At 37.5% G+C, this 232,075-nt stretch overlaps 1 protein-coding gene across 2 annotated transcripts; it reads left to right on the top strand.

Annotated features, from left to right (window-relative positions):
- Positions 1-15,037: 15,037 nt before the first annotated feature.
- Positions 15,038-221,411, top strand: lpp (LIM domain containing preferred translocation partner in lipoma). Of its 2 annotated transcripts, XM_084129510.1 has the most exons (12): positions 15,103-15,235; positions 23,580-23,683; positions 49,642-49,688; positions 76,681-76,889; positions 101,783-101,889; positions 111,573-111,695; positions 145,977-146,549; positions 169,935-170,016; positions 190,326-190,495; positions 208,045-208,223; positions 218,333-218,453; positions 218,545-221,411. In XM_084129510.1, exons 4-12 carry the CDS (start codon positions 76,700-76,702, stop codon positions 218,671-218,673), a joined length of 1,674 nt encoding a protein of 557 aa, XP_083985636.1. In that variant the 5' UTR covers positions 15,103-15,235; positions 23,580-23,683; positions 49,642-49,688; positions 76,681-76,699; the 3' UTR covers positions 218,674-221,411. The 2 variants fall into 2 exon arrangements, with proteins under 2 accessions (XP_083985635.1, XP_083985636.1); XM_084129509.1 differs by lacking the exon at positions 23,580-23,683 and having other exon boundaries at positions 15,038-15,235.
- Positions 221,412-232,075: the final 10,664 nt, after the last annotated feature.

The raw sequence follows: 232,075 nt of genomic DNA, 5'->3' as shown, positions 1-232,075 counted from the left end.
AAAAGCATATACCTAAAATCGAATGTATGTCACGTTGGTCTCTGCCTGCCTCAGAAACAGCCTATCTATACACAGAAACAGAAATAAAGGCATGTACTGTACATAAAGTGAGTCGAAAAAAAGGTATTTTCTGAGTAACCTGGCCTTGATATTACTGACAAAAGAGCGACAAAACAGTGATTATCCAACATAGAAAAATCAAATCAATGTCAGATCAGTGCTATTTGTCCAATGAGCAGCTGCTTGTGGATTTGTTCACTACAGTTGATGATAAGCAAATAAGCTGAAGAATTCAATTATTTTATTAGTTTATGCAGAGAAATTTGTCTTGGCAAATCAAGGTTGCTGTACAAGTACAATCAAAACACCACAATTTCACCCATGATTATTCAATAACTTTATTTTATTTTTATATTTATACCTAATGAAAATCTGTACTTTTCTATTGGCATCAGGCAGGAATTCAATCTATTACAATATGAGATCTCAATATGTGTGGCAAAACACACTCATCATAACTCGCACAGAAGATTGCTTACTTCCACTACAAAATAAGCTGGATAGGAATCAGTGTAATCAGGAGTTTCCTGTGAGAAAAAGTTCCCCATGCTGATTTTGTGAATTCATTAGCCCACTATTTTAATTGATACAATTATTGTGACTTCATAGGATTCAAGAAAGAAGTTGTTCTCATAACGACTCCTACAATCATCAGTATAAGCCTTGTGGGGCTCCAACTTATTATTTGCTGTTTGGAGAGAGTCAAGTGAACTTTGACTAGTCAGAATTGAAAGTATTCAGACAGAGGACTTCCCACCATGTGAACTCTTCAGCACCAAAGGTCCTTTAGGAAGTCTTTATGAATGAGACCGTGTTGGAGCAGCGTTTCTGATGTGACAACATGAGTGGAAAATGAGCTTTCACTAAGCTTGTAAACATGACCATTTCCTCCATGGCTTTTAATCAGCTTCGTGACTGTCCCAGTCCGGAGAATTAGGCGAGAGATCTTACAGACGCACTGTACATTAGTAAGTGCATCTTCAGTGCTGTTGCGTTCATGTCTCTCTAGAACATAAGTTGTTTTACACACGACACAGCTTGAGACCTGATCCTTTTACGTCTCTTTTTATCATCATTATATTAAATACATATTTATATATAAAAATAGACACATACCATGCTCGTGTTTTAATGTAAAACCGTGTTATTTTAAGTTCATGTTGCAAAGCACATAATAACCTTTGCACACAGATTCCTGGTGTAAATTATGCTTATGAAACACTATGATGATGTTGTTATGCAGCTGTAGAAATGTGTGCACATGCTTGCTATCTGTCTGATTTATTTGGTTAGTTCTGCTAGAACATTCAGCTTTAATATCATTTACAAATTAAGGAAGCTTGTGCATGTACAGACTATATGTATTTAGAGCTCAAAAATGTATTCAACAGCTAAAATAGATTATTTTTTTCCCTCCTCCCACACTTACCTGTGACTTTCACTGTCATGTTGCTGGAACTTGAGACATCTCCACTTGATTCATGAGCTGTTATTATTGCAAATACCAGATCGTGTTGTTTTCATTTTTCCAACAGTTATTGCATTATCTTTTCTCTATGCAAATTAATGGACACCCAGATCTTGTGCGTTTTGATTTGCTACCTTATCACAGTAAGCGATGTTTTGAAATTTGTCTAAGCCCACTTGTAATAAAGTACACTTGGCAGAAAATATGTAAGGGGAGGGAGCCTCTTTTTAAAATGATGTCAAATACTTGTGAATTACATCAGAATGAATAAATAAGAGGGTCAAGCATTTTCTGTTTAGACTGTTTGAGCAAATGCCAAGAAGAGAAAACACTCGATCTAAGATTAAGAGAGGGTGCCGAGTCCAAACAGCTTCAGGCACTTTCTTTGTATTCTCCGCTTCTCTCTCCTCTCCGGTGCCTGCTCATTTTGCTCACACATTTTACATTCTTATCATATTAAAAATTCATTTTATCTTGAGTAATGGGGCAAGCTCCGGCTTTTTCCTGTGAATTTTCCAGAGCGTGCATTTCAGGGACTTTGAAAGGGATAGTTCACCATAAAATAAAAAATCTCACTCTCGTGTCATTCCAAACCTGTATGACTTTCTTATGGGTATGGGTTTCTTCTGTGGAAAACCAAATAATATATTTAGAAAAATGTCTCTTTGGTTCACTTTATACAATGAAAGTTAAAGTTGTTTTTGACCTAATTGACTGTCATTGCAAAGGCAAAAACAGAAGAAAGAAACTCCTACTGGATTGGAACGTGAGGGTGAGTAAATTGTCATTTTTTTATTTTTTTTATGTGAACAGTCATGACCTTTGAGGCTTTCAAGAATTGCACCAAAGTGAGCGGAATGTTGCAGCTGCTATTTATTCATTTGTGACCAGGTATCTGGCATTACTAACCTCCAACTACTGATTAATCAGTACAAGTGCATTCCTACTAACTCTACAAAAAGAGTTATGAAACAAATTCAAAGATCAATCATTTTGAACCCTGACCTCTCCTAGAGTTTCAGTGTTGGTTCACTGAGCGTGTCAAATAAGGAAATTGCTCTGCTGGCATCTCTTTCGTTTTTCTTCCCTGTTAATGTGTTTGCTTTTTATTAATTTCCTTTGGATTACTTTACTGCAACCCCAGCAGAAAAAAAAGGAAGAAAACACAGAGCTGCTGTGAGTGTGAGGTCATGCAGGAGGGTAAGAAACAAGGTAGTAAAACAGAAAATTCTCACCGTGTTTCTGCTGCATGGAGTGGGGCATGCTGGGAGATGAGGGATTACTCAGCGGTAGCGAGGAACCCCCAGCTTCACCACGTCTCAATCTCTGGAGCAGGAAGTGGAACGCCTCTGGTCTGTCCAAAAGTTGCCAATGGGAGGCAGAAGTCTCTTTTTTAACAGTCAAAGATCTGAAATGTCACTGATTGCCTCGGGGGAAACGGAGGACATCCGGAATTCAACGAGAGAGAAGAAAGTGGAGCAGGTTGTGACAGCTCTTCAGCAGAACACGAGGATCGGCGGGCGACGGAGCTGGGATTGCCGGGAAAGCTGGCACGAGGCAGAGGGGCTCAGAGCTGAGCGTACACGCTGGCAGATGCTGAAGATGCCTAAGCAGGTGCTGATTCCCGCAGTCTCTTCTTTCTTCCGTCTTACAGGCTGTCGGCGACCCCCAGAATATCCTGGCGAGCGGAAGCTGTCCCTTGTTGGATGCGTTTGCGAGTGAGTGTGTGGAGGAGGATCGGCGTAGCAGAGATCTGAAGCGAGTCGACTGAGCGTGCTCAGCGCTACAGAAGAGGTCCACAGGGCATCAGTGGCACTCTAAGCTGATAGGCCAACAGTGATCTAGCGTACATTGTTTGGTGCTTACTTGGTCCACTTTCCTTGAATGCTAAAATTATGGGGCGTGCTCCTTTTTTTTTTTTGGTGTGGAGGGGGGAACCCTACAGATAATCCCAGCCCTCCTTTGCTTTCTCTCTCTCTCTTTCTCTTTCTGAGGTGCAATCTCAAATCTCATTGAGTCACATGAACTCTAAACCCTGTGATATTCCCATTAATATGGAGCAGCTCTTGGGCTCCGGGCCATCTGCCAGATTACAGTCTTTCATATACTGCTGTGACACATTGTTGTATAAACTGAGGTTTTATACAACAAACATTTCAGTCCTCTAGCATTAATCTACCTAAGCTCATCTCAATCCACGGAACAGGATATTGCTCTTTATAACTCGTCCAGCAATGGAAGCTGATATTACATCACTCCAGATGTCACATTTCTTCACCCCTGCTATACACGACATGTATCTTGTCTGCATGGGATTGAAAATTAGACGATAAATTTACAGCACATTAAAGATTTAGTTCTCTCACAAAAGAAATTCTATCATAATTTTCTCACCCTCGTGTCTTTTGAAAGCAGTACGATTTTCTTTCTTCTTTGAAACACAAAAGTAGTTATTTAAAGCAGAGTCCATGCTGCTCTTTTCCATTAAATGAAAGTGAATGGTGGCCAAAGCTGCAAGGCAAGATTTTCAGTGAATAAAGACTAATATCCTATTGTATGGCTTTAGAAGACTTGGAATATAGAGCACAAATCTTATGGACACTTAATAGTGCTTTTTTTGGTTATTTTAGGAGCTGGACATTCCTTAGTCCCCATCCACTTTCACAAATGTTATGGAAGAGAGCATCTCTAAACATTTCCCTTTGTGTTCCATGGAAGAGAGAAAGTTTGGCACGACATGAGGCTGAGTAAATGGTGACAGGAGTTTTATTTTTTGGGTGAAATATCCCCTTAATGTCACTTTTCCAAAACCTTAAAGATATTGACCTTTAAGTATTACTGCAAATCAAAAGGCCATCATTCCCAGTCAGGGGTCTGTGAACCTGCCGGGGGTCCCTGAAGGTACTCTAGGGGGTCTGCGCCACAGAGAAGATAAGATATGTGTGTGTATATATTACATAATTTACGTTTTTTTATAACGTAATTTTTATAACATAATTATAAGATAATCTTTCTGTTTTATATTCTGTTAAGCATTGTAATGATCTTAATAAAAGTTACTATTAAAGTTATTAATTGTTTTTCTGTTTTTCTGACCTTTGACCTTTGTGTTGCTAGTGCCATGCTCTACTGTTTCAGCTTCAGGTACACATCCAAAAAGGACAAAAAAGTTTCTTAAAAGCACCATACCCCTTTTTAAATTAATTTGACCCATATATAATTGATTGATATTGAGAAGAAGATAAGTTGAATGGTGCTTGCATGTGATGTCACACATTTACATTATAAGCTTACAAAAATGACAACACATATTGCCTCAGGCTTATTGTCCAAACACTGTTAGTGTCTTACAGAAAGTGCTGTCCTGCTTTCAGTGAGATTTTCTCTGTGGCTGCACAATAGAAGGAGCTCACATTCGTTTTACATTTGAGGTTGAAAGTTCAGTCAAAGTTCAAAGTCTCCAGATGCGCTTAAGGGATCAGAAAACATGGTTTATGTCAAAATGTGTTCTGACAGCTGCCTGTATCTCTTACACACCTGATGTTCTTGATATTACATATTTCTGTATTATTATTATTATTATTTTATTTTTTAGAATTTATACCATACATGCTTATTTTGTGAATGCATTTTCTCTAGACATCACTTTTTATATGAATCATTTAGATAGATTTGTGAGTGTGTGTTTGTGTATTCATGTCTTGTTTTAACAATTCTTGACCATTTGACCCATTTCTTCAGATTTACTCTCGGACTGAATGATCATCAAATAATTATATATTTATAAGTGTGTATGTGGGTGTTCTGGAGCCTTTATGTAAGGCGTAAAGAATGTTCATCCTTGAGCTTTTAAAGTTTATAGCATTTAAAAGACAAATACTTCTTTTTTTTCCTTTTGAGGAAATTGATACTTGCAACAGATTTTCAGAGAGTTCTACATTCCTAAGTTACTCCCTAGGAAAAACAAACCTAACAACAAAAACATTTTTTTATATCCAAAAAGAAAATAGTCATTCCTATTCTGACACTATAACACCTACTTCAAATGGTATTTCTTAATTATAATAAATGATTTACAGCCAATATATTGCATCATCATTTCTGATTTGATTATGTCATTCGCAGTCATTCATTGTCTATTTTTCAAGCACTTTTTTGCTTTGAATCGAATGTTGTGATTTAAATCAAGTCTTGAATGCCTATGGGAATGGGAAAAGGAATTGGAAAAGTACTTCCAAACCAAAGGATGCTGGAAAAGCGGACGGTCACAATTACGTAATATAGTGTCATTAGCGATTTGTGCCGGACCATGTGGTTGGCAACTGTGCATGTGTGCAGAAAACTATTTTCTTTAGCCTATGTAGCTTTAAGATGGTGAATAAAGACAACATCAGTCAAATTGTTCTGCTCCTGATAAAGTTGTTGGCTTATATCCCTCTTTTTTTGCTCAGGCATGGCTGAGTGACTTGTGCGGCTCTCTCAATTCCGTCGTGTCTCATTATAAACACCATCTTTTAAATATTTTATCTCCCTATATAGATGTTGTGTGTGCACGCTGCATGTCTAGAGACGCTAATTAGTGCTGTCATAAACACTCCCACATGCCTGGGAGTTGACTTCACATCACACAGGGCGAGTGGGCGGAGCACCTCCCTCTGAGTCTCGGGTCTCAGACTGAAGGTTTGGCAGTCTGTGCTACAGTGACCTTTATCAAATCATTCACCGATGACTTTGTCAGCTTATGCTTAACTTGTAGGTGAACTGCTATTGTGGCAGTTTGTGCTTTTTACTGTCCTAATTCAATTAAAGGTGTAATTCACCCAAAAATTTTAATTCTGTCATTTTCTCATCCTCGTGTCGTTCCAAACCCATGCGGCATTCGATTATCTTTCAAACCGCAAATGAGGATATTTTTTAATGAAACGTGAGAGATTTGTCTCCCTCCATTGAATGTTCATGCATGAAACCAAAATGTTGACTCTTTAAAAGTTCTTAAAAACATTGTAAATGTGATCCATGTGCTCTAGGCATGCTTATATGTGAATAAAAGCCTAAATTAAATCTGTTCATCATATAAAGCGATCGTGGCTCTTCAGAAGACTTGGATGAAATGGCTTGATCCCTATGGATTACTTTTACCATCTCTTTATGAACTTTTTGAAGCCTCAACGTTTTGGTTGAGTGTATTAAAAAGATCTTCATTTGTGTTTCAAATATGAATTAAAGGATTAGTTCACTTCAAAATGAAAATTCTGTCATCATTTACTCACCCTCAAGTTGTTTCAAACCGGAACACAAAGGAAGATAGTTTGAAGAATGCCTGTAACCAAACAGTTGATGTACCCCATTGACTTCCATAGCATTTTTTTCCTACTATGGAAGTCAATGGGGTACATCAAGACACTAGAGACAAAATTGTACACCTCCACAAGGCTGGAAAGGGCTATGGGGAAATTGCCAAGCAGCTTGGTGAAAAAAGGTCCACTGTTGGAGCAATCATTAAAAAATGGAAGAAGTTAAACATAACTGTCAATCTCCCTCGGACTGGGGCTCCATGCAAGATCTCACCTCGTGGGGTCTCAATAATCCTAAGAAAGGTGAGAAATCAGCCCAGAACTACACTGGAGGAGCTGGTCAATGACCTGAAAAGAGCTGGGACCACCGTTTCCAAGGTTACTGTTGGTAATACACTAAGACGTCATGGTTTGAAATCATGCATGGCACGGAAGGTTCCCCTGCTTAAACCAGCACATGTCAAGGCCCGTCTTAAGTTTGCCAATGACCATTTGGATGATCCAGAGGAGTCATGGGAGAAAGTCATGTGGTCAGATGAGACCAAAATAGAACTTTTTGGTCATAATTCCACTAAACGTGTTTGGAGGAAGAAGAATGATGAGTACCATCCCAAGAACACCATCCCTACTGTGAAGCATGGGGGTGGTAGCATCATGCTTTGGGGGTGTTTTTCTGCACACGGGACAGGGCGACTGCACTGTATTAAGGAGAGGATGACCGGGGCCATGTATTGCGAGATTTTGGGGAACAACCTCCTTCCCTCAGTTAGAGCATTGAAGATGGGTCGAGGCTGGGTCTTCCAGCATGACAATGACCCGAAGCACACAGCCAGGATAACCAAGGAGTGGCTCTGTAAGAAGCATATCAAGGTTCTGGCGTGGCCTAGCCAGTCTCCAGACCTAAACCCAATAGAGAATCTTTGGAGGGAGCTCAAACTCCGTGTTTCTCAGCGACAGCCCAGAAACCTGACTGATCTAGAGAAGATCTGTGTGGAGGAGTGGGCCAAAATCCCTCCTGCAGTGTGTGCAAACCTGGTGAAAAACTACAGGAAACGTTTGACCTCTGCAATTGCAAACAAAGGCTACTGTACCAAATATTAACATTGATTTTCTCAGGTGTTCAAATACTTATTTGCAGCTGTATCATACAAATAAATAGTTAAAAAAATCATACATTGTGATTTCTGGATTTTTTTTTTAGATTATGTCTCTCACAGTGGACATGCACCTATGATGACAATTTCAGACCCCTCCATGATTTCTAAGTGGGAGAACTTGCAAAATAGCAGGGTGTTCAAATACTTATTTTCCTCACTGTATCTTCTTTTGTGTTCAGCAGAAGAAAGAAAGTCTTTTGGGTTTTGAACAACATGAATTCATTCCTAACACACATTCACACATTCCAAAATTATCCACAAACCTATATTCTTTCTTCCTTTCTCTTTGGTTCATTGAACCTATCACTTATCTGTGAGTCTGTTTTAGAGATAATATGGATGTGTTTGCTGTCTTTGCATGGAGCTGTTAGTAGGAACACTGATAAGATTGCGGCGGAAACTCACCAATAAAACTGAGGTCATTTAGACAATATTTGAAATATTTTGTAGTGCATACAAAGATTTTTTTTTTAAACTAATTGTATCACAGTTATGTTGTCATTTTTTAGTAATATTACCATTTAATTGTTCAGAAACAACTCATGGAACGCCATCAATTACTTTTTGCTGTTGAGAAAATCGTATCAGACGGTGAAAGAAATGACCTTATCTCATCACCAGAAGGCCATTTGCTCTGACCACAGCATCTGTCCTGCAAAATTTAAAGGCTTCGCTCGGTTTACGTGCTGTCTTGTTTTCCTCGCAATATCCAGAACCAACTCTTCACAGATTTGCAGGGTAAAACCACTCAGGTGAGTATAATATAAATGGAGTAATGTGCTGAAAGAATGTAAAGAGAGACAAACTGTCAGACACATTGTCTCATCAGCTCAGTGTCTCACGCTGCCTGCTGCATTTACTGCCTCTTTTCACGTCAGACAAACCACATTCTGCTTTTCATTTCTACAAGCATGTCAAATGCAGTTACCTTTTTTTGGCCATTTTCTCCTTCCAACTCTTTTATAGGCCACGCCGGCAGTGCCAAACTTCTAGTTACACTAGTTTTCTAAGCAGACTTCATACATTACTTTCAATTATTTTGTTCTATAGTACTTTCTTATTCTTTTTATACACACCTTACTGACTGATATACAGAGCCAAGGATGGATTCAACACCTTCTCCTTTTAGAATTTCAGTTTTTGTGAATCTGAATATGAGCTGCTCATAAGAACAAGAGTTCACAAGTTCAAATCTTGTTTCACTGCAACAGTGAAATAACAGGGTCAGCAACCGACTTCAATGATGCTGGCTTATTATGATGAAACAACTGGTGAGATCCAGTTTCGGTTTACTGAATTTGTTCTTTTTTTAAGTTAATTGTTGAGATTTGGTGGGCTGAGATAACACCTTTTATGACAATTTTCATCAGTAAGCATCTTTGAGATTCACTTCCTCATAAGCTGCACATACACAAACATCCATGACAATGAACAATATCATAATTATCTCATAGTAAATAACTTGCAAATGAAAATGTGCTTTTTTTTCCTTAGTTTACCTGGCTCATATGTCTAATAAATCAAAAAGCAATACTACTACTAACAATAAGCTGGATTTTGCCTGTGGTTTAAAGTCACAAAATCCATATTTAGACACATCATTGTTTAATTGCCGGAGAACTTTGGTTTATGGAGTTTATCTGTTGTGCTAATTTGCCATCTTTTAGAATGAGGCCAACGAATAACCGCATTCTGCAACTTCCATGCCCCAAAATGGATTTGATAAAGGCCCTGACTTTGCAAAGTAAATGCAACTTTATCTGCCATGCTTAAAAAAAAATATATATAACTCTCTAAGTGTCTCCAAAGCAAACACCAATTCCTTCTGTTCTGTGCTCAGAATCAAAAGCCACGGCCGCAGGCTTATAACTGCTTCTGCTATCCTGATGAATATTTACATGCTTAAACACTCAAATTAGAATTCATTATCTTGTGTAATCTTGGGTTTAGATCTACATATGCAGTTGTTTGATTAGTTGCTTGAGGATATGGGTTTTGTGCTTGGTTTGTGGGCCTTCTACCTTTTCTCACACTTGCCTTTTGATGCTAATGTCTGGCAAACGATAGGCCTGTTGTGTTCAAATTAGCATCTCCATTAGAATTGAAAAGCTCGTTTTTGTGGTTGAAGTTGTGTGATCCAAACCGCTCACTCCAACTCAGCAGCAGTTTACTGAAGGTATGCACATCATCCTGTGGCAACATGCTTTCGCACCGGACATATTACGATGAATAATTTAAGAACAACACTGGATTTAGTTGAATGAGCACCTGCACATTAACCGGCTTAATGCAGAAGCTTCGCTGTAGCGGTGGGATTTTTACATTATTAAAGAGAAAATACAGCACAGTCGCCTTTGTCATTCTTGACATTTCCTGAAACCATCTTTGCAATTTGACAGCATTAAAGATGCATGAGAGGCCTACGAATCCACTCTAAGAATTTCCTTTTTCCTCGAGGACTGAAAATCTCGTTCGGCTAGATGTTTGTGAGCTTTAAAAGGTGAAGTAGGTTCACTCTGTTTCTGTCATGGTCAGCCTGCTGCGAAGCAGGTCACTGTCACGTTGACATTCTAAAACATGTTCTTTCTTTCCTCCACAGCTGCTTGAGGTTTATCTCGTGCAACAGAGGAAGTGGTGCGGGAAGAAGAATGCGTCGGCCCTAACGTTTTGTGTGTACAACAGGATATCCGACGCTGGGAGCGTTAGCCTCGTGTCGAGAAGTGATATAAAAGATAGATTGTCGCTTGTATTCTAAATATGTACAAAAACTGTTTTTGTGCTTTCCTCCCTTCCTCTTCGTCTTTCAGCGCATCTGCTCTCTCGCCGTATCGCTGTAGCACACGCTTCGGAGCACTGACATCTAATTTCAGCACAAGTAGTAATATGACTCACAAAAGTAAAACATTTGAAACTCGTCTCTTATCATACTTGTAGTAATTCTGTGCACTTCAAGTGCACTCATAGGCGAATACGTTAATTGCCAGTTGACTGACAGCTGGAAAACACTGGGATTTCATGCTGGGGTAGCGGTAATTGTTTTCAGATTTGTTTTAGAGTGTATTTTTGATCAAATTTGTGAGAGAGCGAGTGAGAGAGAAGGAAAGAAGAAGGAGAGGGAGCCAGACACTACTCATGGGGCCCATTAGGAAATTGCCAGTAAGCAAAGTTGCAAATAAGCTGTCACACAGTACAAATGAGATTACCTTTCCAATGTGCCCTGGAACCTGCACGCCGGGGGATGCAGAACCAGTCACGGCAAAACAAGGCACAATCGTCTGATTTATCTCGGCGCTTGATCTTCTGGTTGTGTTCTTTCTGCCTCTGTTTTTCATGGATGGTGTGCAAAACAGTTTACAAAGTGCTTGCAGCACAAGTTAATCAGTTGTAGACAACCTCTGAAGCGAGTCGACGCAGTGTTTCAAGTCAGGGATTTCACTTATAGTCATCAGCAGAGTTTGTACACATACAGAGAGACTTAGTTGCATATTTCTGTCTAAACTGTTTACATTTACTGCTCTTTATTCACTTCCCGGTCAGTTTCTTGATGATTTGCTTTCATTGTTGAAGAGATACAGGAGTCTCAGGGGTTGATTTTTATTCAAATGAACAGATTAAATCTTTGTTTTTTTGTTTTTTTAAGGTCACATTAAAGGGTTAGATCATTACTCACCCTCATGTCGTTCCAAACCGTTAAGACATTAGTCATCTTAGGAACACAAATGAAGATCCTTTTAATGAAATCGAAGAGCTTTCTGTCCCTCCATTGACTTCCTACACAACTACCACTTTCAAGGCCCAGAAAGGTCGTAAAGACATCATTAAAGTAATCCATGTGACTCCAGCGGTTTAACCTACATTTTATGAAGCGACGCGAGTGCTTTGTTTGAGCAAAAAAACACTTTACCATTTGTGAATTTACCACTTCATTTACGAAATTTTGTAAAGAAAGCAAATTAAGGTAAATGATTTTTTTGTGTGTGTGCAAAGAACGCATAAAGTACTTCATAAAATTAAGGTTCAACTGCTGGAGTCAGAAAATAAATAAATAAATAAATAAATAAATAAATAAATAAATACATACATACATACATACATACATACATACATACATACATACATACATACATACATACATACATACATAAATAAATCCTTTTCTACTTTTCAAATGGCTTTTATCTGTATAAATTGTATTGTTTTACTCTTGTCCCAGACCCAAAATATGAAAATCCATCATAAAAAATGAATGATGATAACTAAAACTACACTAATCTAAACTAATATTGAAATAACCACTTCAACATTTATAGTGTGAAAATGATTGAGTGTATATATTTTTACAAAAAATTTGGCCCACAGTTGTAGCATCATTTTCATCACTGCACTGATGATGAAATATGAAATGGCATGTGAACACAAAGAAAAATAAAATTGGAATCGAATATTTTTATTCTGTCATTTCTAACCAAGCTATATATAAATATATATTAAGGTAAGATTAAGTCTTAACAGAACCCTTTAATGAGCCATTTACATTTATTAATTTAGCGGCGCTATTTATAAGTACCTTGAAGGATAATATTAGAGTCTGAGAATAAAACCCGCAAAGCAATTAAGAACATGAAACTGTTCTTACATTAACTTGATCATAGCATGTTTGCCAACTGGATGCAAATCATAATTTTCATTTGGATGCTAGTTATATTCACTACAAAAAGTTGTCAGCAGCGTGTCAAATACTCTGAACTATTTATCTGTTAACTATTTGTGAACAAATATCATGAACTCAAGTGTGAATATTTATGAGTCACTATGATGAAGAGATAGATAAGAGCTTCAAGTGACTGCACTTCCACTTTCTACAAGAAATATCAGGCCACCAGTGTCCTTGCCTGAGAATATTTCTCTTTCTAGAACACAACTCTCATTCCAGTTATGATGTGCTTATTGGTAACGATGAGACGCCAATCATTACCAAAACAGGCAAAATATAAATTATGCCGATTTCACTGAATTTACAGTATGAGAATTTGGGGTTTATTTTGTGGTAAGACTCCTTTTTCTAGACTCAAAGTTTGTATTGTGGTGTAACACAAGTCTATTTTCATTCTGCCGAAACACCATTTCTGTAGACAACCAGGAGACCCTCATTAAATTCACACCAAATGTATGATTCTGTCACACCCACAAAACCCCTCTAGTTGCAATAGTCCCATTCTAGGGCTCCATCTTGTTTATCTTTTGTAGGACCCAAAATTACTACATTTAAACTATTCTGGCGAAAGTCTGGATGAACCATGTTATTCAGATGACGATGAGGTTTATCTCAAACTGTTACCTTTAGCGTGTGTGGACACCACTGTCATCATGATTCAAAGCTGTTGTGGTACATTCCCTAGCAGAAAGAAATCAAATAAAGAAGCGAAGCACTGCTATGGTATTTGCATTGACAGCTGAACATGCAAACTTTCAGATTTGAATGCAAACTGCAGAATGTGGTTGAGTGTTGGCGGGTGTTGAAGGGCAGGCTGTGTCTGAGAGAATCAAGCGTCCTGTCGAATGAAGTGTGAAAGGAGATTAGACTAAACAGATCGACTTATCTGTGAGGTATATTATTGAATTACACTACGTACACGTGTCTACTATTGTCTCTGGTTGATGAGTGAGTATGCTGCTCCCCCTAGTAGAAGTATTTTAAACCATTTTAAAGAAACTAAATTAATAATAATTATTATTTTATTTTTTTGTCTTATTCATTATCCCAGGAATATTTCTGAAATTCATCTCTGAAGTGCTTTTTGACGCTTTGTATGATTTGTCCCAACCCAAATGCCATATATAGAAAATAATGTTTCTGTATAAGCACACGTTTCTGTATAAGCACAAGTTTTGGCTGCAAAAATAGCTTTGAAGATTTCCACCGATATTGCTGAGGAAGAAAGATAAGAGTTCATTAGACACACATTGGCCCACTGGGGCATGTTGTCACACTGCAAGTTGTCACTGTGGGTTTTCAGCACAATTTGAAGTTAAATAATAAATAATAATAATATTTATAAATATATTATATATATATTTATAAATAATAATAAATACATGCATAAAACAGCAACAAAATTAAATGGTAATATATATATATATGTATATATATATATATATATATATATATATATACATATACATCAAATCTTTCTTTGTGCCTGCAAATATTGTAATTAATAAATAGTATACATTTGCCAACCAGTCGACCTGAAATTCATGAAATATTATACTGTTGTCCTGAGAACAATTTTTTTGTTTGTTAAAATCTCCCTTTATTATATTTTGACCTTTGCCTTAATAAAATGTGATTTCATTTCTGTTCACTTGTTTTACTAACAGCTATAGTTTTAGTTTGCAGCATCAAAAAAGAAAAAGAAAAAAGGAAAGGATAGCCACCATAGCAATAATATCATATCACGCATGTGTTGTGTTTTCAGGTTTTATGGGGACTTTCCATAGACAATGATTTTATACTGTACAAACTGTATATTATATCCCCTTACTCTAAACCGATCACAGAAAACATTCTTTATTTTTACATAAAATAAATAAATAAACCATCATTTAGTATGACTTATAAGCCGTTTTCCTCATTGGGATCACAAAATTTTCCCACAAGGACAAGGATTTCGGATAGTGTCCCCATAATGTTACCAGGACACACACACGCATATACATTATATATATTATATATATATACACACACACACAATGCTTCCACTCTAACAAATTTTAGTCAAATTTTATTTGCATTCTCCCTTATGAAGTTTTTACAGTAAGTTGGCCCACTGAATGTCTTTCTGTTCAGACCACAGCTGGCTGAATGAATCAAAATAAGCATTTCATTTTATATATTTGTAACAAAATGTAACACTGATCCCTTAAATGCAGTGCTTGCAGCAGACACAAAGAGGACAGCATCCAGGCTTTAATAAATGGTGACACAACACATGATGAATAACCACAGTTATTACACTGTTTGCACAAATAATATAAATACACCCGGCCGTTATGACGAAGAGATATTGCATGAGAGCTGCATGGCTGAGACTGCCATACATGGGCAAATTTCTGTGACTGTGTGTAAGTGTGTGTGTGTGCTGCCGGCTGGAATTTCGCCCTCTGACGTCACTGCCTGTTACTCTCCTAGATTTGGGAAAAAGAAGTTTCACTTTAAGTGGGGATTTGAAAGTCTGTGATTCCTAGAAAGAGAGGTAAGATAACTATTAAAGCTTTCGAGGGGCGGCTCCATGCGCTGAAACGCCGATCGCAGGCCCGGGACAGCGCAGCGTTGTTAATGCGCGAGAGCTTCACAGCTCGAACTATTTTTTTTGACAACTATATGTTCTTCAGTGAGAGATTCGAGCTGTGCCATTGAAATGGAGGGCGTGGGATTGCTAGAAGGAGGGGGGCGAACTTTGTTTCTTGTATTTACATCGCAGCCGTAACATTTGAGCGAACATTTAGATTCAGGTGTCGGCGTACTTTGAATACGATTAGTAGATACTTGTTGCAAATGAACTTCTGAAACGGGTTCGTGTTGTGATTCAGAAACATTCTTGCGCTGTTGTGTTTCTTTTGAAGAATGCGGAAGTAAATAGGCTGGAGGGTTCGTGTGCAGGAGGATTGTAACAGAGACGTGGCTTCTGCTTACAACAGCAACAGATATGAAAGATTAGTGATGGCCATGTGCTTTGCTAGCGTTGTTACATTCAAATGTCAGTGTGATGCGGCACAACTTACACTGGAGTTTTGTAACGGATTATGTGTACTTGTTTACAGGTTAATAGAGGGAATACCTGAATGTTACATTGACAATTTTGTGATTTAAAATCGTTTGCATTGATGGACAGATGGATTATGTAGCTCTCGAGATAGACATGCTACCTTGAATTCTCTGCAAACACACACACACACACACACACACACACACACACACACACACACACACAATGTTCCTGACGCAAATGTTGATCTTTGTCCACACACACACACACACACACACACACACACACACACACACACACACACACACACACACACACACACACACACGCACATGCACACACATCCCCCAAATTATATTTATTTATATTTTATAGATCTATATTTTGGTCCATGTCTCAAGTTTCAGTATTATGTTTTTTACACTCTTTTACATTAGGCTATTGAAACCATAGCATGAAAGCTCTGGTAATTTGGGTGCAGGTTGAAACAGAAATACACTTGATGGTTTGAATATCAGTCTGGGTGATTTGAGCCTGTTGCTTTTAAACCGCTCCTTAAACCACACTATGGAGGTAGTTAAGATGCACCCAGTGTTGACTGTTTAGACAACCTTGTGAATTTGCAGTTTGAATTTGAAGTTTAATATGCAATTTGTTGTGAGTTGCGCTTTGTAGCGGCCTATTGATCTTCATCAGACTTCAGCAAACCAACTCTACGGTGATAATATGGGTTTGTTTTGTCAGTGTAGCCCTGTCATTCATGGGTTTAATTGCTGAAATAGAATGTTTCTATTTACTTTTGAAAGTAAATGTGATTTTGATGTTCATAATGATTTATCTTTTGGTAAAGCATTAATCCAATGCTGTAATCTGAGCATTTAGTCCAATATGGACTACTCTATTGTGTGTGCAACTAATAGTATGAACAGAATCCTCTCCTGAAAGACATTTTCTTGTCAGAAAAGCAAATATCTCCATTTCAAGTCATCCAAAATGTCTAGAATATAGACATTGTTCATCTTAAAAGTAGCTACAGTAAGTGCTCAAATATTTATCTGTTTCCTTACAAAGAAGACATTCAGAATTCTACTTTGATATGAATCTCTAATCAATAACATCAAGGCATCCCAGCCATCAAACTGAATAATTTCTGACAACCCCCCCACAGCCTCCCCCCAAAAAGTTTTAACTCCAAACTACATCTCCCCCAACAGCAGGCATTAAAAAAGAGGACATGTCTGACAGGCTAGTGATGCTTAAAGTTAAAAGATGAATCCTGCCTTTGAGCCTAGTCTTCCATGCTCACTCCTTTGACTGTCGGTTTGCCATTAGTGCAGACTTTCTATGAATATTGACTCTGTGCCGTATGACTGTAGGTTACTGTAGGATCAAAATATCGTGCCTTCTTTCTGTTGCTATGGAGACTCCATCATCAGGTGCTGTCTGGAGCAAGAGTGACAACCGAAAGTTATAAATACACAAAGAAACAAAGCAATTATAGTGAGCATATAATATAATGGATTTATGCAACAGTTAATCCTGGTGTCATGAACAATTCACTTCAGTTATTGAATCAAGTCCTAGACCCCAGAGCCTTTCCATTGTAAAATAATATTTATTGGGAGCTACATTCAGTGCCTGTTTAGAATAATATGTATTAATAGCTAATATTTTTAATAGGCCTGTAAAGAGGGACACACACCATACGAGAAGCGTGTTGTCACAGCTAGTACATAGCACAGGCATCGCACATATAATACACAATTCTGTACGTTGTACAACGTTCAAAGGTCAGTTTGTTTAAAAAAAAAAAGTTTTTTAAAGAAATTAATGTTTGTATTCAGCAACTGTTTTCAACGTTAATGATTAGAAAGGTTTCTTGGGCACTAAAAACATTACCCAAGCTGAATGGTGCAGAAGACTTTTGTGGAGCAGCTCTATTCAATATTTGATGCTCATTGCCAACTATTTTTACATTTAAATGACCTTTGCTGTCATTTGTTGCTTATTCGTATTTGATCTTTAATTACACATCTCAAAACGATTATCCAACTGTAATACTTTAAATTATAATGTTGTGATGCCTAAAAATATTGCTTTAATTTAATTTTTTTTTTTTTTTTTAAAATATTAATTAATAATCAGCCATTTATCAGTTTTCAGTCATAACATTGAAATAATTTTCAGCTTGAATTGGCCAGAATTTAGATTTTGCCACATCCCTTGTTCTTTTGGAAATGTTTTTGTTTGCGGAGCACAAATAAGTGAAATAACTAGCCACGTTTTATCTGTAATTTCAGTTACTGAATATTAACTTTTGCATAAAAGCAATATCCCAGTCCTGGATTTCAGCACGGCTGTGATTACAGTAACTTCGGCCTTGTGCCTACAGCTGAATCAGATTTGACTTTGTTTAAATTAGTCTGACATTAATGTGTTCCATCTGAAAGCGTAATTTGCTCAATGAACAAGTTTTGAACAAAGCTATAATTTCCAATGTGTCTCAGTCCTCTGACAAATTCAGTAGTTTGATAGAACAGCTGCACTTCTGCTCCATTTTTCTACTGTTGCACTCCAATTTCCAAGAGGCATAGTGAGGACGGATCTGTGTAGTTTAAGTACACAGGAAACAGACATGCAGGATGAGAGGTGGATGAATGAGTGTACAGTGACTCTGTCCTTTAGGATGTGATGTGGAACCGGCTCCGGACCGCGAGACGGATGATGCAGCGGTCGCTCGCGCGGTTATGATTTACAGCAGGCTTGTGCTCATTTCTCACTGCGCTCATTGACACAGCAGTATAAGGAACGCTGCTCGACTAAAAGTCAGCTGCGCTGTGACTTTGATCTCCCTCTGAACTCTGGGTAATCAAGCTTCCTCACATTCCCTTCAAGTGCTCACAAGGAGAAAGACAGATTGCCACATTAGCATACAAGGCTAAGAAGACACCTGCAGCCGTAAAAAGGACATGCAGTGTTTTAGCCAGAGGTAGAAAGAGGAAGGAGCGAGCCGATAAGAGGAAGGACAGCTGAGATGTGTTCACACACATTTAGAAACACGAGCATCGTATGCTTATTACCACGGCCGGACAGGCCTACTCGATTTATGTGGATTAAACGCTGTCGTCCTGGTTATTTTTGATGAAGTGTTTAATCTCTCTCTTTTATAGAACCTTCAAATTTCCTTTGGTCCACTGTCCATTGATAACCAAATAGTATTTGGCCAAGTATTGCCCGCATCCTCCCTTTTCTTTGTCAAATACCAGTCCTGTGAAGCCTGGTTTATACTCGCTGCATCCACACAAGCGTGAAGGTGCACACGGCAAAAATGACATCATCGCGTGGCGGTGTGCACAACATTTTTTGTAAATTTGTGCGCGCCTCTGCTTCCGTAGATGCACAATTTCGAGGTGCTTCTTGCTGAGCATGTATACGTCTGTACCTTATCGGCACCCGGTTTGCGCTTGTTTACAGAGGTGTTTAAAGACTTTGTTTAAAGATTGCTTGCATGTACAAAATTAGCCTACAATAGATTATTTTTTATTGAAAATAAAGGTCCAAGTTAAATAAAAAACTGTTCATGAAAGTAGAAAATATTTAGTATTCATTAATAATATTTATTTGTTGTTTATTTATTTATTTCTTTTTTTTGCAAGTTATGTTTTTGGTATTTTTGTGCCTTTATTTGATAGGACAGTAGAGATTTTGACAGGAAAGCATGGGGTGTAGAGAGAGGGCAAGTGGATCGGCAAAGGACCTCGAGCTGGGAATCGAACTCGGGTCGCCGGAGGCGCAGTTGCGCTATATATATTTTTTGTTTAATTTTGTTACATACATTTGTTCTCATATCCATATATTTTGTTTTAATGTCACAATCTTTTACACAATTCTTTGTGATGTAATAAAAAACAAACATCGTCATGTGTGTACTTTACTACTTCTCATCGCTGCTTCCTGATGGTTTAGGAAAATAACGCAGTCGCCCCCTGTCGTTTCAAAGAATAGTAGGCTACAACGGCGAGCGTGTCAAGTATAAACACGTGTCCGTTTAGGGAGGTGCGCACGAAGTCAGCGGAGGTTTGCAGTGTGGAGTCAGGCGAAAGTATAAGCAAGGGTTAAGTCAGCATTCTTTTATGAAGCTGCTTGACGTTTTTAAAGTCCAAAGTCGTCTTCGGCCGTCCGCGTTCCGCGACGATCCGCGCACCGTCCACGTGTCGTTATTTTCGTCATCAGGAGGGTGTGCGGACGTCCGCGGAACGTCCAGGGCTTCCAGTTATGAACTATTAGATCAGATCGACTATAGTTGTTCTGACAACCCACTGACTTGATTTTAAAAATATTCACATCCTTAATAAGTGTTTTTCTACACTTGGTTGAGCGTAGGCTATGCAAACTGTGCTATGATTAGCTCTTAAGATGCAGCAAGATAATGACACCTCTTTATATATGGCCATATTACAGACTTACAGAATGCAAAAATAATTTACATCTAATTTGCAATCAATAGTTTGGTCTCGTTTTTTCTAAACATTCTTAAAACTATACATTTGCTTCCTATGTAAAAAAAAAAAAAAAAAAAAAAAAAAAAATATATATATATATATATAATATATATATATATAACTATTTCTTTATTTCTTTATTTCTTTGCATTTCAGGCCAGGTTCTCTTTTCTTTGTCTTTGTAGTGTGCTTTTCTTTGTAGTTGGAGTCTCAGACACCCCAAGCTGTTTTTGTTAGCACAATAGGAGTGATGATTTTCTGGCTGTTGTGATTCATCCATCTCAGATTTTTTTTTTTTTTGTAGACACGTGATGTTCCTTGAAAGGGTGCAACATTCGCAGATTATTTAGTCATTAAGTAATAAGCCTTAATTGCTATGGTTGATCTAGAGGGCAGAATAATTCTGAGATGCATCAAGAATTAATGATAACACACATTTATTTAATACTTTTTTTTACATTTATTTTTATTTTTTATTTATTTATTTATTTCTTTTTACATACATGTAATGTTACATTTATGTAATATTGTATACTAAAAGTCCATGTGAAAAAGAGCAGAATAATTTTTTACTATTTATTTATTCATTCATTTAAGTTATTTTATATATGTACTATGTACTATTACATTTAAGTCATTTTGTATAAGACAATTAAATTATATTTTTAGAAACAGGATATCTGCACTCGGAAGTTTAGGCTTCCGTTAGTTGACCAAGCAGGCATGACTAATGGATAAAGCTGATAATCTCAACTGACCACATGTTGCCTGAAGTATCTATTCCTAAATTGTATCAGCATGGAATCCCATCACATTTTATACAGGGATACATCTCAAAAATATATGCAAAAATAATCCAAGTCCCACAGTGATGTGCTCAGTTGTGGGTTGTGCCGGCCAGCTCTCCTCTGAGTGAGTGCTGGGCCACAGTTAATTAGGCTTCTTTAATCACCTGAAGTCACTCTCTCTGACACTGTTTACCCCCCCGTAAATGGGTTATTATTACTTCTACAATCCCCTCTGTGGTTTCAGGCATTAAAGGGCTATTTTAGCTCTGCTAAGTGAAACCCTGTCGAAATGCACTAATAACGAAATACCAGCCTTCTCTGCCTGGACTAACCATCATTTGCTTTGTGTTGAATTTCTAAAGACTTCTGTTTTGTATAAACAATTCTCTTGTCTGCAAAAGATTAGACGTTCAGGGCTTGAATATGTTTTAATTACATACGCTATCTTTTATGATTGTGATATCACGGAGCTCTGCTCTTTACGTGAGGCAATCAATGAGATTAATTTCACGATTCTGTTTATTCGTCTATGAATGTAACCTAGTTTTTTTTGTGGCTTTCAAATTAAGCTTGGCACGGCGACGGTATATGGATGGAAACATCTGCGCACAAGTGACCCCCCGTGACCTGTGTATGTGTTGAGCATAAGCCAGTTATCTGTTAATGTGTTGACTGTTTTATATTATAGGGTCAGATCTGGTCTTGTCTTGTTGTACCTTATTAACCAAACTCACAGTCACAGCTACAGCTTATCAGCAGAAGATGTTAAACGACTCAGCATTCTCAGAAAACGCTCTGCTCTTTTAAAACAGGATGCTGTATTTCTCCCAAAAAGCTGATAATGATAATAATCATCACACTACACAGAATACAGGTTTACTCACAGGTCTAATAATGATCTCTGTCAGAAAATGAACAACCGCTTTTCACAGGAAAATGGGCTTTTGATGTGAAATAGATACATCGTTTTTTGGCTTTTGAGTGGATAGCAATACCTCTTAGCCGATTTGGATGGAGCACTTGAAGCTCTCTGTCGTTATGACAGTCCTTTGTTGTACGTTCAAGCTAGACATTCACTGCTCATATATTTTGTGCACTCATGCTGAACCACTATGCACTTCAGTTTGCTTATATGTGAGTCCCAATGAATATTGACCTGTATGAATGTTGATCTCTTGCTTATAGAAAGCTATTGTGGCACAGAAGATTGTTCTGTAAAGGTGATACAGGAATCAGGTGTTTTGCTTGTATTTGTTTTATGAAAAAGTATAGAAATAGGCTGCCTAAGTGCTCTAGATCCAGAGCGTCACTCCCAGTGTCCATGTTTGGTCAGTCCCTGCAGTATGTTCTGTACATGGAAGTAGCGTAGGACAACCATTCCATCCCTTTGCTCAGAGCGCTGATAAAACAAAGGAGTGATTCCATGCTGACAAGGGATAGTTTGTCTCTTACTCACCCTCATTTCACTAACACAAAAGGAGATATCTGGGTGAATCTCACAAGGAGGCTCATATTTTGCCACAAAATCATAAAAATCATAATAATAAAATAATTATATATTTTTAATTAAAATAAACATTTCATTTATTTACTTTTTTTGCATTGGGACAATATTTTCATGACAATTACATCAGGAAAAAAAAATGGATGCAATTAAAAGTAGTTATCCAAAGCTTTGTGTATGGATAAGATGGAAATTTCAGGGAAAGTCACTCTGTGTGACAATTCATTTTTTTAAATGCATGTTATTGATCTATTGGGAATGATTCATCCATGTATGTTTCATAAAAAAAATAATAATGACATATAATTTTTAATCAAAATGTCGTAACTCGATCTTCTGGTTCTGGTGATGTATCTTGGACTTCTCCAATCATTTGGTCCGCTAAACCCTGCTCCTTTCTCGAATCAACTGCAAACTCGCATTTAGTTCTACCTATATCCAATCAGCAACTGATGGATAGAACCAAGTCACCGTCATACATTTTTTTCCCTGTTAATTTGTTTCACCCATTTGTATGCCACTATATGGAAGAAAATATCTTTTACTACTTCTGTTTCAGAGTGACTTTAATATAGTCAAAAAAGTGAAGACAAAGTTGTGATTATTTAAATATGAATATATTCATTCATACATTTTACTCCACATACATAAATAAATATGATTTGGTGTGGTATGCATTGTATCAAGTTCAGTTGTGTGTTTGTGTGGGTCAGCAGCATAGTGCTGTCTGAGGGTCTTGTGGTTCAGTTGTGTTGTCCTCACTGTAGGCATTCGAGACTACTTTTAGAGACTGTGGTTTGTCTTATTCTTGTAGGCCATTGTAAGTGTGTCAGCCCCCCTCTTAAATAACTCACAGCAATTATCATTGTTATTCTGCAAATGGTACGAACCACAAACTTGGCTTCTATATGACTCTGGCCAGTGAAAAAGAGTGGCATTCCAGACCGAAAAAAGCAAGCCGAATCAAATTTTGCCCCCAATCTTTCACGTTTTTTATTTCCATATTTGGAAATGTTTACCTCCTCATGACTCCACAGTGCAGCAGGAAGAAGCACTATGAGTCATTTGAACAGCATAAGGGCCTGGCTGTAGGTCCTCCTCACTGAGGGCTTCTCTCTAGTCCATAGACACACGGGATGCTGTGAGTATACTCTTCTCTTCTCTTCTCTTCTCTTCTCTTCTCTTCTCTTCTCTTCTCTTCTCTTCTCTTCTCTCCTCTCCTCTCCTCTCCTCTCCTCTCCTCTCCTCTCCTCTCCTCTCCTCTCCTCTCCTCTCCTCTCCTCTCCTCTCCTCTCCTCTCCTCTCCTCTCCTCTCCTCTCCTCTCCTCTCCTCTCCTCTCCTCTCCTCTCCTCTCCTCTCCTCTCCTCTCCTCTCCTCTCCTCTCCTCTCCTCTCCTCTCCTCTCCTCTCCTCTCCTCTCCTCTCCTCTCCATGTTTACATGTTAACCTTGTGGCACATTGCTCTACCCTTTGCAGATGCGCTATACACAGCGGAAGTATATCTTAAAACAAGCAGTAGAGGCTGTTGGTTATGGCCTTCATTTTCTTGGGTGTATTTGTTGGTAGAAGCCACCTCACTTTTTCCAGTTTTTTTTTTTGTGGGTCATTTTTGAATTATATGTATATTTTGTCATATACAAATGTACAGTTCATTTAAAGTACTTTGCACAACATATTTGTGTGCTTGCTTTCACTGTAACTGTCTGGGCTTTATTGATTGGGTTTTTATTGTGCTGTGCTTTGTGCTGTGCTCTGAGATAGCTTTGCATTTTATATGGTTATGTGACTCTTGTCTTTGTTTGGTAATATTTGCTGAGGAGATATATTTGTGGAATGTGTTACTCATGGTGTGAAGAACTACTGTCAAGTATGTTGAGCTATTCTTCCTTTAAAGGGAAACTTTAAAAAGCTCAAATACAGGGTTGCGGGACGTTTTATTTACATTAAGAAGGAATGCATTTGTACAGGCAGGACATTGTGTTTCTCTAACCGTGTTCTATATAGGCCACTATTCTGTAGGAGTCTCATACTCAAACTTCCCGGGGACCATTAGCCCCCTAACATTATATGTCATCCATACAATAAATACTATTGTTTTTAATACCATGAAGTTTAACTAAGTACAGTTATTACGCACAGACATAGCTTGACATAGTTGAACGTCTCATCTCCCTCAAGCATACTTCGCTCCATGTTTAGTGAAGTAATGACGCATGAGATTGTAATTCCTTCCTTATGAACTGCATTTTTCTCTTGAACATTAAGCAGGTATCAGTCCCATTAAAGGATTAGTTCACTTTCAAATGAAAATTAGCCCATGATCTACTCACCCTCAAGCCATCTTAGGTGTATATGACTTTCTTCTTTCAGACGAATACAATCGGAGTTATATTAAAAAAATATCCTGGCTCTTCCAAGTTTTATAATGGCAGTGGATTGCAACCAACAGATTGAAGCTCAAAAACGTGCATCCATCCATCGTAAACGAACTCCACACGGCTCCAGGGGGTTAATAAAGGCCTTCTGAAGCAAAACGATGAGTTTGTGTAAGAAAAATATTCATATTTAACACATAACAAAGTAAAATTCTAGCTTCTGGCCAAACGACCATACGCAGTATACTTGCCCCAAATGCACAACTTACGAAATTTATGACGTCAGAAGTAGCGTAGTGCGTCATGGCGTAGCGTAAATATCAGCAGTACGTTGCATTACTCGCATCAGTTGCGCTTTACACTTAAGTGGAATCCGTATGTTCGTTTGGCCGGAAGCTAGTTATTTTACTTCATAAAGTTTTAAATATGAACATCTTTCTTACACAAACTCATCGCTTTGCTTCAGAAGGCCTTTATTAACCCCCTGGAGCCGTGTGGAGTTCGTTTACGATGGATGGATGCACATTTTTTGAGCTTCAATCTGTTGGTTGCAATCCACTGCCATTATAAAACTTGAAAGAGCCAGGATGTTTTTTTAATATAACTCCGATTGTATTCATCTGAAAGAAGAAAGATGACACCTAAGATGGCTTGAGAGTGAGTAAATCATGGGCTAATTTTAATTTGAAAGTGAACTAATCCTTTAAGAGACCAGGTCTGGCTTTAAAGTAGTGGTCTGAAGTTACAAAATGTATATAATATTAAAGGGTCATGAAACCCTAAACCAAAATTTCTGAGATTTTAACAGAGGTATGTGTGTTGAACACCATTGAAGACAATGTTAGCATTTGTTAGATTTAATAGTAGGGGGAAAATGGTTACATTTTAGTTTTTATATGCTATTTTCGTCTTCCGGGTTTAAAATCTTCATTGTGTCCACGTCACAGGCTGAGCACTATAGTACTTTGATGACTCATCGGTGTCTCATAATTATTAATGAGACTGAGTTTTTTATCCAATGAGAAGACACTTTCTCTTAATTATTCATGACACCACGTGGAACTTTCCAATGACAGACATGTCAAACTATGATATCGCGTAGTAGATGAGAGAGGTAATGATGGGACGCGCGTTTGTTTTCGTGGTGCAAAAGTTCCAGTGCATCTTTCCCCGCGATGCTGCCCGGGATGGACTCTGACTGCGGGCGGCTGGTTGGCCATCAACCACGGACACATCTAAACTATGTGTGTGTGTGTGTAGCAACCATTCAACGGGAGAATGGTGGACTTCGGCCTTGTACACCAATGCAGGTTTCGTCTTGCGAGTGATGCGGTCCCGAGGACTTTTCTATCGCTTCAGAGGTGTGTGTGTGTGTGTCTAAAATGTAACCCTGACCGTTTTACTTGCCTTCTGTTAAATCACTCGTTATTAAAATTTAGATATTTCGATAATACCTCAATTGTATGGAACGTATGCTTAATTTGTGCAAATTTCTATGTCACTGTACATCTTTATTATGTGGGTTTAGGGGGCGCGTAGATCAAGGATATGTAGGCTACTGAACGGTTTTTTTAAGCGATTTTTTTTATTTATTTTCAAATATATGCATTTATAGTGTGTATATAAACAAATATATATTTTATAATGACATAATTATACATAGGCCTATACATGTGCATTTATATGTTTTAAATACAATTATAAGGTGTCAGTGTATTTCATTAGACTATAACTTTGCCAGCTATAAAAAAATCTAGCATTTCCTCACGTTTTACCACTGATTTTTAGTGACAGTCGATGACAGTTTCCCCCCTCTCCCCTGCCGTGCCATACCACACCCTCTCCCCTCCCTTCTTCTCACAGCCACCACGCCCAATTAAGTTGCATTTTTCAAAAAGATTGTGAGCTAGACTTGAGCTGAAAGAGGGGGGTGTTGTGACCCTTTAACTAAGATTAATAAATGCTGAAGAAGTATTGTTCGTTCTTAGTTCATGTTAACTGAGGTAGTTAACTAATGTTTACTAATGAACCTTATTGTAAAGTGTTACCATCATCTTGTATGGTGCTGTCTGGTTGTGGTTTTTTGACCCTTTTTTCTATTGGTTGTTAGAAAGAGAGGTTAAAAAGGCAAAGAGGTGTTACATCCTGGAAGTTGCATGGGTTTGGATCCTTTTCTATTCATGGAGGATAATATCTTGCGCCAAAAATGTAGGTTATCTTTGTTTGGTTAAGGTATTTGTGAATACAAATGAAGCATAGCTCACTGTCACCACATTTGGAGTACAACATATCTGTGGAGTCTTACCAGTTAAGTAGTAACCTTAAGCCTTAACCCAGGGGTGTCCAAACTCGCTCCTGGAGGGTCACTGTCCTGCAGAGTGTAGCTGCAACTTGCCTCAACTTGCCTGAGTACGCCGTCACTTTTGCATAGTTTGTGCTTGCTGTTTAATAATCATTTGAAACTTTACAAACTGGCAGCTCCAGTAGTGATGAAAACATTTATCTTGAACTCTGTCATGGAAACTAGCATGTGTAAGCCTTAATTAAACAATTTTATAATCAATTGAAAAGGAATTTATAGCCGTATGATATTATGCTGTAGCCACATTGGACCAGCGATTTGGAAATGGATGGATGGATGATTCACACGCCATCTTCTGGCGAGACACAGGAATTCATTCAACGTGACCGTCACAGTGCATTTTGGGTATTCTCTAGTCGTTGAGTGTATCTGTTGTACACTCATTGCGATGCAATATGGGATTGAATGAGTGCACTCGATAAGAGTCGACTATGGTTTCGGATACAACTACAAATTGCTGTCCCCTCAAATAGTGCCCTATTTAAGGGTATAGGGGGAGGTTTTGGACACAGCTCTTGATTAGCTGGTTTAGGTGTGTTTGATTGGGTTTGAAGCCAAACTCTGCAAGGCAGTGGCTTTACAGGAGCAGGATTGGACACCCCTGCCTCAACCTTCTGGAATTTTACTTTGCAGTTGGTAAATCTACCAGTATTTCTGCTCAGTTTTATAGAAATGTCTAATCACACAGCATCCCACCTCCTTTATTCTTGACCACAAGTATGGCAACAGTTTAGATACTTCCTGGCTTTTTATACCTTCACATTCCTCTGGTACCACACCATAGTTGTGGCAGCGAAAGGTAGACCTTAATGGGATTTTCCATAGCCGTGAGGTGAGATAAACTCGACTTTAATGATAGAACGGTGTGATAATCTCATTACTTTTCGCTCAACAGTACTGAAGGGTCTTCATATCCAGTGCTGGTTGGCTTCAGGCAGAGTTGTCTTGTCTTAATTCAGTTTGGAGCCAGTGCAAGCAGCAGCTGGAGCACTTGGCGTCAGTCAAAACATTTTATTATTCACAAATCATCGCTTTGTACCAAAGTCTTTCTTAACTTTTGTTTTATTCATTCATGCCCTGAAATGTGTGGTGACTCATCTTGTTAGCTGATGGTTAACATTTGATATTTTTTTTAATTAGTGTGAGGGCAATAACAAGTGCTTCCATTAAACGGCACGTTGGATTGCTAACCTTCCTTTTAAAAGGCGGACAGGGGATTTGTTTTAAAAGAAGTGTGGAACCTCCCTCGTAATGAATGGTCTTGTTGTTAGGTTCTTATTTTACAAGAAATTTGTAATATTTATTTTATGACACTTCTTTCAACCCAGGCTCATTGGAAATATGTGCCTGTGGCGACATTTCTGGAAAAGGATATTAAATTGCTTGTTGCACGTTTTGCGACACTTAGATAAAATGCAATTGCAAGAAATAAAATCAGAATTGTGAGATATAAACTCGCAATTGTAAGAAAAAGTCAGAATTGTGAGCTGACTCTCCTGCAATTCTGACTTTTATCAGAATTATTAGATGTAAAGTGAGAATTGTGGGATGTAAACACAATTACGAGAAAGAAAGCCTGAATTGCGAGATGCAAATTTGCGATTGTCTCACAATCGCAAGTTTGCATCTCACAATTCAGACTTTTTAAGTTGGAATTGTAAGATAAAAAGTCGCAATTATCTTTTTAGAGAGAATGAGTATGAGAAGGGTGTCAATTGCGTTGGCAGCCCTGCTTTAAAACCATACTTTTCCTTACAAGCTGAATTCCAATGTTTCCATTGTACATGCAATACACTTAAAAATTTAGCACATACATACATGGCTATAGGGCCATGGCAATGACAAATTCTTGTTCACTACAGCTGAATGTTTATGTTTAACCACCTTGCAAGACGATTAAAAGAAATGTGCAAATGTGTTAAAAGAGATTAGATTTTTTTAAGCACTGATTGCTTGTGGAGCTATAAGGGATACATTTAGGTTATTTATTTATTTATTTGTTATTTTACATTGTTATAATTGTAATTGTTTTATTGAACAGTGGTATTTTTTTTTATATTTCCATGTTTTTTTGATTTATTTTTTGATTTACTTTTTTTTAATAAAAGCTCCTTTTTGCCACAGCTTTGGTTTTTGCCTACAATACATGGTTACATAGTTAAATCACGATAGCATATGGCCTCTTATGGCCTATTTACTTTTACTGTATTATTTTTAATCAAACAGCTCATGTGGATTTTTGATTTTTTAAATATTTAATACATACTTTGTGGGACTATGCAGAAAGCAATAGGTCATAATCATAGAGCCCATTAGCACTTTTTAATCTGACGTAAAGCCACGCAGTCTTTAGGTCAGATTAAAAGTGCCAATATCTAACAGTCATCATTATCACCCCTCGCTGCAAAGGCGCAGTTTTGTGATCTGCCAAAAAAGGCATTATCCTCCACCCCTGTGGGGCTCAGCCTCAGCCCTGTTCTTTTGGTATCAGAGGTCATTGGCAGATTAATTTCTTCTGACGCACAGGCTGTATGTTAATGGAGCCCGGCTCAAAAGGTTGCATGTGCCATACTAACAGATGCCATTTTACTAGTCCTGCTATTTTGTTATTAGGCTTGTTGGCTTAAAAACAGAGCAACCCAAAAGCCTAGATCATAGCCTCAGAGGAGAGGTAGATCTTGGCCTGTTAAATTATATCTTGCTGAGAGACGCAACCAGAGTAGCTGTGCTATTTGTTTCTGCACCAGCACTGTGCCAGCCATTCCTGTGCCTCATTGGCTTTAGGATGGATCAACGAGATGGACCCATTTCTGGAAAACATTTTCAGGCTTAAATATGGAGCTTTTTAGAGCTAAACAAAGTGACAAATTCACTGCTTTGGTTGTAGCTGTGGAAAAAATGTGAACCAACCATTTACATTTTTTGTGTGAAAATGAGTCCTATGGCTTTTTAAGAGCTAAAACTCATCACATCATAAACTTGAAAATTATATTTGATAGAAATAACCCCTGGCAATCAATCTTTGAAACAATTCATACATTTTTAAAATGTTATTCTAGAAATACTATTATTTTTACTATTTTTATTTTAGTAAATTGTACTTTTTTTTCATAACCTTAACCAATGTTGTCATGCACATTCTGTAATTTTTGTAATTTTCTGCTTCCGCGTTTTGTCTCAGCCAGCCCAGTTACATCCGATGCTGCGCCATTTTTGCATTCGGTGGAGATGATGGCAAATTACACTTGCTGTTTACAAGAACTTCCAGCCGTTAACGTGAATGATGTTAACAATATTGTGAGGCAGTTAGCGGTCACACCTAGTAAGAAAGTAAGAAAAGAAAAGAAAAGTAAGAGAGTAAGAAAGAGAAGGGCTTTAAATTATATATTTCGAGCTACATCGACAACTTTGAGGGTGAGTATTCTCTCATTTCATGCGAAATCCGACTAGCGAATCGGTTTCTAAAATCGTTGTCTCCGTTTCTGAGAAAATGAATTTTATGAAAGTTTTGCGGCTAGTACACTTCGCTATAGAACTCACTATGCGTAAGTAAAGACGCTGGCTGAGATTCTACCGGAAATACGTCAGCAGCGTTCGTGCATAGAGCGTATTGGGCGGACATTTTTCGCCACCTGAGCAAAAACATTCTTTATACCAGAATGTATAAACGTATGTACAGCGTATGTAAACACACACACAAAAAAAAAATAGTTTCATCATGCTGCCATTTCTACGTTATTTGACCCTTGATGTAACTTAGTGGTATTAAATCATATTTTTTAAAACAAGAAGTTAATTAAGAAGTCATTAAATGAAGCACATTTTAGGTTACCTGAGAATTTTGTAGGCTACCAGATTTGAGTACCAGTCATTATTTATCATTTAAAATCATTTACAAAATCTCCTGCAGGACAGTCCAATTCTTTACAGTAATATAGTAAAAGCAGTTACACTGACATGGTTTGGGAGAACAATAAAGTGTTTTTGTACAGTCAATTATTGGCCACAGGCAGCATTAAACCATCAAAATTAAATGATTGTTTATTGCTTATGAATTTCCAATATTTTCTTTATCAGGGGTTTTCAAACTTTTTAATGGCAAGGAGCCCTAAACAATCCCCTTGTGAGATCAATTCTGTGTTAGGCTTATAATTTAATAAAATATAGGCCTAATAAAATATAATAAATATAATATTGTATTTATCTATTGTAAGTATTTAACTAATTTAAGTATTTCAAGTGATTAGTTTAAATGCTTCAATTTGTTTTAATATTATATTAGTTTAATATGAAAACAAACTGAAGCATTTAAATAGACCTAATAGCTAAATATTTTCAAGAAAAGTGAATGTGTGAGCTCTCTTTTATAGTCATCTAATCATCCCTGAATCCCTTTTGTTTGAGGACGAAAAACATACCAAGCACAATGTTCTCCCACCATTCCTCATCACATTCAGCGTGGCGTTGCAGCTATGAGAGCGTTTTCCCTCGTCTCCGTGCGCATTCACATGTAAATTGCGTCCATTAGATCAAAAGATCTGAAAAAACAAAACAAAACATACATTTACCCACCCATAGACCCTCCCCTCGAAGAAATCAGGCCAGAAGTGGTTGAAAGTGGGAAAAAAGAGAGAGATTAAAACACCAGTTGTAAACGGGTATGTCTCACATCTGGGATATGATCAACCAAAACACATCTTAATATCAGGTGTAAAAGAGTATTTATTTTTTTACATTTTTTTTTAAAGGTGCTCTAAGTGATGTTGGGTGACGTCACTTCTTGTTGACGTTCAAAGTATTGTCAAACAAAACGGAAGCTAGCTCGACCCGCCCTCCTCCTCATCCCGCCCCCTCCCCCTCCCTTCCGTGCTTCCTGAAACAGTCATGAACCGTTTAGAAAAAACAAACTGGATTTACCCACCTGTCCAGCAAAAACAGAGCCACCTGAATGTCGGATTGAAAGCCCTTCTGCCGGCGGAGTTTTTGCCTCCTTTTGAACGCTTTTCCGATGTAGATTCGGGACTTCACATTCCTTCTCCTTTTCCCTATTCTTTGTTATTTGTTCATCAGAACGTCGTCTCTTTGGTCGTGTGTCGGCCATATAAAAATTCTCAAGATTATACAATTTTAACGTTAGTAGTTGTTAGGACATCTCTCCTCTAGCTAACTTCCCTCTTCATGCTTCTCTCTCCTCCACTCCCCACACCCCCCTTCATGTGCACACACACTAACCCCCCCACCCCCAAATCATTCTTGTCGGTTATTGGCTGGAACACTGTTTGTTATGTTTTGTGGCCAAGGCTGGGCCAGTTTGTTTTTCTTGCCATTTGTGGAGCCTGGGCTGTCTACAGCGACCACGTTTTTTTACAGTGTGTTCAGGGGACAGGCAGCTAGCGGATAGTGAGGAGATGTTTGCTGGATGTGACAAAAAATGTTTCGGCCTAAAAAACGCGTAACATCGCTTAGAGCACCATTAATGTTCAAAAATGTAATATAAATTAAGATTCACAGGTTTAGTGTCTGCTGTCACTCTCTAATTGCAAAGTTAACATTGGGTTCCCAAAAATCACTAATCTTTGGATTGATTAAAAAACCTCTTAAAGTGCAATAATAGAAAGTGTTATTATTGCAAAGTACAATGAAAAAAAAAAAAGTGGAGCCAGAGAGGAATTAGAAAGAGCTATAATGAGTTATTAAATAGAGGAGCAATGTGTTCTGAGGTCTATAGAGAATAAAATGACCCTTTTGATTTGCCATTGCTGGCATTTTAAACTAATTCTCCTTCTATTATTGGCTTTCCATTGAATTTGGCAGGGGTCTGTCTCAAATATAGGGAAGGAAAAGCGTGGAAAGGGTGTATTGTCTTATAAAATGGAAATACATTTGATGGAATCATGCTAAGTTAAAACCTTTGGAAATACTTAAAATACTTTTCCGTCATTAATTAATAACTACACAGGAACAAATGAGTAATGCACTATTAATATTCTAATAAATATAATAGCACTCTGTTGAATGCAGTAGTTCACTATTAGATAATCAGTAACTACAATTTTTTTCTTACCTCCCAGAGGACTACTAAGAACTATATACAGGTTCATAATTAATGTGAATAATGCATAATGCATAATTAATTCTGAAGTGAAGATCATGGTAACCCCTACTAATGACTGAAGTATTACCAAATCCTTTAGAAGGGATTATACTTGGATCAGTTTTCTAAAGTGGAAAAACATGATAACTTCCTAATAGTGACGGAAGTCATTGCAAGCATTTGTGATTTTTGTAAGGTTTTGTGTAGCAATTCCTTCTGATCACCAAAGCAGCATATTAGAATTATTTCTGAAGGATCATGTGACACTGAAGACTGGAGTAATGATGCTGAAAATTTAGCTTTGCCATCACAGGAGGAATTAATTACATTTTAAAAGATATTCAAATAGAAAACATGTCTTTTAAATAATTGTAATATTTCACAATATTGCTGATTTTAGGGTATTTTTTCAGCCTGGGTGAGCATAAAAGACGTCTTTCAAAAACATTATACAATCTTACAGACCCCAAACTTTTGAACATAAGTGTGTGTATCATAATATAGTTGGGTTAATGACATGGTGCATTCATTTGTTCAAATATACATTAAATATGCCATTCTTACACTAGCATTTAAAAATATATATTTTTCTTTTTTATCACGGACACGCTTATATGTAATTGGCCCAGTTATTTTTGCTGTAGTTTTCAATGAGAAATGGTTATTTAAATAAGCACTTCACAAACGAAAAGATACTTCATCTCATTTGATTTGATTTGTTTTCTCTGGAGCTTGGTGGACACAAACCAGTGGTTTGTCCTGCTGCTTGATATTTGTCGGAAAGTTTTATTGCCGAGAAGGACACACACCTGCTGTGCTCTCTTACCACAAGAGGATGCAAAGAATATAGTTTGTGTTTGGCACTGTCTCTTCTGGGGACAAGAATGTCGGCTTCCTGGGTGGAGCAGACAGGCCCTCTCTCTGACCACAGTTGCCTCTGTACAGTGAACGTGTTCCCCAGCTCACGTGGCTCACAGTCGGGATTAATTGCCACCGAGCCCTCTGTGATCCAGGAATGCAATTACCTACTGACCCAAATCATCTACTTGGCAGGAAGTCTTTATCCCTCACACCGTGCTGCCAACACCTGCCAGTAGACGCTTCTCTTTCCCCTCTCTCTTTTTATTTTTTTTCTCTCTCCCTCTCCCTGTGTCATCCAGCTGAAGTCTGGCAAAGGACGCTCTCGTCAAAAGCAGCTGTTATTTTCAAAGCAACATAAGTGTTCTTGGAATATGTGAATGTCACGGAGTCGTACTAAAGCAGTAAGCTATTAGACTCCATGTTTTATAGTGATTTTACCACAGGATTTTACAACACATTTGATACAACACGCCAGTGTTAACTAATAAATTAAAAAAATACATTTATAATGAATCATTTTAAGAATATTCTCCTCATTTTGCCTTCATAACTGCATAACGTTCTTTGTGGCATAAATTCAACAAGGTGCTGCAAACATTCCTCAGAGATTTTGGTCCATATTGACATGATGGCATTAGGCAGTTGCTGCAGATTTGTCGGCTGCGAATCTCCCGTTCCACCACATCCCAAAGGTGCTCTATTGGATTGAGATCTGGTGACTGTGGAAGCCATTTGAGTAAAGTCATTGTCATGTTTAAGAAACCAGTTTGAGATAAGGGTCGGTAAAGTCTCACCAAAGCTGCATTTATTTGATCACAAATAGTGAAAAAAGCACAAATATTGTGAAATATTACAATTTAAAACAGCAAAGCTGAATTGTCAACACTCATTACTCCAGTCTTCAGTGTCACATGATTCTTGAGAAATCATTTTGTAATGCTGATTTGGTGCTCTTCAGGATTATCTGATGAATAGAAAGTTCCATTTTGTTTGTAAGAATGTAAAATTCTTTACTGTCACTTTTGATCAATTGAGCGCATCCTTGTTGAATAATAGTACTCTTTTCTTTACCAAAAAATCTTTCTGACCCCAAATCACACACACACACACACACACACACACACACACACACACACACACACACACACACACACACACACACACACACATATAATCAATTATTTTATTATCATAGATTATATTTGGTTAAAGGTGTGCATTCGAACATGGCCAAACCAGACTTTAGAGTCAATAAGTTTCTTACACAGAAATTAATTCCAGTGAAATAGTGAGTCATCAGTCATTAATAAACATTCAGAAGTTTTTGGCTGCATTGACCTAAGCAAGGTTTACCATAGGATTTTGGGATTCTTTTGAATAGTCTCTGTGGAAAATGATTCACAAGTGTGAGGTTTGTTCTCTGAGCTTAATGATCTGATTTGTTCGGTCTCATAGCTTCTGTTCCTCGGTTACACTCATCAGAACATTTTGTCTCTAAACTATTTGGATCATTTGGAGTCAAATGCAAGCGCCGGCTCTGAGTTAGTGAGAATTGGCAGTCTCTATTATTTTGTTTTACTTTCCTGGACCTTTCTTTGACTGCGTCAGCGGTCCTCATCTATAACCTCTGTAATGATTTCATATGGGAGAGTGAGAGTGGGAGTGGGAGTTTTCATTCAATAGATGTTCTCAAGCCGTTCCTTTTGTGCCGTTGTGAAACGGAATAAAAGAGTTTGGCTAGAATCCTAGTTGTATCATCAGCGATGGCAAACAACAGTCCTTTAGTTCCTTTAATGTTAATGAATGAACTAAAGTAATAAATGTCTACTTTATGTGCCCCACTCTCATCTTATAGAGATCAAAGGCTAGAAAATTACCAAAAAAGCCATTCACTCGTGTTCAGTCACTGTTGCTATTTTCAAATCATTATATTGCATTTAGATCCGTACTGTGAGTTAGAGCTTATTTAGTCTAATGGAGATTTATTTAGCTGAACAGTAAACACTGATTTGTTTACTGTTGTGTCTCTATGCCTTATTAATAAATAAAATAAATATTCAATTTTATTTATTTATTAATTAGAACATAGAAAAATAATGAATACATTACAGTATGACAATTATAGTACAAATTAGAGATGCACCGATTGATCGGCTGGTGACCGGAATTGGCCGATTTTCACGTGATCGGCCGTGACCGGCGACCGGCCGGTCAGTCTGACAAATGCCGATTTTATGCCGGTCAAATGCACTCGGGCGCCGCATGATTAACATCGCGCAACATCAGCATCACACGTGCACACGGTACACACATGTAGAAAACCTCGTGAATTACGTCCGTTCAGACCGCAAGCGCGTATTTTTTTTCGGCGTGCATGTTAATCAATGAGTGCATTCACAACGGGAGCAGGAGCAGCGCGTGAGCGTCAAGCAGGAGCGTCACGAGCAGTGAAGCGCGTGTTTCGGCGCCGAGTCCATTTGCTGCACTGCTCACGCTCAATTAAAGAAAAAGCACACTTTTGATGGACAAAATAGCCTAAATAGGGTTTCACCAAAAAAGTGCCCAAAATGCACAGACTTTGCGTGTTTTAACAAGAACTAGAGTAGGCTATGTCAGAAAAGAAAACGAAGACTAATATTTATAGAAAATGTACCCATTTAAACTTGTTTTATTATTCAGTTTGTACAAGTGATTGCAATAGGCCTGTGTGTGTGTGCTTTGAGACATATCTTTATACTGCAAGGCTATATTATTTTATTTTTTATTTATATATTATTTTATTGCCATTCCCTGTTTTCATACAGACGTTTAGTTTGTTAAATACATATATAAAAAATATTGGATATTGAATGTGAAAAGGAAATGGTTCTTCCATAACACTGCACTTTAGATGTGTGTGAACTATGCAAATTGTAAAATGTTCTATTACAGAAAAGATATAAAATAAATATTTGTGTGTGCTGTAAAGTGGTTAGAAAAAATGAAATCGGAATCGGCTAAAATCGGTATCGGCAGGTCAAACTTAATGAAAAATCGGAAATCGGAATCGGCCCAGAAAATTGTAATCGGTGCATCTCTAGTACAAATACCACATCGTTATACTATAATTGTACTGTGCTTCACATTTTAAATTACTTTTAATATTTTACCCCAAAATGAACATTGTGCCATCATTTAATCATGCTCATTTTATTCCAAACCCATTTGACTTTCTTTCTTTCATGAAAAGAAAAGATTGATAGAATGTCCACACTTTTCTTTTCAAAACAATGAAAGTAAATGGAGACTATAATCTGTCAAAACTTAAAAAGCACACTGGACAGTATTCGTTATATTCCAAACCCTCTAAAGCCATACAATAACTGTGTAAAATTGAAGTGAAATTTAAGAAATATAAATTTAAGTGTGACACAAGTGCAAATGAGAGGTACAGCAGAGGGGGAGATTATCAGCGAATAACAGCTTACATTTTTTGGTCTATTCGTCATCCAGTGCTTTCAATAACTTCAGAAGATTTTGAAAAAAAAAAAATGCATGAGTTGTATGGACCCTTTTTATATGCGGGCAGACCCTGGTCACTATTCCTTGTCATTGTATGTGTTCATTTTTGGGTGACCTGTCCCTTTAATGTATTATGTTGAAATGTCATCATCTGTATTCAAAAACTTCATGGACTCTTAGCTTTGTTTGCATGTTTACGTAATCTGTTTCTAATTTCTGAGCTTGGTCAAAATGAGTCAGAGATGCGGCACCCCAGAGAAGTGTGGAAAAAGTAAGTCAAAGATTTCCAGTGTAGCCCCCCTCACCAAACATGGGCAGAAGACTTCACGAAATAGAAGACTATTACTGGCTATATTAGGGGCCTTGGTTGTTTTGTGCCATTATAAGCTTAAACCCTGACAAACAGGATTAAGCACACCAAAAATACAAATTCATATTTTCAAAGAACTCCTAACTGACGCATTATTGGATAGATTGGGATGATCCGAGGTATTCCAGCGAGAGCTAAGAAGGATCATGCTGAATCCAAAGAGCTCAGCAGTAAAAGCCTTTTTTCCTAGGGTGCTTGCCTGCTCTGTTCCAAATTTTTGGCTAGAAAGAGATGGGAGAGCGTGAGATTACAGCTGTCCTGCAGCTCTGCATGGATGCTGTTTGGGGCCAGGGCTTCCTAGATCACTGCCCTTGACACTACAGAGAAATATCCAGCCAAGGCCTCAAAGCTGGTCAATTGCTCATTATGGTTTGAGTTATATCATCGTCCTATTTAGGATAATGGAAAAAAGAGAGGGAATGAAAACAAACTACAATAGGTCAAACATAGGGTTTAAGGCATTGTCCTGCAGCATTATAGGGCTTAAAAAAGGGCTGAAAGCGCAGACATGCCATTAAACGGAGAATTGTGTTGGATGGGTTTGAGTGAAATTTATTTGTTGAGTATAGCAGCTAAAAGGATAAAAGCCTGGTTTATACTCCACACATGTGCATTTGTTTTGCTTGTTGCAAAAACATGCATGACTCATGATGGCTTTGGGTCGTGTTTTACTCAGTCATTCTCTTTAAGAGTCTGACCTGTGGGAAACAGTCACATGTCCCATGTTCGAAAAAAACAGAGGCAGCCCTCACTCACAGCTGTGCGGATCTGGGCCTTTTTGGGCTACTGGGCAAGCTGGAATGTTAAGGTCAAAAGATGTTAACATAATCAGCTTTAAATAATACCGTCTTTACACTTCAATGGTACCACAGAAGCTACTTCTGAATGAAAAAGTGAATTATGGACAGCTTAATGTTGCACAGAGGCACTGTATTTTATGGACAAAAAACAAACAAAAATGTCAACATCTTGTCCAATGTCTGTCAAACAATGTGTAAACGGCTATGAAAACAAATATAGTAGTCCTAACTGGTTCTGTGTAGTCTATGCGTTATGTGCAAAAATGGTTTTAAATATAAACACCATAAAACATCTGCTGCTTGTGCAGTTTTAAAGCAAAAGTTTAAATCACTTATGAATAATCCATAAAGAAAAACTAATGCACAAAAATGTTACATTTAAATCTAGGCCAACAACTTTTTTTTGTTTAAATGATATTGCTACCTTTACTTTGATGCGCATGCGCGAGCTGGTGCTCGTTTAGTGAATACTGCAAAATGGAAACACTCTTCTCAATTTACAGACTAGGATATCGGGGTCAAATGTAAGTTATGCGCTGGTGATAAAATGTTTCCATTGTATTGTAAACAGCATACACAGTTTGTCAAAGCACCTGACAGTGCAAACCACTTAAAACCATGCTTATGAGTTGAGTTTGTGGGGGGGGTGTTTGGCTCGAGGTCATGGTGCAAAGGACCCTAGGTTGATTTTACTCCGAACCATCCCTTTAAGTCATGGTGGTTTTCCGATGACAGTGCACAGACCCGATTAGTCGATATTGAAATTCATTGTCGATTTTTTTTCATTATCGATTGCATCATTAGGTTGTACGCCAAGTTTATTTATTTTATATATATATATATATATATATATATATATATATATATATATATATATATATATATGGCGCTTTTCCACTGCATGGTACGGTACGGCTCGGTTCAGTACGGCTCACTTTTGGCGCATTTCCACTGCATGGTACGGTACGGTACGGCTCGCTTAGGCTCGCTTTAAATGGTACCACCTCTGTTGAGGTTCCAAGCGTACCGTACCGATACTAAAATGTGACGTGAAAACACTGCAGATCACTGATTGGTCAGACAGAATCATCACTACCAGCGTCATTGTATTTACGACACGAGACACTAAACCCGCTAGATTTAAATAGCCAGTAGACAACAGCCAGCGCTGTAGCGCCTGTTTTAAAAGTATTTGCTTAAAAAAAAAAAAAAAAAAAAGAGTATAAACTTCAAAAAAAGAAATGGCTGAATCGTGGTCAGTGGACGAGGTGCAGACGTTCCTCTCATTGGTTGCCAAGGAGTGGATGGGGAAACACGGAATGAAAAATTCGCATTTAATATGATGATATCATGGCAGTAGAGACGGCAACTATAACGATCAGTCCCACCCACTTTGAAGCGGTACTAACTGCAGTGGAAAAGCAACCGAGCTAAAGCGAACCGAACCGTGCCGTACTGAGTCGAGTCGTACCACGCAGTGGAAAAGCGAAGCGAGCCGAACCGTTCCGCGCCGAGTCGAACCGTACCGAGCCGAACCGAGCCGTACCATGCAGTGGAAAAGCGCCAATAGTGACATCTAAAATACCAAAGTCATGAAACTAGCTACATTATTATATAGCCTAATTATAATAACTATTCTATTTTAATATATTTTAAAATGTAATTTATTTCTGTGATGACAAAATTTTCAGCAGCCATTACTCCAGTCGACTGTCATATTATATTTCAATAACTATTTTAATATGCTGATTTGGTGCCCACATTTCCTCTTATTATCACAAGTGAAAACAGTTGTACTGTTTAATGTTTTTGTGGAAATGTGAGAGATTTTATTCAGGATTCTATGAATATAAAGTATAAAAGAATATTTGTTTGAAATATAAATCTATTGTAACATTGTAAATGTCACTACTTGTTTTGATCAATATAGTGCATTTTTGCTGAATAAAAGTATTTACTCATTTAATATTAATAAAGGAAATCGTACTCGCCCTAAGCGTTTGAACCGTACAGCAATATAAAGATCAATCTGTTTTTTAATTAATGACAATAAAATTTCATCATGCCAATATAGATGCTAAAATATTTACAATTGGATGTACCAGTAACTTGCAGTCTGTTTGAGTTTCTAATTTTTTAATCTCATATTTTAATTCAGCAGTTTTTGTTATTCATTATTATTTTTCAGCATCTTAAATGGCCATTTGGTACTCTTTTTTAAATACTGAGTTGAAATGGAAGGCGGAGAGACAGGGGAAGAGGGTTGGATTTTCAAATCCCTGCACTGTGGGTCCAAATATGGAAGGAAAGTTTCTGGTAGCTGAACAGTTTAGCTAATATTCCTTGCATTGTGGACATTCCTGCATGCTCTTAACCTAGGAATGGACGGGTGGGCGGGGAGAGGGTGAGCTTACTGAACATCCTGAACATGCAAGCCAAAAGAATAACCTCAAAAATGAGAGTTATTAGTTTGTCCAGCTGTTTTAGTGTTTTATAAAAGTCCTTGTTGTGATCCACAATCCTACTTACTGGAGGGCAGTCCATCATGTTAATGGCTGAGGCTGATAGGATGTTTTATTGGATGGTGTGATGTGAATTTGCATCGTGTCAGGGTGTCCCATGAGGATGACAGATGCTGATTTGATAAATTGCATTATACACACCAGTCACTTTCTGAGATCAATGGCGGACTGCATAGAATGTCCTGCCTCATGGTATAGCGCTGTGGGGTATGGTTAGTCCCCAATCTCTGCAAAACACAACACAACACAACACACACACACCCACCTACCAGAACAGACTCTGGAATAGATCTCAGCCAAGCTATTCCTTAGGGTATTCACATCTGTGTGGTTATTGTTAAGGCAGAGCTAAAGCAGCCTGCTTTGGAGAATATAATACGAAACAACTGTAACTCCCTGTAGGCTGTAAGCTTGTACTTCTGACAGAGAGTAAATCAGGACTTCTTCGTGTTGCACTTCTAATAAGCAAATTTTAATGATTTAGACACATTAAGTGCATCAACACTAAACCAATAGTCTAAATAAAAGCATGCGTCTCCTGAAGCCCTTTGACTTCAAAAGAAACATCTTAAAATGTTCGTATGAATGATTTAAGCCTATGGCAAGACGAGAGACCGGCCGAGTCAATGGCACATCAATCTTTCACAACTTAACATACGCCTGTCTAACTGAGTTTGGCAATGCAGAATATTCCCTGGAAACAATGGAATGGCCGGAAAGAATGTAGGCAAAATTATGGGGAATACGACCGAGAATTACAGAGGACATAATGATAGAAGAAACACATGAAATTTTGGAGGAAGCAAAGTGCAAGAAGAATTTAGGGCTCGGATGAAATGCAAGTCGGTTTTTAGGATTGTCTCGCGCCTCACTTTATAACAAATTTGGCTGATTGCTTTCCATGTGCTTTGGATTCAGAATGGGCCTGCTTCTCATAGTCATCTTTTTACTAAACAGCATAAAGCCAGCGTTCGATTGCGTTAATGACAAATAAGAATTTCCATGATAAATTGCGAAAAAAATCATTTAAAATCTAAAAATACAACATATTTTTCTTACACCTTGAATAAATGTGAGTGTACACAACCTAATCATTATGTTCAAAAACCTTTTTTACCGACTGGGGTCAATTCGACCCCAGCAATTTAAACCCCCAGAATATGATTTTTTTTTTTTTTTTTTTTAAACAAAGGTTTAAGTCAGGTACTTTGTTTCTATGTTGACTTCTTAAATAGCCCTTTAAATAAAACACCACCTACATCCCCACCCCGCCCCTTATACATCTAGAATGTCTATTGCACGACTATGGACAAATTAGCAAATCACCATAACATCTCAATGATTGACATAAAATTCAATCAGTGAAAAGGAAATATATATTTTTTGGTGTTTTAATAGCTTTATATTATTATATTATACAATTTTTGTTGTCAAGGATATGTTTGGGGTCAATTTGACACTCCCATGGATGATCTCAGGATGCCTCACTGTTTGCACAACGCAGGACTCATGGTAGCGTTCACCTTTTTTTCTCTGGACAGTCGGTTTTCCAGATGTCCCAAACAGTCGGAAGGGGGCTTTATCAGAGAAAATAACTTTGCACCAGTCGTCTGCTGTTCAATCCTTGTACTTCCTGCAGAATTTTAGTCCATCTTTGATGTTTTCTTGGAGAGAAGTGGCTTCTTTGCTGTTCTACTTAACATCAGGTTGTTGTCCAAAAGTCTTGGCCTGGCTGTGTGTGCAGATGCACTGGAAACCACCTGCTGACAATATTGAGCAGTTCTGCACTGGTGGTGACACGATTCTATAGCTGATTCCTCAGGAAGAGACAGTCCTGGTGCTTGCTGGACACTCTGTGACGTCCTAAAGCCTTCTTTACTGAATCTGAATCTCCTGATCTGGTAAATGGTTCTTTCAGGTGCAATATTCTTTGCAGCTATTTCCTTACATGTGAGGCCATTTTGATGCAAAGTGACCATGGCTGCACATCTTGCTTTGGAGGTAACCATTGCTAACACAAGAACACAATGATTGGAAGCACTTCTTCCCTCCTTTTATAGCAGTCATGTGCTGATGATATATGATTAGATTGCCACGGCCAAAAACAGTGAAATTTGGGGTTTTGTGATCAAGTTTATTGGCCAATAAAGCTTTTTGAAAATATGTCAAAAGCATCTGATAACTCTGCTCAATAATATTGACAAATGTGAATCAGCATCACAACAACTGAAGCAGAAAACTTTGCAAAACTCAAAATTTATGTCACTGCCAAAAACTTGTGGCCACGGCAGTACCTTGTCGTAGGAAGCAGGACCCTAATAACGTTCCATTTTGGAAGGTAATGTCTGTTTGTGGTTGAGAGATAACGAGAGGGTCAACACTAGGAGTCTCATAAGGCATTCTCAAGAATGCCTTATAATCAGGGTTAGGGTTGGGCCGATAGACGATGCCATCGTCCATCGCGATGGCTGACAGATTGTTTCCATGGTGACGCGTCATGCTTGGCACGTGATTCACCACAGCCAAAATAGCGCTGTATGACAGATGTAGCGCTTTTATTTCTAAATATTAACAAACTTGCTTACCATGTCATCAACTATCTTCTATTTTGATTTTCAAATACGGTTATGTGAGTTTGTTTTGTCGTTTAAAAACCTTTATAAATGATCTTGATCTGTAACGGGAGATGGGTGCCGCCATGTTTGTTTGGGCCGCAGTTCAGAGATTCCTGTCTGTTGGATTTATTAAAGCACGTGAATTCATCAGTTTCTCCCGAAATACGTGAAAGTTAGTGGCCGGTGAACTGGGAGAAGAATAGAGTAAACTTTATTGTTACTTACAGTACACTGTGTATCTGATATGAATAAAACATGTCTGCAAATATATTTGAATGGATTGTTATTGCTGCTTCCATAGACACAATGACCATTGTTTATTTTACAAACTATAAATGTATTGTTTTGCTATAAATTATATGTATTTAAATGTCTGAAACCTAAAATAAACATTATGTTGTTAAAAACACTGATTAGTTGTGATATATGACAAGCGCTGAGCGCGTCCGTCTTTGGCTCAGCGCCAGCCATAGTGCAAAAGCACAGTTTGAATCTGGCAGTTATGTCACGTCACTGTACATTCGCTCCTTAGTGGTCAACTGCTGCAGAGCGTGCCAAAATCGAAATTGCTGATGAGATGTAGAGGAAAATGAGAATGTTACGTTGTTAACGTCCATCGCGATGTTTCACTGTAGACATCGTCTAATGACAAAAAGGGTTGGGTAGACATCGCCCAACCCTAATCAGGGTCCTCCTCAACATTATCCTCTGTACTTTCACTGTCAAATTGAAAACAAAGATAAATTGTTTAGAAGGCTTCTGTGGAAGCTTTCTTATGTTTTCTCTTTCCCCTATGTTTGGTGAACTATCAGTGTTCTCGCAAAAATGTTTTGCCCTCTCCCACGGCACAAAATATCAAAGTTCTTCGGAAGAACTATGTTTTCCCTTCCCTGGAAATATCTGATTGACACTGGAAATATCTAAGTTCTTGTGAGAATTATGATTCCCCCCTCCACCATGTCGTGTGAACAGTGGTTCTCGCAATACCGGTATGTTAGATTAGGGCCCTAAAGCAGAAGAAAGTTTTTTGAAGATATCATACATACCTCAATATCATACAAAACAATCAAAACAAATGAGTGTAGCATTTTGATATTTGTACCTTTCCTTTAGTATGTAATACAGCTGTTTGTGCATTTGAATTCCACAAAAGAGACCCATTGAATCACTCGAGGCTAATGAGAAATAATAGGAAGTTAGGGTAGGGAATGACTTTTTCAAAATAATCCAGTTACAACAAGTTGAGTCGTTGAGTTCGCTCGGATCAGTTCTGAAAAGATTTGGTTCAAAAGTAGGATTTCCATTCGTTAAGCATTTTTGTCTTTTTGTACCCATACAGTTCCAGTTTCCATTTACTTTCATTATTAAAAAGAAAAGACTGTCCAGGATATTCTTCAAACATTCTCCTTTTGTGTTCCATAGGAAATAAAAGAAAGTCGTATAGGTTTGGAAAGACATGAGGCTGAGTAAATAATGATTGTTTTTCCTCAATACAATGAGTGACATATTTTGAAAAGACAGGCTTTCATAATGTTCTTTGAAGAAGAATTATTTTACCAATTACATAAGAGAGGATCGTCACACAGAGGTGAATGCAACAGATTTTTCCTCAGTTATGGATTCACTTATGGCCACTGGCCATGAAGAATTTATGAGTCTATTTCATTTATTAGTGTTGTCATTCCAACGGCACAGAAACTTTGCCAGCTTTCAGCTAGATTTCTTTGAGTCGTAATTCACTGCTTGTTGGCTGGAGATTCTGAAAATCACATGATGCTTTTCTCCTGCGCTGCTTGAAAAATTGGGTTTAGAGGCAAAAATGTCATGGACTGATTTAGTTTTCTTCAGTTTAATTGCAAAATGTTATAGGAGCCAAAAAAACAACAACTTTTTTTCTTTTAATGAGGCAATGAAATAATCAGAGTGGTTAACTAAAACAAAAACCGTAAAACACAAAACATTTTCATTACTTGAAATAAAATAAACTTTAACTGAAAAAAATATCAAATATAAAAAGTATTAAACTAATTTTATTTCAGCTAATTGCCAAGGAAGGAAACATTTCTCATTTTCGTTTAGGTTGAGGTACTAAATTAACTAAAACTTAAAAATAAAAACTAATAAAAATGACAAAAGAAAAAAACACAAAATTAACTAAAAATAATATATATATGTATATATAAACATCTAATTCAAAATATTAACAATATAGTATATAGATGATACTAAAATAATACTCTTCAGGATACACTGATATTTTGAGAAATAATTTTCAAAGATTTAGGCCTGGTTTCACAGACAGGGCTTAGATTAAGCCAGGATTAGGCCTTAGTTCAATTAGAACATTTAAGTAACTTTTATAAGTGTGCCTTAGAAAAAAACCAAAACATTACTGGTGTGAATCTTGAGACAAAACAATGGCAGTGACATATTTTAAGATATCTCAGTGCAAGTTGCTTTCAGTTAAAACATGCATTTTAAGGCTTAAGCCTTGTCTGTGAAACCTGGGTCTAGAGTAAAATGCTTTATTTTAAAATGAAAAGAGACGAGTATGTCACTGTTTGTGTAATAGATTTATCTATGGTGCATTGCACTGTCAGTTCCTGGATGGCCTTGAAATGGGACTTTTGTTGTAACCTTACATGTAATTAATAAAATTTAGGAATTGGTATGGCTGATGAGTTTTTAGACTGATGGCTTATCTGGCAGGAAACAACTTATTCAATGATATGCATGGCTGATATACAGTGAGGAAAATAAGTATTTGAACACCCTGCTATTTTGCAAGTTCTCCCACTTGGAAATCATGGAGGGGTCTGAAATTGTCATCGTAGGTGCATGCCCACTGTGAGAGACATAATCTAAAAAAAAAAATCCAGAAATCACAATATATGATTTTTTAACTATTTATTTGTATGATACAGCTGCAAATAAGTATTTGAACACCTGTCTATCAGCTAGAATTCTGACCCTCAAAGACCTGTTAGTCTGACTTTAAAATGTCCACCTCCACTCCATTTATTATCCTAAATTAGATGCACCTGTTTGAGGTCATTAGCTGCATAAAGACACCTGTCCACCCCATACAATCAGTAAGAATCCAACTACTAACATGGCCAAGACCAAAGAGCTGTCCAAAGACACTAGAGACAAAATTGTACACCTCCACAAGGCTGGAAAGGGCTACGGGGAAATTGCCAAGCAGCTTGGTGAAAAAAGGTCCACTGTTGGAGCAATCATTAGAAAATGGAAGAAGCTAAACATGACTGTCAATCTCCCTCGGACTGGGGCTCCATGCAAGATCTCACCTCGTGGGGTCTCAATGATCCTAAGAAAGGTGAGAAATCAGCCCAGAACTACACGGGAGGAGCTGGTCAATGACCTGAAAAGAGCTGGGACCACCGTTTCCAAGGTTACTGTTGGTAATACACTAAGACGTCATTGTTTGAAATCATGCATGGCACGGAAGGTTCCCCTGCTTAAACCAGCACATGTCAAGGCCCGTCTTAAGTTTGCCAATGACCATTTGGATGATCCAGAGGAGTCATGGGAGAAAGTCATGTGGTCAGATGAGACCAAAATAGAACTTTTTGGTCATAATTCCACTAAACGTGTTTGGAGGAAGAAGAATAATGAGTACCATCCCAAGAACACCATCCCTACTGTGAAGCATGGGGGTGGTAGCATCATGCTTTGGGGGTGTTTTTCTGCACATGGGACAGGGCGACTGCACTGTATTAAGGAAAGGATGACCGGGGCCATGTATTGCGAGATTTTGGGGACCAACCTCCTTCCCTCAGTTAGAGCATTGAAGATGGGTCGAGGCTGGGTCTTCCAACATGACAATGACCCGAAGCACACAGCCAGGATAACCAAGGAGTGGCTCTGTAAGAAGCATATCAAGGTTCTGGCGTGGCCTAGCCAGTCTCCAGACCTAAACTTCTAGACCTAAAGAATCTTTGGAGGGAGCTCAAACTCCGTGTTTCTCAGCGACAGCCCAGAAACCTGACTGATCTAGAGAAGATCTGTGTGGAGGAGTGGGCCAAAATCCCTCCTGCAGTGTGTGCAAACCTGGTGAAAAACTACAGGAAACATTTGACCTCTGTAATTGCAAACAAAGGCTACTGTACCAAATATTAACATTGATTTTCTCAGGTGTTCAAATACTTATTTGCAGCTGTATCATACAAATAAATAGTTAAAAAATCATACATTGTGATTTCTGGATTTTTTTTTTTTAGATTATGTCTCTCACAGTGGACATGCACCTACGATGACAATTTCAGACCCCTCCATGATTTCTAAGTGGGAGAACTTGCAAAATAGCAGGGTGTTCAAATACTTATTTTCCTCACTAGGCTATATGTCACGTATAGATATATATATCATTGTGTTCACCCAGCCATCCATATCATTGAATAAGTTGTTTATATATGTTTTTTTTTTTATTGTTTTTTTTGTCTTAGCACTCTCAGTCAGAGCTTTGAAATTAATGCCTGTGGAGACAGTGCAGATAAAAACATGAAGAGAGTCAGTCAGAAGTGATACCAATCACATGTAGCGCCGCTGCTCCTACTTCTTTTTCCCGGCGGTCTTCCTCATGTCTTGGCAACGTGGGGAACTGGCAGTGTCAATTTATCAGAGAACAAAAGAGACACTATGTGGGTAGGGAGTGCGTCTGTAGGCCCTTGGAGAGGAAACAGACCCCCTACCTCCTACCTGCGCATTCAAACAGGATGTTCCTCAAACAGACAAGTGGAACCTCATAATTAGCATTTTGGAACTTTTTCTTTTGTTTGTCTTTCCTAGTCTTCTTTTTAAGTTTTCTGTTTATGTTGTTCATATGAATAGTTCATATTCCAGAGCTCATTGTCCTAGAAAGTTTAGAGTACAGTTATTATGGCAATACATTATATGTACGGAAGATTTAAAGTGTCTATCGATAGAGATTTTGCTGTTTTGTGTATCACAGTGTGTAAATATAGCGCAGGGCGCAGGACTGATAAAAGTTTTTGACACGTATAGAAAGAAATATGCATGAATTTGAAAATGAAGCGTGGCGCATGCTTGATGTTAAAAAAGTTTAGCTCAGTTAAGTTAAGTACTTGCACTGTCAAATAAACACTAATGGAAAAATACACACAAAATTATGCCAAAATGCCTGTCTTGGTGAGATAAAATAAAGATAAAATAAAATAAAAATAACAAAACAACTTTATTGTGATGGATATTGTTATCGTGAAATAAGATTCTGGTCATATTGTCCAATATTCTCCATTGTCCTAAGTACAATTGAGTAATTGACAAATAACATGAATGTTTTTTTATCAATATTTTATAATAACATTTTTATGAATTTATGAAATTGTATATTTTAGGCGCTATGGTTGAATTCCTTTGTTGATTTATTTAAAAGTACAGTGGATGTGACAAATAAAAAATCATTAATTTATTAACAAGTATATGTTATAGACATATATATATAACTGCAGGAAAATACGTGATTTCAAAAAAAATTGTTTAATATGAACAATATTAACATCTATTATTTTCCTTATGTCACCAAGTCCTCATACATCTCTCTGTCTTTCACGTTTAGGTCTGTGATCATCTGGTGATTCATTTTTGCTCCTGAAAAAGAATCAGGTAAATTCAGACACTTTATTTTTTTCCTATCTTCCTATCTTTCCTAATTTTTTTAAATAAATCTCTTACTTCATGAAATCTAACACAAATGATATTTCCCAGTGGGTGGGCCTAACAATTGTTATAACGTAGAGTAGAAGCCAAGTGGAAGAGTAAGTATTTTTAGACCGTAGTTTTCATATTGTTTTGACTTCATCCATGTGTTTTTTTTGTTTGTTTTTCTCAGAAGCTTAAAAGTTGGATGAGCTGGGCTCACAGTTCATTTTATTCTTTTACGTAACTTTTGGCTGCTTTACATTCTGTACACTAAAAGAGCTGCCTCCGTGCACTCCTGATGTAAAGAGAGGGGAGGAGAGAGGGTTGCTTATATAATCTGACCTGAGTGTCGGAGAGGCCAGGGGCAGGACACAATGTCATCTCTGTGATGTAAGCCCTGGTTCCCATCTCACATGATGCGTTCTGTTACGTAACAATCACGTACTTGCAGATGGCCACCTGACTGCCCCTTCCACTTCACTCGAAGGAAGCAGTTTGTCATTGGTTTCCAGGGCAGACTTCATCTGACACCCTGTGCAGCCTCCTTCAGATCTTGAGAGATTGACATGCATTAAATTTACCGGATACAGTATAACATCAATATTGACTATTTACTTTCTTAATGCACATTCTTTGTGTAATTGAATGATCCGTGTACATTATTCAAGCCTGGTCAGAGACTTCTGTGAATATTTATTTTATACGTACTGTATTTAAAAAAAAATTTTTTTATTGTGAACTGACGCAACTCATAAGTATTTATAGTGCATAAGTTGTGTAACTTAGTGCCCCTTGAAAACACAAATTGGCTGAAAAATTCTGGATATTTTGGGGGGTAAAATGGTTACTGCATTTATAATACAAAAGAATATGGGTAGTTTTGGAGGATTTCAAAGTAGAAATGTGAAGATTATAATTTTATAAAATAGCTTACTGTACATCCTTCTGTTAAAACGTGTGTATTACTGTATTTGAGCTGTAAAGCAGTTTAAATAATTTGATAGTTATTTTAGGTGTTATTTTGTCATCGATGTAATTACACAGAAAATGTATTTTTTTAACAGTCTTTTGGCTATTTAAACAGTGAGTATTTTAACTTTTACAAATTGGCCCCATGCACTTTCAATGTAAACACCTCACTGGAACACAATACTTTTTGCTTGTTTTAAAGGAAAGGAGGGACAGTTGCAAATAATTTTTTTGTGGTAATAAACTTTATGCCACAAATTCTGACGATTCAGTTTAACTTGTACTGAACCCAGAATATCCCTACAAGTATTTGCATTGGGAACGCGCATACTTAGCAGTGCACTAGGTTTTGAAACTAGGTTTAATTTTAGATTTGCATGAAGTCTCATGTCAAATGTCTGTTGTGATTTTGTCATTGTATGATAGATGTGTTTTCATCTTTATTTTATGATGTTATGAAACATTTGCCAGTTATTTCAGAGTCGCAGTGAGATCTCTGAGGGCAGGCGCCTCCATTACACTAAATGAATTTGTTTTTGCATGTACTGATAGCACTAAACGCTTCTCACCTCCTAATTGATTTTATCATTCATCTCCGGGGAATGTTGTTCACAGTCATGGCTGCTTCTGAAGGAGCCACGTTTCAAACAAGCAGCACAGTGTGGACAATCCACCCCCTCTCCACCCGAAACTAAGATGTTGCCCTTAGAACTAATAATGGGCTTTAGCGCATGCTTCTCCGATTGATCTGCTAAAACTATAAGTGCAAGCAGAACAAATCCCTGTAATAATTGCCTCAGGACGGGAGCCAGTGCCGCGCTAAGAGTGTGTGTGTTTGTGTGTGTGTCGGCTCATAGCGCCACTCACACACATTATCTCTCCACTGTACATCTCCTATTCTCTGAATCATTCTATCAAACTACGCTCTCCACTTCTGTGTCCTGTGTAGTTGGAAGTCCGATATTCTTGAAAACAGGTTAGCTGTGTCTTTTTTCAGAAACATTTTGTTATACACACTCACTCACATATAGATATAGAAATACATATAGAAAGCTACATAAACTCACAACAGAGAGAGAGAGAGAGAGAGAGAGAGAGAGAGAGAGAGAGAGAGAGAGAGAGAGAGAGAGAGAGAGAGAGATGGATTAAAAATCTATACGAGACTGTGACTTGAAGACACTTTAATGTCTTTATTCGTTTACATTTTATTTTTAACCCTCGTGGTCTGTATGACTTTTAACCTTACAGATTCTTTCAAAATTTTGCTCTGACCTTATTGAAGTCAGCATGAAATGAAATTTCACCTTACCTATTTTTCTAAATGCATTATAACTCTTTCCCCGCCAGTGTTTTTTAAAAAAAGTTCCCATCAAGTTTAAAAATTTGATAATTTTCACAAAATCTTCATGGCCTCCAGAATATTTTGTTGACTGAATAACTGAACATGCAATATATCAAAAGAAAGAACAGAGCCTCTGCTTCTAAACAAAACAAACAACAAAAAATGTTTTATTCTTCATGCCTTCTTTTTTATCAGCACTTGAATGTGGGTAAGTTTCATTAAAAAAAAGCAACGTTTTGAACAAAAAGCTGAGAAAACTGTGTTTCGTTAAAGACTACAATGTGCGTAAACAATGCTTTTACTGCTTGTTTCTGCTCCTTTTTTCCCTGTGTTTTGATCAGGAGATTCTGTACTCTTTAAGAAGATGCCTAGCGCCCCCTACTGTATGACAGTGAAAACTCAGAAAGTCGTCAAATAAAACTAATAAAAATTTACGTCAATGTCGGGGAAGCGTTGTCTCATAAATAACGGAAAATTTCATCAATGGTGGGGGGAAAGAGTTAAATGCATGTTAAAGTTTGACCCCGTAACATTTATTCGAAATGTCATAACCCGATCTTCCAGTGAAATGACAGACTTCTCTCTTTCTTTGAGTGCAACTCCCACATTTCAACATCCAATCAACAATCGATAAATTGAACCAGTCCCTGCTCTGCTTTTTTACGTTTTCCATAATCCATTACACTCGGATGTACTTCGCAATATGAAAGAAAAACATTTGTCGCTACTTTAAACCCACTGGCAGATGTTGTTGAAGCTTGTATCACAAAGTAGGCATAAGGTCTGTTCACATCAATACAAATTTTAGAGACAATAATTAAGTCCGAATTACACACAAGATTTGTATAATATACTATAAATGTAATAAAAAAGTCCAAAAAGATAATTGACATGAGTGAACTTTTACAGTTTGTAGAAACTTTTTCACTTTGAGACCCCAAACAGAGGTATTGTAACATTTGTCGTGGAGCACATTTGAAGAGTGTTATCAAGTTGAAATGTCGTTTATAATCAGTTTGGGTTCCCTAAGACTCCAAACAGAGTACATTTTTTGTCCTTTTTGCAACTCCATTGAAGGGGACACCAGGAAACAATAGAGAGAAGAAGAAGTGGGAATGGGATCAGAAAAGGGCACAAGACTGTAGAATGTGTCAGAGAGCATTCATTAAGTTTTGTTTTTAAAAAGACTCGGTTTCATTTACTCCAATTTAGAAAATGTTTAAAACATTATTTCTCACTTGGATTTACATTGACTTTCCAATAAGACCCTATGTCAAGCGATATAGTAGTTCTTCTTCCCCAGCCCGCCTCGATACTGTCGAAACCATGCCCTTCTCAAACAGAACTGAGGCATCAGTTGTACATGTTCATGTGTGCGTGTGTTTGAGAGCTGACACATGCCCAGTGGTGTTTGTTTTTCAAGGCATGACTTGACCGCTGTTTGGAATTCCATTTGGCTGGCCATCTGAGAGATGAGCTTCAGGGTCCTCTGTCACGTTATGCCTGTACCACTGCTCTGAGCTCGCAGCCAGATATTTGTGTTTTTGAGTTTCTCTGGGGCTGTAGGGCTCCGTGTATACAACATAGTCCAAACACTAATCATTTAAAATAGCTCAACTATAGTCATGCTGCTTTATTGAGGAGCTTGCTAGGAAAAACTGTGGGAAAACTAAGGAAACTAGGAAAAAGTAGGAAAAGCAAAGAACACCAGCATTTAATAAACATTCTGCACATAATAGAGAACACACACAATGCTGCACAGGGCCTTGAATTGGTGAATGTTTTTTGTTTTTAAACATAAACCATCTGAATTAACATTCACTACAATAAATAGGGGCTTTTCAACACTACTTTTTAGAAGAAAAATAAAATAAATTTCTTTAATTTAAAAATAGCTGAAAATTTGCCATGGTACTGAACTAATGCCATGGTACTGTAATGTCTCAAGGTAGAAGAAGATGAAGTTCCAGGCAAAGATCCAAAATACTCAATATTTATTTAAACTGACGAATACTCGAAACAGTGTGCGTGCACAGACAGAGTGCTAAACACAAACATTGACCGACAACTAAATACTGAACAGAAGGAACTTAAATACACAAGATGATTAAACAGATGACGACATGACAACAGGTGATGGTGATACTGATGAGTGAACACAGGTGATGACGGTAATGATAATGACAATGATGAGGAAGATGATTAGCTAAACAGGTGAATGAACTAAACTAATGAAGATGATGATCTTAATGAAAACAGAACAGAAGAAAACAAACTAAAAGTCCATGAAAACGTGACAGGTACATGGTATGACGTTTATTTTAATTCCAGGTTTCCTGTGCTTTCTTGTTACGTTGCACAATTTGGCCAAATAACTATTGTAATTTCACTGTAAATGAAAACAAAAATTGTATTTAAGAATATAAGGATATCTTTGAAGTACATCTGTCTTAATTCATTTTCAAATGTTAAACCATCAAGCTTTTATTTTGGTGGAAAACAGGAAGGAGCCCTTAAGGTTTCTGTTTTGTTGACAACAACATGGATTATAACCGCTTTTCATTACAAGTTTGAGAAGATGGTTGGCGCATGTTGCCTTTCCAAATCCACATTATAAGCGTCACAAACTCAGAGCAGAGATGAGTTCATTTGTAGCAGCATTTACTGTAAAGCGAGTCGCTCTGAGACACTGAAACTATTGAGCTGTCATGAGTTGTTGCGTGTAAAAGAACACAGTGTCCTGTTTCACTCTGAAACACGCAGCGTATATATTTATCTAATTCAATTGCAGCCTTTGCGATTTGAAAATCGCCATATCGCAGTTCAGTTTTTATTTCGATTGTGCAACCTTATGCCGTACCATGGTGCTTTGATGGTATCAAACAATACTAGGGGTGTAACGATACACCAATGCCACGGTTCGGTTCATATCACGGTTTTGGAGCCACGGTTCGGTTCGGTTCTGTTTGCTGTGGGGGCAGGGTTCATGGCAGGGCACCAGCAATAATAACACTAGATTCACTTTTAACTTAATAAAAACAACAACAACAACAATAATCTAACTTATTAACTTTAACTTTATTAACTTAACTTTATACAGTGGCTTCACGTTTTCTTTAGAGCAGTTAGCACACCTGAGTTAACTAAAATGAAATAAATGTCTCCACTGACTAGTCAGAAATAAACTGCACACCTGAGTAGGGTTGCCAACTTCAGAAAAGGAAAATGCGGGACAATCGTGGTTCTTTATAGGAAAACGAGGGACACTCAAAATATGTGTACTGTATCGCACAATGTACATCATTTCAGTGTCTGCAAACTGTAGTTAAGTATATGTTTAAAAGGTTATCAGACAAACACATTTGTATTGCTTAACCTATTTATGTACAATTTAATTCTAAAAATAATTTTAATGTCATACAAACAAAATGTCACATTACAAACAAACCACCATTCAAAATAACAGCATTTATCTGAAATAGAAAGCTTTTTTAACATTATACATAGGCCTACAGTTCAAAAGTTTGAGGTTAGTAAGAGAATTTTTTTTGGGAAAGAAATTAAATAAAGTAATTGCCTACTTTTATTCAGCAAGGATGCATTAGGCTAATCAAAAGTGACAGTAAATTATAGTGTTACACAAGCTTTCTATTTCAAATAAATCTATTATGATCTTTACATTCTTCAAAGAATCCTGGGGGAAAAAACAAAACAGTTTTAAACATTAATAATAATCAGAAATATTTTGCGAGCATATTATTCCCTCAGGTAGATTTCATGTTTTCTTGCGTGGCTGGATGTTAGACTCATGAACAATAATCACGTTGTTTGCATTCGCCAAAATTGATTTGCCGAAATCAAAACGTGGACAGTGAGAATTACCGTTAGCGCGAGACGAGTCCGGCTTGAAGCGGAAGCGACCAGACGGCAGAGGATTATGTTCGCAAATCAAACAAGGATTTGTCTCAAAACGATGATTAAAAAAAGCTGTGATATGTCATCATATTGGATGATGACGGTGTCGGTGATCATTCTCAAGTGTCGTGATCAGCACTGCTGCTGTTGTATCAGTCAGTGGTTGTGACCGGAGGGTCTTCAATCTCAATATGCCGCGGAGTTGCCATCCTGAAGTGCGTATGTAAACTCCCGAGCGTGATCGATCACCCAAATCACGTGACATGCATTTTATTTAGTAAATAATATTTAGTAAAACTACAGCTCTTATTAGTTGTTAAAAGTGTACTCATTAATAACTATTTAATCAAATGTCAAGGAAGAAAAAAATAGTTTTGTGACAAAGTGATGTGAGAGTTGGGCCGGGGCAGCAGGGGGCGGGGCGCGTTCGGTTCGACATGAGAGTATCGCGGTTCGAACCGTGGCTGTTGTATCGCGGTTTTTCGGTTCGGTTCGAATATCGTTACACCCCTAAACAATACCATATTTTTTGGTAAACCATATGACTAAATGATCATCTGTTTATATGCTGAGGTATTACCATGGAACATTTGCATAAAACACAGTAATACCACAGTGCGTCTTGTAGTATGTTTTAATTTCATAGTCAGTGCATTGACTGAATATTTGGTGTAGAAGTACTGTGAGGTGTGGACATACATCTTTCTTGTACTCTTGCTGTTCCAGTGAAAATCTGAGTGGTCATTGCCATGGAAACCCTGGAGAAGTATCAGGTACAGGCTTTGGGGTCTTTAAGTTGACGTTAAGGCATTGATGCAGTAGTGACCATAGCGATATGAATGTCTTCTGTTCTGTACTCAACAAATCTTACTTAAGTGATAGATGATCAAAATCAAATGACCTGCAACAGATTTTTTTCTGTTTTTTGAGTGTTTTATTATTCATAGACTGACTCTTTTTAAACTGACTACTGGGGACATGTTATGTGTTCAGTATTCACAATGGTTCATTTATTTGTCAATTTATTCAGTAAAACTCTTGGCTTTTAAGGCCATTTCTGAGGTTAAACGAGCCATGGTGGATTAGGTACTCATGACACAACCCACCCGTTCCGAGAGATGTGAGCGGTCCCCAGACACCTATTCACTGAAGGAACTCTGACTTCACTTGAAAGCAAAGCATTCCTATTGCTCTCTTTCTGTAGCTGTCATCCATACTGTCAGAGCATGTGTTTGCATACAAAAGCGACAGTATTATGTGCACATATATATCTACAGATATTTATCTTATGTCGCTTTACTGAAATGATAATAACCTTTGAAAGTACGGCATTGTAACAGGTTATTTTCAGCACAGCTGCGGTGCAGAATGAATTGAATTTATTCTCTCAGCAAAATATTCAGTTTGTATTTATTTTTTTAATTACTGCAGAGGAATTATCTAAATCATTTTATGTGCAGTGTTAAACAGTCTTTAGCTTGCAATTTAAAAAAAAAAATCCAAAATAATAATAATTTTTAATGTTTTTGAAAGAAGTATGTTATGGTCACCAAGGCTACATTTCTTTGATTAAAAAATACAGTTACAGCAAAAATATTTTGAAATACAAATAGTATTACAATTTAAAATAACTGTCTTCTATTTTAATATATTTTAAGATGTAATTTATTCCTGTGTTTTCAGTAGCCATTACTATGGTCTCCAGTGTCACAGGATCCTTCAGAAATCATTCTAATATGCTGATTTGTGCTGCTTAATATTTGTATTTATTTAATACTTTTCCCAGGGTTCTTTGAGGAAAATAAAGTCCAAAGGAACAGCATTTATTTGAAATATAAATATTTTTTAACATTATAAATGTCTTATATTTCATCAGTTTGCTGAATAAAAGTATTAATTTCATTAAAAAATAGATATATTGTTTTGTAGTATAATTCTTTCAGATTGAAAATTTCAGTGTAGAGAAACTCAGTTCCATGTTCCTCCTTGGTAATTTGCAGGCAAGTAAATATTTGTGTAAATCAGAAGAAAAAAAAGTCTCCAACCATTACTTGAAGCTATTTTAGATTAATGTGATGGCAGGCGAGTGAGCAGTATCAGCTGCAGAATGTGGTTGTGTGTAGTGGCAGCAGGAAGAAGGGAATTATAGCAAGTGTAAGCCTGGGGCCAGTGTGTCTGACAGGGCCTGTGCAGGGGGCTCAGTGCAGGGTTCCTTGTTTTGCTCTTAGACTGTTTGTTGCTTCTTTGGATTCCTGGCTCCAAGTTGTTGTTCTCGGGCCAAATTCTCATCGCACTCACAGAGTGAGTCAAAGAATGAACACTGAGTCCTCCTGCCAGCTGACTTTGAAGAACAACCCAAGCTTTCCATGACAGCCATCGACGTTACTGGCTCCCTGGGAGAGACGCTCTTAGGGGAAGCATTCTCCATAAAATGCTAATGTTAGATACTTCACTGAGCTGGAGATTCCCATGACATTGGTTAATCCATCACCTCCTTTCCTTCACTTTACCGAGAAGTCATTTGTCTCTTTACTCCTTTTATAAATTCTCTGTAAGCTCTTTGCCCACATCAGTTGTTGCAGTCAAGAAGAGTTGTAAGTGCACGTTTCGCTTAATTGCTAGTTCAATTACAAAAATGCAGTTTAAAAAAGCCTTTTTTAAATGCCAAATTCTTACTGTATTTTCTTACAGTAAATTAAATGCACAGGGTTACAAATACACAGTAAACAAGGATACAAATTAACTTTTTCAAGCCCAACTCCAACCATTTGGGCTCGAGAGTACTTTGGAAAATCGTTGTCACTTAACACAGTCTGCTGCTACATCAAGAAATGCTACTTGAATCATTGTTACGCAAGGAGAATGCTATACATCATTTCTATGTAGAGATGCTGCCGAGTTCTCTGGGCCCGAGCTCATCTCAGATGGTCCAAAAGACAGTGGAAATGTGTGCTGTGGTCCGATGGGTCCTACGGTTCAGCTTGTTTTTGGCAAAAACAGACTTTGAGTTCTCAGGCCCAAAGACTAAAGGAACCATCCAGACTTTCATCAGCGACAGGTGCAAAAGCAAACATCTGTCATGGAATGGGGGATGCATCAGTACAAACAGCATGGGTGACTTGTATATGTGTGAAGGTACTATTGATGTGGAGGCTTATATTGGGATTGTACAGAGACATATACTGCCATCAAGATGACATCTTTCCTGGGAAGCAAGACATCCAGGCCTCATTCTGCACGTGCTACAACAGAGTGGTTTTTAGACACTATAGTCTACACCATAGGACCAGTCAGGGATGTGCTGGACTGGCCTGCCTGCAGTCCAGACCTGTGTCTCTTATTGAAAATGTATGGCCCATCATGAAAAGGAGAATCAGACAACGATCACCATACTTTTGAGCATTTACTTTTATATGAGGTGAGATTGGGCAAAAATTCCACTTGCAAAATTGCAACAATTAAGGTCCTTGCACACTGAAATTTTCACACGTTAAAAAAATAAATACGACCTCACGTTGTGTCAATCACGTTTACAAACTGCCTCCAAAACTTTCGCCCGTCATAAAAAATTCGGTTCGGGTTCGATTTTCTGAGTTTTTCGCATCCGTAGCAAACAATTTGAGAGGTGTTTTGACAATTCAGAGCCACCGAATGACGAATACGGAAAAACGCATACGAAAATTTCGGACTCAGTGTGCAGGGACATTTAGTATCCTCAATTCCCAAATCATTAAAAAGTGTAATTAAAACTTTAGCCCGTCATAAAAAAATTCGGTTCGGGTTCGATTTTCTGAGTTTTTCACATCCGTAGCAAGCAATTTGAGAGGTGTTTTGACAATTCAGAGCCACCGAATGACGCATACGAAAATTATTTGCATACGAATATTACAACTTTTTTTTTAGAGTGTGTTGCAGTCATCAAAATGTAATTGTAAATTGTAAACATAATAATATATATATATATATATATATATATATATATATATATATATATATATATATATATATATATATATATATATATATTATGTTTACAATATACACTTAAGTTGGTCAGTGAAAACATTGGAAATCCATGCTTTTGACAGTAAAAGAGAATAGTTCACTGAAAGGTTCTTTGGCGAACCAAACATGGTTCTTCTATGGCAGTGCTGTGAAACGCCCCTTTTGGAACCTTTATCTGTAAGAGTGTAGTGGTAGAACAACAATATACAATCAATCATTAGTAATGCTCTAATATAGCTATCAGACCTGATTAGAGAAAACTAAAGACCTTATAGAAGAAGAAAAAAAAACTAGAACTGAGGAAACAAGACAGACAGACATAAATTTACTAATAAAGTTTATTAGTTCGATGCCATACAGTTCCTACCCTGTTTTACATGGAGAAACACGGTCTCGACAAAAGTGTTATTCTTTTGTTGTGGCATCTATTACAGTACAAAGTGGCTGCACATCATTAACTTCAAATCTGAGTTTACTGGTGGAATGAGGCTGACGGTTCATTCTTTCTTGTGCTTTCCCTTTCACATTCGGCACCAGTGATGCGTTCTCATTGAGTCTGATTATGAAGTTTGAAAGCAAATTCACTCTTTTCTTCTTCAAACCTGCCTGCCCAGATGAAGAACTCTATTAGATGAGGGGAGATGAAACATGGCAGTTAAGAGTCTGATATGCTCAAACGGTCCACATCCTCTCCCATTTGCCGTTTTGCATGTGATATTTATCTTGCAGATACTATTAAAATCACATGAAGCGTTCTTTGACTGATAGACGGAGTGGCTACACGGCGTCAAAGCAGAGAGATGATTATCACGATCTGATATTGACACCTCATTACGTTCATACTCCTGAACAGAGGATGCAAAAAACTTTCTCTGTGCGTCAGAGAGTTTGCTGTGGTGTTCTTCTGTGCTTGTAAAAGTTCTGCTTGAGGCGAGTTGAGTTTTCTACCTCTGTTCTGATAAAATCGTTCAGAGGCAACTGTCATGTCAATGATGGTCAGTAGGGGTAATAGGGTTAACTGCTGTTTGTATTATTTTTGTTATTGGACGTTTCTCAATTGTATAGATAGGGAAAGTGAGGCAGAATGCGATAAAGAAGAGAGATCCCCGCTAGGCCACATCTCGCACAGTTGTTTATGCTGAAATAACATTACTAACATCAAAGATGTTCTCAAGAAAATTGTCTAGGAAAAATAAATAACTTTTTTTGTTAGGCTGTGTTATTTGTTGTGATATTTGTAGTTTAGGGTATTTTCAGAGTAAGGTTGGACAGTATGTCAGATATGCACATGATTTGGTGATATACAATTAAGCAGCAGTATGAATTATGAAATAATTTTATGGGCCTTTTATGTGCCTGTTAAGTTTCTAGTCCAAGACTAGTGATTCTCAGTAGCAAAATTGGCATTAGAGTTGTTCATTTTGATTAATTTCTCTAGACTCTAAACTCTAGAAACTGTTTTGATTAAAAATTGATTAAAAACTAAATCATAAATTGGTTTGCATCATCACTTAAAAATGTACTGTGTGATTTGTTTATCATTTATTTATTTATGAATTTAAAGAACCCCTTTTTTTCTTAGTGTGAAGAACATTTTAATAATGTAAAGAACCTTGTGAAATGGAAAGGTAAGGTGGATGTTAAGGGTTATTTATGGAACCATAGATGCCAATAAACCCTAATTTTTAAGAGTGTTAATTGTAAGCAAATATTATTTCATTTCTGTCATGTTCAAATGTATCTTGGGTTGTAGTATACATTTTAAAAACCAAATCAAGATTGTTGAGAAGATAGCCTGCTCTTCTTTAATAAGAGTGATCATTTCATCATCTAGCTAATCCAATTAAATGTATTTGACCCGACAATAGCCAGGGTGAAGGAAACCTTTAAAGTGCAGAAAAGTTCAAGGTAAATCCCTCCTAGCTGCCTCTACAGTTTGTAGCTTGTACTACCAAGGTTTGATCCATGGTCGCTACACAGGATATGTGTTGCTTGAGGGGTCAAATATATGTGAAAGTCTTATTACGATCAGATACGTAGCTGGTTAACTGAGCAAAATGAGCACAGACGTGATCATTGCACCGAACTGGACAAGCAAACCGCAAATGTCTGCTGACAGCATGAGAAGTTTGGAATATTAGATTACTGGCAGGCACATCCATAAGAATGTTTACAGCATGTGAGTGGAATCAGAGTAGATGTATTGCATGGATTATACATCTACGAGTGGGTCTGAGTTTGTTATAAGCCATCAGTTAAGCGCCGACAGCCATCGGTCAATTAAGAATTACAGGCCAGACAAGCAACCAAAGGTTTTGAACTTCCTCAATAATCCTCTTTGGGTGTGACAGGGGTCAGTGTACTGTGGAACGAGTGGTGATGGGGTGAAGGATTAAATATGGTCTCTCCCGTTAAATGTGTCTACAAGTACCCAGCTTTTAACCTGACATCGCAGACGGCTGTCGCCGGGCAGGCTTTGGCTGCTTCTATTCTGATCTGTTGAGTTGATAGACAGATAAATCACAGATGTCCAAATGTGTCCAATTTTCTGACTTATGTGATCACTCGCATTCATCTCATGATGACAGGCGCTTTCAGGGGTCTTTTCGCCCATTGTATAAAACTGGCTCAAGTGTACAAATGGGGATGAGTTTATACAAACAAACTGTTAGAAATCCGCAAACCATTTCCAAACCGCAAAGAAGTTAAAAAGTGAACTGTTTTCTGTTGCAGTTCTAACACGTTTTGTTTATCTTACTATTTATACATAAAGCGTTAACAATGGCAAAGTTGTGGGTTCAATTCCCAGGACACACACACATACAATTTCACATTGGACAAAAACATTTGCAAAGTGCATAATTGTAAATTTACAATACTGTAGATTTTTTTTTTTGATAGAAATTAATATCTTTATTCAGCAAGGATGAAAATTCTATTTGTGCTAAATTTGGCTGCTAAATCTCAGCTTTGCCATCACAGGAATAAATTAGGCTACATTTTAAAATATATTCAAATAATAATAATAAATTGTAGTCATATTTTACAATATTACTGTTTTACTGTAGATCATATAAATGCAGCCTTGGTGAGAGCATAAGAGACTAATTCAAAAACATAAAAAAATCTTACCGACTGCAAACTAGTTACAGTTAGCAAACAGTTAGACCTGCCCCAAACAGATCATTGGATGAACCACACTTCATATTTGAAATCAAAATGAACCCTATTTATCTTCTTAACACGTTACTGGTGTTATTTGTAATAATTCATCCATGCATATATTTGTTTGAACTTATATAATCAAATCTTTAATCAAAATGACAAAATCTTCTTGTGATATGACTATCATTGCTGACATATGCAAGGCCGTCGGGTAAGCCAATCACATTCAGATCGGCAGTATGCATGAGTTGTCGATTAAATGGTGAAATTTTCACCATTTAATCAATAACTTATTGATAAAATCCAGCCTGACCCTACAATCATAACAGGGGGAAAGTATGTTGATTACAACTTCCATTTGCTGGCCTGTATGCAGCCCACAGTAAGCAATTCCTGGGCCCGGTACAAAACGGAGGGGCCCCTTTTCGGTGGCCTTGCGGTATGATTTCTGGTAGGGTGCATTTCTTCCTCCCAAACTATGTGCCGTGATGTACAGACACGTTTCTTCATTAAATATCCAAGGTCTTGTAGAAGAGGCCCTTAAGAAAGCAGAGATCGAGTGGCGCTCTTCTCTCTCTCTTGGCATGCAGTACCAACCCAAAGTGCCAGGCAAGCCAGCAAAAAAGCTGCCCATAAATAATTGTGCTCCTTGAATTTAGTCACTCTGCACTTGCGCTTCCTGGCTGTGAGTCAGTTCTCTCTACTTTATGCACTCTGACTGCTGCAAATGAAGATGTTTCAAACATTTTCCTACTTCTAATACCAACTGCAGATCGAGCTATTAAAAAAAGCTCAAATGATTTCCCCATAACCCTGGTTCTCCCAAGAATAGATCCTTGCATTTCATGGTGAAGTATTTTGTAGTTAGGCAAGAAGGTATCGTTGAAGGTGGCTTTTTTTTTACTTCAGTGATGGGCAGTAATGTTGCCTTCCAGGGAAGCTCCTATTAAAACAAGCCCATTTCCAACTACAACGTATCTTGTGCTTTTTCATGGAATTCAGCAGATACTTTTATTTATTCCAGGGCAAGTTTAGGCTGAACAAAATCTCTCATGTAATCTTAAAGGCTTCACAGAATACTAAACAAACCTCGGGATGATTGAGGTGGTGTAATGATGTTTCATTTAAATAATGAGAATGAAATAATGGGTTGATCACCACCTGGGGTGTTTCCTCTGAGGAGGCAAGGGAGGCAGTGCCTCCTCCAAAAAATTGGATGGGAAAATAATCCATATTACTAAAATAATACAGCGTAAATATTACAAAATGTGACATTAAAATGTGCATAAATCACTCATTTTTGTAAACGGTGACATCAGCAGGTAAAGTTACAGCGGGAGTCCGTGTTTCTCTTGCCTCCCCTGAGCCCATTGAGTTTTTACAGACCCCCTAAAGTGTGCGGTGGGTTTGATGGGGGGTAATTGCGAATAAATCGGGGAAAGTCACGTGAGAGGAGGCAATGCCTCCATCACGCTATTATTGGATATGATTGGTTTGTGCTATAAATCCCGCCTCTTTTTTTCTCTGTCTGTAACACAATGATGCCGTTAATGGGAAAACTGATTAAAAAGTAAGTGAACAGCTCAGCCACTTAGATATCACTGCTTTGTCACGTCAAAATCAAACTTAAAATTGCCTGAAAACATGACTGTTTTTTTTTTTAGTGAGCATTGAAATTAAAGGTACATCTTCGTGTCTGTGACCAGTGTTTACTGAGCTTGATGACTGATAGTCCAAAATAAGTTGACTATTAAAAAGAACAGCGGAACATCAGTTCACAAATAAAATATATTGTTTAAATCGTTACTGTCTTTATTTATTTTATTTGAATAAATGTAAAAATGAGATGAGATTTAGGTATACTAACGATGAGATTTAGGTATACTTGGTTTTAATAAACAGGACTTTACTTATATTATTATTGTAAAAATACAAAATAGAATTGTATTTGTTATTTTTGAATGTTATGTAAATTAATGTTTATTTAATCAGGAAAATGTGACAGCATTACGTGTAACTGTTTGGGACATAAATTTACATGTGATATATATATATATATATATATATATATATATATATATATATATATATATATATATATATATATATATAATATTTGTACAAATTGTTTAAACATTGTATAAACATGTGTATATATATATGTTTATTTATAAACATTAATCATCTCCTCATTTCAGAACACCACTGCAGTTGTTTATACCACCTTTGCTGTTTTTTATTTGATACAGTTGTATCAAATATGAAGAGGTCCAGGGTTATAAAAGGCTATTTAGGTAAAATATCCATATGTCACACATTTCAACACATAATTAAATGATTTTTCTTTTTGAAAAACAAACAAAAACATCAAAAGACTTTCATATGGTGAATACCAGATTTGTAACACTGTCTGAAATGAAAATATTGAAAACAAAGAACATTTTTATGATATTTAAAGGCATGTATTCATTTCATATGACAGTCATGATCTATTTGTACATGCCACCAATCATCCAAGCTGTCTGATATTAGACTTTTATCTTCAATTTGTACAGGTTGTAATGGTTGTATATGGAACTGACAACTTTTCGAAACCAAAGGCAAATTCTCTTACTTTCTTTCCAATGTCTGCTTCTCCATTGGGGAAACAACCTTTGAGTCCAACTGTCATTAACTAACCATGTATGCAACAAGGAACCAAGATTGAGTCTTGTGGTGTTCTGACTCCATGGCCTTTCTGCAGATATATTTCATTTGAGTTGATGAATGCAGAATGAATGCTGATGGTTTCCAGGTCATAAACACAATTACGAAGCTGATTTATGGCATGACAGATTGTTGAAATATATATATTTTTTCAATTGTAGGTTTTTTAACTCGCATTATAAATCAGGGTAGTGATGACAACCAGTAGTAAAATGAATTTAGAGTCACGGCCTCATGGCTGTTTGTGTGTTCAGGGTCTGTGCAATTTCTCTTCATAATATAGACTGCATGTTTGTAGGTCTTGTGAGCGAAAACTTCCTTTATTGCAAAGTTGATCAACTTTAGAAGACCCAAAGCTATCTTTGAAAATATAGTTCTGTGAGGACATAAGGATCGCTTCTTTTCACATGACCTTTCATAGAGATTTCTGCACCCTCACACTTCCTCTTCTCACATCTCAGCATGGGGAAGGATTGAACTGAGTCAACTGAAAGCACACACCAAGCCATTGCGAGAGAAGAACTCTCTCAGTATTAATAGCAGACTTCTGCTGTGATCCTGCAGTGAGAAGAAACACGCAAATGATGTTCCCGGTCTGGGCTTTAACCTTTAATGTTTTAATCATTCCAGAAATGAGTGCAGTTGATTTAAAGATCAAGGCTGGAGTTTGCTCTGTACTCCCTTTAGTCAGAACAGGTTGCTATCTAAATCATCTTTTTTCAAGATTAGCATGTCAATCAATTTGAACCTCTAAACTAAACATGCCGACTCATGTTCAAGGGTCTATATGTGCATATATAAATTGAAAATCTTATCATGACAATCGTATTTGAAACATCAGTTATTTCTTAATCTCACCAAACCTTTGAGGATGCAATTTATTCTACTGGATTTTCCACTTTGGAGAGAAAAGTTCTAATGGGTTTGAATGCAGCAGTTTCGTTTGTGAGTGTTTTGGGGTTTGTTCATCACATTCCTTTAGGTTAATAAAGTCTTTTGGAATTGGAGATGGCACCAATGTGGCAACATTTGCGATTATTTGTTACGTTGTTCTGTAATTTTATATATTTTGATAAGAACAAATACAGGAATTTTCACCAGATGACTTTAATAGCTTTATTTGGAAATGATTAATAATTTTAGATTGGTATGAGTGATTATGTAGAGCAGTACATCTGCATAGAATTTTTTTTTTTAAGTGCCGTGACACACCAAGCCGACATCAAAGAACTAGCGGCGACAAAAGCTGATTGTGTTGTTGCCTCTCGTCGACTGTGTCTTAGCCAAAAACCTGTGCTTGAACACACCGAAAGGAATAAAGGCGACTGCCAGCTAGCATGTGCGTTCCACTCCTGTGTGTAAGGAAAGAACTGTCTATATCATAAGGTATCAATGGTCTATATTTATCATTCAAAAAGAGAAACTAAAACTAGACCTGCAGATATACAAACCGTAAACAAAGCAGTGCTTGCTTACCGTTTTGAATATCAATCATGCTGATCACTTTCTTCATTCCAGTTGGCTCATGTTGTAATGACAATATTCACGCATTCAAATGCTCAGGTAAGATGACGTAAAATTGTAACTGCCTTCTGTCCATGCTGTCTTGACTTTGCTCGCTTTCATCACTTGCTTTTACTTTTTTACTCGTTCAGCCAATCAGAGAGATCTCTCTTTCTCGTCCGACGCCAGGCATGACTAGAGCCGACGTGTGGAACGCACTGCAAAAAACTAGGCCGGCAGACGCTCACCAACAGGCCGATGTTGGCCCACTGTAGGCTTTGTGTGTCACGACCCTTAAACATTTCCAACACCATTGAATTAGACTTATTCCACACTTTGGTTTCAAGGGACAGGTTTAGAGGAGCGACAAATGCATTAAATGTACTAATTTAATTAACTGAATTATGTTCTGCTTAGTTGTTTACTGCCGGTTTCTTGATTATTAATTTAGAATCAATATTAATAACATAGAATTAATTTTTGCACACTGAGTTCTAAACGCCTAAACAGAAGCAAAACAAGTCTGGTGGAAATTTTCTCTTGCCGGTCTGTTGTACTGAGTGAGCTACATCCAAATAATTGATGTGCTGAAGATACTGGATTTTTTTATTTTTTTTTATTCACAATCACAGGACATTCGTAGATATTAGTATGTATTTGTTTGTTTGGTTTAACTGTTGGCTTTCTATATTCAAATATTACTAAATAACTTCTAAATTTCTCTTTCAAAATAACTTCCACTCTTAGTTTCTACATTGATGTGTGCTGATATTTGAACTTTATTTTAATTATAGTTATTTCTCAACAAAGAGAATTAAATCTTTTTTTAACACTGTTTTTTCATACACAACTTTCCTTATTGTGTGTTAAATATTAAATAACTACAGAATAATATTAATATTTCTTTACTATTCTGCTTTAAAATAATAATAATGTTAGGTTTCAGTCTGAAAAGACTCAATGCGAGACTCATCAAAGCTTGAAAAAAAATCACATTGTCTAATGCCTTTTTCTATATATTTTTCAGAATTATATTTTAATGCGCTTATATTGCTGTGTATTTAAATGCTCTCTTTATGCTGTTATGTCACTTATCCTCAAATGACCTATGCATGCGTGTTTATATCTTTCAAATGATCGTTCCCTCATTTGTTTGTGTTTGTTTATGGGTCGAAGATCGCCTGGGGGTCTATCGAGGTGAACGACGCTGACATGTGTCAATCTTTAACAAGGTGGTAGACACGAATCCCTAAGATGTTCTATCACACCATTGGCTGTCTCTAAAATCAAAACCCGCTTATTATGCAAGCTGTCCAAATCCATTTGATTCCATCCTTTGCCAATATGGAGCTGTCACTCTCTATCAAAACGCTGATATTTATATTTACCGTTTTACACTGTGAGACTCCGGATCCCTGTCACGGGGGAGCTGAATTGGAGAGTCCCAAAAAACCATGAATCCATAAAGGCACTTGAGAAACATTCTGACAAGCTGTGAAGACGTGAAATTTTTATGGGTTTGATAAACATGTTTTGTCATCAGGGGAATTGAGTGCATATTTTTTAAGCAGACATGGAAGAGAGTCTATACTTCAGGCCTGTTTGGAGGTCTCAACCTTTAAAAATCAACATGGGGTAACGTATCTCTTGATGTCCTCGCACGAAACGATCAAATGCCAACATGGCTTAAAAGTGCTCAGCAGGCAGTATGCTAAACATGGCAAGGGTCTGCCTTCATCTTGATTTGCCTGGCGAACAAGCTCGTTTCCATGTCTGCTGCAGATGGAGGGGGAATTGAGATCTCCTCCATATTAGTGATGCATTGTTTTAATCCCATTTGTAATGCTTATCAAACGGCATGAGCTTTCTCAAACACTCGGCTAATTTGGAAAACAAATCAGTGGTGGCCTTGTCATTTGATTAGTGCTGGTTTTGTTAGGCTTCCTTATTAGCCTAATTAGGTCTTTGTGAGTATGAGATATGTGCCCAGGGGATGTGGCCAGTGGAGAAACTGACCTCCAACGCGATTGACCCTGCGCCAGCTAAATGATTCCTAGCAGATGTAGATGCCAACAGCCAACCCTTAATAATTTTCCTCTTTTTTTTTTTTTAACAAGCAAGCGTACATTTTTAGCTAAATTAGCTTATTATCACTCTGGGGTGATGATATGACCACTTCTCTAAATGTAGACAGCTTGACAGAGCTTCCCCCCTTGTGTCAGATAATATAAAGAGACAGTTTGAGATTGTTATCTGCAATAAATGCTGAATTGCCGGAAGAGCAGATCTAGGCAAATATACAGTAGACTGAGGTTTTCCAGTACATGAAAATCAGCTGGGATAACAGTGACTACAACTGATGGATAACCGTTGTTCTTCATTAATAGCAAACGCCTGCCCAACAGGTCCAGTCCCACTGTTTTATCTTGTTTCTAAATTGTTTCCTGTCACAGTTCCATTGACAGTGTTGGAGATTAGAGGATCAGACAGTTGGATATCTTCTATAGTGGGGCTTTAGATAATGAATAATGGAGCATAATCAAAGTCTTCAATGCATTCTGCTTTTTATAGTACCTACCTGCAGTATCATCAGTGACAAAACTATGGTGAAGACAAGAACAATCCCAGTTGACTGAACTTGTGGGCTCCAATGAGCAAGTTCTTATAGTTTTAGTCAGTTGTGTTTTCTCTCACTTTTGTCTCTGCGGGATTAACTAGAGGGATAAAGGTCAGGTAAACTTGATAAAATATTAATAACTCTCTCTGCAACCAGTGTTGGCTTCTGCCAGTGTTCAGGAAAATCACCACTACATGCAGCTGGTGAGATGCTACAAAAAATAATTGCTTTTTTTTTGTTCCACATACAATTTCCTGAGTGGATATCATATTTAAACTTCTGTGTATTCACATGAGATGAAGAGTCCAGGAATATCAGCCTTCTAGAAAAAGCGGTTTTGATCTAAAAGAGAGTGGGTCGCCCCTTCATGGGTGGCACCATGTTGAAATCACATAACCAGCTGCATCATGCAGTTGACCCAGTTATTTTTATTTTATATACTGCTTTGAGCCAGTAGTCAAGGTGCATAACAAGGCATAAACATATGTATTATGAGAAAAACAGATGAAAAATATATATAAATGAAAAGAGTTAGTGTGAAGCAGCAGATGTTAGTAAATAAACTTCATTTATCCAGGCCAGTAGGTGTTAGTCTAAAGTTCAAAACCACTAGTACTGTTGGAAGTTGGGACAAATAAGAGTCAGCTAAACTCAAACAAAATCTTATTGATTGCACCTTTAATATATATATATATATATATATATATGTGTGTGTGTGTGTGTGTGTGTGTGTGTGTGTGTGTGTGTTTTAGTTGTTTAGTATATGAAAATGGGAGTTGAACATGTGAAAATCTTCTTCAGCTCTGACTGAGATGATACTTGGGATTAAGAGAAAGCCGGACTTTAGATTGTGCACTGACAATGCAGACCAGTTTAAATTCTGCCATCCACTTACACTATTAAACTTTCAGCACTTGGAAGTGCTCCAAAGCGGCCGTTTGCTTTTATTAATATGTCAACACGTGGCACAGTGTCAGCCTAGTGGTACTCTCAAATATTTACCCCACACGCTCACGAAACATTCTGAGATCCGTAATGCCCACTTGAACCCTTAACAAGGCCATGTTTCCAAACAGAGCAGTGTAGGGATGAGGCGATCCCACGTCTGTGTAAAGCTGCATTAGCCCGCTCAACCATTCAACCAGCTGTGGAACTCGGAGAGCTAAGTGGGCTCGGCCGGGGTCCTGAGCACAGATGGGGACCTTTAATTTTTAAAGCTGTTATTCGTGTAGCTGAGCTCTCTGTGTATTGTGTCACGGTGCATATGAGTGCTAATTCAACCCTGCATCTCGCTCCTACTTTCCCTTGCCATCCCTGCTGTATTCACTCAATCTACAGAGATAAGAAACATCAACAGCCCTTCTCTGACCTCAGATGCCTTCTGTTATGAGAATGTTTGAGAACTGGTCAGAATCAGATTCCTGATGGATGTGTGGATCTGTGACGCACAGAGCTCCAACATTGTTTTTTACTACATTCAGTCATCCATCCTCCATCCATTTTAATTCAACACCCCATCCTTTGATCACATTCAAACACCGCATCCATCCTCTATCTCTTTCAGACCATCCATCCATCCATCCATCCATCCATCCATCCATCCATCCATCCATCCATCCATCCCATGGAGGTATGAGGTGTTGGATTTCAAACTCATCTATCCCAATCCAACACTTCATCCCTCTATCCATCCATCCACCCATTCATCAAACCAATTCAAAATAGGGTTGTCAAAAGTACTGACATCGGTACCAAGTCAGTACTGATATTTAAAAAATATCTTTGATTGGCCACTGTGTTGACGCGCTCAACATATATGTCTCTAATTGACTACAATGATCAACACTTCTAAAACACAGAGCGCTTGCACAAACAGGCGTCTATCAGCGGATCCCTAATATATACACTGATAGACGCCTGCTTTCAAACGCTCCCGTGTGTATTTGTGTTAGCGCTGGGTGAAGAGCATCAAAGATGTCTATTTACAACATGTTTTTGAAGCGTTGATCATTGTAGCCAATCACAGACATATATGTTGAGCGCGTCAACACAATGGCCAACCAGAGGTGTTTAAGAATCTGTTCAACAGCGCTCAAAATTCATCATCACATTTTTTAAATTTCAGTACCGACTTAATACCGGTACTTTTGTCAAAAATCGGTACTTTTGACAACACTAATTCAAAAGCATCATCCATCCATCCATTCATCCATCCATCCATACACCTCATCCCTCCACCTGTCCATCCAATTTAAACACCTCAGTCATCTACCATATCATTCAAACTCTCCATCCATCCATCCCTTCATCCGTCCATTCTATTCAAACATCTGTCTTCCACCATCTTAATCAAACTCTCCATCCGTCCGTCCCATGGAGGATGAAGTGTTGGATTTCAAACAATCATCTATCCAAATCCAATTTCATGACACTTGCAGTGTTTAACAATCCTTGTTAAACACTGCAAGTGTCATGAAAGAATTAGCGATGGACCTTTTTTAATTTAAAGGGCCTGAATGTTAGAATTTATATGTGAAGGACTCGGGACGTTTTTGCCAGGAAAATCAAAAGGATGTGATTTTATGTGTGCTCCTGGGAGCCTCTCTTTTGTTAGATTAGCGATGGAGTCCACTAACATCAAATGCAGAGCACAACACAAACTAAAATAATAAGTTTGCTGTTTCACAGTAACAGCAATATAAACAATGTTAGTCTGTAATGATTTAACGAGGTCAACTACAATGACACATGAAACGAATGCTTAACCAATGTTCAGGATAATGCCAAAAGAGCTATTCTGTACTGTAATGACAATGTGTCATGCAAAGCTGGTGCAAACATATCCACATGATCAGATGCTTCCTTAACTGCTGGTTCTCTCTTCTGTCATTAATGTTGTGTGTGTATATTGGTATTTGAGGAGAGCATGCAGTACATAATCAAGTTTGGTTTCTTGTATGTGTGCAGAAGTGCACGAACAAGCAATAAGTTCAGTTCAGTCAACGGCCACCGGTGTTGCTAATAACGGGTTTCTGAATTCTACATATAGCCACTTTTACTTTTTAATTTAGCTGAGAGCTCACTTAAACTGATTCACTTACAGATAAGTCAGTTTAAAGAGAAAAATCGGACAAAATTTGTCATCTATCTATCCACACATACATACATACATACATACATACATACATACAGTACACACACACGTCTGAATAAAATCATTTGAACTAATAAACTGCTTTGCTTTACAAATAGTGTTTTAAAAATATATTTTTTTAAATTACTGGAAAATGATTTAAAAAAAAATACTCATTAACAAATTTTTATTTATAAATTTTTTTTCAGTGCAAGAGTCTGCATAATAGTCCTCATTCCATCATCTGTCCTCTTGAGATACAGAAAGTGTGTATGTGTGCGACTTCTTGTCATGTCAGAGTGCAGTGTGCTATCTTGTTTATTCTCAAGTGTCTGTGGCGTTGTTTACATGTCACTTGAACCTTTAGATCAGGGCCTGCACTCAGTGTCTGTTGCAACACATGACCTGACATGTCATTGCTTGACAACACAGTAAAGGCTGACAGATTGTCACAGGCCATTAAGATGGCTTCCATGAAAATAATAGCAACCGTAGGTGGAGAAGACAAAATGAGATCTGTGTTCAACCTGAAATGTCATCCTGTGTTGTCTCCATGTTCTGATCACCCTTAGGAAAGCCCTTGCAAATCAAAATATATTGAGATTGAATAAATCTCAAACAAATCGAAATAAGTTTGTTTGTGTCAGGATAACAGCATGTTAACAGTTCCAGAAAAATGACTACTTTTATTGTGCTCATATTGCATTTGCAAAACAAGGTGGAAAGGAAGGCCTCTTTGTATCTGTTCCCATTGACTTCCCGTGTCTCCATCAGGCTATAGTCTCTTTGATCCACATTGATCCCCCTACTCACTGTTTTCCTTTTCACTGAAGAGGTCGGGGTTAAGGTTAAGCTGTGCTTTATTCTTCTCTCACACACTCTCCAGGCATTATAATAGAGTCTGCAGCACTGCACGGGTCAGGAAGTATGACACACCTTGAGCGTTTGTGAAGAAATGTGCTGTATAGATTCCTCAATCCCATCGCGTCTGCTGTGAAACCATCTTTTTCATCCTTTGCCAGAGAGTTCAGGTGTGTTAAAACCATTACTGTGTGATAATGTCCCCTGTCATTGCGCTGTTCCCTTTTATGGCCCTTGATAGATGTGTGTGTGAGCAGAATGATGGGAAATGGAGAGCTCTGATGCAGGAGGATCAATGGGGAAGCTTGGTTAAGAAGTTTTTGCCGTGTGGTGTGGCTAGACGATATTAGAACACGATTGTGCGTGGGCTCTTTTTGCTTGTCTCTTGAGGGAAAACGTAATGTCTGCATCAGTTAGAAGCAGGCAAACAGCGTACACAGCTACAAAAAGCAACAGTGGCACCCACAATAAAGACCAATAGGCGGGGGGGGGGGAATGAAAGATGTTGTGTTGAAATAGTTCAAATAGTGTTTCATTCGATTTCAGAACGGTTGCGATGGTAAAACAACAGCTATTAGAGACTTCAGCCAGTGAGATATTCTTTTTCCTATTTTCTTTTTTGTCTCTCTTTCTTCCTGGATTATCTATTTAAAAACAAGTACTAGTTGTAACATTATTTATTTGTATACCATGTTTATGGGTCAATGACAAACAAGAGTGTACACAATAAAAGAAAATTAATCTATTTTAAAGCACATGTGGCTAGTTCTTAGAAATGTCCTTTTTGTAGTTTTTTAGTTTCATGTTTTTTTTTTTTTTTTTCATGTTCAAGAAAAGCTGAATGACTTTAAAAATGTCAACTTAAAAATCTGTGTCCAATCCCACAGCATTTTCAATAAATATAACAAACATTTTATCTATTGAGCGATTTATCATCATCCTCATGCGGCACAAACTGTAAAAGGCCATATTAAACCTATACTGTCACTATACAATTATTATTATTTATTTTTTTAATCAGTCTCCTTCCAAGTAATTTCCTAAGTTTGGAAATAATGCAAAATAGACTGCAGCGACCCTGCAGCTAAATGCCTAAACAGGTAGACAACACCAGCTATGTAAATATGTCTGTCTCAGATACAAGTTGAACACAAATAAAGGATTAAAGTAAATAAGCTATACGTTGGTTAGAGCTCAGCTGTGATGATGCAGTTATCTCCCGTGCCCCTGAAGTTGTCAATAACTGCATTAGAAGTCATCAATAATGTTGTTAACGTTGCTGTTACGACAGCTTTCACCACATCAGTGAAAGCTGAACTGCTGTCATGTTCTCTGGCAGCTGACTGAGTTTCGACACAACTAGAACATTCCCAGTTCTTCATTACATCACGCTCAGTTGACGTATTAATTTTTTATTTAAATTGAGACGGGTTAGCAACATGGCAATTATTTGCTTCTAACTATGGAAGTGTGAGTGCTGTGTTTGTAGTAAGGGATTCTATCAAATTACAGTCTCTTTTTTGATACCTTAGCACGTCCCAGAGAACTTGAGGAATGATTAGCACCATCTTTGGTTTTGGAGGATGCCAAATCCTGAAACTTTATATCTGAAACACTTTCTTAAAGGGAAAGTTCACCCCAAAAATTAACATTCTGTAATTTATTTATCCATGTCGATCTAACATTTTTGAGGAATGCCCTTGCCACTCTTGACAATATAATGGAAGTGATGGATAAACCAAAAAGTATCATAAATGTGGTCCTTATGGTTTAATCATAACCCTTTGGTAAGCTGGGAGGTGAAAAGTCATACTTATAAGGACAAGTGTGTTCAAATCACTGTTGTCGAGTTAGTACCTCATCTTTATTAATTACAAAAAATACTGCAAGTTTTGTTTTAACTCTACTTCTACAAAATGATGAACAAATAATGCACATTGTGTTTTTGCTACACTTTTTAAAAATCAATTTATGAAGCCAATGTATACTTAGTTACATGTTGTATCTTAATTGTACAACACTATCATATTTTTTTTAAATCCAGTTTCCCACTCATAATTTCGACTTTGTGGTGGCATGTGCTCTCAACTAGTAAATACAATCTTTCTGTCATGACTTGAACACTGTAATGCAACAGCTTTGTGTGAGAAACAGACCAAAATTTAAGTTTAACTGAAACTTAATCAATAACTCTCCTTGGCATGTTCATGAGAGTTGTTTCATGAACAAATAATTTCTTTGAGCTCAATCTTTTTATAAATCATACGATACAGTTCACAAAACTGGTCTGAATGAAAACACACTGTTTGGGTTTTCAAGTTTAACTTGGAATATTGCATGCGAGTCATTTGAACTTCATTTCTCATGACATGATATGAGCATTATTTTGATCAGATTTTCTGATGTAATAATAAGATTTGATGACACTTTGAGCTTTATCTAGTTCTTCCATGCCTGGTGTTTGAAATGTTTCCTTTGCTAAGTCCACAGCTAAGAACTAAGAGAGGGAGAAGAACACACAAAGCTCTAGGGATGGGAATTCGGTCCCTGATGAAAAGAACCACGCTGGTTCGTCCACCCATATCTATATTATGCATAAAAGCAACTGTATTTTTAGGAAAGAATGTAACACTGGAATTCAGACACTGCTACATTTCCTCAAACATTGTGGGCATTGTGGATGCTATGGGACCTGTTCATCTCAGTGCAATATAATAATGTGGTCTTGTTGTTTTTTTAGATTTCTTGACTCCAGAAACATGTGGGGTGGCTATAATGATGGTGACCAGCAAGGTCATGTGAGTGCACGAATGGAGACCAGCTTACCCATGGGTACCACCAGCATTTCTGTATCCCAGCAACAGTCTCCGAAGAAGTTTGCTCCTGTTGTGGCTCCTAAGCCCAAGTTCAACCCCTATAAACAACTTGAGGGAACACATGAGGGATCTGGTAAGATTTATAGCCTTGACTTTTTAATTATTAGCATTTGTACATATTTGCATATGACCATGGTCAGAACGCATGTACGGGTTTGCAAAATGTGTTTTTCCACCGGAGGATCAGAACTGGGAAACCATGATCGACTTGGAGTCAAAATGCAGAAAAACGATGCAGCAAATTGAATTACACAGACTAAAATGTGGCTTTTACCCAAAAACTCAAGATTTAAAACTCGCTTGAAATATCCAAGGACGTTACTGTACCAGGACTGCAGGACACAAGGGCTCTTGGTCTATCTTGCATCATACTAAAAAGTCTTGTCTGGCTCTTTGAAGCTGTCGTCTTGCCAATGACATTTTATTTTGGAGGACATGTGACCATCTGACCATGAAAGTCCGCCAGTGGTAGCCATTTATATGCTGAATCTATCTTAGCACTTTTAAAAAGACATCTGGAAAACACACTCACACATTGAAATCAGACTGTTGGCTCTGTGGCTTTTACGACTTTCAATTTCATGGCAGTGCATTATCTCTCAGTATAACTGAGACCACTATACAACAAAATCTGTAGACTAATTGTTATACATTCGTTATACATAAGGTCTGAATGATTTGTTCACAAAACACACTGATTTGGTTGTCAAGTTAAACCTGGAATATAACACATAAGTCATATGAACTTCTTATGTCATGAAAGAACTTGCATACAAAACAAAAAATGATATACACTACTTGTTGTAAATTGGCTCCCAAAACTTAATCCGAAATTCAAAATATATGATTGTTTTTGCATTTTATTTTAAAGAAATATAGCACAAGAATATTGTCTGTCAAAAGACAGTCCTAAAATTCAGTTGAGAGTTCATTGTTTCATGTGGAACTGGTGGACTGACCAATGGTATTTTATTTTTTACTTGATTGATAAATGAATAAAGAAAAGCAATTGGCAATTTAAAAGCTGCATTTAAAAATTATGAATTTAAAAAATATATATATTTTTATTTTTACATTTAACTAGTATTTTTAACAACAATTAAATTCAGTTATAATTGTCCATTTATTTGTCATTTTGAAATATGATTTATTAATTTATTTTTTTATTGTAATATTTAATTGCACTTTTAAACATAAACCATTTTAAATGTTTATTAATTTGTCAATTTAAAAAGTATTTGTCCATTTACATTTTTATTTTCAAATTAATTAATTGATAATTCCTTTATTTTATTTTTAAGTGGCACTTCTTATCATCCATACAAGAACCCCACTTTTTTGTTAGATTTTTGATTAGAAAATAGATAAATTGTTTAAAATAAGGACACCTCGTATTTTGGACATTAGGTTGTTAGCCTTTGTGTTACATGTCTTTAGCTAATGTGATGGATAACAACTGTGGTTATTCTGTCAGGACACCTGTGGGAATTGAACTGATCCACTAAAATCACCTTGAGACCACCTGGTTAAAAGCAATGAAATTCATTGACTTAAGTGTCGAAATACTTTGTGTTTCCACTGTACATTTTTTTTTTTTAAAGTCCTCTGTTTATTTGGTTCAACATTAATGACCAAAATCACCAAACCAAGCTATAATCATTTACATTAGTGCTTCATCAGTGAGTCTGTTGGCGGTGAATGTGTGCGAGTTGTTCATGTGTAATGGCCTCACACGATGTCTAATCAGGACTCTGTGCTGAGACTCTGTGTGCTGTGTCTATGTTGGAGACGTGCATGTTTATGGGACTGTTTATGGACTCATTGTTGGCTTTAGTCCAGGTGTTCAGTAGCAGGTGATGTTCACATTCACTGAAGGTCTTGGGTGGCACATTCTATTAGAGAAAGATGGCCCCAGTGTCGCCCTGATGCCAAGAATGTGTCCATCTGCTGTGCCAGCTCCCTCCCCCTGTCATCTTTCTCTTACCCCGCCGCTCAGGCTGTTAATGTTCCTCTCATTGTCCCTGTCTCTGATGATATTCCTGGAAAAGAGACTCTGATTATGATGTATGTGCTTGAGTTTGTTTGAATGTCATTACTAGTTATTGCTATTGTCCCTTACAAAAGTTAATTGGTTACATTACATAGCATGGTAGCGAATTATTGCTATATTTGTATTACCATTAGGGATGTAGCTCTAAAAAGTAATTCAGGGGACCTATCAACCTAATATTTAAACTAAAATGTCTGCGTCAATTGATATAAAAATGTAACAACTTAATCAAATTTTCTTGATAAGGAAATTAGGCAGTGTTCCCAGCATGCTTTGCATAGAACTGGATAAGGAGAATAAATGTTGAAATTAGGTGTTATTTATTAGTGAAAGAAAAGACATGTTAGTGTTTAATGCTGTTATGTTTTCCATTTAAAAGTGTTTAATGTTAAAGTTTTTGTGATTTTCATTGTGCTGAAGAGTAAGCATTTAAGCAGTACATTGACTCCATAAGCAACGACTGTGCTAATGCCATTGACAATTAATATCTTACTTCATGAAATAAACATGCTAAGTAAGTTTCATTAAACTTGTGGCACGATAACTCTGGATTTGAACTGAATTAGATTAGATTAATTGGTTCCAGGGTTACAACCCATGTATTTGGAGTGACTTTTTTTTTTTTTTTTGGAATAATCAACTTAAAAATTTGTGTTTGTTACAAATTAAGTTCCTCTAACTCAATGTAGCTTGTTGGTTGTATGTAATTTCATAACTACTGTAACTTCACAATCACAAATTACAACCATTAGAGATGGTATAATAGTATATAACGTGCAGCATGGCAGAATAACATTTATGCTTTAATTTGATCGAAAATGCAGTAAAATCAGTACTATTGTGAAATATTATTATTGCAGTTTAGAATTTTAATATATTTTAAAATGTAAATTATTCTTGTGATGGCAAAGCTGATGATTCAAAAGCAATTACTCCAGTCTTCAGAAATCATTGTAATATGCTGAGTTTCTGCTCAATACACATTTCTTATTATCATTAATGTTAAAAAAAAAGTTGTGCTGCTTAATATTTTTGTGAAAATGTTATACTTTTTTCAAGGATACTTTGATTAATAAAAGAAAATCATGTCACTTGACTGTCAATCTAATGCATCCTTTCTGAATGAAAGCAGAAGCATTTTTTTTTTTTTTGAATGGAAATCTTACTCACCCCAAACCTTTTAGTTTACATTTGATAATATTAATTTTGCTAATACCACAAGATAAATTAATAAAATGAAATAAGTGTATTTTATCTCAAAAGTACTTCATTTGCTGGATTATTTATTGTTTGTAATTTCTAGCATATGGTGTCCCTTATGTCCCATAGCACACTCTTAATTATCATGGCAAATGTAAAAAATTAAAACTATACTTTTTGTTATTGTTTGTGGTGGGGAATTTTTATTTTATTTTTTTATTTTATTAAACATATGGGAGCTGTTTTGCATAATGTAAAAATGCAAAACCTAGACATTAAAGTTTTGTCAAAAGTATGTGAAATCCTTAGAGTACCTATGTTTTCTATCAATATTTTGTTATATAAAGTTGAAAAAGTTGCAGCCAGCCAGAATAATAAGCCCAACAAGCCATGAAGCTTTACAAGCATATGTGCAGAGTTGCATGAGTTATTGATTACTGATTACAGACACATGGGCATTACGTAAATATGGGTGAAACCACATAAATGCTCAAATGTGTTAGTTTGATTTCTTCGCAGTGTCTACCCAGACGGGCATTTTTTATATTCTGTGGACATCAACCTAGTCTTCGCTAACGGCTTGCCCTTTGGCAATTTTTACATTTTTTTAAAGGGTATTATTGGGAATTTGTTTCTGCAATAAAAGTGCTCTTTTCTTGCATTAATTGGCTGATAACGGCTCTGTCAGATAGGGGTTTCCATGGTTACAGTGTGGGCTTTCTGGACCCTAAAAAGCTTTCTGATTAGAATTGTGACTTTAACTTAATCTCTATGGTGAAAATGGTATTAATTAAGTTATTCTATTTTTAAACATTTCACAGGAAAATAAGAAAGATAGAAGACCTTGAGGGCTTATTTTATGCTGTAACCCTTCTCCTCTTTGATGGTGTGAGAGCGACAGAGACCTGCCTTTGTTTCAGATGAAAAGTGATGATGAGATTATTGGAGGGAGTTCTCACACGTCTGTCCCAGTCAAACAGGCAGCTTTGAGCAAGCCAGAGTTATCGAGCTTACTTTGTCTCATTTTAATTTGACCATACCGGAGTGAACAAAGAGAAACATGCTCCACTGCCATCAACCAATGTGCCGAATTAAAGGTGCATTGTGTAATATTTAGGAGGATCTGTTGACAGAAATACAATATCATATACATAATGTTTTCAGTGGTGTATAAAGACCTTACATAATGAAGCGTTATGTTTTTATTAGCTTAGAATGAGCCATTTCTATCTACATACACCGCGGGTCCCCTTAGATTGAAATGCGCCGACATGTTTCTACAGTAGCCCTAAACGGACAAACGCGTTTCGTCGCTATGTTGTTCTTCGTGCAAGGAAGCTAGCTAAAGTCAGCGAATAAAACACTGACACAATGATGAAGTAACAATAATATTCGCAATAACATCATTTTACTGAATAATAAAGTAAACCTAATTTCTTAATTTATCGTTGTAAAGAAACCTCATTGCTTAACTGGCTACTCTCTGCGGTCTCAGGCGGACGACATCTTTTCCTGTCGGCCACCGTAACTTTTGTTGGTTGCAATTCGCAACCTCACCACTAGATGCCGCTAAAAATCACACACTGCACCTTTAACAAATTTTTGTCGTTTTGAATGTTTACTTCAAAGATCAATCTTCTTTTAATGCAATAATCAGGGCTGCCAAAGTTAACGCATTATAATGAATAAACATAAATTACATTATTACTGGAGAAAAATAATAATAATTCAGTTTGACATTGCAAATGCTCCGTTCTGGATTGATACTAATCACAGACACAGCACAAGTGTCTCTCTCTCACAAAAAAGTCCCTAGCGTACCACCTGTTTTTCAGTAAATGATGGAGAAAGACTCTCTTTATGGGTAATTTATTTGTAAACTAGACTCACAAGGGACTGTTAACAAAAATTAAAAGTCATTTGCATTCTTTATTCACCTACAAGTAAAACATTCATAGGAGGGAGGACTGCCGTTTAGAAGCAAAAACATCGCTACTCATGTAAGAACATGTCCATAAAGTGCTGGGGAATGTTGGTATTTTTTTGTATTTTGCAACTTTAAAATATTATTTCATTATTTCAGTCTTTTTTCTTTTTTTTTGCAAAGAGGAACATTTCCTGTGGCTTTTGATGCAGTTTAAGAATTACACAAACTGTTCTTTTACTATAATAATTTGAAACAATAATGAGCTAGGTTGATATTTTATTCCAATTACACCACATTTTAGCCCGTTTTTTTGCTGATGTTTTAGCAAATACCCTGAAGTCCGTTTTGCAGAGATGGACTAAAAATAAACTCACAAAACTTATTAAAACGTATTCTGGAAGATAAAATCTTCAAACAGTGGTTGAAGAGGATGTGGTGCTGGTCCTTCAAGAGTCACTCTCAATCTGTCTGTCTATAAAGCCTATAAAAAAACAGTCTTCATGTATTGAAGACTTCACTCTCTTCAGTCTTCACTCTCAATCTGTCTGTCTATAAAGCCTATAAAAAAACAGTCTTCAGAATTACACAATCTGTTCTTTTACTATAATAATTTGAAACAATAATTAATGAGCTAGGTTGAAGGCAATATTTTATTCCAATTACACCACATTTTAGCCCGTTTTTTGCTGATGTTCCTTTAATTCTGCACTAGTTCATTGAAACAGTTTTTTCTTAACTTTCATTAATCTTACAGTTACACATAGTTTAGAGAGCACAGAGGAAGAGTTTGTGCACATGTCTGTCTCACGCTAGAAGGGCTCTCATGGGCATTGCGGTTCACACTTCTGCAAATTTTAGGGTGTCTCTATCTAAACAAGGTGCTTGAAAAACAGTATCAGACTTATATTATCAAATATTTACCACAGGAAGTGGATGTGTTGTGTAATATCTCCCTTATGCTACTGTTTATTACCGCCAGCTTGCAGCTGCATATGACAGTGTGAAGTCAAGGCTAGAAAACATTAAAACAAACCATGAAATACAGCCATGGCTGATCAAGACTGACAGTGACAAACAGTTTTTTGAAGAAATTTTTTTTTTTATATTATTTGTTTGTCGGGTATTAATTCAGGACATGTTTCTTATGGATTAGTTTAAACAATAGACAGTTGGAATGTTTACCCCAGCCAACCAAATACCTTTTTGGCATTGAGTACCTGTTTTTTGGGTGTATATTTTGGAATTGTTTTTATGCTACATTCTGTTCAAGGACCTGTTCAAATCTGATTGCTTTATTTATTCAGTCAGAAAATGCAGAATAAATATAAATAATAAAAAAAAGCCGGGGGGTGCGCGTGGACCACTATTTCCATCTAGACTACAGCCTTTAAAAAATAAAAGTGTTTCTTCAGACACTTTGACTGTTGCCAAAGTAGAATTAGTATGCCTCTGAACAGATTTATTCATTCCGTTTTATCATTTAGTATCGACTACATGTGCTGTTAGAGAGTAGTCAGACGGCACACATATTTGAAGTCTGCCTGTTATCACTGTTCGCCACCGTCTGTTGTATTCAGTGCTATGACTTCGTGTCTGACTAACCTCTTGACTTATTCTGAGCTTCTGTCTGGAACATTTCTAATTGACGGTTGAAAGGCAGATACAGAACATAAAAGCTGTTTTAGGTCCTGTATCTGCCCCTGCGCTATTGTGTGAGGAAATGTGCAGGAAGATAGAGTGAGTTGAGGCCTTGATTCGAGGGCAGTTCATTAGGCCTCTATTACAGCGGATAAGCCCAATTCCTTGGCAAGCTAATTGACTTTTTATTAATGGAGATAAGTGAACGTGTCAATTATCTGAGCAAGGGTACTTTATATTAAGTAAAGAACATAAAGCAAACAGTAATAGGGAATCATTGTAAAGGTGTCTCGTCAAAGTACGAGTTTTTACAGGGCTAATGAGGTTTTTAATGCTGATGTTCACATTAAACTAATCTGATGGGAAATGTGGAAAAACCTGAGTATGTGTGTGCATCTGCATACGGTATGAAAACCCTTTGAATTTACCTGGATTTCTGCATAAATTGGTCTTAAAATTTGACCAAATTTTTAAAAATTAATAAATAACAAAAGCTTGTTTAAAACAGCAGATAAATGTTCATTAAATACACGTGTGTGTGTTATTTGTTTAAATGCATTAAAGGGATAGTTCACCCAAAAATGAAAATGCTGTCATCGTTTACTCTTCCTCAAGTTGTTCCAAACCTGTATGACTTTCTTTCTTCTGCTGAACACAAAAGAAGATATTTTAAAGAAGGTTGGTAATTAAACAGTTGCTGGTCCCCATTGACTTCCATAGTATTTTTTTTTCCTACTATGGAAGTCAATGGGGTCCATCAGTCGTTTGGTTACCGACTTTCTTCAAAATGTCTTCTTTTGTGTTCAGCAGAAGAAAGAAAGTCATACAGGTTTGGAACAACTTGAGGAAGAGTAAACGATGACAGCATTTTCATTTTTGGGTGAACTATCCCTTTAATGAAGATAAAGCCAATCACATTTAATACTAATTAGATGTGATTATTGTCTTATATTTAATCACATAAAACAGTTTCTCTCATTTTTCTTTTACATGCAAATCTAGACAAGCCTGTCATCCTGCTTTAAAAATAAATAAATAGAAATGACACTTGTTTTGTTGGAACTGTGGCCTAACAATCAGTGTCCCAAACACATTAATCTGTGGTGCTCTTGTAGGATGTTTTGATGCCAGTTTATGACTTTTATGTGTCTTTAATGTCCTATTTTTATCAGTGGGTGACTATTGGCAGATCCCCATATCTTTAGCCAGTATTATGTTCTTGTTTTCTACATGACCATGGCACCCTACGATGTGACAAACCTCAAAATTGCCTGTTATGTTAGTTTAGAGTTAGCCAACTCAGCGCTCAACAGTTAAACACCTGCACGTCTAATTCACAGCGGATAGTCAGTAAAAACAGGAACTTGTTCACTCGTTGTTCAAGAAAGCAAAACCAAACAAAAGAATGAGGGGCGTGTAAACACCTGCTTTACATAGTTTCCAGACCGTGTTGCTTTTTAATGATAAGCTTGTGTATTTCTTCAGTATTGAAATTGAAAGAACAAAGTTGGAGTTCGATTGCAGTTTTACTAGTGTGAAAACAGTGACCTCGACATCTTATTTACTCTTTCTGAGGATGCCTTTAGTTGCTTAACACTTAATGCACAACCTCAAACATACGTACACACAATACTTGCACACTCAAACTCCAGCACACACACACACACATGTATCTAATTTCTGTGCGAGTGAGTTGGCTGCGCTATGAGAAAAATAACATCTGTGCAATGCAGAGAAAAGGTCTGTCAGACTCTGTTTTTAGCAACACTTGGGATGACTTGACACGGTGAATGGCATTGGCAAGTGTCAGTTCGCTTCTCCCTTTCCCACTACCAACAAATGGGTTACACAGGGGTGGTTTGTCCACAGAAATGGCAATGAAATGTGGCATATTTTTAGTTGTAAAGGGCAACGATTCAAATTAAATCTTACACATTGTTCTCTTCACCCATTATGTCCTATAATTATTATTATTATTATTATTCCCATTTGGGTTAGCCAGTCTACAACTTTTCTATAACCCTCACAGGTTCCTCTTTTACTTTTTTGCCTCAAATGTGCTGCTGTGCAAAGTGTGTTCCAACTAAATCTATCAAACCCTTATTATAAGTAAAACATAAGACTCTCAGAGTGCTAGACACCCGTAATGTAGAACTTTACGGTAGCGGTGGGCAGCAGTGATCAGCACATGCCTCGGTGTCTGACATTTACCGTGACCCGCTGTGTCTGCTGCTCTTTACGTTATTACATAGCACCACATGTGTACAATGCCAATTTTTGCTGGGGTGAACCCATTGCAGATGGAGTATTTCAAAGTGATAATTCACTCAAAAAAGAACATTTTGTCATAAGAAGATATTTTGAAGAATGTTGGTAACTAAAGAGTTTTGGTGACCATTGACTTCCATATATATATATATATATATATATATATATATATATATATATATATATACAGTGTGTGCAGAATTATTAGGCACGTTGATTTTCTGATCATATTTTATTTCCAGGAACATTTTGCCAATTCCAAACCATATTAATCTTAATAACTACTATTAATTGTGTATTTAATCATGTATAAGTGATATATAATTGTTCATGAAGGCTGGAAATGAAAAATGCCTTATTTTCAGGTGTGCAGAATTATTAGGCAAGTTTTCTTTTTCAGATAAAATAAGCCAAAAAAGAGATTTAACAAACACTGAAAAGTCAAAAATTATTAAATCCCCATGAGAAGGATGCAATATTAATGCAATACTAGAGATTGCAGTTAAGGCATGACCATTGGACAGTGAAATGCTCATTGGGTCAGCAGGGTCAGACAAAAACAGGTGGAGAAGAAAAAACACGTGTTAACTGCAAAAGAATGAAGAATTAAGTGTGAAACCATCAGGAACCCTTTAGTCTTCAGCGCCACCATTTTCCAGAACTCCAACCTACCTGGAGTCTCCAGAAGAGCAAGGTGTCAGGGTCTCAGAGACTTGGGTTAGGTAAAGAATCCTAAAAATGAACCCCCTCTTAATAAGAATCACAAGCTGAAGTGTTGTGAAATACATGAAGACTGTTTTTTTATAAGCTTTATAGACAGACAGATGTATTCTGCAGACAGAATACATTTTAAAAAGTTTTTATTTTTAGTCCATCTCCTACCCTGAAGTCCGTTTTGCAGAGATGGACTAAAAATAAACTCACAAAACTTATTAAAACGTATTCTGTAAGATAAAATCTTCAAACAGTGGTTGAAGAGGATGTGGTGCTGGTCCTTCAAGAGTCACTCTCAATCTCAATACAGTCTTCATGTATTTCACAACACTTCAGCTTGTGATTCTTATTAAGAGGGGGTTCATTTTTAGGATTCTTTATCTAACCCAAGTCTCTGAGACCCTGACACCTTGCTCTTCTGGAGACTCCAGGTAGGTTGGAGTTCTGGAAAATGGTGGCGCTGAAGACTAAAGGGTTCCTGATGGTTTCACACTTAATTCTTCACCTTAATTCTTCATTCTTTTGCAGTTAACACGTGTTTTTTTCTTCTCCACCTGTTTTTGTCTGACCCTGCTGACCCAATGAGCATTTCACTGTCCAATGGTCATGCCTTAACTGCAATCTCTAGTATTGCATTAGTATTGCATCCTTCTCATGGGGATTTAATAATTTTTGTTAAATCTCTTTTTTGGCTTATTTTATCTGAAAAAGAAAACTTGCCTAATAATTCTGCACACCTGAAAATAAGGCATTTTTCATTTCCAGCCTTCATGAACAATTATATATCACTTATAAATGATAAATACAAAATTAATAGTAGTTATTAAGATTAATATGGTTTGGAATTGGCAAAATGTTCCTGGGAATAAAATATGATCAGAAAATCAACGTGCCTAATAATTCTGCACGGCCTGTGTGTGTATGTATATATATATATATATATATATATATATATATATATATATATAGTTCTCCCCCCTCCATATATATATATATATATATATATATATATATATATATATATATATATATATATATATATATATATATATATATATATATATATATATATATATATATATATATATATGGAGGGGGGAGAACTATCCCTTTAAGAATTACTAAAAAAATGTTCAAGTTAATGTTAAACTTAAGCAGTCTTTAGGGGCCCTACTCTGGTTTAGGGAGTTCTAATGCTTTGCGTTATCTACAAGACCCAATCATGATAATCTGGTCTTCAAAACAAACCTTTGTGTCAAAAATATTTCTGTCTGTTTTTTGGAGAACATTGTTTAGGAGAAAGGGTACTTGTGAATAAGCACATAAGATGATAAAAGAATTTGGGTAATGCTCTCTGAGCTTTGTTGTACAAGTATTATCATATCAGTGAATAATGTATGCTGTTAGAGGGTCCAAAAAAAAGTAAATAACATCTGGGTTAAAATAGTAGTTTCTTAATGAAATATGGAAGGTTTGTGTTTGTGTGTTTGCCTTTTTTTTTCTCGCTCAGCATTAATGTGTCAAATGTTTTCACTAAAGTTAAATATGAGTACTTCATTTTAAAATCACATGGGGCTTTAGGTTAAATTGAAGTAGGACTGTAATCCAAAAACTCATTTTGAGAAGTGTAATCCAGACACATCACTGCCGTTTTATCTCTCGTAACTTCATTGTCTCTTTCGATATAAGAGGATTAAACTACCAAATATTTGGGTGGCCACTTGGAAACTTTACACACAACACAATTTGCATGATAAACAATTTGGCATAAAAGCTATCAACATTTTTCAGGGTATTATCGGACTGTTTTTATTGTGCATCTTAGCTCTTTGTCATTGTCCCAAATTTTTGAAGCACAATTACAGAAAAAAAACAAAAACAAAAAAACAAAAGTCTGTTTATTTACTTGAGAGCACATGCTATCGTACCCTACCCTTATTTGTTTTCATTGTTTTAGACCAAGGATGCACCAATATTACATTTTCTGTCAATATGATTGTCATGTTACGCTAGCACGATGAAATACTCAAATATGTTTTATTCAAAATACTCAGAAAACAGCAATACGCAGGAGAAAACAGAAACTAGACTTCAACATAAATGTGAACGAGAACCGACAAAGGAACAGAATGAAACGCAGGCCTTAAATACATACAGGGGTAACCAGGGACACATGTGAACACAATCAAAAACCATGGAGACAAACTAGAGAGTAATGGAAACTAACAATGAAAGAGAACACAGGCAAACGGGAACAGGGAAAACCAGACTAAAACACAAACAAACTAAAGACATAGAAATATTCGGATTCTGTACTTTTTTGTCTAAGTAAATTAAAAATAAACCCTAAACTAGTGAAAGTTCAAGCTCGAGCACCCCCACCACACACACACAAATATACTCAAGATTTTTTAGAGATCAGACTTCGGGCATCTAAGCTTGTTATCAGAGGATAATAGGGAGATTATAACTGTTTACATTAATGTTTACTTTTTATATCAATCTAAATGTGGATCTGCTATAAAATTGCAGATTAGAATAAATGCAAATGAGGGACTTCACTTATTAGCAAAAGACCCCCAAGGCTCCCCCATCTCATTGGGTTCTAGGAGTCAGATTTGGGTTAGGTTACAGTATATAGATTTGGGCCATCAGGTAGTTAGTCCTTTTGGAGCAAGCCCATGTCCAAACAGTCAGAAGGAGGAAGACAGAAAGCCATCAGAGCCAGCTAGGGTCGAGAGTCTAACCCCTGACTTTGACCCAGCCTGGATACAATAAGTTAATGGCACCGTCTTAAAGTACCTGGCGAACTGATAGAAAAACATGGCTTTAGTGGGGTTTTAAAGATGAAAGAGACATTGTGTTTGGCTGGAAAAGGGGATGAATGAGTGACAAAATTAAGCTACTAATTACAGATACCTATTTTGTGAATGAGTGAAGTATCTGAATGAGGCAGAACTAACACGAAGCCAGTATTTCCATAATAAATGGTTTTCTTGTTGTTGGAGCAGTTTAAACTTTAGTCATTCGTACAAGACATATTTGTGTGTTCAAAAACAACTAGATGGAGCACAACTGAATGGATATATTGATTTCTGAAGCCTCTTTAATTTACTAATTTGCCACAAATTATCTTCTATAAGGGATTTTTCTCAGCAAATATTGATTTATGAATAATTATGATTAATGCACACATAATTTGATCAATTTTATTTATTAGTCAGCAAGTCATGTAATTAAGTAAAAAAAAAAAAAAAAACTGGCAGAAGAAGCAACAGAAAGCCTCACTCCTCGCTGTAACTGTGACACTTGAGCGTTTTCCAAGAATCCTAACGCGACAGTGTTGATCTCTGCTGTTTCATGCAGCTGCCTTCATCAATCACTTCATATCCCCTTACACCTTTTTTGCCCTTCCATAGAGTGTATAGAATTCTGAACACCATAATGGTCAAAGGTCATTCTCCGCTGGGAGAAAGATTTGTGGTTGGACTTATTATAGCTCAATCATTGCTGTGAGTTCTGTCATCACATGGCCAACAACCATGGCTTGCATACAGCGGAGACCAAATAAGCTATTATATCTGGCTGACAAAGGAAAGTGGCAGCCGTACACATTGTCTTTTATTGTGCCACATGTGATTAAGGCAGTAAATTCTGAATGATTTAGTCAGGCCTTTGATGTTCGCAGGATTTTGTGTAATATGATATAGGACAGTATGATCTCTAGACTTAACCAAAAGACCCTGTTTATATCTGGTGCCAAAAAATCACACATCTATAAAGTCCAGGTCAAACAGGTAATCGACTAACACAATTAAGAATTCAGTTTGAATGGTTTTTGGTTAATAGTTTGGTTAAAATGTTCTTTTTCTTTCTCTCTTTTTTCGGTCAATACAATGAAAGTCCAGTGTCTTTTGCATTCCACTGACGAAAACAGTTGAAACATTCTTTAAAATGTCATCTTTTGTTCTGCACAGGAGGCAGAAAGTCAAACAGGTTCAGAACGACATGAGAGTTTGTAAATATAAAGCATGTCAACTTTTAAATTAATCAAATAAAAGTAATATGTGATGCACCCTACCCCACAACATTACCTTCATCTTACCTTCATGATGTGGAAATACAAACCAGAACACAGAACACAACGAGTGCAGTGGACACTAGGATAAGGGATGGCGCTACATAGGATATGCTTAGAAATAATAACAACGTAGATTGCTGAAATAACTGCAGTACTTGCATCGTGTTAAAACTAAACTAAGTAGCCTATGGGACAGATGCCCTCTCTGTTCGTTTACTATTGAGAAAGAGTTTTGTTCTAGAAGAGAACATGCTATATAATGGCCATTACTTTTCCATTGGGGTAATGTGGGAATGGAGTTCACCTAAGGGGCACTGTGGATGTGATGGGGAGCTGTTTATGTCCTGACAACCTCCTCGTTAATTAGAAGGTTAAGGAACGGTCTTTGGCAGGAATGTATATCTGAAAAGTGGGGAGGACTCATTATACTGTATCAGCCTGGCTCATGAATATTAATTGGGTGACGTAACGTTCGCCCAGCGGTCTGATTTAGGCAGGAAAATGGGGTTAGCCATAGATTACTATTTCAGCCTGGTCTCATTGTTAATACGTAGGTATTAATACGTAATTTTCAAAGATAGAAAACGTACTTTTTTGTACGTTTGGATAGATGCTGAAACGTATAATATGGACGTTCCTTCAACGTTTAAACGTACGTATTATTACGTTTTTACAGCTAAAAAACGTAAACTATTTACGAATATTTCATATCATAAAGATATCTGTATAATTTCCTTTTTACCATTTTATAGATTATAAATGTAAGATCCCTTAACCCTACTCCCACACCTAAACATACCCATTTTATTGACAATATTAAAACGTAATGGACATATGTGTAGGGAAATGGGAGTTTTATTAACAATAACGTTATAGCATTCAAAAATAGTTTGAGCCACTAATCCTACCCCTACCCCTAACAATTTCTTAAAACTACGTAGGCTACAATTATAAAGAAAAACAGACACGTATAATCACAATAATTTATTTATTGAGAAAATGTCAAAACCGGTACCAAAATTCGTTCACATGATGATGTGTCGCAGTCCTCTCTGGCAGTATGTAATAGTTTTTTATGAGGTAACGTTACAGAGCAGAATTTAAGTTATTAATCCATGAAAATGTTAATCCGGTTTCGGTTCGCTGTTCGCTCTGTGAAGGCGCGCGCGCGCTTCTCCATTTCAAATGTAGCACACCAACTTAAACACAGCATGTCGCAATCTGTGACGAAGCATGCGAGAGCCAATGAGCGTTTGATATCACTGCCGTAAAACATGTCGTAACGCTTCGGGCGCAATTTTTGAATTTGAATTCACTACGAGCGCGGGATTTGACGTTTACGGTCTCTGCTGAGAATGGAGATCGCTGGATAAAGGGCTGAATTTGGATCTGTTTCTTGCAAACAATGTATGGATTCTAAAGATTTGGATTACATCAAGCTAATAAAATTAATGTCTTTTGTGAATTTATGTTGTGTTTTAGTGTATTATGGGTCTATAGGAGAAAACGCCTTTTGTGTCTCACGGTAAATAAACCAAATATTACAAAATGGTTAAACGATTAAAGAAGGTATTTTTAAGGTTTTAAAGTGTAACGTTATTCTTGTTTAACACCATGTAGGCTAATCCTCCAAAACGAGTTTGCAGCAGAAGGCACGAACAGAGCGAAATGTTATTATTTGTGAGTAGCCTAACGTTATTATATGAGTAACGTTAAACTAATAAATGCAACTGAAAATTTAATTGATAAGACAATTGAATGCAATAGAGTCAAAACATTAATACCACGATTTGAATATGCATAAGTTAAATAGGAATACGTACAAATTTGTACGTCGGTAAAGTTGTTTAATACGTAAATAAATTACGTTTTTGTGCTGTCAATTACGTGCATTTTATACGTTTTAGTGCTGTAAATACGTCAGTATTATACGTTTCTGTGTGTATAAAACGTAAATAAATGTATGTATGGTAGAACTACACTTTACGTAAAAATACACACGTATTCTCATGAGATCACGTTGACTATTTACCACTTTGGTGTTCGTGCAGTCCACTGCCAAAATTTGCAAAGACTTATGATTGGTGTTAAATTTGACATTTAATTTTTCTTTGCACATCAGTCAAGCAAAATAAGTTTTATTAAAAAATCTGTATAATGATAATTTCCCAAAAGGGTGGGCAAATTATTATTTTCAAATCCTTATTTCTCAATTTCCTTTGGCTAATTTACATTACCGTTCACAAGTTTGGGCACTGCAAGTCTTTGATTTCTTTTTCTCATTATGGTTGCATTTATTTGATAAAAATACAGTAAAAACAGTTTAACAGTTAACAGTTTAAACAATTTAAAATAACTTTTCTATTTTAATACATTTTAAAATGTCATTTATTCATGTGACGCAAATCTGAATTTTCACCAGCCATTACTCCAGTCTTCAGTGTCACGTGATCCTTCAGAAATCATTTTAATATGCTGATTTGCTACTCAAGAAACTTTTCTTATTATTATTATGTTTAATATTTTTGTGGCAACCATGATGCATGTTTTTTTCAGGATTCTTTGATGAATAGAAAGTTTTTATTTTAGTTTTTATAGTATTTATTTGAAATATACACTTGATCAATTTCATGTGTTTTTGCTGTGATCAATTTAAAATGTTATTTACCTTACTGATCCCAAACTTTTGTAATGTGTGTATTTATTTGTCATTTAATATTGGTCACTTTTTATTAGGTATTTATTTATTTTTATATTTAACTGTCCTCTTACTTTTTTGTGTGTGCCAAATAAAACTCGCATCTCTTTTTGTGTTCCAGTTTAATGCAAACTGACGCACATTTTTCAAATTCCTAAATCTTAATTTCCTTCGACTAATCTGTGCTTTCATTTTTCAGAATTGATTTCTGTAATGTCGATAAGCCTCAGAAAAAAAAAAAACATGGCTGAATTTCATATTTGCATTTGCAATACATGCAAGTTGGAGGTTTATGGAAAAATTAGGGCAAATCAAACTTCAGTTTAATTTGTGACAATCTCATTCGGCTCCTTATGTTCTTGCTGGGCTGGAGTGAGACACGAAACTCCAAGCAGTGGTCTGAATTAAGCTGACTAAAAGCTGTCATGTCTTTAAGATGCATGTCATATGTTCATTTTCCATCTTTAAAACAGGGTCATTCGTCAGCCTGTCACTGGAAATGATATGTCATATTATTGAGTTCAGTTCCCATTGGCATGCAACCCAGAGATTACTGTATTAAGGCATCTGTAAAGTTCGTGACATGTCCCTTAAGTACAGCTAAGAGGATGTGCATCTAATTCTTGTACAAAATTCAACTTATGTTTCAGTTAGAGACATTTACACAGTTTCTAGGTGGTAAGTGGCTTAAAGTGCTGTTTTTACATTGTCTACTATGCTGTCTAGCCAACGATTATCATAAGGCAGGATTATCTGTTGGTGATGAAATGAATGGAAACACTTGAAAGTGTTGGAAACACTGGCAAGTCTTTCCTCCAAAACGAGAGGATGTTGAGTAGCGGTTGAGAATCTTTCCTCCAGAAACAGAGGGCGACTTTGAGAAGCTGCTGACAAACAACTTGCAGATGAATTTTATTTTCTCTTTAATGTTTTTGTTCTATCAGATTTTTCCCTGCTTACTTACTTTTTTATTATTTGTTTTGAATTATTTCTGTCTCTCTCCCTCTACTTTTGGCTGGTCATCAGCTAACTGACTACCGGCTGTTATGTCAGACTCCCCACATAAGTCTCTCTGTGGAAACCTGACAGGAAACCCACAAATGAGAATCTTAACGTTCCCGTGGAAACCACAGGCATATGTTGCTTACTTTGACAAAAGGCCGTGCAGACAGTTCACAGACTTAATCTTTTGTTCTTAGTCCTGTCCATTCCGCCCATGCAAAGTTTTTGAATAAATTTTCTTCTGTTCTTCCCTGAATGTTTTTAGAACTTTGCTCATACTTTTAAGAAAATCTGTGTGACCTCCTTACTAATGTCTGTTTTATATTTACATATGTCCATCAAAGTTAACAGGCATTTTTTTAAATATATATATATTACAGGCATATATATAGTACAGGTCAAAAGTTTGGAAACATTACAATTTTTAATGTTTTTGAAAGAAGTTTCTTCTGCTCATCAAGCCTGCATTTATTTGATAAAAAATACAGAAAAAAATGTAATATTGTGATATATTATTACAATTTAAAATAATTGGTTTTCAATTTATTATACTTTAAATTATCATTTATTTCTGTGATGCAAAGCTGAATTTTCAGGATCATTACTCCAGTCTATCACATGATCCTTTAGAAATCATTCTAATATGATGATTCATTATCAGAGTTGGAAACAGTTCTGCTGCTTAATATTTTTTCATAACCTGTGATACTTTTTTAGGATACTTTGATGAAAAAAAAAAAAAAAAAAGAAGCAAATTTTTTAAAAATAGAAATCTTTTTGTAACAACAATATACACTACTGGTCAGTAATTTGGGGTCAGTAATTTTTTTTCTTTCTTTTTTTGAAATAAATCAATACTTTTATTCAGCAAGGATGTGTTAAATTGATAAAAAGTGATAGTAAAGAAGATTTATATTATTAGAAAATATTTTTTTATTTTGAATAAATGCAGTTCTTTTTAACCTTTTATTCATCAAATATATTAGTCAGCAGAACTGTTTCCAACACTCATAATAAATCAGAATATTAGAATGATTTCTAATGAAAGGATCATGTGATAGACTGGATGTCACATGTGACACTGAAGACTGGAGTAATGATGGTGAAAATTCAGCTTTGCATCACAGGAATAAATTATTTTTTAAAGTATATTCAAATAGAAAACTATTATTTTAAGTTGTAATAATATTTCACAATATTACTGTTTTTTTCTGTATTTTTGATCAAATAAACGCAGCCTTGATAAGCATTAGAGACTTCTTTCAAAAATATAAAAAACTTTCAAAAATATAAAAAAACGTAATGTTTCCAAACTTTTGACCTGTATATTGTGATATACATTTTTTATCATGACATTCTGTTAGCATAATTATGTCATTGTACTAAAGCCAAAATAAATTGGCTTATATTTCGAGTGTGATGCACATCCCTGAACTATATGCATATTTCTTTCAGTCAAATATATTTTGTACAAAATATTTTTTTTTTGTGCTCTAAGATAACTCAAAATTGCTTTGTTTTGCCTTTGCACAGCATATCTCTATGTAGATATATGCCAGTGGTTTTGAAATCAACATCCAAAGTCTGAAAACTAAGAGCATATTATTACAGTACAGTACCGCTAGCATATGTACCCTCCATAAACAGTGTTGTTTCGCAACTGCACAAACATTCAAGTCCCAATGCAAAATCCGAGCAAATCAGAGACCATGTACCCAGTATATTTTGGCACCCATTTGGGTCATGTGTCCTTGTGTTGTCCTCACATGATCCTTTAGCCCCTCTTTACCTACCATGTGACCTGTGTGCCTTGAATTACATAGCGAATTCCCTCCACTTGGTACAAACCCCTCGTTGTCATCCAGCTTATATTCCTCTTTTATTTTCAACCAGTGGACTACCACCAGTGGATATATTCAGCATTTTCGGACTGATGTTTCACTTTTCATCTCAGTCTCTATACTTTCACTGAAACCTCCATTTTGTCTTTTGCACTTTGTACAGAAGCCCTATGGTTCTGGACTGGAACATCTTTTTGGAACATGTCCACCTGCAGATTTACAAAATCCATCCCTGCATATGAATTAAATATACATGGCTACACTATGAGTTTCCATTTGCCTCTCTAAATCAAAATGATTCTCATTTACATCCCTGCTAGGTTTCATTTAAGATGTAATTTTTCAGAGCTCTCACTTTTCACTAGTAGTGCAGAAATTGTTCATCACGGTGCTGCTGACGTCCTTTTTATAGAAGATCATACTGCTGGGATTGTGGATTCGAGGGCATCACCTCTCCATTTTACTTGTTCCATTTTGCTCCCGCACAATAGTTTAATCCCGCTTTTATGCCTCTAAATTTTAAAACTCTATTTTCTGTCCCTCTTGAATTCCTCTCAGATCTCCACAAACCAGCATTGTCGGCTCCTCTGTGCTTCGAGAAGGACATCTCCAAAAAACCTCAAACCCAGAGTGGCGTTTTCAGCCAAATGAAGCCATAAATCAGTCGGTTGTATATAGCTAATTAAGAGCAGGACTAAACCTCATAACTGCAGCGGATGCTAGAGAGAATACGGACGGATAATTACAGATAAAATAATGCATTTAGGACGTCTCTCTTAGCACATTTTGAGAGCTTCTCCACAAAGATAAACCATTTGAAATGTCACATTTGTAATTATAACACTTTATTCTTCTAGGCCTGTGAAGGATTATAGATTTATGGCTTTTTTATTTATTTAATTATTTTAGTTTTTTTTTTTTTTTTTTTTTTAGTTTAGTAATTTTAGTTTCTTTTAAATACTACTATAATTTTGTGCGTCATGAACCAGCACATTTTTGTTCATTTTGTTTGTGGTTTGTTTTTTATATGCATTTTGGGATAGGAAAAAGATTTTTTACACTTCCCAGATGAGTTTCATGCCAGTGATACGACTAAACCGGAGATCCTCTCTGCCAAATGCACCCAGCCATTCATTTTGTTTACTGCGGTGTGTTTAAATGGCGGTGCAAAGATGCTTCTGCTAAAACCTCTGCTGTAAATCAAATTCATTGGGGAATTTGGAGCGCAGACAAAAATGTCAATGAATCTAAATATGTACATTATAAAAGGCACAGATTACAAAAGTGACATTCCACGGAAAGCTCTTCCGGGTTTATGACCATGTCTATGAGAATAGATGCTCCTTTGAAACCGTTTCATTGTCAGTTGCTACTGCAGTATCAGTGCCAGATGGACAGAGGTTGGTGCAAAATTAAATTAATCTTGTCCACTTTCAGCCTCAAATAACTTCTGTGCATTTAAAGGAATACAAAGAAACCTGTTGAATTTGCGGAATGACAAGATTATAGTCATTATTATACTGTATGGATTATAGTTATTATATTACAGCATTAGTTCTAGCTCTCAAACTTTTCATGCCAAGTAGCTTTGATCAAATAAAAAACTAGAAGTATCAATGTTCCCTTTTGAAGGGTTTTCAAACTGGGGTCTGGGGAAATTAATTACCGTAATTATTGACACACTGTTAAATGATATTATATATAATTTAACGTTGTGTCAATAATTACTGTACGTAATTAATACAGTAATTTTTGGTACAATTTTGTACAATTATAAACAATAATTACGGTAAGCAATTATTTAGTCGTCTAGCATCAAATTTGGTCACATATTTGAGTGATTTACAATGTAGAATGTTGAATATGTATCTTTTGCAGTCCAATTCATACACATTAATACTACATAGATTTAGGACTTGTCTCATCTGTCTAGAAGTAATTAGAACTGCTTTGTCTGTCTGATTACATTATAAAATAGCGGGGGCACTCTTAAAGTTAGCGTTCATGAAATGTAGCATCTATATGCTTAATTTAAGGTCGGACTGAATAATATCTTGACTTCTTTCATGTAGAAGAGGTTCATGTAGTAGGTTGTCCACAAACCGGAAGGTTGGTGGTTCAATCCCCGGTTCCACCTGACCAAGTGTCGAGGTGTCCATGAGCAAGACACCTAACCCCAGCTGCTCCCGACGAGCTGGATGGCGCCTTACATGGCTGACACCGCCGTCGGTGTATGAGTGAGTGAGTGAATGGGTGAATGTGAGGCTATATGTAAAGCGCTTTGGTGGCCATAGGTCTGTGAAAGCGCTATATAAATTAGGGGTGCGCCAAAATATCGATATGGCGATATCTCGCGATATTTACTCCCGCGATCGATTCTCGATGCGCTCTTGCCAAGTATCGATCTTAAAAGCCGTTAGGGCGGGCGTACACGGTGCGAGTTCGGACACTCGGGAGGTCGTGAGATATTGCAGATATTGCTTCAGATAGAAAAATGACATAAATATGTGTGCAAATGATTTGTTGAAAAGCAGAGAACAGTAGCCATTCCTTTCAACATAAAAACTTGAGAGAGAGAGAGAGAGAGAGAGAAGTGTGTGTGTGACAGTGACAGTGTATGCGCACACTGTTTGGTTGCTGTCACGAGCAGGTATAGCCCCATCGACGTGGTTGTGTATGATTTGGCAATAGGGGACAGCTGGTGAAAATCGGGCCGACTCCCCGAATTTTTTAAACATGTTTAAAAATTATCGGGAGGTGCTCGTAACGTGCTCGGCTCGCTTGTAACTCCTCTCACACACTGCGAGCCGCGACCATGCGAGCATCACCGATTCCACTCGATTTCTCCCGAGTGAAAAAAATCATCTGTGAGCAAAACAAAAATAGTGTCTGTGACTGTTTTGTTGCAACTGATAAGACACAAGTTGTTTTTGTTATTGTGTTTCATCCAAAAAAATAAATGGAGATTCATTTTCCTAATAAAATAAATAAATAAAAATTTTTTTTTAAAACATGATATATTCTGAGTTATTACTGATAATATATCGATTATCGCAGTATCGCCATATCGTGATATTATCGGTATCGTGAACAATGTATCTCGTATCGTATCGTTAAGTACCCAGTGATTCCCAGCCCTAATATAAATGCAGTCCATTTACCATTTACCATTCTTTGTCAGTTGCCACTCACAATGCGCAGAGAATACAATTATGTTGCAGGCCGTGCTATAAAGTGAACATACTGTGTACGCAAACACATAATACAGCTGCATAAGCACATGATTGGATTGGAATAAAACCCTTTTTTTACGGGTCACATTTGAAAAATGCACACATAATCGTCCCGTTACTGCAAATGTATTTCATCTCCGCTCTTATGCTTCACTGGCTTCATCTAAAGCCTGTTTTTCTTTTTTCCTTTTTTTAAAACTCAACCCTTAACAACATTCATGTTCCTGATTACCAATTATACCTCTCACGGTCCTTTCAAATAACTTTAATTACTGATTAGAATTCGGCTCTCACAAAGCCGGTACTTGAGTGTAATTGCTCAATAAAGAGTTGAGTGGAAATGTGTGGTAATAAGTAGGTGTTCCTGCTGCTTGTCTCATTAGCGAGTAAGCACTGCCTTCGCTTCCCGGGCGGCATAAATGGAACCTCTCTCATTCATGGCACAGGGGCCCCCTGGTTTCTCCATAGCTGAACCAGCAACCGGATAACATGTCCCAAACTCGCTGACCTCACATTTCTCTTATCCACCATTTTTCTTTTCACCAAGCATGTCGCAATGCGTTATGGATTTGACTTCTCTGTGAAAGATATATGTAATTTTGCCTTATAATGTGGCCAAAACAAATAATTAATTTAGCTTTTATATCAACCTTCGCATTGGGAAGGCTGCATCTCCTATGTAGGCAGCTCACTTGATATTGGAACAAACAAAGCTTTTATTAATATTATTAGGTCATCTCCATCATGTACAAATTCATACAGATTTGTCTCCATTTTGCCAAAATGTAAAATAGTTAAATTTTCTCATAAGATCGGGCTGGTAATATGGTCTTGATGTCTGTTCTTAGCCACGTTTTGTTAAAGACTAACTTCCTCTTTCAGTTTGCTCTGTAGTTCAAGGTACTGTCCCATACCTCCCTCTCTTGGTCTCTCTTTGCCCAGTTCTTTCAGACCTCCTCAATAAATCATACCATCTTTGAAACATTTACATCTCTCGTGTTGCCCTGAATTGAGAAATCCAAATGTCATTGGATGTCAGAGAGACATAAGGTATTAAGGAACTTAAGATGATAATTTCATGTCAACTTGCAACTTACAAGTGACTTTAGGATGTAAGCTAAGGCAGAGAAAAGTACAAATAGAGATCACAGGAGGAGGAGAAAGGGGGAAGTAGAACGCTTTTCCTTTTTTTTTTTTTTTTGGTAGCAGTGCTTGAGTTTTCACAGAGGTCACAAGGTTATTACATAAACAGTTCACGTAAAGTGCTCTTGTGCCTTTGGGAAATGTTTGATGCCATGTTCAAAGCTATTTTATGTTGTACAAGAATTAGGCATGTGACATATTCTATCTGCTTTCACATTTCAGGATTTTAGTCTTTTCAAGACCGTACTTAATTAATTCGGCCAGTAGACTTGGATAAACAAAATTTCTGACATCAAATTAGATCCAAACGACAGATAAAAATGACAACAATAATGTGAAAATAAACAAGAATAAAAATACATCCAAAGACTCATGATAGAGCAGTGAATTCCTGATGCCTCCTCTAAAATGCTGTAATTTGGAAAGCTCACTTGTGGATTGGTACTTAGATGGTCAAATGATTCAGTCCTAAATTGGACGCCGAGCGCAGCCAAGTCAGAATATAATTTGGCAAGCAGATTTTGATCCTGCCTGAAACATGCAGTGGAACCCAATCCCTGGATTAGCTGTGGACTTTAAAACTCTGCGATTGGCTTATTGCCACACACTTGGCTGAACAAATGCCCCATCTAACTTGTTTTGAGCACAGTACTTACATTTTCAATCTGTACAAACACCTACTTACAGCTTAGACCATCTTAGTTAACCAAATAGTTCCTGTTAAATGTATTAATCTATCAGTGACAATATGGTAAGTGTGTGTAAGCCTCCCCTCCTTTCAATTTCTACACACTCTAACACTTTTAAGTACTTACACGGGCCAGCATTTTGTAAGAAGGCTGTAGATATACACAAAATGTAGTTCATCATGTAATGTGAAAGTATTATATTCCTTAAAGCTTTCATCTGGCGTCTTGTGACATTTAGGTGTGTCGGATTTATGTCAGATTGATCTATCAGATTTTACAAAAGTTTTCCACCCACTCCGACCTTTTGTAGATTGATTCATCCCTGAGGAAGAGACTTTATCATAGTACTTATGGTGTCTTGCCTTTAAACATGTTTGATTGATTGTATGTTTTCTTGCTGTCTCTCATTTTTTATATATATATATATATATATATATATATATATATATATATATATATATTTTTTTTTTTTTTTTTAACAGGGGACTATCCTCCTCCTCCTCCATCTGCCATTGACATCAGCGGGCTCCCGTCCTCTTCCAGCTTCCCACCTCCTCCGGCCATGGATGAGACCTCCTTCGGCTTTCAGGTGAGATTTGCTAATCCGGTCATCACAATATACAGTACGGTCCAAAGTCCACTGTGTAAAACTGTTTTTATTTAAAAATGATATTAACAGCATGAATGAAAATTTGAATTTCTTATGAACAGGATTTATTACTTGATTATGTACTTAATATTCAGTATTTGAAATGTAACCCTTCTTCTTTAATTATATCATGCACCCAAGCTGGCATGAACTGCACAGGCTTTTCAAAACAAACATGATTTGTGAGTGTTCCAAATCATGTGCTTCAGTGGAAGCAAAGAAATCTGACCTTGTGTTCAAAGTTCACACAGTGAACAAATTTGCTTATTTAATTAGTGACCTGATCACAAACATTAATTGGTTGACCTGAAATTTGTTTTGTATTTGTCTGCTGTTGTCAGAATCCAAGCACTTTCCAGTTTTAAATCAGATTTCGAATCCCTGATTTTCAAAGTGATCTTCGATTTTTGAACCCTAATATAAATTCAGGACTAAATTCAGCACTACTTAAAATTAGAAATGATGAACTGTTTGTTGTTTTGTTTAAGAAACAAAAGAATGAGAATTAAGCTATTTTAAAAAAAATTTTGGTTCATGGGTAAAAAATTAAGTTTACTGCTAATATTTGATTTGAGATTGCGAGGGCCCTAAACGCCATTTTTTCAACTCACTCTGTCTTCTGTATAGCCTTAGTCCCATCCCCCTTAATAATAGTTAATGTAGGCTACCACTATGCAAACACTATGCAAATTAGTCTCGATATTTCTTTAAAATGTTTGGCTGTTGCATATATTTCTTGCAAATTTACATCTATTATAGAGCAAATAAACTGTGTTTAAGCTTTACAGCAGCACTGTGTATCAGCCCCCATTTTGATCTTAAACAACTCTGGCAGTGAAAAGTCGGTCCGAATTGGCCATATGAAATGTGTCCATACATGAACATATGGTACAGTAGGTAAATACTATTTTAACTTTGGATTAGCAGCTTAGACAGTGTATCATCCCCACTGTGATATTTAGCACATCCATGTAAATGACGGAGAAACAATGCTTTAAATTATTTTTTTTAACAATATGTTAAAGGTATAGCGGAGGATTTTCCCGAACTTTAGAAAAGAACCGCCCTCTCCACTTTTTGAAAAAATGCACATGCGCAACACTCTACCTGCTCCCGAGAGGGAACGCCTATTAAACGTGTGCATGAGAGAGCATGCACAAGCCTAGTTCTCCTCATGCACGCTCTGTTTACAAGTTGCTGCGTGACTTGTGCCAGGGCTAGCATCACTAATCATAGCTTACATTAACTTTTACTAGCAGTGATTTTAAATGGATTTCTCCAAATAGCATGCCAAACTTTACCTGTCGAGTAGAAACTTCGCGACTGAGGCATCAGTGGGAAGCCCAACCTGTGCTTTTAGCGCACGCCAGCGTGTGAAATATTCTCCCAAAAACACTCTGGTCTTGTTGCTTTCTTCAGAGGCCTTTCTCTTCTTGTCATACAATTCGTAGACACTTTTTCTCTTGCGACCCTCAGACATTTTGAAAAAACCCGGTGAGAACGGCGAGCTTCAATGAATGGCTGAAACCGTAGCTCACCACACATATACACTTGAAAGTGCGCATGCGCAGAAAACGAAAACTACCTAGGGACGAGCATGTACGACGGCCTTACGTAAACATATCACCAGAATGATTGACAACTAGGAGGACCGATAGTCTTGATGATCCACCCTGAAAAAGAAAATCCTCCACTATACCTTTAAGGTGAAACGGAAATCATCAATAAGTAACTGGTGTATAAGCAATTCAGTCTCATGACGCCTGCAACTGTAATATGACTGAATTGCTGTAAACTATAAATGAATAGTTAGGCTATACTTACTGAGGCATTATGTCCATTCAAACTGAGGAGGCACTTGCCCTTTTAGCGTTTTGAGGCACAAAGAGTTTGAATGTAATTTCCACAATACAAAAAATAACTTCTTATATTTGATAATTAACTTCCATGATTAATGTATTTACAATTAGCGCCCCAAAGCCGTCGGCTTTTGGTGAATTTCGCCGCTTTGAATCCAAAACAATAGAGAATCTGTGCCACCAGTGTGGTGTGTTTCTCTAAAGGACTACAGAGAACAACTTCTTAATCATAAAATGCACTTCCAAATGCAGAGATAAGGTGCAGTTTGACATTGATGTGCCCACAAGCATAGTTTAAATTAATTTGTCACTATAAAGAATAGGTGGAAGACTGAATCGATGCAGGATTTATGTTCTGGAATAGCAACGGTAAAGACATTAAAAAAATAATGCCTATCTTGGCCAATAGGCTGTCAATTCATTAAATGATAAACTTTTTCCCCACAAAAGCAGTTTATTCAGCACAATAAAGCCTCTCCACTGACATCCATTAAAAAAAACAAAAAAAAAACCTTCTTTGGTTGCAGTACAGAAGATGGGGAGGACTAGTCTGATGAAAGTGGGTACATGTACTTTTGTGTCCATTCATTTTTCCATGCAAATCAAATATTAAAGCCGTAAACTCATTTTTTATAAAAGAGACAACTCTGGCTTAATTCTAGTTATTCATTTCTTAAATGTAGAAAATCAAATGACCTGAAGGTACATGAACCTTGCTTTAATACTTACAGCAAACTTCAGATCCCTTTTCATGCGTTAACGACAAACAGACAAAAGGCCAGCCAAGTCTGCATCTCTTTTTGTGGCTGTTTACCAGACATGTGCCCTAGTTGTTTATATTTCTCTTTAGTTCATTTGGCACCCATTTAGAAATGAGCGAGGGCACAGAGAAGGCTGACACCTATTGGTTCACCTCAGTCAGGCCTACTGCTACAATAGTGCAGAATGAGATCATTTTTCTTTTCCATCATTGTTTTTGCTCCGGCCTGTTGATAATGTGTCCGTGTAGTTGCAATTTGACCAGGTTTGCTGCAGGACAGGATTTAGTCACTGATGGGCGACGCCGAGACGCAGCTGTTTTGTGTGTGTGTGTGTGTGTGTGTGTGTGAGAGAGACGCTTGTAAAGTCTTCATCAGTGGTTCAGCTCCTTTTTTTTTTTTAAATAAGGCCACTTTATCTGCTGCTCAGAATGTGACTACAGGCATGTTCACTGCTCTAATAAAACCCTCCACCGGATCGTTTTCCCACGAATGGTGCTCTGCAAGGGAGGAAGCCTGTCCAGAGGGAATCAGCGCGTTTGTTGATCTAGCTCTATGGAGTCAGCGTACGGCAGACGGTGTTATTGTCGGATAATTAGGCTAGTACAGAAAAGACATCAGACTGTAGAGGCGAGGATCTCGATTCCTCTGTAGAACTGAATGGCATCCTGGAGTCAGTTTAACCGACTTTACATCTCAGATGAGAGGAGATCAGTGGCAGCAGATGGTTTGTGACATAGAAAGGAATCCACAGCAAAGCACATTTTGTAGTATTCAGCACGCCGTTCCCCTGAAGACCTTCAGCTCTTGATTCTGCTAACAGTACTTCTGTGTTCATGTGCGTGCGAGTATTTACCGAAAACGAGTGGCAATCCGTTCGACCCGCAGCTTTCCCTTATTCCAGTTTTCTACATCTTTCATGAATGAAAAAGGGGATGTTGAATTATTTCTGCATCTAAGCAGAACTAACAAGAGGAAGAGGCCAGAGTACCGCGGTGAACATGAATAATCAAATGATACTTGGCCTAAATTATTTTGTTTCCCGCAACAGAACACGTAGCAACACATGCAGTCTTTATTTAACTTCACTTATCTGTCTCTGTGGTTTTTCATTAAACTCAGCACTTAAATCAGCTTCCTCTCTTCAAACGGTGCTTACCAGAATGCAAAAGGATGGCTTACATAACCGATGGAAGTGCTTCATTAGATTGCTATGCCTTTTCTTTCATAACACTATGTCCTTCTATTGAATTGACTGTCCAGTCCTCCTAATGTGATTAAGATAATTCACCTAAAACATCTCACAAAACAGGGGCTGTGTACTTGTGTAAGTGTGCATTTTCCAATGGCTCTATGTGCTATTACAGTATTTTTTTGTTTTTGTTGTCTTTTTCTGCAAATCTTTGTGTGGCGTGTACATGACTCAATCTTGGTTGCTATAGGAACATGCCTAAAAAAAATAAAAAGTCTTGATCCTTTTATAAATTGCAGCACGCAGTGTAATTAATAATGAAACAATACAGGGAATTGCACTATGGAAATAGCATCAGAAGTTGTTTTAGATCACATAATCATATGGAACTCACTCTGTATTTATCTCCCTTATTTACCTAAACTGTTCTGAAACCGTTCTAAATTTATTCACAACACATTCCCGCAACATGTGCTGAAACAGACGTACAGCATACTATATTTACATTTAATTGCTGCCATTTTTTTTGTTTTTTTTTGCTACTACTGTAAGCTAATTTAGGAGATGTTTGTGTACATTTTCTGTCGATCATGGCAGCAGTTATTCCTCATATTTACATTTGACAGATGCTGCATAAAATATGTGAGATTGATACTTAGAATTAAGAACGAACCCGTAAGACCAGGAATTGAGCCAATAGCATTCAGCATTATATCCATGCTTGTGCCGTTACCTGCTTTGCATAATTTATTTAGTGAATCTAGTGCTAAACAACGCAGACAGCAGGTGCATTTCATTCTTAATGAATCCCCTCCCCCACCCCCCGGTCTGTTTGCTTTTAGTCCAAGTTTAAGTTCATCTTAGTTCAGGACCTTGGCATTGATGATGCAAATCTCTGTTTGCCCTTTCCCCTGATTGTTTGAAAAGATTTTCAGGTCCTGCTCAGCTCCAAGTAGAGGCATGTTAGGGTTGTAATAGGTTGTGACAGGTAATCCAAACAGATAAGTTTGAGGAAGAGTCAGTCACTGATCCTGGCCTATGAGCTCAGTGCCTCGGGCAATAGTGAGTCCTCTCCTCTCCTCTCCTCTCCTCTCCTCTCCTCTCCTCTCCTCTCCTCTCCTCTCCTCTCCTCTCCTCTCCTCTCCTCTCCTCTCCTCTCCATCCATCCCCTAACCCTCAGCAAAAAAATATGGGAGTGTCCCTTTCATTCTGTATGAACAAATTATTATTATTATTATTATTTTTAATGGTTCCCCATTTCATAACTACAATTTATATCACGGCCGTTGAGTTCTCACTCACCAAAACTACTCACAAAAACTATGTCAGTTCAGATAAAGGGCATTATTTATCTAGTGTCATGTAAAGATGAGGGAAAAGAAAGAAGAAGCCACAGAGGACAAGAAGAGATATCAGTGTCCTTCAGCCGTGAGGGGGGAGAAGGTTGTTTTGCCCCCTTTGATGAGGAGTGAAAATGCTGTCAAAGTCTGCCCATCACACCTTTTTTTTTTTTTTTTGTCACATGGCTGCCATTCCTCAAATGCCTTTGATAGTTTTGTTATTTGCTCCCTCTCCGACATAAAGGACAGAAGTCAGTGATTTCAGATGTATTGCTCATCCAAGACTTAGACTTTAGAGTCAATTGTTATATATACAGCGTTTGCTTTAGAAAAGTTGGGAAGACCTTAGTTTGCCTTATATTATATTGTATTAGAAACCACTGCCAGAGTAATTTGCCAATTTACTAAACAGTTGTGTCACACTGCTCAAGTATAGTGCACTGATTAAATGCATTATAAATTAAACAAAGCACAATCTAGCGCACTTAAGTATTCCAGCAATACAATTTTCATTTAGAAACCCCCTTAAAAAAGCTGGACCAAGATTCCTGACCCCTGTGATTGTAGACATTTTAATTATTACTTTCAAAAAATTATATATATATATATATATATATATATATATATATATATATATATATATATATATATATATATATATATATATATATAGGGTTTAATATGGAGTTGGCCCACCCTTTGCTGCTATAACAGCTTCAGCTCTTCTGGGATGGCTTTCCACAAGGTTTAGGAGTATGTGTATGGGAATTTTTTACCATTCTTCTAGAATCACATTTGTGAGGTCAGGCACTGATGTTGGATGAGAAGGCCTGGCTCGCAGTCTCCACTTTAATTCATCCCAAAGGTGTTCTATCGGGTTGAGGTCAGGACTCTGTGCAGGCCAGTCAAGTTCCTTCACACCAAACTCGCTCATCCATGTCTTTATGGACCTTGCTTTGTGCACTGGTGCGCAGTCATGTTGGAACAGGAAGGGGCCATCTCCAAACTGTTCCCACAAAGTTGGGAGAATGAAATTGTCCAAAATGTCTTTAAGAGTTAATTTCACTGGAACTAAGGGGCCAAGCCCAACCCCTGAAAAACAACCCCACACCATAATCCCCCCTCCACCAAACTTTACATTTGGCACAAAGCAGTCAGGCAAGTACCGTTCTCCTGGCAAAAGCGTGATTTGTCACTCCAGAGAACACGTCTCCACTGCTCAGAGTCCAACGCTTTGCATTGCACTTGGTGATGTAAGGCTTGGATGCACCTGCTCGGCCATGGAAACCCATTCCATGAAGCTCTCTACTCACTGTTCTTGAGCTAATCTGAAGGCCACATGAAGTTTGGAGGGCTGTAGCTATTGACTCAGCAGAAAGTTGCGACTTCTGCGCTTGGCTTGGGCGGTATCCAAATTTTGATACCGTCAAACCTCCTCCCTATTTTACCGGGGTATAGGGTATTACCGTGACTAATTAAAAATTATGACATAAGGCTCAGACAGCGTCACCAAACTGTTGGCTTGTGCCTAGACCGTTCAGAAACTGAATACCAGATCGGGCAAAAAAAAATAAAATAAATAAAAATCAAGCCCAACCCTTGCACGTTGTGTCCGAGCCCGGCTGAAGGCATTAAATGTAATTATAGACTATTTTTAATACGTGGGCCGTTATAATATGGCGGCGCCAAATATTTTTTTAACGCAGGTGCTGAGGGGGTGCTAGATATAAATACTATTAATAAATGAGCAAAAATAGGACACATAATATATAATATAATATTTAATTATTTTAATTATCACAATTAAAGTATTAATTTTATTAAATTAAACAAGCACAACATTCAACATTCAATCAAATATTATTAATACAACTTTTCTGTCAGCGTCTGCTAAGTTGACGATCGCCATCTCCTAGTGAACGCGCATATATAGAGAGAAATGCAAATCATGGATTACATAATCAGAAGGTATAGGCTAGCCTTTTTCTTTTCGTTTTGAATTGTTTCGTTTAAAGAAATTTACGATCGGCATCTCCGTAGTGAACGCGCCAATAGAGAGAAATGCACATCATGGATTAATCAGAGATGCTGCCTACTATATTTATTTTCGTTTTGAATTGTTTCGTTTAAAGAAATTGACGATCGCCATCTCCATAGTGAACGATAGAGAGAAATGCACATCATGGATTACATAATCAGAGAGAAGGTTAGCCTATTTCTTTTCGTTTTGAATAGTTTCGTTTAATGAATTTGATGATCGCCATCTCCGTATGAACGCGCATAGAGAGAAATGCACATCATGGATTAAATAATCATCGAGTGGCCTATTTCTTTTCGTTTTTAATTGTTTCGTTTAATGAAATTTCAAGCTTTATTTAGATATAGGCCTATCTGTCATGTCTGTGAGGCATACACTGAGTTTCGGTTAATTTATGATGAGATTTCAATGCAAGTGACCGCGGCATATGACATGTCATGATTATATTGTCTGCTATATATTTGATTCTTATTTATTAAATCCAGGCAATTGATTGATGAAAAATTTATTAAAATGAAGATACAATTTTAAAACGAAATTCACTTTAAAGAAAGGCCTTTTACAAAACGAAACTTAATTAAGTGGTCAAAATGTCTGACTCCCGATGCATCCCATCTTACTCGTGCTGTTCACTTTTCATTATCAACATAGATGAAAAAAATAACATTATAATATTTTAACAAATATGAACTAATGCGCTTATTTAATGAACTAGGGGCAAAATGCATCCTCGCATCCTCGGGTGGTTGTTTCAGAGATGCGACATTAGGTTAGAGGTGTTTCCATCTCTCGCGGTCACCTTTTTATTGCACAATTTACAAATTGCCTCTTCAGTATTTACCGCCTCTCCCTTCTCTCTCTCTCTCTTTCTCCTCCACACTGTCACTTGATGACAACCACACATAAGCATTTTTAGGCATTAAATAAATTATATTTATATATTATATATAAGTGCCGGTAATGACGGTATTGAAACTGATACCGTTGCTATTTTAAGACCCTGCGGTATACGATATTACCGTAATACCGCCCAACCCTATTCTGCGCACTGTGCACCTCTGCATGCGCTGACCCCGCTCTGTGATTTTACGTGGCCTACCACTTCGTGGCTGAGTTGCTGTTGTTCCCAATTGCTTCCACTTTGTTATAATACCACTAACAGTTTACCGTGGAATATTTAGAAGTGAGGACATTTCAAGAATGGACTTATTGCACAGGTGGCAACCTATCACGCTACCACGCTTAAATTCACTGACCTCCTGAGAGCGACCCATTCTTTCACAAATGTTTGTAGACGCAGTCTGCATGCCTAGGTGCTCGATTTATACATCTGTGGCCATGGAAGTGATTGGAACACCTACATTCAATGATTTGGAGGGGTGTCCCAATACAGTATATATAGTATATATAGAGTGCAATATAGTGTGTGTGTATATATATATATATATATATATATATATATATATATATATATATATATATATATATATATGTATGTGTATATATATATATATATATATATATATATATATATATATATATATATATATATAATTTTTTGAAAGTAGTAATTATTAAGATGTCTACAGTCACAGGGGTCAGAAATCTTGGTCCAGATTTTTTTGGGGGTCTCTAAATGAAAATTGTATTGCTGGAATACTTAAGTTCACTAGATTGTTATGCTTTGTTTAATTTATAATGCAATGATCTGTATTCTCATACAGAAGATATTGTGTGCTTACCTGGAGACTTGGTGTGAACCAAGTGAAACCCAATATTTAGATTAAGTGAGGTGGGATATTTATTTATGGATGTGCCGTGCTACCTCAGTGTAAACGTCTTAAAAAGAAACCTGCTACCAGAGTGTGAATAAAACTTTGTGAGAGTGAGGCTTTGTTATTGTCAGTTTGGGAGACAGTGAAACTTTCAAGTAGAGCGAAAACAGATAAAGCGGACAGCGAGAGAGGGAGAGAGAGCTAAGGGGTGATTCAATTAATATGAGATGAGCTGTCTCACCAACAAAGCGTTATTTGTTGTTGTTGTTGTTTTTTGTTTTTTGTTTTTTTTCACATCATTAAGATTTTCTCCTAAAGACTTTCTCCCAGACAATCATGTCTTATTGTTACAGTTGTTCACTTTAAGCCAAATGTCTGAGGCAACGATTAATTTTAATGAACATGTAAAGAGAAAACACAATGACCAAAAAATAAGACAAAACATTACCAAATGCTTAAGGTATTGTGTAATGGTAGCCCACAGTGGAAGATGTGCTGTATTTAAGCATTAAATTGCCTTTCTTTGTGTATAATATTTAGTTATTTTTCTTTCATTTTAGCTTGCATGTTCAACTGTTATTAGGTGGGTTAGCTGATTTAGAGCAACCCTCTTTCAAAAAGACTTAATTTCATTACAGGTTAGTGTGTCTGTGTGTTTCAGATAAAAGGACCTGGGAAAACTATAGAAGAGAGACGTTCCAGTCTGGATGCTGAGATCGACTCCCTGACCAGCATCCTTGCCGACCTAGAGAGCAGCTCACCATACAAACCGCGCACGCCGCAGGTACCATCATTACAAACATTACAAATCCCCTTCAAACCTCCTCCAAGCACATTACCTGAACATATATTATGTGAAACCATATTAAAAACATTCTGAAAGCTTCATAGATTTAGAAATGGTTGCATTTTAATATAATGTAACATCAAGAATTTATACATAATTCAATTATAATTTGTACCGCTTTGTAAACATAGTTAATATTGAGTAGCTAACATTTTAAACACAATATTGCCAGATACTCTCCTCCTCCAATGAAAATATTTCCAAACAAAACCAAAAAAGAATCAGTGTATTTGAACAAATTGGTTGAGTGAATTCAACGACTCCTACTGAAACAACGGATCCTGCGGCCAATCAAATTCGAGGACCAAACCTATAAGTTTAAATATCAGGTTATCCATTCAATTTAATGTGGTTCACAGCAAATTCCTCAATTATAGTGGAGACTGAAATATTTAATGCAATAAAGATTCACTATGAATATTCATACTTGGCGTGGATAGGAGAAATAAAGAAAGTCATCCACAGTGTCATCTATAATTCTGTGTAAGTTGCAGACTTGTGCCTGTGAAAAATAACTCAAAATCTCTTGCTTATATTTTTTCTCTATCTTATTTATTAGCCTTTATTTCAGTCCCGCAGTGAATCGAATTGAATGCGGAGGCCCTTCTTAAAAAAAAACAAAAAACACACACACACGGGGAACCTGTTATCACACACAAGAAAAGATTAACCAATTTAGGTTGTTCATCGAGACAGATGAAAAGCAAATCAAAACGTGTAAGTGTACCAGTCATTTCTCATTTTTGGAAAGTGTTATAGTCTAAAATTATAATGACCCATATCATTAATAGATATCAAATGAAGTTAAGAGCAGACACTCAAGTTGAGCCCTAGGGCACTTTACTAAATAGTTCAACACACAATGAATGTAGGCCAGCGCATTCAGAGTCAATGCTGTTGCATTTGGAGCAACCACAAGTCCCTCCTGTTGGCAAACAGCACCACAGATAGAGCTCGCCTTATTACATGGCCAAAGCTTAATAATGGAGAGTGCTGTCTCTGAACTAGAAACACCCTGCTTTTGGCAAGCAGTCTATGTTTCTCTTTTCTTCTCTGGGGTTGGTGTATTGCATTTGCTGATCTCTGGAGTCCTCGACAGGCACTCTTTTAAAATTATTATTTAGCATAAAGTCTGCACAAACACAACTCCGCAAAAAATTAAACTAGAAAACTCTTAATCTTGAATGGAGGTCTGTAAGTATTTAAGATACGTTGATAGCTAATGTCCATTTGTTGATATTTTGCATGGAGAGGAAATAGTTATTCCTGAAGTTATATCCTGGTGGTCCGTTCGAATTCTAGTATTAATATGACCTGAATTTGAGCTGCAGATCTTCTCACTGATCAATTATGCTCTGTAGGAATTAGGCATGCACGATATATCAACCTCAATATTGCTATCGGCTGATATATGTTCATTTTTGATGTTATCGTTATCGGCCTGATAAGAAAATTTGGCTGATATATTAAAGCCGACAAATAATGGATTATTATTTCCTTCAGCTGAGACACTTCAGATGCGAACTGTTCGCCACGATGGTTTTGAATTGCTTGAAATATGATTGGAATCACTTCAAAAAAGAAAAATAGAGTTAAGTGCAACATGCAGCGAAAGTCTTGTCACGTAGGCTACATAAAATTATAATTAGAACATTATAATTGTGTGCTTGGGATTTTTGTTTTTTTAACCTGGCTCTCAAAAATTATATAAAAATTTGGATTTAGATTTATCGGCTTTCAAATATAAACATTTTCATATCGGTGTATCCCTAGTAGGAATGCAGCATGTAAATATATTAATGGACATACTACACCTGCCATGTTCACATTGGCTTTTGTCCTATATCTTGTGCTGATAGCAACCGTGAAAGTGATTTACTTGGGTGTTGTTAAACCACTAAATTTAGCCACAAGAAGCAACCTTTATGGTATTTTTTTAGGGGAATCGAAATGCCAATTTTTGAATTAAGGTAGCAAACAGGATGCAGAATCACAATTCAAATTTAAATGTTAAATGTTCATTAGAAAAGCTAAATTTGTCAAGAAAAACTTTAAATGTTGACTTGACAAAACAGTTTAAAAGTTTTGAAAACAAAAGTTTAAAAAGGCCATACAAAGATAGACGGACGGTGTGATGGATAGATAATGAAATGCCTATAGAAATGTGTATTAAGTTAATTTAGTGCATTAGTTTATTAATAATTTTTTCTTTGAATTGCAATTCTGTAAATCCATCTTCTTCTCATTCCATTTCAAATTATCATGAACTGAACTGGTACCTATGGAGCTTACACTTGTTTTTTTCAACGTTGCCAGTCTGACAGTTCCTTGGTTCCCGTGGCCTCATTGGATAGCAGAGATGTTGTCCGACTATTGTTCGGCTACTGTATCATGAATACTTAGCATTCGGACATTCTATTCATTTGGTATACTGCCTTTTACATACCTTGAAGCAATGAAGTACATTTATCAGTGGTAGAGAGAGTCTGCCAATCTGAGACATAGACATGTTTCCTAAGACACAGTCGTGATGGAGCAACACTGCAGAAATTCCTGGGGGGGAAACAGAGTGATGAGGGGTCAAGAGGTCACATATCAGTGTCTGAGCCAAAAGCTCTGTTTTTATTCATAGCGAAACAGGCTTTGACTTCAGTTCTGGCTAACGCAGAGGCCAATGGTACAGTGTGCTGAGGAAACATTAATGTTGCTCTCAGCAAAGTGAGGCTGGTTTGATAACAAGTACTGCAAACATGCACACACACACACACACACACACACACAGAGAGAGAAATATGCACACACATTTAAAGCACACAAATGTCTACACACACTGACAGGCGTGCATTTTTAAAGGTCATGCACCTGCACACTTTTGAAGTGGCAGGTAAGTTTTTCCTAAATAAAATATAGTCTAAGTGCAGATCTTTGTAAAAGTACTTTGTGAGAGCTACAAGTAACAGAAAGGAGTCTGAAAGCTTTTGTCAGTAGACTTGAAAAATTTATACAGGCACAGAAAACACAGTGTTAGAGAGAAAACAGCCTGAGTAGTTTCTGGTATCGGGGTTAAATCTCAGGATCAGCTTCAGTTGCTCTGATATCTGTCTGCTCATTTGGCCATTTATGACAGTGTTTGTCCACCAGAGCGTGGAGATATGATTTTGGTGTTTCCAGGGTTTTTCAATAGCACATCATGAGATGGCGAATTTACTGTAATTGTAGCAATATTTATTTTCAAAATAATATATTAATTATATGGAACTTGAGGTGTCTTAAAATGTTTATGCTATGATGAGTAATTTATTTCTCATTGGAAAAGATTTAAAATGTTTCACTATGAATTACCAATGGACAAGGTTATCATACACGATATACGGTTTGAAAGGTCACCATAGAAATTTTTCTTTATTTTCTATTTTATTTTAATAAATTAACCTTCATTATATGAAACATAATGGAAGAAATATAAAAAATGCCTGAATTCAGTGCTTTTCAAACTACCATATCTGATCAAATCAGACACTGCTGATGTAAAATTAGTCAATTACAATGTTTTATATAAAAAAATACGTGTGTGTGTGTGTGTGTGTGTGTGTGTGTGTGTGTGTGTGTGTGTATATATATATATATATATATATATATATATATATATATATATATATATATATACATAATATTCTGTTATATGAAAACAGTATGGTGAAATAATTAAAACATGAGTGTTAATTGTTTTGACTAAAGCAAGCTCACAATTTTATTTATTCTGTAATATGTTATATGAAAACAATGTGGTGAAATAATTAAAACATAAGTGTTAATTGTTTTGACTGTAGCGAACTCACAATTTACAGAAAAATAAATGTATTTCGACATATCTATGGATAAATATGCATAATTACTGTAAATGAATGCAAATTTTTTTTGTTTTGTAGTAAATTCACGTTTTATGGAGACTTTCCATAGACATAATGATTTTTATACTGTACAAACTGTATATTGTATCTCCTAACCATACGCCTAAATCACAGAAAACTTTCTGCATTTTTTACATTTTCAAAAAACATCAAGTATGATTTATAAGCTGTTTTTCTCATTTGGACCAAAAAAATGTTTTACTATATTGTGAGGACATTTTAGGGAATACCTGGAACACCTAGCACACACTCACTCACTCACTCTGTCAGTCTCTCTCTCTCTCTCTCTCTCTCTCTCTCTCTCTCTCTCTCTCTCTCTCTCTCTCTCTCTCTCTCTCTATCTCACACACATACTCACTCACTCACTCACTCACTCACTCACACACACACACGCGCACACACACACACATTCTTATATACATTCCAGTTAATGTTGCTTCTGGCTGATTAACTTGATTTGACCTTTTTATCAGTCCAGCAGATCTGCCAGGCCTTTATTTTCCCCTCTGTTTATCTTATATGAATTATTTGTTAGAGTGACTCTGGGTTTGTTTTATGTGCCAGGTTTTATAGCTAAGGCCACTGGCACAGCTGCTCTGTCTGTAATCTTCCACTTGTACAAGCAGAGAGTAACAGGCGTCCTTAGTTCACAGTGCTCCCAAATCACAGAGCCTTCTCTCAGAAATCAATAGAAGTGCTCACCCCCTTGTCCCTGTTTTGAGCTTTAAGGAAAGTGACTTTATCCTTGTTTGCGTTGAAACCTGTAGTAAAGGGACCTGCTTTGTGGTCTTTATTGACTTGTGTGTGTGAAATGGCAGCTGAACTTGTTTTGCAGCTTTGACTCAACCTGATGCTTTCAAACCTATCAAAAAACCTATCTTTGCTTTAGTTGGTGCTCTGTGGGTGTAACAAGATAAAATGAAATGTGATCAATTTATAAAACCCATTTGCCTCCATCATTCATCTCTCCAGCCATACTCCTGTCCCAGCAAAGAGACTCACGTACACAAATACACACAGTAGGGTCCATCCAAGAAGCAGTTCTGAGTTTGGCATAGATTAACATAGACGTTTCCCCTTCCACACCCACAGTGTTGAATCAGAAATACTCTTTATGGGAATGTAATTAATTGTTCTCTAGAGAGGACATCTCGTTTTACAATATCTATTTTTATAAGAGAAACAACTCTACATATGGCTCTTCAACACCTGAATAATTTTACAAACAGAAGTTATATACAGTAGGAAAAGGTTATTTTAATAAAAGTACATACATATATCACCAGAGAATTTACTTCTTTTTTTCCCCTGAAAGTAATGAAATGTCTGCCACATCTCAGATTATGTGTTACATTTAATCCTTAAACGCATACCTCGGGTCTTTAGTGACCCGGGACATCATTTACTACCTTCCGCCTCATTCATTTGTGTTTAAAGTTAGACGTTAACCTCCTAAGTATTCCTCAATTTATTTGTCATACACAATCTAACAAGAAAATGTAGTATTGTTTGCAAAAAGTGTATAGGGTCACTAGCGACCCGAGGTATGTAATAGAATAAGTATATTTTTAGGCGCAACAATTATCTCTGATGACTCAGTAATTGTCAAGGTGGAAATGTCTGAATCATGATGTGATGTTTCACTCACTATTACCGAAGTAATGAAACAAAAGTATACAGTATCATCAGCAAAACTTGAAATGGCTCAGTGATTTACTTTATGAGCAAACACTGTATTCAATCAAATATTAGTGTCACTATCACTTGATGGTGGATCTGGTGAGGAAGCTGTCAGCGATTAAAACATTGATTTTGAAAATGTTGAAAAGGATAGTTTTGAGAACATTGATAATGCATGTATTTAAGGGTTAATAACATTCTGTGAAATGGCAGTTTCAACTTTTTTCTGAATAAAATGCCCAACTCTATCTAATTTTGCATCTAGCATGTATCCTAAATACACAAAATTAAATAATATTTTCACAAATTTTGCATAGACAAAATTACAATTCTACTCAAAGTTATATTTTACTTTTCTCAACTGTCTCATATATTATATCAACCACGATTGTACCTGACACTGTTGTCTCTTTGGCAACCAATCACACTAACTTTACACACAAAAAATTATATTAGGAGCAAAATTTAGTGGTGTGGTGGAAATGACTCCACAACTGTGTGAGAAATTCCCTATTTTACAGAAGACCTTTTAAAAACCCTGAAGCTGTCAGCAGTTAATGCGTGAATTCTCACTGTCATCTAAGAATAGGTAGGGGAAATTCTCTGGTGAAACACAAACTAGTAAACTCTAAAGTGTGTTTTGTAAGAACTTCTAGATTTAGCTGGTTCCTGTTTAAGATATTTCAGGTCTGTAACGCTTTCCCACCTTTCCCATGAACTGCAAATGAGATCAACTGAAAAAGAGCGGTTAAGTGTCAAATGAAGCAGGAGTTACTAATTAAGGGTGCAAAGGGAATGATCAATAGTCTCTGTCATTATCCAATCAGGTGTCTTCGGTAACGACAGTCAATGACAGTAGGCTATATCTATGGCAGGGTTCGAAATGACTTAGGACTCTTGGGGGGTCCCCTAAAATTTAATTATTAAATTATTAAAAATTCTGAAGACTACCTTGCTAAGTTGCTACACTATATTCTGTAGGCAAAATTATATGGACTAATGTTGAAGGTGGGATAATGGTCTTGGGATGTTTTTCATGGTTTTGGCTAGGCCCAGTATTGTAGTGGTGTCTGGAGAAGTGGCTATAATCTAACAGGTATATAATCTAATCTACTATTATTATGGTAAAACATTTGGCTATATTAAATTAATTTTAATAAAGACATCTGTGAATAATAAGTGTTGACCAATATATCTACAATTTCCCCCAATGTTATGACATAAGCACAATATACCCTTGAAAAAAGTTGGTGATCTTTCTTTTTCCTCTTTTTCCCTCCATGATGCAGGATTCTAAATTAAGAAAAATAATATTAGCTTCCTAGATAGCTTACCAAGCTCTCATGTACGTACTCATTCATGCTCAAATCACATTCACTTTAATCAACTCACAGATTTGAATTAAGTCCTGGTTATCTTTCGTAACGTTAATCACTGACTGGACAAGTAGGTTGTTAAGCTAGCTTTGAATAACTAGTCTAGCTGCTAGGTCTGCTGTTAGCTGGCAGATCATTTGGCTTCATACACATACAGCTAGCAAGAAACGTTGACAAACGTACTCTTCTAATCTTTACACTGGGTATCTAGTTAATGCAACTTTTGATATAGGAACTCGAACTCCTAATATTTTACTATAAGCAATTATGGAGATATAAACATAATCGAAGCACTTACAGGATTTTCATTCAGGATTTCACTCTTTGTGAGGTTTCGTTTTGCCGAGTTCAGCTACGTGTCTGCGGGAGCACCACAACAACAATCTTTGACGCTGTATAGGAACTCACTCGGCTAATAGCTGCCCTGATTGCTGCCTCGCCGAGTCGCGCTAGGAAATAAATTAATTACTGTTATAAATATAAAACATCACTAAAGACCTATAATTTTCACAATCATTTTTAATGTCAAAATATATTTGGCCCTAATGACTTAGGGACATTTCAAACCCTGATCTGTGCCTTTGTGTGTGAGGCCCACATTTTAGTTTAGTTCTTTGGCCCGTTACTCTTTTTGGTTATTATACAATTTTGTGCATGCATAAAAATATAGGCATGCAAATTTTTTCAAGTTAACTTGGTTTGGGAATGACGTCTTTATGATTTAGCACAGCATTGACCTCTCAGTAGTTGCTTGTTGAGAAATGTCCCTTCCCAAATTTGGACTATGGTTGAGCGCATATGCAGGATTCGAGAGAAAGTATCTCTCTTGGAATTAAAGCCCCACTAGGTAAGAATTCCGTTTTGGTCAAACAACAACCCCTAGAGTCGCTGTGGACTTACTTGTATTTAACGTTACTGTCGTAAATACCACTCACGCAGAGCAGTCTCTTCACTCACGGCCTGATCCCCTCCCCCCTGTATACCAGTCCCTGTTCAGTCGGATGGAAGCTGTAACGAGTGGAAATAAGGTGTGGCCCCTTTAAGAGCTGCGCGCGCCCTGTTGAACTGTCGGCAGTCTGTATTGTATGTGCGCCTCGAACTGTTGTTTCTGTTTGATGATCATTCTTGTCCTATTTTTGTCTATTAAGTAATGCTGTGGACGGTAGAACGTGTGACAGACAGTTACACGAGTTCGATTGGGGAATAAACACAACGCGTTACAAATCGTCGGACATCGAACAAGCACAGCTAGCCTCCGAAGATGTCTACTAATCCATCAACAAGAACGCCAGGTGCTTTTTAGCTCACACCAACGAGTGAAAGCTTGTCCGAGTGATATACAGTATAAGCAATATAACGTTACTTACAAGTCCAACAGCATGTGAGGACGTGTTGGGGGAAGTGAGGTAGCCTGTGCCGTGAAGCAGTCGAATTTTGTAGTTCTTTTTGTTCTCGGGTTACTACCCGAAACCCGAAGTTTAAAAGTACAATTAAAAACGATATAGACCCCGTCAGGCTATGGCAGACGTGTCATTCAACCTATTGTAAGTCGATGTGCCATCACGAGTTTTAGAAATATATTATGAAGGTTGAAAAGTTACCTGGTGCTGCTTTAACAGTGAAACAGTGATGGTTAGGCTCATTTTGAAAAACCAAAACATAAAAGACTGCCCTGACCTCTCTCACAAGCATGAAAATGCAATAAAATAAAGCCAGGAAGGCTGTAAATGAAGTTGTAATAGTTGTCCATTTAATTAAACATGAGCGCATAGAGTCACATAAATGTACGGGATGCTGAACTTTATCAGCGTCTGCTTACAGAGACTTATTTCACCTACAGAGACTATGTGACACCCTTTTGTGACATTAAAATATCCAACAATAGCATAAGATCCTCACTTATGTGGAAAATCGCTTTACTCTTCATAAATTAGAGTAGAAAGTCCTTCCATCTTGAAATAAAGTGCTTCTTGCCATGCTCATTGATGCATTTTGCTGTCTCAATGTAATTCAGATCTATTTGTCAAGGACTTGAAGGGATAGTTCGCCTAAAAAAAAAAGAAATTTTTGTCATTACTTGTTCATCCTCATGTTGTTCCAAACCTGTATGACTTTTCTTCTGTGGAACATAAATGATGTCTCAGTGTTTTTTGTTTGTTTGTTTGCTTTCCACCAAAACTGTTTGGTTACCAACATTTTTCAAAATATATCTGTTCCACAGAAGTAAGACAGTCAAACGTGTGGAATTACATGACAGTCATGAAAATAAAGAAATAATCTTTGTGTGTGTGTGTGTGTGTGTGCGCGCGCTAAACCACAAATATACCATTTACATAAATGAATATGTAATATGTTAAATGAGGGCTAATTTTAGTTGGGATGTCTGTTGATATTTAGCACATTGAATTCCATGAAACAAGTGTTAAAAAAGTGTTACAGTATGTTAAACGTTGTTAAACATATTTGATTAACTTTGGATGTGTTAAATTGTCTTTGACAGTATTAGCTTTTGTTTGAACTGGCTTTATCTGCGAGTCTTGGCACTTATTTCCATTAGACAAGCTGCTCTTATTCCTGGTAATGTCAGAAATGGCATCAGTCCTCATCCCTTTCAATCACTTTGGCTTCCCTCTGTCATTGTCTTTTCCTTCTTCCGTGACCTCAATGCCACCCCTGACCTTCTGACAATTTACAGCATAATTTTCACCTTTTAACCTCATTAAGAGGCTTTAAAATTAGCTGTAAATATTAAGTTGAAGAGCTTTTATGGGCCAGTCTGTTTGATCTGCACTTGGGGAGCAGCTAGGGTACAGTATTCACAATAAAATATTGATGCTTCTCCTCCCACAACCATCAAGATTTGCAGTGTTTTGCAACACTGTTGTTTTCATTCTTCCACTTTGTTCGAGAGAGAATGTGAGAGTGCATGAGTACATGAAGTAGGTGTAAAGACCGTTTGCGCTGCTTGTCATATAGGGCCTGTGAAATGAGGAGGACTGTGTATGCGGCACAGGACCTTTGTGAGGTTGTAACAGTTTGTTTTAGCACTGGCTGCACGTGTTTATTGACTCATGCAGTGCTGAACTCGGCTTAGTAATATTGATAACACTATAATAACTCAATGACCCTGAAAATGAGAATGACAGAGATAAAGTTTATTCACAGCGTTTCCTGAGCTTGATTTTGTTTTATGCTTATAAATCTGATCTGTTGGATACATATGATTGTAGTTTTTAAGTGGGGGAATCATTATTTTGAAGTACTTATTATTTTTTACTGTTAGTATTGCATCAGGTATCATAAACCAACAATAAACAATACTTTTAAAATAGGTTTATGTTAATTTCTACATATATACACTATTGTTCAAAAGTTTGCAGTCAGTACGTTGTTGTTGTTGTTGTTTTTTCTTGTTTTTTTCTTGTTGTTTTTTTTAAAGAAGAAATTAATACATTTCAGCAAGGATGCATTAAATTGATCAAAAGTGACAGTAAATACATATGTTGCAAAACATTTCTCTTCCAAATTAAATTGTTATTTAGAACTTTATAATCATTAAAGAATCCTGGGGAAAAAGTATAATTGTTTCCACAAAAATGTTTAGCAGAAACTGTTTTCAACATTGAAAATAATAAGAAATGTTTCTTGACCACCAAATCAGCATATTAGAATGATTTCTGAAGAATGATGTGACACTGAAGACTAAAGTTATGGCTGCTAAAAATTCAGCTTTGCCACCACAGATATAAACTATTTTAAAATACATAACAAAGTAAAAAACAAAAAAACAGTTATTTTAAATTATAATCATATTTCACAATATTGCTGTATTTACTTGGTATATTTGAACAAATAGAATATTTATAAATTCGCATTAACCTAGATTAATAAATGCTGTAAAAATTGTATAAAACAACAACAACAATAAAAAAAAACATTGTAAACAAAAAAATCTGTTAGTTCCTGGTTAGTTCCTGATACTGTAACTAATGCATTAACTAATATTAACAAATTGAAACTTAATGAAAAATGTTAACATGATATTTCACCTGACAATATTAGATTAATATTTTTACACCAGAAATCAATATTTTAGTTAAAACCTTTACAATAATATTTTTGAGAAAACAAAAAAAGGAGATTCACTCATAGATCGCTAGGTCCCTGTAGGTTCCAATCCCAAGTTAGCACTTTGCTAAAAGGATCTGAAGTGAAGAGTAGTCTCAGTCACAAAATCTTTCTATGTTTGCATCTTTGACACTTTGTTTGTTTACAAATTTTTGTCGGAGAGGAAGACATTAGGCCTGAAGGAGCCATCTCAAGTCATGTGAGCCCCATACCCCTGCATTATTGAAGTCTTCCACACAGTTTAGCACAAGTTGAGTGCTTCCTCAGCAGTTGTTGTCCATGTATCATTCCACACGGGCGCTCTGGGTTCACAGCTACACAAGCACACTCCGAAAGAGAGAGCACACCTGACGTCAGGCTCATGGTCAATGCTGTTTTGGACCCCATTGACGTCCATTGTATAGACAAACAGCTCTTCAAAATGTCATCTTTTGTGTTTTTATCATATAGGTTTGGAACCATTTGTCTTTATGCGAGTCTCACATCAAAATACAGTTGAATCTGTAATATTGTGAAATATTATTACAATTTAAAATATTAAAATTCTATTTTAATATATGTGACCCTGGACCACAAAACCAGTCACATGGGTTCATTTCTTGAAAATGAATGTGTACTTTATCTGAAAGCTGAATAAATAAGCTTTCCATTGATGTATGGTTTGTTAGGATAGGACAATATTTGGCCGAGATACAATTATTTAAATATCTGGAATCTGAGGGTGCAAAAAAATCAAAACATTGAGAAAATCGCCTTTAAAGTTTAAAGTCACATTGCACGTTTTATATATTTACAGTAGGAAATTTACAAAATATCTTCATGGAACATAATCTTTACTTAATATCATAATCCTAATGATTTTTGGCATAAAAGAAAAATCAATCATTTTGACCCATACAATGTATTGTTGGCTATTGCCACAAATATACCCGCACGACTTGTGACTGATTTTGTGATCCAGGGTCACATATTTCAAAATGTAATTTATTCCAGTGAAAGCAAAGCTGAATTTTCAACCGCTATTATTCCAGTCTTCAGTGTCACGTGATCCTTCAGAAATCATTCTAATGTGCTGATTTGCTGCTTAAGTATTTTTTTTATTTATTATTATCAATTGTGAAAACAGTTGTGCTGGTTAATATTATTGTGGAAACATACTTTTTTTTCAAGATTCATTAATGGATAGAAAGTTCAATAGAACAGCATTTATTTGAAATAAAAATCTTTTGTAACATTATAAATGACTTTACTGTCACTTTTGATCAATTTAATGTGTCCTTGAAGATTAAAAGTATTAATTTCTTTCATAAAAAAAAAAAAAACACACTGATAAACACAGTGTACATCATTGTGTGTTTACTGTATTTCAGTTGATTTTCAGGTGTATGAACATGTAAAAATTTTGATTCAACATTCTCAAGCCATGAAGAAGAATCCAAGGTTGGATGAGGCATTAACTTTGGCTTCATTGAAATGAAACCTGTTCAGAAAGTAACACTGACCTTTAAATTATAGCATATCAGTCAGGAAGATGTTCAACATTTTATTGGTCTTTTTTATTGGTCTCTTGTTTCTAATTGTGCTTTACTACTGAGTTAAGGCTCATGGGCTGTAAAGGATCGGAAATCTATTATTTCCTACAGAGAGCTTTTTTTTTTTACCTCAGAGAACAATGTACCACGGTGCTCACAGTATTGTGAATAATTACCTCACGTCTGCATTGGACATCATTGAGAGTCCTTATATCAAGGCTGAGCGATATTCTTTTCAGCCGCATTAGTCTCTGGTGAGCGTCCACTCTGTTCTAGTCTCTATATTGTGTTTATAGCGAGTTACATCACTAGCACTCTGTAACAACAATTAAAGTGCTGACACTTCGGCCCACTCCGAGCTCTCCATTCAATTAAATCCTTTCCCTTCACTGTCTCTTCTTTGTCTCTTGCTCATAAACCTTCAAGTCAAGACTCTTCATTTACCAGGCTGCATGAACTGACGGACTGGATCTGAGACTGTAAAATCATGACTTGTCATTTGTAACTGCTCTGTTTCTTGCTGCGTTTCCTGCCGCCTCTGTGAGAAGAGCTTCTCTTGGCGGCTTCACACTGCTCGTGCTGTCCAGTATGCTCAGGGTCCAAATACGTGTCTGTGTGGGTGCTGCGGCCTCTCGAGGTCAGGCGGAGGGCATGTTACCTGCCCAAGAAAACATTGGTTCTTTTGAACATTGACGTAAATGTTTTAATGTTATTTATTGTAAATGCTGGTCTCGAGCAATACACACGATTGGCCCTTTGGAAGGTATCATATGACTCGATAATCTATGTCACATGTTAGATTGCGTAATCTATGTCACGTGCTCTGCACAACTGCGGCACTTCAAAATTTAAAGGGGTGGTATAATGCCCTTTTCACAAGATGTAAAATAAATCTCTGATGTCCCCAAAAACGCACCGTTTTGTGTCTGTTCCTTTAAATGCAAATGAGCTGCTGCTCCCGGCACAGAGGGCGGAGCTTCAACAGCTTGCACTCACACAGACATGCACTGAAAATTTCAAAAACTTTTAGCCTTTTATGTTCAAACCGGATTCAGACAATGATGGAGAGACTCAAGAAGAGGTGACAACATGTAGAATGCAACAGGACGTTTCTGAATGGTTAGTTGATGAATTTATGTAGCTTATGTGTAGTTATCTTCTAGTTAGTGTTGTTTTTGGCGGCCTGTTTTAATTTTAGTTTTAGTCTAGTCTTTGTGTCAAGCTGTCGTTTTAGTTTTTATTAGTTTTAGTCACGTTCATACTCTTTTTAGTCTAGTCAAGTTTTAGTCGACAAAAACTGATGACATTTTAGTCTAGTTTTAGTCGACAAAAACTGATGACATTTTAGTCTAGTTTTAGTCAATGAAAATTGTATTTTAGTCTCTTTTTAGTAATGCAATTCTATTTAACCCAGTCAATATAGAATTTCAAACAAGGTTATCTTATTAGTATATTTAGGGCTGTGACGGTGGCAGTTTTTTTACCACCGCAGTAATGGACCAACTACCGGCGGTGGTTGGGGTGTTATTTAAAAAAAAAAAATTAAAACTCGTTTTATATTTCCACACAAAGACGCGTGATATAGCACTCCGCGCTCTGAGAGGGATGTGGGACACGAGCAGGAAAGAGACCATCGATCTCTTTATGATATCTTCAAGTTTTCTACTTGATGTAAATTGGTCTGAAGAGCGAATTTTATCCTCCACAAGGGCGAGATATTTAGGCTATGTTTGAGATTGCGCTGCCAGAGAAAGCGAAACTAAAAATCACCCGCGCGTGTGAAACACGCTTTACAACTAAACTTGACGCGCCCTATGTCTAATATAAGAAGCACAAACTGTGTTAAAAAGAATTTGACATGCAAGTACAAATGTAGGCTATCTGTCCTACAGCGTTTTTCTACTTTACCACAGTAAAGAATACGAATATAATAGGTCTAATTAAAAGCGAATCAATGGAGAAACGTTTATAATCCCTTTAGAAAATGGGTGAGATGTGAGTGAAGATTTGGGAAAAGAACTATGGGTTCACGCACAACTCTCTCATTCGTCGTGACCGGTCGTGACATTATAACATTTCGTCTCGTCTCGTTTTGGTCAACGAAAATGAAGAGACATTTTAGCATAGTTTTTATTTTGTAAACCACATTTAGTCTCGTTTTTATTCGTCAACGATATTGCATTATACATGTATTTTAGTCATCGTCACATGACCAGCATTTACGTCTCGTCTCGTTTTTGTCAGGTGATAACGGTTCGTTGACGACAATATTTCGTCATAACTTTCGTTGACGAAAGCAACACTACTTCTAGTCATTGATTACCATATTCTGTATTGATAATCTATAAATCGTGTTCCCGGGGGTGGGGTTTATGTAAATTTTAGGGTTAGTGATGTCACTAACCCGGGAGGAATGTTGTCCTTAAAAAAACAATTTCTTTAAAAGAAAATGTCTGCTTTGAACTTTAAACATTGTAACTTTACAGATGTTGTTTATGCTCAAACAGCAACATTACACACTAACTAAAGTTAGAAAAGTGAAATCATAATCAACCACCCTTTTCATAAACAAGTAGTCAAAACAAAATACTTCTGAAAGGTCCTGTGGCGTGACATGCTATAATGTTTAATGCAAAACTTTAAAACAAGTTTATTTATTTATTTATTCATTCACTCCAAAAGACCATTTAAAATGAACTAGCACATGTAAAATGATGATTTAAAAAAAGCATCATAAAATTGCTAAACAAAGTTTGGACAGGACGTATCAAAGGACTTGTCCCTTTTTGTTGTAAACATACAATAGATTTTAGTTCTTTCACAGCCCTAAACCATGATTTGTTACTTATTTTTTGGTTGCAGTGAAGGGACATTCTTATCCTAGAAAGCATTTGATTGGACAAAAATCTGTGTAGTGCATGATGAGTCATCAGTATGTTTGATCTGCTTTACCATATAAGAAATTCTGTCCATTTAAATTTGTTTGTCAGCTAGAAGTTTTATTTATTAGGGCCCAAGCCCTGAAAGGGCGAAGGCCCTATTGTTTCCGTAAGGATTTTTTTATTTTTTTTTCTTCATTATTTTTTTTTTTGCCTTTTTGACACTTTTGGGGCCCTTAACATGCTCAAAAACTCTTGAAATTTTGCACACACGTCAGAACCCGCGGCCATCAGGGCCGGGCTGAAGCTGGTACCGGTGCGTGGCAGGGGGGCTCAACGGCGCCCCCTGGAATGGGGTCCGAAAACTTGGTCCATAAATCAAACACGCTTGCATGTAATAATATGAAACTCAGTACACATATAGATCTCATCGGGCCGAACAACTTTCGTGCTCTAAGTTTTACAAAAGCCCAACAGGAAGTCGGTTATTATACGTTGTTTGGAAAACGCATACAATGGAATGTGAAATACTCCTCCTAGGGATTTCATCCGATCGCCACCAAACTCGGTGAGAATAAAGTCAAGACATTGAGGATGAATTCTTGCGAACAGATTTTTGATATCTCGAACGGTTTGGCCGTGGCGAGGAAACTAATTTATGGCGAATAATGGGACACAGGAAGTGTGTTATAACTTCTGCATACATTGACTGATCTTGATGAAACTTCAGCAGTGTATTCGTTGTAAGAGGCCGATCACATGGATGTGACTATTGTGAGTCAAAGTTATAGCGCCACCAACTGGCAGCAGGAAGTGTGTCACTTTCAAAATGCTTTGAAGTCACCCTCTTACTTTTACCCGATTTGCTTCAAACTTTATGTGTATAATGTAAACACACGGCAGATGTAGACCTGTGAAAGGATTATTGATATCTTAGATACTGTTGCCGTGGCAACGCATCAAATTTTAATATTCTTTTCGGATGCGTTTGAAACTCTTAGCATGCTTGAAATTGGATGAAACTCGACAGACACATAACACTTATTAGCCAGTAGACATGTGAAAAGTTTCAGAAACGGGCGTGGCAGGGGGGCTCAACAGCGCCCTCTTGAACAGGGTCTGAAAACTTGGTTCATATATCAAACACGCTTGCATGAATTAATATGAAACTCGGTACACATATAGATTTCATCGGGCTGAACAACTTTCCCTCTGTCAAGTTTCACGCCAGCCCAACAGGAAGTCGGCTATTATGGGTTGTTTGGAAAACGCTTGCTGTGGAATGTGATGTACTCCTCCTAGAGAATTCATTCAATCACCTCCAAACTCAGTCAGCATGAAGTCAAGACATTGAGAATGCTAAATTGCGGACGGATTTTTGATATCTCGAACGGTTTGGCCGTGGCGAGGAAACAAATTTATGGCGAGAAAAGAGAGGAGACAAAGTGTTATAACTTCTGCATACATTAACTGATCTTGATGAAACTTTAGCAGTGTGTTCGTGGTAAGAGGCAGATCAGATGGATGTAACTATCGTGAGTCAAAGTTATAGCGCCACCAACTGGCAGCAGGAAGTGTGTCACTTTCAACATGCGTTTGACAAAAGTGGGTGGGTTAGTTTTACCAACAGTTACAAAAATCAGTATATATATTGGTCTCACCGAGCCAGACAACTTTCTAATTTACAGTTATTAGCTCAGAGCAAAAGGAAGTCAGATATTTTGGTTTGAATGTGGATTTTTTGGATATTTCAGACTCTGAGTTTTTAGCTACTCTTCCTAACTGGTTTATTTTATTCACACCAAACTTTTTCAAAATGATAAAGATACATTAAAGATGCTAAATTGTGAACGGATATTAAACATCTCAAACGGTTTTGCTATAGTGAGGGACTAAAGTAAAGTAACACTTAAAGCCTCATCTTCTAAAAATGTAATTAAACACCATTTATTTCTATATAAAAGTATAAAAATATCACAACTAAACCCATTTTATTCTTTTTTTTTCAATTTAATAAATATTTATAAGTTTAAAAATAGTAATTGTACTATTTAGTCCCATAAAAGTCAAGTCATACATAGGGCTATACTGCCCTCTTGTGTTCAAAATCAGGTAGGCCTATTGTATCTACTTAAAAATATACTAGGTATGTGACGGTGAGAATATTTTACCACCGGTTAATCGACATGTGACACCGCTGGGGGCTTTTGAATCGCCAACTTAAAAACGAAAGTAAAATATGTTCGTCCACACTGACATTGATAGTGGTTGAGCGAGCGTTTCAAATTAATTCCTATGGAAGTAGGAATTAACTGAAAAACGTTCACTCTGTTCTGCTCGTTCCTCGCCGTGGATGTGCACCGTTATGAATGCCCGTGCAGCCATGAGCATTTTAGTTTAATTTTAAAATTAGCGCCTTTCGGGGGTTGATTGCTTGAAATTATTTTACAAAAGCACAATGTTGTGTTTTATTGCGACTGTACACAAATATAAGTTAACACTTTGCAGTTTGAATGTCGTCCTGTATAATGACGGAGTATGTTTTTATGTGTCCACTGTTCAAACTCGCCCACGCCACACACACACACCCACCCACACACACACGGTTTACTATCTTTGTGGGGACTCTCCATAGATTTAATGATTTTTATACTGTACAAACTGTATATTTTATCTCCTTACACTAACCCTACCCCTAAACCTACCCATCACTGAAAACTTTCTGCATTTTTACATTTCCAAAAAAACTCATTCTGTATGAAGCTTGTTTACCCATGGGGACCTCTATTTAGGTCCCCACTGTGATACGAGTCCCCATGAGTCTGTGTGCATTCAGGTTAAAGTCCCCACCGGGACAGAAAAACATGAACACACACACACACACACACACACACACACACACACGCACACACACACTAGCATTGCAATCTTGACATTGCAGCCTGTTCATTATAGACTTAATAAAATATAATAATAAAATGGTCAACCTAACATATAAAGATTACACTGCTCTAAATAGTCAGTAGTACAATTCGTACAATCACAGTAAGCACCGCTCCACTGTGAATTTTCCAAGGACATTTTTGCGCATGTGAAGAGGATCATTTTTCCCTTCGATATTGGAACGTGAGTGAAGTACAAAGCATATAATAAACAATAGTTTAGCATCCAAAAAAAGGTAATTATATATATATATATATATATATATTTTTTTTTTTTTTTTTTAAGTGACAAGACAAAGAATATTACTTGTCTGATATATATATATATATATATATATATATATATAAATATAGCTGCGAGCAGCGATGGAGGGCCCAAGCCGGTGACACCGCCACCCCGGTGCCTTTAGTGTAACTAAAGGCACCAGGTTGGCGGTGCCACCGGCTTGGGCCCGCAATCGCTGCTCGCAGCTATATTTTATTTTAGGTTTATTTAAACTTTTAGAAGTACACTAGCATACAGATTACCTAACAAATCTGTGAAATTTAGGTTAAAAACAAAAGTCAGGACACTATAGTTCATTTATGCAAGTTAGGATAGCAAGGTGTATAAATAAATTTTGGTTTGACTGTACAATTTCCACAAAAATCTTGATAAAAAATAATTTATGGACACGTTATGCATCAGTTAACCATGTTTAAATGTACCGTAGCATTCTCTGCTCTGCAGACAGCATGCTATTCCAAACGTATAGAAGGTCATAGAAGAACAGTCGTCGCCTGCCTTTCATTCTTTCGTTCTCCCAATTTCCTCTTATCTCTCCTGTAAATAGAAAGGAGGAGGTGTGCGGCTGCTTAAAGCTATTGTCAGCTTAGTTGCCACTCTGAGACATAATCCTGTTGTCCGTCTCCTGCTAAGGAAGACAATACATATTTCACATTACTGCTCAGCTGCTACACAAAAATTGCAAAATATATGTTTTTTGAGTGTTAACGTTGTTTACATAAATAATAATCAAATTCACTAATTTGTCAACACCGCCACATGACAGATATATTGATAGAAAGAGGAAATAAGAAAATTAATGAATAATGTGCCTCTCATACGGTTGAGTCATTTGCATTCTATCCATAACCATCATATTTAGACACAGAGAATTTCTTTAATGTATTCATACAGCAACATTAGTAATTTAGATTGTTAGAGCGTAAAAGACATAACGTTATTTAAAAAACAACAACATAATTTGGTGTTATTATTGAAAATTGTTATTTAATACTCAGATTAGGGGTGGGCGGTACACCGGTGTCATAGTCATCACCGGTGTGACATTGCGCCACGACATGGATTTTCTAATACCGTCAATACCGTAATAAATCAATTATGTTCCTTGAACGGCTGCATTTACATTAGGGCTGTAGTCAACCAAAGAAATGCTTAGTCGACCAAAGTCCTGTCCTGCACAATGATTAGTCGACTAAAAAAAATAAAAATAAAAATAAAAAAAAGACGCGATGTTTTGCATTTTGATTGAACATTTATTAAACAATTGTCAGAGCATTTATAAAACAACAACGAAAAAACGTTTTTGTTTTTGTTTTATTGACACCTGGGATCCCCCGCGAAACGGTTCTCATTCGCGCTTGAATAAGGCCGGCGACACACTGGCTGCTGGCGTGAGAGTCTCAGCTGCGTTGGGTGTCTGTTTTTATTTCGGCTCCCATGTTAAAAGGTTGGAGTTTGCACACTGCCTGCGTGAGACACGCGTCTCAGGCGCGGCTCGAGCCACGCGGAAAACGCGTGCATGCTAGAAATAGAACCGACGCCTGAGTGTTCCTGCAACAAGAGTGTTCTCTGGCTAGAGCGCAGAACAGCGGAGTTTGTATGAACCGAAGTGCATGCCTGAGCTTGTATTGCTGCTGTTGCTTTGACATTGTGGAAAATAGAATAAACAAAATGTATTAGACTTTTTACCCGTTATTATCAATCTAAATTAATCTCGTTTTTAATTTAGGCAAACTTAATTTCGTTTTTTCTTTATTTAAATTTCGTTTTTCTTTATTTAAATTTTGTTTTTTCTTTATTTAAATTTCGTTTTTCTTTATTTAAATTCCGTTTTTCTTTATTTAAATTTCATTTTTTCTGTATTTAAATTTCGTTTTTTTCTTTATTTAAATTTCGTTTTTCTTTATTTAAATTTCGTTTTTTCTTTATTTAAATTTCGTTTTTCTTTAGGCCTATTTAAATTTCGTTTTTCTTTATTTAAATTTCGTTTTTCTTTATTTAAATTTCATTTTTTCTGTATTTAAATTTCGTTTTTTTTCTTTATTTAAATTTCGTTTTTCTTTATTTAAATTTCGTTTTTCTTTATTTAAATCTACCCTTTACTGTGTCAGTAATTTGTTAGTCAGAAAAATATTAGACTACCTTAAAAGTATTGCTTAATTAACAGACTGTGTGCGTTTTATATCACTAGTGCAGTGTCCGTTCTCGGAGAATATAGCCGCCCTGCTCGCGTGAGGTGTGCCGCTTCCCGCTCGCGCTGTTCTGTAGTTTACTATTAATTCTGAACGTGTCGCGTCTCGCGTGTCTGTCTATATTGCACCAAATGCGACACTGCACTCCCTTGTGAAGTCGATTGGATGAACGGTTCTCGAAATAATCAAAATGCAAACGGACAGACAGACACATAGAGATTACTACCTATATTCCTTACTGAGCACGAAGCAGCAGTGCAGCCAGCCACAGGTGCGGTTCCCGAGTGTTCTACGTGGTGCGCTAAACTGTGGCGCTGTTACAAAATAGCCTAAATTAAAGCATTTAAAGTTGTGGATAAAACATAGGCTGATTATATTTAGAATACAGTAATATATAACTGCTTATAAAGGAATAAATATCAAGGAGTAAATCAATGAAAATTTCTTTATTGGTGAAAAAAAAAAGTTATACCGTGATATTATACCGTCACCGTTCAAAAGATGAAAAATACCGTGATATTAATTTTAGGTCATATCGCCCACCCCTAACTCAGATATGAGCATCATTAGTGTCTGATTACAAAGCTGTTAAGAAACATTTCCTGCTCATTATTCCAGTATTCCTCATAAAACATCACAGACAGAAGAGACACGATCAATAATCAATATCTGACAGGTGACAAGAGGAGGAGGAATGGCTTTAATTTCGCACACATAATAAAACAGAAAGTTGTCCATACGCAATAGTCTTCTGCTGCTGTTTGATAGCTTTGTGCGAGGAACATATTGAAATTTCCTGTGACGAACAAACTAAAGTTGTTATTCACTGAAAATATTGCTGCCTTCTTCCTCTATAGCATCAACTGCACTGTTACCACCAGTATGCAAGCCAAGAAGTTATTTTGTTCATCTTATACGGAAGTTTCAGTGAACAACAACTTATATTTCGGTCTGCTCCTTACATAAAGCTATCGGATGGCTTCTGAAGACTTGGAACAGAGTTTGGAACAAACTATTTTTATGGTGCTTTTCTACCTTCTTTTTGGAACTTGACAGCTCCTGTTCCGATTCGCTTTCATTTTATTGCAAAAAAAAACAACCTTTGTGTCCTTTGAAACAATATGAGGGTGAGTGGACAATGATAGAATTTTCATTTTTGCCTGAACATTTCCTTTAATTAACTGGAGTCATGGAGTTTTAAACCGTTTGCACCTTTTTTGTGTTGAACGTTCCCTCTAAGACTGAACAGGCTGCAGCCAGCAAGATGAAGGAGATTGAAGGAGACAAGAAAAAAACGCAGTGGGATACAGAGATGGGGATAAAAGTGTAGGAGGGGGCCAGTGGGAATGCAGTGCCCAACTGCCTGTGGCAGTCATTGACCTTAAGGTCAACATGGTAGCAGGTTCAGAGTTTTGACAGAAGCAGCCAACTGTGGAGAAAGGAGCGTGCCCGCTAGCACTCCATGTAGCCAGTCACTGTGCGTTAGGCTAATAAACTGCATACTATCGCTCGTGTGTCTGTTTTACACACATTCAACCAATCGCGTAGCCCGGCTGTTGGTCGGAGATGCTGAAGCCGTCATTGGGACCTGCCTTTTTACATTACAATGTTTGCCCTCTGAGTAACACCGCTAAACAGCTCACTCTCAAAGCTCTGTCACCAAACATTAGCAAGGACTCAACCTCCTCCTCCCGCAGAGAAGTGAGAGCACTGATTGGCCACCGCGAAATATGATGACTTAGTGAGAAACGTGTTTGACCTGGACATGACCTCTCGGACTAGGTATCAAGACTGTGCATCCATACGTCAGCAATAGCCAGGTGTATTTGAAACATGAATCGGCAAGAAATCAGTTATTCAATCATTTTTGTCTTGTTTTCCAGTAAAATGATCTAAAGGTCCATACATTTCCTAGAGAAGAAAATATTTCTGAGAATATCTCTTTTTTTATCCTGTTAGTATTAAATTAAATTAAATTAATTTTTTTTTTGCGAGCGTTTTAGGAGCTAGGCTTAAAACCAGGGTAGAAAATAGCCTATTACTTATTAATTTTGATGTTTTTGAATGTAAAAACCAAGCGAATGTCATAAGTTGACCTCAGACAACAATATAACATTTTTAAAAAAGCCATTTTATGACCCTTTAAAACGTTTTCCTTCTGCATTAAATGTATTTATTTTTATCAAGGAAAAATAAAACAAGACAAAAATATTGATTATGAAAATGATTTTGAAGTGAATATGAATGCAATAAGCCATCTAGCATGTTCTAAGTGGATAAGAAACATCATGCGGACAGGTTCTCTGATATTTTCTTGTGCGTTGCGTATTTAATGGGTGAATTACCACATGAGATTGACATGATAGACATTATGGGCCCTGAGGGACTGCTCAAAAAGAGATGCATGAGGTACAGAGTTGACTCAATGTGGTGATACTCATGGCTGTTATCATTAACACTGGGGAGTTCAAAATAGTGCTCATTGAATAATACATTCTCATACATTACTGATGTTCTCGAATCATGAGGTTCAGCAGTCAGTGGTGATATTATCAGTATTATTAGTTGTAGTATTAGTAATATTTCCCTGAAATCATGCTTTGTGGATAAATGTGTACCATATTCAAATGCGATCCTCCTCGTTGCTTTGCTTTGACATCTTTGATGTCTTGGTATCATGGTCACGCATAAACCCTCTGAAGAATAACTTTTTTCTGTCTGTAGTTTCTGTGAAACTATTGAAGAACATGATTAGGCGAGGAACGAAAGCTCATAAAGAAACAGTAGGGGAGAGATGAAAGCCACCTATGTGGAATTTCAAATAAACAAACTCCCACTCAAATCATGTAAATGAAAGTTTTTCTGAGAACAGTGTCTTTGATGGACAGTTTTGTGATTGATATCGTGCTTGCTTCAGTCACAATTACAGCCTCCTGGTAAACCTTCACTTGACTTATCTGATTAAGATAAGGCACAGTGTTTGAGAATAAAGATGATGACAGATTCAGAACTCTTTTCATGTTTGGGCACAACAAAAAATCACTTTTACTGGCTTTTATAGAAAAATTCTGTAAAAAAAAAAAAAAAGATGCTAGAGTAAAAAAAAAAAAACGTATTATTTAACGGCAAGTTTCATTTACCATACAGTAAAAGGTGAAAATTCTAAACTGTTTAACATTGTTTTATATTGAAATGTTTTCATTATCTATTAAAGAAAATTATGCCAATCTTAACAACCTACTGTAAGCCTATTTAATTCTTAATATAATAAAGAAAGCAAAAACACAAATGCTGCCGACCAACATCGGTTAGCAAGTCCTGACAATGTTTTAATTTTACAATCTTAGCTTAGTTTAGTTTTATTTATTTCAGTGTTATTCAGTTAATAAATCTACTAACAAATTAAAATAACATGAAGTATAAGACACATAACGGATTGACATGCATAGCCTTTCTAAATTGTAGAAAAACTGGGCACACAATGTTAACGTTTAGCCTACTTAGCTTAAATTTGATGCAATAATAGAAGCCTACATTTGTTTCAGTTCTAAATTTGCACTGTAATGTCAGTATTGTGATTATAAATTTGTTTAACTACAGTGTGTCACTTGAATTTATCTGCTACATAATAGAGAGAATAAACTGACACTTTTCAAAGTCTGATTATAGCGCCACTTAGCGGCGGTAAAAGTATTATTCTGGTTGAGCACCAACTGTATGTACATTTACAGTAAAATACAGTCAAATGTATGATTTTTACAAGTAAAAACAGTACAAGGACATGCATGACACATCACATATGATTGTTTTATATAAATAATTTTGTTTCATTTCTGTTAATGGTAATGTACAGTACATTAGGGTGTTTTATGGACAGGCACTTTCAATGAACTCTGATTCATCATGTAGCTTTCTATTGTACCGCCTGTATTATTATGATTTGTATCAGTACATTTTAATGTACAGACTAGATTTTAGTAGTTCAAGTAGATTTCTAATACTTATCATGCAACTTAATGAAATATAGGTTGTAAAATACACAGGCACCAATATGCCACCCCGTAATAGTGAAAACATTGTGACCATAGTTTTTACAGTAAATTTCTGGCAACCACAGCTTGGTTTTATTTTTACCATACATTTAACATGATATTCTTTACAGAGCAATTATGAAAATGTAAGGAAGATGTGAGCATCTAAACACACTCCATATGTGACGATCGGGTTCTGCTTAAACCACTTATGACCTTTCCCCAAAAAAAGAACACAGTTTAAGACATTTACTTGACCTTAAAGACTGTCAGGTTGTTAGGGATAATCAGTTTAAGATTGTGTATGTGTGTGTGCCCAGTGGTTATGAAACTGTTCTAGTTCTGCAGAGAGTCCATTTCTGCTCAGACTCAAAGGGAAACTAATATTACCTAAGTGGATTCTTTTGTTTCACATGGTTTTCAGAGCTTGACATTTGATTATTGAAGGAATGTTCACTTTTTCACCAAAATGTATTTTATATTCAATTGGACAAGAGTTCAAAACAGCACAAGGCCTTTGTCTGTGGAATGTCTTGAATCCTATTTAAAATAACTTATCAACCAATTTTCTAACACGGGTGCTCAAACTGCTTGAGTGTAGAGAGTAGAGATAGTTTTTTAATGTGTGTGGAAGGAGATGGTCGCAATACTGCTTTTCATTGCCTGCTTTTCATGTGCGAATGCATCGGAGCCCCTAAAGAGACGACACTTACTACGTATCGACAGCTTTGACTGTGACATGGATGAGCAAAGCTGACCGAACATACTGTAACAAGGGTGGGCAACGCAGACCTTCTCTTGCTGACAGACTTCCTTCTCACTTTGATCCTGCCTGACCCGCAGTCCGGGAGGCCGAAGGGAGACGTCTCTCCCATTTGTTCAGACACAGCATGTGTACAGAACAAAAAGGTGGAGAGAAGAACTTCTCTTTTTGTAGCGCTAGGGTTTTCCCCTCTGAATTGTACAATTGCAAGTCCCCCCATCCGCCCTTTCGGTTTGAAATGCAAAGTTAACAGATTTACCCAGGCCCTCAAGCCCTGCACGCTCGCTCCTAATCTATTCTAATGTGTCAAAAAGCCTTTCCTTGGAGTTACAGAGAAATTTCACACTCAAGTTGTTTGTAAAAGTCATTCTGAATCATGAGTTTTAGGGGAAAAGTAAGTTTATTAAGTAAGTGACTGTTCAGAGAAGCTACTGGACTACTGGTTCACTTCGCACTTTGATTTGGTTTAATTCACTACAGACCTCAGAATCAGAATCAGAATCAGAATCAGAAAGAGCTTTATTGCCAAGTGTGCTTGTACCCACAAGGAATTTTTCTTGGTACTGAAGCTTCCAGTTCACATATACAAATACAAATACAACAAGAAACATAGTAATACAAATTCTAAGAATAAAATATATAAAAAATAAATCAAAATAGTATAAAAGTAAAAAAGTAGGGTCACAGTTGGGTTTAGTCCGAATATACATTTACAGATTATGAACATATTTACAGTATTTTGAGTAGTATGAATAATATAAATATAAATATCACCTGAGTTAGAGAATATTACACTAGACAGTGGGAGTATTGCACTTACAGGCATATGCCTTGGGGGGCATGTTAAGTGTTCAGAAGGGAAATGGCCTGTGGAAAGACACTGTTCCTGTGCCTGGATGTTCTTGTGGCCAGTGATCTGTGTCGCCGTCCTGACGGTAACAGTTCAAACGGGGTGTCCAGGGTGAGTGGAGTCTGTGATGATTTTACCTGCTCTCTTCCTCACTCTGGAAGAGTACAGGTCCTGGAGGGTTGGCAGAGGGGCACCAATAATCCTCTCTGCAGTCCGGACTGTCCGTTGTAGTCTCCTGATGTCCGATTTGGTAGCTGAACCAAACCAGACAGTGATGGAAGTGCTTAAAACAGACTCAATGACAGCTGAGTAGAACTGGATCAGCAGCTCCTGTGGCAGATTGAACTTCTTCAGCTGGCGAAGGAAGTACAGTCTCTGCTGGGCCTTTTTCACAATGGAGTCAATGTGATTTGCCCACTTCAGGTCCTGAGAGATGGTAGAGCCCAGGAACCTGAATGACTCCACTGCTTCCACAGTGCTGTTCATGATGGTGAGAGGGGGGAGTGCTGGGGATTTTCTCCTGAAGTCCACGATCATCTCCACTGTTTTGAGCGTGTTCAGCTCAAGGTTGTTATAGCTGCACCAGACAGCCAGATGTTCAACCCCCAGTCTGTAAGCAGACTCGTCACCATTTTGGATGAGACTGATGACAGTGGTGTCGTCTGCAAATTACAGGAGCTTGACAGAGGGGTCTTTAGAAGTGCAGTCATTAGTGTACAGGGAGAAGAGCAGTGGGGAGAGAACGCACCCTTGGGGGGCACCAGTGCTGATGGTGAGGGTCCTGGATGTGAGTTTCCCCAGTCTCACTAGCTGCTGTCAGGAAGCTGGAGATCCACTGACAGATTGAGGATGGCATGGAGAGCTGAGTCAGTTTGGCTGTGAGAAGATCAGGGATGACGGTATTGAAGGCCGAACTGAAGTCCACAAATAAGATCCGTGCATAAGTCCCAGGTCTGTCAAGATGTTGCAGGATATAGTGCAGTCCCATGTTGACTGCATCATCCACAGACCTGTTTGCTCTGTAAGCAAACTGAAAGGGATCCAGCAGGGGTCCAGTGATGTCCTTCAGATAGGCCAACACCAGTCTTTCAAACGACTTCATGACCACAGACGTGAGAGCGACAGGTCTGTAGTCATTAAGTCCAGTGATTTTAGTTTTTTTTGGGAACCGGAATGATAGTGGAGCATTTGAAGCAGCAGGGAACTTCACACTGCTCTGACCTGGTTTGTGTGTTAATGTGTGTGATGTGTGCATATCCAAATGGTCATACGATAAGGCTGGGTTACAACAGTTGGTCATATTCACTGCTCTTATAACTTTTAATGTACATCTTGTTGGTAATGTTAATCTTTAGTTAGTAGCATATGCTTTAGATCTGCCTGTCCTGGCGTTTAAGTTTTAGTTCAAGGGATAGTTCATCATTTTCTCACCCATATGCTGTTCCAAAACTTAGTTTCTTCTGTGGAACACTGGAACACACACACACACACACACACACACACACACACACGATAAATAAATGATATATAGATCAGATATAGATATAGATCAGTGGCTGGGTGGTGCATCGTAAAAGAAATCCGCCCAATGCAGATACTTTGATTGGGTATATACACAGCTAAACAGAAATTACACAAACTGCACCTTTAAACAGTATGCCACTCTCAAATCAGAGACAACAAATAAGAAACACCATGGCAGGTGTCAATTAAATGTATACTGGAAGTATTTTTTTCATTAAAAAAATAATAATAATATAATAAATAGTAGCCTATTATAAATAAAATATATGTATTCTTTAAAAAACAAGTTGAAATGACTTTAACAAATGCATAGCCTATCAATTAACAACCTCGGACAGTTACAGTAAGGCTCTGTTTACACCTGGTGTTAAGATGCGTTTTGGTCAATCGGATCACAAGTAGATAAGGGAGACACATACCTGTTTACACCTGCTTCTGGCCTGATTTTCTTCGAGGGGAGGGTAAATGTATGGATTTTTTCAGATCTTTTGATCTAATGGATAAAATAAGCTCGTGCAATTTACGTATGTACGCGCCCGGAGACGACGGAAAAACATATGGAGAACAGCAGCTTTAGTTTCTGCTCTGACAGCCACAAGTTAGAAATCAGGAATGGTGAGAGAACATTGTGCTTGGTACATTTTTCATCGCCAAACCAAACTTGGGTCTTTAGCTGACATAGTTTAAATCCCCGTCTGTCTAGCGCACTTCCCATAAGGTTAGGTCAGTAGGCGGAGAATAGGCGGTCTTTTGCGGCTGGAAGTGGTCAAAAGTGGACAAGCTCAAAACGTTTTAGACCCCATTTACACCTGTATTTAGCGTCGTTCACTTGTGATCCAATCGACCAAAACGCATCTTAATACCAGGTGTAAACAGGGTCTATAAGTCTACTTACAATAAGGTAATAAGGTCTGTCTTTAATAGTTTATAATTTTTCGTAAAATCGAGAAAATGAAATACTATGAAAATTGTTTCATTTATGACTTTTGTTTTCATTAGATTTAGTCTAGTTAGTTCTGTATCAAATACAATGTGATTTTCGTTGATCGAGATCTGGCAGCAACAGCACATTTTTCCTCTTGGGCGAGTGATTCACGGACTGCTTTCCCTGCATATAAAATCCCCCATTTGCCAGCAAACCAATGAGAATTTGAAAAAATTATGACGGTACATAACAGAGCGTGGCAACACAAGGCTCCATTCACTTGCAGAACGCAAGTTTCTGGAGGGCACATAGGTCTGAAGTAGTGAGTTAGGTATAAGGGTGCAGAGCCAATAGCTGTTCTGTAGGCAAACATCAGTGCCTTGAATTAAAATGTTATCATGTAAGCTTTATTGCACACCTCAACAAGGAAATTTATAGTAATTTATAGTGTTAATACTAATTAGTGAGTCCACGAAGCATTCACAGCTTGCAGTTTATACAGGCCGCATGCCCCTGATTTATATATATATATATATATATATAAAGGGATATTTCACTGCTGGAAAGATGAATGTGTATTTAAATTGGGTCATTTATGTAGTAGAAATTATTTTAGAAGTTGGTGACTTCTAGACTGAGAAAAGCCAGAATTTTTTTTTTTGGCTCATGTGGATGAAAGACAACAACTCCCAGAATGCACTTGCTTCGCTGCCCTACGAGGCCACTCCCAAGCCACGCCTACCGGTTACAGAGGGCAGTATCAGAAGAAATGATACAACTAGGCTACTAGTTGACTCGAAACTGAAAAGACGTTGTTTTATCGTGAGATCCCACCCCCTATGGGCGGGTTGAAAACATGTGGAACTAGCTCCTACTTACTGGCTGTAGTCTCTAGCCTTTGGCCAAAAAAGCCTCCGATGACGCAAAATGAGGATTTTTGCGTCATCAGAGGGTTTTTTCCAGACACACAATACAGAAATCTCTCGTCTCAGGGGGACATGAGGGAGGGAAGCACGGTCATTCAAAAATACTACCGGGTTTCTACTGAAACAAAGCTTAATGCTAATCAGTGAAGTATCCCTTTAATATATTGTGAATAATGTTGATCTGGTTTTCATTTGTAATAGGGCTGTAATACTATAAGATTTTTTCCACACATTTATAATGGCTAAATGAATTCACAATTACAATAGTATTGCAATATACTTAGAAATAATAATAATAATAAAAAAAGTATCAATCAGTCAATTTCTTAAATCTTACCTTTTTGTGTTTTCTTTGGCCAATGGATCACACTCAAAAATAAAAATGGAGGAGGCGTAGATAGTGTTTGTAAATGTAACTATACAAAAAGAGCTTGATCTGCACTTCCTGCAGACATGTGTCAAACACCTTATCTTGTTTTTGTTTCTTTTACAGAACCCCAAAAACTTTTTTTTCAAGTACAGGTAGAATGTCTCACCTTCACTTGTCATGTCCTCTGACATTTTGACCGGCAGTAGTAGCTACACGATGCGTCATCATTTTATTTTTTACGCTTTATGATTGAAACCAGCATTATGTTGCAATACCGCCACCTACTGTGTTGGAGTGTCAACCAGATTATTTACAATATTACTCTATGTGCAGCATTTACACAATATCACTATTTAATTTATCTCAGTTATCGTCAGTAGCGTTATATTTTGACGCCCCTAGTTTGAAACTATGAAAATGAAAGTATGAATGTCAATGGGTCCATTGACCCCATTGACTTTAACTGTTTGACTAAAAATCTTGTGGTCATGGATCCTTCCAATACAACGCAGCTACAACCATGTCACTTTATTCATTTTAACACACAATTCGTATCTCTCAGAAGTTGTGAACAGATGTGCCTACTTCCATGGTTTCACTGACATAGTTTAAGACTTCCATAAAACAGAACTTTCTTAATTTGTTTGCACAGGGAAATCTGTGATGTGCCATTTCATAGCAATCTTCTCCTACCCATGATTTCACCCTCAAATAAAGGAGTGATTTCCTCTCCTCTAATCTAATGGGTGTATAATTTGCCATGACAATATAATTATTTTTAGGGTCCTATTTGCATTTCCAGCCCTCTGCTAAGTAAATGTTAGGGTTTAAGGTCTTTATAGATAAATTAATAATATCAAGTATTTAAAATAGCATGAAACATTTAAATTGAGTAATTTCACTTCCTGAAGGGCACGTTTAGGGTATTTTACATTTGCATGCAGACAGATACATCGGCCCTAATCACTGAGACGCAAAATGGTAGTTAAGAGTGTGAAATATTTCATGGGGCCTTTTTCGGGTCTATCTGATTTTTGTGTCATGAAGCCTGAGGTATTATTCTTGAGATAAAATAAGAAAACAAACTCCTGACTATGCAAGAGTGTTTTGAGCAGTAATAACAGGCCGTATTTATGTCTTTAAAGAACAAGCCTCTGCCTCAGGCATGTAGTTTCATTCTCCTCATCATGTGATGGAGACAGTAATTGATTTCTCATTCTCTGACTTAAGGCAGTAACCTAAAAAGAAAAGCATAGGTTAATGACAGCTGGTTTGTAGGTCAATAATAGAGAATTTAACACTGGTGATCTATTTGAAACAGACTATTAGACTTTGATTTTCTAATATGTAATTGTAACTGGCACAGTCACCTTGGAGGAGTCATTTACTTCTGCCCTCTTTAGCTATACAGTATATGCACAGACGGCAATACAGTATGTTATCAGCCAATTCATATTTTTGAATACGTTGTACAAGAAATCAGGCATAAAACCTCTGATTATTGAAGTTGGCAAAATATGGTGTTAAGCATTTTTTCCAAAACAAAATTACTATATTTTATCTTCACTCTCATTTCATTCAAGGTCACACTAAATAACAGTTGATTAATAATAATAACTTATGCTTTGTCAATTTGCATGATTAATTTGATTTTCAACTTCAGTTTGAACTTTTTACTTATTACATCTTTTGTCAAAGATAATGTATTTTACAAATAATTATTATAAATGTTTAAATTGTGAAAGAATATTATTTAGAATATTAATATAATAATATACTTCTATATATACATTTGCCATTTGTATTCCAAGTTACAGTTAAAAGGTGTTTTAAAGCAAAAACACATTTTAACATTAAAAACGTTTTCTAAAGAAATTGCGCACATTTTAGTTGACTTTTTCTCCATTTAACTTAGACAGAATCTGTCACCACGTTTATAGAACCAGTTAGTTTTAAACATAGATTCCCGGGATAAAAAATGTCTTTCTGACCCACTTTTACTTCAGCAAACCACCTTAACCATGAAACCCATCTAAAGTACATGATGCAACAGTGCCTTTCCCCACACAACCAAACACTTCCTCTCTGAATTCATGAAGAGATGGGCATCACCACAAGATTAAAACATTTTTATAGGCACATTCACTTCACAGACGTGTTTAAAACGTGCAATTCTGCTCGAGGCAATGATGTGCTATCATGAAGGGTATTACTGAACGTTTCATCATGAAATTAGAGTCTCTTTGGTCTTCATTTAGCTGGTTAGTTATGACAGAACAACCTTCTATAGATGAATAAAATCAGCCAAATATTATAGAATGGAAGTATCTCTTTGGTCTTTTAATTCAATCAGACAAAGCACCAAATGCTCTACAGCTAGGATTTATTTTGATCTTTGATGGTTGTCACTGGGTCTGTGCTTATTTTCATTTTCAGTAATCTTTTTACATCTAGAGAAATCAAGCCTGTCCTCGGGCTCTGTGACACAGCCATTGTTGGACGTTGAATAGACTTCTCTGTGGAGAGCTACAGAGCCAAAGCACCCAGGAATCCAGGGACACAAATCTTTCTGATTTAGACTCCGTCCCATGCGGCCCGCTAGCATCAGCACAATTGTCTCTACACTCGTCAGACTGCCCATCACTTCTCTCTGTCCAGTCTAACAAAATAATTTATTCCCTACTCTTGACTCTAAATCTCAAAGCTTTATTAGCCATAGTTTATGAGTGTATATGGTCTGGGCACGACCAACTGATGGTTGTTGCACTTGCCCTGTGGATCGATCTGTAGTAGACAGGCTGCATAATTACTGTACTTGCGTTGTGAGATGCAGGATGGTTAAATTGTGGTGCTTGAAGGTTCTACGCCCCCTGATGGTTCACTAGGACCACCTCTCATTGTAACATGTCTGTCCCATCATTAACGACCATTAGTTAACGACCAGCCAGTTGCCAAGCTGTGATGACAGTAGTTCAGTGGTTTGTGCTGTTGTATAACTTGATGTCCATCAAGGTTTGGCAAAATTCAGAAATTATAGAATTGGCTCCCTTTAAATTAATGATGGTGGGAAATTGAATTAAATTTGCTGCAGTGAGAATGAATGAATGAATGACGTGAGGGAGTGAGTGAGTGAGTGAGTGAGAGAGAGTGGGTGAGTGAGTGAGAGAGTGGGAGAGACTGGGTGCGTGCGTGCGTGCGTGCGTGAGTTCTGGGTGCGTGATAGGGTGAGTGAGTAGGTGAGTGAGTAGGTGAGTGAGTGAGTGAGTGGGTGGGTGTGTGCGTGCATGCGTGAGTGGGTGAGTGAGTAGGTGAGTGAGTGAGTGATTGCGTGAAAGAGTGGGTGAGTGAGTGAGTGAGTAAGTGGGTGAGTGAGTGCGTGAGAGAGTGAGTGAGTAGTTGAGTGAGTGAGTGGATGGGGGAGTAGCTGGGTGAATGAGTGCGTGAGAGGATGGGTGGGTGTGCGAGTGAGTGCGTGAGAGAGTGAATGGGGGAGTAGCTGGGTGAATGAGTGCGTGAGAGGGTGGGTGGGTGTTTGTTTGAGTGAGTGAGTGAGTGAGTGAGTGAGTGAGTGAGTGAGTGAGTGAGTGAGTGAGTGAGTGAGTGAGTGAGTGAGTGAGTGAGTGAGTGAGTGGGTGGCTGGGTATTTGAGTGAATGGGTAGGTGGGTGGGTGGGCGAGTGAGTGTGCATTCGTGCATTGTGGGAATTTTTTCCACCTTGGTCAGGCCTATAAAACAAACTTTTAAATGTATGAATTAATTTAAAAATATTCAAAAAGTTTGTCAAGTAATCATTAAATGTATGTGTTGATAATCTGCTAATGTATTTTTTTTTTAATTTTTAAAAAAATATATATTTTTAAAAACTTAAAAAAGGCTGTCAATTTATCTGTTTATTTCTTATAGAATTCTGCGAGCCCAGCTGCGACAGGCTCCAACGCCCCTGTTACAGGCTATCGCCGCATGGTCATCCCAACCCAGCCCCCTCTAACCGCCACTAAAAAATCCACCCCAAAACCACAGGCCCCTCCGACTATCCCTCCTCCAGCTTCATCTTCTCCACGCCCCCAATACCAGCCTGCGCCCCAGCCTGTCCCAGCATCCTACACCACCGCCTCTACTCCGAGCCAGCCAACCTTCAATGTTCAGGTCAGGGCCGCCCAGCCTGGACCCCAGCAGCAGCCGGTCCGTGGTCCAGCCCAGGTACAGTACATGCCAGCTCAACCCAGAGGCCCTGACTTTGCATACGGGCCTCCTCAGCCAGGATTCTGCCCTGCTCCATCTGGAGGCTACCATGACCAGCACTATGGTGGAGCTCCTGGTTATGGAGGTCAGAACACATGGAGAGCTGAACCAAGTCACCATGCCCCTCCTCCACCCACCCAAGGGTACCAGACCGCTCCCCCGAAAAAAACCTACATCACTGATCCTCCTGCCAGCTTGGCACCCTTCGGCGGTGGGCCTTCTGTTCCTCATAAGGTAAGGGCCACATCTATGTTTCAAATAACAGTAGAACAAACAAAAACAGATAGAAAAACAAATCTATGAAAAGCTTACTTAGAAAAGCATTCAGGCCCATAATCAATTCTATTATTTTAATGAATTTATGTAATTATGTTCTCTGTGATACCTGTATTTTAAAGCACTGAAACACATATTGAATTATTTTAAAATGGCATGCACTATTTGTGTCACCGGATGAAATGTTCTTTATAGGACAAAATGGCCTTACTATTGGCTGCTACATGTGTATAACTTAAATAAATGATATTTTCTGGATAAAAACACACATGGATTATTATTCAAGTTGTGAATCTGTAGGCCAAATGGAGAAAAAAACACACAAAAAAAACAAAGAGCAGTTGAAGAAGTTAATACGAAAAAGTTCAAAACAATATTCAAGCATTTGTGTCCAACACATCTAGGAAAGGGTTCAGGTCTTGTGAAGGGTCACCACTCACCCTTGTGAAAATTAAGTACACATTAGCATACTAATATACTTTAAACTAACATACTTAAGTGTGAACTGAATGTAATGTTTTCAAACATTTAATTGCATTGCAAATAAATGAACATGCATTATAGTTTAACTTTATATTAAATGCAGTTACGACTGAAAGTACATCTTTATATGTCATTTCAGAATTATATCTATTGTCTGCTTTATTTACTGACAAGCATTTGTGTAAACTAAAATATACATTAATGCAATTTCTATTGAAACTTTTCATGTAATTTTAATTGTATTTGTAATTACACATTTGTATTAATGAAGCTGAATTTAGGACATTTAGGATATATTAACTTTAAATGTAATATTAACACACTAAAGTTAAACTTATAATCAAGTACTTTACATGTTCTTTTGTATATTAGTCAAAATACAGTAAGTGTGCTTTAAGTCATGACAAAATATTATTGAAACAATTACTTAAAATGTACTTTACAGTAAAACATCTAATTTGACATTATTGCATTTTGCACTCTTTAAAAAAGTACTTATTAGGTTAAGACACAAAATCACACAATTTTTTTTACATTTGTCTGTATGGGAGTATAGAGTTTGCCATTGATCTTGGAATGATGTAGGATTTTTATAGTTAGATGACACAGCAAGTGTTTTAGATGTTTAGATGTGATGTAAATAGAACACAAGTCTCACATATGTCAAACATATTATTTATTTATTTGCATATTTTTTTTATTATTTTTATTATTCAAATAATAAAATTTCTGTGCTTTCAAATAAAACACATGAAATAAATTGGATTTATTATAGTACAATTAGAGCATTGATTAAGGGTCTGAATATCTTTGGAAGACACTGCAAACCAGAAAGGATATTCTGGAAATATACTGCTCATTTTTATCCAATAGCAGGCCGTGATGATGGAAAGGTACACATAACCACACAGCTATCCTTATTCTGTGCACAATGAAAAATTCATGAAAATACTTTGAAAGTGTGTATCTGTGTGTGTTGTTTGTGTGTGTATGTATGAATAATACATTTGTGGTAATTAATTATCTGTGTTCGTGTCCTATGATTGTGTGTTTAAGCTTGTAGCTTGTGTTTTTTTATGATTTATTGATTGTGTATGAGAGAGGGAGAACATTTTCAAAAGCTGGTTACCACACAAAACATGCTCGTATTTAAAATTAAACCTTGAATCTTTGTACAGTCATAACAGCTCATTTAAAGCAACAGCAACTTGATTTTATGGTTCACGGTAATGTGTGTGCGCGTATGTGTGTTAAAGATCATGAGTGAGTGTAAGTGGCTCATAAGTGTGTATGCTTTACTTAGTGTTTGTGATTTAATTGCTTCAGATGGCAATACAGCAGGGAGTTTCTTTGCATCCTTCATCGAAATCTTCGGAATAAACAGTTATTTTAACCTTTATGAATTGTTAATGCCGCTTCTCTGTAGGGCTTTACACTTTCTGACTCTATTTGTCTGAATAAAAACAGACTGTTTATTTTATCTTATCTCACACATTCATATTTCTCTCACTTTCACTCTATTTGCTCTTATTTCGTCCTACTTGACATCTAGTTCTAACTTATTATTTATTGAAAGAGAAATGAAGATGCTTTGTCAAAATATGTTTATATTTGTTTTATGGATTTGTGTCAGTTTAACTGAATTCTCTTTAGGCTTAGTACCATGCTTCAAAGTAAGTAACTAGTAAATGGTTAGGTCATGTGATTATTCATGTTTGATGATGCCCATCACGGTTTTGCAAACTGGGAGCTGCAAAGGAGCAGAAAATGAGCATTTAACTGCTCATGTATTTGTGTATGAAATTTAAATAATTAAATACATACAGTATTTTACAATGGTCTGACTGAATACTGGATTCTGACTGGCTGAAATGCATGAGTTAAAACTGGTTAATGCATAGGTAGTTCCAATCAGTTTAATCAGCATTCTAAATGAATGTGCTGCCTTCATTGAAGCTCACGCTCACACATACAGACAGTGGCTGCATCTGAAATCGCATACTCTCTTGAGTAGATACTTATTTTGAATAAGTAATTACTTCTCAATCGCTAAAATAGAACCTTCTATATATTATGAAGGTAATCCGTATGTACTAGATTCACCATGTTGTCATTATCATGTGACATACTTATGTCAGTTGCTTCGCTTCACTACCATTCACAAATCCTCTCCCGTTGCCTCTTGGGATAGTAAAGAGTCCGTCGTATACACACTTCAGAATCTTGCCGGAAGTAGTAGGTAATTCGGGTACCTTTTGCCTACTCTTTTACGAGTACTGTGAATTCAGACATACTTCTTTTGTCACACTGTTTTTCGTCTACTATACAGTAGTAGAGAAGTTTGCCATTTCGGATGCAACCGAAAGTCACTCAAGAGATGATCACCCACACACTGACATTGACACATAGAGATAGTGTTCGCATATAAATGTAATCTTACCACACTATTTGATTTTACTTTAAAATTCTAGCTCTAACGACCTGTAGATATAATAATGGAAATTAACCATTATTTTTATTCATTCAGTGATTTTTTTTTGTGCTGCAAACGTCAATGACAACTTGTCCATTCTGGCAAGCTCTCATCGTATAAACAGGATTATATAGGCCAGGGGTGCCCAAACCTGCTCCTGGAGGGCCAGTGTCCTGCAGAGTTTAGCTCCAGTCCTAATTAAACACACATGAACCAACTAATCAAGAGGTGCGTCCCAATTTGCGTGATTATGCACTATTCTATGACATTTTCTAGTATAAATAGTGCGAGGAGTGTGTTCACACTGAAAATTCCAAATAGACAAAGTACGCTTTAAATACCTGGAGGATTTGGACGGGGAGGGGCTATCAGACTCCGATGTTGAAGGACAAATTAACCGTATAGAATTCATACACTACAGGGTTGAGTACATAGTGTATAGTGTTAAAAAATGTATAACGTTACTGTAGTGGGTAAAAAAAACATAGTTTCATCTTAATACAAAGTAAATATTTTCCAGATAATATTTTAATAATTTGTTTTTACTTTAGTGCAATAACAATATAAAAGCCAATAACTTGCATTTGAAAACAACACTATATAGCTGCCTTTATGTTGTAGGAAGGGGGTCCTTTCCAAAGGGATCATCCCATATATTTGGGAGCCTAATTTAACATATGCTGTATGTCATTGATAGTCAGGTTCTTAGGTTGAAAAACTCAAGACTTTAAAAGCTGTGGTGCACATCTTGACTTTCTGAAATTCAACCAGGCAAGAGAACATCGGTCAGAACTAGAGAACAAACAAGGTGTTGACACTGAATGAACAATGAATGTTACATGGCAGTTTCCTGTCTTAACGCTGGTCTTCCCCCTGGGCAGAACTTCTAGGTCACTACCTTCGAGTCCTCTGCAGAAAGACAGCCTGAGGCGCCTGAGAATCTGTTACTCTTCTTTTTTTTTAAATTTTCCAAGAATATCTGGTAATGTCTTTCACAATCAGCCCAAGGATGTAAAACATCCACTCCAATTAGAGTAGTACAATACACTGTTATTAATATATAAGAGTGATGGGATGATAAGTGGCAGGCTCTTGGGAAGTGTCTTTTTCCTTGTGTCATTGTAGGTCCTTCTTGCTCCACACAGATTATGATGGCCTTTTAATCAGCCTATTAATCAGTCATTAGTTTATTTATTGTGAAGCAGAATATATGCAGTGCTTTGCAAAAGAAACAACACGTCAATAACTTTGCGTTTTTCAAAAGGACAAAGAGTATTAAGAAAAAAATGACTTTTTGGAGTTGCCTCAGAGAGCTATTACTGGCTGCTTCATGAAGATGGCTATTGCGGTCTTCGCGTACGCTCTCTCCATAGCCACAATCTGGGGAAAAGAACATACCCTTGAGCCCACACTAATTCAAGGATTTTATGCACTAGTACAAACAACTGCAGCCCCAGCATTTGGGAATAGCTCATCAAGGACTGTGTTTAACTAAACACAAAATAAATACCACAATGTCGGGCACAGCCTCATGTATTAAGAAAACAAATTAACATTATTCGAAACACAAGTACATTATGTTGTGAGGTGGCAGCTCAAGTCCCAAAATAGTGCAACAGAACAACAAAAGATGGTGTTGTACGGCTCTTTGAATTCTCTTTGATTCCACACATCCTCTCCACCCCCAACCAAATATTCTTATTGAATTCATTTTCAGTATGTTCTGAACATGAATACAGATTTGTTGTGTCTGTAATTTATTCATATAAGAATGTTGGCTCCTAAACACTGAGTTTAAAAAGGGCATGCTTTAAATGCCATATTATCCACCAGATCTCATTAGTAATTGTAGATATATATACTGTGTATATATAAAAAATTGTTTTTTTTGCATAGACACTGAAACACATATAAAAAAATATGTACACACTATGTTCAGTCTGTGTGAAGGGCCGTACCAACTAAATGACTGAATATGTATCATGACAAAAAAAATAAAAAATTAATTCATCTAGCCATTTTTGTGTGGCTGAGATTACTTGGCCTTGTCTCATGGTGAGCTGTAATTGGATTTTAATTAAGTGTGTGCTTAATGCTGTGCCACAATGACCACTCTGATGGAGCCCACCATTAACACGTTTTTTGAGGATGCCCCTCACCTTAAAAAAAAAAAAAACAACAAACCGACAAAAAAAACACTGTGAAATCACATCTGTTTTACACCTGCCTCACCAGCCTGCTATAGATAAACTTTCAGTGTTTCTTAAGGCACAGCAAGGTCTTGATGAAGAACTCATTTAAATGAGGTATTATTAATCTAATCATAAGGCTGGCTCTTGGACTGAGAGATGTTTGAAGCGAAGAAAATGTGGACTGAGTGATGCCATTTTCACCGCTTCATAATCTAAGGTCTCTTTAGAGGAGCACTATTACCAGACTTCTCTCATGTCAAGCAAGCGCAGTCATCAAACATCCAGCCGAACGTGAACTCTAAAGAGCTCTAAAACAATCCTTTTCCCCTTGAAAGCAATGCACACTTAGAAAACACGACAGCGCGGTGACCTCTCTCACAGTACAATGCATTTGATCCTGATGTTTTCCAACTCAACTGATTCTGTTGTTCTAATGAGAAGCTTTTCCTGGCCTTTTAGCCATGATCTGTTTATTTTCCTTTCCCCTCTGTATCGCCACACTTTGAACTTAAATCTCTGAACGGAACAGCGGCACAATATAAAAGCCAGATTAGAGTAAAAGCCAAAGCTGTCAACTTTATCTTTACCGTTGTCAATCTGTCCAGATGTCATGTCGGGACATTTCCATAACCCTCCGCACAATGCAAAACCGACTTCGTGAACTAATCTGATGTATAAATAATCTCATATATCGAGCAAATAATAGATGGCTTAAGAGCAGCGAGCAATGACCATTTCCTGGCCGTGGTTCATCGAGGGGTCTGCGCTTACATACTCGCTTCCATTCACGCTATTGCTTTGTGTCCCTTGTCGCAGTGATCATTAGATTTAATTGAGAGCTGTCACGGAGGGTCAGCGTCATTATGAGTCCGTAATCACTTCCCGTCCAGTCGTCTTCATGGCTGCATGCTGATTGGCTGACCCCCTCAGGATCTCGTCTCTGATTGGTTCACGTCTTTGATATTAGAAGTAAGGTGTAAAAGTGAAGGCTTTTCACATCAACACAGCTCAAGGACACTTAATTAAGCAAATCTGCCAGTGAACGTTTGATCTCATTTTTCGAATGGAGGGGGAATTTCATGGCTGCTAGTTCATTTAGTGATTTCTTCAACTCTCTCCATCTTTTCTGATCTTCCTCTCCTTCTCTTTCTCTTGCTGCGTCTCTCCCTCTAAATTGGGGAAAGGCTAAGCTGGATGATAGCTTGTGTTATTGCTGAGCTTGAGTGACAATTGACAGGGGGAGGATTATTCTCAACTGTTCAACCCCTACAGGCGGCTAAAGCCCCCTAGAAGGTCAATGATGGTTTCAGCTGTCAAATATTCAGCTTTCCTATGTTTGACGTTGCGCTCCCCCACCCGTCTCTCCTGTTTTCTGCTTCTAGAGGCCGTTTTTCTCCCTGACTCACATATCAACATTTGCGTTGGACCTCGTCAACACCTGCTCAAAATAACCTCTTCTAGGACATCATTAAGAAGCTCGCTGACCTCACATACTTTTTATTCAGTCCCCTTTTGGCATTATTCCAATTTTGGCCCATTACCAAAATTTCAGGCCCTTTTTGGTTTTATACATGGCATTTCACTTTTAACATGTTTTAAACACACAATATTCAAAATTAATAAAAATAAATTTTATGTCCATCTTAAAGGTGCATTGTGTAATATTAAGGAGGACCTGTAGACAGAAATGCAATATAATATACATAACTATGTTTTCAGTGGTGTATAAAGACCTTACATAATGAACCGTTCAAAAAATGTATTATTTTTTATGACTTTTATATTGATACAAAAACTTTTGAAGTTTTTATTCATCAAATTATCCTGAAAAAAATGTATCATGGTTTCAACAACAACATCAAAAAAATATTAAGCAGCACAACTGGTTTTAACATTGATAATAACAAGAAATGTTTCTTGAGCACCAAATCAGCATATTAGAATGATTTCTGAAAGATCATGTGACACTGGAGACTAATAGCTGCTGAAAGTAGTTATTTAGAATTTTTATCATATTTTACAATAATTCTGTTCCCTTTCAAATGGGACACTATAAGGGAACGCCTCCAGCATGACCGGTGTCTGAAGCACGCATCTAAATGCGAAAATGTCATTGGCCGGTGACAACACGAGATGTCACTACCGGTGCGTGTAGTACACGTCCTCAATTTCTTTTGTCTTCAGGATCCGTTTGTTTGCTTACATGTGAAGGCAATCACTATGGATTACACTCAGAAAAGCATTTCAGGAAGTGTGTGCCTCCGTATCAAAGAACTTGTTCGGGAGTGATGGAGTCTAGAGAGCCCATTTTTTTCTGAGAGCCTCCTTGATATGGCTATCCTTAGCATACAGTAGGCCTCCTCTTGTTTTAGTGGGTCGACATGCAAGGCCTCCGCTCTTTGGAGATCTGTCTAGACGGTGGCACCAATGTGTATGGCTCCCTTGAGACTCCTTGGCTAGATGGTCTTTAGGGCAGCATGTTGTTAGGCCTCCCCTCGTTTTATAGAGTCATCCTGCTGAGGCCTTTGCTCTCCAGAGCATTGCCTGGATAACGGTCTTGAGTGTATGGCTCTCTCTGAACCTACTTGATAGATCTGTCAGAAGCATAGAGTGTTTTGGCCTTCTCTTAATTTGAGAGTCGTTATACTGAGGCCTCCACTCTTTAAAGCCCTGTCTAGACAGGCGACACCAGCATGTATGGCTCTTTGTGAGCCTCCCTGGTGAAGCTGTTGTATGGTTAAGCCTCCTCTCATGAGGGTCTCTAGAGGGTCATCATGCTAAGGCCTCCGCTCACCAGTAGCAAGCGGTTGAGCTAGAGTTCTCCCCTCACTCAGAGGGTCGTTATGCAGAGTCTCTGCTCCCCAGTTGCTGTTTCTACAATCTGAAAGGTTGAAAGATTGGTACAATGGTACAATGTGAAAGGTTATCATTGGAGGCCTCCTCATGGAGTGCTGGATCTAGAGGTGCTGTGTGCAGACGGGTTGTAGGCCTTTGCTGCTGAGTTAGTGAAGTTGGCCTCCCTGGTGGGATTAGTATAAGGGATAGTATTTTATGACCCCCAGAAGTGGCAGGCCAGGATTTATATTCTATTAATCCTTGGCCATATTCCCTTTAAGGTGTTCATAACATGTAATACCAAGCTCTTGAGCTGTTCATGGGCTAATACATTTTGCTCAGCCCTGCAAGGAAGGCAGGAAGGATGTAAGCCAGGACTTTCCTTTTCAGTGTGTGTGCGCAGCTTGGGCTATAGCTGGAGGGAATAATTTCACTGACGGCCATTGGTGCGTACCTATAAGTTGGGAAGAGTGACTCCGGTAGCTAGTTGTATGGAGTCTAAGCTGTTAGAGCATGCATCCCCTCAGCATGGCGGAGTGGGTATTTGTTCCCCAAAGTAATCCCCGTAAATACTGTTCATCACACTTGAAGAATAGCCCCAGCACTTGGTTAACTTTTATGGATGGTGATAGCTGTAACGAGTATATCCTGTTATGTTCAGCTTTGTTTGCTTTGTTTCTATTACCTGCCTGCCTGAGTTCTCATAAGTCTCATTGGTTACTCATTGATTAGTCATTCTGTTCAGCTGTTTCCTAATTAGTTCCCTTTGTTTGTTCCATGTTTTTAAGCCCTGTGTTTCCAATGTTTAGTTGTCTGGTATTGTCATGTGAAAGTGATTGTTCTGTTCTTCTCATTCTTTCCTAGTTGGTGGATTATAATAAAGACTGTTTTGTTTACTAATCATTCGTTGTGCGCTTGGCTTGCAGCCACTGAGGGTGACAATAGCAAGGCATCTATGTGTCCATTACAGTGGTTGTATAGTAGGTTAAATTCAGTGCTGTATACAAGGACATGAACACAGTCAAATACATACTTCCACAGCATTGCAAAAGAAATCATGTTTTTTTTTTTTTTTTTTTTTTTTTGCTAGTGTTGAGAAAACGCTTCTGCACATGCAAGCAATCAACATTGACACAGAGAATCCTTTGTTTAAATGGGAACTTTTGTAGTCTGGCTATCACCAGACCAAGCATGAAAGTGAGAGGTATTTACACCCACTCGAGCGATTGGTTGCTAAACTAAAGAAGCCATTGAGCATCGTTGAGATGTTAAAAGGAATTGGATTGGATTAAACCCGCCAATAGCGCACCCGGCGGATAAGCCAGTTTGTGATTGGTGCCCGCAAATTTTTAACTGAAGCAGGATAGAAGAATGTACGGGTTTCCAGCCTGAGCTGATCAGATCGCCGGCAGATCGGGCTGGGTTTACCCAGTCTAGAACTTTTGTATTTTCTAGCAAAAATATCTAGACTTAGCCTTTAAACAAGATTTAAACAAGGTTCCATGGCAAAATTGTTAATAAGACACAGATTAATTTTTTTTTTTTTTTTTAATTAAATGAGGTTTATACAAAAAACAAGAAAAACAATGTTCTAGTGGTGTGAGAAAAATGCACTTCATTGACTCTATCTAACTCTAATTATATCACCCAAAGATTATATTAGATACACCTCAATCTCAATACAGCTTTTGTCCTTAATAAATTGATGTGTTAATGAATTTTCACTCGACATACTTAGTGTTTGTTTGTTTGTTTAGAAACACTCACGTAATCGATAAGTAGGGAACAAAGCTTGCTCTTAAACAGACTGCATATCAGGAAGTAAAAACAGAGCAGCCAGTGTTTCAGTTGTTTTACACAAGTGGAGTTGCTCTGCCCTCCATGTGCACACACACTCACACTAGGTTTAATCTGTTCCTGGAGAGTAACTTCTCTTCAATGTTAGCTGCCAGCAAACAGCCGAATCAGCTCTCAGGGTTCCAAATTGTGCTGAACTCTCATAGCTCCGCTGCCGCTGAAATCTGGGAGATTTTGTCTGGATCAAAAAGCATTAATATAAGAAATAGAGGCAAAGTAAATAGCTAAAGCTAAACAGGCCCTGTTGACACTCAGTAATTTGATTTGTCACCTTCTAGAAACACAGATGTTCTTGGTCTTGCCATGGTTGACTTTGAGCCCTGGAAGCACATGGGTCTAGTTCTTCGAAATGGCATCCCATGCTTCTGACCTTGTTCTTTATTCGCTTGTGAATTTGAAGAGTGACAAGCCATTAAACTGATTGACAGCAGGGTCGGTGTAGTTTAAGAGGTTCTGGCTACAGGACAATAACCTTCCCTTACAGTATATTCAAGTTCAGTGTTAACAGAAAAAAAGAAAACATTCAAGCTTACAAATACAGCAGATGTTGACCATTACAACAAAAAGCCTTTATAAGCTGTGCAGTATTTCTGACCTTCTCATTACTTCTCTTTTGTGTAATTTTGGGGGTCTTCTCAAAAGAAGAACACTGAATGATTATAAACTAAAAGGAATACTTGAGTTTGCTGAAATAGCCAGCTAAAGGAAAACTCAAAACAAAAACCAAATTTAGACTATCAGAGTGGCATGATAACATTAAAAATTCTTTGTGTGAATAATCAGTTTTCATTGGCCCCACTATAAAATATTTTATCTATATAATATTTTTCATTAAATATGAAATTTTCTTTACATTGTTGTTCTTTACTCAAAAATTAGTAAACATTTTTCCATATATTTTTTTAAAATTCGCTAGAAATAATATTTATATTTTGTCATAAAATTTGACAGCTTCTTTACAAATTTGTTCTTCACAAAAACTGTTGATCAATTTTTACCATATATTTTAATATTTACTAGAAATAATATTTATACCTTTGTATTAAATGTTATGTTCTTTAATTTTTTTCTTCAAAAAAAAGAACATGATCTATGTGACAAATCAGCAGAATTTGCATTAACAATGTAGAATACATTACAGAAAATCAAATGTTAACTAAGTTTGCAAGGCATTAAAAATTAATATAAAAGCATAATTAATGAAAACTAAGTGGCAATATAAAACAAGGCCACCTTTATTGCTGTTTCCTGTAAACAGCTGTGAAAGATTACATGTACCATACTTTATGCATTTGGCCGCACGTACGGTGTTCTGAGGGTGTACACTTTGCCAATATGTTTTCCCTGGGAGTTGAGCCCATCACATTGCCATTGTTAGTATCATGCTCTACATGAACAGTTTGGTACTGCATAATGAAAAATACAGCATACACAGTATTTGGTTTACATAATGAAACAATAATCGATGCTGGACTTTTATTCTTTAGAGCATCATTAATGATTTTAGTGTATTCATGCATTGCCTGCATGTGTTCTATATCTAAAATCTAGCCAATCTCAATAACACACTGCTAACAGTGTGAGTGTGGTCAGACTGTACATCATGTTGTGTTGTGCTTTGAATCTTAAATCAAGTTTTTTTCTTCTTTTTTTTCTGATGGGGGTATTTATATTTATGTGCAACAGTGCTTTTCTATTTGTGTTGTAATGTAGGAGGTGTTCTAGTATACAACCCTTCTAGAAAATGAACAAATCAGCCTTGTAATGTTAAACTCTTGTGAAATATGTTGTGGTGCATGGATGGATTGTTCAGTACCGGATGTATTCAAGGATTTAAGGAAATTGGAGAAGTTTGGAGACACTTTGGACCTTCCTGTTTGTTTAGGAACTTTAGGAGGGAATCCTACTAGGAAAGAAGTTTTTTTTTTATTTGTTTTTTTTTATTACATAATTTGGGGCAGATTAAATGTTGTGTAGATCCAACTTTCAATGAACTAGAGCTATTTATGGACACTTTGCTGACACCTTCTCACCTTGTTGGTGTTCCCATGCTCTAATTTAGCTGATCTCTCCAGTTAATGATACTCATACTCTCAAACCTTGTGACAGGTGATCAATTGCATTTTTTGGCACTGCATTAGTGAGATCTAAAATTGGTTGGTCATTGATGTAGCTGTGGGTCTCCGCAGTTGGTCTCTGGTTGCTGAATGTTTGAAAGTGTAAAGGTTAAAGGACCAGTTTGACAGGGTGCTGGTAGGATGTCACTGAATCAGGTTTCACTTCTACCCCAACTTTCTCCTCTCTCTCTCTCTCTGTGGGGTGCTGTTCCCCAGATCCCTAATTCCTCCAGCCCACCCAAGACCTATCCTAGTAACACTAAACCGTTCACCTTGTAAAAGTTTGCATATCATGTCCTTGTAAATCTCAAGTAACCCTTATTCAGGTATTATGCAATCACCATATATATCGTAAAGTTGATCATCCTTGCCTGTATACTGTTTATATACAGTATACACTATATGGACAGAAGTATTGGGACACCTGACCATTACACCAACAGGGACTTGAATGGCATTGTATTCTTAATACATAGATATTATTATGCAGTTAGTCCCGCCTAGCCAGACCTTCAGACTAAAGGCAGAAGGACACCATAGCAGCTTTCATTGGATAAGGACCACCCAGAGGCCGTCTGACTGACATGTAAAGCAACCAATCACAGTTTGTTTTGTTCTGTGTCATGTTTATGGGTGTAAAAAGGGAAAGTCCAGGTGGACCATTAAAGAATGCAACACACTCCCGGACATCCTGTAGAATTCAACCAATCAGATGATGACTTGTAAAATCTTGAAGTATTTCCAGTTAAGTTTGCCATATGCATCAGACGTTCAGCCAGCGGTCAGATGTGACATCTGAGGCTGACACTATAACAGCTTCCAATATTCTGGGAAGGCTTTCCACAAGATTTTGAAGTGTTTCTGAAGAAATTCTTGCCCATTCATCCAGTAGAGCATTTGTGAGGCCACGCACTGATGTTGGATGTCCTTGTTACATTTGTTACATTACTTACTCTAGAAATAACAGTACATTATGCATAATTACAAGCAACTACCCTAAACCAAACTCTAACCCTAATTAGCCTTATGTAACTACATGTTGTTAACATAACACTTGGCAGTCAGCCAGGTAACGTTCTCCTGTCATCCACCACACCCTCGCCCATCAGACTGCCAAACAGAGAAGCGTGATTTGTTACTTCACAAAGTGTCTACTGCTCCAGAGTCCAGTGGTGGCGTGCTTTACATCACATTACATCCAATGCTTGCCATTGTAGCTTGGTGATGTGAGGCTTGCATGCAGGCTGTTCGACCATGGAAACCCATCCCATGAAGCTCCCGCCACACAGTTTTTGTGCTGATATTAATGCCAGTGGAAGTTTGGAACTCTTCAGCTTTGGAATCAGCAGAGAGTTGGTGACTCTAGATGACCCCGCTCTGTGACTTAAAGTGGTCTTCCACTTCATGGCTGAGTTGCTGCTGTTATTAAATGCTTCCACTTTCCAGTTATACCACTTACAGTTGACCATAGAATATCTAGCAGGGATGAAACTTCACAGACTAATTGCAAAGGTGGCATTCTATTACAGTACCACTCTTGAATTCACTGAGCTTTTCAGAGCAACTCATTTTTTTTCACAAATGTTTGTAAATGCAGACTGCATGGCTAGGTGCTTCATATTACAACCAGGACAGGTTTTTTATGCCCTATCTGTAAAAGACGGTGCGCTTGCCGTATCAGGCTATACATTCATAAAAGAACCCACACACTAGGGAAAGTCATCAACAGATGCAATGGACTACCATAGAGAGAGAGAGAGAGAAGGGTGTGTGTGTGTGATAGATTTATTTGAAATCATTTAAATAAATAAATAAATAAATAAGATAATTATATAATATTTAAATATACTATTATATTTTAAATATTTTTTTTTCCTTAAAGAAATGAATACTTTTATTTTAACAAGGATTAAATTGATCTAAAGCAGAGGTTTCCAATTCCAGTCCTCACTTATATATTAATGTACTTTAATAAATAAATATAATATAGATTTATCATACTTTCATTTAATATATAGATGTGTATACAATGTACATAATTAATTAATTATACAATTCAATTAATCTAATCTGTCACATTCAAAAGCCCTGAACTGAATGATAAACGAATGTTTAATATAAAAATAAACGTAATTTGGCAACATGTCTTTTTATCTTATTTGACCCGCAATCATAGCTGTCTTGTAACTGTCGCATTTTGAAATCAACACATTGAAATCTCCCTTAAGAGTGTGAAATACCCTTTAAGTCCACTTTGCAGTGCACATATGATCGAATGGAACCCACCCCTCAACTGAGCGTGTCAGATAAGAGAGATAAAATGTGCAGAGCGGGGAGACGCAAAGACTGGATTTGGGAACCCCTGATCTAAAGACTTTTCTATAAAATTCTATTTCAAATAAATTAGCTGTAAAAAGCATCACAGTTTCCACAAAAATATTAAGCAGCACAAATGTCTTATCATTTTTTATCAATGATAATAATAAGAAATGTTTCTTGAGCAGCAAATCAGCATATTAGAATGATTTCTGAAGGATCATGTGACACTGGAGACTGGAGTAATGAATGCTGCTAAATTCAGCTTTGCCATCACAGGAATAAAACAGAAAACAGACAAATTAAATTGTAGTAATATTTCACAATATTACTATTTTACTGTATTTTTGATCAAATAAATACAGTCTTGGTTAGCATGAGAGACTTCTTTCAAAAACATAAAAATCTTACCGATCGTAAATTTTTTAATGGTGTATGTGCTTTTATTGTGTGTGTGTGTGTGTGCGTGTGTGTGTGTGTGTGTGTGTGTGTGTGTGTGTGTGTGTGCGTGTGTGTGCATGTGTGTATTGTTTCATTTTCCTCTTTAACACTTTTATAAACTTGATATTCTGCTGCTGTGGACTCGTTCCCATATCTGCTCTGTGAGAAGGAAACTCTGCTCCATATGGGCTATTTGGAGGAAACTTGAGGTCAGTGTCTGCACTGGCTAAGCGTGGATGTTTTGTCGAGGACCTAAACTGCTGACAACAGTGCTGCTTGTTTCATTTGTCAGAGTGGGCTCTCTGTATATCAGGCGGGCCGAGCCCTGCGCCGGCCGTTAATAATAAAGCACTGACACTCTTCTGCTCCACGGTCCTAGAGCGAGTAAATTACAGCTCAGATCAATACTTCACCATCTCTTTCTGAGAGAGAGAACATTGCTCTGCCAATCAATCTGCATCTATATTGTGTGTTTTGTTTGTCAGCAATTTCAGAAAGGAACACAATGAGACTTGTAATCAGTTACATTATTACATTCTGTTTGTTGTAGCCAAAGAAGTCCTCAGAGGAGCCAAGGAATTGCTATTGTTAAGTCAAGTTTATTATGAGTTGTTGGGAGAAGCTTGTTCATATTTTTCCTGTCAGTCACACCTGGCTTACGGTATACAGTGGGATTTCACAGTTTGAGGCCACACTGAAAAATGTATTGTTTACCCTTAAAATATGAAAATTAATTAGAAAATGATTATTACATTGTAAAATATATGATAATCTAAACAACGAGTGTAATAATCATAATCAATGTAATCATTTCAACAATTTACATACTGCATAATTTCCATCCAAACCAACAGTTTTGCCACTCAGTCTTGTCAGAAGTTAGTGTGCTTGGTTACCAAACAGAAAAGTGTCAGAGGGAGTATGGAGCATGTGATGAAATGGGATGTGTTATGTGGAAAGAAAAGAAAATCTAGGAAAACGTATCTTGTGAAAATAGACAATTAAATGATATTCTTACTTCTGAAAAATAACTACTACCATTCAAAAGTTTGAGGTCAGCAAGATGTTTTTGAAAAACATCTCTTATGCTCTCCAAGGCTGCATTAATTTGATCAAAAATACAGTAAAACAGTAATATTGTGAAATATTACTACAGTTTAAAAGAACTGTTTTAAAATATATTCAAATATTATTTATTCCTGTGATGGCAAAGCTGAATTTTCAGCATCATTACTCCTGTCTTCAGTGTCACATGATTCTTCAGAAATCATTCTTATGTGCTGATTTGCTGCTTAAGAAACATTTCTTAACTGTCAATGTTAAAAACAGTACTATTTTTCTTTTTTTATGGAAATCATGATGTTTTTTCAGGATTATTTGATGTATTGAAAGTATTAAATAAACAGCATTCATTTGAAATTATAATGTATTTACTGTCGCTTTTAATCAGTTCAATGCTGTCTTACTGAAACCAAACCTTTAATCAATTGTGTACATGACAGAATACTCCTGTGATGCATTTATGCACTGTTCAACATTGTTAGTTGTTAGTTACATTGTTTACTCCCCCACAAGACGAAAAGTGCCCATACTTGAAGAAACATTATATCCTTTTGGCCTCGTGTGATCAAGATTATTGTGTCTGGGTGTACTGTATGCTACTGTAAAAACAGTGCAAAACAGTGACCCCTGCTGAGCGGCATGTCTTACGACAGACTGTCACTTTCCAGCCCTCATCATGCTCTAGTTCCCCTCTGTGTTGCTGGACCGCACTGTTTAAATCCTTAGCCTCTCATAACATTCTGTATGTGTATACTGTAGGTGCATACGTGCATACAAGCATCGAGCTCATAGCACGAGTGTTTTGTCTGTGGAGCAGATAATTTGGCGTGCTGGTGTTTGGACAGGAGATAACCTTCAGACCCTCATTCAAATCGTCTGTCATTTGCCTAGAGTTTGTTGCCAGTTGATGGGAAGGATTCTCGGCACTCTCTTCATGCCGAGCAAATGATAGGGAAGCCGGACCAGAGAATCACAAGGTTGAAGTGCAGGAGAGAGTCAGGACATTGATTTTTAGGTGTGAACCTGTGTAGATGTTCATTACGCTCCCCGCCAGTGTTTAAATATAAATAAATGGCACCTTTACTAAAGGCAAGAACAGCATAACGACCGGCAATTACAGCCACGCTGAAAGAACACAAGAGGATGTGTTCAAAGAAAATGTTTAGTTTTTTTTTGTGTAATTATAGGTTAAAAAAAAAAGAGAGAGAATGGCTAACTGTCACTTATGCTTCCCTCTGTGTGTTGAACCCTCGATGAACATCTCTTATAACCCGTACGCTACCTCTCCGCGTGTCTCCCTCTTCCTCTAGCTGGCTTTCTTCTTCTAGGGCCGCTCTTAGCACTTCAGATTTGCTCTTATCTGTTAGCACGGAGATGTGTCAGTTTCCCAAAACCTGACCTACTTTTATACACACACACGCTCACCTCCGTCATGCAGCAGGAGAAGCATCATACATTACAAGCTACATACGTCAAGGCAAAAACTCGAGCGTTTTCATATGCTCTTCGTGTCAGTGCAAACCTCCACTAGTGGAAGTACCTTGATCTTTCTTTTTAATTATTATCAATGGCATGTTTTTTTCTGTTCATACAGCTCTCCATCATCACAGTTTCTTTCTTCAGACTTGCCTGTTGTGTTTTTCCCTCTTACTTTTTAATTAGAGCTGAAAACAACATGACCCATTTATGCTGAGGCAAATGTATACTTTCTGCATGTGTTGGTATTTGTGTGTTTGCTAGCTCCTCTGTAGGTGGCCTTGAGCTTGTTTTTGCCTCTGTTGTGTTTTCTTGCTTTCTCCTGCTCTTCAGTAGCCGACTGTCCTTTGCAGGTGTATTTTATTTATTTATTTTTTGCACATATTCGCTTAATGCCTCATACCATAGAATGTGAGAGATATTTGTGGTATGTCCGCATTCCGCACGACTTCACGTCGCCATGTACCCACACAAACACGCTGTACTATGATTCCAAGCAATGCAACTCATTGTAAACAAGGTCTAAATGGGAAGTAAGATACTGAAACAATGCCATAAAATCTGCAAAATTCTTATGTTAAATTTGACTGTAAAGCATTTCAATCTTTGAAGGCATTTATATGCATTTCTAAGGAGAATAACCTATTGTGGGACAGTATTAAAAGTGGGCCATTGAAAAGTGTATACGATAAAGAAAAGAAAAGAAATAAAACATGTTCATATTCTTGTTGGCTTCATGTGGTTTTGATAAAAATATATACAATTCTCAAGAAAAGTTTGGATTTAGTAGTGAAAATTAAAGACATTCTAGATGTTAAACCCTTAAAATTGCTCTCATTGTTAAGGAAAAAACTGCCATGGGTCCCTAAATTCTCCATTTAACACAGCGTTTTATAACGGCAACAAGCTGTTTAATGTGGATGTGTATCTTACTCATTCTCTCATGCACTGTCTCCCTCTCTCCTACAATCCCTGTCAATTTCTCATTCAACATCCGTGATCATGTTAAACACCAGGCATGAGCAAATAGAATGGAGGTGGCGCCTCTCATTATTGTAAAGGTCCATCTCTTTTTAATCCTCACATAGATGGGTTTAAGTGAGAGATGAAGGAATTTGTCTGCCCTCATGTATCATGACGGTGGGGGATGGGGGAAATTTTACATTTAATTGTAGAATTTCTTTGTCCAGATATATGCTCAGTGATGCACTAAGTATACGTTTTGTGTTCAGTTTCATAAATAACAGAAGCCAACAAGTTTCATTTTAGTTGTCCAAAGAAGAATCTTCCCCTTTCCAATTTCTCTAGAGGGTACTTTTTTGTGCTTGGCAACCCCAAATATTAGCGGAAGGCAAAAAAAAAGAAAAAAAAAGGAAGGAAGGTAGAAAGTTTTTTGTTGGACATGTTTCCTGCTGGTAAATATGCTGTCATGGAGAGCTAGAGAATGAGAGAAAGTGATGTTCAGCAGAGAGTAAAAGCAGTTTGGTGCAGAAGGTGGGGGTTTGGGGTTGGTGTTTAGCCCATGGCCCCACTGAGAATGCTCCCTGTGGGGGGCAGCAGGTGAACACACACCAGCAATGTGGTGTCTAATGGTTCCTGACAGAATGCCGATAACCCAGCGTGAGAGTCGAGGTTTATAGCCTCTGACTGAGTCTTCTCCTCATCCCTACCTTCTTTTCCTTCACCTGTGCCCCCCTCTGGCACACCACCAAGTCATTATACGTCCCCGTTCTACTTCTGCTCAAATCCAAACAGCCATTATTCTATCAGACACCATACATTTTGATGGATTTTCCTCACTGAAACAATAAGTAGCTGATTACATCTCACTAAAGCACATTAAAGAGAAAAACAATTAATTGTCATTATTTGCTCACTCTCGAGTTGTTCCATATTTTTTATATATATATTTTATTATTATGTCACAAAACACAAAAGATAATATTTAAAGAAACTTTTAGCTGTACATGTCCATTCAATGATAGTCAATGAGGTCCAAAAGTTTTAAGCTCCTGAAGTAATTCATACAACTGCAAGTGTATCACATTGTTTGTTGAACAGGGTCAAATGTACACTTCTGGTCAAAAGTTTGGGGTCAGTAAGATTTTAAATTTTAGTTTACTGTTTTAATATACAGTACTTTAAAATGTAATTTACCTGTATTCATGTGATGGCACAGTACATTTTTAACAGCCATTTTTCCAGTCTTCAGTGTCACATGATCCTTCAGAAATCATTCTAATTTAATAGACAGTTCAAAAGAATATTTTTTATGGATTTTTGTAACATTATAAATGTCTTTCCTGTCACTTTTGTTCAATTGAATGCGTCCTTGGTGAAAATTGGTTTAAAAATCGTACTGACCCCCCTAACATTTTAAACATAGTGTAAGCGATTATTCATTCTTCAAAACGTCAGTCAACTCATGAATACAGATCAAATATGGCAACACGTCAATAATGACAAGCCTCAGTGGTTGTTGCATTATGACGTTCTGTGTGAAAGGGGCTTAAGAAAGGTGCACCACAATTTTGCCAGAGTGTATGTGTTCATCCTACATAATTAAAACAAAGATTATCAGTCAGCTCTTATTAATGAGGGGATTACAGGGTTGCCAGAGGAAACATTCATTGGGTATCTCTTTTCTTTAGAGAACAGTCAGTGTCCAATACAAGCCAGGGAAATCACACCTCTCAGAGGCACATGGATATCACACTCATTTGTTCCTTTTGGAAGAAAAGGAGGAAATGGCTCTTCAGGGAATAATTTTCATTGAATAGAACAGTGATCTCATGCTCGCAGAAATGCAAACCCTAACCGTGTTCTTGAAATGCCAGCACACAGTGCTCTTTGAGCTTGTGGGAGATGTGCTTTTACACTCAACTGAGTATTTCATCCCACAGCATTAAGTGGCAGTACTGGAAGGCTTTATTCAGTAAATTTTTGTTCAGAAGTCTGTTTACGTATTTCTGGCCTCTTTACCACCCTCTGTCTATCACTCTGTCTTCCTCTCCTGTCTTGATTTTTGAGTGACTCAGGCAGATAAAAAGACTGTTAGATGTTTAGATGTTAATCCACTAAATGGTTAAAGTGAGCGTCACTTTTGTGCATGGTACTTCAATGAAAAAACGTCAATGTCTTAATCACTAGCCACCTGCAGTACACCTTTTCCAGCCACTAAATTCAATGAAATTTCAGTCACTGGCCACAATTGCATGCACATCATTTTCTGATTGAGGTCCATATCCTGGTTAAGTCTTTAATCTGAAAAAAAAAACAAAAAAAACACATGTTTACACTGCTACTGGAATATTCAACATTTATTTTTTAATTGATTTTGCTTCTGTTAAGTAGCCTAATATACATGTATTTTAAGTAGCCTAATCGCCATGTCTTTAACAATAATGCAGATGTATACTGTAAAACTTCAAAAGAAATGAATACTTCCTCAAAAATATTAAGCAGCACAACTGTTTTCAACTGTGATAATCAGAAATTAGCATATTAGAACGATTTCTGAAGGATTACGTGACACTGGAGACGGTAGTAATGGCTGCTGAAAATTCAGCTTTGCCGTCACATGAATATTTAATTAATATTTTTAAAATATATTCAAATAGAAACCAGTTAGTTTAAATTCTAATAATGTTTCACAAATTAATGTTTTTACTGTATTTTTGATCAAATAAATACAGCCTTGCTGAGCATAAGAGACTTGTTTCAAAAACATTTAAAAAAAAAACTAACCAACTTCAAATATTTGAACTGTAGTGTATACAGTACTTTTGTTTGAACATGCGCAGTAAAAAAAATAAAATAAACTTCAGTTCTGTAGGATATTCTTACCAAGGATGTTAACGTGATGAAAATGTTTGATTTAATACTTCACGGTGTCACAGTCATCTGCAACCTCCGTAAACCTTGCACTCAGAACTGCACAGTAGGAAGATGGATCTATATGTTTTTCCTCAGTAATTTTCAATAAACTCTCCAAATATATCTTATTTAATATAAAAATATATATTTTTTTTACTACAGGGGATTCTTTGATTATAATGTCTTCATTCATTATAGTCACACATGAAAAGGCCAAGATATCCAGTGTGGTGTATAAGTGTATGCATACGTTTAATTCCTCCTCCCTCCTCCTTGTTCTTTATATATGTTAACATTAGCATTATATTTAGCATTGTTTTTCTACAATGCTAAATATAATGCTAATGTTAACATATATAAAGAAAAGTTTATTATAAAAGTCATAAGGAGAGATAATTACATACGGCACTCTTTTTAATTAGTTGTTTATCTTGCCCACAACAATCCACTGTGCCCACTCAGACTGTTAAATTACATGTCAAATTGTCATAAAACACATGGAGCGATTGAGAGACTCAAATATGAATCTACACACATCATAGTTCTTGAAAACATTGAGGCCCCTCATTCTGTGAAGGGGATCGGGGTCCACCTGGATACTCAGACACAGGTTAACAAATAGATCTGCAGAAAGTTTTCTGAGCACTCCTAGATTGTTTGCATCCATCCACAATATTCTGTATCCATATACAGGTAATTAACCCCCAACATAATAATTAGCTGTCTGCAGGAAGTGGAGATATGCTGAATTAAAAGTTTTTTTGTGTGGGCTTTCGGCACATGAAAGTTTTCATCAGTTTCTCTGTGTGAGATGCAGTCATCGGCTCTGTATCGTTCTGACAGAACGTGTCTCACAGGCCCTGACAGCATGCAGATTGGTGCAGGAACTTGAGACAAGAAATAGAACGGCAATAGAACTTGCCATAGAGGAAGGAACTGCATGAGTGAACAACTTCAAGGTTGATAAAGTTGTTACTAAACTGAGGCAGAACGAGTGTTTTGTGTCTGTTGGTCAGAGGGAGGAAACCAAAGGTTGTGATTTTGTGAATGTAATTGGTGCTTTTATCTACACCCTTCTTATATTGGGATATCCTGTGCTAACACCAACACCAGGAGCATCCAGACCTCTGGCTCCTTTTATCTTTATCCCCAGTGATTTGCAGAACTGTGTTTTTTTGTAATTGAACAGAGTTGTTGATGTATTTATTGGAGTGGTTTCCTGTTTGACCTCATTTTGCACTGGTAAATGGTCATTGTGTGATCTTTAATGGTTTTGGATGGAAAACCTCTGACATTTGGTTAAAACTCTGGGTGTGTGTTTGTTAGTCTGTCTGTCTGTCTGTGGATTACCTGGCTCGATCGTTTCCCTTCCAAAGAGGTGGTTTTGATCATCCAGTTATTCCGTGGTTAAATGAAACTGGGAAAAAAAGAGGCATGATAAACTGGGTTGTATGTATCTGAGCCCAAATTAAAGCTGTAATATGTAATTTATTCACTACTAGTAGATCAGATCTTCATGACATCTTCAACAGATGTGATTTTTACATGGCAATTAATTATTTTTATTTTTTTCACTTATACTATTTATCTCAGACATGCTCAGGCACAAAGAGTAAATTGTATTGATTTGTAATATCTGGTTTTATTAATCCTAATTCTAATCAATAATTTACTCAAGTAGCAGTTTGACTAAGTTTGTTACTATTATAAGTAACATTCTCCAACACTTTCATTTGCATAGTGCAGCTCACCACACTGCAAGATCTACAAATACAAACAAATACAAAACTCCAGCTCCGCTCTTTTGGCAATAACAGTAGAGGAACAACCTGTCAATTAAAAATGAGCTGTAGATGAAGTTAATGAATTTCATCATCATGATAAGATTCTAAGTGTTTGAGTGCATCAAGAGTGTGTAGTTGTCACAGCCTTCACTTTAACTACTGAAACCTCAGCAACAGTCTTGAAGTCTGAGTTATTTGTTAGGCTGATGATCTCGTTAGGCTGGTGATCCTTCTAATTAAGAGGTGCGTGTTCACATCCATGAAAACCTGTTGCATCAACTCATTTAATTAGCCAGGTGTTATCTTGTTATCATAAATGTCAACGTGTTCTGTATAATGTTTACGAGATTTGTGCTCTTATACATTTGGCCTACACGCTGATTATTGTGTGATTGAGAGTGTATGTCTAACCGTGGTGTGTTGTGTTTTAGGGTCGTCCTGAGGAGGAACTGGAGCGCCTGACTAAGAAGATGCTTTATGACATGGACAACCCCCCCACTGAGGAGTATTTTGGTACGTGACCAGTGCACATTGATTTCTCTGTCAGCTAAACCTCAAAATGATTCTTATTTTTATGCATTTCATATACAATGGTCCTAAGAAAAGTTCACTTTTTGGTCAGTAAAACATGTTCACACTCACAGTTAATGTGATAAACTACACCTGTGGTTGAGGAGATCTGCCTTTTTACAGCCTTTAAAACATGTAGACCCTGCAAAAGCCCCTTTTGCGCAAACTCTCGCTATAGTTTGAGCTGGAAAGAGATTGACGGATCTGAGAGGACCACTCTCAGGGGTCACCGTTTTAAACTAAAAACGTAAAACTTTTTTTATGCGTTTTATCCGTTCGTTTACATGACAATGACGTTTTGGGTGCCTGAAAACGCAAAGTTTTGAAAATGGGTTTCAAAGTGCAAGTTTTTGAAAAGGGTCTCCGTGTAAACTACAAATACGCAAATCTCTGAAGACGATGACGTCATACACATGTGTATTAGGTGTTCAGTCTATAGTGTTTCATCACCATCTAATGGCCTGGCAGCAGAATAAAGGGTTTTTATCCGTGTGAATGGGGATCGTTTTGACAATGGTGGTCGTCTACACGCAAAAAACACAAAGGAAAAACGTCACCATTTTAAAGGAACACTCCACCGTTTTTTGAAATAGGGCTTATTCACCATCTTTCCTACATTTAGATAGGTGGGCAAATGCATTTTTGTCTCAGTGCATGCATTGTTTTAGTTTGGAAGCGCCACCGCTAGCTTAGCTTAGCATAATGAATGGAATCCTTTGTTGCCAGCTAGCATGTCATGAGTAAAAGTGATAAAAAAACAAAACAAAAAAAAAACAAATTACTTCTTGTGGCCTGCGTATTCACAACATTACAAATAGCAATGCAGATTAAGACTAGGCGATTTCCTAGGCAGATATTGACTATATTGGGGGGAAGCACAGGCGAAGCACTGCTACTTGGGTGCAGAGATATCACACTCACCACCAGTTCGTGTTGACTCCTCACGTCCTCAGGCTGTTGAGCGATCGCAACCTCCTCCTCCTGTCGTTCTATTTCCAAAGCACGCAGCTCCTCTTCTGAAAACTCTGGTTCATAGAGGTTCTGGCTCTTCTGGTTCTGGCTCTTGACTGTCTGAGAAGTCACCCTCCTCATCTCTCACAAAATCCGCCATGTTCATCGCCATTCACTATGTCTACTGTAGGAAAAATAGCCGGCTACTATTCACCCTGGTATGTTGACGGAAGTTGGGGGATTTCAGGTGTTGTGTGATATCTCTGCGCCCAAGTAGCAGTGTTTCGCCTGTGCTTCCCCCCAATATAGTCCCAAGTCAATATCTGCCTAGGAAATCGCCTAGTAATTCACAAGAAGTAATTCGTTTTTTTTTTTTTTTTTTTATCACTTTTACTCATGACATGCTAGCTGGCAACAAAGGATTCCATTCATTATGCTAAGCTAAGCTATCGGAGACGCTGCCAAACTAAAACGATGCATGCACTGAGACAAAAATGCGTTTGCCCACCTATCTAAATGTAGGAAAGACGGTGAATAAGCCCTATTTCAAAAAATGGTGGAGTGTTCCTTTAAGCATATCATTGTCGTGTAAACGTACCCTCAATGTTTAGATGGTGCCGGGGCACTCAATGTTTAAACTTTTGGGGGAGATAAACCCATGAATGGGATACTAATAGCAGTCAATGAATAATAAACTAGGTTAAAAGAATGTATTTTAACATAAAAATCTTGCATACTTTACAAAATAACCAGTTATAATTAATCCATTGCAAAACTGACTAACTTAAGTGTCCAAATACTTTTTAGGGTCACTATATACTTACAGTATGAGAGGTAAGTTTGTGTGCAGCATGCATAACATTGCATATGTCTTCTTGGCCACATTGACCTTTATTCTGTGTCCTTGACATGAAGACACAAGCAAATTTTAGTTCTTGTCTTTTTGGGAAGCAGGTGTAGACCACGGGTGGCCAGTCCTGTTCCTGGATATCTATGCTGTGTCCGAAATCGCATACTATTTAGTAGTACTACATCCTCTATGTTGTCACTGTCCTGTGACATACGGTGTCAGTTGCGTCGCTCCACCTCCATTCACAAATTCTCTCCTGTGGCCTGATGGGTTGGTTAAGTGTCCATCGAATGCGCATTCAGAATCTCACTGGAAGTAGTAGGTAGTCCGGGTGCTTTTCGCCTACTATTTTATGAATACTTTGAATTCGGACATACTACTCAGCTCACGCCTACTGTATAGTATAGAAGTTGGCCTTTAGAGCTGGAGCTGAAGGTTGCAGGAAGGCAGATCTCCAGGAACAGGACTGGGCACCCCTGGTACAAGTAGACGATTTGTTGCTTTGCAGAAGTGGGAGTAACCATAAATTGTGTGATGGAGTGTGTGTGTTTTGCTGTATTCACATTCATTTCTCCACCCCCATCAGTCTGAGTTTCCCCTTTTTTTACCGTAAGTGGCAGAAGACATTCCCTGCACTTCTTCCCATTAGCTCTTACTGTCAGCTTCTACTTTCACTCTGTAGTGGGGAAACAGAGCTCTGCCTTCCACATTTACAGTACTTCCTCCACTGTCTGAGAAGCCAGATTTCATAATATATAAATACACATTTTTAATATAAATATTATTTTAATTTAATAATTTAAACTTTCAAGTCATCTTTAATTATATGGTACTTTATATAAAAATTGTTTCAAAGCAGCTTTACAGTGATAAACAGGAAAATACTGATCAATGATGCAAATAGAATTCAATTCTGCTGTAATGCAGCTCTAGAAAAAAGAAAATAGTGCCATTATTCAGCTGAAGTCAGTTCAATGTTGATTCAGTTTGGTTTAATATGTTTATTTATTTATTTGTTTATTTATTTGTGAATACACTACTGTTCAAAAGCATTTTTATTTTCTTTGCATTTATTGATAAAAAAAATCTGTAAAAAAAATATATTGTGAAATATTATTAAAACATTACATTTTTCAATCAGTTATCAATGTTGAAAACCATTTTTGTGGAAACCATGGTACTTTTTATTTCTAATATTTTTTTGTAACATTTTAAATGTCTTTACTGTAACCTTTCTTCAATTTAATGCATCCTTTTTAAAAACAAATAAAAAATCTTACTGACCCAAAAGGCTTTAACTGTAGAGTATACAGTATGTGCATAATATAGTATATGAATATAATTTATACATTTAATATAACATATTTTTTATTATATAATAAAATACCTTCCTTTTTAAATACTTAAATGATATGATTATGATAAATGATTATATGATTAAATATGATTATATGATAAATATGATTGTATATGATTATATCATATTTCCTTATTGATGCGAAAGCCCCGAACCTCACAACCCTGACCTGTTTTCAGGCATGGCAACAAAAGCTTTGGCATCCTATTTTTCAATATTGACACACGTTTTCATTTCAAAGCACTTAAGTCCCCTGTATGTAAAAAGCTGGTTTGCATTAAGCATGGTTTAAGGGTTAAAAGAAATAAGAGAGAGGCCTGATGTGTCCTGCTTTCATCAGTGCATGTGTCAGCAGAGAGTGGCCCGGAGTAAACGCGTGCCACAAGTGCACATTGCACGGTCACACGCACACACACACATATATACGCAGTGTTTGCAAACTGCCTTAATGGCTAGAGGGAGGTTAAATGTAGGCTAGTCAGCCTGTAAATGGGTCTGCAGTGAACCCAGGTCAGCCAGGCATGCCCAGTCACTGAGAATGTCACACACAGCCACAGCATCTAGCCAAGAGCACAGCACTCCTGGGATTACAGAGATGGGATAAAATAGGAAGAAATCCAGTGGTGTGATGAGGTTAAAGAATGTAAAAGAGAGAGAGAAAGAGGCTGCATTGAATGTGAAGGTAAAAGACCCCATGAAATTGTGGCTTTTAGTTTATATCTGTTAGCTTAGAGGAGGTCATCTATATTGCAGTGTACTCCTAAACGTTGATAAAAACAACTTTTAGCAGATATACAGAATCAAAATCTCTACTGGAATAATGGACCAGAAGGCACTTTCTCTTGTACAGTATGTACTGTTTGCAATCATTAGAAACACAACAAATGTTTTGTTGTTAGAAGTATTAGATATTTTAAACCAGAGGTTTTCAAATCTGTCCTTAAGCACCCCCAACACTGCACATTTTGTATAGCCACTGTCAGTCCAAATCTGATTTTTGTGCATATCTGATTGGAATCGTAAAACGTAAACATGTCAGACATTGTCTGATGGAACAAAAAAACAAAAAAAAACAAAAAAATAAAGACATATTGAATTTTGATACCGGCAGAGACAACAGCACGGAATAAAGCTGTGCATACCAGCCTCCTGCGTTTCTGCTGCTTCCTTAGAAGATGTAGTAGTCCTGCGCAGTGGCTATACATTGTCATGTTGTAAATAAGAAAACGTCTGTATTGAAAACCTCTATATGTTGCTGCTGCTGCTGTTGTTGTTGTTTTTGGCTTATGCCTACTAACGCAACGTCATTGCCATAGAAGCCAGATATTGCCATAGAATGCAGATATTCTGGAAAAACAAAGAGTGCCACAGGACACACAAATCAGAACCGAACAATTGCGATACATAGTGTGGACAATCAATAATTTAGATCAGATTCCAGATAAACAATTAATTGGATTTTGGACTGACAGAACATAGCCCATGTCTCCCTTATCTGACACACCCAATTCAGGGCTGTGTCTGAAATGTCCGAAATCAACTCCTATACACTAAAAAAGGGCACTATTTGGGGGACAGCTATTTGTAGTGGTGTCCAAAACTATATGTTTTCAATCCCACAATGCACTAGCCTGGAAATCCAGACCTAAATCTAAAAGATTAATGAAAATCGACTAATGAAAATCACCCAGCTTGAGGGGCGGCACCAAGCATGCATTTGAAAATCTCACTGCACGTAACTGGATAACACTACGACCAATCACAACAATAAACCCCATACGCTTAGCTACCAGCGGAGCTAACTGGTAGATTATACTCTTACCGTATCCGGTCGGCAAAACAGCAAAAACGTCCTTCTTGCAAAGGAACGATTCGAGCGCCGTCTTCTGTTCCTGTTTTAGATAAAAAGCCAAGTCTAACTCGTTCATTGTAGCGGCCAAAGCCGTTTCAAACAACTGGTGTTCATCCATAGCCATCTTGCAATGTTTACTAATGACTTAGACGTCACAGCGCTGTCGTCATCTGTTTAGCTCGCTTCTGGCCCGCCTATATCAGATAACCCGATGTGATTGGTGCAGCTCAGATCGAGGGGCATATTTAATAAGCATCATTACTCGACACCAGAGTAACTCGCTGAGCAAATTCAACTTGTGCCCTCGCGAGAACTCTGGATTACCAGGGTAACAATGCACCGCAATGAGTATACAACTAATGTACACTCAATGGCTAGAGAATTCCCTTAATGCACTGAGAGTCGCGCACTGATTCCGCCGAATGAATTATCATGTCTCGCCAGAAGATGGCGCCCGCAGGTGAACCATTCATCCATCCATTTTCCAAACCACTTGTCCAATGTGGCTACAACGTAATATCATACAGTTACAAATTCCTTTTTAATTGATTATTAAATAATTATTAAATAATTTAATGAAGGTTTATATGTAGTTTCCATGTCAGAGTTCAAGATACATTTTTTCATTACTACTGGAGCTGCCAGTTTGTTAAGTTTCAAATGATTTTTAAACAGCAAGCACAAGCTATGCACAAGCGGCAGCCCTTCCGGCGTACTCACTGTCCAAATTCACTCACTCGTTTTCATTCACTCCCTCAAATGAACGATAATAAGTGGACTAATATAGGGAATAGGTTTCAGACACAGCCCAGGTCTTGCAGTCTCTACTAATGAGCTGATGAGTTGAATCAGGCGTGTTAGATGAGAGAAACATACAGGACAGGTTTGAAAACTGCATGTTTAAAACTGCATATTAAAAACTAAAAACTGCATATTTTTAATTGTGTAAACTGACAAAAAATTAATCACAAAATTAACGCATTAATTTTGACAGCTCTACATATAATCTACATTTGACAGCTCTACAAGATAATATAATAAAGTAAAATGAAATAAAATAGATATTTATTGCTGCATGCCACATTACTGCCACTGGGCATTTTATTTTATTTAAGGTTAAGCATCCCCTTTTATTAAAAAAGAGAAAAAGAACAGATTTCCGTAAAAGGAGCTCAACATTTATCCAATTGAAAGTTCTCTATAATGTCCACTCTTACTGCCACCTATTAGCACGTAGCAAATCATATTTTTTACCAGACTGTGATGCAAATTTGATGCCCTTTTACAAAGTCTTGATTTTGTTTTTGGGGTCTAATAGAATAGGTTTTACTTGAATGTTAAAAAAAACTCATTATTTTTCACATATTTTACATTGTTTCAGCTCCTCTCTTCCCAGTCTGTCAGTAACGCTTTGTTTAGTGTCTGTCTCTATTAAGCCCCTCCTTCCAAAAAGCGCAATGTGCTCCGGTTTTTCAGCTGGACCATTGTGCTGTGATTGGTCAACCGCTTTGAGCGTGTTTTTGGAAATATCACGCCCCTTACTATAACCACATGTTTCAACACACAACTAATTCAACTCAACTAGGCATCGGCCCTTTTTTCTTTTCTTTTCTTTTCTTTTCTTTTCTTTTCTTTTCTTTTCTTTTCTTTTTTCTTCTTATGTCTTGGACGTGAATTATTTAAATGAGGAATATTGTGACATACATTCCTGGAAGGAAACTCAAGGCTACAATTGAGGCGTTTCAGGGAGTTTAGAAATGGTGCTTACTGACATAGGGCCCTATCTTACACCCGGCACAATGCAGTGCCGGGTGTAAAATAGGGCCCTATGTCGGTAAGCACCATTTCTAAAGTTTCAGTCCGACGCAGTTATCATTTTCACGTCCTGCGCCACGTTGTTTAAATAGCAAATGCATTTGCGCCCATTTTGTGTGCCCATGGGGCGTGCTGGTCTGAAAACTAGGTGTGTTCTGGCGCATTGTTGGCGCGTTGCTATTTTGAGGCAACAGAAATAGACTGAAACCTGGTCTAAAGTCAATGGCGCAATATTTTTTTTGTTCTTTAAAGAGCGTTTTAGTAATGTGCGCCAATAGGCGGGTCCACAACGCGCGTACATTCTGCTTATTAAACACACAGGGACGCACAGCATCACACAAACAAGCCAAATATTAAAATTAAAAGGATTACAATGTAAAAGATTATTATTGTGTACATAAAGATATGGTGGAATCCGGCTTGTCCCATATATGGTCTGCTTGCGCACTTTTACCTCGCGCACGAGCAGTTCTGTTTGCACTCTGGAGACGCGTTCGATCTTTCCACTATCAAATTTGTCATGTAAATAGCGAATCTGCCATGGCGCGAGTGCAACTGGCATTTAAAGGGAATGGGAGATGAGACTCTGATTGGTTTAACGCACGTAAATCCCAAAACACACCCATTACTCATTAAGAGAATAGGGACAACCCTTTTAGACCATGCGCCTGGCACACCAACCATTTTTCCCGTTGTTAAACTAGCAAAAGTGGATTCGGACACGCCCTAAGTGAACTTGAGCCCTGCGCTTTAGACCATGCGCTTAGATCGTTAAAATAGGGCCCACAGAGACTAACTCCTGGACTTTGTGCTTTGTATCTTTGCAAACCTCTTTCATGCTCAAATAGCAACACACTAAAGAAAATTTAAAATGTATTAAAAAAATTGAATAAAAAAGCATAACAGGTCCTCTTTAAAACAGCCCTTTGATTTGTCCCAGCCCAGCGTCCGATTTTAATTGAAATATGTCAAAAAGAAGCAAATTGTCAACTAATTCATGGGGTCAAAAACCTATTGCAGAGATAAAGAGATTGCTTCCTTACATTTCATTTCTGCCTGTCTTCCCCACAAATCTCCTTCCCTTAAGATTTATCTTATGATCCTGCAGGATGTCATCCAGAACTCCTCTGAAGATCTGGGCTGAAAGATGAGGAACCCTTTGAGTATAAGAAACTCTGTAATTGCTACCCATCTGATTGCTTGTTCAAGGCCTCCTTCCTTTTAAAAGGGCAGGATGGGGGATAGAACGGGTGCTGTGAGTGACTGCTGAAATGGAACCCCAAGGCTAATAATTAACTAAATTAATCAGAGTCAATGCCATGATCTCTCCCGGCTGGACGCTTAGCGCTCCCTCAGTTGGCGTTATTGTAGTTTGTACTGCTGGAACAGAGGACTTGGCTTCTCCAGAGACATTCCGTTTTCTTCTGTTTCTCATCCTGAATACAACAACCCTTAAGTATGAGAAAAGTATGAGGCTAGATAAATTAGTGTAATTATTAGCAGAGATTGGTTAGGTGGTAATTCAGTTGTACACTGTGCTAGAACATAATCCGTCATAAGACAAGGAACACGTAATAGTTTTCACAGTTGACTGCATTCATCACAGTTCAAGCCAACACACTCAGCACCTCCTTCCTCCATTACGTGGTATTTTCATTTCTAAAGAGCACAAGCGAGACACAGAACTGAATAATGCAGACTTTGAGGCACACTGTATATGCCATGTAAGTGAATTGCTACCAAAACTGTCTCTGAAGTTTCTGATTAATTGATATTTCTGTCTCACTGTACTCTACGAGAGATCCTGTTCTTTTTTGTACTCAGAGAGATTGAGTTTGTGTAATTCATTAGGGAACTCTCAGAAGAGTTTAGATGAGGAGCAATTCCTTAGCTCCGCAGTTTGGCTCTCCAAAAAAACTTCTGGGGTGCAAAAATGCGTCAGATCAATTTTCAAAGATTTCGAAAAATCAGATTAAAGATTTCGAAAGGCGAATGACTCAATGGTCAACCAAAACTTTTTTCCTTTCTTTGTGCTGTGGATAGGAGTCGGGAATTGAAGCGTTTTTCTAAAGTCAGCTGGAGATGCTCTCATAATTTATGAGACATCTTGCCATGAAAACTTGATGAAGAAACTTGGAAGAGTTTGAGATTTTTTTGAACACATAGTATGTGAGACCCCAGACGTTGGACTGTAGTAAATGGGTCAAGTGGCATTCAGCTTTGTGTTTCAAACGCAACATTATCAACACTTCTGTAAAAGGCTTCATTGTCTCGGAGTGTATTAATAGAGCTTTATATCAGAGAGCGTTGTGCATTGTCCTAGATACTCTGGTTGAGCATTTGCATATTACGCACTTGCCCTTAGCGAAGTCTCAGGAGTGTGCTTTAAAATTCGCTCCCACTTGTGTGTGTGTGTGTAGAAACATGGGATTTGTGGCATGTTAAAGTACTGTACCCCTAAAACAGGCTAAGAACTACATGAACAGTAAACCAGTGAACCTATGCTTATTATTGTCCTTTAAGTAACATTTAGAGGTGGCACTTAAAATTTGGTAATAAAGTCCCGGCAAAAAGGTGCATGCTGTTTATCTTCGTATGCATTTTTTTTAGCACCCAGTGCACTGAACGAGCTCAGGTACAGTGCAAACATGCCGACAAAATCAGTGCTGAATGCAATTTGTGCACCACTATTTTAGAGAATTTAGCATTTAGTTAGAGTGGATATGGGTAATTAATGAATAAAACAGGGTTTTGCTCTTAAATACAGCATGCAAAAGTGTTACAACTGTTATATTTTTTGTTTGCAACAGTATTTTAAATGTTTTAACATCAAAGCATTACTAACTACAAACACGGGACATAGCTGAAAATGTTTCATGTTTTATTGACATTTGGAAATTTGTAATATGTGTTTCCACAATGGGCAGCAAGAATAATTTTGCTGAACAACAAGAAGAATCTTTTGTTTACAAGCTGCCAATGGGTTCCCACGCTGATGCTGGGAAAAGAAAGCTTGTGTAGAATCAAAAGGAAAAGATCCAGGCCTTACCTGCCTTGGGCAATGTTAAGTCTCTGGTTAATAAAATAGACAAGCAACTGACCAAGAGTGAATGAGAATACAAACACTGAAACTTGGCCGAGAGCTGATGCTCTAGACTCCACAGTTGCATTTTGGTTTTTCCTTGTTCATTAGCAAGAGTAAGAAAAGTGTTTTTGTTTATGAATAAATGGCACGGCCAATGGCGTTACAAGGGTAAAGCACAGATTTTATGACCCAAATGTCAAACTACTTACTGTGGGCAACATATTAACTGCCACAGGGGTTTTCATGTTCAATTTGAAGAAATAGACAAAGCTGAGAGGGCTTTGCAAATGGGATATGTTCTGTAAGGCAAATGGTAAGAACATCATTACTCTAAATTATACAGTACACTTTATTAATGTGCAGACAATGGCAATCCCTATAAAAAGGCCAAATGCTTTCCCCAATATCATGCTATTCCCCAGCAGTTGTGGATCACAGAGGCCCTTAAGTACCTATGCTGAACAAAACAAGGAGGAGTTCAGGTCTAGATAGACCTGGAAAGCATAGCTGAAACAACTTTGAGAAGAAAAAAAGATCTACAGGGATCTTAATCTCAATTTATTTATAAAGCACAATTAAAAGCAACATCAGTTGACCAATGTGCTGTACAATGACTCGAATAAGTTACAAATACCCCAAAAGAAATATACATAAGATGAAAATGATGCAAGACATAAAAACAGCAGCCAACAAGAAGACATCACAAGTTGTAGGCTAAATAGAATAGATGTGTATATAATTCTGATTTAAAAATATGTACTGTTGCTACACTTCTAATAGGAATTAATAAACTGTTACACCGTTTTGGTTCAACTACGGTGTATGATCACCCCTAGATTTTAGCTTAGACTTAGGAACAGTTAGTAAACTTTGGTTGGCGGACCTACGAGTTCTCACTGAAAAATGTTCTAGCAAAAGGGTCAGAGAGGAAAGAATGTACTAGACCATTAAAGTTTTAAAAACAAGCAAGAGCAATTTGAAATCAATTATATAACGGACCGTACGCCAGTGTAGAGACATGAGTAATATATTCACATTTGCAAAAACCATGTTAAAAGTCTTGCTGCCACATTTTGAACCATTTGTAATTGAGGTAATGAAAGAGGAAAAAGAGTGGAATGGCTGATCCCCAAATACAGGGAATTGCAGTTGTCAAGTCTAGAGGAAATAAAAGCATGAATCGCTGTTTCAGTGTTCTTAAAAATAAATGAATGACTTCACTTTAGCCAAAGTTCTCTTGTTAGAAACTATATTTGACAACTATAGGTTAACTTGCTAATCAAACTTTATGGCCACTATCTAATAAAACTCACAAATGTTTCACACACGATTTAACATAAGAAAATTAAACACCAACGTTTAAATCAGGGTTTCAGAGAGGCCAAGCGCAATAATCTCAGTTTACTCTCGTTTAAAGTTAAGAAATTTAAAGACATCCAGGCTTCAGAAAGGCAGGCAGCAAGAGAGTCTAAGTCATTCTTATGCTTCAGAGGCAGATACATTTGGGTGTTGTCTGCATAACAATGGTAAAACGTGCCATGTTTTCCAAAAATAACCGGGACTTACATGTATTTTATATGTAGTACCCCATTCCATGTATCTTTGACTGTGTAGAATAGGCTATATTTACTATATATTTCTTAAATAACTTTTTTTTTTTTTTTTAAAGGCAGTGCAAATAAATTACAATATATGTATAAATCTGCAACGATCATGTTTTGACAACTAAATGTTTACTCATAATGAGATTACTGAGTCCCGAGTTCAAATCCTGGGTTATTAGACAAGCGATCACATTCAGTTTGTGATTGTATTGATTTGGTTAACTTTACCCTGCAATGAACACAAACTCCATCCCCCTCCATGTTTGCCCTCTAGCAGTTGAGCAGCTCTTGAACAAACAGGTAGAAGTGGATCATGTTAATACTGCAGATGCGTGAACACTTTCACTGTATATAATGTTTAATAAGCTGGCCTGACCATGTCAGAACAGTTTTTTTTTCTTTTTCTTTTTAATGTATGTAATTCTGTATACTTCTATTGTGCAGTATATGAATTTGATTGGTTGACTTGAAAAGCCCTAGTGCTTCCTATGTTCATTCTGTTCCATCAGCTCTAATGTCGACTGGGAGGGACTCTGCCCTCTTACCTCTACACTAACTCTTCGCCTCCTTGAGAGGTGCGACCTGATGCTTGTTAACTCACAGAGTCCTCTGAAGATAACATAAATATCATGAAAATCTTTGAATGGCTGGTGACGATATAATCCATGTATTCACCTCCTATGAATCCAGAGTCATATCCGCCAATATTCAGATTAGCAGATAGCAGCATGATGTTTTCAATAGTTGTTTCTAAACATTATTCTCTCAAAAATACAAACATGTACATACATGTTGCTCACATATTATGGTAGCCCTGTTTGTGCTGAATAGAGTGTAATGGCACCTTTGCCATTAATATGTTTATAAGCAACTGAAAAAAACACAAATGTCAGGGCATGTCAAAACATCTCAAGGAGCCCAAAAACACCTTAGACCCCAGAGGGTTAAAGCATTTGTTCACTCAATTTGTTCAAAATGCATAAACCATTCTCCTTTTTGTGTTCCACAGAAGAAGGTATCAATGTATCAATGTACTGGTCGCTGTTTTCCATGCAGTTACAATGAACGGGGACTGGAGAATTAGATTTTCAAAAAGGGATCTTAGAACTTAAAACTACCATAAAAGCATCCCTAATAACAGTGGTTCTTATCCTTTTTGAGATTTTGCTCAACAGAAAATTTGAAGGCACCCCCATGAAGACTAAAATATTTCTTCTGTTATGATGACAAAGCTATTTTAAAACTTTTTTTTTTTCACTGTGAGAGTTGATATAAAATTAACTAACCACAAATAATAGTTGTTATTTGTAGACGTTTTAAGAATGATTTGTTCTGCGATAAAAACTATTTAGGGAAGGAAAAAAATACATTTTAATTTAGATTAAAGTTGGATTATTGAAGTATATTAATAATGGTTTGTTAATTTGGTTGAAAACCACTGCCATACTATCTAAATGGGCTATGTGATATATACCAATATACAGGTATTGATATCAATATGAACAGGGTACAGGGAACAGATATTTTTTTAATATTATCTCATAATTTGGCAGCAGGAATATTAGGCTGCTGTCACTTTAAGGCCTTTAAGGATCCATTATACTGTTACACATGCATTTTCTTTCTCAACTCTGTTTACGTTCACTTGAAACATAACTGACAATTTACTTGAATACACACCAAATATTTTTCATAAATTCATCTGTTTGTTTCACGGAAGAAAAAGTTTGGTTTGGAACAACATGAGGTTGAGGAAATCATGACAGCATTTTTATTTTTAGGTGAACTATTCTTTTAAATAATTAAATTGGGCCCTGAATATATAGTTAGATCCTTGTCTGGATTCTGCATATTTTTTCTTCCATGCACACATGAGTATTGGCTGCTGTTTCTTTCTCGCCTTTTTTATTCTTGTATGGCGTGTTTATGTTTCAGCTCTTCAAGACCAAGGACACACTGCTTTCTAGTCTCACATCAGAGTGTGGCGTGCCACTTAAAACAGTCTCTCCTTTCTCTCTTTCTCTCTCCTCTCCCGGCTCCTACCTCAGATGGTCAGGGAGGGCCTGTTTTCCTCGATGGTTCATGTGAGGTCATATCATCTAACACGAACCTTCATTGTCGGAGATTGCGGGTCGGCGATTGTGCCTCGTTGAGACAGCTCCACTGAGGCTTGCAAGATTGTCTGCGTTGCAGGCCTAGTTTAAGGAGCTGGAGGGCTTACTATGAATCATGTTGCTAGATTTCATTCGTGGGTGAGCGTTTGACCCCAAGAAAGAATGTTTTGTGCCACACAAACATGCAGTCCAACACATTCACCTCCACGCTCTAACTCTCTTCTTTATCTCGCTTTCTCTCTTTTTTTTTTTTCTTTTTTTTTTTCACTCGGCCAGTTTACACTCTGGCACCTGTCCATGTCACAGTTCCCACCTACTTCCAGGACGTGTTACCCATACGTTTCCCCCACACCCTCTCTGTCATCTGCACGCTGCCCTGCAGGCCTGACACACTGAGAGGTAATGCATTGTGGCATGTTTCCCCCCGCTCCAGAGTCACATCCCATTCTGCCTCATCATCTTTTGCTGATATGGGAATGAGATTACAGGGGGTTATGGGTAAGGGGCATTGAGAGATTGAAGCACATTGATGACACCCATTCCTTTTGTCATCTGGAGTAAAACCAGCCGTACAACTACGTAGAAGGCCTTTGGAATGAATGCACACAGAAAAGACAGGAGGAGTGAATAGGGAAAACACAAGAAGAAGACAGAAATTTCAAAACAATACAAAGAAGTGGAAATTTGAAGCTTTTAGTGTAATTGTTGAAAACCTTTTAGCGCTAAGTGTCCATAATAAAGAAAACAAAAAATCGTTTAAAAGTCTAGTTCAAAAATAAATGTGTGTTAAGAAATATTGCATTTATGCTGGCATTTGGACAAATGTTTTTTTTTTTTTTTTTAGAAATTAAAAAGCATTTTTTTTAAATAATAATAATGCAATATTATGTTAAAGTACTTAGGTTTTCTTTTCAAGTATTTAATTATTTATTTATTTTTCTTCATTATGATATCAGGACTGTTGCCCCATAAAAAATAATTATTCTTAGAACAGAAGTTATGCTCATCATAGAAGAGGTGTATTAAACTCATTGCATGTGTGAATTTGACTGTATTTTGAATAAATTAATGGATAGAACACAAAAATGGCATCACATTGACGCCATTAGCAATCTAATATATAAACATTTTGCATGACTTTGTATCTTTTTTCGTTCTTTGCACACAGAGCCTGTCACAACAGATTTATTTTTTTCTTCCCCAGCTTTTGTGTGGGGTGGGTGGGGGAAACAAAGCGTGTGTTTGGTAACATTGCTCTGTAATAAATTTGTGAATTAGAGCAGCATAATTTGCTGGAGCGGAATTTGCTGTTGAAACAGATGTTTTTTTTAAATCATTTCATTTTTTCACTCCAGCTGCAGGAATGTGTTTACTATTGTTCCTAAAAAACGAGATGAATTCCATCTGTGGGAATCTGTGTTGCATTACTATTTCTGTCTAATAACGCTCTGTTGTTTACACCGCAAAATATTCTTTCTGAAGAAACAAAGTTCTTGCAAGCCCAGAATATGTGTTGTGGATCTGTTGTGTTTATTTGTTTACATGTGTGTTGTAGCGATGCGCTTTGTCTCCCAGTACTGAGAAGGCTGTGTTTCCTCCTTAAAGAATTACACCTTCTTTTCTAAGCGAGTCAGGAAAGTTTGGCCTTCCACAAAAAAAGTTCTTTGCGTTCCCTCTTTACACGCATGATCTTTGATTTCCGGCAATGTAAGATCAAAATTGCTGCTCGCGCTCGCGCCGCCTTTCATGCACCTCTCTTGCATCGCAGCGTGAAAAAACAAAGAGCGGCGAGACGGAGATGTGCAGGAAATCTTAGCAGGCCTGCCACTCAAAACATCCACCATCGCCAAACAACAGCATCAGCCTGCCACCACAAATACATTAGAAATCAATTATTTATGGAACGGAGTCAAGAACTCTTTAATCTTCTCCTTTTATCCAATTAAAATGCCTAACCGCTTTAAGCCTTTCACAAAGCTTGTGAGCAACACGCTCGGCCTCTTTCTTCTTCCTTCATTCCATCCTTATTATTTCTCTTTTTTTTTCTGAGGTTGCATATAAGAAAGAATAGAGGCTTCATAGGGATGGTGAAAACAGAAGAGAAAGTGTAAAGTGTAAATGAACTCTACCACTCCTACCCCTTCTGGTTACAAAGGAACTATTTGAAGTTTTAATATGAAGACTCGCCTTCCATTCCCAGAGCAAGGGACACAGGGGAGCGAAGGCTCTTTCATGAGCCCTCTCTGCCCAGTGATTTTTTTTCTTTTCTTTTTTTCTCAAAAGCAATTGAGCTTGATAGAGATGTACAAATGGTGCTTTTATTAAGAATCGGGTTGTGAGCAGCTGATAGTAAAAATGTGGTCATTTATAAACTGAAAAATAAACTTTTCTATTAAGCTCAGTCTGAAAGTGACGGATTCACCAGAGATGTTTGCGGCTACGAATGAGTCAAAGAACAACTAGGCCCCACATTTACAGAGACAGTTGTAACTCGCTGATCTCCTGCCTGCAGATATTAGGCTTCACATAATATATTATTTGTGTGTGACTTTGGACTGTTTGAGTGTCTGTAGAGATTTCTTTAGAGCTGCTGATGTAATTTATGTGGGTCCTCTAACTGTATTCCCTACTGACTCCAATATTGAGAGAAACGTGACTTATAGCCTGTGGAAACCGGACGACTGCTAAATAACAATGACCAAATTCACCTACAGACAAGTGTTACTGAATGATCTGTGATCACGTCCACCTAAGACTACTGTATTAAAGCCAAAGTCTACTGTATACTTGGTAGCATTTTAATTTAGGGTACAATTCTCACTATTAACTAGTTAGTTTAGCATGCGTATTACTACTATATTGGCTGATATTAGTATAAAGCACATACTAATGCCTTATTCTGCATGACCATATTCTACATCCCTAATCCAACCCAATTCCTACCCAATACCTAAACGTAACAAACTACATTACTAATGACTAATAAGTAGTAATAAGGAGTTTATTGAGGCAAAAGTCATAGTTAATAGTGAGAATTGGACCCTAATCTAAAGTGTGACCAAACAATTCTCTAATAATTCACACACACACACACACACACACACACACACATATTTATAACCTTTAGAAAGCAGAAAAAAGTATTATGAAATTTGCCAAATATATAAAAATAAGTGTATTAAACACAGAGTGGATATCTTAAGATAATACACTAACTTTGACAAGCCCAAAAATACACGTTGTAATGTTGTTGTTTTTCTCAAATTAATAAAGCGCTAACTAATCTTATGTTGCTGATTAATATTAACTGTGATAATTGTAAACTCTGTAATTTGTGATAAAGTGTATAGTCTGTTGACTATAACATAACTGATGGTGATTTGTCAGCATATTTAAGCTTGTGGTGACAAATATTCAGGTCATTTAACTTCATTAGATCTAAGCTTAGTTTTCAACTTAACTATGGCAAAGTTACGTATCTGTAAAAGTGTATCTTTTATTTAAGATAGGGTATAAGGATAGTTAGTACACTACTTAGGTAATTGTTTTGAGTGTTATGTGGTCCGGTTTTTCTGTTGAACTGGTCCTTCACCTGACAAAAGTGACCTTATATGCTCTAAAGGCATTTGAGGATTTCTCTGTACATCCTGAGAGTCCAAGGCATTCCCCCTCCACTGGGGAAAGAGGATTTCTGAACGGTTTCCTCCACTCAGGCTCTGAGGGTGACCTGCGCTCATCCCTTGACTGTATTTCCCACTCTCACTTTCTCTCTTCTCTTTTTCTGTGCTTGTCTCTCTCACACACCGGTTTGGCTCAGAGGGGCCTGTGATCCAGTGCCACTCTTGTTTCAGCCCATCTGAAGTGATTACCTCTGCCTGGGATTCCTCCCACCCCCACAGGTCCCCTGGGGAGCTGCGGCAGGCAGACGGCTCCACTTTATTTCCTCCGCCTGCTCTGTGCTGTTCCTTAGCAGAACCCTGCTGCAGGTACAGCTCAGCGGGATGGAGGGGGAATTATCTAGAGATCAGCGTCAGTGAAGTAGCTCACATTAGTTTTAGTGACAGTTCAACATGGAGCACACAACATAGGGCTAAGTGCTAATTATTTATCAACATGACATTCATTTATTATGCTGCTGTTTCATAGACAGGTGTGACAATTCATGGAAACCTTGTGTCGGATCATTTCACAGTGCCTTTAATTAAAGTAATGGTCTGTATAGCTATCTACAGAATCAACCATAAAGCACTTTTGTCTTCACACACTCTTTTAAATGATAAAAAACAAGAATAATAATCTTAAAACAAGATACACTACCGTTCAAATGTTTGGGGTTGGTACGATTTTTTTTAAAATGTTAAAAATGCACAGCAAAACTCATGTATTTGATTTAAAATAGTAGTATTGTGTAATAATATTACACTTTAAAATAACGGTTTTCTATTTTAATATGTTCAGCATCATTACTCCAGTCTTCAGTGTCACATGATCCTTCAGAAATCATTCTAATATGCTGCTTTGGTGCTCAAGAAATATTTCTTATTATTTTCAGTTGCAAACAATTGTGTTGCTTAATATTTTTGCACAGTGCTACATTATTTTCAGTTTTTTTTTTAATGAACAGAAAGAAGATTTATTTGAAATTTAATGCATTCATGAGAAACAAAAATACTGAAAAAATCATACTGACCGCAAACATTTGAATGGTAGTGTACATTTACTTGAAACGCAAAATAGCTTAATATCAAGGTCAAGGCTTGATTAGGTCTGACTTGTTTTAGAGAATATGCTTTTTTTCATGTTTACAGTAGTAAGAATATTTTAAAATGTATTCTCTTAATCTCACAGTTTTACGTAAATTTATCTTATTTAATAATGTTTAGATATTTTTTTTTTTACTAGAAAACAAGATAAAAGTACTGATTTTTTTGCAATGCATCGATCAAACTGAACAGATATTCCCGTGTTAATCCACACACACGAGGAGAATTATCTCCGATTAAAACTTTGTTGAGAAGAGGTGCTCATATTCAGCTCAGCTTTGATATCTAATCTGAAGAGCGGAAAAGTTCAGTCTGTTTTGTTGATGCCGCCGACAGCTTCAGCGGTGGAAATGGGAGCGTGTCTGATATTTCTCCTCCTCGCTGCTTCGCCTTTTGTCTGTGACAAGCTTGAACTCTGGCTCTCATTGCAGTCACAGAGTGTATCATTTCTAAAAACAGGCTTAAATGAAGCACAAAAGAAAGAGAAAAGAAAAATGAGGAACTACAGAACTAAAGTTAAGTAAATTAATTCATAATATCTCACATTCTCTTTTTTTGAGATCGTATCTGTCCTCAGATGTGTAAAAAGGAAAACACCACAAGATATGGCTCTAAAGCGCATTATTTCCTGATACTGCTAATTAAACTGCTAGCGTCATTAATTGGTTTGAAGATATCTTTGCATTGAGTTGGAGACATCTTAAGCTCAATTAAAGATAGCTTCAACTCAATTACAGATATCCAAATGCCGTGTCACACAATATGCAATCAGGATCTTTTTTGGGTGCAATGGCAGATGCCCTATAACACAAAGATTGTGCTCTTTCCACTTCCAAAGTTTCGTTTTATCATAAAAAGATTGTGTGTGTGTGTGTGTGTCAATGTGCCAATGTGTTGTTTAATCTTATTCTCATTCCAGTGGGGATATTATATGTGGCTTTTAGGGGAAGATTGGTCTGAAGAGAGATGCGATGGATTTTATTAGTGTTTAAATTGAATATGAGATATCCCTGCTCTTTACGCATCTGACATCGTCTGAGTGATAAGTTTCATCTGTTTTAGCATGTTGTGATGGGCGAGTTGACAGATGGTGGGTGGTATTTGTGCAAGCGGTGATGCATTGATCTCCATTCTCTTCGCAAAGAGAAAAAAAAAAAAAACAGCTCAGTCTCTATTAAGTGACTGACCTTATTAAGCGCCTTAGATTTCTACAATTGTAGGGCAACCGATCACTTTGCCCTTTTTAAAAAGGAAAAAAAAAATCCAAACACTTTAAAGGGGTAAATTCCCTGGAGATGGTATCAACCTAACTTTAGAAATGCTCCTCATATTCTGTTTCTTTTGACATTGAGTCTTTTAATTCTTTTTATCCGTAAGACGTGCAATTACTCAGTAGAGTAGATTATGTTATCATTGGTTGTACCAGAAAGAAGAGTATGCTTGAAAGAGGCGACAGACAAACTGTTTATTCGATATTATCTCTGAACCTGAAAGCTGAAGTGTTAGTCTGCTTTAGAGTTGAAACATCTGATCTGATTTAAAAAATAAAATAAAAAATTGACACATAACCTTGTGGTTTGGAGGAGAGCAAAGGGTGAATAACCCATATCTTCACTTGAAATAGCCATTCTTAATTAAAATATATATATATATATATATATATATTTTTTTTTTTAAATGAAAGTGGCAAATGATGCTGTTTACACTATATGTATATTATCCATTTAACCTTTACTTCTACAGTTTTTTGTTTTTTTTTAAATCTCTCACCATGTTGTTGTTTTTATTTTATTTTATTTTGTTTAGTTTATATAATTTGCCATCAGCATCCATACAATAATTCCACTGCTGTATTTTGCAGGTCGGTGTGCGTGCTGTGGGGAGAATGTGGTCGGTGAAGGGACGGGTTGTACCGCCATGGACCAGGTCTTCCACGTGCACTGCTTCATCTGCATGACCTGTGGTTCCAAGCTCAGAGGGAAGCCCTTTTATGCCGTGGAAAAGAAGGCTTACTGCGAACCCTGCTATATCGTGAGTGTGACCTGCTGAACACTCTTTATGCACACACTGGGTCTCGTACACTAATAGTACTACGTTTTTTAAGTCACGCAAAATATCTACTAGGTGCACAACTGGTGCATACGTATGTCATTTTTACTGTAATTTCTTTCTAATGTTGAATGTTTGTGCAAGTTTTATTTGGCTTTTTGGCTGTAGGTAGGATGGTGCAGATTTGACAGACAAGTTGTTGTTGTTTTTTCATCTGGGCAGGACTCAAACCTGGGGTTCTTGTAGCACAACTGCTCCATATATGTGCAAAAAACTACTTTGCCACAGCTCTGAAATAAATATTATACTGTATGTATGTATATGTATACACTACCATTCAAAAGTTTGGCGTTGGTAAGATTTATTTAAAAATAAAAAATTAACATCTCTTCTGCTCACCAAGGCTGCATCTATTTGATCAAAAATACAGTAAAAACTGTAATATTAAGAAATATTATTATAATTTAAAATAACTGTTTTCTATTTGTATATATGTTTTATATATATTCACCAGCCATTACTTCAGTCTTCAGTGTAATTTTATCCTTCAATAATCATGCTGATATGCTGATTTGGTGTTTAAATAACATTTCTTATTATTATCAGTTTTGAAAACAGTTGTGCTGCTTAATATTTTTGTGGAAACAATGATAGCTATATATATTTTTAGGATACTTTAATGAATAGAAAGTGCAAAAGAACAGCATGTATTTAAATTTTTTTTAATTTTACTGACCCCAAACGTTTAAAAAAGGTTGTGTGCATGAACGTAAAATAGTAAATAATAATAAATATATAAATACACTGACACATTGCAACCTCAGCTGTTGATCATACTGTCTATTTACTCGTCGCTCTGCACATTGCTACACACATATCTAAGAGGAAATACTTCAGCGGCAGTAGTTTGCATGCTCTTTGAAGCTCTAGCTTCCTTGTCTTCATATGAAGCTAGCTTCAGCTCTCATTAGCTCCATGTTCTGAGGACTTGTCTAAGATCTGCCAGGAGCATCTGGCTCTGTGTAAAACCTGGATTTAGGTTCTTTCAGAAATGTTACCCAAACCGTTGCTCTTTTCATAATCATTCACCTATTCCTGTCACACTGCTCATTCTTCCCTGATGAGCTGCTTCACACTTGTTAGCTCGGTAGTCAAATCCATAAGAGGCAGAAAGATTAGACAAACAATCGCCTCGCATGCAAAGGACCAAGCGTCACGTTCAACTTCATCTCATACATCTGATAAGCATTTACACGGGCAAATCACACTTGAGATGTAACACGAGTATTAAAATCACATTAAACTGCCAGATAGGATTACTTTCCTTTGTAGATTGGAAACAAATCAGGGCCTCCTTTTTCTCCCTCCACCGTCCACCTTCCCTTTTTTTTTTTTTTTTGCTGAAATAACTGTTGAAAATTCTCTTGTTTCTTCAGGCGAACAGTAAGAGAAACAGAAATTAGTGACAGTTACAGTAATGCATGAAAATTTGCATTTCTCATTGAACTAGAGGTTAAGAGTTTCTCATAAAAAACTCAAAAACTTTCTGGGCATGTTTTCCCACATCTGAGAGTTGTGCAACATCTGTGCTGGTAGACATTGAAAGTTTTGAGAACCATATTTTGCTTGTCATTATTACAAAACACTTTTTTTTTCATTTAAGTTTTGCAATGCAGATTTATGTGTGTGGAAACGAAAAGGGGTCACAAAATACATAAAAGTACATAAAAGTAGTAGAGTATTATTAAATTCATTTAGTTAGCAGTCCTGAGTTGAGGTCTGTAATGGATGGACTAAGTTGGCCATTAGCATTCCCATTCTAATTTTGTACACAGCTAATTTTATAATGGCCACCGATGGAGAAAGATGCATTTTAGAACAGATGGTGTAGTTGTAGCCAGATTTTGACTCATTCCTTGGGTCCAGAAAGATCCACAAACACATTTTAAATAAATACCATCACAAAGTGCTAAAGACTGTGATGTCACAAACTCTTTCACACCTTTATGACAGCCACATATTTGGAAGACCTGTCAATCAAATTAGTTCACACTCAGCCACCAATAACCTGGTCTGACCTTTCTCAACCATGGCTCTTTATACATAAGAGAGCAGGCTCTGTAAAACAAATGATATATTGTTATAAAAGGATTCTTTATCTGATTGTGGTGTTTATATAGATAGGATGGACCATATACTGACCCACTTCTAACTTGACAAAAGCAAAAGTGCAGAAAAGTCCATTTCTGTTTGATCAATCTTTACTGTAAGTATAACATTTTGAAACCCTGAGTCGGTAAGCACTAAAAATAAGTATTAGTCCTCCAACTCACAAAGAAACCAGGCCATTCCTCAAACTGCCTTTTATTTCATCATTGTTTCCCGTTTGTACTCGTGTTATTTCCATTTCCACTGGCACGTGTAGCCTATTTACAATTCTGTTATGGCCGCAGTGTTTCCCTATTTCCCTTTTAAGAAACCACTGTATTACTGAACCAGCACTTTCTTAAGTGTTCTTCTCTTTTATACAGACAATGCAAATTTAAAAAGATTGAAAATATTGTTAATATTGGTCAGATTTGTTTACCAAATTCAATGGTCTAAATCCAACTATATTCAAATGGACTTTATTATTTTTTAAGTGTTTTAAACACTTGCGTTATATTCAGTACATTTCATTTAAAAAATAATACAAAAAAATGTTCAAATAAATTGGAGATATGCTTCAATGGCATGGCGGGCCAAATTAAAGGTCATCACACGGGCCCTGGTTTAGGCATCTCTGGTCTAAACAGATGCTTGATGACTGATGAGTACTGAATACACTTCACGACAAATGCAGTTGCCAAAGTGTCATGTATATTGATTTATTAGACGGCTCTCTGAAATACTTGATTCAGATTGGCCATTTGCGGCATTCAGCTGTCAAATACTTCTTAATAATGACTGTTGACCAGGGCAACATGGTATGACTGACCGCACAATTTTTATTATTAACCTAATATTTCATATTCCATGTCCATGAATTCATTTAATTGGAAGTAGCCATGTAATCAATGGGTTACTGTACAGCAGTTGATCATTCTCTCAAAATAAACCCTTACTGGTTGATCGGGACCCCAACACAAAGCTTCAGTCTGACTGTACGTCATCCCTTACAAATATTAAATATGCCAATCCATGAATCTAACATGTAACGTTTTATCTCACACTGGCTTTATGTCAGGCATTTCAAGAAAAAAGTTATGTTTTTTCATATTTTGGCTGGTGAAATTTATTTTGACTATATGACAGCCTATGTTGCATCATAGTTGATACTGTAGGAAATGCCAAATTCTCCACATTATAACCACTAGTGCTAACACTGAGGTTTCACTGACTTTCTTGGTTGCCCACTGCTCAAGAATGGATCAGAGAAACTTCCAGGACTGTCACCAAAGCCAAAACCACCTTTACCACTCCGACAGCTTTTCAGTAAACCCTTACTAAATCATCTACACTTACCGCTGCAACTGGGGCACGGTGCCAGCTTGGAGTTCAATACAGGGCACAGTTTCACAGCATCATCACTGAATATTCAGGGGAGCACAGGCAAATTGGAAATAATAAATCTTTAATAATACATTGCAACACCATAGCAGCTGCTGTTTTTTAGTTCCAGATATTAAAGGGATCGTTCGTCAAAAAATGCAAACCTCTTTCAAATCTGTATGCATTTTTTTCCCCTGTGGAACACAGAAGGAGATATTTTGAAGAATGTTGAGGTCCAAATGCAACTTTTATTAAAATGACATTTTTCAAAATCTCTTTTTTTCTCCCACAGAAAAAAGAAATGTAATTGTATTATGCCATAAGGGTGTGTCGATGACAGAATTTTCATTTCTGGGGTGAACTGTCTCTTTAAGGTCACTGGATGACTGATGCCTGACTGTGTTCTCTCCCTGTACTTCAAGCCACAATGCAATGTACTGAGAGAGACACTGAGTTCGTTCATATATTTGATTCACTTGCTCTGTTCAGCTGAACTTCAAAATGATAGGAAATGGGCAGCAAAGCAATAGTTAACCTTTGTTCCAAAGAACAGCATCAGACTATTATGTCTGTCTGTGTACTTCTTCAACAGATGAATCAGTTGAAGTATCGGTGACTCAGGCCATCTCTTGAATCACCCCACTACACTGATCAGCTTTCAGAATGATTGTACTTGCTTCCTCTGGAAGTTTTCCAACTTGGATCCATGCGCTAAAGAGAGCCGGGATAATTTAAGAACTTTATTTATGCATTTCATCAGCATAAATGTTCTTCTGGCACAAGATCAAAAGGATGGAAGAAATCTGAATTTCTTAATGAAAGTAATTTCTTCTTCTTTTCTCCTCATCCTCAGGGTCATACGCCTCTGTGCGATTAGAGAATGAGCATGAGACTTTGGTCTCTATAGAGACATGGCAGTCCCCCAGTGAGCTGGGGGAAAACTTCAAATGAGGCCAGCGAGTCAGTCTAGGAATCTTTTAAGATAGGAAGAATGCACATTGTACATTATTTATCAGTTTATTTATCTGCAGAGACAGGATCATAGCATTCATATTTTCATTGTTCTTATATAAACATCTCATTTACTGCTCTGTTTGCCACTAGGGAGCAGGATGGGGGAAAAACACCTGTTATGTATCTAATGTCATTTACTTTCTCCCAAAGAAAAGAGCCTAAATTTATTGAAATCTTTTTTGAAACTAGTCACGTCTTGCTAATACCTTCTATAAATACCTTTGATGTATGACTGTCAGTGTGTGTTTAAAGTGTTTTAAATACAATTTTCATTTGAACGTGTTGGATCCCGAGTTAAAATTATAATTGATCATAATGCTCATTGCTTCATTACAGGATTTCAGCTCTTCATCGTAGCCTTTAAAATTTAGATTCATCTTGACTTCAAAAGTCATCTTGACATCAAAAGATATCTTAACAGCATTCAGCAAACTAATTTCAATCCTTAATTTAAGAGGAGCAAATGTCACCAATTCTGTATGAAATCTACTGCATTTCATTTATAATTATAAAATTATAAATATGTGCATTTATTATGTCAAGTTCCCCTTATGGTTGACTTTTGGTATCTGTCTTTGTGCAGCTACAATTTGTACAGTTATTAATCAAGCATTAGTGATATATATATATATATATATATATATATATATATATATATATATATATATATATATATATATGTTTCAGACCCCAAACTTTTGAATGGTAACTATTTGCATATAGGAAGCATATATGTAAATTTCAAGCTAAAGTGGTGAACAGTATTTTTCAGTTCTGTTTAGTTTGGGAATAAAGGCTATCACACAGTGACATCCAGTAATCTTTCTCTATAGCATCAAACAGGAAATACGAAGCCATTTGTTCAAATCTCTAGTTTTGCATATTCTTTGGAACAGCACTGATAGCGTTAGCATGTTTCCACCTCTAGGCAATAGACAACACAGAACTTTTGAACAGTGCAACTAGATATCATTCATTCCTTTCAGTAATAGACAGGAAGGCTGCCTGCTTGAGATTCTCCGTTATCTGTCATCTGCTTCCTGCTCTCCTGTCGTCTTATCACTCATGTGCTCTCAGCATCACAACTGACCCACAAAGCACAGTGGCAATAATCAGCCTTTGTGCTCTGGCTTTCCCTGACTACACCCATCACTGACTTATCATTGCTGGTTTGAATGTGGTGCAATACAGATCAATTTATTCACAGCTCAATTAATCCCCTTTTTGCATGAAGTGGTCTCTAATCCTGTTAATGTAACATCAGTGGCTTGTCTGTTGTTTTCACTTCTTACCCTGATGTGTTGTAAAGCAGCAGCTGTGGCATACATCTGGTACCCGCTCTCGGACCTTTTTCGTTTTCAAACACCTAATGTAATCAAGGCTGCACATGCTCACTGAGTCTCTTACACATACTCTATAATCTCTCAGTGTTATCTCACAGTGGGAACTGCTTTTATGCACAGTCAAAAGCACATTATTCACAGTTAGATCACTAATGTTTGCCCTGTATTTACAGTAATGTTTTTAGTCAATTCATGCAAAAAAAAAAAAAATCAAAGTTTAAAGACGCTTTCACAATTGTTCTGCAATGAAATGCAGAGCCACCGAATCATTTTCCTCTTCCTTTAGTCCTTTGTTAATTTGGTCTGTGGGGTTTTGACAGGGATTTTGAGTAGAAAGTTAAGCGCTTGAGGCTTCTCTGTGGAGCTGTGTGATTAGTAGTGTTAGAGACAAATGTTCCTGAAAACTGCTATGGCGTAAAACACCAGAAGGAAAAAGGCACTACTTTGGAGAGAACAGAAGTGTTTCTCTGACGAAAGGGAGAGTTGGTTTCTTGGTGTGGGCTGAGTGTTGTGTTTGTATGCAAATAGACATAAAATAGACCTCTCTCAGTGTAAAGCTAGTTAACTTGTGCAGCACCAGCAGAATGTAGGAGGTAAATAGAATTTAATTCAAAAGAGATGTTAATGATTTAAGAATTCCATTTACTTTAAAGTTCTTAAGAATGTAAACTTTGTATTTGTGGTGGTTTCATATAGTTTTTAAAAACGAAGAAGTTTCAGTTTAATGGCAATAAAAGCGCCAACTTTTGTAAATATCAAGTAAAAATATAGCATTTCCTTACACCTTGAAGGCACGCCAGCGTACACATCTTAATCATTTTCAATAATAATGTGAAAGTGTATGTGAAATATACACTAATTATAAACACTAATAATGTAATAAGATTTTGAAATGTTTTTGAAAGAAGCCTCAAGGCTGCATTTATTTGATTAAAAAAAAACAGTCAAAATAGTAATATATTAAATGATTGTAATATTACAATTTAAAATAACTGAGACAGCAAAGCTGATTTTTCAGCAGCCATTACTCCAGTCTTCAGTGTCACACGATCCTTCAGAAATAATTATAATATGCTGATTTGGAGCTTAAAAACATTTCTTATTAGTATAAATTTTGAAAACATGTTGTGCTGCTTAATATTTTTGTAGAAACTGTGATAATCAATTTTTCCAGGATTATTTGATGAATTGAAAGTTCAAAAGAATATAGTATTTATTTGAAATAGAAATCTTTTGTACTGTTTTTATTTGATTACTTGTATTAAATTCTGGATATAATTTATTTTGGGGGAAACACACTACATGGAAAGTTGAACTAGCGGGTGTCATATCATTGACCCACATTTTATGTTTAGCTTGGCAGCAGTTATTCATCAGTGGATACAGATGAGTGTACATTTGTTGGATACATTACATGTCTGCAGTGATGTAAAACATGCCACATTGCGAAAGTCTGCTGCTGCTGCATACTCTAAAACAGAACGGGCCCACGGATAACCAATTTGCATAATTCCTTTAGTGATTCGGGTGCTAAAGCAAGGCCTAGCTAGCGTGCAAATATACACCTCTATCAGTGGGCAGAATCCATTCTCTAAATTCCTCTTTAAGAACTTTTGTAATGGTGACACAGGTCATACCTTCCCATGGTTTATGAACAGCTGAGGCTAAATGTATGTGTCCTCTCTCTGAGTGAGTTTGTAGGATGATGCACATTATCATAAATTAAGAGCTTTGTACAGAGAGCTCTAGTGGGGGAAGTGCAGCTTGTGGATCTTTACCCCAGTGCAAGATCAGCTTTGACATGTGTTTACTCCTCTACATAAATATTAAGAAACACACAGAAATTCTTTCTGGCTCAAATCTTTTGCTTAACTCTTTGGCCAAGTCCCCCATGGGCCAGTGTCTATGTCACAAACTGATATCCATTTTTTTCGGTTCAGCCCAATTCCTTATGTTGGCCTGCCAGCTTCTTTTTTGGACTGATCCACTGTTTCAAGCACCAATGGGGTAGTAAATAGTCAGGCTACAACTGAATTTATGAAGCAGTGACTACCTACAATTGAAAGTGAACCGCCATGAGAGGTTAAGTATAGTAGAGTAAGTCTCAGCCTAATATGAGGGGAGAAATATGATTTTAAAAAAACTTTATTCCATTTTTAAAATAACATATTTGCCTATGCAGTAGAAAGGCAAAAGAAAAATGAAATCGGTGATACCTGACTAGAGAAAAAGGGCCGTTGTCAAAAAGGTAGGAAAACTTTAACACCCATAATGCATTGGGCATGTTGCCGTCCAAGGCCACTCCCAGTCTTCTCCTAGGCTTGACCAGATTCAAATACCGCATTGGTTGAGTAGGAAATACTTTTTTAGCAAACTTATATTCTCAAAGGTGTCAACTTTTATTGTTCCAGGATGCAAGAATTCAAAGAGTAAATGTTTAACGGAAAATAGTTATTTTTAGTTTCCAGTGAAGGATCTAGAGCATTGTAGGCAGTGGAAAATGGCTGCAAAGTATCCTAAATATGGAGAGAACACTGATACGGAAAATCTGAAAAATTTCAGTTTTTAGTCTCCATTTCAAACTGGATGACTATAAACTCAATGTTTTAGGCCAAGCTGAGGGGCAAAAGTCCTGGAGATGTCAAAAGTCCGCTGAATGACGCAAAATGCTTTTGCTGACAAATAAATGGGAATTTCGTGCTCCAGGTAACACAGAGAAAGAGTAAACATTGTTCGTTTACATACAGACACTGTAACAATACAGAGCAAAAATCTAACAAAAAAAAACAAAAAACGTTTTTTGTGAAAAGTCTCTTATCGCCAGGGCATCAATGCGAGTAATATTTTAAATATTATTACAATTAATTAAATTTTTATGTTTACAACTGAACTTTTGGAGCTGTGACTACCTTCAATTGAAAATGAACCATGCACTGTGAGAAGTTATAAAGTATGGAATTTCTGCTTAATTTGAGATTTGATCAGATTTGCCAAATTAAGATTTAAGAAGATCACTCTTGACCTTATTCACTCAACTAATCCTTAACCGTGATGTTAAATACACAACAATATTTTCACAGCCAATAAATTAGTTCTTAATCCAGGATCAGTGGAGGAAATGGCCTCCCTGCTGAGCAACAAGAGGTAAATGCCATTATGTTCCATGTAAGTTGCACACTGCTGATCAGCTCAACAAGACTAATGACTGAGACTGCTTTCATTTGCCGGATAGGCCAGTTTTTTTTTTTTTTTTTTTTTTTTTTTTTTAAAGCAAGTGAACTGCGGGGCTGAATGGCATTGAGGTTAATTATGTTAGCAAGGTGCTGTTTGTAGGCACCCTGCAGATCTCTTCCCTGTCGAAACTGCTCTCTTCCTGCCAGGCTGCTCGTGTTACTACTGTCAGAACACTTAATTGCCTGGAGCACTTAATTAATTGGAGATCATAATTTCTGGTAACCGGTCGTGTTTAACGTGTTTCCCCTTCCCCATCTTTCCTCTTGGACTTTTACTGCATGATTATTCAGATCCATACAACTTGTTGGATGTAGGCTGGTTTAGATAAATGGCCAGGTCCCTATGGCCTGCTTCATTACTGCCTGATTTACTGCACACTCTCTCAGAAAATATGGGGAGAAATGCAATCACCATTATGAGGTTGTGCATTCTAGAGAGTTTGATTTTATTATTTGGGTCAGTGACAAATATGAGTGCCCACAAGACAGGAAAATCTTTTAAAAAGAAGTACTATTTGCATTCATATATATTTTTAAAATGTATATTACAAATATTATGAAGTATTCATTTATAAATATTATTTAACCCTCTGGTGCTCTTCGTTTTTATTTTTATTTTACATTTGTTTGTTTTTTGTTTTCTTCATCGGAATCGTACGAAACTTGGTGAAGGTTTTGGCACTTGCTACGTGAACACACAAAAAAATGGACATGGACATGATTCGAAAAGGTTAAATGGTCCTAAATGATCTTACTGAAAGCTCATTTTTTGAGATATCAATTATTTTTCATAACAATAAATGTAAAACGTTCACTTTTTAAAACGTTTTTCACTTCAGCAATAATCTGCCAAGTGTCTTCTTTGAAAAGAGATCAAACTTAAGTCTGTGCTCTAAAGCATTCAAGATTTACGTGTTGGAAATTAAGTTGGAAATAAAATTTTCAGGTCTAAGCTCAAAAAGTGAATAAATGGATTATAAATACAGCGTAGATATAATTTAATACCATAAAATCCCCTAAAAATACAAAATGTTAAATAAAAAACATTATCAAACTAAAATATAGTACATTCATTTCATTGAAATAAAATAAAAAAGTTCGGACTAATTTACCGTATTGACCTTGAGACACACACACACAGTGGTCCTAGCATAAGTTTAGTCGTCCTAAGTATAAGAACCTGCAATTTTCCAACAAAGAGACCTGTATGCTAATGTAATGGAGTACATGCTCTATAAAGGAACCACAATGTCCAAGTTCCAGGCTGTGCCGAGACATTTTCCCAGGGTGGCCCAATAAGGGTTCATTTTTCCGTGTGCAGCGGAAGCTTCTGGTAACGGATGTCCTCTGTTGCATGATACTCACATCCCGTTGGCCAGACTGTGCCACAGTGCAAATTTTCACCCACTCGGCTGCGCCAACAGCCATGTCTGTCATTGCTTTGGAGGAAGGTGATGACACACTAGAGTTTGAAAACAAAGCAACAATTACACGTGCTTACAATGAAGTATAAACACGACCACAAGCTTCAGCCACGTCAATTTTTAGCTGAATCACAAGAGCACTAAAGATCAAAAACAGAATTAATGTCTGAGCTTTCTTTTATACCCTGACTCCCTTGTGTGATTGCAAGTGGCATTGCTTCCTACCTTGCCTTCAGCCCAAGCTGATAGATGTAAAGTGTAGGGAACAGGCAGCAACTCACACCAACACCTTTCTGGAACAGCCCTCACACCGGCATGGCTGCCGTACATCTTGAAAGAGTTAGCGTTGCCCACGCTCTGCTATCATGCTGAAGTACAGAGGGTGATGAAGACAGGTGAATCCACCCTGCTTGTTTTCCTTGATGTTGGAAGTACAGCAGCAAAGCATGCGTTCGAGGCTTTCTGCTGAAATATTCATATCTGTCTGCATTAGCATTAGCAAGCTACTAATTGAGTTCTGTGTATTCAGACATGATTAACTGGCTGGCATTCCTCAAAGGAGAGACCCAATTAGATAGCACTTGCATGAATTGCCTTGCAACTTCCCTCTTCGTGCTGTTGTCCCTGTTTGTGTGTGTGTTGTGTGTATCTATTGAGCTGGTTACAGCACTTGATTTTCATTACTTGCATGGTTCTCTTGTAATATAGGGTGTAACCAGGCAGAAAATATGACCGTATGAAGCCTGTTTGGTAGCTTCTTTCTTTCAGTCAAACTTGCATCACTTCTTTTAAGGGAGGAAAATATGTAACCTCAACCTGATGGGGTGATACTTCAAGTGCTGCCTGCTGCATTTTGGCTCTGTTGTAAGATAGATCTGGAGCCATGTGTCCAGAGCGGTCAAATTCTGCTTCCGAGCTGATGTTAAGTCAGGCGGACAACATGAGGAAAGTTTCTGAAGACAAAGCAGGGGAGTTCATGGTCAATGTCACGATACTCTTTTTTTTTTTCTTTTTTTTTTTCAGAACTATTAACTTGTTCAAAAATACATATGAAACCAACATGAGTATAAGCATATTTCTAAGAACTTGTCATGTGTGTTTTAGACTGTGCAATAAAATTATTAATAGTGCTTCAAGGATATTGACTCTGCATCAGAATCTTTTACTTATTTACTCTGATAAATGGATTTGCAAGTATAGTTTTCAAATAAGATTGATTTTTAAATGAATTCCACACAAAATGATATTTAAGAAATGTTGAGATATTCTACAGTTGCAGTGAAACCTTCTGAGGTAACTGCCATAGTGAAGGCAGTACAATAATGTCTCTGAAATGTAATGGCGGGGTGATGTCTTGGGAAAAGACGTTAAGAGTTCTTGGCTCAGTGCCTCTGCATTCATATCCAATCCCCTGTAGCTCTCTTTCCTTTAACTCTCTTTATTTAAGTAGCTCAAAAGATAGTTTCCCTGAGCGCCTCACAGTCCCAGGGATCCAAAGCAGCAGTTTGGTTCTAGTCTGGTTTTCAGTCCGCTCAATGCTAAGGACTTTCTGTCGACCCATTACCATTTATCAAGACCAGTTAATGCTAGAGCTTCAAAGCTGTCCTCATTCTCTTAAACCATGTATCTATGTCTGTACTGTTAATTTAACATTAATTTAAATGTTTACTAAAAACACAAAAAAATATGATACAATCCATATTTAAAGGCCAAACCACACTTAACAAGATGTCTCTGTGTTATGTATATTAATCATGAAATTAATTTAAAAATATATGGCCCGGTTTCACAGACAGGGCTTAGACTAAGCCAGGATTAGACCATAGATCAATTAGGACATTTAAGTAATTTTTATAAACATGCTTAGAAAAAAACATTACCGATGTGCATCTTAAAACTAAAAGGCACTGATATATTTTTAAGATCAGTCAGTGCAAGTTTATTTCAGTGGAAACAGCTCAGACTTACATTTTAGTCTAGGACTAGTCTTAAGCCCTGTCTGTGAAACCAGGGGTATATATAAAAAATTTTTTTCTAATGACAGCTCTAGTAATTTTACGTACACACACAGGCTGTTCAGCTGAAGGAATGTGAATTCTTTAGTAAAAGATTCATTGATTCAGAGCATCCAACTGACCTTTGACCTCTCAGCTACAGTCAGAAATGTCTTGGTTTTCTTTTCTTTTTTCTGATGATCTTGATCCTCACAATCCTCTGAGAGATTTAGATTGGTCTGTATATCATCAGATTGTAGAGAGGTGCTCTAATGTGAAGTTGTCATATGTACATAAATACGTAATCGTGGTGCTGACAGACATTAAAAAAGTTTTATGTGAAATACTTATATTATATATTTATGATGACTCGGGGCATTGCTCAAGAATTAAGTTTAAAAGCCCTTTTTGGTTTTAAAACTATTTAGATTTCAGAAGCTATTTAGATGATGTTTATAAGGTAAATGCAGTTGGCAGAGTGACATTGAAGGGTATACAGGTGTTTTAATATTCTGTGCAAAACAAATCCATGTCACCAAGCTAACTGAGAATCATGTAAAATTAATAAAGCCTCCTATCAAAGAAGACATCCAGTAACTTCAGAGTGTTTTGCTTAAATTCACATTGAGCACTGTGAATTGGCAGTTGATAGTTACAGTATACACAGACCCCTCATGTGATTTACCTTCATAAATATCAGTTTTAGTTCCTTATATTTCCCCTTCTTTCATTCAATCCAGACAGTTTGGTTTCTGATTTATTTAGAACAGTCTATAAATGAGTATCAACATTTGTGAAGGCTGATTGTGTCACTTTTTAGTCATTCTTATGGACTGAAGGTCCAGTGATGTACCGACATAAACTCTACACTCCACACTGTTGTCCAGCACTATGAAAAGTTGTCCTGCTACAGAACTGTGTGTGTTGTGTTTGCACCCACAAAAAGAAGAGTGCCTGGAAGAAAGAGAGAGTGTCGGAGCACTTTGTCAGGAAATTGAAAAAGCAACAAGGGAAAGAAGAGGCTACAATTGACTTCAGTGCTCTCCACTCACCCTTTCGTTCAAAAAGAGGCTGTCTGACCTAAATTCATTTTACCTCATCTGCCTAGACGTTTGTTTAGCCTTCTGGGCAAACACTTAGAGAAATGTATGAAGCTGAAAAAAGAGGAATATATGTGAATATATCACACTCTAGCAGGAGAAAAGTAAACTGAAAGCATGAGTAGACGTCTAGTGCCCTCTTGTGGCTCTCCGAGCCATTATTCTTCCACCAGTGAACTGCGCAGATTTTCCTAAACCATCTTTGAAAGTTATTACCGGACAGTAAATCCACAGCATGTAAATCAAAACTGCTTTGACGTCAACATAAACGCTGCAGAAAACTGAAAAGCTGTGCTGGGGAAGAGAGGTCTGACTGACCCAGACTTCACTGCCACAGAGTTCCTACGATGACTCTGGCACAACATATTGTATGAAAACGTGCTGTTTTTGAATGTTTCTTCAGAAAACTGTAAGCAGCAGGGATCCAGATGCTGGTTCAAGTCTAAACTCAGGTTAAACATTTGGCTGTGATCCTGAAGGCTATATATACAGACTGCCTGTATTTCTATATTTCCCCTCCCCCTCTTCCTCGCCTCAGAGTTATGAGACAAGCCTCAAGGGTTCTCAGCAGCAAGCTTATTAAAGGCTTTATCCGTTTCCAGGATTTGCAGAGGATTGTGGCACGGACATTGTTTGTACACAAGTGTTGCTCTGGGAAATAATGTTAATTTCTGTCATACTCAAAATGAGAAATGAGACAAATTAGACCCTGGTGTACCTAGGGCCTTTTTTGAGCCTTGACGATCCCCCGGCATTCAGTCTTCTCTGACACTGTGATCTAAAGCCGAGTTGATCTAAGAATGATAAGCATAACATAGGAGATCAGGGTCAAGTCCTTTGACCTCCGCCTCAGCTTGCTGATGAATCGAGTGCATGGGAAATGATCCCAGTGCGCAGGCAGTGCAAACAGGATTTGGCTGCGTTGATACATGGGACTCTTTCCAGTAAATTCTGTCCATGCAGCTGAAAACTCTATATACTGCAGATCTGTTCCAAATCCAAATGAGTTGCCTTCTAAGGCAGCTTCCTAATGTCATAAGTGACAGATTTGGAACTGCAAAGTACATTGGCAGGAACACTGTGTGTCACATAACCGCCATTTCTCACAGAAAGCACACGGGAGACTCGCAGTTGATTTAAATAGTTTGATATTAGCATGTTGTAAAGCTAACAGTGCAGTACTAACATAACCACACAAAAAAAGCCTAGCCTAGACAAATATCAAATATTTGTATCAATATGTTTTAATATATTTAATAAAATATTTGAATCAAAAACTTTTTTCTCACATCAGCCATCTTGGATAAAAATGGGATTGCCTTCAAGTTAGCTTATAATTTGGTTAAAACTAGCATTATTACTAGCTGGTACTGTGTTTTCTTTCTCAACTGTTTATGTTCAATTAAGACATCAATTACTGTGACACATAGGTATGTATTCATGACTGCGTAACACAGCAACGTCACGTGAGTGTAACCGCGATAGAGACGATAGTCCAACCGGTATTTAGCCCACCCCATCCTTAAATGGCTGCAAAAGAAGTACCAAAAATCTTAATGGGTGCTTTCCCTAGTCCCTTTCTGTTAAGCACAGCATACAAAATGTTAAGTTTCATAAGACTCTGGGCTTCTTTCTTGTCTCTCTTCTTTTGGGCCTTTCTTTCTCTATAGTCTGATCTTCAAAAACTTAATCTGTTAAATACACTACTTTGAATTTTATATTATCTATTGACTAAGATTTATTTTATCTTATCTTGAAACTTATTTGCTTTTAAAAATGTTATATCTACTTGATTAATTTGTTGCCTTTAATAAAATGTGTTATTCCTTATTAAAAATTTGATCTCTTGACATAAATCATTGCTTGTCTGCCTGGATCACACTGCATCAGTTGCTTAAAATGTTGCCTTAGTTTGTTCCCTTTGTAGTTTGATTGGTGGCATTCCTATAGTGCCATATCATTCTAACTGATAATTAATTGATTAAATGTAAGATAAAAAAATTAAATAAAAAAAAGATGCATACATTTATTAAGTTTAGAAAAAATGCCCTTATAAAGGTACAAATGTTCCTGTAAATCAATTTAAGAGGGCACAATTGCCCCCTTATCTGAAATGTTAATTTCTGTCACCGCTGTGAACTAAGAACGAACCGCAAAGAATGTGAAGAAAATAACAATCTTTGGTAGTCAGCTGTCCACATCAGGCCTAAACCAGCCAAAGTACCAGTGCAAAAACACTCAGCAAAATATCGTCAAATTATTATTATCAACAAAATCTCAGAAAATAGAGATATCATTTTTTTAGTAAATATCGCACTCCCTTAGTGTGAGCAGCTATCCAAGATCATACCCACAGGACTGTCAGCCCTAATCATCAGGGCTCATTGGCTCGGAAAACGTGATGGCTTACAGTGTTGCCACAAATGCACATAGGCATGGAAGTCTGTGTTTGAAAACAGTACTGAGTGGTTGTGCCAAAGAGACAGGCAGCCAAAAAGGACAGCTGTAGCCTGGAGTACTCACACATACTGAGATGTGTCTGGGCCACCAAATCCCAAATGGAGAAATCCAGGAAATATTTGTGCATCATAGCCTCTCATGCGAATACGGTCTCACACATGCTTTCAAAGAGATCCTAAGTCATCCTATAATTGATCACACACAGATGATTTCACCATCCTTTGCTGTAATTGCTTAGCTAGAGGGGAGGGAGGGGGATAGAAGATTCTTTTATATGAAATATCGAAATAACAAATCCAGGGCTCGGGGTGGACATTAAGAAGAGGAATGTGAGCGAAAAGTCATCAGCTGGCCCGCGGCCCGGCATCCGTGGCTGAGGAAAAGCCTACAGTCATCAGAAAGTGGACGTATTTACTGCTGCGCCTCTCGCAGAACGAAAGCAAGAGTGAAAAATGACTTTGTTTGTGAATCAGAGAGTAGCTAATCAGATCTTACTCTCATTTCATTGCTCGCTATATATACTTTATATCAGAACCTCCCCCATTTTCCCTCAGGTATTGAGGACAGCGATACACTTGTGACAACCATTTGGATGCTCACATTATCCTACAGAAATCCATTAAATGTTGATAGATTATAGATTTAAAGGTTATGTTCACCCAAAATGTTGTGCCATTCTAAAACTGTTTGACTTTGTTTCTTGCGAGGAACTCAAAAGTAGTTATCTATCAGAATGCCTAAGCTGCTCTTTTAGATAAAGTGAAAGTTAAAAGGATAGTTCACCCAAAAGTGAAAATTCTGAAGTGCTATATGTATGTAAAAGATGAAGTGCTATGCACACAGGCTTCTTAAAGGGATAGTTCACTCAAAAATTTAAATTCTGTCATCATTTACTCACCATCATGTTGTTCCAAACCTGTATGATTTTCTTTAACATTTTCATGGACAGAAATCATGTTTCATCAAAAATATCTTCATTTGTGTTGAACTCAAGGCTGCTCCAATGTCCTGGAAAAAAGCAGCTTGGACACTTTGCCAAATATCTCATTTGTTTCCAGTGAAAGAAAATAAAAGTCAAATGGGTTTGGAATGACATAAGAGTGAGTAAATTATGACAGAACTGTCATTTCTAGGTGAACTATCCCTCTAAGAGCAAGGCGTGAGTGAGTGTGCTTAAGTTTGAGAGATGGTTCTTCAATGAAAAAGAATGGAAAGTAGCTTTTCCCCCAGTGTTTTTTTATCCATCTATTTCGTATCACTGTAAATCAGCATATCTTCACATTTGTTAAAGGTTATTACGACTGCCAAGCCACATCTCTCAATATCAGAGCTTGAATTATATGCTGACATGAATCTATCTCAGTTTTTTTTCCACATTTTCCTTTGGCTGAGCTTGTACGTTATGTAAGATCTTTATTGTGTTTGATTTTAGAACACCCTGGAGACCTGCAACATATGTTGTAAGCCCATAATGGAGCGTATCCTACGGGCGACTGGGAAGGCCTATCATCCCCAGTGCTTCACCTGTGTGGTCTGCCATCGGAGTCTGGACGGCGTTCCCTTTACCGTGGACGCTGCCAACCACATCCACTGCATCGAAGACTTCCACAAGTATGACCAGACACACAAACATGCTTGATTCTTCCAAATACTACATTCAGGCAGGACCAATGTAAAGACATGGGATCCCCTTTCCTTTACATATATATTTTTTCGTCATCTTAGTGTGAAGACCTTATAAACCTTCACAGCTTCATCAGGGTTCAAATATCCCATTCAAAACCATTTATCATCTTATTTACAGGTAATTTATGTATTTTAAATAGAATGTTCAGTGATGTCACTATATCGAAAGCAGCTTTTTTTTTATACCAAGGAACTGAAAGGTTTCAGAGGGAATATGTGATTGTGGAGAATGTGATCACAACAGAAATGCCATTGTGTCGAGGAACAGTTGTGCCATACCTGGACTGTACTCATTGTTACTACTGTGGTTTAATTAGGCCACCATCTGCTAAACTTCCTCCTTTTTGCTGTTTGTTGATAAAACCCAATGAAGAAGTTGAATCACCTGACTGTTTTGCTTTGTGAACACATCCTCACCGTCTCTCTCTCTCTCTCTGTTATCTCTGTTCCTGTCCTATGTTCTCAAATTGCTGAATACACTAATGTATTTATTGTGGACCTTTCTAAAACATTTGTGTCTTTAAAATCAGTTCAACTGGATAGTAATATTAGTTTATTGATGGCTGATGGCCTTCCCATTTGGATTAGAGTAATAATTTATACACCGTTTTCCAATATCTAAATGGGATAGAAATGTAAAATGTATTGATTTATTTTTAAAGGATGAGTTCAAAAATGAAAACTGTCATAATTTACTCACCCTCATGTCATCCCAACCCTGTATGACTTTCTTTCCAATTCTCTATTCACTAATAATCTCTACATCAGACTTATGTGCTACTGTACTACTACTTTTATGGTGGTTTTATGTCCTCTAAAGTTCTTTAAGTTTCAATGACATTGTTAAAAACGGTTATGTTCAATGTAAGAAAATAAGTCACACAGGTTTAAGGGTGTGTAAACAATGACATTTTTTTGTTTATGGTAATTTTAGAGCCATAGTTATTGCTGGTGCTCAACGACTGTTACCATCTTGATTTTTTTGCCTCAGATGCCCCAGTACAGGTATCTTTAAATTGCCAAATGTTATAGAGCAGAGAACTTTTTACTACAAAGGCCCAAAAATCTAATTTGACTGAAGGCCATGGGTTGAAAATAATTGCTGCATTTTATCCAACTACAGTGCTATGCATAAGTTTAGACACCCATGCTAAAGTTGACTAAAAAGAGGAATAAAAAATCATCTTTTGGAAATTTAACTTAATGCCTTAATTAAAAAAATTAGGAAAAATCCAACCTTTAAGGACACCAATTTTCTTTGTGAATCAATAATGTATCGTAAATAAATAAATGTTCTTCCTTAACCCTCTGGGGTCTGAGGTGTTTTCTGGCCCTGGAGGTGTTCTGACATGCTCTGACATTTCTGGTTATTTCTGTTACTTGTGGCATTGTCATGGCTAAAGTCTTATTACACTGTATTCAGCACAAACTCCGCTACAATAATATATCAACAGCATGTATGTAAAAGTTTGTAGTTTTGAGATAATGACATTTATGCATGGTTTGTGAAAATACAAAAAAAAATTGTCACTGAAATAAGGCCATGAAACCCATACTGATTATTTATTCACAAGACTTTTGAAAATTGTATCACGTAGCCTAGAATATTTGCTCCAAAACTATGTGAAAATCACCCTGACTGCTCATTCAGGTAAGACAATATATTGATTTAAAATTTGTACGACGTGTTTTGTGTGATAAAGCTTTATGTAGGAGGTGTGATTACGTCATTAATATGTAAGCTTTTCACACCTGAGAAAGACAAAGACCCTCCCCTAACGGCCCTATTAGGAGCTATCAGGCCCTGTCATTCTGAGCAACCTTGCACAAAGAATGAGGAGATTTAAAAAAGAGTGGCTTTTAGATTGTTTGGATTTATTTACAACACAACATAATCCAAAGATACACAACAAATGACAAAAAAGCACATTATTGAAAACATGATCCAAAGAAAGAGACCTTTGTGGCATTCCTAAAAACATTGTACATACCTTTCATTTCCAAGGTGTTTGATTTTCACTTTACCATGTTCATATACAGAGACTCATGTGAATGTTGAAGTCAGCAGGACTCAGTGGCATCTGGGCCCTGAAAAAAAAAAAAAAAAAAAAAAAAAAAAAAGTGAACATACTGCTATCAAGAGAAACTATAGGCCACGATTTTGGGAATACATTTTAGATTTTTCACAGAATACACACACACACAAATGTTTCCAACAATATATAATATAATGAACACCAGGTTTGTTGTGCCTTGTAGGCATAGGCTATGCGCAGTGCTGCATAAAATAATAATAACAATAACCTATAGCAGCCTATAAATCTTCCAACAGATTTCAGTAACAACTACGCTAGAGAAAAATATATTGATTATCATATGTTACTTCAAATGTTTCCATTCGTTATGATGATATGAAATGAGATAATAGTAAACACATAAAGTCTACTGTTTGGTGCGTTTTGCTTTTCAAACGCGATCGCGCTCCAAAATATACATTCAAACGCACAGCATGCTCCAGAATATGAAACATTATGGTTACCATATTATACATATCTATGTTTGAGCAGATATCCACAAACACAGTATTTAACAGTACACAGGTCTAAATTTTATAATATTCACCATATATCTAGCAACAGTTCAACTGCAATGTGAAGTTTATGCAACAATAACAAACTAATATGTAAGAATTTCTTACCTTACATCTTTCTTGTCTTTAAATCGCGTTCTTCTTCTTCTGAGGTAAATCCAATGTAAGCTCACGGCGCGTCTTTCAAACTCGACGAAAAGCAGAGACTTGTGAAGTGTTTTGGTGTTTTGTTTTTGAGGTAATGAGCGCGTTCGCGTTCCATGTGGAGATTTGCATGCCAATCTCTGTTGCGCGAGTGGGCGTGGTCAAATTAAATATAATGAGCAAGCGTTTGAGATACTGGACATCTTGTTGGTTTTATACAAATTACTTAGAGAATATTTGTTTTCAGTTTGAATCCGATCATTTAAAAGTACACACTTAAATGTTTATAAAGGTATATGGCTCATAAATGTGTGACAAGTATTCGCTGAGTTTTGTTTCAGTTTATAGACGTGCTTCGCGCCCTCCTCGCCACTTCCCGCCGAAACGGGCGTGGCTTAGTCCTATAAAAGGAGCTCGAAAAGGCTGATTCACTGATTTTTCATCTCTTCAGCGAAGCTCACGCATCGTTGGATCACGAGAAGAAGCAACGCGTCGTCTGAGAAGCACTTCAGTGGGACGAGTCACTTACGGAAGCTGCTGGCCCACGCCGCCTTCGACTGCCGTTCCTGCTGCGCTTTCCGGCGCCCATATCCTTTTCTGTTTATTCTCTGTGTGTGTGTGTGTGTTCGCCCTGCGACACACACTCGTAAAAGAGCTCGCGTCTTTTTCAAGATGCCTTCTAAATGCGGCTCGTGCCGAGCCCCACTCAGCGAGGGAGACCGTCATGTCATCTGTGTCTCCTGCCTGGGTGAAGACCATGCAGCGCTCGCGCTCGCTGACGGCGGCTGCCCTCACTGCGAGCTTATGCCTATGGTGACTCTGAGGACTCGCCTGGCAGTATTCTCCGAGCCTGCATCTCCCGCTGTACTGCCGCGCCGTAAGAAGCGCCGCTCTCAGCGGGTCCCGGAGCCTTCTCCAGCCCGACTAAGCTCGCCGGTTCGCCCGCCTGCTTCACCGGTTTCGCCTGGATCACTTCCTGATGCTCAGCGACCGCTGTCTGCCGCCGCCTCAGCAGAGGAAGCTGATTCTAAAGCCGCGTCGGGGGATGATGACTCGTGCTCTCTGTTAGCCTCGGGCAGTGAAGACTGGGCGAGCTCTGCGGATCTCGCGCTTCCTGCCCGTACACCTAACAGAAGAGCTAACATCGAGAGGGAGCTGATGCGCGTACTCTCGCTGGCCGCGGCGAGCCTCAGCCTTGAGTGGTCCGCTCCGGAGCCCCCTTCTCGGACTCGACTGGATGGTAGCTTTCTCCCTGGTGAGCGCACTTCTCCGGAATCCAAGCCTGCCCCCTTTCTTCCTGAGCTTCATGAAGAAGTTGCGAAGGCTTGGAGCGCTCCCTTTTCAGCCCGAACACGTTCGTCTGTCTCACCAGCATTCGCTACACTAGACGATGCTAAAAACAGAGGCTACCATTCGCTTCCGCCGGTGGAACAGGCGATAGCGACCCATCTTTGCCCGCCCTCTGCTGGACGGTGGACGAAACCGGTGTTGCCATCCAAAGCCTGCCGCATGACGTCGACGCTGCTTGCGCAAATCTTTTCCGCCGCTGGGCAGGCTGCGTCTGCGCTACACACCATGGCTACACTGCAGATCTTTCAGGGAGATCTCCTCCGTCAGCTGGACGAGATGGGACCTGATGCGATCTGCCTCTCGGACTTAAGAAGCGCTTCGGATCTCTCTCTCCGCGCTACTAAGTCCGCTGCACAGGCCATGGGACGGTGTATGGCTTCCGCCACTGTAGCTGAGAGACACCTGTGGCTAACGCTCTCGGATATGGCTGAGTCTGAGCGCACCGCGTTCCTCGACGCCCCACTATCTTCTGCTGGCCTCTTCGGATCCTCTGTCAACGAGTTCGTAGAGAGATTCGCCGAGGTCCAGAAAGCGTCTCAAGCCTTTAAGCACTTCCTTCCGAAGCGCTCTAGCTCTTCGGCGAGTCGTGCTAAACCGGCCCCACGGAGCTCTCAGCCACAGCCTCCCCCTCCTGCTGCTTCATCGCAACACCGACAGCAACGCAGCTCGAGGCCCCGCTCTCGCTCTGCCAACCGTCGCCCCGCTCCGCGTGGGCCGCGGCCGAGGATTGCGGTGAAACCGGAAGCCCCGAAAACATCCTAGCATGCCTAGGAAAGCGCCGGTGTGTGAGTCCCGCTGCGGCCGGACTCTCACCCAAGCGCGCCGCTGTTTCAGTTCCAGGAATTGCGACTGTCTCAGCGTCTTCTGCAACGCGCAAGCCCGTACAGTTGCCCGCTTGCCTGCACACAAAAGCCGTTTTTACGGCTACCCAGATAAATCCTGTAAAGAGTGTATTTTCTGGTATCCCGGCCACGGCCGATGGTGCAATAAATGTAGCGCTGATGCCCACTCCTCTGTGCCCATCCCTACACACAAGCAAAGCCCTTCACACAGGGCGCGCGCCCATAAAATCGACTCAGGTCAATCGCGCAAACAACATAGTAAACGTGCCCACTTCCCAGTGCCCACAAACACTATGTCACACGTCACAGGGTTTCTGTAAAAACGAAACCTGTGCGCGCTCGCTCTGCCCAGGCAGACAGCGCGTCCAAAGCAGTAAATGTGCCCGCTTCCCCGCGCCCACACTAACTCACAGACACCATGAGTCCTTCGGGACCCGCTCAGCCCTCCCTCACTCGGTTAAGCACCGTAGTCGGGTTGAGGACGAGCGTTCTGCCCGCTGTGATCAGCGCGCCCCCCGCCTCGAATGTCGCAGGCATCCCGCCTATATTGCAGCACACCGAAGCACCTCTGTCGCCCGACGAACAGAGCGCGCTTCGCATCCAGCCCTTAGCCATCCATGCGGACGCATGGGCAGCGCTTCCAGGGGTTTCGGAATGGGTGCTAGGCATTATAAAGAAAGGCTACTCGCTACAGTTTTATCGACGTCTTCGCCGCTTCACAGCACGCGTCGAGACTACGGTGAATTCAGAAGTAGCACACCTACTTCGTGCCGAAATATCAAAACTGATGAGCAAAGGGGCTATAGAGCCTGTGTCTCAAGCTCAAAGCGAAGAGGGGCTGTACAGCAGATATTTTCTGGTTCCCAAGAAAGACGGGGGTTTCAGACCCATACTGGATCTAAGACAGCTGAACAAAGCATTAATGAAACGCAGTTTCAGAATGCTCACGACCAGGAAAATCCTCGCGCAAATTCGCAGAGGAGACTGGTTCATGTCGATAGATCTGAAGGACGCGTATTTTCAAATACAGATAGCGTCACGTCACAGGCGATACTTGAGGTTCGCCTTCGAGGGCCAGGCATACCAGTATACAGTCCTGCCGTTCGGCTTATCCCTGGCACCTCGTACATTTGCGAAGTGCATGGACGCAGCGCTCGCACCCCTCAGACTCAGAGGCATGCGAGTGCTGAACTATTTGGACGACTGGCTGATTCTAGCTCAATTGCGATCAGAGCTCGTGGAGCACAGGACCATTTTACTCGATCACCTCGAGAATCTTGGTCTCAGAGTCAACTGGACGAAGAGTTCGCTGAACCCCAGTCAAACGACTTCGTTTCTGGGCACAGTTCTGGACTCACAGTCTATGATAGCGCGGCTGTCACCACAGCGCGTGCTAGACATTCAGCGCACGGCGAAACTTTTTCGCTGCAGCGCGACCGTCACGCTCAGGAAATTTCAGAGGATGCTAGGTCTTATGGCCTCAGCATCATCAGTTCTCCAGCTGGGCTTGCTCCGCATGCGCCCTCTGCAGTTCTGGTTGAAAGAGCGGGTACCGCGCAGAGCGTGGGCATCCGGTTGGCTGCGTCTCAGGGTCAATCAGAGCTGTGTGGAAGCTCTAAAACCTTGGAAGTCGAGCGACTGGTACCAATCAGGTGTAAGCCTGGGGACTTCCTCGAGAGTGATAGTGGTGTCGACAGACGCCTCCACATCGGGATGGGGAGCGCTGCTCGAGGGCAGAGCGTTTTTCGGCCTGTGGTCAGAACGCGAAAAGCTCCAACATATCAACTGCCTGGAAATGATGGCAGTGGACAACGCGCTGACGCGTTTTCGTCCCCAAATCAAGGACCAACACGTCTTAGTCCGTTCGGACAACATGTCTGTGGTGTCCTATATAAATCGCCAGGGCGGTCTCACATCCTTAAACCTGTACAGGCTGGCGGAACGCCTCCTTTTATGGGCTCAGCGCAACTTGCGCTCGCTGAGAGCAGTGCATGTGCCAGGGATCAAGAATCTGGGTCCAGACAGACTGTCCAGGAACAACATTCCTACGAGCGAATGGTCTCTACACCCGCAAACAGTCCAGCTGTTGTGGGAGAGATTCGGCAGAGCGGAGGTGGACCTGTTCGCGTCCCACGAAAACGCTCACTGCCCCGCGTTCTTTTCCAAGAGCGAGAGCGCGCTGTCCCGAACGTGGCCGCGCTGTCCGCTCTATGCTTTTCCCCCCGTCTCCCTCCTGCCTCAGGTGTTAGAACGGATCAGGGAAACGAAATGCTCAGTGCTGCTCGTAGCGCCGCTCTGGATGAACCAGCCGTGGTTCCCAGTCCTGATGCAGCTAGCAGACATTGCCCCGTGGCCAGTGCCATTGAGGAGGGACCTCCTCTCGCAGGCCAGGGGTTCGATTTGGCATCCTCACCCGGAATTGTGGTCCCTCCACGTGTGGGCGCTCAACGGGTACCCGCTGATCTCTCAGTAAGGGTGCTAAACACTATCACTCAGGCTAGAGCACCGTCAACCAGACGGCTTTACGCCTCAAAGTGGTCAGTATTCTCCAGCTGGTGCACAGCTCGGGGTCTTTCACCCCTCGATTGTGAGGTGACGGAGGTTCTCTCCTTCCTACAGGAGCTGTTGGATAAGGGCAGAGCCCCTTCCACGCTCAAAGTCTATGTGGCGGCTATCACAGCGTTTTCTGAAACAACGCTCGGTCAGTCATTAGGGAGGAACGATCTAGTCATCCGCTTCCTCAGGGGAGCGAGGAGGCTGAATCCCCCCAGACCTCCTTCAGTCCCTATGTGGGACCTCTCTACAGTTTTGGAGGCCATGAAAGGTCCCCCTTTCGAGCCCATCCAAACGGCTAGCCTCAAACATCTGTCATTCAAAACAGTGTTTCTGTTGGCTCTCGCTTCAGTTAAGCGCGTAGGTGACCTGCACGCGCTCTCTGTGAGTGCAGCGTGCTTAGAGTTTGGGCCAGGTGACTCGAGAGTCATACTCAAACCTAGGCATGGTTATGTGCCAAAATCCCTCAACACACCGTTTCGGGCTCAGGTTATCTCCCTGTCTGCCCTGCCGGTGTCAGACGAGGAAGGGGACTCAAGTTTTCTCTGCCCTGTAAGGACCCTGAGAGCTTATGTGTCTCGCTCTTCTGTCTTTAGACAGGCTGAGCAGCTATTTGTCTCGTTCAGTGGACGTTCCAAGGGAATGGCTGTTTCGAAACAAAGCCTGTCCAGATGGATAGTCGATGCTATAGCGCTAGCTTACACTGCCAAGGGTCTTCAGTGCCCGTTGGGTGTCAGAGCGCATTCCACGAGAGGCGTTGCCTCATCGTGGGCTTGGTCTAGTGGGATTTCCTTACAAGACATATGTATGGCGGCAGGCTGGGCCTCGCCGTCTACATTTATTAGGTTTTATAACCTAGAGGTCCCCGCTCTACAGGCTAAGCTATTGTCGGTATAATCAAATCAGTGGTCTGATTAGGACTCTGAGGCCGCGAGCGCAGTGCGCTGCCGGCTATCATATGGGCAGTATTGCGTAAGACCCACATATTCCCACATTAGTTCAGGCTCCCAGCCTTGTCTATGTGATGTCATGTTACTGCGTCAGTGGATGTCACCATATAGGGGCAGAAGGGTTCCCTTCCTGTTCCAGGACTCTCTGTGAGTCCCTCTAGTGATTTATGCTTGATAAATCCTGGGTTTCCAGGTTTATGGATGATTAATCACAGTACGCACGGCGTTTTGCACTGGTTCCCCTAGCGTTTTCAACGCAGTACGAGAGACCTCTCGTAAGAGAACGTACTCGGTTACTAACGTAACCTCGGTTCTCTCTACAAGAGGGAACGAGTACTGCGTTTTCTGGCCGTGCGTACGGTTCACTCTGGTTCGCTTCGGCGATGAATAAAATCAGTGAATCAGCCTTTTCGAGCTCCTTTTATAAGACTAAGCCACGCCCGTTTCGGTGGGAAGTGGCGAGGAGGGCGCAAAGCGCCCTCATTGGCCTGACGTCACCACAGGCCTCGCTCGATAGGCTTATGCAGTTGCCGCAGAGCAGCCAATGAGCGAGCGAGCCGTCTCGCCCATGGCTGCGTGCTGCTGCAATGCGCTTTACATTATTTCAAAATTAAAGGATAATTTTTTGCTTCAGTATTTTGTGAAAAAGAGTTTTTCCCCTAGCGTTTTCAACGCAGTACTCGTTCCCTCTTCTAGAGAGAACCGAGGTTACGTTAGTAACCGAGTACGTTTTATTTCAGTTAGCCTAATAGCTGGTTTGATTTGTATTGAGAGATGATCTTATGGAAAGTACTCCATGCCAATCTCTAGGTATGGTGAAGGCTATGTGATGATGTGGGGCTATTTTAATTCCAAAGGCCAAAGGAACTTTATCAGGATGCATAGTATACTGGATCCATGAAGTAACTGGCCTTTAAAAATAAAAATCTGCCTGCCTCTATGGGAATTTAACATAGGGGTGTCCAGACTTATGCACCCTGTATTTTAAGGAAGAACATTTATTTATTTTTGATACATTATTCATTCACAAAGAAAATTGGTGTCCTTAAAGGTTGGATTTTTCCAATTTTTTTTAATTAAGGCATTCAATTCAGTTCAATTTCCAAAAGATGATTTTTTATTCCTCTTTTTAGTCAACTTTAGCATGGGTATCTAAACTTATGCATAGAACTGTACACTACAATTTTTTCTCTTACACTAACCAAGGCTACATTTATTTGATCAAAAATACAGTAAAATCATTAATATTGTGAAATATTATTACAATATAAAATAACTTTTCTATTCGAATATTATGTTAAATTCTAAAATGCAGATTTGGTGCTTAAGAAACTTTCTTATCAATGTTGAAAAATAGCAACGTTTATTTGAAATCTTTTTAAAACATTGTAAATGTTTGATCAATTGAATGTGTTCTTGTTGGATAAAAGTATTAATCTTACTGACCCCAAACTTTTGAACGGTAGAGTGTATAAAGCATTTATTTATTTTTTTATCAAATTAATTTAAAACAAAAGTCATAACAGGCAAACTTTGGGCAACTCTGTCCTCATGATTAGTTTGTCGTAATCTCTCTTTCTCTATTTTCCCCCTCCCTTTTCCCAGGAAATTTGCCCCTCGTTGCTCTGTGTGTAATGAGCCCATAATGCCATCACCTGGCCAGGAGGAGACTGTGCGTATTGTGGCCTTAGACCGTGACTTCCATGTGCAGTGCTATCGTTGTGAGGTGAGAAAAAAGCACTTGAGTGTGGCTACAAATTGATAAATATATTTGTAAACAGAATTGTCATACTATTTTGTGTGTGTGCTCAACATAGGACTGTGGCTGTCTTCTCTCTGAGGGAGACAACCAGGGTTGCTACCCTCTGGATGGCCATGTTCTCTGCAAAAACTGCAACACCAGTCGCATCCAAGCCCTCACTGCCAAGGCTACAACTGACCTCTGAGTCACACACATATGTACATGCAGGTGCTTAATATCCCTGCATTCATCAAAATCTGAGAAACACCATATCCTGTCACATCACTGCACACAAATATTTATGCCCAGACAAATGCACATGTACACATAAAGCTGTCATTCCACTTAAGGGGCCATGACTTGTCTTGCCGCTCATACACCACACACTGTGCCTTTTATTAAAATTGCACTCATTTATTCTGCCCAACCATTTTTATTAGCAGATATGTATTCATAAATGTCCGCTACAGCTGCTTATATGCACCTAAACAAAGTAGGCCTTAACATGTAGACAAGACTGTTAGATTCTAACTCAGATGTTCACAGAGCTGCAAAACAAAAAGTCCTGTTCATTTGGGAAGTGGGATGTTGAAAAAAACCCTCATAGAACATCATAGAATCTACCTCTAAAAAGGGACCATGTTTTCTGATCGCTAGGCATCATATTACTACACTTTCGAATAGAGCTACTAGTTATACATGAAGTCACACAAGTACACATTTACTGCAATGACTTTATCAAATAACGCAGATACAGAAATAAGATACTTGGAAGTTTTAATAGCGCATTATTCAAACATGGCTATGTAGCAAATAAACCATTTCATGTTCACCAAGGTACACAAGATATAACGGTATATATATATATATAGTACGACCTAGACCTTGACTCATGCATCACACCTGCTTCATCAGCATCAGCATGTTTTTGAGAACATACAGGTGTGTTTGTGAATGCATAGCCTTTTGATTTACATTTCTGAATTCACCCTTTGAGATGAAAGTTACCAAAGAGCTACATTTACTTTCTCTGGGACAGCGTGTATGTATATTATTGTATGCTTTTGAAATCTAATGAGAAGAGTATTTTATCCTTCAAGGACTGTGAATGGCCTTCAGTAGCTCAGAAGCCAATACGTTGTGGTTCATTCAGTGCGGTTTCCTGTTTCTTCCTCAGTGTACCGCTTTAATTCAAGTGAATTTAGTAAGAAATATACTGCGCTTGGAATTTTTTCGTGGTTTGGTGTTATTTTTCTTCTAATTGCGCTCAGTTATCGCATTTATTTGTATATCATGAGTGAAACATGGTGAAAAGGTATAGGGATAAAATGTATGTATTTTTAGATATGCACAGTGAATTGTGAAATAATGTCATGGCAGAATGAGAACTATTTGGTATTAATTTAAAATTCTCAGAGGAAAAGCTGTCAGATTAGGTTTAAAGTGTGACAATCAGGGCTGAAAGGATGTTTTATTTTATATAATTTGATCTAAGACTTTAAGGGCTGATGAGACACAACCCGATAATTTTAAATATCCTTAAATTGTGAATTTATTGTAGTATTAGTTACGTAAGATAGAGATAGACACAAAAGTATTATTAAAAATAGGAATTTACCATTTAGGAATAAGACATTTTCTTTCGTAATTTTGTGGATGATATCATTATGCAAATTTCTTCTTTGTTTTCGCATTGACACTTTACCAAGAAGAATATGCAGACGTTTTTTGTTTTGTTTTTTTTTGACGAGAAAGTGTTCAAGCTGTTCTTAAAGCTACAGTGCACACATTTTAGGAAAATCTGAAATGATGTATGTATATCTACAAAGTGCCATAATAAATGTTGAGGTTTAGAGAGTTAACACCTCAGGAAATTTCCAGTCGTATCAGTGTGCTGCAGTGATGCCCCAGGGAACTTCCTCTCTGGTTGAAGGGTAAATTCAGATGTGAAAGTCATGATATATATGCAGACCAGATATAAATACCTGGTTACATGCCCCTCTTGATTTATTATGGCAGTTTGTGGAGTTTTTCAGTATGTAAATTAAAATGTGCTGTAGCTTTAAGCAATGAGAGCTTAATCAGTGCTTCAATCTATACCTCCTTTGCTTAGTACCTTCTCTATATGTGCCTTTTCCAGCCTGTGTGAAACTAGATGGTGTTGTTCGAGCACAAACACAGCTGTGGCTTGTGGCTGATGTTGTGTGTTGAGGGATATGATTTTTGAATGCTCTTTTTTGTTTTTGTTGTGTGTTTTTTTTTTTTTTTTTTTTTTTTTTCTGTTCACACTACCTAGAGGCTATGCATGTTTGCTACTTGAACTGATCTTTATTTCCAGTTTTTATATAGAAAGACCAAATATTTTAAGACTTAATTAGAAATTAAGTGTATTATGTCTTTAAAAACATTGTTATTGGAAAGAGAATTATTACTGTATTACTTGGCACAATTAGGTTGTCCTTCCTTTCTTTTGCTTTACTACTTAAACCCATCTCAAGTTATTTTATTCAAATTGATTTGATTTGATTTAAAGTTTCATCTTTCAAGCATTTATTGCTCATTTCAGTTGTTCAAGTTGATTTGTTCTGTTCAAGTATTTTATCAGGATGCAATTCAAAACACATTGTACTAAGTTTCCCATTTGTTACCATTCCAGTAGCAATAACTTGATTATATGAGACTGTTGTCGCAGCAAATGCTTAATACCAGCATTCAAGTGCCTTGAAATACATGCTATAGGACTGGTGGTAAGAATATTTGAGCTGTCATCAATAAGGCAGTTTGATGTGTTTTTCTTTTCCTTCATGAAGAAATAATAACGTAAAAGAACCTAATCTGTGCTCTAGTGACATTCTAAGTATATACTTGGATTCTGTTCTTATACTCTCTGTTGTTTTTTACATAGAACTTCCTCTATAATTAATAAACCTTTTGGAAAAAGTCCATAGTGGTTATTTTTCTTTTCTGTTGTCAGTTATTTTTTTCTCTCTCTCTGTGTGTGTGTGTGTGTGTGTGTGTGTGTGTGTGTGTGTGTGTGTGTGTGTGTGTGTGTGTGTGTCCTAGTGAAAAAATAGTATACTTAAGTACAATTTATTCATATACACTTAAGTATAACTAAATGTATTTGTGGCGCACTATAAATTGGTATACTTAAAGTCTGTTAAATTGGAAGAACTAATTTTGTACTAAATACATTATAGTTGTCCAAAAGCAGTGCTGAAGTTCAACTAAAGTTGTATTAAATATACTTGTTTGTGCTAAAGTGGAACTATTCCAAGTATACTTAAGTACACTTTAAATATATACTCTAGTATTTAAGTCTTGTAATGCAAAATTCACTCAGCATAAACTTCAAATGTATTTTGGTGACATTACAATTGCAATTCAATTACACTGTAAGAGTGTTGAACATATATTAATATTATACTGATAACAAACTGAGGTCATACATAAAACATTGCAATGGCATTCTAAGTAAACTTGAAGTGTGCTAATGGCATCATTATTGTGTGCTTCAAATACAATAAAGTAATCTTTATAAATAATGGCACAGCTTAAGAATTTGCCTTTTACTGACATTTTACAGACACCCCCCAGTATACCAGTAACCCACTTATCCAGAGAAGATCAGTGAGACAATGGGAACAGATTAGTGGTGGAACGGATCACAAAATTCACTGTTCGGATCATTTACGTTTTTTTAAGCCACGGATCGGATCTTTTTTCGGATCAATTCATTTATTACTTAAAGCTCACTTGAAGTTCTTCGATAGCTACTACATCAAAAACTACTAGCCTACTTGATAAAGTTCAAGAGATGAATACTAAATAACAATGTTACAAAGACTAACAGTAGTATTCCGGTTTTTAACACGATTTTTGCCCCTTCTTCTGCGTTTAAAATTGTTTGAATTGGCAAGACAAAATACATCCAAATTATAAACTTTCACTCTATGATCGTTAAAATTAGCAGTTAATCCGCCAATCACATGCAATTCTTTTTTTTTTTTATTATAATATATTTTACGTTGTTACTTTTAATGCATTTAACATTTCTGAATTTATTTGACATTTTTACTTTTTGTGTAATTTTTGAGGACTGGTCAGGATCATTTTAATAATTTGTTTAATAATTCATAATATTTTGACTGCCTGCAGTCCACATTTTAAAGTGCAACGGGCCATTAAAGTACCATTGATGGGAAAAGTGTATTAGTACAGTAGGTGCATTGGAGTGTATTAGGAATACACCAAAGTAATAAAACTTCTGATCAAGTACATGAATTGCTCTCACCATTTCAAACTGACTATATTGTGTTTTCTTTATTTGTCATAATTACATATCTTTACTTTTGTATATGTACAGTGAGGAAAATAAGTATTTGAACACCCTGCTATTTTGCAAGTTCTCCCACTTGGAAATCATGGAGGGGTCTGAAATTGTCATCGTAGGTGCATGTCCACTGTGAGAGACATAATCTAAAAAAAAAATCACAATATATGATTTTTTAACAATTTATTTGTATGATACAGCTGTAAATAAGTATTTGAACACCTGTCTATCAGCTAGAATCCTGACCCTCAAAGACCTGTTAGTCTGCCTTTAAAATGTCCACTTCCACTCCATTTATTATCCTAAATTAGATGCACCTGTTTGAGGTCGTTAGCTGCATAAAGGTGTCCACCCCATACAATCAGTAAGAATCCAACTACTAACATGGCCAAGACCAAAGAGCTGTCCAAAGACACTAGAGACAAAATTGTACACCTCCACAAGGCTGGAAAGGGCTACGGGGAAATTGCCAAGCAGCTTGGTGAAAAAAGGTCCACTGTTGGAGCAATCATTAGAAAATGGAAGAAGCTAAACATGACTGTCAATCTCCCTCAGACTGGGGGACCACCGTTTCCAAGGTTACTGTTGGTAATACACTAAGACGTCATGGTTTGAAATCATGCATGGCACGGAAGGTTCCCCTGCTTAAACCAGCACATGTCAAGGCCCGTCTTAAGTTTGCCAATGACCATTTGGATGATCCAGAGGAGTCATGGGAGAAAGTCATGTGGTCAGATGAGACCAAAATAGAACTTTTTGGTCATAATTCCACTAAACGTGTTTGGAGGAAGAAGAATGATGAGTACCATCCCAAGAACACCATCCCTACTGTGGAGCATGGGGGTGGTAGCATCATGCTTTGGGGGTGTTTTTCTGCACATGGGACAGGGCGACTGCACTGTATTAACCCCCTGAGGTCGGCAATCGCGCCGGCGCGATAGGCTCGCTTTTTTTTTTATCAGTTCAAAAGAGATTCATTTTGCTCTGTTGACTTTGATATTACAAACAAGTTTCATACATCAATCGATTCTGTTAAATGTGTATTATTTTTGTGTATACTCACAATAAAAACATAGTGTTGTGCTTTTTGCCAAATAAAGAAAAATAAACACGAAGCGAGTTCTGCCTTCTCTCTGCCAGTGAAGTCCATTCTGAAACGCGTCCGAAAATGAATAACTCAGCGAATACTCAGTCAAACAGGCATACAGACACACAGGCATGCAGCTTGAATTCTCTTCTTTTAAATGAAGTAATTTATATAAAAAACAAATATTCTCATCTTGTGAAATCTGTATTAAAAGAGAGCGATTCCAGTCGAGCTCATTACAGCTCATTCAAATGTAATGTGACTCTGCCTATGGAGAGCGCGCGCTATTCAAACGCAAATGTTTGAGGCAATCCACGCAAACCTGTGAACGCCCCCATATCAGCTCGAGAAAACACAAGTTTATTCAGATCATTACTTGTTTACACCGTCTCGCAGTGCTGTGAGGAATAATAATAATGGAAAATGTCCCTCAGAAGTGCGGGTATATCGAGGAGCAAGGATCCGACTGAGCTGAGGAATACTGTAGTAAGTTTTTTTCCTTCTCACGTGAATCAGGTTTCTGTTTGTGAATGAATGAACGGCAGAGATGCGCTGTTTACCACAGCTCGCAAAAAGACAGTTTAAATTTAAATCGCGTGTGTGAATGAATGATGATGTTTTAGCAAACTGTATTGCTATACTGAGATGAGTAAAATCGACTGAAATATGTTTAAATAAAATGTAGGCTATTTGTATAAGCAACGTATTAAACTGCAAATTAACATTTATATGCCCTAATATTTCATAAAAACAACGTTACAGTCAGGCGAAATATGAAAGACAACATTTTGTTGACTAGATTTGGGTACAGTTTTTACTGTAGAATATACTGCCACATCAAATAAGCTTTTGTTTAGCAATTTCTATATAAAATACTATTTTTGTCAAAAATAAAGTCATCAACTAAGATGTTAGCTGTTCCAATGTTGGCTATATTCAAACTAATGAATACATAGATAAAATGTAGGCCTATAATCATTTTTTTTTACAAAGAAAGAGTACACTTGAAATATTGTTGAAATTGTAATTATTGTTGTAATTGTAACCTTTTTAATAAAATAGCAAAACATATTTACAAGATAGATGTAAGCAAAATCTTAAATGGTCAATATAAGTCTTCTTTTAAATATATCTTTTGTTCTTGCATTGTGGCTCAGTCAGTGTCACACCTGAATGAATTATGCAGAGTGGGTGGGACATTGTATTCTCAGGTGTAAACCACTCCTCGTTCACGCCCCCCTCGCATATTGGCTTTCCAAGCAAAACCTGTTTTACATCAATTTAAATCAATGTATTGTTTTATGTGAACGATAAAGCAAGACTATTTTCACATAATTTTGAAGCCAGAACTCGAAGCGACAACATCCATTAGTCAAAAGTCTTATTGACACACATTTATTATGAGTTTTGTGGTCTTATTTCAGCAACTTTCATTTTTATTTTTTTCAATAACCACGCATAAACATTATTCTCTTAAAAATTCAAAAATATACATGCATGGTGATCACATATTTTGGTAGCCCTGTTTGTGCTATATAGAGTGAATTTACACCTTTGCCATTAACATGTTTATAAATAACTGAAAAAAGCACAAATGTCAGAGCATGTCAGAACACCTCCAGGGCCCAGAAAACCGCTCAGACCTCTGAATTTTGACCTCTGTAATTGCAAACAAAGGCTACTGTACCAAATATTAACATTGATTTTCTCAGGTGTTCAAATACTTATTTGCAGCTGTATCATACAAATAAATAGTTAAAAAATCATACATTGTGATTTCTGGATTTTTTTTTTTTAGATTATGTCTCTCACAGTGGACATGCACCTACGATGACAATTTCAGACCCCTCCATGATTTCTAAGTGGGAGAACTTGCAAAATAGCAGGGTGTTCAAATACTTATTTTCCTCACTGTATGTAAAAAGCTGCTTTGCAACCATGCAATGAACCGTGCTATGGAAATAAATTTGAATTGAATTAAACAATACCTGATTGTCATGGAGTCACCAGATCTGCACACTCCGCCCACTCGTTCACTCTCCACGGAGTTCTGATTCACCGCACCTGCACTTCATCATCAACGCACACTATATAAAGACTTCCCCTTCACTTCATTGTCTGGTCTTGTCCTTACCTGACGTACAGACTCCTCTACTCAACTGAAGATCACTTACCTGAACTTCACCCTCGAATCTCTGATCGCCCGTCATCCGTCTTCTGTCTCCAGTCATCAGTCTGCCGTATCCCATCCCGCCTTCTGCAAACAGACATCTATATTATCATCCAGCTAAGTTCATCATCCTGTTCTGATTCTCCACTGCATACTCATCAGTCTCATCTGCTGTTCCACTCCGTGCCTCTGTTCAATAAACATCTGTCTGCCTCTCTCTGTACCATGATACTGATATTCAAAGTGTGGTTAAATTATTAAAAAGGTAAAGGTTATAAAACTTAGTTCAAGATTATGAATTATTTTATTTATTTTTGCAACTCGCAACACATTTCCTGTAATTTTTTTATCTACACTATTTTTATACTCAAGTAGAACTCAAATACAGTTCATTGTATTTTTTATTTTTATCATAACATGTCAACAGAAGATTCAACAAAAATAAATTACTGAAGTAGTACTTAAATATTTAACAAATTAAATAATTTTATTTGCAAATTGCTTGTTACATTTGCGCTGTAGGCAAAAGTTGTGTTTGGAAATTCTGCCCATGTTAGCAGAAACAACTAGATGCTTCAGTTCATACTTGCAATAGTTCCATTTTAGTACAAGTATTTAGTTGTAGTATACTTAGCATAAAATAAATGTATTTCAAATACATTTTAGTATATTTGTTTTTCACTTGAGTAATGCTGCTTTAAATTCATATTTCAGCTCTTTGCAGAGTTTGGCAGGTTTCCCAGGTAACAGAGACCGTTTTCCATTGTACTCTTTGCACACCCTAAAGGATAAATGATCACGCTGCTGGCTGGTATCAGTGGTACTGTACATACGGAACATACTTGCATAGCTACTTTAGATGGCATTTGAGAGACAATCAGCACTGAATCACAATTTAGTTTTGCTCAAACTGCTAGTGTCTCAGAGCATTTTTCCTCTTTTCTAGCTTAGATATTTAATCAGTGAGATATTAAGTGAGTTTTGATACTGGAATGAAGCTGAAGAGTTGTTAAAATAATTTAAGAGACAAAAAAAAAAAAAAGGCCCCCTGAGTCCCTTCTTGATTTAATCCTTCGATTTGTCATCCTGCGTTCCAGGAACCAGCTATTTTTTTATTCTTTCCTGATTGCTATATTGGAGCAGCACATTCACAATATTGAAGGGTGAAAGCGATCCTAGAGGAATGAAAAAAATAAAATTATATATATATATATATATATATATATATATATATATATATATATATATATATATATATATATATATATATATATTATATTATTTTTATTTTATTTTTATTTTTTTAAAGGAAAAACTACAAAACGATACAATATTCACTTGCATGTTTGTTTGTTTTTTGATAGTAATACTTGGGTCTTTATAGGCCACCTCATGCCACGACCTTCAAATGATATTATGGTATTATCTCTTTTGGATTGGGGTCACAGTGCAACAGTATTTGATCAAATCGCAATTCTATATATTATTTGCATTATATATTCGTGACCTCTCATTTACCTCTTTAAGCATGTGATTTAGAAAAGAAGATAATGTTGTTATGGAACAAAATTGTGCATTTCATCTGTATTGGAAGTTTATCCTAATGGTAATATTGAAGAGAGAGAAACAGCAAAATGGAGCTAAATCCATGTATGTGTGCGTGTATTTGTGTACCTCTTCGCTCTCTTAGTATGCGCTTAGTCTATTTGTGTGCGTGTTCCCTTCAGGGACCCAGTGTACGACTTGGTTTTACTGCGCGCTAATCTGCTGTTTACAAACAAATTGATGAGTGTGTGTCCCTCTGGCTAATGTGATGTGGCTGCTAATCTATGTGTTTGTGTAAGCATGTTTGTATGAGTGCATGTAAAAGAGAAAGCCAGGAGGGTCCCTCTAGGAGCCGGCTATGGCATTTCTGAATGCCTGCTTCTAAAAGTGGGAAGCGCATGAGAACACTGTAACGAGCCACGATCTGGCTCACTAACCGTTGCTCCTTAAAAGAAAACAGTTGTTGGGTCAGATTTACATAACATTACAATGTAGGTCGACATTGTTGTCTTGGTCGTTTAATGCGCTCTGAGATTGCTGTCATCGTTAGCTTTCAAACGAATCGCCCCTAGTGGTGCGCTCGCTTTGGAGGCCTGATTTTTTTGTGGGTCCCTGGTTTCAACGAGAGATGTGATGTAATGTCTGAGTCAACTGAGGCCTTAAGAAGCCTCGCTAAAGAAAGGACAGCACTGGAGAGGTGATTTCAGGGAGTTAAGCTTTTGGTTTTTTTTAAAGGTCAAATGTGTCATACAAGTAACCAATTCATAGCTTCATTCTCCTAAGAGGTGTAAATACAGTGGCGCCATCAAAACATTTTTCTGAGGATCTTGCTGAGATCAACAGCAACATAGTCACACTATGAGATATAAAGTTACATTGCACAATAAAAAAGTCATTGTGGGGTATAGTGACGCTTTGATATATAAATTATAAAAGACATTAAAGCTGCAAACAGCGATGAAAGGGCCCTCGCACCGGCGCCACCGCCACCCAGGCTTGGGCCTTAAGAATAATCCTAAGAAAAAAATAGGGCCTTCGCCCTTTCAGGGCTTGAGCCCTAAAAATGATAATCCTTAGGAAAACAATAGGATAAAGGAACAATGTGAGACATAAAGTTGCAATTATGAGAAACCAGTTGCAGTTGCAAGATAAAAAGACGCATTGGGAGAAAGTCACAATGAGATAGACACAATTACGAGAAACAAAGTCAAAGTTGTAAGATAAAGTTACTGTGCATTGCACATTGTGAGAAAGTCACACTATGAGATGTAAAATCACAATCGCGAGGAAAAAAGTCATGATATAAAGTTACACTGCACAATAAAATGTCACATTGTAAAACCTTGATATAGTCCCATTCGCGATATAACGTCAACTTGCAAGATAAAAAGTCTATGAATCTATGAAGTTGGAATTAGGAGAAACAGCTGCAGTTGCGAAAAATAAAGAAGCATTGTGAGAAAGTCTCATTGTAAGATATAAAATCAGATTGTGCTATTAAAACATCACAAGTGAAAGATATAAAGACGTTGCAGGTTTAAGTCACATTGTGAGATATGGAGTTGCAACAATGAGAAACATAGTTACATTGGGAGATATAAAGTCACAAGTACGTTTTTGTACTCTTGTGGTGGAAACAGGCTTCCATACTATTGTCCTCCGGTCTATGCTGAATGAGAGCTGAGAGATATGGAGACTGCAGGGTATGGAAGGAAAAGGAAGAGCGAAGTAAAAGGCACAAACTGTTTTCTGTGTAAATAACGTGCAAAGACACTCAGAGAACGTCAAAACATAGAGGCCAATGTTGGGGCACCCTGTCACCGCAATTCACCATCACACATCGCCCAGAGGGGTTAGTCATGCTGTGATGCATTCTTAGTGTGTGTACGTGTGTGTGTGTGTGTGTCTCTATTCAGACTTTTTGCCAAAGTTCCTTAACACATGGCACCACCACATTCACAGCATAAATAGAAAGCTCTAGCCTTGGACTTCAAGCAATGTGAAACACTGACAGATTCCTGGCGTATCGTTAAGAAAAGTGTTGTCTCCTGATAACATTAGAAAGCATGTGTTCAGGCCAGCAAAGAGATTCACATGCGTTTTCCAGCTGTTTGGTGGAGGCGAGATGAGGTCAGCTCGAGAATGTTCACAGTCTGCATTAGAATTCTTCGAGTTACAATGTGGAATATCGTATACAGCTGCACATCTGTAAAGCTCTCCATATCAGTGGATATATCACAATCACATTTGGTTTTGTGATTCACTGAAGCATAGCGAGATGGAGCTGTGCTTGCTTTAGACAACAATGTCGCTCTAGGCAAAGAAAGATGCTGCCTGCACCAGTGAATAGAGGGAAGAATAATGCTTAATGTAATGAACTTTAAAGTTTTTTTTTTTAAGTGAATACACTCACTAAATGGAAATGGAACGTGTATACTGGCAAAAACAAAACCTTGCACATACAGTAAATGGAATGTATTGACAAACAAACTGCCAATAATCAAAATTCTGTTTCAGATCATTTTGTCCCAATTTAAACCCTGTTTAGACACACATGAACACTTCCATTAACAGATGCACCATATTTGTCTCCCATCTGTGAGCTACATAACATGTTGTTGTTTGTAGTAACAAAATGTTCATGGACTGAAACATTTTAAACACTTATTTTAAAGAACAGTAACAGACCAAATATAGAGAACAAATATGTTATTAGATTGGTCACCCTTCTTTCTTTAATAGAGTGCAGCAGTCAGGTTCCAGAATTAAAAACTCCATTCATTTTCGCCATTGGGAAATTGATTTTTACCAAAACATTATAAACCTTTAAAGACCTACTGTTTATATATATATCAGTGGCATGTAGGAGTGTTTTAAAATGAGGAGGCAAAGTTTTTTTAATCAATAAAATATAAATGCATGTCCCAGTTGCACTTATTGTTATATTTTCCTGGTTAAACATTACATAAAAAGAGAAAACAAATACAATTCGATTTTGTATTTTTACATAAACTATGTAATTAATGTTCTATTTATTAGCATTTTTACATTTATTCCAAAATAATAACTAAAGGCAGTAATAATTTAAACAATATTTGTTATTTGTGAACTGATATTTAGCTGTTCTTTTTAACAGTCAACTTATTTTCATCAGTCATCAAGCTTGGTAAACACTGGTCACAGACACAAAGATGTACCTTTAATTTCACCAAGCTGATTGCTCACTAAAAAAAGTCATCATGTTTTCAGGCCATTTCAAGTTTGATTTTCATCATTAATGCCATAATTTATTTAATTCAGACCGATTCGCATACACACACAAAAACAAGAGAAGGGATTTATTGCACAAACCAATCTCCTAACAAGGCAACATATTAAGGTCTGGGTAGAACAGGTGCCATCAAACAATCAGTTCTCGCAATCACAATCACATCGCCTGTTCCGATAAGTCCCATTTTCTTTTACATCATCTGGACGACCGTATACGTGTGCACTGTTTACATGAGGAAATGATGGCACCAGGATGCACTGTGGGATGACGAAATGAGAAATGATTTAAGGAACATGATGAAGACTTCAAAGTGTTGCCCTGGCCTCCAAATTCCCCAAATCTCAATCCAATTGAGCATATGTGGCATGTGCTGGACCAACAAGCTCGATCAATGGAGGCTCCACCTCGCAACCTACAGAATTTAAAGGATCTGCTGCTAATGTCTTTGTGCCAGATACCAGGAAACCTACAGGGGTCTTGTACAGTCCATGCCTCGGTGAGTCAGCGCTGTTTTGGCAGCACATGGAGGACCAACAGCATATTAGGCAGGTGGTCATAATGTTTTGGCTCATTTGTTTATATATTTAAATGAATAGTTTTACATTTCTCCATCATTTTTAATTTGATTGGCATTCGCAATGCCTTGTGGGATTATTTCCCTCATTAAAGACGTTAACTCTTGGTACCTTTGTCTTTTTATTTGATTTATTAAGTACTTTTTTGCTTTAAATAATGGTTTGTAATTTTGCGATTCACTCCGTAGCTGGTTGGCTTGGATCATGCCTTATAACTCTTTTTTTTTTTCTTTTTTTTTCCCTATGGGAAAAATGAAAGGAACAAATATTTCCAGAACCAACGCTGCTGAATAAATGGGTGGGCACTGTTCTCCTTTATATTCTACTGTATTTGTTGTGCTTGCTTTTGCTCATTAAGTGTTCTTCATTTGCAAGAAAGCCAAATCAGCAACAAACATTAAATACTTATCATTACAATGAGCCTACAAAGTAGTGTTTCTAATAAAAATCTTAATATCCAATAGTGGTCAAAAGTTTTGATCTCTGGTGTCAAATCTGTGACTTACATGAATGATTACAATAAGCCCTTTCACACCAGGTAGTTATAGGAACTTAGTTCTAGGAACTAGCCATCAGGGCGGTTCCCCAAGAACTTAATGTTCCCCAAGGCCCATTTTCCTGGTTGC

The sequence above is a fragment of the Abramis brama genome (assembly GCF_963993115.1).
Source record: "Abramis brama genome assembly, chromosome: 11".
In the NCBI taxonomy this organism is placed as follows: Eukaryota; Metazoa; Chordata; class Actinopteri; order Cypriniformes; family Leuciscidae; genus Abramis; species Abramis brama.
The sequence above is the reverse complement of the archived record's forward strand: the minus strand, read 5'-3'. Positions and strand labels throughout refer to the sequence as shown.

What these genes read in the sequence shown, in the direction of transcription:
- lpp (XM_084129509.1), top strand. Translation starts at nt 76,700, where the DNA reads ATGTGGGGTGGCTATAATGATGGTGACCAGCAAGGTCATGTGAGTGCA. An exon ending in AGACCTCCTTCGGCTTTCAG is followed by an intron (nt 101,890 to 111,572) that starts GTGAGATTTGCT and finishes TGTGTGTTTCAG; the next exon opens with ATAAAAGGACCTGGGAAAAC. An exon ending in ACAAACCGCGCACGCCGCAG is followed by an intron (nt 111,696 to 145,976) that starts GTACCATCATTA and finishes TATTTCTTATAG; the next exon opens with AATTCTGCGAGCCCAGCTGC.